Below are 288,358 nucleotides of genomic sequence, written 5' to 3'. Positions count from 1 at the left end.
TATTTTTCTGGTACTGGTGATTGAGCCCAGGGTGCTTTTCCACTGAGCTAAATCTCAAGCCTTTTTTATTTTTTGTTTTGACATAGGGACTAAGTTGCTCAGGGTGCTCATTAAGTTGCTGAGGCTTACCTCAAGCTTACAATCCTCCTGCCTCAGCTTCCCAAATTTCAGGGATTACAGACATGTGCCATTACACCCAATGATAATATCACTTTATGAATGGATAAAGAAAATGTGGCATATATATATATATGTATATATATATATATATATATATATCAAATGGATTATTACTCAGCCATAAAGAAGAAGGAAATTATGGCATTTACTGGTAAATGGATGGCACTGATGACTATCACGCTAAGTGAAATAGAATAATTCTAAAAAAAAAAAAAGAAACAAACCAATAATACAATTTTAGATAGGAATGTGATCTATGAAGAATACCATAAGATCATGGAGCAATAGAGAGAACAGAAATGATTTTAATAAGAAGTCTTTATTTCATTTAAATAAATTTTACTTCATTGAAGTGAATACCCTTAACATGAAATTTACCCTCTTAATAAAGTTTCAAGGTTACAACACATTATTGTAGGTACAATGTTGGACAATGGATCCCTAGAACTTGTCTTTCTAACTGAAGCTTTGTGCCATTGTTTAGTAACTCCCTGCTTCCCCTTCCTTCCAGGTCCTGGGAACCCCGATTCCACTCTTATTCTATGGAGCCGACTATTTTAGATGCCACGTACCAGTGGATTTGTGCAGTGTTAGTCTTTCTGTGGCTGACTGATTTCGCTCAGCATAATGAGCTCAAGTTTTGTTCTTGGTGTCACATATTGCAAGGCTTCCTTATTTTTTCAAGGCTGAATCATAACAGTCCTTTTAGAGGACTATTTTTTAAAAATTAAAAATATGACCTCTTAGAGGTCATATTTTGAAAAAAATATTTTTAGTTGTAGATGGACGCCATATCTTTATTTTACGTATTTATTTTTTATGTATTGAGAATTGAACCTAATGCCTCACACGTGCTAGGCAAGCGTTCTACCACTACGGTGCAACCCCAGTCCCTAAAGAAGGTCATATTGATTTGAGAATTAATAGATAAGAAGTAGCTTTTAGCTTTCAAGGCAAAACTGGGATGGAAGAAGGTTCTAGGCCACAGGAAAAGTGAGACAAACCCCTGTAGTAAGAATGAATTTGGGACAATTCAGGAACAGAATGAAGGTCAGTGTGGTTTTAGCAGAGTGAGTGTGTGTATGTGTATGTGTGTGCGTGCGCGTGTCCAGGGGAGGTGGGCTGAGGCTGGGGTGGGGAAGTAAGCAAACAGGACTGATGAAGTCAGTACAGTCAGGTGCTGGATTGTGAGAGGCCTAATGAGCATTGTAAAAACCGGGGAAATGATTTTGATTTTATATGGTTCATCACTACTGCACTTACTTTTCAAAGGAGTCAGACCCACTTGTTTAATAATACCCTTTGAAAATTTCCCAGGACTTTGTCTTCCTCCATTTTCTATGTTTGTAAGAAAATACCTGAGACTGGGTAATTTATAAAGAATAGAAATTTATTTGGCTCAGTATTCTGGAGGCAGAAAGTCCAAGTGATGTTGCGGGCATCCTGGGGTGTGGGTCTTCTTATTGCTCCGTGAGGTGGCAGAAGGCGTCACATGCTGAGAGTGCCAGCATGCTAACCTGGGTCTCTCCTCTTCTACCTGTAAAGCCATTAACGCCATCATAACATTTCCATTCTCAGGACTTCATCTAACCCTAATTACCTCCCACAGGCCCCGTCCGGCATACCATTAACATGTATGGAGATTAGATTTCCAACCCATGAATATTTGGTATACCTTCAAGCCATAGCAGGACTGATATCTAGACCTTTGGTGTGAGGTTTTCAAAAGTCATTCCTTTTCCCTTGTTGAAAGTAGAACATTATATTTGGGTATCACCCCTCTTTGTCGTGATTTTTCAAAGACTGCCTGGAGAGACGCTGATTCCATACCTGCAAGCACCTCCCGTGCTTGACGATGTCATTCAGATAGGCCTGGAGACCAGGACAGATTTTTAATAAGTAAATTCTTTTTCACCACATTGTCCCAAATCTTTGCCTTCACTTCTCTTTTTCGGTCTTTGTACTCTGCACTTTGAAGATGCCACTTGAGTGAGAAGGTAGAAGTATAATAGCCACTGAATTAATTCCACTTTCTACTGCTTGTTAAAATTAAATCACTTCCCCCACCTTCTCTTTCTTTGCTTTATCAATATTGGTTTAATTTTCTACACGTTTTAGCCCTTACAGTGTATTGCTTTCTAAACATTGATGTTTGTATTATCTCTTTTCTCTTTTGTGTTTGGACAACGGATTCCATGGTAACCATCTTCCTCCCAGATCCCCAGATCACATTTGGTCAGTCCCTAAGTTACTCAGAAATCCCAGTTGAACATTACAGAAATACAGCTCAGCTTATTTAAGCCAAAGGAAACTGGACTAGTTTACATGATTGGAAAGTTTACTGATTTTAAGCCTGGTAGAGTCTGAAGTCTTAAAAATGTTAGTGGGAGATTGTTTCAGACTTTTTACTTTTTTTTTTTTCATTCTTGAAAGGCTCTTTTAGCTTGTCCACAACGGGGGTGGGGAAGGAAAATAGATTCTGTCTCCTGATAGTACCAGCAAAATTCCAGATAAGCTTTTTATTGGCCAGGCTCAGTGCACATCTTGGTACTTCAAATCAATCCTTAGGGGATGCATTAGTCAGCTTTACATCACTGTGACTAAAATACCTGACAAGAACAATGTAGAGGAGGAAAAGTTTATTGGGAGCTCACAGTTTCAGAGGCTCTGTCCATCATGGGCCAACTCCATTGCTCGGGGCCTGAGGTGAGGTGGAGCATCATGGTGGAAGGGCTTGGCACAAGAAAACTGTTCAGCTATGGCATCCAGGAAGCATGTGTGTAGGTGGGCAGATCAACCTGGGGACTAGACAAATCCTTCTAGGGCATGCCTTCGGTGGCCTACTTTCTCCAACTAGGTCCCACTTCCCAGTAGTCCACTGACGATTAATCCAGCAAATGGATTATCCACTGATGAGGTCAGAATCCCAATCATTGCCTAAGAACCCCACTTCTGAATCTTGCTGTATTGGGGATGATGCTTCCAACACATGCGTTTTATGGGGGACAGTCCAGATAAAAATCATAACAGGGAGATCCAGTGTTCTCATGGGTCAGGTTTGGGATATGTGCTGCAGTCAGGCCTTTAGCCTGGAATTGGTAAAGATGGTTCCTCACAAGTAGATCAAGCATAGTTCTGTTACAAATGACTGAATAATAGGTAGGTGGACGATGATCCCCATGATCCCATGTCTGATTGCTTCTCCCTTTTAAGTGTCACTTGTATTTTTTGTATTCTTCCAGTTCTTCTGCCTCTCCCCTACTTGAGTTACGTATAATATCTTTCTTGGCTTATGTAAAAGCCCCTTCATTTGTCTTCCACTTTCTACTTTCTTCAGCACAATTCACAGGACACATTTATATGAAACTGCACATGACCTGACCCCCTATCTCCACCCCCTCCCAGGTGACGTAGTTCTGAATATGCCACCATCTGCAAAGGCCATGAGACCCAGAAGAAAGTCATCATTCAGAGGCAGCAGAGAAGCACCCTGTTTAACAGTGGGGACTGATAAAACAGGAAGGAGTAGCTACCTTGTACTGGACTAACTGACGTGAAGAACACAAAGGGCCCAAGAACTACGACATAAACAGAAAGAATCTACAATATAGCAAAGGGAGAGAAACCCAGGTATGTCTCTGTGACAGATACTACAGTGTAGAAGGAGCCCTATAAAGGGAACGGCCCATAATTCACTGACAACTTGCAGCTGGAATCATGAGGGCCATTGTGGTAGAGGAGTTATCTGAGCTGACTTCCAAAAGATGGGTAGGGTCTTCTTGGCTAAGAGGAGGTGAAGAGGGGGAGCATGCCTGGCAAAGTGAACAGCTCCAGTGAAGCCATGGGAGGTCAAAGAATGGTGAATGGTTCCCCTAGAGAGTTTCTGCAGGTTGGGGAGAGAGAGACGAGGAGACTAAATTTAGGCTTGATTGTGCAGATTGTTGAATGGCATTGGGATTTGGAAATGATGGAAATGTACCATATCACTGGATATATACCAGTGGCTGAAAAAGAAGTAAGGCCCCAAGGGTAGGTAGATTCTGCTTGTCTGGTGGTCTGGAGGGCTGTTTCCCCTTTCTAATGCTTTTAAGAGAGGGAGGCCTGAGCTCCTGGGGTTTGGCATGGTGAGCCCTTTCCCCAGCTGCTGTGAGACTGCTGCTTCTCTGGCCTCTGCCTGGAATGGGCCTGTCACCTCAGCAACCAGGACTCCTGTGCCTGAACAGTTTCCTGGGCAGGCCTCAGGCCTTTCTGGGATCGCCTCCTTACTCCTGGCCCCCGGGTGCTTCCCAGCCAGGCGGTGCTCACTTTTCTGGAGTGGCTGAGACAGCCTGAGGCTGCTACGCAGTCTCAGAGGAGGCAGGGGACAGAGATAGGCAGCGAGGGCCCTGTTTGCATGCTCGGTGTGTGGTATAATGTCCCAGCTGGTCTGAAAGGTCAGCCAGGGGATCTTGTTTGTGAAATTAGGAAGTAGCATAAGTTGCTGACTGTTTCTTTCTCTCTCCCTTCTACCCTGGGACCGGGAGTTGGGTCATGCTTCTTGCCAAGGGCTTTCCTTCCTTGTCAACTGACTGCCTTTCTTCCTTTCTCCCTCCCTCCCTCCCTCCCTTTCTTTCTTTCTTTCTTTCTTTCTTTCTTTCTTTCTTTCTTTCTTTCTTTCTTTCTTTCTTTCTTTCTTTCTTTCTTTCGAAAGGGAAGGGATGGGTTTCTTCGCTGCAGTTTGGATTGTGTCTGAAAGGCCCTCAATTCACCAATGGCACAGGACGCCCACGTGGGACTTGGGCAACATGACGCGCGGTGTATGTGTGTCAGGACTGCATCTCAAGGTGCCCCAGGAAACACACTTCAGCAGCCCCTGCTGTTCCCTAGGGATCCCTGGAGTGGGGAAGAAAAGGGTAGTAGAGTTAGACACCCTTGAGTGAGGTGGGGTGCATGCCTGACTTGGGTTGCTTCCCCTTCGCTGAGGCCAAGGCCATCAGGATGAGGTCACCGATGTCTCTTCTGTGATCCTGACTAGAAAGTCCTGGGCAACCAGCAGATGCCCAGATGTCCAGTTGGGAGGCATCATTTCTGGAAGACTTCATCCTGCTCCTTGGCTGCATTTCAACAAGAGCCTGCTCCTTTTTCTCCTCTGTCATTGCTGGTGGTAGGACACAGGGTGGACCTTTCTGCACCCAATGTTCCTGCCTCTAAGCCAGACCATTAGAAGAACAGATACCAGTCTGTTTGCTGGGAATATTTCTGGGCCTCAGTTTCAGTACCTTAGAGAACCTCCAAACACAGGTGCCCTTCTGAAGGAAGTCCACCACTGATTCTTTGTAAGAAGGACATTTTCTCAGCAAGAGGGCGTCTGTGAGAATCAGAAAGACCCAGGTCAAGACCCCAGCTCACGCACTTGCCCACGTGCAAGTCACGGGTTTAGAGAGTCAGTTTGCAGGGCTGTTGAGTGGGAAACCATGCACGTGATCACCTTGGGTGATTGTGGAAGGACCAGGGGAGAGGGCTTGGCGCATACTGAGTGCTCAGCAATGGGTGTCAGGACTGCATCTCAAGGTGCCCCAGGAAATGGGACTACCATTATTATTAAGGTAGTGGCTTTGCTGTGATTGTTTGGCACTGATTAGCGGGGGTGGGGGGTGGGGGTGTTGAGGGTCCCACGATGGTGCTCCACATGCTCCCAACTGCCATACTCCTGCAAAGAGTCCAGGCACCTGTGAAATGGCATTTACACCGGGGCTAGTTGAACACAGTATTAATTTTAAGCTGCAGCTGGGTCATCCCCAGGCTTCCGTGACTTCCCACTCATGGCTGGCGCATGGCCCCTCAGAGGCAGTCTTCCCAGTGACTTCCAGATTGACCTCAGGGGGGTATTTGTGGCTCTGCTATCAAAGGGTTGTTAATTTTATACACATACCACATTAAAACAGGCTTTAAATGGTCTCATTAGTTTTTCTGCTGATATCCAGTGTTGAAATTATTACTTTGGCTACAGAACCCCTGTGGACAAGAGCTCTCATTATTTTTTTAAGGGATAACACCCCCACTTACCCATAAATCTAGGGCAGCTGCCATTTGGACTTTTTTTTGTGGTTAACTTGATCCATTAGATTGGAGAGGTGGTGTGTCCAAAACCAACACTTTGCTGTTCAGTTAGGACAAATGCAGTGGGGTAACTCAATTGCACAAATGCAGGGAGAGAGCGAGGTGCATAGGTAAAAAGAATCAGGTGCCATGGTGGACCACAAGCTTGAGAGCAGTTTGCAGCACAAATCAGTTTGAAGGATTGACACTGATTATATTGAGCTCGGCCTGATCAATCCTCCAAAGAAAAAACATTAGACAAAACAAAGATTCAGAACATCTTACAAAATTGCAAAGGAGATTTTATTAAAGGCCAGCCTCTGGTGTGTCTCAAGGACTCCTTTTAGCTAAGTGCCAGAATGTTACACTCTAGCTTAATCTCTCTGTGAAATCCAGAAGCTTTACTTCTCAGAGATTTCTTTTAAAGTAAAAATTGCCTGATATATTTTGATTATAGAAGTTGTACGTGTACTATACTGAGCCCCTTTTAGAGAAAGAAAAAGGTGGATCTGGGCAAAGGGCACATATAAGAAGATCCCGTGGCCCTGGTTCACCCCCAGTCACTAGCAACCAGAGGTGGCCATCTGTGGGGCTGAGGCTTCGAATTCTCTTTCATGCACACCCCCACCCCTACCCCCACCCAACCAGGTCCCCTGCTCCAGGGGCTATGGATAGGCAGCGTGGAAAATGTTCCTCTCTCTTTCTTTTGGACTGGTGTCCTAAGAACAGGGACCACATCCTGTTGGGGCAGAGTGACAGGGACATGAGTGATGGGGACAGAATCAGGCTCCCTGTCAGAAATCAAGGAGACTGAGCTCATTCTACCACTTCCCTTGGAGCTTAGCTAGACCATCATAGATAGAAAGGAACCTTTCGCTAGTCATAATCCACCCTGCAGGACGAGGGCTGTACAGACTCTGGGTGTTTGTCTCACTGGCAAACCCAATAATAATCAGCCTCAGCCGGCGGACTTCCGGTGGGTAGCCACCCAGTGTCTAGGTCAGAACCAACACGAATCCAGCTCGTACTGACACTGTAGAGGCTGTCTCCCTGGCAGGGCGTCACTTAGCATCCATCCTCCCTTTGGATTCCAAGCTGGGAGAGACCAGGTCTCCTCATCATAGGGGTCTCAGCACAGAGCCCCGTGCCCAGAGGATGCTAGATGAGCGTTTGTGAATGGAGGGATTGCCGCTATGTGTAAACAAGCCCTAAATGAAGTGTTTCTAGCTGAATCATCCTCTCGTGGTTGCCTGGGTTTAAAAATGAAAAAAAAAAAGTATTTCTCATGCAGGATTAAACAAAAAAGCAAGTTACAGGACATTATGTACTTATTGCTCCAGTTTTGCAAGAGAGACAGCAAGACAGAGAAAGAGGTAGGGAGAGACAGAGACAAAGGCACCCTCAGAATGCTGGAGAGACCCGGAGAAGACTAAATCCTAAATACAAATAGGGATTGTCATGAAGTGGTAACATTTTTTTTTTCTTGTGTCTGCCTGTATTTTCCAAAAATTTTTAAATGCACATATATTAGAAGCATCTTTTTATTAAATTTCTGAACAGATCTCAAATGTGCTAAAACCCATGTCTTATTATAGCAACTTGGCAAACAATATGTCATCTTATTTTCAGAGTCCCTTTCATCATCTGCAGCCACCTTATTGATGCCCCTTCCTTTCCTCTCGGGGCTGTAACTCGTATTTTAGCTTGAAGATCCAGGTGGTGGAGGGAAGGGAAAAACTCACCAAGCTCCCAGCAGTCTGGAGGCTGCTTTGTCTCCAAGCAAGCAAATCTCTTTGGGGAGGTAAGGAACCATTGTAACTGAATGAAGAGGTGATCTGAGGTCAGCATTAAATAGTTGTGTTGCTTTTCCAGATTGGACTGAAAAGATCAAGTGACTTCCGCTGCCCAGAAGTTTCAATTCCATGATGAACAGAATTTCCTCACAGCTTTGCAGACTTCAATTCTTATTCTCCCAAGGGTTGGCCTCATTGCCTCTTCTCCTCTCCCGGGAATAGCAGTCAGAATTGCCGTTCCCAGGGAGGAGTGACAGCGTTGCAATTTCCTGGTACGCGATGGAGTACCAAGGGGAAGTGTGGGGGCCTGGGGACAGGGGAGGACGGGGAGGAGCAGCTCAAGGAAAGAAGCTGCAGCCTGTGCTGCTGAGGATCTACCACCAAGTTGGTACTTATTTTGCTACTTAAAAATCCTGGCCCCAACCCCAGAGATTATAGGACCCTGAGGCTATAAATACATAATCCCAGGAAATACCTCGTCTGAAATCACACAGAAAAAGATAACAATAATTCTTTTCATTAGACATATCTTAATTTCTAAGCATTTTGGAATTATACTCATTGTTTAAACGCCGTCACTAACCCCACAGGCTTTGCGTATCACCTGCTCCTACTATAAAAAGTCTTATTTCCTTGGTCCTTCTTTATGTGGTTTTGTACTATGATACACCTCACAAACTATTGTAATACACCTCAAATGCTATTTTGAGCTGCAGTGAGGTATAAATTCATCCATCCATTCATTTTTTTTCTAGGGTAAGGTAAAAGCTTAGCTGCTGTTAAAAAAAAAAGTGTGTTCTCATTCTTATGTCCCACCCCCATAGGAGCACTCTGGTGTGGTGACTGAGCAGGGGGCTGAGCCCCACGAAATTCTCTGGGGAGCCAGGTTCCTGAGTTTTGCTGCCCTGCCTTCTACTGGGTGGATATCACCGCATGGGTCAACGTGGTCTGCGTGTGTGGCTGCGTTTCAGCTTGTAGGAAGGTGAGACTGAGGAAATCCAAGTCAGGTTGCTTGCTTTTATTTATTTTTTAATACATAAACTTTATACTTTTAGAGCAGCTTTAGGTTCATAGTGATATTGAGCAGAAAGTAGCTGTGTATCCCTGATCCTTTCCATGCAAAAAGTCCCCCACCATCAACATCCCACGCCACAGTAGGGCATTTTTTTTTTCAATTAATGAACCTCCGTGGACACATTCCAATCATCCAAAATTCACAGTTTACATTTGGCTTCACTCTGAATAGTTGTTCATTCTGTGGGTCTTAAGAAATATTTGACATGCACCCACCACTGCAGTATCATACAGTATCATTGCCCCAAAGAGCCCCTGTGCTCTGCCGTTCATCCCTCCCCCTCCCCTAAACCTGGCAACCACTGATCTTGGTTTTTTAAATTATTAGTTCTGATTGGTTATTCATGACAGTAGAATGCATTTTGACCCACTGTACACAGTGGAGCACAACTTCTCATCCCTCTGGCAGTACATGGTGCAGAGTCACCCCAGGAGTATAATCATACGTGTACATAAGGTAATAATGTCTGTCTCATTCTACTGTCCTTCCCATCCCCACAGCCCCACCCCTCCCCTCACTCCCCTATGCACAAATCAAAGTTGGCAACCACTGATCTTTATATTGTCTCCATAGTTTTCCTTTCCCATAATGTCATATAGTTGGAATCATGCAATATATAGTCGTTTCACTGATAATGGTCCAAGAGAAAGTGTCCCAAGGCATCTTTTAATCTAAACAGAGTTTTTAGGGTTAAAATATAAAACAAAATGTTTGATATCCACACTAATGTGTAATTTATTCTACAGTTTTTCCCATTCCCATCCCTACTCCCTTTTCCCCACTCCAACCTGTCTAATCTGGTGAACTTCCCTTTCTCTCTTCCCATTCCTCACCTGTTGTGAGTCAGCATCCACATATCAGAGAGAACATTTAGCCTTTTGTTTTTTGGAATTGGCTTATTTCACTTAGCATTATCTTCAGTTCCATCTATTTACTGGCAAATGCTATAATTTCATTCTTCTTTATGACTAATATTCCATTATATATATGTATCATATTTTCTTTATTCATTCATCTGTTGAAGGGCAGCTTGGTTGGTTCCATGGCTTGGCTATTGTGAATGAATTGAGCTGCTATAAACATTATATATTATTATATAGTAGCTGTGTCACTGTAGTATCCTGATTTTAAGTTCTTCAGGTATATTCTGAGGAGTGGGATGACTAAGTCAAATGGTGGTTCCACTCCAAGTTTTCTGAGGAATCTCCATACTGCTTTCCAGAGTGGTTGCTCCAATTTGCAGTCCCACCAGCAATGCATGAGTGTGCCTTTTCCACCACATCCTTGCCAACATTTATTGTTACCTATATTCTTGAAAATTGCCATTGTGACTGGAGTGAGATGAAATCTCAGTGTAGTTTTCATTTGTATTTCTCTAATTACTAGTGATGTTGAACATTTTTTTCATATATTTGTTGACTGATTGTATTTCTTCTGTGAAGTGTCAGTTCAGTTGTTTTGCCCATTTATTGATTGGGTTATTTGGTTAGGGTTTTCTTTTTTCTTTTTTTTCTTTTTTTTTTTGTGTGTGTGTTTGTGTTCTTTATTTATTGGGGAGATTAATGCTGTATGTGAGGTGCAGGTGGCAAAGATTTTCTCCCATTCCGTAGGCTGTCTCTTCACATTCTTGATTATTTCCTTTGCTGTGAAGAAACTTTTTAGTTTGATACCATCCCATTTACTGATTCTTGATTTTACTCTTGTGCTTTAGGAGTCTTGTTGAGGAATTTGATCCTAAGCCACCAAGATGGAGAGTTGAGCCTATCTTTTCTTCTAGTGGGTGCAGGGTCTCTGTTCTAGTGCCTTGGTCCTTGATCCACATTGAGTTGAGTTTCGTGCAGGGTGAAAGATAGGGGTTTAATTTCATTTGGTTACATATGGATTTCCAGTTTTCCTAGCACCATTTTTCAAAGAGGCTCTCTTTCACCAATGTATGTTTATGGTGCCTTTATCTAGGATGAGATAATTGTATTTATGTGAGTTTGTCTTTTCTCTTTTGTTCCTGGACATGAGGAGAGTAGTTTAGCTCCACTACACACTCTTGCCATGAAGTATTTATTGCCTTATCATAGCTCAGAGCAACAGGGACAGCCAATGACTGGAACCTCCAAAATATGAGCCAAAATAAATCTTTTGTCTTTATAAGTTGATTATGTCAGGTATTTGTTGTAGTAACAGAAAGATGACTAACATGGTTATCCTAGGGTTTATAATATACTTTGATAACTAATCTGATGTTCCTTTTCAAATAATACTGCTAGCACTTCATAGTGCAAATATACTACAACAAAGTATTCCTAATTCCTTTCTCCTTGTACCACTGATATTCACTTATACCTAAGCATACAAAACTGAATATGTTGTTTTCATTTGTGTTAATTATTATCTGTTAGGTCAATTAATAAGAAAAATATAGTTTTCATTTTGTCTTCTCTTATATATCATCTGATGTTCTTTCTTTATGTAAATCTGAGTTTCTGACCTGTATCATTTTCCTTCTCTCTGAAGAATTACTTTTAGCATTTCTTGCAAGGAGGTTCTATTGGTTACAATTCCTTAATATTGATTTATTTGCAAGAGTCTTTTATTTCTTGTCACTTTCTTTCTTAAATGTGTGGGGGCTCACTTCGGGCTACATCTCCCTGGAGCTTTACTCTCTCAGGCTCATCCCCACTGAGATGCCAGCAATGGGTCATGTACACTGCATCGTGTACATTTTCAGCTTTCCTACTTGGCACTATGGCCTTATGGTCCAGACCTAATTCTATCCATGGGCAATATACTAATGGGCAAAATAAAGATTACCTATAAATCAATGTATAAAGACACAGCTGTGCCCCACAGAGCCTGGAATTCTTAGAAGGTGAAGATAATCTTTGAATCATATAAACAAAAATTCCTGTGTATAAGTCTAGAAATGCAAGACCCCCAGGTGAACCTATTTCTGTTAACTCTAAGTTCCCTGAGGGTAGGAATTATTCATTGTTATTCATTGCTGTATCCTTTCTAATAAATGTTCATTTTTGAATAAACTATAATTTACTAATGAAAACAATAAATTAGTAACATCTACCATTTACTTAGTGTTTACACTGGACCAAGTACTAATGAGACTGGTAATTTATTTTATTGTATCTTATTTCAACAAATATGTGAGGAAGGTCATATTATCTTCATTTTACAGATTAGAAAACTGAGATTTGGAAAGAACAAAGCAGTTTGAGCCAGGCTACACAGTTAATAAGGGGTAGGTCTGGAGTTAGAAGCCAAGTCTGCCTGACTCTTGGTTGTTCTTTGTATTGACAAAGCAGCCTTTTCAAAGGTTGTTCATCAGATGAAGAAGTTAGTGTGGATGATCTATACTCAGTCCACTGAACATTTATTAAGCACCCACTATATGCCAGTCACCATGTTGGGTACTGAGAATAGAAGATTTAGTGACGTGGTGCTTTCCCCTAATACAAATATGCACATTAACAGCCATTATCTGTACAAAGGTAAATGTTCTAAAGGAGCCTGTGGGCACAGAGAATGGGGAGCATCCTGGGCCCTCAAGAAGTGTCCCATTCAGAGGGAAATTTAAAATGACCGAGTCTTGGGCAATGAGTCAGGTGGGGGAGGGTGAATTCTTATTGTTAATTCTAGGAAGAATAACCTGAGTGTCCTGCCTGAGCTCTCTTCTCTTCCTGATGAGCGTGAGCGGCTGACAGGGACAACATGTTCATCTTGTTCTGGGGCTCACACTAAGGAAGCGCCCTTGGAAGCATTTCCTGTAATATTTATTTCATTGGTAACAAAGGGGGTGTGTTGATCTTTCATGTGAGCTCTCCCTGGCTTATTACTTACTTAATTCAGAGCTCTGCAAGGAAGAGAGGGGTGCTATGTGTTGAACCTTCTAGAACCCTACCATGAAGGGAATATGAGGGCTGAGGTGGAGAAAGCAGGAAATGTGGTTCAACGGGTTTCAAATGTCAAGGAAGCCCTTTATCTTATAGGTCATAGGAAAAACCCCTGAATCTGGCATTAAGCTGGGGAGTAACCACTCAGAATTGCATTCCACATTACATTCTGCTGTTTCAGATACGGTGTGAGTGTGTCCATCAAGGGTTCATGTGTTAGAGGCTAGATTTTTAGTGTGGTGCTGAGAGGTGGTGGAACCTTTAAAAGGTGGGGCGTCATGGGAGGTCCTTAGGTTATTGAGGGTGCTGCCCTCGGAAGGAATTAAGGTAGCTCTCATGGGATCCCTGAGTTCTCATGAGAATGGGCTGTTACAAGAGGAAGCCTGTTCTCCAAGTCACTCTCTGGCTTTCTGTCTGGTGATATGATCTCTTGCTGTATAATCTGCCATTAGTTCCTAATTAGAGGCCTAATCATTGGAGCTGCCTGATCCTAGATTTACAAAACTAAAACTGAGCTCAACAAACCTTCTTTTTTTAAAAGTCAAGCTGCCTCAAGTATTTTTTTATAGTAACAGAATGCAGATTAATATACTTTCTCTGGCAATAGTACAGAACATGGATTTGGGGTCAGAAGAGGGGTAGAAATAAGACCAGAGCCAGGAGACAATCTAGAAGTGGCTACAGTTTTTACCAAAGAGGTTGAGGCTGAAGCTAACCTCAGGGAAGAAAGCATAGAGAGGAAGGCCTGATTAAGAATATTATTCAGAGGTCAGAAATAGATTTTAATGGCCAACTGTGGTAGGGTGAACTAGAGAAAATGATCTGAGTTGAGTCTTAGGTTTCTGCCTTTGGTAGCAGGGTGGATCATAACACCTGTTACAGAGAGGAAACAAAGGAAAAGGATCAAAACTGGGGGTGTGGTGGGTAATGGTGCATTTCGTCCAGTCCATGCTTATTCTCATGAGTGTATCTCCAGGAGAGATGTCTAGCAGACTGCAACTGGGTAGGAGTCTAAAGTCCAGCAGTGTTGTCAGTCTGGGAGCCATCAACACAGGAAGGTGAGCATTAAGACTGTGACCGTGTTGCATTGTGCAGGAAAACAATCAGAAGAGCAGAAGCCCGAGAGGGAGTAAGAACATTAAGAAGTTGGCAGAGAAGGAGGACCTGAGAAATAGGACAAAAAGCAGTGATCAGAGGTGTAGGAGGAGAATCATGTCAAGGAACGAGAGAATTTAGAAAGGAAGGAAAAGGAAGAGAGTCCAATGAAAGGCCCTGTTAGAATGAGACTGGCAGTGTCCACCTGCTGCCACAAGTTGGAAGGGACGCTTTGGAAAGCAGGATGAGCTCATTGGTAGGTTCAGACGTCAGGTGACAGCGGGTTTAGAAGTGAGGAAGTGAAGACCCCAGGTAGGTGCTGTTTTCAAGGTTCTTGGCTAGAAGTGAAGAAGAGGCCGAGAGGGACTTGTTTCTCAATAGGTGAGTCTTGATATAGTGTAGGCCAAGGTCCAGGAGCTAATAGAAAGCAAGAGAACACACTTATAGAAGGAAGGGTTTTATGGATGGAGCAAGGTCCCAAAGGTAAAAGGAGACAATGAATGACAAGCTGAGACGGGGTGGGGAGTAGGTGGGAATCTCATGTGGGTCACAGGGGAGTAGGGGCATGGTGACCGGGAGAAGCCTTGCCTCCTTCCCTCAGATTCTGAAGCGGGAAGGATGTTTGTAAATGGGTCAGATGCTGCTTAGCTGTCTTGATGGAGGTGGAAGGAAGCAAAGTTCTTGCCAGAAGCCTCAATTTTCTTGATGAAATAGGAGACAAGCCCCTGTCTGAGAAAGGGCTGGGGCAGGAGAAGGCCAGGCACGGGCACCAGGCGGAATGGAGAGGGAAGGCCAACCGCGAGGTGGGGACCCACCCTCCACCCTGCAGACGGGGTGAAAATGGAAAGATCACGGAAATGGTGTTCTGTGACCCCTGACCATGGCCATGGGAAGAGAAAGGGAGCACTGGGAAGAGACAAGGTCACCAGCAGGGCGTGGAGTGGGGAGAGGGTTCCCAAGGACCTTTCAGTTACTCGGTTCTAAAACGATAACTAAACTCTTGGACCTTTTATGAAGCAAGACTCACAAAAATGATGACTTAAGGTCAGACGAATAGCAAAGGCAGGACTTAAAACAATATATTTGGTGTCCAGGCTTCACACACATTTGATATTTAAAGACATTGATGATCCAAGTCAGAAATAAAAGTACCCACCCTGGGTTAGTTTTTCTAGGAGTGAGGTTGTAAGCTCCCTTTTCTACTTGTGACCTAAATACAGTGCGGCCGGTGACTCTCCAGCATGACCTTGACATCCAGGTGAGCCTGGGCTTTCCTCATCTAATCCGCCCACGTGGCCCTCATAGGTCCCTGTGGCACATCCCCACGCTCTGCACCTCTGCCCCTCTGCTAGAACACCCTCCCCTCTCGTGTCCCCTGGCAACTCCTACACCTTGCAAATCTCCCCAGCCACCTTCCTTCCTGCCAAATGCCCTACTTTGTGCTTCTGCTTATACCTGGAGTTCATGATTTATGCCATCATTTTGGAATTATTGCTAATACACCTGTCGCCCTGGAGACCAGGAAAGAGCCCCTGCAGGCAGCAACTGTGGCTTAGGTCTCTCTGGACCTCAACACCATGTGCCCAGCACCATGCTTGATGCAAAATGGGTTAGTTACTTGCAAATACAGGAAGAGGACCTGCTCCCTTTGGCATATGTCTCAGTGAAAAACAGCCAAAAGCATTGGTTAGCTCATCGCACAAGGAGTCTTAACACGGACTCACTGTTTTGGTTGAAAAGACAAGACATAGCAGAAACATTGAGAGATAATTAGCAAAGGCTTTCTTACCTTCTCTGGGACTTGTCTTCCTTTTCACTTTCAAACGTTGTGGTGGTATTTTAATATATTCAGAAGTTGACTACGTTCCCCCACCTCTATTCCTGCCATGATCCTGGTCCATGCCACATTATCTCTCTCCTGGTTGATTGTAACAGCTTCCTGGCCTGCCTCCCTTCCCTTCCTAGTACAGTCTGTGCCCTTTTCCCTGATCCTGCCTCAGAGCAACCTGTAAGTCAAATGAAATCCCTTCTTTAGTCATCTGCAGTGGCTCCCATCTCGTTCTATGTAAAAACCTGAACCCTTTCAGATCTCTCCAGGGCTGCGCCATCTGTTCTGTTAATTCTGACTCCGCCTCTTCTCAGCTACCTGGGCACCCCACCTTTCTGAGGGCTCCAGGTGCACACTGCTGATTGTGCTCCCTGACCTGCGTGCTCCTCCACCTCATTTCTTTATTACTCATCCCCTTCTCCCATCAGCTCTTTCATTCAGGTAATTCCTTCTCAGTGAGGCATCCCTGACCACACTATTAAACACGACAAATTTCTACTCCTGACCCTGGTATCTCCTGTCCATTTCTCTATTTTATTTTCTATCTAGTGCCTGGTGCTGCCTAGAATATCACGTTTTACCTTTTTCTGCTTGCTTCAGAAGGGCAGTGTCCAGCTCTGCTTTGTTTATTTCTGTATCCCCCACACCCAGAATAGTGTCTTGCATAGACTAAGTGCTCAGGGGATAATTGTTGGTTGAGTTCTGATTCAAGACTGATGTCTTATTTCCTGGTTTTTAAAAAAATGCATGGCTCTCAGGTTGTTTCATGCACTTCTTCTGCTTGTTTAATTAGAGTACATTTCAAAAGCACTGGCCAATTGACACTTCATGCCGACGTGTGACAGTCGGCAGAGCTCAGCTGCATCTGTCCTTTGACTTACCCCCCGTACACCCCAGCAGCTCCCCAGTCTGCTAGGTTTCCTTTTTTACTCCCCCTACTGCCCCAGGGCTCTCCCCATCTTCGGAAGGCCTCATCATTCCTGGAGAACCCCTTCCTTTCCCTGGAAGAACTCTTGTTTCTGCTGATTTGATCTTTGCTTTTTAATCAGCTCTAAGGAGGTGGGGGGTGGAAGTGGGGAATGTACTTAGACCATCATATATCATTTTATGGAAGAAAAGGCCTGACATTTTCATTGGCAAATCAATCCTAGAGCTCCAGGACTGGAGGGGACCTGAGAGGTCAGCCCATCTATCTTCACACCTCTGGGCAGTTCTGAATTGAAAAACCATCCCCCAAACACGACTGTCTAGCTTTTTCTCTGACTATTCTCTAAGGAAGCTAACTTCCTGACCTCTTTTGATAAGCCATTTTAGTGTCTTAGTGGAAAATATGAAATCATTATTAAAGCACTTGCAGTGTCCTAGGGTTTGGAATTGAAGCACAAATTTTCAACCTGGGAGTTGTGAGCAGGAGGATGGGCCCAGGGACAGGACCAACCTGGGTTCGAATTTTGCATTGACCACTAGCTAACTGGGTGATCTCACATAAATTAACCTAAAAAAATCATTACAAAGAAGAAATTTTAAAAAGAAGTCCTTAGGACTTTATAAATAAATAAATATATATATATATATATATATATATATATATATATATATATACACACACACACACACGTGTACATATATAAAAATTATAATTTATATGTTCAATAGGTGTAAATGTACAATTATATACTTAATAAATGTTTCCTCTCTTCTTCCTTTCTTTTATCCCTCCCTCTACCTCACCCAGATGCATTTCATGTTTCATAAGCCATCTAAGTCTTCCTTGAAGAATTTTCAAGTCTAAGACAATCTTGCAGCTTAATGATATCCCAAAATTTTATGAGGGATTATCATGTCATTTGGTTATGATCATTTGGTTATCTCCAAATCATTCCTGCTGAAGAGAAATACAATAAGCTTAAAAAATAGACACAGAGGCTGTGGATATTTGATTTGAATTCCAGTTCAAAAATGTATCCAATGTGCGAATTTGAGCTCTTCTGTTCTTAGAATCTTTGTTTCTTCATCTGTAAAATGGGTGTAAACTATCTGCTATCCCATAGGGTTCTTCCAAACGATTCAATAAGATTATATATACTGGGGCTGGGGTTGTGGCTCAGCGGTAGAGTGCTCACCTAGCGTGTGCAAGGCCCTGGGTTCGATCCTTAGCACCACATAAAAATAAATAAATAAAATAACAGTATTGCGTCCAACTATAACTAAAAAATGAATATTTGAACAAAAAAGAGATTACATATGCAAAGGATTCAGCACAGTGCCCTGGGACTTAGTATGTACTTAACACATGATGATAATATTTGCTAATGTTTAATATGTATTGCCCATTTCATGTATGTGGGACATTAAGAAGTACTTTACATCTATTAACTCCATCAAGTGTCAATGAATCACAGCTTTAATTCAAGGTTATTGTTTTCATTATCCTTACCTTGTTTTAGAGACCCAGGAAAGAAGACAACAAAGAGTTCTTTCCTCTCAAGGACCGATGGTTTTGATATTGGAGTCACTAAGGTGTATCAGAGAGTGATTGGTGTTAACTCCACTAAAGAGGTGAGGTGAAGAAGGGCTCAGAGAGGAATAAGCCAAAGGAGCAGTCAGCAAGAGCCTGCTGTCCATACGTACAAGGCTATTTCTAACTGTGTAAGTGCTGGCACCAAAGATGGTATCGCTGGCTGGAAACCCCAGGCTGCCTATTTTCACAGCAGGGGGTGAAGACTGGGTCAGGGAGAGGGTGTAGAGCATTCCGAGTTGTGTTGCTCGGTCTCTGTGGTTGTGAGTACACATCTCTTCAGAAGTGCAAGTGGGAGAGAGAGAAGGGTGTAATTTTAATCTTCAAACAACAACAAGCAGACACGACAGGTTAAACTGACTTAGCAGAATAAAACCTTGATTTGAGCAAAACAATCAAGTTGACAGTTTGGGTAGTTAGCTTTCCATGGCTGTAACAAATACCTGAGGTAATCAACTTAAAAGAGGAAAGGTTTGTTTTGATTTAGTTTTGGAGGTTTCAGTCCATAATTGGGTGGACCTGTTGATTTGGGGACTGTGACCAGACAGCATGTTATGGCAATGGAATAGGATGCTCACCTCCTGACATCTGGGGAGCAAAGGGAGAGGAAGGAAAAGAGACCAGAGCCTGTGATCCCCTTTGAGGTGCACCTCCAATGACCTACCTTCCTCCCTTTAGGCCCCACCTCTCAGAGGCTCTGTACCACCTCCCAGTAGTGCCAAGACTGAGGACCACGCCTTGACCACACAGGGCTTTGTGGGATGCTTATCCCAACTCTGATGACCGTTGTTAAAGTGCTCCAAACACATTTTCACTTTCAATTTTTTAAACAATTTACATTTATTCTTTCCAAAACACCAAAGAAAGTGGAGAAAGAAACAATTTTGAAGTCTATGTAAAAAAAAATTCATCATAAAAGAGAAAACCTGATACATACTAAAGGTGCCTCTCTCTGGCTGCTGAATATCCAGATGATCCCTTAAACAAAGAGATCTGAGGTGTAGCAGGTGTCTATACTAAAAGGTGATGATGGGCTATTTAAAAAGAGCAGTACCATTTGAATTACCTGAATCAGTAACCAAGCCTGAAATGTCCTTCCTAAATTGTTACACTCTCAGTTTGATTTAATAGCATATCAATTTCTAAATTACTAATTGAGTGCTTTCAAAGAGCATCTTTAAATGGGCTTCTGAAATACTCTTGGGAGGCACCAGGAGAAGTAAAAACTAAGGCATTTCTTAGGGTACCTCCTACTTCCTCCAAGCTCCCTGAGGTCTGTTCCTCTTATTCCTTCACTGGGCTCCCGGAGCCACACCCAGAGATCTCCAACCTCACCACCTCCTGGCTTCATGCAGGGGTCTCTCCCTTGCCCTTTCCTTGATGGTGGACTCCTTGTCCTCTGTGTTCTGAGTTGAATTTCTTCAGGGTGAAGAGGGGATCTTCCTCATCACTTTTAGAAAAGTAGGTCCCCGCCACCATGCCAGCCTGCTGTGCGATGTCTGTTTCACAGCCGCATCAGTTGATTTGATTTGTTTTCCTGTTAATGGGTTCTCCCTGTTAGACTATTCCACTAGTCTACGCTAAGCTGGTCATAACTCAACTAGGCTAGGCTAAAAAATAGGCAGACCGCATGCCTGTCTCACCTTCATGACAGCCTCAGCATTGGTATTGGGTCTAAAACTGCCTCTGTTCGTATTTTTAGTTTGTCCTAAAAGTCTCTCCCTTCCTAGTGAACTGTAACCTAACTTGCTGGGTAAATAGATCATTACCTACTCCTGTAACAAGTAGCGTAGTCTCAGCCAATCACAAGTGGCCAGTGATTCAAACCCCGCTCAAATAAGATAGACAGGAGCTGTAACCCATCAGCCTGCCTCTGCACATGACTTCCTTTTCTCTGGTTATACATATAACCTCCCACGTGGTGAAGTGGGGCATTCTGGACCGTTTTTGGTTCAAACTGCTACCCAGTTCTAGGATTGCAAATAAAGCATTGAGCTCTGCAAAACTAGATTTGTTGTAATTTTGCCTTTTAACAATTTAAACATGAAGAGTGAAATTTAAAGATTTTTCTTTACATTTGTAACACACTATGGAAAATACAAGTGCCCAGAAAACTAGTCCTTTCTTAGCTGTGTTTAGGTCTATGTAGGAGTTCATGCATTTATTTAACTTAAGATTAGTGGCATTTGACCTTGGATTATTCAAGGCCCAGAATATTGTCAAAAAATGTGTGCACTCAAGTAAACACAGTTTCGTTAAAGTAATACTATTGGGTAGTTAGACATAGAGTTCTTCTTACCTTTTAAAGAGGAATGAAAGCGCCTTTCACCTGGAGCCCCTAGTAGCTACAAAGGCAATATCTTACAGTGTCTTTCCTTATACAACTGTAAAAGATAAACATTAAATCTTAAGACTCTTACTAATAGCTGAATGGAGAACCCACTGTCTGTAATGATGCTACAGTAATGCTTGGCATTATTATTCCCATTTTATAAATGATGAAAACGAAGTTCATAGAAATTTAATAAATTGCCCAGGTCCTCAAACTTAGCAAATGGCAAGAGGCAGGATCCATAGCCAGGTGTGTCCAATGAAAAACTCACCAAATTAACCCGAATTGCAAAGTAAGCAGCCCAACCAGCATTATCTGAGGCTGTACTATGCAGAGCCAGAAAAGGGCAACCAAAGAAGTAAAGAAAGACAGATACCCAGGAGGTTGCCTTTCCTTGGGATACATCATCAAACACATGCCAAGTATCAGCAACCAAGCAAAGATGAGCCTGACATTTCTGGGTAATTAAACAAACAAAAGTCAAGATAAATGAGATAATAGCAATGGACAGGACTGATAAGAAGAATGTCCTCTGCAAGATTTTCACAAGACACATACCAGCTATGTGGCCTTTGGGTCTTGACCTGAAATGCAGCCAGGAAGAGCAAAAGGATGGCCAAGTGTTATAAGCCCTATGATAGCCCAGGTTGGCCCATGAGATTCAAGGTGTCCATGATTTCTGAGGAAGTAGGCAGGGGACCCTCAAGAGAAGAGTAGTCCTTTGTTTCCTTTGCTAGTGTGAATAGCATCTCTGGTATGATATAAGAACATATGTGGGTGACATCAGTCATTTCTGGCACCTTCCCTGAGAAGGTAATTGGGAGTTCCATGACAGCCGCACCAAACAAACTGAAGTCACTGCAGTTTGTTTAGGACACCAACAAAACAGAACAACAAAGACAGAACAAAGGGACACGAGGGGACGTTGGAGATGGTGGCTATGTCTAGTCCCTTGATTGTGGTCATGATTTTACAGGTGTATATGTATGTCCAAACTCAACAAATCATACACATCAACTATGTGCAGTATTTTGTACATCAATTATACCACACCAGTGCAGTTTAAAATAAACAAATGTAAATAAATAAGTGAACAAAGATACAAAATGGAATATGATTTTTTAAAAAAGAAAAGGTAACCAGGAATAGTGACACGCTCCAGTAGTCCCAGCTACCTAGGAGGCTGAGGCAGAAGAATCCCTTGAGCCCAGGAGCTCGAGCCAGCCTGGGCAACATTGCAAAATGGTGAAACCTTGAAAAAAGAGAGAGACATGAAGGAAGGAAGGAAGGAAGGAAGGAAGGAAGGAAGGAAGGAAGGAAGGAAGGAAGGAAGGAAGAGGGAGGGAAGGAGGGAGGGAGAGAAAAGGAAAGAAAGGAGAGGAAAAGAAGGTTGTGGGTGTAGCTCAGTGGTAGTGTGTGCTTAGGATGCTCATGGTCCTGGGTTCAAGTCACAGCACCAAAAGGAAAAAGAAAAGGGTAGAGGAGCTCTGTCCCTTTATTCATTTGTGAGATCTGGGTTAAATCCCAATTGACTAAAAAGGACAATGAATAAGAGAGAAATGTTTCAGAGAAGATGCTCAAGTTGTTGAGATTTGAGTAAATATTGTGATTATTTAATAAATCTTTCTCTAGAAGTTTAGGCTGCTTGATCCCATTTTCCTGTTTGTGCACCTGGGTTGGAAAGAAAGAAAATTGAAGGTTGAGTGATAACAAAGAGAATGTTGGTTCCTGCCATGGACTCGCCCTCCAGTGCTTTATAGGTCCTTTTCCAGAGGTCAAGGGCTTCCTCCTTCCAGAACCAACATTACAGAAGAGGTCTCAGCTGCAGGGAGGAGGATTAACTCTCTGTCGTTCATTCAGATCACTGGATTCTGCATAATGAAGTTGAGACAAGGGAATGCGCATGATTTCCTGTGTCCTTCTGTCCCCCAGGGTGGGCTCCATGTGAATACGAGCATGATTTATTTACCCTGTTTAATTTCTTCAAACGTCATTAACTCTATTTGTGTATGTCCTTATTGGACCATGCTGTGATATTTAGTGTGCACTTAAAGTGGATATCAAGGAAAGAACTTGCTTATTGCCAGCATTTAATACAAGTATCTAATTAAGTTCAGGTTATTGTGTTAATTAGCATCCAGATCTATAAAGTTTATTAAGCTATCTGATTTTAATATAACCCTACTGCAATTAGTGGTTATGTATTCATTCAACGGTTCAGATAAAAAAACATTAAGTCTGGATATATAATGTGAATGGTTTCAATTCACCTAACCATTAGATTTTATCACAGAGTGTTTATTAGAGTAAGAGGAGCAGTTTTACTTTGAACTCTTGTTTTTAGTGCACCTACCATCAACTTTCATAATGAGTGTCCTACTTTCATAGGTGGACATGGCCATGAATTCCATTTGCCTGGATTTATTTCTTAAAAGACAACATTTTAAGAATGTTTTTAGCTCTCCATTTTATGAATACTATTCAGAAACTTCCTCTTCAACCAAGACTACATTTTCACAATGAGTATGTAGAGAAAGGGATCCCCACCACCATTTACACACAAAGAAAGGAGAATCCCCAGACAGGAATGTTCTGGAACCCTGGCCATCAAACCCACGAACTGCCTGGGCTCTCCCCTGAGAGCAGAAGACCATTCCTCCTCCCACTGAAGCTGCTGTTCTCCGTACTCTGGAGCTCAGCCTCTCCAGCCTTCTAAGCAGTCACCCCCACCTGGCCTTCCTCACTTTCTTCAGTACTTAAGCATCCTCCAAATTTCTCATAGTTACAAACCATGCCCTACTTTGACCCAATCCCCTACCATCCCTACAGGCTCTTTTGCCACCCCCACATTTGGAGAGGCACTTCTTGAATAGCCATCTTGGTTCCCTCACCAGCCAGTCATTGTTTGCACTCCTGGACATGACAGTTCCACTGAAAGCTAACCCATAATCTCCCTGCATTAAATACTTTAGAAGTTCCTTGGCCCGTAGTGTCCTGGGCTTCTTGGGGATTTTTGTCAGTACTGACCACTTGCCCCTTTTGGAAGCAGTCTCTACCCTTGGTTTTCCTGTAAAGCAGCATTTCTCTTGACTGGACTCTTTTCTTTGGCTCCTTTTCAGTTTTATTGGTTCTTCCTCGGGTTGACCTTTATAGCTTCCTTAGGATTTTGTCCTTGGGGCTTATCTCACTTGATCCAAGCTCTATGGGCCATTTCCTCATGTAACCATGGCTAACTCCCAAATTTATATCCCCCAGCCACCCCCACCTCATTCACACAGTATAGACAGATGTTTCTCATATACAAATCCCATCTGATCACCTCAGTGAGTGCGTTCTTCAGCGTCTTCCATGGCTCTTAGGAAAAACCAATGTATTTTCAGGGCCAACTGAGCTCCCCAGGATCTAGCCTCACCTCTGTTCTCTAGTCTCCATCTCTTTCTAATCTTCCTAATCTTCTTCCAGAATTCTGCATTCCAGCCATGGTGGACATCATTCAGTGTCTTAGATGGTTCATACTCTTCCACCTCTGAGCCTTCCTCCATACTGTTCTTCCTCCCAGAAACCTTTTCTGCTCACCCTCCTGCCTCTCCACCCTTAGAGATCTGGTTAATTATTACATCCTTAGGGAAAACTTTCCCCAAGCTATATGAGGTCCTGCTGACCTATGACCTCATAGAATTTCTATATATTCCCTATCAAAATACTTACTGTTCTTTTTGATATTGTTTACTGTTTTAGCCCACCTCCTAGCCCAATGCCTGAAATATATTAGGTTATTAAAATTATTTGTTGAATGAATGAATTTACCTAAGTGACAATAACATTATTTGAACCTTCATGTTTGAGAATTTCCACCTTTAGGAGGTGTTCTCCCATTTGCTAATTAATTGCTGCTTCTAAACTAACCTGCTTACTCATAACAAGTAGGTTATTTTATAAAAGTGTGGAGAAAGAGGCTGCAACACCCAAAGACAGCTGTGTTGGGCCCCTGCTATAAGATATGGGGTGTGAGTCTAATTGAAAAGGTGTCTAACATCTGATTCAAACAACTCCTGGCTATTTTTTTCCCCCTCAAACTTGCTGGGAAGTTTACACATATACTCTAAAAAATGCTTGGAGTATTATGAATAGCTGATTATGAAAATCTTTTCTTGTAACATCTAAAATATTAACCGTGCTCTTAAATATAACGTCATTAATCCTTAGATATAGGTTTTTACAAAGAGAAAACACAGGGAGTCGGGCATGTAGCTCTGTAGGTCCCGGGTTTAGCCCCCAGTATCACAAAGAAAGCAAAGCAAAACAAAACAAAGAATGAAATTTCTAACGGAAAATCGGGATTAGGTATGCAGATATTAATTTCATAGAAAAGTTTCCAGGAGCATACCAGTTTCATAAATTTGAGAACGATCTTTTCACAAGGTCTCCTTGAGGGTGAGATACAGGAATGGGGATGAATCTTCATGGGGCCTGTGGAGATGTTGCATCTTTCTCAATAATATCCTACTGATGTTTTACTCCTGCTCCTTGGAAAGATATTTGCCTGGTGTTTCCCCTCTCTGTATCTAGACTTACACTACTGGGAAATCTCAACCACTAATAAGTAAAATGTTTCATGAGATTCAAAGAAGACCTTTACACAAACGATCAGAATGTAGAGAACTACAATGATATCCTGCAGCCCCCAAAGTGGTGTTTTGTCCCATGGGGGAGGGATGGGCACCCATGCATACATTGGATTTTATTTGGAATTATTGTTTTGTTATTGTTGAGCCTAAAATAAATGGCCAGGAATGGTACAGTGGTGCTTTAAATCCAGTGGAAAGGAACATAGCAGGGAGCATGCATCTCCACTAGGCTGATTTAAGACCACAATTTTCTAAACACAAGAGAAAGAGTAGATGACCTTTCTGGATCCCTCCAGCCTAAAGGGTTTATGATTCCATGCACGTCCTCTGTCTAGACAAGAAAGGTGGATGCTGCTGCTTTTATGGCTTCAACTTGAGAAAAAGCCTAACTACTCCACCTACAGCCTGATCCTAGAAACTGCTCAGCCTCAGTCAGGGAAAATACCAAACAGAACAAGGGAGAACAAAAAGTTCACCAGGAAGAAGACAATTGCAGAGTTCAAAGGGGAGAGAATTCCCCAAGAACCCACATTTGCTTTTAGTCCACCCTCTTGAAGTGACTGTCATTTTAATATCTGTGTCTTGCAAAGTTCTCAGTAATTATTTATTCATATATTTAATGTCTCATAGGGAAGTCCATTCCATGAGAAGAGGAGGAGACAGAAAACTTGGCTCTTCCTTTGACACATGGGGACAAAGACCTAGAGAGGTAAGTTAAATGTCCATGGTTACACAGTGATGAAGCCAAGACCAGGCATTGGGACAATGGTTGAGACCTGGGTGTGCAGATTTTTCTGACCTGATCTGCAGTTCTGTCGTCAGATATTATACCTGGTACTCTCCCCGTCACTCACTGGTTCCTAACTCACTCCTCTGTGTCTGAGCAACCTGGACACACCTTGCCCCCTCTGGCCCCCTTACTGTCCTTGCTATTAACCTTATACGCTGCCTCCCATTTCTCTAACTTTTCAGACCCTACCAGGCTCAGGCCATAGCAGCCTCCTTGGTCTTTCTCAACCATGCCAAATGCCTGCCCTGGATGCTCTTTCCTCATGTACCCATGTGACCTCTCCTTCTCCTCTCAGGTCTATGCTTAGATGTTACTTCCTCTGGGAGGACTTTCTGAATATCATGTTAAGTTCTTTTCTTTCTTTCTTTTTTTTTTTTAGAGAGAGAGAGAGAGAGAGAGAGAGAATTTTATTAATATTTTTTTTTTTTTAGTTCTCGGCGGACACAGCATCTTTGTTTGTATGTGGTGCTGAGGATGGAACCCGGGCCGCACGCATGCCAGGCGAGCGCGCTACCGCTTGAGCCACATCCCCAGCCCATGTTAAGTTCTTTCTTCTTTAATTTTTAAAGATAAACTAAATGCATACTATAGATTTTCTTAATCTTATATGTAATATGTATGCTGAATAGTGCATGAAGCCACAAGTCCTCCTCAAGCTGTTGCAGCTGAAGTTCCCACACTGAGTTGTGGCTAACACGGACATCCTCATTGCTTGACCTTGCCTAATGGTTTTAGGACTAAATGATTGAGAAAGGAGACAACAGGGAGAGGAAGAAGGAGACACTCTCGCACCACTTTCAGACTTCATTCTCAGTCCTGAGCAAGTTCTACAGTGGAGCACAATGTAGGCTTTTCCCTTTCAGAGAACACTGATTTTCTAACTCAAGTAGCTGGTTGCTTGCTACTCCTAAACAAGTGGGAATTTCCCAGCCAGCCCCTGACCCAGAAATCTGATAAACAAACTGGGTGCATGGCTGTAATCCCAGCCCTCAGCCATTCAGGAGGCTGAGACAGGAGGACTTTGAGTTCAAACCCAGACTCAACAACTTAGTGAGGTTCTAAGAAACTGAGCAAGACCCTGACTCAAGATAAAAATGGCTGGGGTTATTATGACTAAGTGGTTAAGCAGCCCTGGGTTCAATCACTGGTACAGGGGGGAAAAATCTGATAAACAGGTTCCTCAGCTTCTTGTAGGATGATACTTGAAACAATAGAATCTCAAAAGGATTATCTATAACCAGTTATAGACTGCTTTTTCTATAACTCCAACTTTGAAAAAAATAGTTGGAGTTGTTCTGCATGATTTCATTAGCATAGTTGCTTTAGAGGGAATCCGAACCTTGATTTAGTGATGTTTTGTCCTTCTCTCCACTTCAGCAGTTTACCATTCAAGCTCATGAACTTGCCAAGTGACATTAGGTTATATTGGGTCATGTACCTTCTTTCTTCAGTATTATTTCTTCTTCAGCAAAGATTGATCTCATGATCTCTAATGTCCTAGATAGATCTGCCATTTTGTGATTCCATAAAAGCTCCTTCTTAAAGAAGGATTAAGATATTAGTCATTCACCCTGATGACCTGTGAATCTAGGGCTTGAACCTAGATAGAGACTGAGAGGTGAAGGGGTTTTGAAGATCCTCATTCCCTGAGTGGGTAAAAAAATTAAGGTAACAGGGCTTTTGTTAGCCAATTGAAAACAAATAAATGAGAACCTTTTACTGGGTACTAACATAGGACATTTGATATAGTTGTCATGCACGTTATTTCATTCCATCTTTACATTGAAGCAGTGTATCCAAGTATATAACCACAGGCTGTGAAGTAAAACAGACCTGAGTTTAAGTTCTGAGTTCAAGTCCTGACTTTGTCATAAACTTGCTCTGTGATTTTGGGCAAATCGCCATAAACCTGCCAGTCTCAAGTTTATTCATCTGGAAAGATTTGGATTTGCCCCACAAGTTTTTTGAGAGGATTAAATGAAATAATGTTTGTGAAGGCGTCTATACAGTGTAACACACAAGGTAACTATTTAACAATGGCAGCCACCTGCATAGCAGAGATGCTTAATTCCTAAACATAAACTCAGAATCAGTTTCTAAACCCATGTCCATTTTATGCCATATCTCCTTTTGCTAAATAGTGCTGCTTCAAAATACTTTACCTACTATACAGTTTTCTCTGCTAATTAACAAAGGAGGGCTGAAGGTTCCCAGTTTTCATAGAAATTTGTCTGTATGTCCCTATCCATTTTTAGAGTCCCTTTTCTTCCTCATCAATGCCATCACTTTAATATACAACACACAATAAGGTTGGAAATTCAAATTTTTTAAAAAATATTTTTAGTTGATTTTGGACCTTTATTTTACTCATTTATTTTACATGCAGTACTGAGAATTGAACCCAGTGCCTCACACATGTGAGGCAAACTCTCTACCACTGAGCCACAACCTCAGCCGGTGGAATTCAAATTTTATTATGTACAATTTAACTTTAAGGTAGATTTCAAAAATCTTGACCTTACAAGTGTAGGTATATTTTAGGGAAGTCATAGAGGCTTTGCAGTCCCTTAATTAGACACTGAACTAGGAATTTAAAGTCATGAGCTCATTATTTTCTTTGCTCAAGTTCCTCAACACTTAGAAGCAGTCAACGAAGCCCATTATACTCCTTATTTCCCCTAAAATGTTCTCTGTAGCAGAAACTTGTTCCTCCAAAGCCTTGCTTTGTATAGGCACTTATTACAGGTATCTGGAGGTACTCTTCAGCTGTTTTGTTGCTGCAGATCATGGAACCCCAATATCTCCTTAATTATTAGAAATAAAGTCATTATTAAATCCACTCATATCAAAGAACCAATTGCAGACAGCACAGGGCCAATCCAGAGAATCTGTTCTTAAGGTTCTGACCTCTGGAACCACTTTCAGTGCCAAATTCTTTAATTAGTATTCCATCAGAGGAGTGAGGATTTGACCCCAGGCAACTGTGGAAGATCCTTACACAGTTCATATGAGGCCACTGTTTTTGTCTGGGGTTGGGAAGGAAAGATGAATATAAAAGCAGGGAGCTCAGAACAGACTGGCTTCTTTGTCATCTTCTCACCTATGTCCCAACTTGGAGGTGGGACTGTCAAATAACAGAGGCTTGTACCCTTCATTATGGAGTTAAACACAAACCAGGTCCAAAATCTGGAGAAACAGAAGGAGCATCAGACAGGCGTTGCAGGTGCTGCAAACCCAGCTGCAGCCTCAGGGCAACCATAGAATATGACGATTTAAGTAAACTCAAGAGTGTTTTGTGGATTGCTCCATATGCCCAAGTTTAAAAAGATGGCTGTGTGTTCCACTTCTACCTTCTAAGTCACACACAAAACAACCTGTGTAGCCATGTTAACTAGGAACTATGCAGATTAAAGAAGAAATCTCACTGAAGTACTTGGAACCAAATAACAATGAAAACACAATGCTATCAAAATTTGTGGGCAACAGCTACAGATGTATTTAGAGGGAATTTTTTAGTTTTAAATGCATATAAAGGATGGCTGGCTGGCTGGATAAATAAGATAGAGGTTCAGACCATTTATTTAAGAAGCTAAGAAGAAAGAAAGCGCAACTTGAACACGAAGGAAGTAGAAGAAAAAGATAGGAGTAGAAATCAAAGAAGTTAAATATAATATAGAAAAATCACAAAGCACAATGTTGGTGTCTTGGTCTATTTGTGCTGCTGTAATAAAATACCTGAAATTGATTAACTTATAAACAAACAACAGAAACCTCCTGCAGTTCATGAGATTGGAAAGACTAACTAAGGGTCTCTGCTTCCAAAATGGTGCCTTAAATGCTTCATTCTTGGAGAGGCCAAATGCTATGTCCTCACATGGAAGAAAGGATGGAAAAGGAAAGGGGATTCTTACCTAAAGTTTTTTGTTTTTTTTTTTTTTAATAATCTTATATCATTCACAAGGGTGGAGGCCTCATGTCCTAAATCACTTCTTAAAAACCCCACTTAAGTTTCACATTTTCATTTATGGGAAACACATTCAGACCTTGGCAGTTGGTTAAAAAAAAAAAAATTGATATTCTTTCAGTCTGATCATGTAAAAGAGAAAGCACAATTCATTAATATAAGGAATTAAAAAGGAAATATCTCTACAGATCCTCAAGCATTAAAATAGGGAATGTTCAACACAATTTATTACAATTCGATGAAAAACGTGTATCAAAACTAATAAAGAAATGAAAATATGGAGAGTCTTTAGCTATTAGAAAACTTGACTTCATTATCAAAAACCTTCCCACAAAGAAAACTCTGGGTTTACTTTGGGGCTGGCAAAGATTTCCCAGATGGGACAAAAGCACAATAACTATGATGATGAAAATTAATAAATTGGCTTAAAAAAATTGATCATTTTTTCTTATCAAAAGACATCATCAAGGAAATGAAAAGGTAAACCAGATTGGATGAAATTATTAAGGATTTGTAATAAATGTATCTAACAAAGAAATTGTGACAATATATAAGGAATTCTTATAAGCCAATTAGGGAAAGAAAAACCACATAATTTTTTAAATGGCCAAAAGAGTCGAACAGATACATTGCAAAAGATGAAACATGAGAAAAGTTGCTTAAAATCATTAGTCACAAGAAAATGCAAATTTGACGATAATGGGACACTAGTTCATACCTACTAGAAGGGCTTAAAAACAAAGACTGACAAATTGTTAGTGAAAGTATGGAGAAAATGAAATTCTAGTCATCAGTAGTGAGAATGTAAAATGGCACAACCACTTGGGAAAAGTTTAATAGTTTTTAAAAATAAAATTAAACATACATCTACCTTGACTCCAGAATTTTCATGCTTACCAGAAAGAAAAGACAGATTCATACAATGACTTGCACACAAATGCTTATAGCAGCTTTATTCATAACTCCAGATTGGAAATAACAAACATCCATCAACAGATAACCACACAATGGAATACTATTCAGTAATAAAAAGGCACAAACTACAGATATATACAACACCATGATTCTCAAAACATGGTAAACTAAAGAAACTAAATATAAGAGTACACACAGTTTTAATCAATTTAAATGAAACTCTAAATAAAACAGGAAAAATTAACTTCCAGTGATAGTAAGCAGATCAGTGGCTACCTAGGACTGGGATGAGATTGATAGCAGAGGGAAATGAAGCCTTTTCTGATGAAGAAAGTCTTCTCTATCTTGATTGAGGTTGACATTAGAGTATAAATTTGTTCAAGCTAGTTGAATGGCACTGTTAAAATGAGTACACTTAATTGTATGTAAATTACACCGCCATTAAGTTGACCAAAAAGAAGAACTATCTTGACGAATATCAGACAGAGATCAGTATAGTAGCTGTCTTAATATTTGAATGTGCACGGTTTCTAGTTTTTTGTTTGGTAGCACACGTCAGGAGGAAAAGTTTTTATCTAAACATATGGCTGAATAAAATTATCACCTTAAAATGAAGGAAAATGTAACAAACGATGTTAAAAGTAAGAAAGAGCTTGTGGTACAAAGACTTTGAAGTCAAGTGACTAACTTCTGATACTGTTATGCTATTTTGTGACTAAGTATGGTTAAGTAATGAAAAGATGTCAAGGTACTTAGAAAAATATGTCAAGTCCCCAAGTCTATCTTTTAGGGGATTAAATCAAAATATTAAATCTCTTACCAAATGTTTAAGAAATATAACTAATATGTAAATGGTAGTGAATGTTTAGAATTTGAAGGTTAAATTATGAGTTAATCATGAAATGAGAATGCCATTTTTTAAAAAATATTTTTACTGAACTTACAATTTAGTAAGATCTTCAAGTTGATCAAGATTTAAGGGGAAAAATGTATGTATATTTTTGGTTGCACTGAGAATCAAACTCAGGGCCTCATGTATGCTAGGTAAGCACTCTAACACTGAACTACACTCCAGCCCCAGAAAAAACTAAATTTTGCATGTATTTTTCTTTCCATACTGCCTTGACTGTAAAGCTGACATGTGATTTACATGCTTCCTTCCTTTCTTAAGAAATGTTTGCTTCTATTTTATCTCCACATCTTCTACACTAGCATTATGGTTTGAAGTAATGTGTTTTTAAAGTGAAATTACCTAGCATCAATAATCTAGATATTTTACCTCTTACAATGTCAATTTACAGTAGATACTGTATCAATTTTAACTTTACTCGTATGATTTTCTGAGGCTCTTCTTTACTTCACCCTCCAATGTGCATCTATCTAGGCATTTTCCCCCTGCAATTTCTATTAAGAGCCTGAGTTATAACAATAATCTGTACTTAGAAGGAAAAGCAATTAGCACAATTTACACATAAAGTAACCCAAGTGCCTCTAACTTAATCTCATTAGGTAGGCAGTGTTTTAATCCATCTCAGATGGAGAAATCAAGGTCATGCAGTTCAGAAGTGGGAGGGCCAGGACTTACGCTTTCCCATTTGAATCCAAAATTCTTAGCAATAGTAACTCTGGGATGAAGTTCAATCATCCTCCTAGGTTTGTGCTTTCTTGACATGATCAATCAGAATCTCGAAGGATTCTTTTGTATCCAGAGCATCGTGCCTAGAGCTGGGTATGCAGGTTCATTTGACCTCCAAATCAGTACTTGTATTACTGATTCACATGTGGTCAGAATCTGGGGTACTGGTGGGTTTTGCCTGCTTCCAGGAGAAGGCTATTACTTTCAGGGGAAACAAAGGAGCCTTCCTTTGATGCAGGGACCGTCATTGACCCTGCTTGCTTTACGCTGCCCCTTTTGGCTCCCCCAGGGTACTTAACAATTGTCAGCTAATGAATAAATGAGAAACAATTTGTTGGGTAAAAAAGGAACATCAGAACAGATTAAATATTTGCATGGAGTACAGTGCTTAGCACATTTATGTGCCTCAAAGGGAACAACATTTTCACTTTTCATCAATAGATACAGCAAAGTATTCCTCAACTCTTAGGCATTTTGTGAGAATGGTTTAATGCAAAGATGACTCAAATACAGTCTCTACTTTCAAGTAATGTGTGGCCCCAAATAAGGTGCATGTGATAATAAAAGGTGATAGGAAACAGAAAGTGCTGAAATAAGACTGCTAGTCAAGTGTTTTGGGTTTGAAGGTAGGAAAGACAAGAAAAGAAAGTTCTTTCCCCTTGCCTTAAGCATTTCTTGCTGCTTTAACAAAATAACTTAGACTAGGTCATTTATAATTAGAAATTTATTTCACAGTTCTAGAGGCTGAGAAGTCCAAGATTAAGGTGCTGGGGTCAGCATCTGGCCGGGTTGTGGTGTTGCCATGATGGTGCTTTGTTGCTGCATCCTCCAGCAGGGGACAAATATCATGTCCTCACATCATTTGAGCAAAAGGGATGAAGAGTTCCCCTACACCTCTCTTAAAAGGTCAGTAATCCCACTCATGAAGGCAAGACCTTATCTCCTAAAGGCCCTACCTCTTAATAGCATCATATTGGTGAGTAAGTATGAATTTTAGGGGACTTGTTCAGATCCGTAGCACTCCTCAAGCTAGTTCATGTCTATGGATACCTTTTTTCATGCTCTCTCTGGCAATCTCATGATTTCAAACTTTTCTACCTGGGTTAACCCCAAATCTCTCTCCTGAGTTTCTCCCAGACATCTTCTAAAACTAACCTACCTGTATGAATCAAAAGCTGAACTCACAATTCTCTCCCAACTCTGTCCCTTCTAGAAGATGGGAGGAAAAAGAAACATGAGAGGAGGGATAACAAGTAGGAGATTCACAGCATTTGACCTTACCAGGGAGGAAGATGAAGACTCAGAAAATGTCTCCAGGCTTTTAAAATGTATTCTCACATCTCCAACCACTTTCCAGTTTCTCCCATAAAAGAAGAAAATGTAACCTTGCTTTTCCCTTTCTGTCCTATAACTAGAAAAGGTTTCAAAGTCAAGGAAAAAAGGGCTTTCACTTGCTGTTCTTACAGAGAAGAATTTAGATACAACATTCTCTCAATTCCTCTAATAGAGAATAGGAGAATGTGGCAGAGTGCATAAAAGTTAGAACTCCTCTTGCCATGAATGATGTCCTTTCCTATCTACTAAGCAACACAGGAATAAAAAGCTAGAGGAAATTTTAACACTCATATTGGAGGTATGGAATTAAAGATGTTAAGACAGCCAGTGCACGGAGATACTTTTGAGTTCATTCGCCATTTTGACAACTTTATTTCCTCACAAAGAGGGTTATAAACTACAGGATATGGCAAACCAGCTAAGTGTTCAAAAAACTGGCTTTCCCTTCCTCCCAGAAAATAGCTGCACATATTTCCACACATCCTTTTCAGTGAGGTAACCATAGGACAGTTGTGTTCAAAGAATGTGGTCAGAAAGGATACACACCACTTGTAGGCCTGACCCAGAGAAATTGCCCATGAGCAAACATTTCCTTCCCCCCTCCCATGTGCCCCTTCAATAAAGAGGGCTCTACAGACTGAGAAAAAGCAAGCCACCAAGGAAGCTGCCCCCTGACCAGCAACATCCCATGGGACTTAACATGAGCAAGGAATAAACTCTGGAAAAGCTACTTTAGCTGGGTCTTAAGTGTCCTCATGTCAAATACTCATGACCATGCCTGGTAAAGAAGAAAACTCAATGCATATTATCTGTCACTATTATTAGGAAACAAATGACTTCTTAATTTCCTTCTTTTTCTTGGGCAAGGTGCAGCACTGTGGTGGGGTTGGGAATTAGTGAGAAGCACTCAGGTGATTCTCTGTTATAAAATGCTAATTGGTACAGTGAAGTAACACGGCATTTTACCAATGTAACAATAAAAGACATTTTCTTCTGGATCCCAGGCATTAAATTTTATGACTGGTCTCTTGCTAAAACACTCAAATCTAATAAAGATGTGAAATATCTCTCATTGACACTGAACATCTAGAATGTTCTAAAATAGTTTTAACAATCCACATCAACTATGTGGTTTCAAATTGACACAGATTTTGCATAGAGCATATTTTGTGCTATTACAATATTTAACTGATACAGTTTAATAACAGGATGATCAACTTTTATTGATTGATAAACAGCTAGTAGAATGCCTTTACAAAACATGTTTTTCCAATATATTTATGTTACAATACACACATTTCTTTATGAAAGTATTTGTTAAGCCTTTTTGCAGAGGCAATGGGAAAAGTAGAGAAGTAGGAGAATCAGATTTCAAAACAAATCTTCAGAAGAAGACCTAAATATTTGGCAATTACTTCCTTTTATAAACAATGATGGATTTGTAACTTTGAAACATATCAAAAGTGCAGTGCATAAATTTTATTTTAAAAAATCAGTAGTGCCAAATATATTACTTTGGCATCAAATTTCTCTAACTATATTCAGATTCCATTTTTTATACTTATTAAATAATGTTTTTAAATGAGAAGCATCAATATCTCTAGCTAAATAATCCCATATCTGGATTAAATCATGGTAGAATTGATTTTTTAAAAAATTTCCATTTATTTATTCATCAGTATAATGGACTATTTGACAGTGTCCCAGAAAATGAGGCTCCTATGTATAGGAAGATAATCATTTTATTATATCTGTCATTAAATTACTGACATAGCTATCTAATATATCAAATTTTCTTTTTCACACTGACATTTCCACTTGAACGAAGTCCTATGAATATTCATTATCATACCAACACTGAAGACTTAACCATTCCTGGAACAAGGAACCATCTTTATATTAGTATTTTTTGGTTATGGTGCTTAGTCTTGTATTATTAAGCACAATGAATTTTTCTTAATGAATACAGGTGGATTAAGGCAAAAGGATATAGCCTGTTCCCCTTAGTAGTATATTTTCTATCTTATTTAGAATTGTTCTTGAGGCTAATCAAACTACAGATCTGCTGGCTGCAAAGACAAAAATTGTCCCCTGGGCCAGCATCTGGCATTTTAAGCATGAGACTCTAATCTTGATGGTCACACCATCTTTCCTTGACCTACCTTTGTCACCATTCCTTAGCTGAACACACAATGCTGATTTTCAAATGATACCAATTACTTGCTGTGTATCTTGGCTGTGTGTAGATTATTTTTCCTTATTAAAAATATTTAAGAATAATTGGGCAATAATTACTTAGTCTTTGTAAATTCTCCATTGCATAATTTTTCATTTTTACAACCATTTTCTGTAGGGCTGTTGCATTTTTCTTCTGCCATCTTCTTCACATAACTAAGTGGTCCTTTCCCCTCAAAGGAGGAAGGGTTTTTGAATGAACCTCCAATTCTATCCCAAAGTGTGAAGTACTGTCCATAGTTATAGTCAAAGAACATGTGGTGGTCTGTATGATGTGCTGAGCCATTAATAAATGGCTTTAAAATCTGGGGGACACGAAAATCACCATCATGAATGGAAATGGTCCAGATATTAACCAAGATATACAAACCTAAGTAAACCACTTTGTGTAACGGAAAGATAAAAGGGTATATATGGTAAGGTAGACTCTGAAGGAAGCCATCCACTGGGTGAAAAGCATGACTTGCAAATGGAGTGGGGATCTTCCAAATGTGATGAGGTTTATGGATACGCTAAGGAAGAAAAGGACACAATCAGCACCAAGAACTTCAACCCTGCCACAGTCAACTCAGCTTTTCACACTCACATTATAGAAATGATCTCACTAAAAACATCCCTTTGAAATTAGCAAAATACTTTATAAAAAGGCCTGCTTCTTTCTTTACCCCAAAACTAAAATTTTAAGACAGCCCTCATAAAGAAGGCCGTCTTAAAGTGAAACTCATAAAAAAATTAACAAAGTGTATCGGGTACTGGTTATGAGTATGGCTACTGAGTTATTAATATAGTGAGAGGAAATTCTTGGAAATAGAGAACAGAATTCATGATCATACATGCCAAAATGGGTAGTATTTTTTCTCTTTCCCCTTCCAATGACTCTACCTTGTATACAAGTCTATGATGAAGGCCTCTGTGAATCCAGTAGATCAGCATATCGGTGAAAAAGAGGAAGGAGATGACACTGACAATGAGGTGAAACCAACCTAGGAGAGATGGCAGGCACAGGAGAATCAAGATGCGGCTCCTAGGACTAGAGTTCACTTTGTACCTGCCCACGTGAGTGCAAAATGGGATCCTAGACTCAAACATTACAAACTCTTTCAGCTAACTTCAGATGTTATCATCTCCCTTCACTCCCTGAAAGCTGGTCATTTCCTTATTTCCATCTCATAAGAGCTTGAAATGTCTTACCTTTAATTGATATCTTTTTTAAAATTCTTTTTTTAAACTGATATACAACATAAAAATTGAACATATTAATTTCTTAATTAAACTATAAAGATATGTATCATGAAACAGAAAAGACATTCCTAAAGGCAGGGCACAGTGGCACCCATCTTTAATCCAAGCGGCTTGGGAGGCTGAGAATGGAGGATTACAAATTCAAGCAACTTAGCAAGATCGTGTCTCAAAATAAAAAATAAAAAGGGCTGGGGATGTGGCTCAGTGGTTAAGTGCCCCTGGGTTCAATCCCTAATACCATCCAACCCCCCAAAAAAGATATTCCTAAGACACTTTTATTTAAACCTGAGAATAATGCTACTAATGCTACTTACCCATTTTCCTTCAGGTTAACCTATATAAAATACATCCTTATACAGTACTTCCCTGCATAGAACTTTATTTTTACTAAATTCCTTAAATCTAGCATTTATTCCATAACCCAACCCTTTCTGATCTTTCCAACCTCGTCATTCCTCATTATTTGTGCATTTCTGCTCTAACCAGGCTGGTTTACTCCACTTCCTCCCAATGTCTTACCTCTATACCTTTATTCACACTGTGTACAAGTCTAAAATGCTCTCTATCCTTCTATTTTTGTTCACATTTGTTTTTGTTTTTCAAGGCCCAGCCAATTCATCAACTTAGGGCATCATTTTTGTTGCCTCCTCTATATAACTATAATCGCTTACGTTGACAGCAAGGCTCTGGTGCCAGCAAGCTTGAGTTCAAGCCTCAGGTCCACCTCCTCTTTATGAGTAACCTAGGCAAGTTACTGAAACTATGCATATCTAAATCACTCACCTATAAAAGGAGCTTAATAATAGTACATATCTCAGAACTGTTGTAGAAAAAAATGGATTGATGCACGTGAAGAGCTGAGAACTGTCACTGGCACATATAAATGTTCAATAAATACTGTTATTCTTACTTTCTATATACTAGGTAACAGAAATTTATCTTTTTCTTTTATAATCACAGTGCTAGGGATTGAATCTAGGGCCTTGTACAAAATAGGTAAGCACTTTACCACTGAACTACATCTCTAGTCCCAGAAATGTATCTTTTTTAAAAAAATTTATTTTTTAGTTGTAGTTGGACCCAATACCTTTATTTTACTTATTTATTTTTATGTGGTGCTGAGGATCGAACCCAGGGCCTCGCCTGTGCTAGGCAAGCGCTCTACCACTGAGCCACAACCCCAGCCCCACCTATTCCCAGAAATGTATCTTGATGAAATAATTTCAAAATTTCACAAAAGTTTAATCACATGAGACTGCTTGTAACACAACAACAAAAAGTGACCTTTAAAGGTCTAACAATTAGGGATCAACTAATAATGACGGACATCTATACAATTAAATATTATGATATTTATATGCTTTGATATGAAAATATGGCTATATTTATTAAGAGAAAAATATCAGGGTGCAAACCAGTATGTGTTTTTACAATGTAAATAATGAAGCATACATGGGATTGGGATTGTGGCTTAGTGGTAGAGCGCTCACCTAGCAAGTGCAAGGCCCTGGGTTCGATCCTCAGCACTACATAAAAATAAATAAAGGTATTGTGTCCAACTACAACTAAAAAATAAAAATAATGCACATACAGAGCCAGGCACGGTGGCGTATGCCTGTAATCCCAGTAGCTTGGCAGGCTGAGACAGAAGGATCACTAGGCTCAAAGTCAGCCTCAGCAATAGCGAGGTGCTAAACAACTCAGTGAGCCCATCTCTAAATAAAATACAAAATAGGGCTGGGGATGTGGCTCAGTGGTTGAGTGGCCCTGAGTTCAATCCCTGGTACAAAAAAAAAAAAAAAGCATACAGAAAAGTGAGAGGAGATATATCAAAAGATTTTTAGTTCTCAGTAGTAGCAGGATTCTTAAAAAAATTCTTAAAAATCTGTATTTTTTTATTTTCAGTAACTTCCATGTACTACTTGAGTTACTTTTTTAGAAGTTTAAATTCAATAATGATAAGAGAAAACAGAGCAAGGGACTATCTCTGATCACTCCAGTCTTCCCCCAGGCACAATTTCATCTACAACAGACTTTTAAGTTGATAGATAAAATGAAAGAAATGCACATAAGTGTCAAGACATGAATGCATGAAAACAAAAGTCAAAATAGAACAATTTAAAAGAGGAAAAAAAGAGACAGTAATGATTTTTTAAAGAAACCAACTTGTGCTCCTAACCCTCATCTTATTTACTTACCACTTGGAAACTCTCCTATGTTGTCATATAATTTGCTGTAACCTCTCAACTCTAGCAGGAACAATGCAACAGTGGGGATACTTATCCAGGGTAATGACTGTACAGTGAACTTAATCTCTCGATACACTTGATTCTGAAAATGAAATTCCCAATACTTAAAAGTCACAAAAATCTACATTCAACAAACTGTCATAAAATTGTTTTGGATTGGATTTTTAAACACTATTTTATATTAAGCAGCTTACCTCTAAACTGTTTCTATAAAACTTTTAATACACAGTAATAGATACTTAAGAAAAATATTCCTTTTATCCTAAGCAGATACAGTAAATATCTTAAATTCTGAAACCTTTTCTCCTTCCCACAAAGCCTGACCTCCATCTCCAACCCTTCCTATATATTAAAAAAAAAAAAAATTAAGTGCTTGAAGTTACTGACAAATAACTGAAGTATAAAAATGATTATAAACAACTCTAAAACTATATTTTGACTCCCCTGACTAAAGAAAAACATGATAAAAACATATTTCAGTTTGTGAAAGCCCAATACTAAAATAATTACCTAAATGAAGACATTTATTCATCAATATTAGCAAATCCTCATTTATGTATCAAGCAAGATAAGATACTAGGTTTATTGTTAAAAAATCAGATTCTCATGTTTGTTTAAATTAGGGAAGGAAGGGATTAACCATCACAAAAAATATCTAACTTTTTTTGGAGGATGGTTTCAAAAACTTTATTTAAGGTTACATATACCCAGTTTAATCTGAAAAATCTTACTCATACACGATATTGTTATTTTTACTTTAACAGTAGCTAGAAAATAGGTAAGAAGGTCTCTTACCTTTAAAAACTGTGGATGCTTCATTAATGAATGATCATATACAAAATAATAGCTCAATGTGGCACAGAAGAAATAAAGGATATAAGCGCCAAGATTTGTCACAATCAGGAGACTAATAGTTTGTCGGAAGATGTCATCCTCTGGCCATCTGGCTGGATATACGTATGGTGTAAAAAAATAATAATCTGCGGCACTGAGAACAAGGTCCATCTTAGCCCCTAAAGGAAAATGTGCAAAATTACTTGGCATGTCTACATTTCAAAAAAACTATACAGGAAGTTCCCAATTTAAGGAAAACCATACATAATACAAGTCTGCTACTGTCGGCCTCCCCTAAAATGTCATCTTTAGTGCTAGGAGGAAACTGAAATAGCAGCTCTAGTCCAACCTCTTTTCATATTCTACCCAGGGATACCAGCTAGAGAAACTGAGGCCCAGGAAGTTTTTTCTCTAAGGCGATCAAGCTGACAAATAGCAGATCTAATTCTAGATCAGCTCTAATTTTACTTTGGGATTCTTTTCTACTACATACTACAGTAATGTAGCAAGTTAGAAAGATGGATACACAGTGTACTAGTACTCAAATGTGACTCCTTTAGCTAGAATTTTCAGCTGCATCTCTCTGCTTCCAGGACTCAAATCTAAAGATTTTTATTTTCAGTCCTGAGACCAAAAATAAATTCCCTAAAAGGTTTCTATATTGCCACAACAACCATATAAGTCAAAGACCACCTGTTCTTGTGACACAAGGAAAGAAACTCCCAATTACAGAACAGAGGGAGAAGTATTTTTGCTGTTAAGAACTTGATTACCATTTATTTCTCTCTCTTGTCAATAGTCTAGGTTAGGAATTGGCAAACAGTGGCCCAGGGGCCAAATCCGGTTCTGTTTTTTATTTAAATAACAACAAAATAAAGTTTTACTGGAATACAGGTACACCTAGATATTTATATATCATCTATCATCCCTGACTACTTTTCTAGTATAAGGTGGGTTGAGTAATTGCAACAGAGACAAGGCCAAAGATATTTACTCTATAGCCCCTATTCTGGATTTTTATACTTTAGAAAAATTTTAGTCAATTCAGCAAATACTTAAGTGTACTCTCTACTCATGGTCCTATTATAATACCATAAGCAACATCATGGTCAGCTCTTGTGATCTGACCATGGAACCTTTCACCTGGGACCCACTCACTCATTTTTGATTTTTTGATATTTTCACATGCAATTAAAATCTAATGTAACAAAACAACAAAAAGTACCAGCAATCGAAACAGTGCACTAAGACACAACAGGAACCTCAATCAGTTGGAGTCAGGAGTTGTCATCAAATGAGTGCAGAACCTAAAACAAAAACAAAACAACCTTTTGTTTTTCAGAGCTTTTCAGACTTTGAAATTATGATTAAGCCTGTATTGAGTAAAGTTCTACAAGCAGAAGAACTAAGCTGAGAAACATGCATTTGTGATCCTGGTACACTCTGCTTAAATTGCCTTCCATAGGGTTGTGCTACTCTGTAAATTCTTAAACAATGGAGAATGGTCCCTGCATCTCTTAAACTCACCATCAGAGGATATCCTCAAACTTTTGGATATTCATCAATTTAATAGGTAAGAATGACTACCTTAGTGTATATCTAATTTACCTTATTATGAGTGAGGCTAAGCATCATTAAACATATTTAGAGTAATTTGGTGTTTTTTTTTTTTTTTAACTATAATCTGTATCCTGTACTCATTTTCTCACTGGGATTTTTATTCTCTTTGTAAAAATAAAATTTTAAAATTTTATTAGGGAGTTTAGCCTTTTGCTTATGATATAAATTGCAAACATTTCTTCTTAATTCTGTCAGGGAAAGAAATTTTTAATTAACAACAAATGCTAAACATTAACATATATCCATCACATATGCCACTGTTAATTCAAAAAAAGCAATTAAATGCCAAGCACTATACCAGGTAATAGCAGAGGATAATTAAAAAGTATGGTCAAAATCATTCTTAAAAGTAAGGCCAGGCACAGTGGTGCACTCCTGAAATCCCAGTAGCTTGGGAGGTTGAGGCAGGAGGATCGCAAGTTAAAAGCCAGCCTCAGCAAAAGTAAGGCGCTAATCAACTCAGCGAAACCCTGTCTCTAAATAAAATACAAAGTAGGGCTGGGGATGTGGTCAGTGGTCAAGTGCCCCTGTGTTCAACCCTCAGTACCCCCCAAAAAAGTAAGGCAAATGCAGAAACAAATTACACCAATAAGACAAGTTCTACAATAAAGTATATATATAAATATAAATGTGTATACATATAAATTATATGAAAGCAGAAAACACAACAATCTCCCTTGGCTTATATAATAAAAGGCTTCACAGTGAATGTGACATTAAATTTGGGCTTGAAAGATATCACCAGAAAGAAAAGATTGGGGAAGCCATTCCAAATAAATTTAACAATTGAAATGGTAGTAAGGGGCATGGTACATTCATGGCTCATTAGATGTGGTGGGTAGGTGTCAAACAGTGTAATAAGGGTGAAGCAGAAGGAAAAAGACATTATGGGATAAACCTAATGTCTGATTGGTGTTAAACTAGGAAGGGATCTGTTACCACACTAAGAAATTTGAACTTTCTCTGACACATAATGCAGAGGCCATGGTACAGAATTCTGAGGTGTAATCAGACCCATATTTCATAACGATCATTCCATTAGGAAAATGAAATATTGATGAGAATCAGAGAAACTCATTTGGTTGTTCCTGTGCTAGACTATCTGATGACAGTATAGACTCAGATATGGTCATATTCAAAGATTTTAGCATGCAAAAAAATCCAGAGGCTGGGCATGGTGGCACACACTTGTAATTGCAGATACTCAGGAGTCGCAGGCAAGAGAACTGCAAGTTTGAGGCCAGCCCGGGCAACTTAGCAAGACTCTGTCTCAAAGCAAGATTTAAAAAGAAAATTGTTGGTGATGTAGCTCAGTGGTAGAACATTGCATAGCAAGCATTAGGCCCTAGATTCAACCTCTAGTATGGGGGCAGGGATCCACAGGAGATGGATAACTCTGAGACACTGGTATGTGAAAGGGAAAAAATTCTAGGATAACTATAAAATTTTGACTTGCCAGGGTGGATGGTGGTGTCATTATAACCCAAATAGTAAACACTGGAGAGCTAGTAGATTCAGGTAGGTAGGAATAGGGTTTGAGCAAGGAATGATGGGCTCAGTTTGGATCTTAAATCTAATTGCCTGGGCTTTTAAATATAAGTAACAGGCCATGTTAAATATGAACTGAGGTTCAAAAGTGAGCTGAGTATTTGTTAAGCAGTTAAAGTCATATGGGGTGAAGTCCTTCTAAGGAGACAGTACAGCAGAGGAAGTACACTAAATACTAATGATACCAGGGAACTTGAAGAGGATATTGGTATACCACTAAAGGATGGTAAGACTTGATGCACTCAACCACATATTATATATAGATGCTCCTCAGGGTGATATGCCAATAAATCTATAGTAAGTTTAAAATATTGTAAACTGAAAATTAATTTCACACACCTAACCTACTCAGATTAGTGACACAACATACTGAGAGGGATGGCTGCTTCTCTTCACAGTGGCATGACCAACTGAGATCTGCAGCTCACAGCCACTGCCCAGCATTGCAACAGTACATTCTGTGTATCATGAACCAGGGAAAAGATCAAAATTTGAAGTTCAAAGAAAATTTCTACTAAAGGTAAATCATTCTCACACCATTCCAAAGCTGAAAAGTCCTAAGTCGATCCATCATTAAGTTGGGAACTGCCTGTAGTGCCAATATCACTAATTCAGTTCAGTACTTGAAACAGTTTGGTGCAGTCAAAAAGAACTCAAACCCTATCTTCTTCATTCAATTTTAAAATAAGATATAAGGAAAGACCCTAATAAGATATCAATTCTTAAGTTTAAAAATCTTTCATTTTGGTTTTACCTGAAGAACATGCCAAAGGTTAATATGTAATTACCTGTACATGATTATTCTGACGATAAACCAGTGCCTGGGAGGAGGAATTGTCCCTGTCCATTTGGAGGCAGTTTGGATACTGTGAAGTTAAACCTAATTTAAGTGATTTTAGAATTTTGGTTTCAATCAATTCTGTTTATTGACTGTGGTAAATAGGCAACTGCAAATACTTTGCTGTAATTTCTGAAATTTAACACACAAAATCTTCTGATGGTGAGATGATCTCAAAACAGCAATTAAATTTTGAAGTCAAATTATATTCCAACACAATATCTGTAAAATGAAGATAACATATTTATGTTATAGAATTGTTCTAAGGTTTAGTGATTATGTAGTCTTTTTTTTTTGGTGTGGGGGGGTACTGGGAATTGAACCTAGGGGCACTCAACCACTGAGCCACATCCCCAGCCCTATTTTGTATTTTATTTAGAGACAGGTCTCACTGAGTTGCTTATCACCTTGCTGTTGCTAAATGTGGCTTTGAACTATCAATCCTCCTGCCTCAGCTTCTGAAGCTGGTGGGATTACAGCTATGCACAACTGCGCCCGGCTATTACACAGTCTTTTTTTAAAAAATATTTTATTTTTTAGTTGTAGTTGGACACAGTACCTTTATTTTATTTATTTTTATGTGGTGCTGAGAGGCAGGTAATTCTATAATCACTAGAAACTTAAAGAGAAGTTATAGTAATATAAACATAGGTAACCTCCTAGGTGGTTTCGCCTAAAAACATGTGCTATATGAGTGCTCTACCACTGAGCCACAACCACAGCCCTATTATGTAGTCTTCTAATACCACCTGACACTTGGTAAATACTAAACAAACAGGAGTCATGACTGTTATGAGACAAAGCTGAGTAAAAATTAATTTAACATACTCAGAAAAAGGTGCCATTTGACTTTTCTTTGAAAAATAATAATAGCTAATGTTAACATTTACTATACACTAAGTAAGTACCATAAATGTTACAACCTTTTAAGAAACCCCAAGAGTTAGGTACTAGTATTATTCTTATTTTACAGATGAAGAATTTGGGCAGAGAAAATTCAAGTACCCTGCCCAAAAATCACAGAATAAATAAATGCTGTAGCTAGGATTCAAACACATGCAGTCTGATTACAAAGTCCAAAGTCCATCGGGGCTGGAGTTGTGGCTCAGTGGTAGAGCACTTGCCTAGCACCTGTGAGGGACTGGGTTCAATACTCAGCACCACATAAAAATAAATAATTACATAAAGATATTGTGTCCATCTTTAACTAAAAAACAAAAGTCTCATTAACTTTTTCTTCACCAGGATGCCAACTCTTTAATTCCTTATATTTTTAAAATCCTCAGTAACTACAAGCTCATATAATTTTAAAGGGTTATACCCTCTGAAGTCAGGGGCTTCACTTAAGTACCACTCCTTGAAATACAAATTTTTACTAAATATTATTTTGCCTTTGCAGAAACAAACAAAACTCCTTTTCTTAAAACACAATTATCAATAAAACCCTATTAGGCCTAGAATAACTGAGTGCATTAATATCTTTTTGCTTAACTTGTAAATATTGGTAATAACAGCAAACATGTATTGAGACCCAGATATTATTTTAAGTACTTTTTTTTTTTGGTATAACCTCATCTAATTTTCAAAATTCTATGAGGCAGGTAATTCTATAATCTCCACTTTATAGACAGGAAATTGAGGTCAGGAATACTCAAATACCTTGTTCAGTAATAAGTAGCAGCTATGATGTACATTCCATAGCCTAGTCTCTTAAGATGTTATAGATGTAGATGGGGAATTTTGGGTACTACTCCATGCTAATTATATAACTTAACAGAAAAATACTCTGTAAATGATCTAGGGCCACATATTTATTATTTATTAGGTTTTATCACTAGAAACTTAAAAAGAAGTTATAGTAATATAAATATAGGTAACCTCCTAGGTGGTTTCCCCTAAAAACACCAGACTGCTACAAACTTTCCAGTTTGGTAACTTTCTCTGCAGAGGCAATGTTTTCCTCACCCATACCACCTCCAAATTTACTCTGCAGTAAACAAAGGGATGCCAGTATACAAGACTTTTTTACCATGCTAAAGTAACAGATTATGGAGTTCCCTTTCCTGTTCCCTTTTAATCTTCTCCACTTGGGGATGTTGTCCCTGCAATCTATTCCCTTCCAGTAACTGATAGATAACGACCAGTTTTTCAGCCGAATTTTTTGACCCTTAAAAAGAAATTCCTTCCAAGAACGAAGGGAAATTCATCGAATAGTAAAGCCTTAAAGAGTTCAGTGGCCAGACTTCCCTGGACAAGAGATCCACAGTAAGCAACATAAAACACTGCACATTCTTCAAAGGTCGACCTTTGTTTTCTTCACCTCAAACCTCCTCCTCTACCCTGACACCCTCTCCTCGGGGCACTCTGCCCTAGGTGTCAATCTGGCCGCCACCCTTCTGGACACCGGGCCCAGGGCTGGGCCCCGCTCTCGCCCCAGCATCACCCTCACACCTTAATTAAGGATGCCCAGCTACCTGCCAGTCTGTGCTACGTCAGCTTCACCGCTGGGATCTCAGCAGCTGCCCAGTGCCTGCCATTTAGGAGGCACTCAACAGACGCCTGCTTCGGGTCAAAGAAAAAGAAAGGTAGAGGCACACGTTCACGCTCCCCAACCCGGTCCTGGCTCGCAGGTTCTCGGCACCGCTCTTCTTCCTCCCGCCCCCGGCCCGCTCAGGTGGGTGCCGCCTCCTTCCGCCGCGCACTTGTGACTACCTGGAGAGTCCACACTGCTCCAGCCGCCGCCGCTTCCAGGATGCCGCGGCGGGCCAGCGGCGGGCCACCGTCGGTAAGCGGACTCTGACGGGAGGAGCGGAACCGAGCCCACGCGCCAGGCAGCAGAAGCGGCCAGCCAATCAGGGGCCGGCGCCATAAGCTGATATGACGGCGGATCGCGCGACTTGGCAGCACGCAGCTTTCAGCGGTCACGTGGGCGCCGCGCGCACGGCCACGCCTCCTCTCCTTCGGGTTGGTCCGGAGGGCGGTAACCGGAGTCCGTCCGGGGGGTCCGTCTGGGGGTCGGAGGGTGGAGTTTCGGGTTTTGCGTGTGTTGGCTTCCTTGCTCTCCAACTGGCACTGAGTCGTGCCAAGCAGGTTTTTGGTGTTTATGAAAACCTTCCGAAAAATGAGGTTTTGCTTTGAGGGGATATATGGGTGACATTTCCTTTGAAGTGAACGTCAGAGGCATTTTCCCACGAGCCGGAACGAGGCTCAAACATCATTCAGTTGCTAGTATTTTTCACCCTGGAGCGTGCCCTTTTATACAGCGTGGAATGGCTTGGAATCTGGCCGAACCGGTATACAGAGATGTTTAAATGCTGACAAGATGAAGATTAAAATAGAAGCTTTTCCATAGGTACAGATTGTTCAAAATTACATCAACTGTAGATCGAATTGGCCTTTATTGACGATTCATCAATCCGGGCAGCATAAGATTCTGTAAAATAGTAAGAACTCCCACCAGCTGTAGAGAAGAGATTGGCCTGATACGTAGAAGAGAGCAGAATTAAGAAACAAAAAGACTGGTTTCAAAATTGCTTTCCGAACAGGGTTAACACAGAGGACTTGTCCTGTTGTCTCAGGCAAATAGGGTCCCTTCTGATTGGTTGCTGATTTTGTTTTGTGGAGGCCTAGCCCATTTCAAAGGTCAGTTTGAATATGTGGCGCTTAGCACTAGTGACTCCATTGTGGTTTAGTCAGGTTTGCTGGAATCTGGTGCAGAATCTTAGTCCCCAAAAATAACCTTCCATAAATTTCATTGAACAAAGTAAAGCAAATCTTTAAATCTATAAAACATATAGACTCCCAGAGGTGTGGTTTGATGTGTGAGGTATGTCGTTTTAATTTTTGTGGCTGTTAGCTTTTCCAAATGCAATGATTATGTTTACACATTCATCTCCCTGGGAGTTGCAACTTTAGTGACTCTCAAAGAAGTCTTCCAACTAGGCATTTCAGCATCATCTGGAAATTTGTTGGAAATGTAAATTCTCTGGGGTCACTCCAGCTCTAAATCAGAAATTCTGAGAAGACTCCTGTAAAATGTGTTTTTAACAAACTCTGAGTTATTCTGATGTTTGACGAACGTTTGAAAGCCACTGCTTTAGCAAACTTGACCAATCAGAACTGACTAGTTAGTCAGTTTTGCTCCCTCCAAAGTGATAAATTGGAAATTTGTAGGAGATAACCAAATGATACCGGTCTTGAAAACCAGGATGGGGTCCTCATTCTCTGGATGTTGAAGAGTAAACACTTGAGGCAAGAGTAGAAAGAATTTTATTTAAGGGATAGAACAGAGAGAGAGGCTCCTCCAGAGAGGAGGAAACCCAGAGCTGGTACCCAGGGGAGTTGGGTTGTCTTGCTCCTTTATAGATTTGGGGTTTTCTTTCTTTTCATGCCTGCCTGACCAAAAGGCAGGAAAAGAACTATCCAAGGTGTGATTGCTTGTGTTGGAAAGTTTGATCCTTCCTCTCCCCTAGAGGTGTTAGCACCCAGTTGATGGTGAAGTGCTGTCTACCAATTTCTAATCTTTAATAATCAGCTACCTGTCCTTTGCCCTATCTCATAAATATGGGGAAGATAATTTCCACTTGCCTCTTACTTTTAAATCACATTTTTTTCTCCCTTATTTCTCTTCTTATTTCATATCACAAATTTTGAAATTAAGATTTTTACATTTATTTCTAGGGAAAATATAAACATGGTTTAAAGAACATTTACCTAGTATAGGACTTCTACATTGGTGCCTGCTTTAGGATAAAGCCTGGTTAGGTGTGCCTTGAGTATCAAAGATTATTAAGAAATATTTATTGTTGCTGGTGGTGGCACATGCTTGTAATTGCAGCTTAGGTTTGTCCATGAGGATTTTTTTTCCCCTCTGTTAAATGTTATGGAAGGCATTGTTTTGGGTTTGAGCTCCTGCTACAAATCAAAATGACATTCATGATAAGTGCCGAATAGTCAAACAGAAACTTTAAAGAAGCAGGTAAAAACAAACCAGTTTTTCCAAAAAAGAGATTCACAGTAACCGTCAGAAAGAACTCGGTCAACCTGTTAGTAAAATTAAGTAATAATTCCTTCTACTTTAATCCTTCTGAAAGAAAAACCTGATTTTCACCAATCTGCTTTCTTCTATTGATGTTTCCTTGTTCTCGCTCATAAAAATCAGCTGTTCTGTCATGCTCAGGGAACATTCCTTCTGCTTAGAGAATAAAATGCTGCCTGATTCTAGAATTACATATAAAAACCCATTTGATGTTTAAATATAACTTGTAAATTTGACTTCTGACATTCCCTGTACTTTAATTAATTTCACATTTGAAAATAATGTTTCTTTTGAACAACATTGAGTCTAGATTCCTGCATGGAAATAATTGCCTGTAGCAATGTTGGCTGCTCCTTTCAGATAGAGCTTGGGCCCTCCAGTTTAGTGTAACCACCAGAGCCCTCACTGTCCTCCCATCTAAATTATGTTACTTTCCTTGGTACCCTAGGCATTTGTGTGTTTTCCAACCCAGCATCTTGATATTGGGTGGGGCGGGAGCACCTTACATATGAAATAAATAAGAGATACAAAGAATAAATGATAGAAAAGGATTTTAAAGGCAAAAAAATGACCCAATTTGCTTTTGGAAAGATTTTTTTTTTCTGCTAGTCAAACATAGAACATTAGACTAAATAAAATTAAAATGTCATAGGTGATGTTTAAGTAACTAAGGTAATATACAGAAAAATAATTTTTAAATTGCATTTCAGTCAATGCATTGTGCCAAACATTTGGAAAGAGAACTATTACCAAAATGACAAAGACACGCTCCCACCCTTAATGAGCCATGTTTTGTGGGAGAAATGGACATGTACCAATAACTGTTGCTTATTACAAGGGCTGGAAATAATAACTGGTGGTATAAACTAAGAACACAAACAAATGGTTATTAATTCTGATGGGAGAAATCAAGGAAGGAACATAGTTTTGTTTTATAAAACTACTGGAATGAACACTTAAAATTTGCTTTGAGTATCAAAGATAATTAAGAAATATTTATTGTTGCTGATGGTGGCACAGTTATAATGCCTGTAATTGCAGCTACTTGGGAGGCTGAGGCAGGACCCAGTTTAAGACCAGACTGAGCAATTTAGAGAGACCCTGTCTAAAATAAAATTTTTTAAAAGGCTGTGGATGTCCTTCAGTGATGAATGAAACCTCAAAAATGAGATGTTATAATCAAATTTCAAATATAAACACTTTGCAAAAGAAGAAACACAAATGGACAACTAATATCTGAAAAAAAACATGTTCAACACAATTAATAATTAGAGACATGCAAATCATAACTACACGGAGATTTCATATCACATCAGAAAGGCAGTAATTAAGAATACAAACAATAATAAAAGCTGGAAAAGGTGAAAAAATGAACACTTTTACACTATTGGGATTATAAATTAGGACAACCACTGTGGAAATGACTATGGAGATTCCTCAAAGACTAGGCATGAAGCCCCCAGCTATACCACTCCTTAGTGTTTATCCTAAAGAACTAAAGTCAGTACATTATAGTGATACCTGCATAGAGTTCAGAGTTCACAATAGCCAAACTATGGAACCATTCTAGGTGTCCATCAACAGATGAATGGATAAATAAAATGTGGTATATATACATACACAATGGCATTTTTTAAAATATTTATTTATTTTAATTGTAGTTGGACATTATACCTTTATTTTATTTATTTATATGGTGCTGAGTATCGAACCCAGGGCCTCACACATACTAGGCATGTGCTCTACCGCTGAGCCACAACCCCAGTCCCACAATGGCGTTTTATTCAGCCATAAAGCAAAATGAAATTAATGTCATTTGCAGGAAAGTGGATGGAACATGAGAACATTATGTTAAGAAAAAAAAATATCTAACTCAGAAGGTCAAAAGTCATGTGTTTCTCTCATAAGTGGAAGTTAGAGAGGAAAAAGGAAAAGAAAGGTAGGGTGAGGAGTCTCATGAAAATCAAACTAGAATAGAGGAAAAAGACCAGGAGGTGAGAGGAGGGGAGGGAGCGGGGAAGTGCTGGGGAGAGATATTGGCCAAGTTATATTGTTATGTTGTGTGCATGTGTGGATATGTAACAAGAAATCTCACCATTATGTACAACTATAAGGCACCCCCCAAAAAAAGTGGGGGGACAAAGAAAACAAATTAAATATAATGTCCCTAATTGTTGCAAGTGGTCTTTTATTCTTGGGGACTTCAGGCTTCCCAAGTTTTCAAAATGTGCAATCTTCTCCTGGCAACTGAAAATAGTAATAAATTAACCCCATGAAAACAAAAACAAGTCTTTTTTTTTTTTAATCAGTTTTGAATGTGTTAATGGTGCATCCTAGGATGCAGCATTCCTACATGCTTTTCCAGGTACAGTAGTCAAATAATTTATTTATTCATTATTTGCAAAGTTCTATACCAGGCAGTAAGTGTCAAGGAATTCAAGAATAAGCCACAATGCCTGCCTACCTTTCTGGCTCAAATCTATACATGAGGCTGGGGGTGTGGCTCAGTGGTAGAGCCCTTGCCTAGCATGTGTGAGGCACTGGCTTCAATTCCTGCCACCGCATAAAAATCAATAAAATAAAGGTATTGTGTTCATCTACAACTAAAAAATATTTTTAAAAAATTAAAAAAAAATGTATACATGGGAAGAGGTCATTTAATTATTAATAAACAGTTAGAAAACGGAGGATAAATTGCCAGGCATTGTACTTTGCACAGGAGATATTTTGGTAATCAAAAGTAAGTGCTTCCTGTCATGAAACTTAAATATTAGTGAGGAGGTAAAAAAGAAAATAATAAGTAAATAGACATATAATACAATGTCAGATAGTGATGAAGAAAATCAAAGAAGCATAAAGAAATCAAAATTGATGGGGGCTGTTTAGACATCATGGTCAAAGTTAACTTCTCTGAGAGGGCCACATTTTTTCTTGAATGGAGTTACAGGGTGTTATTCATAAACCAAGACTTAGAGTCTGAATGTTTTTAAGTGAAATGTTGCCATCAGTAATAGAGTCTGAATGTTTTTAAGTGAAATATTGCCATCAGTAATTTATCAACCCATGTTCACTCACAGCCTTGTGCTGTGCTAAAAATCCAACACTAAACTGCTTAGAGACCTTTGTCTTTAAGAAGACAACACTTGTGAAGTTAGGAAATGCACATCTTTTTCATACTATGACTTGGATCTGGAATGTACTCCATAGATCAGCATGTTATGGTTTGGTCTCCAGCCTGTGGCAGTCTTGGGAAGTGGAAATTTTAGAGGGCTGGGCCTACTGGAAGGAAGTCATTGGGGAGTGTGCTCTTGAAGGGGATATTGTAGCCTCTTCTTGTCTCCCTATTGGCTTCCCAGCCACTGTCATGCACTGTGGCCATGATTTACTGTGTTGCTATAGGCCCAAAGCAAAAGGGCCAAACAACCATGGACTAAAACCTCCGAAATTGTGATCCAAAACAAACCTTTACTTTTTAGAAGTGGAATAGCTCAGAAAACAGTAGTAGAAAGCTGACATAATTTCCAACTAAATTTTAGATCTGTCAAGCAGAAAAGCCTCCTTGGTGAAAAATTGCCACCAAATTCCTCAATAACTTATCAATTCTTGTTCATTATTAACATTGTACTGTACTAAGAACACTAGCACTGACCCATTTAGAATATGAATGCTTTTGATAAATATGCCACCTCATCCCCATAAAATACCAAAAGTTTCTAACCTTTGCTTGTTTTGTTTTAGTTAAAGCTTCATCCCAGGGTTTCATCAATTGACTTCCAGACCACTCACATATAATCGAATCAAGCCTTTATTGAAGCACACGGGTGGCAACTGATCAGAATATAAAGCTGTTCCCCTGATCAGCTCCAAACAATTGCAAGGGCACTCCTTAGAAGCCTGAAAACCGCAAAAGGGATGTTTGGATGTGTTAGAATGGGTCAAGGTCTTGCTGACCATGTGGCTTCCCTTGGAAGCATCAGGCATGTCTCTCCTTTTCAATGACCCTCCTCTTTTGCAGCATGCACACTCATTGGCTTTCTGTTCTCCAGTGGTCTCATTAATCTCCCTTATCCGGAGGTTATATGGCCAGAGTTGTAAAGCTCTTCTTCTTTTCCTGGGTTCAGGCTGACTCAGAGGGCAAGACCCCCTTTATTTTAACCTAAATGTTTAAGCCTTGGCCTTAAACATCTAAAAGTCAGTTTTACCAGTCTTAAACTAAGAATACTGGGCTTTAACTTTAATGTTTATAACTTTACAGTTAATTGATTTTTTTAACATAACACAATCTTTTATTTCGTTTATTAATTTATGTAATGCTGAGGATTGAACCCAGTGCCTCACACATGCAAGGCAAGCACTGTACTGCTTTAGCCCCTTTACAGTTAATTTAATCCCTTTTAATTATTATCTGTCTACAGATGATGGCTTAATATCTCAAATTAATTTAGGTCGAGTGTTTATGAAGTTTACCTCTGTAAAACATTAACAGTCATCAGTTATTGTTAGTTGCGGAGCAGGCTGAAAGAATGTTAGCTTCGCTTGTTTGCCTCAAGTCTTAACACTCAACCCCACTCTAGACTGAACATACAACCCCACTCAAGGTTGAACACTTGCACTTGACTTCCACCCATCTGGTGCAACTAAACCCACATCTGACCCCTGCCCGGTCTGCCTGAAGGCAGAAGATGACACCCTTAGCAACTACTGTATGATCCAATCACTGTATGCTAACAAGGCAGCTTGCAGACCCAGACCCCCCATTAGATTTTGGCTATAAAAACTCTCTCCTGCTGGGCCCCTCTCTCTTGCTCTCTCTTTCTTCTCTCGCTTTCCCTCTCTCCCTCTCTCCCTCTCTCTCTCTCTCTCTCTCTCTCTCTCTCTCTCTCTCTCTCCCTCTCTCCCTCTCTCCCTCTCTCCCTCTCTCCCTCTCTCCCTCTCTCCCTCTCCTTCTCCCTCTCTTTCTCTTTTCCTCTCTTTAGTGCTTTACTCTCTCCCCCCGTCTCTCTTGTGCCCCCCCCCCTTTTCCTGTTAATCAGACACTGCCACAATAAAGATCTCTTGGTCACTCCAAGTGTCATGGTCACTTTCCTTTCAGTTATAATGAAAATACAAAGTGAAATTAACAATAGTAAAAACATATTTAGCTTGTATGTAATTTTAAAACTTGGCTGAGTTATAAATTATATTTCCTATTTGAGATCACAGTAATCTTTATAATAAAATCAATCTTTTAAATATGACTTTAAATCAACTGAAGTCTGGCCTACTTTGAAGTCATTCTGATGTGCTGTAAGGTAGGAGGCAGAACCTTATCTCAGGTAAGGCAGGGCTTTTTACAAATCTTAGGTAAAGTGTTCTAGTTCTGAAGCTGATCTTTATCTCTCTTTTTAGATATCCTTTTATAAAGTTTACATATATTGTTTTCTGAGTTTATATGAATGTTAACTAACACAATATGACATACATACAAAATAGCATGAATCAAGGAAAAGCTGAGAGTTCTTAACTTTCTTTTTGTGTGGAAAAGTGGCAAAAATGTTTTATAATATTAACCTTTAAATAGATCAGGCCCTCATTACTTTTTAAAAAAAACTTTAAATTTTTATATCCTAATGTAAAAGGTAACATAAGGTTTGGTTACAAAACATCAAATAAAATAAATAAATCCCCAATAAAATCTATTATCCTTATAAGTTTAAAATTACCATTACAGAAAACTTTAGTTTGGAGAATACCAGCTTGATAAAAATGTTTCTTTAAATCTTTTACCTTAAGGACTTGTATACCTGAAGATATGAACACATTTAATCTGTAAGGAAGAGTAATGTACCACACTTTTATTGATGTTTTTATATTAACCAAGGATAGCTTTTAAAGAAAAATCTAGACTCTGTAATGTAGGACAATACTTTAAAATAAGAGTTGCTGTTTAACCACAGATGTACAAACCTCAATTTTTCCAAGATTAGTTGTTCTAGGGAATAAAACTTAACAGACACCATGTAATTAATATTTTTAGAAGTTTTTGTCATTTTAACATATAAATATATTAGTACATTAATATTTGTCCTTAGACAACAACCTTGAATAGTTTTAACTATTTGTGTTACATGTATAACCAACTTAGTTACTATAAACCTTTTAATATTTGTCTTTTATTTATAGACCTTTATATTAGTTAATTAGACCTTTTTGTTGTTTACTTAGATGTACTATAATTATACTTTACCACATAAAGACTTTTTTCCTGGAAACATTTTTTATTAAATATATTTTTATATTTAGAAACTTTTAATAATTTTTAATCTGTTGATCCTTCTTTCTGATTATACCTTGAAATAAACCTTATACATTTCTGAATTTAGATAAATTAATCCATTTTAATAAGATGAAATATTTTGTTATTTACAGTACTTTAATTGAAATGCAGTTGAAACCTCTTGACTCCTTGTAGATAGAATTATACCTGTTAGGACTTTTAATTCATAGTAACCTTGTTTATTTATTTATTTATTTTTAAATCATCATTTTATTTGTTTATTTTTATATGGTGCTGAGGATTGAACCCAGGGCCTCGAACCTGCTAGGCCGGTGCTCTACCACCAAGCCACAACCCCAGCCCCAATAATGTTGTTTTTATGATAACATAAAATAATTTCAAATTTCTTTTTAGTTTACCAATTTATGAAAACACCAACAGTGTTTAATTATTTTACCTTATGGAATTTAAGGAGTTAAGAGTACTTAATATTATATTTAACAGTTAGCATTTAACTTTATAAACCAATCATATGTCTCTAACAAACACATCCAGATTAATTTCATATAGTTCAGATCTAATTTATGTATTTTTTAAAGACAAGTTATCAGACAAGTGCATTGAATAGCATTAGTAATTTTTTTCCTGTTGAAGAAAAATCCTAGAGACAATGGATATTGGACACTTTACAGACATTAACATGTTAACAACTGTTTAACCACCTAGAAACAAAACTGTGCATTAGTAACTTTAAAGACATTTTTACTTTTATTTATTTTCCCAATTTAAATTGAACCTTTTAAATCATGTTAACCAAAGGCATTTGGATTCACTTTTTTAAAATTTTAATTTAGGAGCCCATATGTCAGTTTTTGGTACCAAATATGTATAGACATGGCAATACATGTAGACGGACAGTACACACGTGCACCCACAAAAAGCAAACAAAAGCCTTGTAGGTTTTTTTTTAAAAACCTGTAAGATTGAGAGTTAACCCCATGTAAATTGGCCTTAGAATAAAGCAGAGTGTAAACTGAAAAACATATTAACCTAGGCATATTGGATCAAAATTATGAATTTAACAAATATAGAATTTTAAAAATCTTTCTGACCTTTTTCCTGAGGTGGCTTGTTCATCAAAGCTGAAAATGAGTTGAGAGAACATAGACAAATGAAGGGGCCTTATTTCTCCCTGAAGGAACTTCCCAAAGAAGCAGCTCCATTGGTCTCCTTGGGAGAGTCCCCCAGGTTTGGGTCCCATTCTAAACTGGTTTTTCCTGTTTCTTGGATTGCGGCCACCAAATTTTAGCCTGACATTGAAAAACTTTGGACCATTTTCAATAGTTGGGAGTTATTCATGCTTGCAAATACTGTGAAACAAAAGCCAAATTTCCTAGACAAAATTATGCTTTTTTATCATTACAACTCAGGAATAATAAGTTTATAAAACACTTTAGTTTTAATCTGTCCTCTATAGGAACTGACATGATTTACCCTGTTGCCCACCCTCTTGGCCCAGTTCCTAAGTGAAGGCAATCTCTAGAATGTCTTTTTTTAAAAATTTTTTATTTTTACCTTTAGCTTTTACTTTTGACATTTTTTTTTTTTAGTCCTGTTGGCAGCCCTTTACATTTTAATGCAAGCTGTAGTGCGCACAGTTAAAAACTTTTTAACTATTTTTAACATTAGAAACAAACTGAATTAGAAATGAACACAGAACACAAAGGGGACCAAAAAAAACCCAAAAAACAAACAACAACAACAACAACAAAAAAAAACAGACAAAATCCTGAAAATTGTTAAGAAAACAAGTTAAAGGAATTCTGATAGAGATCTCTGTAGAGCTTCCTTGTCCCATGATGTCACTGGAGTGAAGGAGTCCTGATGAAAGAAGAGTGGTTATGAAAATCAAAAGGGCCCACGCACACACAAAACACAGCAAGACAGACAAATGGACAGACACAGAACAAAAGACAAACGGCAAGACAAGTGCTGGACTAATGACAAATGGTGAACCACAGGACAGGCACAGAACAAACAACAATTGGTGAAGTCACACAGGGAGACCTCTAGTGGGGCAGAGACCATGTCCCATCCCATCCCCAGAAACAGATGAGGCCCCACAGGAAGGCCTGCAGGGAGACAGTAACATCTTGTCCTGTCCTGGGACTCGGTGTAAAGGGAAATGACTGGGTCCAATCTGACCTTGTCCCCAGAGGGGTTGACTCACCAGGTCTGACAGACTGGAAGAAGGTTTCTCAGAGTGTCCTAGAATGGACTGGAGTCACCCTCGAAGTGAGGCTGAGGAACGTCTCTCAGGAGCCCCGCTCTACTCCAGGGCGAAGGTTCAAAGACTCCTTGTCAGAGGCAAATTTGGCGTGAGGGTAGGGAAGAAATGGATCCTGGATGAGCCCCCAAATGTTATAGTTAAAGCTTCGTCCTGGGGTTTCATAAACTCACTTCCAGACCACTCACATATAATCGAATCAAGCCTTTATTGAAGCACACCAGTGGTGACTGACCAGAACATAAAGCTGTTCCCCTGATCAGCCCCAAAAAATTGCAAGGGCACTCCTTATAAGCCTGAAAACCGCAAAAGGGATGTTGGGGGGGACGGGTCTAGCCAATGCAAGCAAGCCAGGTTACAGAAGCAGGACAGTGCAGTCAGGTGGCGGAAAGCCTAACCAATAACAGTTAGCCCAGTCATCCCAGTTACAGAAACAGAGCCCCATTACCCTAGTTACAGAAACAATAGCAAAAGGAAAAGAACATCTTGCCCTGGTCATGACCCTTCTACTTGGCATGGTTGTTTTACAGAATGGAGTCACAAAACAAAATGGAGTCACTTTTGCTTTTACTATCACAGTTTCACCCCTGCAGATCTGCTTCCACCAGCTGAGTGGAATGATTACCAAGAGTCACTTGTATTTGTTCCTGAACTGATCTTTTCCACTGCAATCCTCATAATTATGTAATTTAACTAAATTACAATCGATTGATGAAATTTGAGTCTGCAAAGACAAGAATTGTTTTTGTTTGAAAACCAAGAAGAATGCTTTGGGAAAATCAGATAAAGGTGATTGCAAAGAAATAGTCATTGAATTAGGTATAGACAAGGTAATTATAAAAGACTAGATAGCATTTTAAAAATCCCAAATCTAGTAGTTGTGCTTTCAATTTACTTTATGAAAGTTTTTATCTTTTGTCCATTTTGTGAACAAAATGAAACTTAAAATCCAATGCAGAGCACCAGGGGTATAATTCATATAAGAAAAACCACCCAGAACTCCAGTCAGAGGAGCAATACTCAAAAGAAAGACCTTAATGACTGGGAAATAAATATTTAGGTAAAAATAAAATTCTTAAGATACATATATGAATAAAGATGTAAGTTAAGCTTTGTAATAAATGCCCCCAAATAACAGTGATTAACTCTAGAGTAAAGTCTATTTTTCTTTCACATAAAACTTTTAATTAGGGTTTGTTTTCTGTGGTAACAAATCAACTGTGAAATTACGATAACTCAAATACAGTAGAAGCTTATATCTCACTCACGTTAACAGTCCAAGTGAGTAACCCTGGTCAGTTGGCAACCCTTTTCCATACAGTGATTCAGGGATTCAGGCTTTTCTATCTTGTAGCTTCACCATTATAATTTGCCATGTCTTGATCAAAGAAATAGAAAAGTGGGCATGGGGCTTGAACAGCCATCTTTCTAAAGCCTTGATCTGAAAATGAGACATATGGCCTCTAGTATTCTGTTGGCTACAACTCAGTCATGTGGCCACATCCATTAGGAAGGTCTTTATTCTACTAGTCTATTTGTTCCTACAAATCAGAGTTTCAATTACTGTAATCGTTTTATCTTGCTTTGTGACAAATTGCTCCAAAACATAATGACTTTTAAAACAATAAACATTTATTATTTCATGGAGTCTGTGAATCAGGAATTTGGGTGACACTTACCAGTGCATTGGCTCTAGATCTTTCAAAAAGCTATAGTCAAGATATAAGCCAGAAATGTAATCAACTCCAGGCTCTATTTGGGCAGATTCCTCTTCCAAGTTCACTCACATTGCTATTGTCAGCCATCAATTCCTTATTGGTATTGCTAGGAAAATTAGTTTCTTGAAGTGTGGGCCTCTCCCTAGGGCTGCTCACTATGTGGCATCTGGTTTTACCTAGAATAAATGAGGGAGGGAGAAAGCAAGAATATGAAAAAGACAGAATTTAGAATCTTTTAATGACCTAATCTCAGAAGTGACATTTTATCACTTTTGCTATATTCTATTAGAAGCAAGTCACCAGACCCAGACCACACTGAAGGGAAGGAAATTCTACAAGGACTTTAGCATCATGCGACAGGGGTCTTTGGGTGGCTTTTTGGAAGATAGCTGTCGCATTAATCTATAGAGAAGGAGAAAACAGTGATGTGGTTTGAACATGAATTGTGTCCTCAAAGGACCTTGTGCTAAAGTCTTGATCCTCAGAGTGGTGCTCGTGGGAGGTGTTAGGATACTTAGGAGGTGGGGCCTTGTGGGAGGTCCTCAGGTTACTGGCCTTGCTCCTGAAGGGAATTATGGGACCTTGGTCCATCCTGTCTCTCTGCTTCCTGGCTCAAGATGTGAGCAGTTTGAATCTTGAGGAACTCCTGGGTACAAAGTGTGCCTTTGAGTTCCATTCTGAAATGATTCAATCCTGAATTTGGGATTCAGCCACAGTCATGTTTCAAGGTACAGCTTGTACTGACAACAGACCTTGGAATCATCTAGTCATCCATGTGGTACTGGCTAAGCATGTGTGTAGAACATAGGAGTTGCAGGGTCATGACAGTTTTCAATGAGATTTAAAAGGAAAGTTTGGGGGACCAGCCTGGGTGCTGTGGGGCTGGAATTTCTGCCAGCAGTCCCTGAGGTGAATCATAGGGAGCTATGGGACTGAAGCTGCAGCTGCAGTGGAGATCCTAGAAAGATAGAGATACCAGTGACCTGGAATGCCTGCCAAGGAAAGCTGTAGGCAGTGTGCAAAGCCAGCCCAAGACAGAGGCCAAGTGGGTTGTAACCAACAGTGCTCTAGAGGTGAGGCTGCCCAATCCCTTAGGAGCCAAGATCTCACCATAGTGTCCCTTGGTGCTGGACATGGAGCTTTACAATTTAATGTTTGCTCTTCTGGGTTTTGGTCTTGCTTTGGGCCAGTTCCTCTTTTTTATTCTTCTGTTACTTTTCCTGCTGTGGGAATGGGAAAGTATATCCTATGACTGTCCCATTATTGTATCTTGGAAATGTCTAACTTGGTTTTTAAATTTTTTTCTAGAGCTCACAGCTGAGTTTGTCTTTAATCTTAGAGGAGTTTGTAGACTTAGACTTTTGAGCAATGCTGTACAATTAAGATTTGGGGACATTTGAGGATTTAGTAACTCATTTTGCCTTGTGATATGGATGTGAACCTCGGAGGGCCAGGCACAGAATGCTATAGTTTGAATAGGGATAATGTCCCCACAAAGGTACTTGTGTTAAACACTTGGTACCCAGGGTAGGGTATTAGGAGGTGCTGTATACCTTTAGTTTGTGCAAGGTCCTTAGCTCATTGGGGGAATGCCCCCAAAGGTGATTGTGGGACCCTGTCCCATCTTCTCTTGCTTCTTTCTAGCTCACAAAGTAAGCAGTTTACTCCACCATGTGATCCCTGCCTTTCCTACAGGTCATCCTCATCAGAGGCCCAAAGCTATAGGGATACCTGATCTTGGACTGGAACCTCCAGAACCATGAGCTAAATAAAACTTTTGTCTTTGTAAGTTAATTGCCTTAGACATTTTAATAGTAACATTAATCTGATTAATAGAAACAGATAATGGAAAAAACAGACAATCCTTCTTAGTGTATTTATTTTTCAGTGTTTGGTGGTTTACCATTTTAATAAACCGCATCAATTATCTGACCAATTCCAAATGTGTTCAACAATAATTACAAGGTACAACTTAATAATTCTCAGGTACTATTCTAAATCCTTTATGTACATTAACTCCTTCAATTTTTACACCAACCATTTGGGGTAAATACCACTATTTTTGTCCATTTTACAAAGTAATTAAAACACAGAGAATTTTTAAAAATACCTCTTCTCTGCCATCAGGCCAGCACTGTATAAAGACCAGAGAAGAAGAAGAGCAAATAGCTCCTCTGGCTTTTTTATTTTCCTTGTGTGTTTCTTCCTATAGAGGACTGACTTCACAGTACCAAAAGGATGAGTCTTCATTTAATTTTTTAGTTTAATTTTTAAAATTATTTCTCTAGCTTTACTGAAGCACAACTGACAAAATTGTATATGTTTATAAGGTAAGAAATTTGTTGACTTTATATATAGATACATAGTGATTGCCATCATAAAGCTAGTTAATACATCCCTTACTTCACATGGTTAATATTTTTTTTTAAAATAAGAACTCTAAAGAGCTGCCATCTTAGCACAACTCAAGTATGAAATACAGTATTAGTAACTATAGTCACCATGCTATGTATTAGAATCCCTGAATTTATTCATTTTATAACTGAAAGTTTGTACCATTTGACCAACATCTCCCATTACACCCAACACCCTAGCCCCTGGAAACCAGCATTTTACTCTTTGCTTCTGAAGTTTGAATTTGCCATTTTAAGATTCCACATATAAGTGAGATCATACAGTATTTGTCTTTCTATCTCTGTATTATTTCACCTAGCATAATGTTCTCCATGTTTATTATTTTGTTACTAATGACAGGGAGGATTACCTTTTTATGGGAGAATAACATTCCATTGTATATTATGTATGGATCTGGTGTGTGTGTGTGTGTGTGTGTGGTTGTGTGTGTGTGTGTGCGCATGTATCCACACATACCACATTTTCTCTGTTCATTCATCCATTGACAGGTTGTATCCATCTCTTCTTGGCTACTAAGAATATATGCTACAGTGAGTATGGAAGCATCTATCTTTTCAAGATAGATTGGACATGTACTCTGAAGTGGGATTGCCTGATCATATGGTGTTCCACTTAAAAACTTTTGAAAAGATTCTTTTTCATAATGTCTGTATCAACTTACATACATGCTTATCAACAACGTACAAGGGCTCCTCTTTCTCCATGCCCCCTTATCAGATATATAGTCTGCAAATATTTTCTTCCATTCTACATGTTGTGTTTTCATTTTGTTGATTGTTTCCTTTGCTATTTGGCAGGTTTTGTGTTTGTTGGTTGGGTTTAGTTTAATGCAGACCTGTATATTTATTTTTGCTTTTGTTACACTTTTGTCATCTTATCCAAAAAATCATTGCCATAACCAATGTCAAGGAGACTTTCCTCCTTTGTTTTCTGCTGAGAGTTTTATGGATTCAAGTCTTACATTGAAGTCTTTAGTACATTTGTGTTAATTTTTGTGTGTGGTATATGATAAAAGTCTAATTTCATTCTTTTTCATGATATCCAGTTTCCCATCATCATCCATTAAAGAAGCTATTCTTTCCTCCATGTGTATTGTCAGCACCCTCATCAAAGAGTAATTGAGCATACAAGCATGTTTTCTTCTGAGTTTTCTATTTTGTTCCAATGGTCTCTGTTATCAAGAGCCATACATGGGCTGTGTGTGTGAACTACGCCCATTGGAGCAATATGAGGGGACAGGTCTGGAGTTGCACACAGATTTGGCTGTGCGATGTAAATGTGACTTTCCTCTCACTCTGCCTGTGATCCCACACAGCACCTGAGAGGGATGTGACTTGCCAAGATGTCAATCAATCTGCTGACCACAAGATATCACAAAGCAAGACTCCAACTTTTGAAATACTATCCCCTGCCTTATTTGGTGAAGAACATTTCATCAAAGCTCCTTTATATGTCCCCCCTATAAAATAAAGAGATTCCAGGTATATGCTCTCTCTTTTCAGTGCTGTCCAGCATGGAAGCTGACCCTTAAGGTCACAGAGCAGTCTCACTGTTGACCTGAGAAACTTATGTCCATTTTCTGAGTTTTCTTAGTTTAATGTTGCAGCCAGCTCCTTTGGATCCAGCTCCTCTCATCAGTGCAAGCAGCTGATGAGACTATGTATCTTTTTTATCTGAGCACTGTGCTGTTTTGACTATGTAGTTATAAATCACAAAGTGTAATACCAACAGCTATATTCTTTCTCAAGTTTGTTTTAGCTATTTTGGAACTTTTGTAATTCCACATAAATTTTATGATTTTTTTCTAATTCTGTGGAAAATGCCTCTGGAATTTTGATAGGAATTACATTGAATTTGTAAATTACTCAGGGTAGGATGGATACTTTAACAATATTCATTCTTCCAATCCATGAACATGGGATGTCTTTGTTTTTATTTATTTTTGTCCTCAATTTCCTTCATTAAAGTCTTATGGCTTTCAGCATACAGGTCATTCACCTCCTTTTTTAACTTTATTCCTAATTATTTTGGTGTTTTTGATGCTACTACAAATGGAATTTTTAAATTTTCTTTTTGTTATAATTTGCTGTTGGTGTATGTAGATATGCAACTTGTTTTTGCATGTGGATTTTGTATTGGGTAGCCTGACTGAATACACTTTACCAGTTCTAATAGCTCTTTGGTGGAGTTTTTGGGGTTCTCTAATTATGAGATTATGTCTACTGCAAACAGAGATGATTTCTTCCTTTTCATTGTGGATGTACCTAATTGCTCTGCTAGAACTTTCATACTATGCTGAATAAAATGCTGTACTCCTGTCTTATTCTTGATATTAGAGGACAACTTCCTTTCAGCTTTTAACATTGAATATGATATTGACTGCAGACTTGTTATATATTTCCTTTATTATGTTGAGTTCCATTCCTTCTATACTAAATTGTTTAAAGGTCTTAATGATAAAAGAATGTTGAGTTTTATAAAATACTTTTTTTCCATGAGAAGATAATATGATTTTTATCCTTTGTTTTGTTAATGTGGCCTATGACATTTATTTGTTTGTGTAATACCAAGGATAAACTCGTCTTGATTATGGTGTTTGATCAATTTAATATGAATTCAGTTTGCCAGTATTTTTTGAGAATATTTGAACTTAGGTTCATCAAGATTATTAGATAAATTTTTTTCTTTTCCTTTAATGTACTTATCTGACTTTGGTATGAAGGTAATCTGGTGTTGTCATAAAATGAGTTCAAAAGCTTCTTTTTGAAGAGTTTGAGAACTGGATACTTCTAGTCCTCACTAGAATGTTTGTTTCCAAGGATTTGTCTGTTTCTAGATTACTAAATTTATTGCCATGAAATTGTTCATATTAGTCTCTTATGATTCTTTGTACTTCTGTGGTATCAGTTGTAATGTCTCCTCTTTTAAAAAAAATATTTTAATATTTATTTTTTAGTTTTTGGCAGACACAACATCTTTGTTTGTTTGTGGTGCTGGGGATCGAACCCGGGCCACATGCATGCCAGGCAATTGCGCTACCGCTTGAGCCACATCCCCAGCCCCATGTCTCCTCTTTCTTTTGTAATTTTATGTACTTAACTTCTTTATCTTTTTTCTTGGTCATTCTAGTTAAAGGTTTGTCAATTTTGCTTATATTTAAAGAAGACAAATTCTTAGTTTGGTTGATCTAGAAAAGATCTATCTATCTAGATCTATCTATCTAGATTCTATGTCATTTATTTCTGCTCAGATCTTTATCTCTTTTCTTCTGACGCATAGACAAGGTAAATAACTTGCATAAGAGTACACTTGCACAAGGTACATAGAGCATGAATGCATAGAAGCAGAATTATGAGGTTGCTATGGTCTGAATGTTTAAATCATCCCAGTACTTTCATGTTGAAGCCTATTTAACAATGTGATAGTGTTAGAAGGTGATACATTTGATGGGGTGATTAGATCAAGAAGGTTTAATAGGATGTGTCCTTATAAAAAACCCCAGAGAGTTACCAGGCCCCCTCTATCATGTGATCATGCAGCAAAACGATGGCCATTCATGAACCAGAGAGTATGCCCTAACTATACACCAAATTTATTGGCCTCTTATCTTGAACTTCCAGGAATCCAGACCTGTGAGGGATAAATTCCTGTTGTTTTTAAGCCATGCGATCTTCAGTGTTCTGTTATAGTAGCCCAAATGGACTAAGACAGAGGTAGAAGCAGAATTATGAGGGTTTTTTTTTCTTAGTGACTAGATTGGCCCAGTGTGAGTGTTGGACCCTCCCTGTTCACTCTCATCCTCTTGAATGTTTGTTTCCTCAGGAAGGAAGGAAAAATGGAAGGTAGGGAGGAAGGAAGGAGAGAAGAATGGAAAGAGAAAAGAAGTTATAAAGGAAGGGTTCTCTTTCATGTATGCCTGTTAATAAGACCCACTCATAAAAGACTCTGCCTATCAATAACTTGAACAAAGGCTACTGTAATATACTTAGGCAAGAATATCTGACCCACAACTGTCAATTCAACCTGGGACTGGAGAGACTTGTTATTGATCCTTGTAGCTGAGGATTATTTCAAAAAAGTTTATATCATTCTCCTTTATTTGCCTTGAAACACTTCCTCTTGAGTCACACTCTTTGTCACAGTTATCTATGGCATGCACATTCCCATTGCACTGTTCTGCTGTTCCCAAATAAATATCATTATTCTTTGGAGAATCTCTCTCTATTATTTAGGTTGATCGTAGTTTTCCTGAATGCATTTATAATCCATACTCAAGGAAGACCCTTGAGATTCTTTTTCTGTGCAGCTCTCTTCTGTATTTTGTCAAACTAACTCTAGTTGTCTAGGTCTCTCTTTTTCTCAGCCTTGTCTCCTCAATTTGGCAGTACACTGAGCTCAACCTTAGTTCTCTGTCCCTAATCTGTGGCCTACAAACACTCTCAGGCAGCAATCTGGGACAATTGTTGGGCTCATTCACTTGTTCACCATTTCTTAGGTATCATTTCTTCATTCCTTGCATGAAGTCTAGTATCAGGAAAGCAATTTTTAAATGTATTTTGTCTTGTATTTTGTTGTTTTGTTTCAGAAAAGAGAGCACATATCTTCTCAGTTATTCCAGAATGCACAATTCTAGCCATGTTCTGCCACTTCTGTTAAAATAAACAAATGAACAATAATTATGTTTGTTGTGCCATTTGGGTATTTCTGTGCTCTTTCATTTTGGAGTCCTGAGATTATGTGTCTGAGCCAGGAACAATGTTCTTACAGAAAACTGGTGCTGGGAAGCCCTTGGAGACAGCAGAGCATAGCATTATTCCCAAGAACAAATGGAGCACACCATCAATCTTCAGAAATAACTAAGGGAGACTTTGTGCAGGACCAGTGGATAAGGAACAATTAATCTGTGACATTGGAGTTATAAATGTTCATATGTTGTTGTTATTCACTATCATAGACTTTTGGGGCCTTGGAAATTTGGGATATTTATTAATGCAAAATATGTGCTGAAATAGGACAAGAACCCACAGAGGATCTTGACTTCCTCTAAGAGATACAAAGAAACTTCACAGCTCAAGCTAAGACTTTGAGGAGATCGGAGACTTTCCCAGGTCAGGTGGTAGGAGTAGAAGGTAAAGGGCATCACCTATGCCAAGGATGACAAAACAAGACAGAAGAGCAGGTTCCATAGAACAGAACTTGAGACATCACTTCATAAATGATGTACAAAGATGAATGAATCCCATTGAAATTCTTCGAGGCCTAGGCTGAATTTTTTCAGGGAGGAATTTCTTCCATCAGCCTTCTGGGGATAGTTCTCTTCCAAGATCACTTTAATTTAAATTCTGAAGGTTTTCTTTTTTTAATACCACAGGATGGTAAGAAAGTGTCCTGTCTATATAGGTTGGCTTTCAGTATCATACTGATTAGGATGGTATGAGATATTAGTATACTAGAATGAGATAACCATCTGTATGATAATCTATTGCTTCATAAAAAATTACCCTGTTGCTTAAAGCAACACACATTATCTCAAAATTTATGAGAGGTTGGGGGTGTATCTCAGTGATTCTGGGTTCAATATCCAGCATGGTCATCAAAGTAATAAAATTATAATAGTTATTATTTTAATTGTTAGGAATCTAGGTATGGCTTAGCTGAATGTGATGCTTCAGAGCTTCAAGGTCTCTCACAAAGTTGCTGTCAGGGTGTTGGCCAGAGCTGAGGTCTCATCCAAAGGATCAACTGGAGATGTATTTACTCTGACATCACACTTATGGGCTTTTGACAGGATTCAGGTCCTCAATGGATGGTGGAGTGAAGGCCTCAGATCCTTACTGGTGGTTGTCTGGCAGTTATCTTTAGTTTTTTGACGCAAGAGCCTCTTCATATTGCCTTATCAGAGCAAGTACACGCAATGGATCAGAGGGAATGTGTATAAACAAGTTGGAAGTTATGGTCTTTTGCAACCTAATCTCAGAAGAAACATTCCATTATCCTTGTATTTGTTTACACTATTTGTTAGGACTAGTTCATACTGGGTTCAGCCTGTAAACAAAGCATGAATACCAGAGGAATCATTGAGAGCTGTGTTGGAAGCCACCTACCATACTGTGAAAGGACTTTGCTTCTCCTTACCTTCCTACTCCTCCTCACTTTGTGTATGCATATGTGTGTCCCATGTAAAAAGTTATGATGCCTCCTATTATAAAGTGGGAAGAAAGTTAACAACATAGTAGTCACCCATCCACACCTGCAGGTGAAACTTTTGAACTGAAATGCAGGCTTAACAACTGAGCACAATCTATTAGCACCTGTTTTCTCTAACAATTAAAACAAAAATATTACTAACTATGGATTTAAAGCATTTGTAGTGAGAAAAAGCTTTTCAGATCAGGCAAATATGATTACCCAATTCTTAAGGCAATATCCAAACTCCAGTTCTGATATCTGTAGGAAGTAAACTGCTGAAGTAGTACATTCTTTTCTTGAGTTCCTCTCAGGTATAGTACTGAAGGATATAGTCAAGAAAATTCTCCCCAATAGGTAGAGCCTGGAGTGATTATATTAAATGATCAAATTATTTTCATAAAGTTGAGTCAATAAACCGATGACCATAAATTTCACTAGTCTTTAACGTAGTATCTGTGACCTGGAGAAGATGCTACATGCTCTGCACTGGTATCCTGTATGTTTTCTGTTTACTTGTTTTTTTCCTTCAACCATTGATTTTTGTTTGGCATATTTAATGATTTGTCATGTATTTCATAGAATAAAGAACTGTAAGAGGCTGTCTGGTAAACAGAGCAGGAAAAATGAACATAGAAAATGGATATCTCCCAGAGTATCTGGATTCAAGGATTGTTGGAGAATTTGAGAAATGTATCTGTTTTGTGCATATTATACAGACAATACAGATACAAACAAATAAGGAGGCTGGACACTTTTGGGGTTTTCTGAAGTGCACCCCACTTCCATTCATTTTATGCAGGATGACCCTGAATTAACCATAATAAGGCATGATAGGAAGTATTTTACAAGGAGATGAGAACTTTTTGACTAAAGATATATTCTGAGTCATGGTTTAGGACCCAGATGTCCCCTAAAGGCTGTTTGAAGGCTTGATTGCCAGCCTGTGGTGGTAGTGGGAGAAGGTGGAGCCGATAGACGGTGGGGTTTAGTGGAAGGAAGTTAGGTCCTTGGGGGCATGCTCTTGAGGAGACATTAAGACCCCAGCCCCTCCTTTCTTTCCTTTTGCTTTTTTTCTTCCTTATAAACTCTTTATTGCAGGGAGCTAAAAGTTGATTAAAACATTGTTTCATTTTTTCCTGATCCTCCATAGGTTACTCCTGGATATTTTAAACATGTTCCTTGAGCTAGGTTTTAAAATAGCTTACAGCCTCAAAGAGACAACTAAAAAGCAGTGTTGTTTTAGATTAGGCAAGTTCTTGTAACTCAAAATTTCTGTCCCAAAAGGAAGATCATTGCTCTTTGACCCTCATATGACCAGTGCCATACACTCTATTATCAATGACAATAAATGCCTTGGTTGCCTTACTCTGCAATTTTATCTCCAAAGGGATATTTAGTACTGTATCATGAAATAATAATAAATATTGTTATATGAGTGATTAAAGAATAGCATAGTTATATGAAATGACAGATTCATTTATTGCAGTTCTGTCCCATTACAGCTCTCAGAAAGAATAACATTAAATAAATAATTGAAATAGAATGTTATCGTGTACTAATTTTATTCAGTTGGATCCTCTGTCAATTCTGAATTTTCACATCCAAGGTGTCACCTGTGAGTATTGATGAGAGTCTTTCTTCTCTAACATCCTATTGTATGACTCAGAGAAGGAGAAGACAGACAATGAAAGTGGAACAGAGAGTATTTGGGGAAAACAGTGGTACAAAACTGCTCAAATTTGGAGATTCAAAATGGTGGATTAGATTGCTTTCCTGATTGCTCCATGGTGTGAAACCAAGAAATCATACATGCAGCTTCTCAGCAAGATGAGAAGGGGGAACTTTTCTGGGAATTAATCCTGGACATTCAGAGCAGACTGGGGACTCAGGTTGTTGAATACAACAAAATAAAGAAGAAATCACAGCATTGCTGCCACCAGCAGAAGCACTGACTTGTGCCATCCCCTCTGCACTAAAATAGTGACAGCATACCTTGATTAAAGGAACGCTCATTTTTAGAAGGCCTGAGGTGTGCCTAGATATGGATCAAAGACACTACTGCCCAACTCACCTAAAAGGTGTCCTGCCCAAAATCGTGTGTGCGGGAAGAAGCCACACCTCTCCTGGCTGCCAGGGAAAACAAAGCTGGGACTCATTGCAGCTTTGACTTGGGGAACCAGCAGCTGGGGGAACCAAATCCTGGCGACTGTGCTGACCAGAAATGCAGGTCTGGCAAACCCATACCCCACAATATAGTGTGTGCCTAGGTGACCAGGAGAAAATCAAATGGACAGAGGGGTTTATACAGGGGAATACTGGAGACTCACTCAGCTTCCCCACTTCTGCTCCAGACAGGCAGCTTGAAAGACCAGCTAAGAGAGAAGTAATTTGGTAATTTGAAAAGGTAAGGAAGGAATTATTTGAGTTTGGAATCTGAATCCCAGAGTGCAGAGTATACTAAGTTCATGAGTGACTGAGGGGAACAAGGATGGAGGCCTCCACCACGGGAGGTGTGAAATGCAGGGGTTTTTCCTCAGGGACAGTCTCCCAGGTTGGTATGGTACCTGCCTGGCCCAGGAGGTGTGCTGATTTAAAATCCTCAAACAAATCACCATTCAAGGAACAGCCTGAGGCAACCTAAGCCTAAACACCATTCACAGGAGTCCTGCCTACAGGATTTCCCTTCACACTCCAGCAACTTCACCTGACACACCTGAGAAGGGAAGCCAAGAATTTTTTGAACTCCAACAGAAAGAATTCTTAACTTTTAATTGATAGCCTCTTTTTCTTTTCTTCTCTTTGTTCAATTGTGACCTAAATGATTCGTGAACACTTATACATATTCATGTATGATTCTTTTTTGTCATTTCTAGCATTTTTTTTTTTTTAGTACCAGGGATTGAACTCAGGGGCACTCAACCACTGAGCCATATCCCCAGCTCTATTTTTTATTTTATTTAGAGACAGGGACTCACTGACTTGCCTAGCACCTCACTTTTGCTGAGGCTGGCTTTGAACTTGTGATCCTCCTGCCTCACCCTCCCAAGCTACTGGGATTAGAATTTTTTGAAGGCAGTTATTTTTCATGTATCAGTATCTTGAGGCCTAAGATGTTTGATCAGAATATATCAGAATGTATATACTTTTATTTTTACTTATAAATATACTTTTATTTTTACTTATTTAATTTTTATTTTATATACTTTTTTCTCTCATCTGTTTCCCTTGATTCTCTTTCTCTCTTTTCCTTTGCTAATAGCCAATCTTTATTGATCTCATTTTCACTCTAAACTTTATTTTTTACTTCTATTTTATCTCCTCCTCCCTCACAATCATCACATGCTATATCACTTCTTTTCTGTCTCTGTTCACCATTTAAAATTGTAAATCCTTGCTTGGCACAGTGGCACATGCCTGTAATCCCAGTGGCTTAAGAGGCTGAGGCAGGAGGATCAAGAGTTCAAAGCCAACCTCAGGAAAAGTGAGGTGCTAAGCAAGGTCTCAGTGAGACTCTGTTTCTAAATAAAGCACACAGACACACACACACACACACACACACACACACACACACACAATAGGGCTGGGATGTGGCTCAGTAGTCAAGTGCCCCTGAGTTCAATCTCTGGTAAACCCCCCTCCCAAAATTGTAAACCCTTATGTAAACTAACTATTTTTACTGTGGGCAATAACTGATCATATCATTTCTGTTTAAGATGACAGTAAACATTGTAGATGCTAAAGCAGAAACTATTTGGTTTAATGCTATAAATTGTTTCCCTTGGTAGTTATTATTATCCATCTCCCCCTAAACTGTGAGGTACTAGAAACCTTCAGAGACACTGTAAGTCCACAGGATAGAACCTCTACTTCCTCAAAACCATACCATTAAATGGGCAGACACACAAGCAACATGAAAATGCAAGGGAACAAATCACCCCAATCAAACAAAATAATTCAATTACAGAATCCATCAATACCACAGTGGAATAAGTGTCAGAGGAGTTTAGAATGTTCATAGTTAAATTGATCTGTGTGTGAGATAAAAGATGATGTAAGGAGTGACTTCAGGGAGAAAACACAGGAAGTAAAATATCACTGCAACATAGAGATACAGATTCTGAAAAAAGTGAAGCAGAAACACTCAAAATGAAGGATTCAATAAGCCAAATTAAAAATTAATTAGAAAGCATCACCAGCAGACTAGACCACTTAGAAGACAGACTTTCAGGCAATAAAGACAAAATATATAATCTTGAAAATAAATTTGACCAAGGAGAAAAGATGTTAAGAGATCATGAACAGAATTTCTAAGAAATATGGGATAACCTGAAAAGACCAAATTTAAGATTTATTGGGTTAGATGAAGACTTAGATATAAAAACCAAAGAAAAGCACAATCTTTTCAAAGATATAGTATCTGAAAATTACCAAAGCCTCAAGAATAAAGTTGAGGCTTACAGGATCCCAAATATACAAAATTACAACAGACCCATACCAAGGCACATTATTATGAAAATGTCCAACATACAGAATAAGGATACAGTTTTAAAGACTTCCAAAGAAAAATGACAGGTCACATTTAGAGAGAAACTAATCTGGATCTCAGCTGATTTCTCAACTCAAACCCACAAAACAAGGTCTTGAAATAATATATACCAAGCTCTGAAAGAAAATGAATGCCAACCAAGAATACTATACCCAGAAAAATTAAGCTTCAGAATTGATGATGAAATAAAAAGCTTCCATGATGAACAAAAATTAAAAGAACTCACAACTAGAAAGCCGGTACTACAAAACATACTCAATATTTCATGAAGAAGAAATGAAAAATAAAACTGAAAACTAGCAAAGTGAGGACCTATGCTAGAAGAATAATCAATCAAAGGAGAAACTAATTCAAATTAAAAACCAGAAATAAATCAAAATAACAGAGAATTTTAAAAATCATATCTCAATAGTAATATTGAATATAAATGCCTCAACTCAAGAAAATATGATACATATATACACAATGAAATACTACTCAGCCATAAGAACAATACTTTTGTGACTTTTGCTAGTAAATGATGAATCTAGAGACTATTATGCTAAGTGAAATAAGCCAATTCCCAAAAAACCAAAGGCCATGTGTTTTCTCTGATATGCAGAGCTGATATATCATAAAGGGGTTAGGGGGCTGGGGGGTGGGAACATGTGAAGAATAAAAGTTAATTGGGTTAGACAAAGGGGAAGGAAGCAAAGAGATGAGAATAGAAAAGACAGTAGAATGAATTGGACATAACTTTCCTATATTAATATATGAACACATGAGCACTGTAACTCCACATCATGTACAACAACAAGAATGGGATCCTAACTAGAATAAGTTATACTACATGAGTGTGTGTATAATATGTCAAAATACACTCTACTGGCATGTATATTTAAAAAAGAACAATTAAAATTTTGCTCAAATTTTATTAACAACATTGATCTTTACATTGAATTGACTAAAAAATAATTTACATAGGGAAGCATAGAGATCCATAATAGGACACGTCATGATCAAACTACCAAATATCAGAGAATCTTGAAAACAGAAAGAGAGAAGGAACTCGTTATTTACAAAAGTTTCTCAACAAGATTAACAGCTGAGTTATCATTAAAAATTTCAAAGATCAGAGGGCAGTAGGATGACATATATCAAATTGCTTACAGGGAAAAGAATATCAACTAAGAACTCTATAAATAGCAAAACTATTCTTCCAAACTGAAGAAGAAATTAAAATAATCAAAATTCATAAAAAATGGATAGAATCTGTTAGTAGTAGTCCTAATCTACAAGCCATTCTGAAGGGAGTCCTTCAGGCAGAATGAAAAGACACTGCAAAACAATTCAAATCCACATGAAGAGATAAAGAGCACAAGTAAGTGTAACCACAAAGAAAATATAAAAGACAGCAACAATTAATTTTTTGTTATAACTTTTTCTATATGACTTAAAAGAAAACTGCAAAAGGGATAAATTATAAATCTGTGTTGTTATAATATACAAATGTAATTTATACTATAATAATAGAATAAAGGAAGGATTAAAAATAGGGTTATATAAATGCAAAGATTTTTATGCTATTTAAATTAATTTGGTATTGATCTGAGTTAGATTTTCATAAATGAAGATATAAATTACAATTCCCAGTATAACTACAAAAATGTAACTAAAATAATAAAAGCAACAATACAATTAAAATGAAATGCAACAAATATCTATTTAATATAAAATAAAATAGAGGAGAAATAAAGGAACCAAAAGACATGACATATATAAAATAAATAACAAAATAATCAGTATAAATCCTGCCCCATTAGTGATTACATCAAATGCAAATGAATCAATTGTTGTGTTAGATAGTTCTTGGAACTATAATAAACACTTGAGATAAATCAGGTTAGAGGAGAAAAAGGGTTTATTCTGGATCACAGTTTGGAGTCAAAACTGGTTAGCCCTGTTGCTTTGGACTCATGATGGTGCATCATGGTGAAAATACATGTCAGAATAAAGCCACTCATCTTATAGCAAGGAGAGAGAGAGAGAGAGAGAGAGAGAGAGAGAGAGAGAGAGAGAGAGAGAGAGAGAGACTCACAGTTTTTTTTTTTTTTAGTCAGAGTCAATAGTCAGAAGACTTCCCACTAGCCCCCCCCCCCAATTTCCTAATAGAATCACACACTGGGGACCCAGCCTTTAATGACCTGGGCTTTTAGGAGACATTTCAGATCCAAACTTTAGCACACTGGATTCAAAGACAGAAATTGGAAGAATGTATTTGTTGAAAACCATGATATAATTATATGGTGTCTAAAAAAAGACAAAGGCAGACTGATAAAAGGATCAGTAATTTGGGTTACAAAATTAAACATATATCCACCTAGGGCTTTAGAACACATAAAACAAGAACTGACAGTGTAGAAAAGAGAAATAGACCATTTAACAACAATCATTGGAGATTTCAAAATCTTACTTACAGTAATAAATAGCAAAACTAGGAAAAAGATAAACAAGGAAAGAGAAGACAACACTAAAAAGCATCAGATCTAACAGATGTCTATACATCCAAAAAGGTAGAATATACATTATTTTCAAGTGCATATGGGATATTCTCTAGACCACATGATAGTGCATCCAATTATCTTCAATAAGTTTTAATAGACTGAAATCATATAAAATATGCTCTACCAGAATGGAACAAAATTAGGTATCTACAATAGAGGAAATCTGGAACATTTACAAATATGTGGAAATTAAACAACACACTACCAAATAACAAATGCATCAAGGAAGAAATCACAAGGGAAATTGTAAAATCATTGTGATTGATGAAAACAAAACACAACATTAAAAAAAAAACTTAATAGATGAAGCCAAGGCAGTACTTAGAGGGAAAATTACAGTTGTAAATACCTACATTAAAAAAAGGAGAAAATTATTTTATCAACAATCTTGTCTTCCACCTTAAATTAGAAAAAAAAGGGAAGGGAAGAGAAATTTATGAAAGGCTAGTATAGAAATATATGAAATAGAGAATTAGAAAAGCAGTAGAAATAAAACTGAACTCTTGAGTTGGTTCTTTGAAAAGATCAACAAATTGGCAAAATTTTAGCTAGACCAAGGGAAAAAATCCAATCTACTGAAATCAGGAATGATTTTAGGTAGACTTGAAGTTGGTTACTAACAACCTTACCGAAATGCAGTGAATTATAAGGAAACATTGTCAATAATGGTCTACCAACAAATGTGATAACCTACACAAAATGAACAGTTTCCTACAAAGATACTAACTACCAAATCTGAATCTACAAGAAATTGAAAATTTGGACAGGGCTATAACAAATAAGAAGATTGAATTAGTAATCAAACTTTTTTTAAAAAAAAGTTCAGTATAGATGACTTCACTGATGAAATCTTTTCAATTTTATTTTTTGTGGTAATGGGAAATGAAAATGAATACAGTGCTGCTCTACCACTGATTTATATCCCCAGCCCTTATTATTTTGAGATACAATCTCACTAAGTTGATTTGGCTTATCTTGAACTTGAAATACTTCTGCCTCACCCTCCTGAGTCACTGAGAATACAGCCAGGTGCCACCATGCCCAGCTCATATTTTAATGGAGAATTAACACCAATTATTTACAATTTCTTTTAGAAAATATGAGAGAATGCTTCCTAACTATTTTTGAGGCCAGTGTCACCTTGATACCAAAGCCAGACGGAAGTACCACAATAGAAGAGAACTGCAGAGCGATGTTCCTTAAAAATCTGAACACAAAAGTCCTCCACAAAATATTATCAATCTGACTTCAACATCATATCAAAAAGATTAAAATTCAAGACCACAAAGGATTTATTCCAGAAATAAAAGATTGGTTTAACATTAGAAAATGAATGATGCCTTTTAATAACAAAGAAGAAGAAAAATCATATAATCATCTCAACAGGCAAAGATAAAACTTCTTTTAAAAAACCAGAAAAACCCTTTTATGCACAAACAATCAACTTACTAGGAATAAAAGGGCATTGCCTCAACCTGATAAAAAGACACCTATGAATAACCCATAGCAAACATCATGCTTAATTGTTAAAACTGAGTTTTACTCTAACTTCAGATACAAGACAAGGATATCTGCTCTCATCTCTTCTACTCAATATTATACTGGAAATCCTAGCCAGGGTAATTCAGCAAGAAGAAATAAAAGGTGTCATATAGAATAGGAAGAACCAAAACTGTCTCTATTCACAGATAACATGATATGGTAAATAGAAAAGCCTAACAAAGCTACAAAAACAGTATTAGAACTAATAAACCAGTATTGCAAGGCTGCTAGATAGATATTAGACGAATATTCAAAACTCAATTGTATTTCTATAAACTACCTGAACAGAAAATGAAATTCAGAAAGCAATTATATTGATATGCATCAAAATTATAAAATGCTTAAGAGGAATTTAACAAAGCATGTGCAAACTTTGCATACTTACAACTATAAAACATCATTGGGAAAAGTTAAAAACCTGCATAAGGGAAAAGATATCCTATGTTCATTGATTGGAAAACAATGTTGTTAGGATGGCAGGACACACAAAATTCCTACAGTTTTACTATAATATTGATAAATTTCACATACATTTTTTTTTGCAAAAAATGACAGAGTGGTGCTAAAATTTACATAAAAATGCCAGAGATCTAGAATTGAAAAAACAAATTAAAAGAAGACAATCTTTTAAAAGGGAATGAAGTTGAAGGAGTTGTATTCCTGAATTTTAATACTTACCACAAAACTATGGAAGTCAAGACTGTGTGGTCTTGATCAATATAGAAAGATAATGGAATAGAATTAAGTATACAGACACTTGTACATTGCTGGTGGGACTGCAAATTGGAGTGACCACTCTGGAAAGCAATGTGGAGATTCCTCAGAAAACTGGAAATGGCAACACACTTGACTCAGTTATCCCACTCCTTGGCCTATACTCAAAGGACTTAAAATTGGCATTCTACAGTGTCGCAGCTACATCAATGTTTATAGAAGCTCAATTCACTACTGTTAAGCTATGGAACCAAACTATGTGCCCTCCAACAGATGAATGGATAAAGAAAATGTGATATATATATATATATATATATATATATATATATATATATATACAATTAAATACTATTCAGCCATAAAAAAAGAATACCTTTATGACTTTTGCCAGTAAATGGATAGATCTGGAGATGAGCAAACTAAGTGAAATAAACCAATCCCCCAAAACCAAAGGCTGAATGTTTTCTCTGATATGCAGATACTAATAAACAATGTGGGGGCAGGGAAGAAAGAATAGAAGTTCATCAGATTAGACAAAGGGGAATGAAGGGAAGAGAGGGAGGATGTGAATAAGAAAGACAGTAGAATGAATCAACAAATGGGACTTACTTAAACTAAAAAGTTTTTTCTCGGCAAGAGAAACAATAAGAGAGGTAAATAGGGAGCCTACATCCTGGGAACAAATTTTTACTCCTCACACTTCAGATAGAGCCCTAATATCCAGAGTATACAAAGAACTCAAAAAAATTGGACAATAAGATAACAAATAACCCAATCAACAAATGGGCCAAGGACCTGAACAGACACTTCTCAGAGGAGGATATACAATCAATCAACAAGTACATGAAAAAATGCTCACCAGAACATGGCCACCGGCGAAGAGGCAGCACATTCAATGCGTCCGTGGTAAGGGGATCAGAGAGACTCATTAATACACCCACAGGCGTCAGGCTGAGAAACTTCAAGCAAAAGTCCACTGAAAGGAGACCTACCGGGAACTAGTAAGTTTAATTGGAGGTGTCTGCTTGTCACAGACTAGTGAATCTCGGCAACGCAGAGCAGGGGCACAGCCCCGCCAGCCGCCGCCAAATGGCTGCTGCTCACTCGTAGCAGCAATCTTAGGAGCGAGCGTGGCCTGCCTGGGCCCACACCGGCCCGGCTCCGGGATCCACCACGGGCCGTTGCCGGGTGGCTGCAGCCCACAAGTTGCAGCGAACGTAGGAGCAGACATTGACCGCCTGGGCCCCGCCGCCCGGCTCTGTGAACTGCAGCCCGCCGCTGATCACACGTAGCAGCAATCTTAGGAACGGGCGCTCCCTGCCTGGGCCCACACCGGCCTGGCTCTGTGAACCGCTGCTGGCCGCTGACAGACGAGCGGCCCACAGGGTGCACTGAGCTTAGGAGCGGGTGCAGCCTGCCTGGGCCCACACCGGCCCGGCTCCGTGATCCACCACCTGCCACTGCCGGGTGGTTGCAGTCCACACGTTACAGCGAAGGTAGGAGCAGACATTGACCGCCTGGGCCCCCGCCACCTGGCTCTGTGAACTGCCGCCGCCCACACGCTACGGCAAACTTAGGAACGGGCGCTGCCTGCCAGGGCCCACGCCCGCCGCGGCTTTGTGAACCGCCGCCGGCTGGCGCCAAGCAGCCGCTGCCTGCAACCTTGCAGTGAGTGGGGGAGCGGGCGCTGCCTGCTCGGCCCCGGCCAGCCCGACTCTGTGGACCTCCTCTGGTGGTTTGGAGCTACAGACGACCACCCCCCACCTGCCAGCCCAGTGCTGCAAACGACCCCTGACCAGCTCTGGGAAAGGCCCCGCCCACAGCAGGAGTGGAGACTCGCCCAGTCCGGGAGGAAGAACTGCTGCACAGTGATTGACTCCCGCCTACTGAGAGGAGAGACTTGGCCCGGTAGGCATAGCTCCATCTACTGGAAGAGCAGTTAATCCAACTCTAGGACTACATTTATAATTTTTTTTTTTTTGCTGTCCTTTTAAATGTTTTTTTAATCCATCTTATTTTATTTTATTCTATTTTTTTAAATTTCATTTTTCATTTCTACTATTATTATTTTTTTAAATTCTTTTAAATTTTCTATTTTGTTCTTTCCTTCTTTTCTCCTGCCTTTACATTTCTTTTCAATTTTCTTATTCCCCCTTCCTTGAATTCTACCTGCTTACTCTCATTCTCTTTAGTGACTTCTTCCCATCCCTTCTAATACCTTTCCTCCCAAGCATCAAATAAATTTATAGGAGTAAACAGTAACTCAGCAGTCAAACAGAACAAGAAACAATATGAACAGCATGAAAAAGCAAGGAAGAAAAGGAGTGCAAACAATGCAGGGCAGCCTAAATATTCAGGAGGATATAGAGTCACCAGAAAAATGGTCATATAAAGAACTCATGGATCACCTGAGACAGATGGAACGGAACCTTAAAGAGGATACGAGACAGCAAATTCAAGCAGCGAAAGAACACATTGAGAACGAAGTACATAAACAGATAAAAGAAGAAGTTAAGTATCTTTATCAGGAGATAGAGACTATAAAAAAGAATCAAACAATGATCTTAGAAATGAGGGAAATTATAAACCAAATTAAAAACTCAAATGAGAGTATCATTAATAGAGTGGAGCAAGTAGAAGCCAGAACGTCAGATAACGAAGACAAAATATATCATCTGGAAAAGAGTCTAGCCAACTCAGAAAGGCTGGTTAAAAATCACGAGAGAAACCTACAAGAGATATGTGATAATATAAAAAAAACAAATTTAAGAGTCATTGGGATAGAGGAAGGGATAGAGATTCAAACCAGGGGATTGAGTAATCTACTAGATGAAATAATTGCAGAAAACTTTCCAGAAATAAAAAAGGAAACAGATATACAAATTGTAGATGCATACAGGACACCGAGCATACAAAATCACAGTAGACCAATGCCAAGACACATTGTTATGAAGATATCCAATATACAGAACAAAGAGAAAATATTAAAAGCTACAAGAGAAAAGAGAAAGATTACATTCAGGGGTAAACCAATAAGGTTAACAACGGACTTTTCAACTCAGACCCTGAAAGCGAGAAGATCCTGGAACAACGTATTTCAAACACTGAAAGACAACGGATGCCAACCAAGAATTCTGTACCCAGCAAAATTAAGCTTCAGATACGACAACGAAATAAAAATCTTTCACGATAAACAAAAACTAAAAGAATTTGCAGCCAGAAAACCAGCGTTGCAAAGCATCTTGAGCAAAACACTTCACGAGGAAGAAATGGAAAACAATAACCAAAGCCAACAGTGGGAAGTACCTCAGTAAAGACAGACGGAGCGGGGAAAGCTAATCATGGAGAAACAAATGAAATATTAAAAAAAAAAGAGAGAGAGAAATAAATAATCAAACATGGCTGGAAGTACAAACCATATATCAATAGTAACTCTAAACATTAATGGTTTAAACACTCCAATAAAGCGACATAGGCTGGTAACATGGATTAAAAAAACAAATCCAACAATATGCTGCCTCCAGGAGACACACCTGACTGGAAAAGACATACACAGGCTGAAGGTGAAAGGTTGGGAAAAAATATACCACGCACACGGTCCGCGCAAGCAAGCAGGTGTGGCCATCCTCATATCGAATAAAATCGACTTCAAGACTAAGTTAATCCAAAGGGATAAGGAAGGACATTATATACTGTTAAAAGGAACCATTAAACAACAAGATATAACAATTATCAATATTTATGCACCAAATAACGGTGCTGCGAAATACATAAAACAAATTCTCAAGTTCAAGAATCAAATAGATCACAACACAATAATTATGGGTGACTTCAACACACCTCTCTCACCATTGGACAGAACCTCCAAGCAAAAGTTGAATAAAGAAACTATAGAACTCAATACCACAATCAATAACCTAGACTTAACTGACATATATAGAATATACCAACCATCATCGAATGGATATACTTTTTTCTCAGCAGCACATGGATCCTTCTCAAAAATAGACCATATATTATGCCATAGGGAAACCCTCAATAAATATAAAGGGGTGGAGATTATACCATGCATTTTATCTGATCATAATGGATTGAAACTGGAAATTAATGATAAAAGAAGGAAGGGAAAATCCAATATCACATGGAAAATGAACAATATGTTACTGAATGATCAAGGGGTTACAGAAGACATAAAGGAGGAAATCAAAAAATTCTTAGAGATAAATGAAAATTCAGACACAACATATCGGAATCTATGGGACACAATGAAAGCAGTTTTAAGAGGGAAATTCATCGCCTGGAGGTCATTCCTCAAAAAAAGGAAAAACCAACAAATAAATGAGCTCACACTTCATCTCAAAGCCCTAGAAAAGGAAGAGCAAAACAATAGTAAATGCAGCAGAAAGCAAGAAATAATTAAAATCAGAGCGGAAATCAATGAAATTGAAACAAAAGAAACTATTGAAAAAATTAACAAAACTAAAAGTTGGTTCTTTGAAAAAATAAACAAGATTGACAGACCCTTAGCCATGCTAATGAAGAGAAGAAGAGAGAGAACTCAAATTACTAACATAAGGGATGAAAAAGGCAATATCACAACAGACGCCACAGAAATACAGAAGATAATTAGAAATTATTTTGAAAACCTATATTCCAATAAAATAGAAGATAGTGAAGACATCGATAAATTTCTTAAGACATATGACTTGCCCAGACTGAGTCAGGAGGACACACACGATTTGAACAGACCAATATCAATGGATGAAATTGAAGAAGTAATCAAAAGACTACCAACCAAGAAAAGCCCAGGACCGGATGGGTATACAGCGGAGTTTTACAAAACCTTTAAAGAAGAATTAATACCAATACTTTTCAAGTTATTTCAGGAAATAGAAAAAGAGGGAGTTCTTCCAAATTCATTCTATGAGGCCAACATCACATTGATTCCGAAACCAGACAAAGACACTTCAAAGAAAGAAAACTACAGACCAATATCTCTGATGAACCTAGATGCAAAAATCCTCAATAAAATTCTGGCGAATAGGATACAAAGACACATCAAAAAAATTGTGCACTATGATCAAGTAGGATTCATCCCTGGGATGCAGGGATGGTTCAATATACGGAAATCAATAAATGTTATTCACCATATCAATAGACTTAAAGATAAGAACCATATGATCATCTCGATAGACGCAGAAAAAGCATTCGACAAAGTACAGCATCCCTTTATGTTCAAAACATTAGAAAAACTAGGGATAACAGGAACTTACCTTGATATTGTAAAAGCTATCTACGCTAAGCCCCAGGCTAACATCATTCTGAACGGAGAAAAATTGGAGGTATTCCCTTTAAAATCTGGAACAAGACAGGGATGCCCTTTATCACCACTTCTATTCAATATAGTTCTCGAAACACTGGCCAGAGCAATTAGACAAACAAAAGAAATTAAAGGCATAAAAATTGGAAAAGATGAACTTAAATTATCACTATTTGCAGATGACATGATTCTATACATAGAAGACCCAAAAGGGTCTACAAAAAAACTACTAGAACTAATAAATGAATTCGGCAAAGTGGCAGGATATAAAATCAACACGCACAAATCAAAGGCATTTCTGTATATCAGTGACAAAACTTCTGAAATGGAAGTGAGGAAAAACACTCCATTCACAATCTCCTCAAAAAAAAATAAAATACTTGGGAATCAGCCTAACAAAAGAGGTGAAAGATTTATACAATGAAAACTACAGATCCCTAAAAAGAGAAGTAGAAGATCTTAGAAGATGGAAAGATATACCCTGTTCATGGATAGGCAGAACTAACATCATCAAAATGGTGATATTACCAAAAGTCCTCTATAGGTTTAATGCAATGCCAATCAAAATCCCAATGGCATTGCTTGTAGAAATAGATAAAGCAATCATGAAATTCATATGGAGAAATAAAAGACCCAGAATAGCAAAAGCAATTCTGAGCAGGAAGTGTGAATCAGGTGGTATAGCAATACCAGATTTCAAACTATACTACAGAGCAATAGTAGCAAAAACAGCATGGTACTGGTACCAAAACAGGCGGGTGGACCAATGGTACAGAATAGAGGATACAGAGACTAATCCACAAAGTTACAACTATCTTATATTTGATAAAGGGGCTAAAAGCATGCAATGGAGGAAGGATAGCATCTTCAACAAATGGTGTTGGGAGAACTGGAAATCCATATGCAACAAAATGAAACTGAATCCCCTCCTCTCACCATGCACAAAAGTGAGCTCAAAATGGATCAAGGACCTGGATATCAAATCAGAGACTCTGCGTCTGATAGAAGAAAAAGTTGGCTACGATCTACATATTGTGGGATCAGGCTCCAAATTCCTTAACAGGACGCCTATAGCACAAGAGTTAACAGCAAGAATCAACAAATGGGACTTACTTAAACTAAAAAGTTTTTTCACAGCAAGAGAAACAATAAGAGAAGTAAATCGGGAGCCTACATCATGGGAACAAATTTTTACTCCTCACACTTCAGACAGAGCCTTAATATCCAGAGTATACAAAGAACTCAAAAAATTAGACAATAAGACAACAAATACCCCAAGAGAAAAGGGGAATTGCATGGAAATGGAAAGAGACCCTCATTGTTATAAAAAACTACATAAAAGAGGTTGTGAGGGGAATTGGAAGAAAAAACAAGGAGAGAAATGAATTACAGTAGATGGGATAGATGGGAGGGGAGGGGGGATAGTAGAGGATAGGAAAGGTAGCAGAATATAACAGTTACTAATAGGGCATTATGTAAAAAGGTGAATGTGTAACTGATGTGATTCTGCAATCTGTATTTGGGGTAAAAATGGGAGTTCATAACTCACTTGAAACTAATGTCTGAAATATGATATGTCAAGAGCCTTGTAAGGTTTTGAACAACCAATAAAAAAAAAAAAAGAAAAAATGCTCACCATCTCTAGCAGAGATTCCTGGGAGAGCTGGGAATGGAACCACCATTTGACCCAGCTATTCCCCTTCTCGATCTATTCCCTAAAGACCTAAAAAGAGCATGCTACAGGGACACTGCTACATCGATGTTCATAGCAGCACAATTCACAATAGCAAGACTGTGGAACCAACCTAGATGCCCTTCAATAGCTGGACTTTTGAACCAACCTAGATGCCCTTCAATAAATGAATGGTTAAAAAAAAAACGAGGCATTTATACACAATGGAGTACTACTCAGCACTAAAAAATGACAAAATCATGGCGTTTGCAGGGAAATGGTTGGCACTAGAGCAGATTATGCTAAGTGAAGATAGCCAATCCCTAAAAAATAAATGCCAAATGTCATCTTTGATATAAGGAGAGCAACTAAGAACAGAGTAGGGAGGAAGAGCATGAGAAGAAGATTAACATTAAACAGGGACTAGAGGTGGGAGGGAAAGGGAGAGAGAAGGGAAATTGCATGGAAATGGAAGGAGACCCTCATCGTTATACAAAATTACATATAAGAGGATGTGAGGGGAAAGGGGGGAAAACAAGGGAGAGAAATGAAGTACAGTAGATGGGGTAGAGAGAGAAGATGGGAGGGGAGGGGAGGGGTGGGAGGGGGGATAGTAGAGGATAGGAAAGACAGCAGAATACAACAGACAATAGTATGGCAGTATGTAAAAATGTGGATGTGTAACCGATGTGATTCTGCAATCTGTATACGGGGAAAAATGGGAGTTCATAACCCACATGAATCAAATGTATGAAATATGATATGTCAAGAGCTATGTAATGTTTTGAACAACTAATAAAAAAAGAAATAAACTAATGCATTTATAATCAATTGATTTTCAACAAACACAACAAGTTAATTAGAAAAGAATTGCCTTTTAAGCAAGTAGTGCTGAAACACTTGGAAATCCTCTCACAAATAAAAGAAATCGGATCCCCTGTCTCACACCAGACACAAATATTAACTCAAAATGGATCAGAGAACTAAATTTAAAAGCTAAAACTGTAAAACTTTTAGAAGAAAATATGGACCTAAGTCTTTGTTATCTTGGAATAAGGAAGGTTTATTAGCCATGGCATCAAAAGCACAAGCATCAGAAGAAAACAATTGGAAATGTTTCTCCGTCAATATTCAAAGAGAACTATGAAGAAAGTAAATATATAACCTACAGAATAGGAGAAAATATTTGCATAATATTTCTGATAAAGGTTTTGTATCAAATTTTGTGTTTGATAAAATTTGTATATATGTTTATAAATTGATTCTTAGATAGAAAGGATTCTTACAATTCAACCAAAAAGAAAATTTTGTCCCATTTTTAACATGGTGATTTACTAGGCAAATGCCAAACAAAAGCACAATGAGATAGCACTTAACCTATTATGTGGGCCATAATTTTTAATGTATAGTTAATAATAAGAGTTGGCAAGGGTATGGAGGATTAGAACTCTCATACATTGCTAATGAGAATCTAAGGAGTTTCAACACTTTGGAGCAGTTTGGAAACCTATTCCTCAAAATGGTAAACACAGAACTAGCGTGTTCCCCAGTAATTCCAAAAGAATTGTAGAATATACCCAAGAGAGTTGAAAAATGTATCTCTATACACAAACTTGTAACTGAATGTTCATTATACAATAATATTATTTATAATAGCCCAAAAGTGAAAACAATCCAAGTGTTCATCAATTAGTGACCAGATAAATAAATCAAGGTATATTCACCATACCAAAATGGAATATCATATGATAATAAAAAGGAATGAATATTGGTCCATAATACAATTTGAATAAATTTTGAAAAACATTATGAAGAAACAAAAGGCCACATATTATATTATTCCATTTATATGGAAAGCTCAGAATAGGCAAATCTATAGAAGCAGATAGCAGATAGTGTTTTTCAGACACTAGAGGGCAGGGGGAGTGGGAAGACTTGCTAATGGTAATAGGATTATTTATGGGAATGATGAAAATATTCTGAAATTAGATAGTGGTGATGTTTGTACAGGTCTGTGAATAAACTGGAAACTGCTGAAGTGTACATCTTAGCAGGGTGAATTTTATGGTGCATGCTTTATATATCAATTAAAAATGAAAAATTCAGGCCATATAACATGCATTATATAATATTATTATATTATTATATTATATAATGCATCAAAACTATAGAGGTCATATGTGAATGAGCAATAAATCCATAGGGGGAAATCTCAGACAGAATACAGAGTCGGGGCCATAGAGAATAAGGTTTTAAATAATAAATTATCAGGCACAGAGGAAAGGGTTCCAGATATAGAAGTGTAAGATGTGTAAAAAAAAAAAGTCTTAAGTAATTTGGAATTATTGGAGTACAATGTATAAAACAAAGAATTCCCAGATACAGGCAGAAAGATGGGTAAAGATGAGATCAGATGGTTTTAGATGGTATAAAGGAGCTGGGTCTCTATTTGTAACCAATGAGGAGTTATTAAAGAATCTTAAAGAAAGGAGAGAAGGAAATAATTTTGAAAGCAATTGAGAGGGAAATTTTTAGGAAGGCAAATTACAGGTAGGGAGACAAATTAGGACATTATTCCAGGAATCCAGTTGAAAAATCACAAACATCTAAAATAAAGTAGAGATTACAGGGATAGAGCAGGGGAATTTAGGTCTGGATTCATTGCAGATATACATTTGATAATATCGAACAATTGAATGGTTTTTTTTTTTCTTTACCTCACATCTTAAAGAACAACTCCTGGGTTTAAGTTTGGTTACTTATTTGGTTCCTCAAAAGAGGAACAATAGCAGGAAGAGCAGGTTTGTCAGGGAGAGTAAGTTCAATTTTGGACATGTTCTTACAGGCATCCCAGTTGAAACACCTAATACGCAATTAGATTTATAGGTCTGAGCCTGAAAAAAGAAGTTAGCAGGACAGACATGCAAACTTAAAAAACTTAAACATAAATGAAGTGGTAGAGACAGTAGCAAACTTAAAATTTCAAATCCTATTTAGATGTTAAGTTAAAAAAAGAAAACAATCGATCAAATAAAGAAAAAAAAAAAAACCCGTTCCTTTTCTGATGGAAGTGATGGTTCAAAACAAACAAAAAATAGATGAGATATTCCAGGATAGTTCCTTTGAGTAAAAATAAAAGATATTTTTAATAGAAATTTAGGAGATATGAAAATGTAAGGGTTGACCTGGGGTAAAGGATCCAGTGAAAGAGATTTGGAAGATTTGGAGGTAAGAAGACCAGGAGAATACAGATTCATAGAAAGCAAGGCCTGAGAGAGTATTAAAAAAGCCAAGTGAGTTGGAGAAGTCAATTAAGGTAATGCCTGAAAAGTAATGATTGGATTTGGCAAGGGAGATAAAAGACTTATTGATGGTTAAGTAGGAAGGGCAGCGGAGTAGCAGAAGTCGGGTTACAGTGTGCTGAGGATTACCTGAAAGTAAGTAAGAAAAGTCACTTGGTCAGTGTGGATGATTGATAGGAGAGAAAGAGAGAGGGAGGGAGTGGGAAAAGTAAGAAGGAATGATAGAGGGAATGTATATATGCACACCTGCACGTACAAGAAAGGAATTAAGGTCAAGAAAATCATGAAAGATGATTAGAGCTCTGTTTACCATTTACCAAAGTAGACAAAATATATAAATATCTGAATAAAATATGAAAAACATTCTTAAGAATCAATTAGAGTATAAGTAGGGGGAGGAATCAGGTCTGATTTTTATTCTCAAATTTTTTATTGTGGTAAGCTATACATTAAATAAAAATTCACACTTTTATTCATTGTAAAGTAGAATTCAGTAACCTTAATTACATTCACAATCCATATCCACAACAACTCAACATCCCAAATGGAAATGGTAATCATTAATTGCTTCCCATTACTCCCAACTCTAGCCTCTGGAAAACTCTATTTTACTTCTGTCTCTGTGAATTTGCTATTTCGGTCATACAATATCTTCTCTTTGTGTCTGAATTATTTCACTTAATGTAATTTTTCAAAGTTCATCTATGTTATGTAGCATGTATCAGAAATTGGTTCCTGGCTGAGTATGGTGACACATGTCTGTAAGCCCAGCTACTCAGAAGGCCAAGGCAGAACAATTGCAAGTTCAAGGCCAGCATGGGCAAATGAACAAGAACCAGCCTCAAACTAAAAAAATGAAAAGAACTGGGAATGTAGCTCAGTTGTAGATTGTTCCTGGGTTCAGTCCTAGTACTGAAAAAAATTATTAGTGGCGTTTTAGAGATTATAATACACATCTTTAATTTATCATTAAATTAGTCTATTTTAAAATTGTATCATGCTACTTTCTGAAAATATTAGAATCTTACAATAGTAAGGGTCCTATTTGTTATTTTTAGAAAGTCACTTTTTTTGTTGTTCTAGGGCTCAAACCCAGCAGCATTCTTCCTCTGATCTATAGCCTTAGTCCTTTTTTTTAATATTTATTTTTTAGTTGTATTTGGACACAATGCCTTTATTTTAATGTGGTGCTGAGGATCGAACCCAGGGCCTCATGCATATTAGGCAAGTGCTCTACCACTGATCCACAACCCCAGCCCCTATTTATTATTTTTAATTGATTTTTTATTCTAATTTGTTATATATGACAGCAGAATGCACTACAATTCAAATTACACATATAGAGCACAATTTTTCATATCTCTGGTTGTATGCAAAGTGTATTCACACCATTCGTGTCCTCACACATAGGGTAATGATGTCCATCTCATTCCACCATCTTTTCTGTCCCTATGTCCCCTCCCTTCCCCTCACACCTCTTTGCCTTATCTAGAGTTCATCTATTCCTCCCATGTTTCCCCTCCCAACCCCACTATGAATCAGACTCCTTATTTCAGAGAAAACATTTGGCATTTGGTTTTTTGGGACTAGCTAACTTTATTTAGCATTATGTTCTTCAACTCCATCCATTTTCCTGCAAATGCCATGATTTTATTATCTTTTATTGCTGAGTAATATTCACTGTGTAGGTATACTACATTTCTTTATCCATTCATCCACTGAAGGGCATCTAAGTTAGTTCCACAGTTTAGCTATTGTGAATTGTGCTGCTATAAACATTGATGTGGCTGCATCTCTGTAGTATGCTGTTTTTAAGTCCTTTGGGTATAGACTCAGGAGAGAGATAGCTGGGTCATATGGTGGTTCCATTCCTAGTTTTCCAAGAAAGCTCCATACTGCTTTCCATATTGGTTGCACCAATTTACAGTCCCACCAGCAATGTATGAGTGTGCCCTTTCCCTCTACATCCTTGCCAACACTTATTGTTGTTTGTATTCTTAATAGCTGCCATTCTGACTGGAGTGAGATGAAATCTTACAGTAGTTTTGATTTGCATTTCTCTAATTGCTAGAGATGTTGAACATTGTTCATATATTTGTGGATTGATTGTATATCTTCTTCTGAGAAGTGTCTGTTCAGTTCCTTTGCCCATTTATTGATTAGTTATTTGCTTTTTGGTGTTTAGCTTTTTTGAGTTCTTTATATACCCTAGGGGTTAGTGCTCTATCTGATGTGTGAGGAGTAAAAATTTGTTCCCAAGATGTAGGCTCTCTATTCACCTCACTGATTGTTTTTTTTTGCTGAGAGAAAGCTTTTTAGTTTGAATTCATCCCATTTTTTTGTTTCTTGATTCTAATTCTAGTGCTATAGGAATCTTATTAAGAAAGTTGTGTCCTAATCTGACATGATGAAGATTTGGACCTACCTTTTCTTCTATTAGAAACAGTGTCTCTGGTTTAATTCCTAGGTCTTTGATCCACTTTGAGTTGACTTTTGTGCATGGTAAGAGATAGGGGTTTAATTTTATTTTGTTGCATGTGGATTTCCAGTTTTCCCAGCACCATTTGTTGAAGAGGTTATCTTTTCTCCAATGCATGTTTTTGGTACCTTTGTCTGATATAAAAGAACTATATAGATTTAATTCAATTCTAATCAAAATCCCAGTGGCATTCCTCATAGAAATAGAAAAAGCAATCATGAAATTCATCTGGAAAAATAAGAGACCAAGAATAGCTAAAACAATTCTTAGCAAGAAGAGGGAAGCATGTGGCATCACTATACCAGACCTTAAACTATACTACAGAGCAATAGTAACAAAAACAGCATGGTACTGGCACCAAAATAGACTGGTAGACCAATGGTACAGAATAGAGGACACAGAGAGTAACCCACATAATTACAGTTATCCTATTTATTCTTTTACACTTTGTGCTTTTGTTGTATATTTTACTTCTACATATGCTATAAACTCCACAAAACAATGGAATTATTTTTGCTTTAAATAGTCCATGATGTTTTTAGGTATAAATGTGTGTGTATATATCTGTTAAACACAACAAAACTAGTCTTCTGTGTTTACCCATCTCCATTTCTTGTGTATTTCATTCCTTTTGTCAACACTGATCTTTCTTCTGGTATCATTGCCCTTCAGCCTACACAGCTCTTTTAGCATCTTGTAGTAAAGCTCTTCTAGGACAAAATATCTCTCCTTTGGCTAACTAAAATTTTTTGTATTATCTTTGCTTTTGAAGGATATATTTTACTGTATATAAAATTCTAGGATGGCTTTTTTTCTTTAAACATTTAGAAGTTATCTTTCCATTGTCTTCTGGCCTACACTGTTTCTGGTGAGAAGTCAGCACAATTCTTTTTGTTGTTTTTCTATGTATAGTATACAGTCACCACTTTTGGATTTTCTCTTTATCTCAGTTTTCAGAGAAAGAGATGGATCTGATGTTCTTAAGTGTATACTTTGGCATATTTGTGTGTGTGCACATGTATGCATGTGAAAGCAGTTTTCTTTCTTGAATTTTACTGATTGGCATCTGCAAATTTGATTTTGGAAAATCAAATGATCTCATCAGTTTTTTCTTCTGACCTACTTGCTCCCATTTTATTGTCCTCTACATACCTATGTTCCATAGATCTCAGATGCTTCATTGTATTTTCTGTCTTTTCTATTTTTTGTGTTTGTTTCAGTTTATAGAAGTTCTACTATTTTCAAGTTTATAATTTTTTTTTATCATTGTATCCTTCCTACTGTTGATCCCATTGGACAAATTCTTCTTTTGTGATATATTTTTCATCTAGTACTTCCATTTGGTCCATTTTTGTAGTTTTCATCTGTCTGCTTATAGTCCTCATATTTTCATGAATGTTGTTCGTTTTTTTTTCCCCCTCTGGATTCTTTAACAGGTTTTCATGGTTATTTTTAAATTCCTGTTGATAATTCTGAAATTCTATCCCAGTGCCTGCTTCTTTCCTCTCATGATAATGGATTCCATATTCTTGCTTCTTTGTCTCACAGTTTTAATTGTACATTGAACATAATAAATAAAAGAACAGTAGAGACCAAAGTAAATTATGTTTTTTCCCAGAAAATTATTCAATCTTTCTTCTTTCAGAATGCTAAGAATCATTAGCCCCGCAGAAGCACCAAGTAAGGATCAGTAAGATATCAGAAATTTATCTGCTGATTTATAGCACAGACACCAACTTTCTGAACCATGAGAGATTTCTCTCTGCTTCATAGTCTGGATTCCAGCTATTAGTGTAGAAATGAGAATTTCTCGGGTTTTCAGTTCCACTGCCATATTGTGTATTCTCTCTCCCTGCCCTTGTGGCCTGTTGTTCCAGTCACTGGAGGACCGCTATTTTGTTCTCATGTAGCTTACAGTTTTTTCAGTTCTCCTGCATTAAATTCAATGAAAGCCGAGAGTGTCTCAGAGAGCTTTCTTTTCTCTTTCTGTCCTGCTCTACCCTTCATTGGGTCATTGTCTTAACTTGAGAAAGGTCCGAGCACGTTATAGTACATGTCTCTAAGCTCTTCTGCCTCTCCCCAGCCTTCACGGGTTTCCCCAGGAGCCCTTTGTGAAGACCTGAGGGAATAATGGGCCGGAAGTATATACTCTCTCTGTGGATGGTGCTCCTTGGGATTCTAACTCCTCATGCTAGCTCACATGCAGCCATTAAAGATTCATTATGGTGTATTTTCCTATCACCCATCACGATGTGTTCCTTCTCTGTGGACTGTTCTGCTAGGATGAAAACAGGTTGAAACTATTCTGACTTGAAGGGATCATTACTTTCTAGATTTTTAGTTCTGGACTTTAATTTAGCTTTATGTCTGTTCTCAGGCTTCTGGTAAATTTTAAAAACTAGGTTTTTGTTGCCTACCGGGTATATTATTGTCAGGGAGGCAGCAACAGCCTCTTGTGACTCAAAATTGGAAGGCCTGGATCTTGAGCTTTAATTGTTTCTGATGTAGAGGAGATTCGAATCTGGGTGTTAAAAAGGATGAGAAGTAGAACCCACGATTCTAGCATAAGCCAGAACTCTATAAAGGGTTGAAGTAGAAACTAACACGCAAAGGAAGACTTGCCTGTTTGTGCTTCATTCTAGGATAAATGGGGGGGGGGGGGAAGAATTTCCTCTAAGAATTTTGAACCACAAGCCCACACTCATTTTGGTTTGGTAATATGATCAAAGCCACCCACACGGTCTGAACACTGCCAAGCAAAGATGTCACTTTAAAGTAGCCTCAGGTTGGGACTGCCGCTCTATGCCTGGCAGAGGCAAAGCAAACCCTTCCTGTTGAATTTAACACACTACTTTCAGTTCTTTCTGTACCTAGAACATCCATGACTCATGGTTTTGAATTACACAGCAGGCCCAAAGCATCAGATGCTGGACAAGTTGGCTGCTGTGTTTTCTTGTTGTATATCCAGTGGTCCCCCAAGCTTCTCCCTCTCAGTCCTTCCCTGAGGACCAGGCCGAAGTGTGTTCTGATGGGAGAGGAATAAAGAAATCTGCATGCAGTAGCTTGTTAAGATTGAGGGAAGACTCCTCTTTAATATAAGCTACACTGCCTGTTTTATGGACAGCATCAGGATTGACAAGACTAGTGAGAATTTCCATCTGATGTGTTACCCAAGGGTCATCTTTCTATTAAATGCGCCTGAGGAGAGGCCAGGTATAAGTTCTGAGAAATGAGAAAGATCTTTATGATCCTCACCAGAGAGCAATCTTCCAGATTTGGAGGTTGGCCAAGTTAATTAGACATTTCATTAAATTCTGGTAACCTATGTATGTTAAGTGCTAACCTGAGACAGACTGGTGTGGCTGGCCATCGACAGAGAGAGACAGAGACAGGCAGAGTGAGGCAACCTGACTCTTTTTTGATGTGGCTTGTGTGGAAGATGTCAGTAGCAATAGCTTTGCCAGCAGGCTTTCCAATATATTTTTTCACTGGAGAAAACAATGGATCATTGACTTCTCTGCCCCAAAGAAAGGGTACTTGCTTCACCATTGCTGAAAACAAACAGTGTCAGCCAAACAGAGCAGCACATGAAACAACTTCTAGAACAGACAAGTGAAGAACTCCTTGTGGCTGAAGACATAATGGCATGGGGGAGAAAACAAAAAGGAAACATAATGGAAGGAATATACACTCCGAATTTTAAAAAAATTACGAGAACACACGAGGAAACAAGTCCAAATTAATAAAAGCCAGCGGAAAGATAATGAAGAGTCATTTCCTCCTCTCAAGATTGATACTGGAATTATTACTTACAGATTATAGATCAAGAATGTTGAATCTGCCTGCATTTTAGATGCTGGAATGAATATGAAAATCTTAAAATCGTAATGTTGAATGAAATGAGCAAGTCCCAAATCAGTAAAACAGAGAAATGAAGTTTAGTCTATTTATATAACACAATGCCATACAGCAGTTTTTAAAATGCAATAGTTGAAAGCATCGGCATGCATGAATCTCTGAAACACAAGGATGAGAGCAAAAAGTGAAAACAGAAAAGTGCATCAAATATGAGTTTTTAATTATAGGTTTCAAGACCTGTACAAATTACAAATATTTTATATTTTTCAAGAATACATCATGCATTGTAAAACTGTTTTTAAAGTAACTGGTAATTTCTAATTCAGACTTGTGGATTACCCAGGTAGGGAAGGAGGAGGGGAAGATCAGAGAGGGAAGGCTGCTTCCAAGATGTATGTGGTTGCATTTTATTTCCTAAACCAGGAGTGGTGATTATACGACAGCTTGTTTTTAATCAACATTATTTAAATATATAGGTAACTTTTATTAAATATTTTTATAAGTGATTTTATATGTTTTATAAAGCTCAAATAAATCTTATTTGAAGATCAACAGTCAACATCTGAGTCAGAAAGGCCTCTGTATAGAAAACTGTTCTTTTTTAGAAGACAAAATGACTAATGGGTCCATCTAGTGGTGAATTAGAGAATCTCCGTGCAGGGATATTCCAACTCAAGGTATGCACCAGAATGTAAAGCTTCAAAACAGCCCTCTCTGTTTTCAGAAACATGGCAAAATACTGCAATTTATCTCTAACTTGTTCAACAATTTGTCTAAGAGCTTAGGGAAAGGTGACTGCTTTGGAGGGTGTAAATAAGAAAGTGAGTGGCCTCATTCCTAACTGGCAGGTGTCCTACAATCCCCAGGGAAACCAGGCTCCATGTAGTGATACTAATCCTGTGGTGACAGAGAAGGAAAGAATCCAGCTTCCGAACACACAGTGAGCCTCAGAACCAACTCTGCTTGCAGCCTGCTCTCTCTCTGGAATTTGTGTAAATGCCAGCTGGCCAGTTTTTCATTGTTGAAGTCCACTTAGGTTGTTTTTCTTTTCTAAGTGAAAGTATCCTAATTGAAACATCGATAGAATGGTAAGAAAACCCTCAACAAATGAATTTCACAGTATCTAGACTAGATCTGCAGTGCTCTTCTGTTGAAGTTCTTGAATATTTTAATTGTAAAAGGGTAAACATATTCCAGAACAGAGATACTGGTGAAAGGGTTGTATTTCACAGTGTCTCACATTAGGGGTGGTGGAATATACCATGAGTAGTATTGGGGTTAAGGGCTCTAGACTAACCACTAAGCAAAATAAACACACACATAAGGCACCCCAAGGGAAAAGACACAATGTACAGTTGATCATGCCATCCTGGATTTTAGGAGATTTTTTTTTTTTTTTTGTAATTGTTTTTTGGCCTTATTGGATTTCAATCTGCATTGTTAAATTTTTTTTTTGTCATGGTGAGTGGCAATATCATCATCAGGTAACACATTTGTTTATACACACACACACACTATTTTTTTTTAAATTTAATTTATTTCAGAAACTGAACCCAGAGGTGCTTAACCATTGAGCCACATCTCCTGCTTGTTTTATTTTTTGAGACAAGTTCTCACTAAGTTACCTAGGGCCTTGCTAAGTTTCTGAGGTTGGCTTTAAATTTGTGATCCTCCTGCCTCAGCCTCCCAAGCTGCTAGAATTATAGGTGTGCACCAATACCACCCAGCTCACATAAATTTTTGCCACGTAAACTTAAACCATCTTAACCCACCCAGTGATCTGTGTAACTGACCCTGGGGCTCTTGATTTTAAACAACTGAAGGGGATAGGGACACCATGCATGGGCTACCTGGCCTGCAGACAGATTTCAGACACTGTTAGAGAACTGTATTAAGGCAGATAAACAAAATATATTTTTTTTACCATATCTTATGTGTTCTTCATCTGTCATTAGAACCTGGCAAACCAAAATTATGAGATTGTTTCAAACTTGCTGTAATCTAAAATTTTTTCTTCTTATGAGGCTGAATATAAAAATCCTCCATAATATTTTCCTAAGGGTAATATTTGGAATTTAATTGAAGTTAGTGTTTTTACCAGAAAAATGATTAATGTTGATAAAAATAAAAGGGACTATAAATGTGAATTATCCCCACCACTCCTTGAGCAAATTCTGAAGAAGAAGAAGAAGAACAAAAAGGATCATAATACAGTTAGAAATAATATATCATATACAGTTAGAAATCTCTTGCTTAAATTCTTAAAATTTTTCAAATTTTAAAAAATCCAGTCAGATCATGATTTTGAAATTTATTATTTTTTCATGCTTAATCTAGAAACTAAGAAGCAAAGTATAGATTTTTGAGTTTTGGCTTACTATGCATCTATATGTCATCTTTTTACTCTAATGAGTATAGACTTTAAACTTCTAATTCAATTTCTTTTATGGTTTTAAATGCATTGAGTTTTCTATGTTTCCTTGAGCCAATTTTAGTAAATAACATTTATATTTTTAGAACATTGTCCATTTTGTCTGAATTTTCAAATTTGATATCATAAAGTTGTCCAAAATATTTTTTTTTTTACTTTTAAACCTCTGCTGCATTTATTTCCTCTTTTGCATTTTAATCTTATTTTTTTCTCTGTCTCTATTACTCTGTCAGGAATGTTGTTTTCTCTTATTTTACTGTTTTCTAAACAACTAGCTTATGCCTCTATGGTCTTTACATTTCCTTTGTATTAATATCTCCAATTTTTAAAACAATTTCTATAGTTGTTTATTCTTTCTAAAACTACTTAAGTTTGAAATTCCTTAAGTCTGACACTCAGCACATGCTGATGACCACCATTATTATTACTAACCTTCCTCCTCTCTTCCATCATAAGTATTTAGAGAGTGTACATTTCCCATTAAGAACATTCCACAAATTTAAGTATTGTCAACATCAAGCAGGTTCTGATTTCCATTGAAATAATTTCTTTGGTGAATTATCACAAGAATGAAGAGCACTGTGCCATAACAACTAAGCTCAAGGGCTTTCACACCCAATCTCCTGGCTGGTTCCCATCTTTGACACTTATTAGCAGTGTAACTTTGTATAAATCTTTTCTGCTTTCTGCTTTGCAGTTTCCCCATTTGTAAAATGAGGATTATAATTATATCCATCTCCCATGATTATTGGGAAATTCAGTGATTAATAAACATCACATGTTTAGAACAATGTCTAGAAATTAATAAGCACTTGGAAAAGGTTGGTTGTTATTCCTGTGCTTTTAAATTTGCCAACATAAAAAGTTTTATGATTTTAGCTTTTGAAAAATTATTGGCTTTGGGGGAGGGGGTACAGCTCAATGGGATCACAGGTGTGCACCACCACAAGTGTGCACCACCACACCAGGTCCTTTTATTTTTGAACGTTGGGGATTTCTTTTGCCTTCTTGGGAGTTCATTCAAACTTTTATAAGCATGATTGGCCTGTTTTATCTATCACCTCCATGTGTTTAGAAGAAATGTTTAGGTTCTCTGGTCCACCATGTTACTGGATATGAGAGTCCTCAATCCCAACGTGAAACCCATTCTGCAGTTGGTGTTTCCTCAGAACAAACCCATAAGGGTCCCATAGGAAACAGTGACGTCTGTTGCATATTCCTCGCTAGCCCCTCCCTCCACCATTTTTTTTTTAAATTCCTGTACCTTGCTTAATTTTCACTGCACTAAAAGTCTTTGTTCACCTCTTATTTTCCTACTCTACTGAACATTTCCCAAATTGCCCATACTTCCCTATGCCCTGTTTCTGTATTTTACAAGTCTATTTTGAGGTGAGTCCTCCTAGCTCCAGCAATAATTTTATCTTGTCCCTGTGGGACTCTGACATCCACAATACTGCCAAACTTCTGCAATTTTAAGTCCCCAAGGTATTCACTCCTAGCCTAGGAAAGGTAGTCTGCCTAAGATAAGAACTCAGTTTGGAGAACCCAGGCAACCCTTTATGGATATCAAAATGAATCCACTTTCTGGACAACCTAATGCCATTTGAGCCTGTAAAGCTTTGCCTGTAGATTTCAGCTATTGCTCAAATGTCGGATCAACTGCCTCTCCCCTATCAGTGAAGTCACCTCAGTGTCACAAAGAATCTCTGTCTCCACACCCGGCCAGGCCAATGTATACTGTTGGTAGGTTACATGTTGAACAACTTTAAGTAACACCACCCATATTGTGTTCATTTAGGTTGCATTTATCAAAATAAAATAGCATAGCAGAAGGCACTCAAATACTTTAAGTCATGGGAGTTTGCGATTACACAGACACCACATGGGCCAGAAGCACTTCTGCACTTAGGGCTGTATTCCCATGGGCTAGCTTCTGGACACATTGAGTCCTTGGTCCCATGGAGGCATTAATATGTTAAGCATCTGGGAGTAGGAAGCTGTAGGAAACAACACACCCTTTATTAATTAATAGTAGGCAATATGTAGTATAAATTAGAATACAAAGCTGTGCTGGAGAACTCAGCTTCCTGAGACCTGCTCCCTGACACAGCTGCAGGTTGGTCAGAGTGGATCATCAGTTCAAGCAGACGTTGGGTCAGAGCTTGTGCATAAACACACATCTCTTTTTAATAGAGCATCCCTTTCCACTGGGAAAACGTGTGCCAATGAATCTCCTGAACATTCAACAAGAACTTTGAACACTACAGGCTATATGCCCAGCATGGGTATCGGGTGTAGAAGTGTGTCCTTTCTCAGCAGCAGAGGAGAAATATGGTGGCGGGAGGGGTGGGGGAGGGGGGAGTTGGCTGTATGTTCCCCTTCCCTCCTCTCTCTAGAACTGTTTTCTTACATTGCTTTTGTAAGTTATAATGTGATAAATAAATAAAATTTTATAATTGATTACCTGAAAGAAATAAAATATTTATTATCTATAAATATCTATCATTTATAGATAATAAAATTTAAGAAAATTACCAGAGAAAGAAATATATACAAGATAGTCATATTTTTACTTAAAAATATGAATTGCATTAAATATGTGCTAGTATTTTTTTAAAAAGGATATGAATGGTTTTAACTGAAATTTTAAAAGCCCGTAGATTCTGGTTGAAATTTTCCTTTCCTTTTCCTCTTAAACTTGCCCTCCACAAATTTATTATCTGTGATAAAAAATTTGTAGTGAAAACACATTACTTGTAGTTAAATAAAAAGAATCTAAGGAGTCAGCTTAAAATCATTCAGGATAGCCAGGCATGGTGGCCCGCACCTGTAATCCCAGTGGCTCAGGAGACTGGGGCAAGAGGATCCCAAGTTTGAGGCCATCCTCAGAAACCTAGTGAGGCCCGGAGCAACTTAGTGAAAACCTGTTTCTAAATAAATAAATAAATAAAAAGCTGGAGATGTGTCTCAGTGGCTAAGCGCCCCTGGATTCAACCTCTGGTTAAAAAAAGAAAAGGAAAAAAGACAATAAAGACTCTCATAAATGTACACTATGAATTAGTCTGGGATGTACATATCTACATAAGATAAATTATGCAATTACACTGGGATATGGAAAAAGAGTTCTTCAGAGATCTTCTATATCTTAGTGAAGAAATTAAATAGTTTTCCAAGTTCAAGTATAAATTGCATTAATCAGCATCAGTCCAAATTCTAACATAATTGTTTTTAGAACCCAATAAAATAATTCTAGAATTATTGTGGATAAAGTGACAGACAATGATGATTGTAAGCAATCAAAAGACAACACCAACAGCAATAACAAAAGAAGGAAAGACAGAGTAAGGAAAAGGGTTAATATCCTTAGAATGCATTTTAAATGATGCTGACATAAAGTCAGAAATTTCAAAGAGGGTGATGAGTGGAAAATCCATAAATATAGAAAATCACATATGAAAACTTAATAGGTAATGAGGTGTATCATAGCATGTACATGTGTACCTACCTGTGTTTATGGTCATGCATGGTAACCTACCACTAAAATACAACACACGTCACTCAAAAGCAGAATCAACTATTGGATATTCTAAGATCTAATGTAATCAGTCATAATACCCCATCCAAATATTAATAAGGTCTCATTTACATCTGTCAAGCAAAACAATGGAAAGAATATCACACTTAATTCAAGCATGTCTTTAAGATAACCTGTGAACTCTTAACAGATTTAGGAATTATTCATTAATTTCTTTTGGAATACCTACTTGACAACATGCATTAAAATCTACAGATTTTATATTTATATTTATATATTTATATTCTTTGTTTAACTGACACCTACCATAAGGATTTATCTTAAAATAGTTCAAAAGATAAACTGTATCCATGATGATGTTTTTTGTAGCATTGATCATAAAAATGGAAAACTGGAACAACCTTAAAATGTTCCACAGGAGAGGTAATGGCTAGGGGAAGTTCATTTTAAATTGGGTAAATTCTTCTTCTTTTTTTTTAAATTAAGCATACTGAGATTGCCGTGTGGGGGGAACTGTTCATTGACCACTTGCTGTAAAAGTGCTCAATAGGAGCACTTACTATTGTGATCTCTACTTCTCATTCACTCTGCAAATTTGTTTTCTCTCTCTCAGTTTAGGGATTTGAGGTTGGTGGTCAGCAAGTGGTGGTCCATCAGGGTTCAGGGGCTCAATTAGGGAAGCACATGGTGAGTGGGAGAGCTGCCCTCAGCACCTGCCTCACTCATGGCTGGGTCAAAGGAGAAAGGACCTGCTCACAGTGAATGTGTAATGATGGCCTTTGGCAGTTGCATTCAGTACTCTGATTTCTGAACCTTTGCCCAGGTTGCCCCATGAGGGCTGGTCGATCAGCTCTAATGGCAACCAATCCAAGGTCAGGCTAGTAGCTCATGATATGAGCTCATGGTTATGTCAGCACATGGTCCCTCTACTAGTCTCTCTAAATGCCTACTAGTTTAATTTTGGAAATCAGAGAAAATCGCACATTCTTTAAGAGTTGAAGCTAGGAAAGTTTGACAAATAAAGAAGGTCCTGTTCAATTACAATTACAGAATGGCTTGATGTTTGTTTTTGAAACCAGGTCTCCCTGTGTTGCTCAGGCTTATCTTAAGTGCTTAAATTCCTGGGTTCAAGTGCTCTTCCTACCTCAGCCTCAAGTAGCTGGGACTACAAGCATATGCCACTACACTGGCTAGATGTCCCCAACAGGTCAGACTAAAAATCAAAATGGAGTCATGCATGCTAAAGTTCCACCAAACTGAAACTAAGTTGTTATTTGACCTGAGTAATCAGAAGAGAGAAGTAACTGCCAATGTTCTCAAATAAGATAGATTCAAGTATTTTAATGAAGTTCCCCCAGCTTTAATCTTTACCAGAAGGAAAAGAGAGAGAGAGAGAGAGAGAGAGAGAGAGAGAGAGAGAGAGAGAGAGCGCGCCAGCGAGCGCCCAAGTGAGCCAGAGAGCTAAAGTTAACCAATCAGTTATTTTTCTTTGGTTTTGTCTCTCTGACCTTTCAAGAAAGTAACTGAAATGACCCATCCCTCTTTTTCCCCTTTGTTTCTGCTTTTCTCAGATTTTCTTAAAAACAAACAAACAAAAAACTTTTTTACTAAGTTCATTGGAACACATATTCTGTTTTCTTTCTTTTTTCATCTCTTCACATTTTTTATTAGTGCATAATATTTGTACATAATGATGGGATTTGTTGTTACATATTTGCACATGAATAAATTATAGCAATATAATTTGGCCAGTATCACTCCCCATCATTCCCCCTCCCTCCTATTGTTTTATAGAAAGAGATATTGCCTGATTCTAGGACTGAAAATAGAGCCAATTGATCTTTACAATAAATCTGCTGTATTTTGTCTTTTGACAATGCTGTATTTTGAATGTCTCACAAAGTTCAAGTGTTAGAAACTTAATCCCCAATGCAATAGTGTTAAGAAGTGGGACCTTCAAGAGTTGATTAGGTCATGGGGAGATCTGCCTTCATGAATAGATTAAAGCCATGTTTGTGGGTTCATTATCAAGAGAGTAGGTTTGTTATAAAAGTGATTTTTGACCCTGTCTTGCTCTCTCACCTTCTGCAACCCAAAGGTCCTTGTCTATGCCCCTAGATCTCAGACTTACCAGCTTCAAGATTGTAAGAAGTACATTTTCTTTTCTTTACAAATTACTCAGAGGCATTTAAGAATATTCTTAAGGGCAACTGCTAACCAACTGAGATAGAAGTAAACTTCCAGATCACCAGGGGCAGAAAGAACAGGCTGGGGAAGATATGGGTGGAAGGACAAGGACAGATTCAAATCAAGCAAAGAAACAAACTCACAAACAAACATAAAGAAATGGGAAACTGATGCTGATCACATGAAATTTTACAAATGGTGCCTAATCTATAAAATCAAGCTTATGACATGATCTGTTTCCTTTACCATCTAGCCACTTTTCCAAGTTTATCTCCTTCCTGCCCCTCCTGATCTCTTAACTCCAGCTACCCAAACAGCTTATGTGTCTGAAAGTACATGGAACCAGCCATCAACCTGTTGTTTCTGTTACAGTTTAGATATGAAGTGTCTCCCAAAATCACACGTGTGAGATAATGCAAGAACATTCACAAGTGAAATGTTTACATGATGAGATGTATCCATATCCACTGATACGGATTGACTGGGTGGTAACTGTAGACAGGTAGGTTGTGCTTAGAGGAAGTAAGTCACTGGATCTGGTTTGCAGGAATTTTGACAAGTTTAGAGACACAAGCTGGAAAAGCTTTAGAATGTTGTAATTACAGCTTAATGAGCAATTTTGGTGGGAGCTCAGAAGACCAGAATGTTGTTAGGACTGGACAGTAAAGACTGGGCTCATGAGGTTTCAGAGGAAGGGGATTTTATTGAAAACTGGACTCGAGGACATTCATGTTACATTCTGGCAAAGAAGTTGTCTTACATTTTGCCCATGTCCTGAGACTTTTTATAATGCTCAATTTAAAGAGGATACACTAATTAATCTGATGGAGAAAATTTCCAGGCAGTGCAGCATTCAGGTAGCAGCATGGATATTGCTGGCAGCTTTTATCCAAGTTTACTATGATGATAAGGAGCAGAAAGACTTGAAAAACTTGCAAGTTGGCCAGAAAATTGTGAGTATAACTGGGCTGAGGAAGATGAGTTTGTTGAAAGAATTATAGCCACTAAAGAAACACTCTAGTCCTTTACCCAGAAACAACAGGACAGATGGCTTAAGGACACTCAGACATTGGCGAGACTACACCCATCTCAGGTTCAAGGGTATAAAAGTAAAAATACTTTGAGAAGAGATGAGTGGGGCACCCTGCTTGCACGGGGGCGGGGGGGGGTGTGCTAGGAAGTTGTTTCTTCATGTTCAGCTGCCCAGGTCCTTAGAGGCTGCTGCAGCCAGGGTCCATGGAGGCTTCGCTGCTCCTCAAGATAGTGGCAGACTTTGGCATCCACCATGTGGTGCTGCTTCTGCAGGAATGTAGGATGCTGGAGTTAAGGGGTCATGGAGGCTTCCACCAAGATTCCAAAGGAAGGCCTGGGAGGCAACGCAAAACATAACAGGCTCAGAGTCCCTGTAGGCAGCCCTAAGAGTGTGAGGCATGAAGAGGTGAGAAGGAAGCCAAAGCTGCACTGGAAAACCCCGAGATTAAGAGATGCCAGGAACGCAGGATGTCTGCCAAAGGAAAACTGTAGGAACCAAGCCAAGAGAGAGGCCATATGGGCTGCTACCAGCAAGGCCATAGGAACAGAGCTACAGAAGCCTTTTGGAGAGAATGTCTTGATGCTATGTGCCCCAGATGCTGGGCATGGATTTATAGAACTTGTTTGCCCAGGTGGAGTTCTAACTCTCAAAAGAGATTTTGGACTAGGAATTCTTGTAATGCTGAAACTATTAAGATTGAGGGAACTCTTAGAAGTAGACTAAGTATTTGAATTGTGAGATGGGCATGAGCTTTCAGGGGCCAAGCATGGAATGTTATGGTTTAGACATGAGGTGTCCCCCCAAATTCAAGTGTCAGACAACGCAAGAACATTTAGAGGTGAAATAATGAGACTATAAGGTGTAACCTAAACAGTGGATTAATCCACTAATATGGATTAAGTGGGTGGTAACTGCAGGCGGGTAGGGTATAGCTAGAAGAAGCAGGTGACTGGGAGCATGGCTGGGGAATTTATATTCTGTCCCGGCTGAGCAGAGTTCTCTCTGCTTCCCAGTGACCACATCCTGAGCTGCCTTCCTCTGCCATACCTTTCTGCCATGATGTTCTGGCTCAATCTCAGGTCCAGAGCAATGGAGTCCACTGACCATGGACTGAGATCTCTGAAACTATAAGCCAAGATAGACTTTTCCTCTCTGAGTTGTTCTTGCCAGGTGTTTTTGGTCACGATATATATAATATGTGTAATAAAAATGTATGTATATTGTTGGAAGTCTGAAATGAACAGACTCTCTGATCCATTTGTAACTCAGACAAAACTGATCTGGCCCTAAATTAATGAAAATGGAATACTATAACAGCCATTTGTTATAAATGGTTCTTGAGGCAACCATCTGCACTACAACAAATAAATTTGCCTCCGAAACTGCAAGACAACCCTCCACCACAGTCCTCCAGAGGGTGCCCATGCAAATCCGCCTGGCGTGCTGCCTTTGCTTTATCCATTTGGCTCACGGGTTTGCGAGGACATTTATATAGAAAATTTCAAAAGCTGGCTCAGGACCCTAGAGTGGGATAAAAAAATAATGGTAGTAATTTGTATTTGTGTAAGTAGAACACTTGTCCTAAATGATCAGATCATTTCAAAATATTCTCCTATTCATTTCCACCATAATACCCAAGTCCTGGGATGAATAAACAAATATTAAAAAGGATGATTTGGGAAGAAGCCTTCCCAGCCAGCTACATGATTTTGAACCAGACGTGGGTGTTGATTACTACATCCCTAAGGAATGGCTCCTTCAATTCAGAAACTTGATTTTTATCCAGCTGATGGCTTGAGATCACATCAGTTATATTTATTCATCTACTATGTCCAAGAAGTACAAAATAGTGAACTTGAAACTAGAAATAAAACCATAAGATACAGATTTGTAACCCAAGACCTTACAGCTACCTTATTCTTAACAGGAACTTTGTATCTTTTCTAAAAATACGACATTTCTTTTCTGGCATGCTTTTAAAAATGTCTTCTTATAGCTTTAATACCAGATAATTGTATTAAAAATTAAAAATCTAGAAAAGTAAAAGGAAGAAAATGAAACCATCTGCAATCTTAACACTAAAGAATAGCTACCGTTGACCATGTGGTACATTTTTCTTTCTTTTAAAAATGCTAATATTAATATATTAATGTGTTTTAAAATGCATACTAATATATTTTATGTAGTTCGAATTGAGCTTATTTTTCAAAGATACATAATTTGAATTTTCTGAGGTGATTAAATACTCTTCATAAACTCCATATGAGGGACTGCATACTTATTCACTATTTACAACCACGACATTTTATTTTTCACCCATTCTAATTATGACAGTTCTCCGCTCTGCTGTAAGGACAAACTCGGTATGGCCCACAGAGTATCCTTCAGCTTTCCCTTGCCCGGTCCTTTCCCCAGACTAGACTCCAGCTACAGAGTGAATCTCTGTGAGCCCTGCTCTCCCTCACTTCCCAGATCCTGCAATGCTGATCATTCTCAGGCGTCTTCCTTCCTCTCCATACCTCACATCTCCTCGCTTCTTGCTCCCACTCCCTTTTTTTCTAATTAACCCTTGTGGATCTTTAATGGAGGGGCAACGGACAGACAGAAAAAACGAGAGGAGGCCTAGGATCAAGTTTTTAGAAGGATCTAGACAATAGAGACCAGGAGGAAAATCAGGAGAATATGGCTTCACAGAAAGCAAACAGGAAGAAAAGTCAACATTTATAGATCAACGGAACACAGTGTGGTCCAGAAATAGACTACGCATGTATCATGAATTGAGTTTTGACAGAGGAGATAAGACAATTAGGAAAGGTTAGTCTTTTCCACAAATGTCCCCAGAACAACTAGATGTTCACATGGAGTAGAAGAACAACTCTCACCTCATACTATTTGCGAAAATCAACTCAACATAAATCACAGACCAAAATGCAAGTATGTAAACTACAAAACTTCTAAAACAAAATGTGGAATAAAATCTTTGAGATTCTGGAGTTGGCAATAAGTTTTCAGGGCACAAAGTTTAAGCTGTGAGTGAAAATTTTTATAAAATGAACTTTGTTACAATTAAAATCTTATTTTTTAAAAAACACCATTAAGAAAATTAAAAGTCAATGAAAAACCATAAAGCAAGGGGGGAAAAACTCTACCTGTATCTGACAAAGGATTTATCTAGAATGCACAAAGAACTCTGGCGTCTGGTAAGACAATATTAAATAATCAACAAGATTTAAACAAGCATTTCTCAAAAGAAAAAGATGCGTAAGTGGCCAATGATCACACACAAAAAAATGTCCATCATTATTAGTCATCAAGAAAATACAAAGTTATTTTCATGATGAGCTACCCCAACACACCCATTAGGGTAGCCTCAGTGGCCATCTGGGATCAAGGTGAGTGTGAGAATTGGCTAGATGAGTGACAAAGATAACTTTGGGGATGATAGAAATATTCTGTACCTTGACTGTGGTAATGGTCTTTATGGAGATGTGTACCCTGATCAAAATTTGCCAAATTCTGGGCACATTTTATCATTTGTAAATTATATATTAATAAATTTGATTTTCAAGAATTTTATCAAATACTATTAAGAAGTTGGGTAAGTCAAGGGCAGAATAAAGACCAAATCTGGGTTGAAGTGGACTGAAGAGAGAATGGGAGTGAAGGAAGTGGGAATATACAGGGTTTTTTTTAAAGGATTTTTGCTCTGAAGAAGAGAAATGAGGTACTACTCCAGGGACAGGTGGTAGTCAAGGATGGCTCCCTGCCACTTTCTTTCCTTGGTGAATTAAGAATGAGTGGGGTAGAAGGCATTACAGGCATAAGGGGAGACATGAAGCTGGGAAACCCTTTCTGGAGGGAGGGAGTAAACTCCCTAGAAAATAAGGAGGTCTGGTTGAGACGGTTGCCCACTGGGCTTTTGGCATGTTCATTTCGGAAACCAGTAGGTGCAGCGCATGGTTTACTCTAGCAGTGTCCAGCTCCTGGGCCACAGACACACGGTGCCCAGGATCGAATATTAACTAAGGTTGGCAAATCCCAGGTAAGATGCAAGAAGAGTTGTGCTAAAGATTTCGGCACGGTTGCAAGGGAGTGGTTGTGCAACAGCCGGTAGAGTCCAAGCTAGGTAATGTGGGGAGTGAGGACAGAGGAGTGCGATGGATGGAGGACAAGTGATTATCCCCGATGGCAGGCCCTGCCAGAGCCCGAGAATCTCTGGGATGGGCATAAGGAGTTGGAGAATGAGATGTGGGTGTTCATGCATGTGGCATTCAAGATCAAGATGGCAGATTCGGCTCCATTTTTAGATGTCAAGGATCAGGATGTGACCATGTGAGGGATGGCTGAGGCAGGGTGAAGGCCAGAGACCTAAGAGTTCAAGGCTGGGACTAAATCATCTGCATGCACTGAAATCTCCAAGAATGGCTACAGGTTAGAGATGGAAGGAGAGGGGTAAACCAGGGGCAAAGGCACAAGTAACGAAGGGCGAGTGACCAGGTGGGAATCAGCAGTGACAATCACAGAACAGGAGCAGTGCACTCTGATGGTTTGCTTATTCTCGTCCCTAGCCACTGCTCCTCACACTAAGAGCTAAACTCCCTTAATTCTATTTTGAAGGTGAGGGAAGGAAGCAAAACAAAGTTGATTTTATCTGTGTTAATGTGTCAGTTTTTCTCCTCTCTCTAGTTTATTGATTTTTCCACCTTCAATCACCTGCTTGTGTTCTGCTAGATAAATACAGTTTTGAGAGAACTCTCTACTGATGAGATTAGAGGTGTTTGGAAGGATTTTCTGGATAATTACCTGATGGAAGCAGCTACTTACAACACTGTGAATGACATTTCTATAGAAGGAATAAGGATAACTTTGTTTAACCCTGGTAAGTACAACCCAAAGAGCCAATTGCTTTTACCTGGTGTTGTGCCAAGATCCCATTTACCTGCATGAGGCCGACCTTCATCCCCAGGCTCCTTACTTCTATTAGTGGTATCACTCAAATAAAACACTATTATTAATGATAAATATGATGATAACGATGATAATTACCACTTGTTGAATACCTACCGTGTGCCAGGTACTCTATTAATCACACTACTACTTAACATTTATTGAGTCTTATCATACAATTTAATATACTCTTCATAGTATCCTGATGAAGGGTTGAGGTGAAGATAAAGAGATGACAGCTTAAAAATTCTTGGCTAGGATCTCACAGTTGTTATAAACTACATATAGATGGGATTCAAAAGTCTAATTGGCTTTGAAATTTGTGCATTAACCCTCTGCTGTATTTGCCTTTCCTGTGAGCCCTAGTGCCTACAGAGATATATGATCCTGATGAAGGCCAATGCCCAGTAGGGAGTGGAAGACCTGTAAACAAACAGGTAAAAGCAACAACAAAAGCCCTCACAATAGGTGCTGAGGTGAAGGTTCTGATGAGGTAAGTGATGGAGAGAAAGTTAAACCAAAGCAAACCAAAAAAACATACTGGGCATTTAGCAAACTGACTCCTCTCCTAATATAACAACAACAAGATCTCCTAGGTGGGAGCTTCTGTCAGGAAGCCTTCTCAAAACCTGTGCTTTAAAATGTGCACTTGCTCCACTTGGCCTGTACACAGTAAAGTGCAGACAACTGCGCATAGCTTTGTGTATATGTGTGTTTTTGCTTTGTTTTGTTTCTGCAGTGCTGGGGATCAAACCCAGCAAGTACATTGGGGCTGGAGGTGTGGCTTAGGTGTTTGGAAGGATTTTCTAGATAACTAAGCCACACCTCCAGCCCCCATGTACTTGGCCTTTGGTTCCCATTCTTTTTCATGAAATAATTTGTAAGTCCTGCAATAGTAAACTTCCTCCTACTTCTATAAATGCCCTCCATCCTCTGCACGTAGCCTCCTTTCCCACATTGGTTCCTCCGACACAATAGGAGACAGGCATCCAGCAGCTCTTGGCTTTGACATCTGTGGCTTTCTTCTGCAAAAGAGGCCTGGCTTTTCTTCAGTTCCAATGAAGCAAACCCTGGGTTGGAACTTCAATGGGGTTGGTGCTTACTCCTGAAAAAGATCATAGTCATCAGCAGGTGGTAGGAAAGAGGAAAGTTGGGGCCTGTTACCCTGGATAACCATAGTAAAAGGAGCATGATACAAACACACACACACATACTCACAGAGAGAGAGAGAGAGAGAGAGAGAGAGAGAGAGAGCGCAAGTATAGCTCATTCTTGGAGTATGTTAAAATTTGAGGAATCTGGGTGAAATGTACAAGATATGCTTTGTAAGGCATAAAGGAATTCCTTTTTCTTTTTTCCAGTACTGGGTATTGAACTCATGGACACATTTTACTACTGAGTTATACCTACAGCCCTTTTAATATTTTATTTTGAGACAAGGTCTCGCTAAGTTGCCCAGGCTGGTCCCAAACTTGCAATCTTCCTGCCTCAGCCTCCCATTTCCCTGAGATTCCAGGAAAATGTTTGTTTGTTTTTCTTGTTGGTGGTTTTTATTTAGGTATGCATTTATTTTTTGCAGTGTGTGTGGCGGGTCAAACCCAGGACTACATGCATGCTAGGTAAGTCCTCTACCACCCAGCTGTATCCATAGGCCTGGTATAATGGAATTCTTTGACTTTCTTTTGAAATTTTTATGCCTGCAATTATTTTGAAATATTTAATAAATTTTATATATACTTTAAAATGGCTTTGGGGTGGTCCCGTGTGCTCGAGGTGGCACAGGGCATATACTCCCATTGCTTCACATGGCTCACACAGGAACTGTGCCAAATGGGCATCCTCAAGGGAATGCAGGCTTGGGAGGACATTGAGCACTGGGTTTGTGGGAGGTCAATGCTATTTTGTATCAATGGAAGTTTTGAACCATGGAGAAAAATTATTTAGGAAGAAATTCTATGCAGAGGACAATTTGGAAGGGGAAAGACTGCAGGGAGACTTAAATAAGAATATGGCAATGGAAAAGAAAAGAGAAATGTAAGCTAGGTTTAAAAGGAAGAATTGGCAGAATTTGGCTGCTGCAGTGATACCATCAATGGAGACAGAGGACAATGGAGATTAGCAATAGGAGGCAGGGCCAGAGAGGAAGCAGAAGCATTCTATTGTGGGCAAATTGAATTCTGGATGCCCAGAAGGTATTGTGGGCGATACTCAGATAACTGGATGATTAACACTCAGTTAGAGGTACAGATTGGAGGCAGGGCTGTGGAAAGGATATATGGAACCACGAGAGAAGCTGCCATGAGGTACAGTGAAATAGGGCATGGGCAGGACATGAACCTTAAACAATGACCATCCACTGAAGGGAATGGTGGAGGAAGAAAAGCCAGTGAGGAGCAGTGAGATAGAAGCAGGAGGACTTTTTTAAAAATAGTTTTTAGTTGTTGATGGACCTTTAATTTATATGTAGTGCTGAGAATCGAACCCGTGCCTTACACATGCTAGGCAAGTACTGAGCTAAACTCCAGCCCTAGCAACAGGAAAATTTTTATTTTTATTTTTTAATTGCTTTATTTTTTAAATACATGACAACAGAATGCATTACAGTTCTTATTACACATAAAGAGCACAATTTTTCATATCTCTGTTTGTATATAAAGTATGTTCACATCAATTCATGTCTTCACACATGTACTTTGGATAATGATGTCCATCACATTCCTCCATCCTTGCTAACCCCCTGCCCCCTCTCTTCCCTTCTCATCCCTCTGCCTTATCTAGAGTTTGTCTATTCCTCCCATGCTCCCCCTCCCTACCCCACTATGAGTCAGTCACCTTATATCAGAGAAAACATTCAGTATTTGTCTTTTGGGGATTGGCTAACTTGACTTAGCATTATTTTCTCTAACTCCATCCATTTATCTGAAAATGCCATGATTTTATTCTCTTTTATTGCTCAGTAAAATTCCATTGTGTATATATGCCACATTTTTTTAATCCATCATCTACTGAAGGACATCTAGGTTGGTTCCACAGTTTAGCTATTGTGAATTGTGCTGCTATAAACACTGATGTGGCTGTGTCCCTATAGTATGCTATTTCCAAGTCCTTTGAGTATAGGCTGAGGAGAGGGATATCTGGGTCAAATGGTGGTTCCATTCCCAGTTTTCCAAGGAATCTCCATACTGCTTTCCATATTGGCTGCACCAATTTGCAGTCCCACCAGCAGTGTATGAGTGTACCTTTTCCCCCACATCCTTGCTAACACCTATTGTTGTTTGTCTTCATAATAGCTGCCATTCTGACTGGAGTGAGATGATATCTTAGAGTTGTTTTGATTTGCATTTCTTTAATTGCTAGAGATAATGAACATTTTTTTCATATATTTGTTAATTAATTATATATCCTCTTCTGAGAAGTGTCTGTTCAGGTCTTTGGCCCATTTATTGATTGGGTTATTTGGTTTTTGGTGCTTAGCTTTTTGAGTTCTTTATATACCCTAGAGATTAGTGCTCTATCTGATGTGTGAGGGGTAAAAATTTGCTCCCAGGATATGGGCTCTCTATTCACCTCACAGATTGTTTCTTTTGCCGAGAAGAAACTTTTTAGTTTGAGTTCATTCCATTTATTGATTCTTGGTTTTAATTCTTGTGCTATAGGAGTCTTATTAAAGAAGTTGGGGCCTAATCCCACATGATGGAGATTAGGGCCTACTTTTTCTTCTGTTAGACGCAGGGTCTCTGATTTAATTCCTAGGTCTTTGATCCGCTTTGAGTTAAGTTTTGTGCATGGTGAAATATAGGGGTTTAATTTCATTTAGTTGCATATGGATTCCCAGTTTTCCCAGCACCATTTGTTGAAGAGGCTATCTTTTCTCCAATGCATGTTTTTGGAGCCTTTGTTCAATATAAGATAATTGTAATTTTGTGGGTTAGTCTCTGTGTCCTCTATTCTGTACCATTTGTCTACCACTCTGTTTTGGTTCCAATACCATGCTGATTTTGTTACTATTGCTCTGTAGTATAGTTTAAGGTCTGGTATAGTGATGTCACCTGCTTCTTTCTTCCTGCTAAGGATTGCTTTAGTGATTCCGGGTCTCTTATTTTTCCAGATGAATTTCATGGTTGCTTTTTCTATTTCTATGAGGAATGCCATTGGGATTTTGATTGGAATTGCATTAAATCTGTATAGTGTTTTTGGCAGTATGGTAATTTTGATAATATTAATTCTGCCTATCCAAGAGCAAGGTAGATCTATCTATCTTCTAATGTATTCTTTGATTTCTTTCTTAGGGTTCTGTAGTTTTTATTGTATAGATCTTTCACCTCTTTCATTAAGTTGATTCCTAAGTTTTTTTTTTTTTTTTTGAGGCTATTTTAAATGGGGTAGTTTTCCTCTCAGAGGATTTGTCAATGATATATAGAAATGCCTTTGTTTATGGGTGTTGACTTTATATCCTGCTACTTTGCTGAATTAATTTACTAGTTCTAGAAGTTTTCTGGTGGAGCTTTTTGGGTCTTCCAAGTATATAATCATATTGTCAGCAAATAGTGCTAATTTAAGTTCTTCTTTTCCTATACATATCCCTTTAATTTCTTTCATCTAATCAAGAACTATGTTAAATAGAAGTGATGAAAGAGGGCATACCTATCTTGTTCCAGTTTTTAGAGGTAATGCCTTAAATTTTTCTCCATTTAGAATGATGTTGGCCTGAGGCTTAGTGTAGATAGCCTTTACAATGTTGAGATATATTCCTGTTATCCCTAGTTTTTCTAGTGCTTTGAACATGAAGGGGTGATGTATTTAAAATGCTTTTTTCTGCATCCATTGAAATGATCATATGATTTTTATTTTTGAGTCTATTGATGTGATGAATTACATTTATTGATTTTCATATGTTGAATCAACCTTGCATACCTAGGATGAATCCCACTTGATCATGGTTGCAGGATCTTTTCGATATGTTTTTGTATTCAATTTGACAGAATTTTATTGAGAATTTTTGCATCTATGTTCATTAGAAATATTGGTCTAAAGTTTTCCTCCTTTGATGTGTCTTTGCCTGGTTTTAGAATCAGGGTGATATTGGTCTCATAGAATGAGTTTGGAAGTGCTCCCTCTTTTTATATTTCCTGAAATAAAATAGAAAGTATTGGTATTAGTTCCTCTTTAAAGGTCTTGTAGAACTTGGCTGTGTATCCATCCAGTCCTGGGCTTTTCTTGGTTTGTAGGCTTCTGATGGTGTCTTATATTTCATCACTTGATATTGGTCTGTTTAAGTTGTGTATATCTTCCTGATTCAATCTGGGCAAATTGTATGACTTAAGAAATTTGTCAATGCCTTCAATATCTTCTATTTTATTGGAGTATAAGTTTTCAAAATAATTTCTAATTATTCTCTGTGTTTCTATAATGTCTGTTGGGTTGTTAACTTTTTCATCACATATGCTGGTAATTTCAGTTTTCTCTCTCCTTCTCTTTGTTAGCACAGCTAAGGATCTGTCAGGTTTATTTATTTTTTCAAAGAATCAACTTTTTGTTTTGTCAATTTTTTCAATTGTTTATTTTGTTCTGATTTCAGCTCTAATTTTAATTATTTCTTGCCCTATACTGCTTTTGCTGCTGATTTCTTCTTCTTTTTCTAGGGCTTTGTGATATAATGTGAGGCTATTATTTGTCGACTTTTTCTTCTTTTAAGGAATGAACTCCATGCAATGAACTTTCCTTTTAGTACTGCTTTCATAGTGTCCCAGGGATTTTGATATGTTGTGTCTATGTTCTCATTTACCTCTAAGAATTTTTTAATCTCCTCTTTGATGTCTTCTGTGACACATTGTTCATCCAGTAGTATATTGTTTAGTCTCCAGGTGTTGGAGTAATCTTTATTTTTTATTTTGTCATTGATTTCCAATTTCATTCCATTATGATCTGATAAAATGAATGGTATTATCTCTACTTTTTTGAATTTGCTAAGCGTTGCTTTGTGGCATAGTATATGGTCTATTTTAGAGAAGGATCCTTGTGCTGTGGAGAAAAAAAGTATATCTACTTGATGCAGGTTGAAATATTCTATATATGTCAGTTAAGTCTAAGTTATTGATTGTATTATTGAGTTCTGTAGTTTCTTTATTCAACTTTTGTTTGAAATATCAATCCAGTGGTGATAGAGGTGTGTTAAAGTCACCCAAGATTATTGTGTTGTGGTCAATTTGACTCTTGTACTTGAGAAGAATTTGTTTGCTGAACAGAGCTGCACCATTGTTTGGGGCATATATATTTATGATTTTATGTCTTGTTGGTGTATCCCTTGAGCAGTATATAATGTCCTCCTTTATCCATTTTGATTAACTTTGGCTTGAAGTCTACTTTATTTGATACAAGGATGGAAACCTCTGCTTCCTTCTGCAGTCCCTGTGAGTGGTATGATTTTTCCCAAACTTTCGCCTTCAATCTGTGCATGTCTTTTCCTATCAGATGAGTCTCCTGGAGGCAGCATATTGTTGGGTCTCTCTCTCTTTTTTTTAAAATCCAATCTGCTAGCCTATGTCTTTTGATTGGTGAGTTTAAGCCATTAACATTCAGGGTTATTGTTGAGACATGGTTTGTAATCCCAGCCATATTTGATATTTTTGTTACTTAATTTGACTTGATTTTCTTCTTTGATTAGTTTTTCCTTTAGGATAACTACTTCTCTCTGCTATTTTCATTGTTGTTTTTCTTCATGGAATATTTTCTTCATGGAATATTTTCCCAAGGATGTTCTATAGTGCCGGTTTTCTAGCTATAAATTCTTTTAACTTTTATTTATCATGGAAGGCTTTTATTTCATCTTTAAATGTAAAGCTTAGTTTTGCTGGATACAAGATTCTTGGTTGGCACCCATTATCTTTCAGAGCTTGATATATGTTGTTCCAGGATCTTCTAGCTTTCAGGGCCTGTGTTGAAAAATCTGCTGTTATCCTAATTGGTTCCCTCCTATACATAATCTGATTCCTTTCTCTTGTGGCTTTTAATATTCTCTCCTTATTCTATATGTTGGGCATTTTCATTATAATGTACCTTGGTGTGGATCTGTTGTGATTTTGTACATTCGGTGTCCTGTAGGTTTCTTGAATTTGGTTTTCCAAATCATTAAATAGATTGTTCATTCCTCTGGCTTGAAACTGTATGCCTTCCTCTATCCCAATAACTCTTAAATTTGGTCTTTTTATGCGATCCCATATTTCTTGAATGTTCTGCTCATGGTTTCTTACCATTTTCACTGTATTATCTATATTCTTTTCAAGATTATATATTTTTTATTGTATAATGCCCTATCTTCCAAGTGGTCTACTCTGTTGGTGATGCTTTCAATTGAGCTTTTAATTTGGTTTATTGTTTTTTTTTCATTTCAAGAATTCCTGTTTGGTTTTTTTAGAACCTCTGACTCCCTGTTGAGGTGATCTTTTGTTTCCTGTATGTGTTTATGTAGCTCCTTGTCGAAGTGATCTTTCACTGCCTGTATTTGCTTTCTTATATCTTCCTTGAGTTCACAGAACATTTTAAATATGTACATTCTGAAATCCTTCTCTGTCTTTTCTTCTGCTGTGACTGCCAATGATTCTAATGAAGTGTTGTCTTGATTTGTTTGGGGCACTTTCTTCCCTTGTCTTTTCATGTTACTGCTGTGTCTTCCCTTCTAGCTCTGTGGGTCTGGGGTGTTATTGTTTTCACCCTATAGGTTTGTAGTGCTCTTGTAGGGTTCCCAGACCTCTCCTTTGTGGGTAAGGACAATGTTAACAGATTTCAATATCAACAATATGCCACCTATAACAATTTGTTGTTATTAAGCCATTTACAGTTTAGTCTCAATGTACAGAAATGTTGGACTCAATTATTGTCTAAAATATAATCAGTAGTTTTGTAAAAAGTTTACAGATTCTGATGGTGGACAATGAACTGGGGGTGAGGCATTGGACGATATGCTGAGCAGGTAGGATGTGAGGATATAGAGTTAACATATCTTAGGAAGTGTGAAAGAGAAATCTAATGAATAGGGTTAGTATCAAAAGAATAGAAAGGAATTAATTTAGGGAAGACAGTAGAGTACATAAAACAAACACACATATGTATTTAGAAAAATACAGGATGTTAAAATAGTAAAATTTGTGGGGGAAAATAAAAAGGAAAGAAGAAAAAGGAAGAGAAAAAGAAGAAAAGGGCATATACAACACCTCTATATTTTATTATTCAGATGACTCAGTTCTCAAAATCCTATTTCATGCAAAGTTCTTAGTTTCACATATGTTGGGGGTGTGAAGGCTGGAGGATAGAGGGGTAGAAGGAAAAAAAACTCATAGGAAGAAACCAGGATTGTTGCTAGTTTTAGAAATCTGTATCTTTTCTGCTTCCCTTCTCATCCAATAGGTGGGGTCATCTGTTGTAAGCTGGTGTCTCTGCCCTCAGGATGGTGGAGGTAACCAGGGTGGGAAGACTGGTCCTGGTGCAGGGTGCCTGGAAGCGGGGAGTGGCACCCGCCAGTCCCAGCAGGAAGACTGCACCTCATGGGCCTCTTTTTGGGACTGCTTGACTTGAGCACCCAGTACTATCTCCCTATCTCGCCTGGAGATTTCCCAATCCCTGTTAGGCCCCAAACTTTAGCCCCGTCTTCCTTTTCCTTAACAATTCCCAATTGAGGAACTCCTCACACCAGGGCTCCTGTGGGCAGCATCCTGGTCGCACTGGGCACCTGTGTTGGGCAGCTACTGTGTTGGGTTACTGCTGCTGGGACGGGGGGCGGGGGGCGGTTGCAAACCTGGTACCTGGCTGCTGGAGATCCCATCTGGGAACTGCCCCCACCCAATATGGTGAGAATGTTGAGGTAAAATGGAGGCGGTCTGGGCCCAGGTATCTGGTGAGGTGGGGGGAGCGGGTGATGGCATTGTGCTGTGGGTAGGTAGCAGCTGAGTGACCTGCATGGGAGCAGGGAAAGTCTTGGCGGTCTGCAGATGTGTTGATAGGTGATTCTGCTATGGCGCTCACAGGTCCTGCGTGGCTAGATCTTTGGACTTTGTGTGTTGGGAGCCAGGAGTCCTGCTCAAATGCTCAGTGTCCTGCTCCAACACTGAGGCCCGGAGCCCTTCATGGGGTCACAGTGCTGGTGATTTCTGCGGAGAGCAGCTGGATAGGGGTCCTCTCACACTCTCAGAGAAGCTGTAATCCGACTAGGTGAGATCTGGATCACAGAGAGACACAGAATGCCGCCTCCCTCTGGCCCACCATCTGTTCTCCCCCTCACAGGAGAATTTTTAAAGGAGAATATTTTAAAGTATTAACCGAAGTGTTACCTGCACACATACCCACATATCCACTGCCTCATGCCTTGGGTTCACCCCCACCCAAGGACACAGTCCATACTTTCTTACTTTGCCACGATCTGTGTCTGTTTTCTGTTGCTATAACTGACTATCAAAGACTGGGTAATTTATTTATTTATTTATTTTTTTTTTTTAAAGGAGAGGTTTATTTAGTGCCTGGTCCTGGAGGCTAGAAATTCAATACCAAGGTGCTGCCATCTAGGAGGGCCTTCCAGCTGTACAGAAGATGGCAGAAGGCATCACAGGGCAGAGAGCAAGTGTGCTAGCTCCATCATCCATCATGGGAACCCATTTTGGGGACCCCACCCCGATGATGTCACCTAACCCCACTTACCTCCTAAAGGCTCCACCTTCAAGTGCCATTGACATACTAATTTGGGAATTAAGTTTCAACAGGAGTTTTAGTGGGTGTTTTCAAACCACTGCAATGGTGTAGGACAAGAGATGATATAGTAAAACACTAGGGACAAATGCTGGGAATTCAAGTCTCAAAATATCTGGTTCCACTTTCAAAATACAACAGCAAGAAAACAAACAAAATATATTAAAAATGGGCTAAAGATTGGAACAGACACTTCACCAAAGAAGATTCTTAGGGGCAAATATTCATATCAAAAAATACTTAATATAATTAGGGAATTAAAATTACAATAAGATACCACCTTAAACATATTAGAATGGCCAAAATCCAAAACATAACTAAAACTGACAACACCAAATGCTGGTACAGATGCAGAGCAACAGGAACTCTGATTCATTGCTGTTGGGAATGCAAAATGGCACAGTCACATTGGAAGACAGTTTAGCAGTTTCTTACAGAATTACACATAGTCTTTCCACGGGTGAGTTGTGATGTTTAAATTGGAAAACAAATATACAACTTGGAATGGATTCGAGTAAAATTGTACCATATGCAGATTTTCTTTGGGTGGCCCAACAAAGTGTAAAAAGCAAGTAACGATAAAAGAAAATGCTGCTGGTACAGGACCAGCTGTACAAAAGCATATTAGTATTTGTACAATGCACCCTTATGCATTAGTGCAACTGAGTGTGCATACTGTTGACTCTCCATGCTCCATGTGATTATAATTCCTCACTTCAACAACATAGTTCCTCAGGAAAACTACTCTTTTAAAAAAGCACAAGCCTGGTGTGGTGGCTCACGCCTGTAATCCCAGCAGCTCGGAAGGCTGAGGCAGGAGGATCATGAGTTCAAAGCCAGCCTCAGCAAAAGTGAGGCACTAAGCAACTCAGTGAGACCCTGTCCCTAAATAAAATACAAAATAGGGCTGGGGATATGGCTCAGTGGTCACTTGACCCTGAGTTCAATCCCTGGTACCACCCCCCCTAAAAGAAAAAGGCATAACTGAGATGTTAGACCAATTCCATCTTAGTTTAGATATTCAGAAGGCCTTAGATACATTCAGACGGAGCTGTGTGCAGCAGATTGTCCGACCAATTTTCTCAAAAAAGGTTTCGGGACAATAGCAAAAAAATAAGGGAAGAAAACAGGTCAGAGATAAAGTCCTAATGCACATGCACATTATTTTACAATTGGGGAAGGCAAGTTACAAAAAAAGTCAAACAATTTTGCACATGTTTTGTGTGCACATTCCATGCATTATCTTCTCCTTTCTGTCACTATTTGTATACACTCCTAAAGGTTTATTTGGCCAACCAACATTTCCAAACTGATAAGAAAAGTTATGTCTTCTCAAAAACCTGTACGCAGAATGTTTCTAGTACCTTTATTTATAATCACCCCCAACTAGAAACAACCAAGATATCCTTTAGGAGATTAACCGATAAACAAATGTAATACATTCATGCAATGGAATATTCTTCAGTGGTAAAAAGAAATGACCTAGCCAGGCGCGGTGGTGCACACCTGTAATCCCAGCGGCTCAGGAGGCTGAGGCAAGAGGATGGCGAGTTCAAAGCCAGCCTCAGCAGAAGTGAGGCACTAAGCAACTCAGTGAGACCCTGTCTCTAAATAAGATACAAAATAGGGCTGGGGATGTGGCTCTGTGGTCAAGTTCCCCTGAGTTCAATCTCTGGTTTCCCCACCCCACGAAATAAAATAATAGAAAGAAATGACCTATCAATGCCAGGTGTAGTGGTGCTTCCATGGGAAGGGTAGCAATTCTGATTCCATTACACATGTATCTAGAAGAAAGCAATAAGTAAATGGGTGACAGAGTGTGGGAATCAGGGTCTCACTGTTGGAATTGCAGGCGACAGATAAACAGGGGTGGGGGATAAAAGATCCATGTGGAAGTGGATTTGAGTTGGTGACACGACTGTAAACTCATGCTTGGCTTCATATAGACACAGGTTGTGTATTTGTCTCCTATTGCTGTTGTCACAAATTTCTACAAATTTACTGGCTTAAAACAACACAAATTTATTTTCTTACAGTTCTGGAGGCCACAAGTCCAAAATTAGAGTCTCTCTAGGATAAAGCAAAGATATTGTTCTTTCTGGAAGCTCTGGGAAAGAATCCATTTCCTCGCCTTTTCCCATTTCCAGAGGCTGCTGCACTCTGCAGCCCACAGTACCTCCTTCTGTGTTCAACGTTAGCAGCACAGCATCTTTGGATGTCTCTGTGTCTGTCTGATCTCAGCTTCTGTCTTCAGGTCTCTTCTCCCCTGGGCGTCCAGTCTCCCTCTATAAGGACGCTTGTGATTATACTGGACTCAACCAGGTAATTCAGAATAATGTTCCCATGTCAGGATCCACAACAGAATCATACCTACACATCCCCTTGGCCTTGTAAGGTACAATAGGCTCCAGGGATTCAGATGTGGACAGCTAGTGTGGAGGGTACTCATTTTCTATCTACCAAAGAGTTACGTATAGAAATATTTATAGCTACGTGCAGAAATGCAGCTTAATATGCACACCCATATCTCCTGTTTCTGTCAGCTGTGAGGGCCTCAAAGCCATGACACCACAATAGCAGCAACCACACCTTGCACCCAGATCTTGGATTCCAGAAGCAATCCTCCAATTAAAGGAACTAGGGCTCGGAGAAATGACTGGTTCTAGGACAGAAACATCTCACAGAACCAGAAAATAAAGAAGCACTACACAAACAGACAAAAGCTGCAATGATGGGGTTGTGTCAAGGTGAAGCAAGACCCACCCAACAGCCATGGCCCCTGCTTTTGCAGCCAGGGCTGGGGCACCCTCTCCACAGGTAATCTGCTTCCAAAAGGTTCTATGCTAAGTGGACTGAGGATTTGCTGGCAGAAGACGAGGAGCTAGATAAGACTGTTGGAGAGACCCTGGGGTCTGATGGAGATGTTCCCCAGGAGGGTCCCTTTCATGGCCAGAACCATTTTCTATCTCTTGCTCTTTGTGGCTTGAAAAAACATACAGATTTTCCAGGACCGCCTGTGGGACCACTCCCTTCACAACCTGGTTCTTCCTGTTCTCTGAGAATTTGCAAAGGGAGCTAGCAGCAGCAGCAGCAGATGTTTCTGGTGCCTCACACAGGCTGTCAGGAGAGTGGCAGGTACCCTCCCTTCACTTGCTGCACAGACCTGGAGAGCTCCATGTGAGCTATCTTGGTGGAAAAGCGTGAAATTTGACAGTGCTTGAACAGCTGGTTATTTGGATTTTTTTTCCCCTTAACATGGGTATATTGATCCATCTAAACACTGGAGATAACTGCTCTCACGCTGTCTCGTGGAGAGTCCTGATGTGCAGCTGAGCCTTCCACACTGATCTGGCTCATTTCTTCCATCCACACTCTGACATAGGAGAGCAGCCCTGCAGCTGTTCCTCAGCTCTGGCCACCCTGCCTCTTTCACTAAGTTGACCTATTCAGGAGACTTCTTGCTCGTTGCAGGTTAGGAATGGATGCCAGTGGGAGGAAAGGACCCTGCCTATTAATGACTAAGTTTTTATTTTTTGGAGAATGAAGATTTGGGGAGGGCCATGCAGACAATATAGAACACACCAAATGCATCCCAGCTGCAGTACAAAGCAGCCACTCCCAACTCCTAGGTGTGGTAGAGGGTAGCGAGGACCAGTGGCTGCTTCAACCATAGGATGGGGGCTGTGGAGGACAGAGTAGGAGCTCAATTCCTTGCCTGTGTGACCCATGTGTACAGGTGTTAAAAAAAGTCAGTGCTCACTTTTTTTGCATTTGAATATTTTGGATAATGCCAACTGAAAAACAACAACAAAAAAGAAAGATATAGAATCCAACAGATAGAGACCCCAAGGTCAAAGTTGGAAGGATCTGGCCTACAAAATAAAGTAGTAAAAGTATTATTGTTTCACAACCCAAGATGCAAAATAAATATCCATGAGCTCAAACTGATGGGCTGAATGAATGAAGGAGACTATACAAATCTCCCTGCAGAAGAATTCCAAACAACTGATGCAGACGCGGAGCTAAGGTAAAGTTCCCCACTCTTCAAGTGTGGGCTGTGCTCAGGGACTTCCTTCCAAAGAGAACAATACAGTAAAAAGAGAGGAAAAAAAGAGTATCTTCACAATGGAGAAGTGTAGCACTGCCTCAGCCAGGGGATCAAGGTCAACAACAGTGGTGAGTCATATTGGTGTACTGCAAGGACAATGGCACTTTACTTCTGTGTCCTCCCTCCCCCAAACACATACTCCCAGTCTAACTATAAGAGAAACAACAGACAAATCTAACTGAGAAACATTCTATAAAATTTATGTGGCCAGTACTCCTGAAAACTGTCATCAAAACAAAAATCATCAAAAATAAGGAAAATCTCAGAAAAGTCACAGTCAAGAGAAACCTAAAGAGACATGACAACTAAGTTGAATGAGGTACTCTAATGTCACCTCAGAACTGAAGGACATCGGGTCAGAATTATGGAAATTTGAAGAAAATATGCACTTTGTTGAATCAGTATGAATCAGTATGGATTTATTAATTGTAACAAATGTGCCATACCAATATAAGATTTTTAATGATGGGGGAAACTCTGTGTGAGCATATTGTCTCCAATTCTTCTGTAAATTCAAAATGATTTTGATATATAAATTTATTTTTTGAATTGTGTTGCATGCCATGGCTTGGAACAGGACAGGTTTGGAAGAGTACTTGTTAGTCAAAGCCAAATATTCACCACCCAAAGGAAAAAGCTTTCCTGTGTGGGAGAAAAAATGAAGAGTTAGTAGAAGGCAAAAGCCTTGTGTTCCCCCAGAGAAAGGGGTCTGTCTATTCCATGCCCACTGTCTTCCAGGTCCAGTCTAGAGAAGTTTGGGGATCCAAAAATAAAAGGTTTATGCCTGGATTCTCTTCAGGGTGAAAAGCTGTTCAGTCCTCAGGATTTTGTGCAAGCATCAAGTAGAAATGGCTTCAAAGGATATGTAGGGACATGGGCTTGAGGCAGTCTCACAGTCTCTACACATTCCCCTATGGCACAGGGACCAGCAGAATGTTTTCCTGGGCAGCTGAGGGTGGGACATGGCCCAGAGTGCCAGCAGACCTGGACAGATGGCAGTTGGGGCAGTGATACCCTGTGTCATTGTGATCCAGTGACTGGAGACCAGAGAGCAATAGGGATGCATGAATGAATTCCACAGCAGGTAGATAACAAAGACCCAGGAATCCTCTTTTTAAGGCACTTAGCAATCCGGAAGCCTCCTAAATTTAGACAAAATTTCAAGGAACGAGAATGGAAATTTCTACAATGATATTGTTGATATTATCTTGAGTTAACCAAAGTTCAGATTCTAACTCCTAGAGAAACTAAGAACAACTGTAGAAAAGTAAGTTATATGTAGATGTGGAAACTAACATCTACTGGGCAAGGGAGGACAAAGTTTTAAGAAGGAGGTTGAAAGTGTTGAGCAAATTATATGTAAGGTTAAGACCCCTGCATTAATTTCTAGGGAGCCTTGGAACAGTTGACCACAAACTGGGTGGCTTAAAACAACACAAGTGTTTCCTTTCACGGTTCTAGGGGCTGCAAGTCCCAAATGAAGGTGCCGGCAGGAACATGCTCCCTCTAAAGGCTCTAGAGAAGAATCCTTCCTTGCCTGGCTTCTGTGGGTTGCTGGCCACTGCTGGCGTTCCTTGGCTTGGGACTGCATGGCTCCAACGCCAGCCTCCATCCTTACATGGCTCCTTACTCATGTGGGACACAAAGCTGACTAGCCCAAGGTCAGAGCATTTTGAAGCCTGATACAGGCATTTTATACCTCATCTTTGTTTTTTTTTTCTGCTTACTTTATTTTTTAATTGATTTTTTAAAAAATAAATGCATTACAATTCTTATTACACGTATATCACCTTTTTCTTTTACCCCTAACTTTTCGGTTACCTTATTGTGCTTTGAGGAAACACCAGCCCCTTTCAGCTACCTCTTGATGGCTGCCCAGCTGCTGGTTTTCATGGCCACTATTGAGTCAGAGGGGATGGGGGCAGGGTGACGTAAAATAGCAAAATGCTTGTTCTTACCAAGGTTCGACCATTTTTCTTAGAAACAAAATACTTCCCACTTGCATCAAGCCTTTGATTAATTTCCAGAACCGTGAAAAAGTTGTTTCTGACCATGTTTGCTGGTGTCTATGCTTTTCCAAAACTGAGAATTTAGGGAGGGACTTTGGCTGTCATTCACACTGATGTCAGCATCTAGTTCTTCTGAAGATTAGATTTTTAAACTGCACATATATTGTTGAATATGTTTTAAAGACAGAGAAAGAGGCTTAAGTGATTGTTTGTACCATATATAAAGAATATTGATGCAGGTCTTCCAAAAGCAAAATATTTTATCATGTGATGAGCGGCTAAAGACAAGGCAGCGAGGGAAGATGAGTTTGATTTACACCCTGATCCTCTAAGTGATCTATATAGCTGGGAGCTGTGTGTCAGCTCAGGGAAAGGTTTGTTTACATACTAAGTGAAGTAGGAATAAGCATATTCCTCAAGTATCATTAATAGAAAAAATTTTGGATTGTTATTTTGCAAGAAGGAGGACTACATGGCTAGGTGAAGGATGATTGAAGAATATTTTCCTGTGAAAAGTCAACTCCTTTAAGCACTTGAAAGCCATCTTTCAGTTTTTAAAAATCTTTGCTTTTTTTAATTTTCAAAAAAAAAACTACACAACCTACACAACAAAACCTCTCAGACGTTGTTGTTTCTTTTTGAAGACTCCCAGCTTTCAGACATCTTAGCATCCCAGGGAAGTGTGTTGGGTCACTCTGTCCCCTGGCTGGTAGATAATTCAAATCAGCACAACTGCAGTGAGTACCCTTCCAGGCAATGGCAGTCCCAGCCTTCTTCTGCTGCCATGACATGTTTGATAAATGATTCTCCTATGTGTAGAACACTGTCAAGGGCACATTCTTATTTTGACAAACATTTCCCAAATTCAAAAGTCATGCATTAGAATAATTTGCCATCATCAGAGCAGTTCACCAACCATCTGTGGTGGTGACTCTTTATGATCTACTGCAGAGATGAACTTGGGCTGTGTGTGAGGACAATGCTCAGCATCCTGGCTCTAATGCTCCTCCTGTATCTTCCAGCATGCTGGTCAGTGAAGGTGATTATAATATAATAGGGATTCCTGGGAATCCATTCCAATTTGAAGTCAACCTCTATCTATCTATCTATCTACCTATCTACTCACCCACTCACCATCTATCTCCACTAGGAAACTTCAGCACATTTCCTTTGATGTCTGCAACCATTCAGTCTCCTGGTCTTTGCCAAAAGGCTCTATCTGTGTGTGTGTTGGGCAAGTTTTCAACACTCAGCCAAATAGATCATAATTCCAGTTTAGTCTCCACTTCCTGCTGAAGCAGAGCCAGTAGGGAGAACTTGGAGCCTTTTAGGGTCCTTCAGTGGCTTTAGCTAGAAAGCAACCTAACACAATGCTTTCGGTGCCTTGTCTATGAAGACAGATTGTGTAGGATAGAATCTGGCTCCCCTTTGTACTAGTTAAATGATCCTCCAGCAAGTTATGAAGCTCTGTTTCAAGCCCCTCATCTGTTAAAGGGAGGTAATGATGCTGATCATGTACAACATAACGTTTTGAAATATGTATACACTTTGGAATGCCTAACTTAAGCTAATTAACATATGCATTACCTCTTACAAGTAACATTTGTGTCATGAGATGTCTTAAGGCAGTTGTGAATACACCTGAGATACTGTCTATAAAGAACTAGCTCTATGTCTCACAATAGGGGTTCTTTTGTTTGGAGCAGATCACTGTAACTCATTCACAGTAGATTGCTCAAAGTGTGGTTGAGTTCCCTAAAATATCGACTCATAGTTGAATGAGTTTTTCACATGTTCAAGTCACTGCATCGGTGGTTTTGAAACTCTTTTTGCTTCAGAGTTACTGCATCGGTGGTTTTGAAACTCTTTTTGCTTCAGAGTTTGGATTTTCTACTGTCAGGAAATCGTACGGAGACCCTCATGTAGACAACAGAAGCAAATAGAAGATGTTTCATTTTTAGTGGAGAGTGAGTGGTCAGCAAGCAGGCCCTGTAGAGGTCATGAAGAACTCTGGGGCTCCCAAGAACACAGTGTGAAGGTCTGTGGTCTGTAGTCCATTTGGCCATCCTATGTCAAGGCCAATAGTCTATTGCTTTCTTGGCAAATTGTGCACAGGTAAAATTAAATCTAATGTCCAACCTAGCCTTCATATGTTGTGCTAGCTTTTCATTGCTGCGACCAAAATATCTGACAAATGAGTTAAAGAAGGAAAAATTTGTTTTGGCTCCTGGCTATAGTGGTTTTGGTTCATGGTGGGCAGGTTCCACTGCTCTGGGCCTGAGGTGAGGCAGGACATCATGGTGGAAAGGCATGTCGGAGGAAAGCCATTCAGCCCCTAGAACACAGGAAGTAAAGACGCAGAGAAGTTGGGGAGAAGTGAAACTCTTCCAAGACACATCCCCAGTGACACACCTCCAATTAGGTCCTACCTCCCAATAGTCCATTCAGCAATCAGTGGATTAATCCATCCAATGGATTAACCCACATATGAAGTCAGAGCTCTCAAGATCCAAGCACTGCCTGTAATCCCCACTTTGGGACACATGAGACTTTCCAGATCAAAGCCATAACATAAATCTTCAGCAAATTTAACATACAGGCTATGTAGGAGGTGACCCTTTTGCATGATGCCAGGTTGTCAGCTCAGCTAGTGATCTCATCAAATACTTGTATAGGAAATTATCCACTTGGAAATGCAATACACCTGTTTGAATAATAAAATCTTAAGGGGCAGTGGTTCTCAAACATTAAACACAGATGGAAACACATGGAAGCCTGTTAAATGGCAAATTGCTGGGCCCCACCACAGTCATTCTGATCCAGCAGGTCTGCAGTGGGGACTTGGAATGTGCATTTCTAACTAATTTCCAGATGATGCTCATGCTGAAAACCACTGTTATAGAGGAGAAAGTATAAGTGATGGAGAGGTTAGTCCACAACATCAGAGATTTATTTTAGATAAACTATATTAATCTGCAGATTTAATATGTTTTGCTTTTATTTATTTTGTTTTGTTTTGGGTGCCAGGGATTGAACCCAGGGGTGCTTAACCACTGAAACACATCCCTGTCCCCACTCCTTTTTATTTATTTATTTTTATTTTGAGGCAGAGTCTCACTAAGTTGCTGAGGCTGGTTTTGAACCTGCCTCAGCCTCCTGAGCTGCTGGGTTTACAGGCATGCACCACCATGCCCAGTTGCAGTCTTAAAATGTTTTGAAGTTCATTTAATTTAATTAAACAGGTATTTATTAAGCTCCTACTATGGGATAAGCAAGTGCTGTGATAAATAGCTGAGTAAGATAGATTAATATCTGCTTGAGGAAGATGTATTCTAGTGGGAGGCAGACAAACAGGAAATTGCAGTAGGATATAATAAGTATAATAATAATAGCATAAGAGAAGATAGAGAACCCTTATATGAGCCCCTACTTATACCATCTTTGGGGGCTCAGGAAAGGCTTCTTTAAGGAGATGACACATACATTCTTTTTAAAAATTAATTAATTTTGAATGTCAAATAAAATCTGTATCTATTTATCACATACAATATAATGTTTTGGAGTAGGTATACATTCTGGAATAGCTAAATTAAGCCAATTAGCACATGCCTTACCTCTTATACGTATCATTCTTGTGATAAGAACACTTACAATTTACTCTTTTGGCTATTTTCAAGAATAAAATACATTGTTACTAACTATAGTCACCATGTTGTACCTTAGATCTCTTGAACTTATTCCTCTGGTCTAAAATTTTGTATCTTTCACTAACATCTTTCTAATGCCCCCCTTCACTTCTACTCTTAAAATGATAAATATGCCAGATGCAGTGGCACACGCCTGTAATCCCGGTGGCTCAGGAGGCTGAGGCAGGAGGATCACGAATTCAAATCCAGCCTCAGCAATTTAGGAAGCCCTAAGCAACTCAGGGAGACCCTGTCTCAAAATTAAAAATTAAAAGGACTGGGGATGTGGTTAAGTGCCCTTGGTTCAATCTCTGGTAAAAAAAAAAAAAAAAAAAAAAAAAAAAAAAAAAAAAAGAAAAAAGAAAGAAAGCAAAGAAAAGGAAAAAGAAAAAACACACTGTCATCTAGAAGAGGCCTAAGAAATATTTGGTAGGTTTGCTTTTGGTTAACTCTATATATCCAAATAATCTTGTCTCTGAGACAACAATTCAGTTCCTTTTATGTTTACTATTCTAAGAACCAAGACAAGTTTCTGGCAAGCCATGGGAGCGTGACCCTCTGTACAAGCAGATGTGGAAAGGGGAATTCTTGTTCTCTATGCTTGAGAGGCCAGAACAGTAATAGGAGAAGTTCCTGTAAATAGTTTTCATTTCTGTTCCCTTTAAAGTGTAATTACAATGACTGGTCTATCGTATAGGTTACAGGATTTGCCAGTAAACAACTTATTGATATGTTTCTTCTGAAACACTAGATAAGAGTGATTAAAATGCATGAGGCTATGTTTTCTGGAATGAATCATCTGAGCATCATTTTAGATGGTGAGCACTGAATTAGAAAAATGAGAGCTGGCATCACTTAGATATGCTTAAGAGTCCCTATATGGTATTTTCCATATAAGATTTTCATGTTACCTCCTAAACATTTGCTAACTTGCTAGCACCGATAATTTATTTTTGCATAACATCTATTCTGATCAATGAGATATTAAAAATGAAAACAATTTCTTTAACACTACCTTTGGCCCTGGGTTGTCATGGTGTCCCTGGATGCCTCATATCCTTTCCCAATTTTAAATGTGAATAGAAAAAAGATCAGAAGGTGGAAAATTGGGGAGCCATGGTGGACAAGGGAGTCATAATGACCAGGGTGTGGGTCGAGGATGGGTATCAGTGGACTTCCAGCTCCACTGTGTGGAAGTGCTGCTTCTCTTTATGCTGGGCGACAGAGCGTCACTATCTTCCAAGTCTCCACCACCCAAAAGCTGTCTATGGCCCTATAGAGAGAAAGCACTTTGACTGTGTCAAGCTGCATTTGTGTTTCTTCAGTGTGAATCACTGTTTATTCAATCATTTTAGTACTGATCACTCCTATGAGAAACGTGAAAACCTCTTCCTCCTCCCAGAGATTGTGATGTGCATATTTTATTTTGAGACAGTGTCTTGCTAAAGTGCTTAGGGCCTGAGTGGTCAAGGCTGGCCTCAAACTTGTGATCCTCTTGCCTCAGCCTCCTGAGTTGCTGGAATTACAGGCGTGGGCCACCATGCCCAGTTTCCTGAAGTGTATACTTCTTGAGAATCGATGCTTCCTTTGCAAATTTCCACCAGCCAAGATGGCCATCTTTTGTGTGTCAGAGACTGATGTGTGCCCACTGGCAGGATCTGTCTTCTGTTAACATCTGTGGATGTTAATGTCTTCTGTTAACAACTGCTCTAGACGAGTGGACTCCAACCACTCATGGTGAGAGAGAATCAAATGTTTATTTTCTCTCTCTGTCTCTTTTTCTTTTAGTTAACAAGGGAAATAAATTAAATGTTACTAATAATTAATGCATTAGTTAACATTATTCCTTCACTTGATTTCTAAGTCACACAGCTATGACCATTCTTCTAGTCCTGAGCATTCTGAGGAAAGAAGGAGAAAGGATTATCAGTGGTATTTTCCTTCATCGTTCTATTTCACCATACTGGGATTTAGGCAACATATTTACCCAAATTTAAGGGAAATTCATGGTTCCCAAATGAACATGGCTGAAATAGAGTCCTACAAAGAAGCCACAGATAGAATATAAAAGCACTATTGTAAGCAGAACAGCACAGTCAGATTAAAATTAGGTGTCTATATGTGAAAATAAGCCTGCCCAATATTAAGTGAGGTTTAGAATGACATGATAGTATGTAGCTCATAAAGTTTCACTAAACTTAATACTAAATTTTATAGTAAAATTTAGAAAAATTTTTAAATGAGAAAGGGCTACATACAAAATAATGTAGGATTGGGCTAAAGCAACTCCTACAAAAATACATAACTTTAAATACTGATTTTAGTACAAGAAAAGAGTTTCTTGAAATTCATCAGCTAAGCCTACATTCTGAAAAGTTAGAGGGGAAAAAAACAAAATTAATTTAAAGAATATGTAATAAAAACAAGAACAGCAATTAATAAAATAGAAAGCATAAATATAATCAGAAATGAGCAAAATCAAAGGTTGACATTTTGAAAGACTAATAAAATTGACAAACTTCTATTAAGATTAAGAAATTAAATGGAGAAAGCCAAAATAATATCAGGAATGAAAAAAATGGGATATTGCAGATATTAAAAATATAATGAATGGAGATAAAAAAACTTTATGCCAATAACATTAAAAGAAAAAATAACTCCAATCTCCAAAAACAATTTCAGAGAATTTTTAAAAATAGAAAATATCCTGGGTGCAGTGGCACGTGCCTGTAATCCCAGTGATTCAGGAGGCCGAGGCAGGAGGAGCACAAGTTCAAAGCCAGCCTTAGCAACTTAGTGAGGCCCTAAGCAATTTAGTGAGGCCCTGTCTGGAAACAAAGAGGGTCTGGGGATCTGGCTCAGGGGTAGAGCATACAGGGTTCAATCTCCAGTATATAACACACACACACACACACACACACACACGTATATATATATTCTGGAACACACACACACGTATATATATTCTGAAACACACACACACACACACACATTCTGTAACTCATGAGGGTAGCATAATTTTGGTGTGCAATTCCAATGAGGACTCTATACTATTCTGTATTTTTTCTTTTACATAAACTGATTATTAGCAACAGCAACATAGAAATGTTCAAAAAGGTTCATATGATTTACAAGTAACAAATGTTGGCAAGGATGTGGGGACAAAGGTCACTCATACAGTGCTGGTGGGACTGCAAATTGGTGCAACCACTCTGGAAATCAGTGTGGAGGTTCCTCAGAAAACTTGGAATGGAACCACCATTTGATCTAGTTATCACACTCCTCAGTATATATCCAAAGGACTTAAAATCAGCATCCTATAGTGACACAGTCACATCAATGTTTATAGCAGCTCAATTCACAATAGCTGAGCTATAGAACCAATCTAAGTGCTCTTCAAAAGATGAGTGGATAAAGAAAATGTGGTTTATATACACAATGGAATATTACTCAGCCCTAAAGAAGAATGAAATTGTGGTATTTGCCAGTAAATGGATGGAACTAGAGACAATCATGCTAAGAGAAATAAGCCAATCCCAAAGAACCAAAGATTGAATGTTCTTTCTGATATGTGGATGCTAATATACAGTGGGGGAAAAGAATAAAAGAATTTTGGACTAGACAAAGGGAATGAAGGGAAATGAGGTGGATGAGAACAGGAAAGACAGTAGAATGAATCAGACAGGACTTTCGTATGTTCATATATGAATACACCACAGTGTGACTCCACATCATGCACGACCATAAGAATGGGATCCTAATTAGAATAAGTCACAATCCATGTATGTGTAATATGCCAAAATACATTCTATTGTCATGTATAACTAAAAAGAACAAATAAAATTTTTAAAAAATCAAAAGTCTTTTAAAAAGGTTCATATTTCAGATGCAAGTTGTTTTTATCCCAGGAATACAAATGTGGCATAATATTAGAAAATCAAAAAAGCACTTGACCACATTAATAGGTAAAAGGAGACCATCATAAGATCAACTCAATAAGTGCTGAAAAAGCATTTGAGAAAATTCAGTAACCAGTCATTAATTATACAAACCATTAGCAAAGTAGAAATATAAGGAACCCACTGTAAACTGATCAAAGACATCCACAAAAAATTTCCACAGTGAAGGTCATACTTAATGGAGAAGCATTGGAAGTTTTTACTTATTATCAGCAACAAGACAAAAACACCTGCCCTATCACCCAGTGTCCTGGATATCCAACATAGTAAACTTTTTATAAATTTACACAGAATAATTTTTTAAAAAAGGTATAAAAATTGGACTAGGGGCTGGGGTGTAGCTTGGTGTTAGAACACCTGCCTAGCAGGTGTCAAGCTCTGGGTTGCACCCCCAGCACAGGGTGAGAGGTGGGAGGGAGCAGAGTTAAAAGGGACTTAGAATGGAGAAAAACAAAATTGTTATTATTATTTTCAGATTATATGATTGTGTATGTAGAAAACCCAAAGATTCTAGAGATAAATCATTGGAATGACAGCTATTCAAGATTACTAAGAGAAATTCAATATGCAAAAGCAATTATATTTGAACATCAGCAACAACTAGAAAATTTATGAAGAAACAAATACCATCACATTAACAACAAAAAATAGAATACCCAGGAATTATTAAAAAGGAAAAGATTTATGAAACCTCAGGAAGAAAAAAACTGCAATATTTGTAAAGTATCAACAACTTAAATAGAGAATGCTATGTGGGGCACTGAGCTGCACCCCCAGTCCTTTTTATTTATTTGTTTGAGACAGGTTCTCGCTAAATTGCCGAGGCTGGCCTCAAACTTGTGATGCTCCTGTCTCAGCCTCCTGAGTCTCTGGTTTTACAGGCATGTGCCACTGTGTCTGGTGTAGGAAGTCTTAATGTAAAATGGATCTTTGGATTCAATGCAATTCCAAACAAACAGGTAGGTGTGTATGTGTGTGTGATTATTTTGATTTATGAGAACTTGAAGAGCTGATTCTAAAATTATATCTATGAGCAAATACCTAAGATAGCAAAGACACCTTAGAAAAAGAATGAAAGGATGTGTGTTTTCTGTGCATCAAGATGTAAACTAAAACCCTAAGTAGGACTGTGATTTTAGAGCAGGGATAAGTAAATAAACCGGTAGATAAAATAGAGAGCTCAGAGGAAAAGATCCATGTCTACAAAGCAGACACTAAAAAACAATGGAGAAAAGATGGAGTAGTGCAGAAATCGTGTTCTTACGGCATTTGCTACCAAATGGAAAGAAAAATTAAAGTGTATCCCAATCTCACACAAAACTCAATCCTAGTAGATTAAGGTGAAAATATAAAGTTTGAAATGTAAAATGTAAAAACTGTACGTAAAATGTAAATGTAAAAACTTCTATGAACTTGGGGTAAGAAAGCGTTTCTTAAAACACACAGCCATTGATTGATAAGACAACTGTGTTAAAATTAAGAACTTGTGTTTCTTAAAAACAAAGGGAATCAAAACAGGTCTCAAGCTGGGGTTTTTATTCTCAGTGCATATAAATATAAAGATTAGAGTCCAGAATATAAAAGAATTCTGTGGATCGGTAAGAAAGTGACGGACAACTTAGAAACACGAGCAGAAGACTCCAACAGATGGCAAAGAAGAGGAACAAAAATGGCTCATAAATTCATGGACTGATGCTCACCCTCCATAGTAACCAAGAAAACTTAAACCCAAACCATGGGCTTTCAGGCCCAAAAGACTGGCAAACATTAAAAAATAAAAACTCTGCAAAACCAGATCTGAGGGCTGGGGATGTGGCTCAAGCGGTGGCGCGCTCGCCTGGCATGCGTGCGGCCCGGGTTCGATCCTCAGCACCACATACCAACAAAGATGTTGTGTCCACCAAGAACTAAAAAATAAATATTAAAAATTCTCTCTCTTTCTCTCTCTCTCTCTCTCTCCTCTCTCACTCTCTCTTTAAAAAAAAAAAAAAAACCAGATCTGAGCAAAGAGACAAAGCAATGGTAACGTTCATGACTGAGGAGAAATTGATCAAAGGGGACAAATCGATAAAATCACTTTGGAAAACTATTGGCATTGTCTCAGTAAGCTCCACATTCCCATGACCCAGGTCAATTCATTCCTAGATCTGTACTTGAGAAACTCTTAGATCTGTGAACCAGACAGAAATGTGCACAGCAGCACTGTTTAGAAAAAAAAAATACTACATGCAATCCAAATGCCCATCTGTAATGGAATGGTAAACAAATTGTGGGTTATCTCCATAATGAACCTCGATACATTAGTGGAAATGAATGAACTGGAGCTATGCATTAGCACAGATGGATCTCAGAATCATAGTGTTGAGTGAAAAGAAAAAAAAAAGTAGATAAATATATCCAGTATGCTCTCTCTTATATTCAGTATGAACAAAGGAAAAGGAATTAATACATAGTTTGGGGGATACATTGTTAGCTGTTAAAATGACAAGGAAAGACAGATAAATGGCTAATAAGATGCAGATTACCTGGAGGCAGGGAGTGTACACAGATGTGTTTAGGGAGGATCACCCAAGGAGGTGGCTACTATCCCATTTCAGAACCTATGTGGTTGGACCCAAGTCCTTGGTTTATTATAATTCTTTCAACTGTTTATCTTTATATCCTCTTAAGAATGTGATATATTTCACAGAAAAAATTTAATTAAACGTTTACAACTGTAAAGTAAATACTTGGACATTTTCTTTGATTATTTGCAAACATGTTTTTCAAAACATTTTAACATATTAGAAATCACATTCATCAACAGAAATACTATTAACACCGGAAGAAGCTTATTAATCTGCTAGTATTTTCTGGAAGATAGTAGAATTCTCAGGTTAAGTACCAAAATATTTTCAAAAATAATGGTGCTTATTCTATCACTTTGCTCCTACTGAGAGATTATCACTCAATAATTATCTCAAACCTCATCCATTTAAATCCTTCGTGTGCATCATATATTAGTAAGCTAGTATTCAGATAGATCATACAAATTAGAGGGCACCTGAGACTCACCTGAGTCTCACCTGAATGCACAGCAGACATGCTATCCCCTGTCCTGGAATTCTGATTTGGTCAGTCTGGAGAGGGTCCTGGAACATCCGTTTTTAATTCATACTTTAGCAAATGGAGTGCCATAGTTTTGTCCTGCATTAGGCTACCGTTAAAGCCACATATTTAGAGAGCTGTGACCCACACTGCACAGAACAGCTTTCCTTGAATTGAACTTTGGCATGATTCTATTGACCTGCATTGAAGGACTCTGTAAGAAAGAAATGACTCTTCAAATTTATGCCAGCAGCTAGAATGAAGACGTAATGGATGGAGAGGGCAGATCATGGAGCCCTCTGCACAGAGGTGTCAATCAGGGGTGTCTTCTTATTGTTACAAGACTGTCTTCCTCAGGAGAGCACTTAGGAGCTAATTCTTTCTGTTCTTGGTACAGGGAATAATTATTCTATTCTGTGTAATACAGCAACATGATGGTCTGGATCTGATACTTGGTTTCAGTGGCTGTCACAGCTGACAAAAGGTATTTCCTGTGGATATGTAGACCCCAACAGAAGTGAATCCTTGCTTGATCTCACTGAGTGCTTATGTCTGTTTTTTCTACCTCACCAGTTATTTTAAGCAATTTTTTATCCTATTAGTGACTTCCAGATGATTTGCTAGAGAGTTTAGAATCAAATTAGTGGCCCTCTTTAGCACATATGAAGAATTTTATGGCATACAAAAAAAGTGTCTAAGTTTTGAACTATTTTATATTTTTACCTCCTTTTTCTCAACTTTTAAACATGATATGAATATTTCTGTATTCTTGCTATTGTCTTAAAGAGTTGTTGGGAGATAGTCAGGAGAAGGAAGAGAATGAGAATAGGAACATGAATGAGAGGGGAAAAAAAGAAAAAGTGGTTTGAAGGGACCTAAGTGTGTTCAGAGTTACACATACATTCGCATGATAATTAGGTTAGGGTCCAAGATTTCAATTTGTATTATAATACTTCATGGACATTTCTTTCTCTTTCATGATATTTATTCACCAATTCCATATTCACTGGATAAATACCAACAGATTAGTAAGACCTTTCAAGGAAAATCATCATTGATTTTTGATTATAAAATACTCTTCATTGCTCCATCAAAAGTTTAAAGTGCATCTTTTTAGTTAATGGGAAGAAATTTTTTCCACACCTGACACCTGGAGAATAACAGAGGAACGGTCTTTCTTTTTATTTCACTTGAATTTTTTTGCAAACTTAGTTTATTATAACTTTCAAATTTTATTTGGTTGAATTTTCATGGGCTAAAGTAATTGTTATCTGTCCCAACAGTCTTAATAGAACTTTGTGAAAAGAACTTTTTGTTTTAATGCAAGTTGAGAACAGATTTTCATCTTCTGTTTATACCTGCTGATAACATTTAGCAAAAGGATCTAAGTGCATTAATAATGGGTCTGAAATGAGCGTGTTTACATAATTTTTAATAAGTGAAATCTGCTCATTTTCTTTTCATTAATGCCTTACTGTTTTTAGTAGCTTTTAATTTCTCTTGCCTTTCCGGAAAGCCTGCCTGCTTGGTGATTTTCCTTTTTAACAGCACTTCGGCATTCAGAAACACTAGCAAGCTTTTTGAAAACTAGTCCCATAAGATTTCTGCAAAAAAAAGCTTTTGCTGTAAGTGGCTTAGTGTTTGTAAGACGTTAATAACTTTGCTGATTTGATCCCTCATCAGGTTGCAGTTAAAATTAATTGAAAAACAACAACAAACACACCTACACTTTACATGAAAACCAAATAATGTTAGGAAATGGTGGACGGGAAATGTAGATGATGAAGTAATTAACAGTGTACCCTTTCACTTACACTGAGAAGTAATAGTTTAGGTCAAAAAGAAATTTATTCTCATACCTTTTAAATGAATTATAGCATCAGTGAGAAAAGAGGAAAAGTAAAAATCTGGTTTAATTGCTATTCTTATAAGCACAATTCTCTACTAGCCAATCTTCTGCATATCTGCAATACAATGGCAACTGATAGTTGAGATAACTGACATTGAGATAATACAAGATTTTTTAAAACTACTGTACTATTAATACAGAGACCCATGATAAGTTAGGTTTGTCGTTTTATTTACTACTCTGAACAACCATAGGGATAAATAGTATTTATATTTTAATCTAATTACAGATTTTATAGGTTTCCAGATTATGTTTCGTGCCTAACATTCTCTTATGCTCAATACAATCAGCCACCTTACCCTGCTCGAAATACCCATTTATCTTAGTACCAATCAAACCATCGTCTTGAGTTCCCCTTGCCTTTTTCTGGTTATTCCTCAGGTAATTTCTCTTCCCATTTTCTTTGATTCCATAGGTTTACAGACCTCTTGAGATTGAGGCCTCTTTTATTCTCTCTCGAAATTCTGTCCTAAGTTTAAAAAAATGTCTAAATGTGCATGATTGCTATATATGGTTTATCATGATCCCACATTAGTCTGACAAACTCCTGTCATGTTTCTTACTGCCTACTTGACACCTCTACTTGGATCTCTTACAGACATCTCACACTTGACATGTACAAAATTCAACTCTTGATTTTCTCTCTGAAACAATTTCTCACCCAACTCAGTAAATAATACCCCCATTCATCCGGAGACATAGATTAGAAACATCTTTGATTCCTCCTTTCACTCTTTTTGAATCCAATAAATGACTAAGTCCCATTGTTTCTTATCTCCCACATATATAGCTCAGAGGTATCCATTTCTTTCCATATTCCATTTCCTTGGGCTCTTGCTAACAGTCACCCTTTGATATCCACTAAAGATTGATTCCAGGATCTCTCCCATACCAAAATGTGTGGATGCTCAAGTTCCTATATAAATTCGTACAGTATTTGCATATAATCTCTGCATACTTTCCCTTATGTTTTAAATCATTCCTGGGTTATTTATAATACCTAATGCAATGTAAGTGATATGTAAATAGTTGTTATAATATATTGTTCAGGGAATAAGGGCAAGGGGAAAAAATCAGTTCAGTACACATGCGAATTTTTTTTTTTTTTTTTACTGTTTTCAATCAATAGTTGGTTGAATCCATGGATGCAGAACCTGTGGATACAGAAGGCAAATTGCTGCAGCCCTAGACTCATGCAGTAGTCATTTGTTTTTGTTGGTTCTTTCTTCCTCCAAACCCCATTTCCATATAGTATTTGCAGTCATCTTAAGAATGTAAATTGAATGGTGCCACTCTCCTGCTTACAATCCTCTAGTGGCTCACTACCCCTGAAATAAATTCAGACTCCTCACAGCTGATAAAATCCCCGCTACCTCTCCAGCCCTAAACTCATGCCAGCCTGCAGCACTCTGTCCATACTGGCTGTTTCTCATCCCTGCAAACATACTACTCTCAAAAGACTTCAGGCCCTGCTCCTGCTCTGACCTGTCTGAGATCTGCCCCTGGATCCCCACCTTCATTCTTGCTTGCTTCCTTCTTTCCCCTCAAATCTCAACTGAAATGCTACCATCTCAGTAGGACTTCTGGACTACTTTATATAATTGAATTCTCCAATCCACATTTTTTTCCCCTTAATATCCTATTGGTTTTCTTCATAGGACTTTGGTGATCACATCTTTATTGTTTTGTTTATTCATTTATTATTGCTCTGTCTTACTAAACTGAAAAACTCTGTGAGGGCAATGTTCATTTATCACTGAGACCCAATACCTGGTACTAGATATACAATCAGTAAATATTTGATGAATGAAATGACTAGTAAGTGAAATAGAATCCAATCCAGATCTGTCTGCCTCCAGAATCTCTTCTCTGAACTATTACACTATGAACAAAATTAATTTATTTTGGGTGGAATTTCAGTGTGAAATTAATTTTAATATAAAAATCTAAGTTTCTCTTAAACTTTGATCACACATATTATGATAATCTTCCATTGACATTGGCATACTTGATTGACCTCTATCCTCTAATTGACAGTAATGCTGAATAACATAAATTATACCATATTGGCATTTTGTTGATAAGATGCCCAGAGAAAATCCTTTGCAATGATCTTTCAACTATATCAAAAATTTCATGAAATCAAATAAAATGACCTTGGGCAAATTACTTAACATTTTGAACTGTTGTTTCTTTGCCTATAAGTTCAGAAAATTATTATCTCATTAGATCGTTAACAGGAACTAAAGGGAATAATAGATGCTTAAGTCCTTACCATTGTGCATAATATACAGTAAGTGAATAATAACTAAATTGGAAAATTCTTTAGTTGATTGAAAGCCTCCAATCTTCAAGTAAAAATCCAGGGTTCCTTTTATAGCTGTTTTTAAATCAAGCTGTGAGCTTGATTGACTTGTCAAGTCATCAAAGGCCAATGGAACAGGAAGGAATTAAGCAGGAGAAATCCACAGACAAGTTCAAAATCTGGACAAATCAGGCTCAAAATTTCCATCGAGTGTATCCTTTACAATTGTTGCGAAGGACAGCTACTGTCCCAGTTTGAAGTTGGTGCCATCCTTGGAATTTGTGTTTGGCTCATGAATTTTTATGTCACACTGGGGTATAATTTCTTTTTACAAGAGGAATAAGCCAGTATACATGTTCTTTTCTAAATTACTTTTAAAGAAAAGTTTGATTCAGTTAATTGATTCTGTCTAAATGACAATACTAAAAAGGTAAAAACACTGATTTTTAGTGATAATTTCTCCTTTTCTTTCTTTCTTTTTCTACCTTTTTTCCATTTTTTTTTTAATTCAGGGGACTTCGTTTTCCAGCATTTTCCATGTGTTCTATTTCATGCAGTTTTAATGAAAGTCTTGGGTCCCATTTTTCTTTGAGATCAGTTTGAGAGGACCATATTTCTTCCACACAAAACAAAACAAAACAATACCTCAGATTTTCTTTTCTGTCTCTTAGGTTTTGAATATTAGGTTTTGACAAAATTAGACAGGCTGGCAGAGGAAACCACAGAAGTTCTTTGAGAATCTTTAGGTCTAGTAAATGGAGTTCAATGGATTTTCAACAATGGATTCCTGGTACCATCTACCTTAGAAAAAATAGAATATTTGTCGAATGTTTATATAATTTGGAGAAGAAAAGCTTAGGGCTAAGTACTAAAAATGTTGAGATGCATCAGAATGAGGTTCTTTCCTTGTAACTCACTGTGTGCACACATGCTCACACACACACATACACATGACAAGCTCATCTGTGTTCGAGCACAGAGACACCTCTCTCCCCCATAGAAATAAAACGGAACCTGAACTCAATGACTGGGATCTGGACTACAGGTAATTGCCAAGGAAATAGTTTTACAAGATCCTAGGGGGAAATTGTTGGTGTTTCTTATGTATCCTAGGGGTTGGCTTTAATATTTATTTACTCACTGTTCAGGGTAATCCATTTAGTTCTTTTTTTCATTTGTAAAATCTTGTATTATGTAAAGATAATAGTATCAAGACACTTTTTTCTTTCCTTTACATTGGTTTAGCGTCTACAAGAAATTATTTTGTTAAATTCAACTTTCTTCCTCGGGGAAATTCTGTCTTTCTATTTCATTTCTTTGTTCTTGCTTCCAGAAGACTTTTAGTTACTGAATTAAATCTGAGAGAGCCATTGCTCTTCTCCTTATAGTATTTTCAAATATCTCAACATTAAGATCATTTTCTCTACCTTTCAATAAAATCTGCTTAGGAGTTTTAACAAAAGTGACCTTTCCTTTTCTTGACATTTCTGGATAGGGAAGAGGCCATCAGTGGCAACTGCTTGACCTGGCTGACTCAGGTCCCATGGGAAGTGGGCAGTGTGGGGACGGCCCAAGGCCCCACCCCTCGCCCCTCCACCGTCTTCTGCACTTCATTACATATCTCAATGAAATCTTCTTGTCCTAGCTTCACATTCTCATTTCCCAGCCCCATGTGCATTTACATTCTTCTGGTGAGAAGGCAAAATACAAATAGCATTGGAATAAATAATGGAGGTGTTTTAGCCAGCTTTTCATCACTGTGACCAAAGGACCTGATGAGAGCCACACAGACGAGCAAGCTTCCTTGGCTCACAGTTCCAGAGGTCCATAGGCAGCCGATTCCATAGCTCTTGGCCCCGGATGATGCAGAACATGATGATGGAGGAGCAGAGCAGAGGAGAGCAGCTCAGGATACAGCAACAAGAAAGCAGCCAGAGCTCTGCTCAGCAGGGATGAGATACAAACCCCAAAGGCTCGTCCCCAATAGGTAGGTCCCCTACCTCCTGCATCCGTCACCTGTCACCTCCCTGCTACAGTTACCACCCAGTTAATCCACTGACTAGGTTACAACTCTCATCCTCTAACCATTTCACCTCTGAAGCTTCTTACACTGTCTCACACATGAGTTTTGGGGGAACACCTCGCATCCAAATCATAACAGTAGGGATTGGTAAAAATGTTTGCATTTTCAGTTGTTTACACAAACAATAGCAGACTGCCATGGGTCAATGACTCAAGTTCATGTTTTGGGGTGGCATTTACAGAACCCAGCTAAGAGGAGACCCACAGATGTAAAATTTTGCTGTTTTTTTTTCTGGTTTTTTTTTTTTTTTTTTTTTTTTACACCAGAGCATCTCGGAATGAAAATTTTTGGTAGAAGACTTAGAAGCACAAACATTTCACAAAATTTTATTGTGAGAATTTTCAAATCATTATGCGTTAAGTTCTGTACTTTCCTTCTCCCGACAAAGTATAGAAGCCCCTAATGCAGAGGAAACTGTGATGTAGCTATGAAGTTCTTGGATTGGATGAGTCACGCACCTCTTTGATGTTTATGGAAAAAGTTAACTTTTACTGAATTCGTGTTTTTAGAGCATGATCCCTGGAAATACAGCAAAGTTTTCATGTACTGTAACCACATAAAACTGTTTCATAATAAAAATATTTAGAGTTGTATGATGGAGACATGGGACCCTTGACTTAGTCTGTGCCTTTGGGGCAATTTGCCTAAATAACATACATTTAAATTGTCTGCAATCATTAGGTAAATTATTCAATGTGATCCCAAGAGATGCTTAAGGCAGAGATAGTGAGATTTCTCACCTTCTGTTCCTAGGTTTCACTTAAAGCTAACGAATGAAAGTCATTGCCTGTGAAAAAGACCAGGTTAAAAATACAGCTAGAACATCTGAACCCATGGGGACATGAATAAAATCTATGGGGCCAGGCATCTCTAGGCTCACTACATTTCTGCTGATCTTCGATTGATATGCCTCCTCTTCTCTCTTGAAGGTTCAAAGCAAGCATTGAAAATCCAGGGCTTTTTAAAAGGGCAAAAATTATGTTCAGTGCTATCCACAGCTCTTTTTCTCATTTTATGCTGTGAATATTCTGATAGGATGCCTAGATGCTTTTGCATTATACGTTGAGTCATTTTTCCCTTGTGGAATTAGTTTGCCAAATTGCTTTCTGATCCCGACTCTTCAGGAGGGCAGACTCCCTGCCCTGCACGGCTGCAGATATTCCTTAACAGCATTTTGCAGCCATCACTGCAAAGACTCATGGAAAGTGAATGAACACACACTTGTGGCTCCCAGATTCAAAGGATCCACATAGTGATGTAAACTTCAAGGGCCAGGATGGACTGTTGAATTGAGGTCATTCAACAGGTAAAAGGAAAACAGGTGGCAGGTAGAGGAAAGCCCTAGGAACCATGCCTTTTCTGCCTTAAGATAATAACTTAGTGGCAATTTTTTGTATGAATGTAGTCTTTAAATTAAACAACAACAACAAAAAGGCTCTAAATCTGGATAGATTCAATGCAAAGATTTTCATGACTTAAGGTAATTAAATAGGTTATTTTCTTCAGTAAAATAATAATTTTTTCCCTTACTAAATTAGGGCAATATCAGTAGATTTTTGTGCCTTACCATATTCCACAAAGAAATTTAAGAGGAAAAATTCAAGACACCTGTTTCATGGGTTCTTTGTTCTTAAAAGATTGTTATCATTCCAATATGTCTCATTAGAAATCTAAAATTATTAAGTAAACTTACAAAAGCACACATATGTGAGTGGGTTGCTGTTTTCTTTAGTTAGTACTTATGCCAAATAAGATATAACTTCAAATTAACACTTCTCTAATTTCTCTGCCCAAGTGCAGCAAGATTCAAGAATGAGCAACATTAAATACAGGTGGGAAAGCATTAGTTATGGAAGGTGCTACATTAGTATCAGGTATGGTAGTTTCGTCTAGTGGAAGAATGAATATCTTTGTTTCAAAAATATTTTGTAATTGGTATTTTATGATAACGAATAAAACAATAGTTAACCTGGAGGCTATGGACAAACAGAAACATACACCAAAATGTACAGTGAATATTCTTCCTCCATTTGTTTCCTTAGCAAATAGAATTTGATTGCTGAGTTCTTCATGGAACGACGAGTCTTTTGTATTTTATTTCTATCTATAGCCACTGAGATCTGTCCCTCTGCCATGGAGATGTTGTCTTAGAGGAGAGTCATATTTCAGCAAACATAATTAAACCATCACAAACAGAGCCTTCCATTAGTCAGAGGAGAGTTATTGCTCATGTGCTGTAGATGCATAGCCAAGTATTTCACATTTTGCTGGGGGAAAATAAAGGCCACTAAATATTTCATGTGTTTTTCTTGATCAGATTGTTTATTTCTCGACATTTTAAAGAGATACTTAATTTTTTTCAGCAGCTACTTTTGTCATCACGTTAGAAAAATAGATATTAAGGGCAGAATTTGCATGGGATGCCAAAAGCTGGTATTTTCCTGGAATGAGGCTTACTGTGCGCATAAAAATAAATCTTATACTGTTCTCCAGAAAATGTCCTTGGCATTTGATGTGTTTTCTAAAGCTATATTCTGGTAATGTTCTGCATGTAAGGTTGGTGGGGCGGCGATGGGCGGGGGGTGGGAATCATAATTTGATTGGTGTGGTTGATTTACATTTGGGTTTCGTGCAAAAATAAAAAGTGGGCACTAGAGGGAGCTATTTGATTTTCTTTTTCTCTGAGCTGCGCTGCAGATATCAGTGCACTTGGGGCACTGAAAAATGCCATCGTGTTCTTTTAAACAGGACAAAATTGCAATGAGATACAAGGTGCAGGGGGGAACGGGTGAAAATACCCTGAAATTTGGGAAAAGGATGGAAGGTTCAGAATGAGGTAGAGGCTTAATTAATTCAGAATTAGTAAAGAAATAATTCTTTATTACCCTCGTCCTGCATGATTGTCATCTTTTGATAATTACTTAATTCTTTTGGTTGAAAGAAATTTTATTAAATTTCAAGCTCTTGCTAAATGTCAAATGGTTCTAAAAATAGTTATAATATTAGACTATGTTAAACAATTAGTGCTCTCAAATTTTGCCCTTAGAATTTTCAGGAGAGCACACATCTACTAGTAGTTAAGAAACTAATTATAGAATTCCCAACTGTCACAAATGCCAGACCCCAAGATGCGGTTTCTTTTGATATCAAATACCAAGTCAATAAGATTCCCAATTAGCTCCTTTTTAAAACCTTTGCTAAGCATGTGCTTTTGCCTCACCCCCACCCCCTAGGCAAATCTTTTACAAGGAAAAGGTAATGTTCCAGAATTATCTTAATGCATACTATCATATGGTTTATGTTTGTGGTGCCATTTTCTAACATAAGAATATTTGAAAAGAAACTTAATGTTCTCATTTTACAGGGAAGAAAATTAGGGTATTGAGGCACTGAATAATTTGTTTGGAGCAGAGAATGTATAGAAGGGTCAAGGTCACCTCCAGTTCTTCTGCCTTCCAGGGAGTTAACTAAAGGGCTTTGTGTTTTCCGTTCTGTGCAAGTATTTCTCAGTCCAGAAAGAAGTGATTGACCAGGAGATGAGAGTCATCACTGCTGATTTCCAGCTCTTCCTTTCAAGCACAGGGGTCGCTCCCACTTCCACCTCTCTGAAAGCGAGGGACAGCCATGTGGCTTGCATTGACTGATGGGATGGGAACAGTGGCAATAGGTGCCCTTTCAGGCAAAGGCATGACAGGGGGTGGGGTGTGATGCTCTGTGCCCTCTTCCCTTGCTGAGGTAACTCTTGAAGCCACATGTTGAGCCTCAAAAGATAATGACACCTTTGTCAACTTCCATTCCAGGATGCCGGTGGGGAGCAGAGCCTTCTTGTATCAGCAGGAAACAAACCTTTATTGTTGAAGGAAACCGAGACACTGGCTCCATAACCTGGCTGATCCCAATGACAGACAAGTGAAGGCTGTCTGTCAAGTGAGAAAGCCAGACACCAGTGTCACAAGAAAGGATCTAATAAAAAAAAAAGTTACCATTTTTAATTTAGTAATTTCTAACTGAGATATGAGAATCAATGGAGAAGTTATCAAGGAAGTTATCTATCATTTTTCTTTCTTGTATGTTTTTGTTCACAATTCATCTAAGAAACTTTAGTAAAGCCATAAGAAGACACTTTGGGGTTTATCCCATAATCCATCTGATTAGCCTTCTGTTACGGTTTCAATATGAAGTGTCCCCCAAGTGCAAAAAGGTTTAGAGGACAAATGATTGGGTTACGAGAGCATTAACCCAATCAGTGAATTAATCCCCTAAAAGGACTAACGGGGGGTGTGGCTGGAGGAGGTAGGTCATTGGGGGCTTGTCTTTGGGGTATATATTTTGTATCTGGCTAGTGGAGTCCCTTTCTGCCTTCTGATCATCAGGTGAGCTCCTTCCCTCTGCTACACTCTTCCACCATGATCTCCTTCCTCATCCTGAGCCCCAAGGAATGGAGCCTGCTGTTTATGGACGGAGACATCTGAAACTGTGAGCCCCCAAATAAGCTCTTCCTCCTCCACATTTATGCTGGTTGGGTCTTTTAGTCACAGTGGTGCAAAAGCTGACTAAGACACCTTCTGTGGTCTCAGTGGAAATGGTGCAATAACTGATGTGTCTTCTGATCTTGAAGTCTGGGACCATCAGGAGCTGTGGTTTCAGGTAACCACAAACATGCACCCAACATGAGTTTCTATCACCAGGAAGATGAAATATTGAGACTCAGCTTGAATAGATGATTTGACTCCTTCATCTATCTCAATGTTCAGCATTTTCTTAAAAAGATCTTACAGTGTCCAAGCATAAGCAGATACCAATTTTTCTCCATCAATACCATTGTCCTCTGAGCCTCACAGCACCAGTGACAGCCCCGACCAGCCAGAATTTGTAGGCCCTCCAGGCCAGAGCCAGGAGAACACAGCAGCTCGGGGCAGACTGTCTACACCCCACTTCATCAACCCAGTGACAGGATGATGCTGCTGCCTTTGACCTGTGAGACAGCATCTACCATGCCACGCTCAAGGATGCTCAGCATTTCTGCTCAGCTTTTCAGTGTTCCCAGAAAAATGCAAAAATGCTATCAACTTGAATCCAAGACAATTTTAAAATAAACTTGAAGTGGGTTTTGTTTTGTTTTTAACCTTAAAAGGGGAGGCACTCCAGGGATATATTTTGCAGGCCCTCCATTTTGCAGTTAATTATAGTAAATGTGTGTTTATATACCACTTACAATGGAGGACACTGCCTGCTTTTCTTCTGCAAAGCACCTTAATGCTCCGCTAATGCTCTGTAAGTGCACCCGAGTAGTAATAACACAACACATTACAGCTCTGGCCAGCAGTGCCTACCTGGTCCAATGGCTGCTGCTTGCTTTTTTCTGTTTTTAATCATAGCGAGCTATTTAGTGTGCAAAGCTTCACATCGATAAGAATGATTCCGGCCACCAAATAATGAGAATACTTGAACACAAAGTTTATTTAAGGATAAAACACATTAAAATTATTTGGTTGATCTGTGAAAAGAGAAGGGAGTGGGTTTGAGGGGTGGGATCGGGGTGAGGTTCCCCAGGTCTGCAAATAATATATCCAGTGGCCAAAGCTGCCCATGGCAAGGTGGAGAGCTGCGGTGGACAGGCAAAGGGACTTGTCCTCAACAGAACAGAGCCATGGTGCAGGTGGTAGATCAGACACTTCCACACACCAGAGAGATTCCTTAGAGGGAGCCAAACCTTCTAGTCATCACTCCCAGATTGTTCCAACGAGCCCTGACTCTGTAACAAGTAGGATCCAGAACTAGCAGTTGGCTGGACAGATTTCTCTGGTCAGATTTCAGGTCAGATTTCTATAACTAGAGTTCATTTCCTTTACTGGCTTTTCACATGAGCCCAGGTTTCTAGTGACAACTGTTTGGGAATTTTAGGTTAAATACATCCTTCCCATGACTGGCTTTTAGAAGCCCTGGTTCATAGTTTGAAAGAGGGACCTGGAATCTCTGACCACTGGAGGCAGGTAGCATGATTGTGAGAAGGTGGACACTTTCAAATAAATTTTGACTTAGGGACACACACTTTTTATCCTACAGGGAGTCGAAGTAAGTAAATTACAGTACTTTATATAGCAACCTTGAGTGCATTATGAGGTTGTGTCTGATTGATATACAAAATGCCATAATGAAATTTGGGTGACGATGAGAAGAAGTGTCCAAACTTGAAGTTCAACTGAAGAATTAGAGGCTGTGGACAGAGAGGAACATAATAAGTCCTATGGGGTGGTGGTGGGGAGAAGGCTGGTTAGACAGGCATCAGACATCTCTGCAACACTCAACTAAATAAAGGAAATTCCATGGCCAAGGACGCCCTTTACCCAAATGGCCCTGGCTCAGGCAGCAAAAAAGCAAAATTAATCCAACCTTGAAGAGGATCCTGCTAAGCTCAGAGGGAGGAAACCATGTCAAGACTGCTCTCTCATTTGTTAAGGCAAACGTCTAATCCCAGCCTCAGCCCAGGTAGACCTGGCATTCAGATTTATAGCCAATATATAATCCTGAAGTGGTAGTGTAAATTTTCTTCTATCATTATCTTTAGATGAAAAAGCAGGGATGCAAAGGTTTTTCTTTTTTCTTTTCTTTTTTTTAATGATGCTAGAATTCTTTGGGTGTTTTCCCATCTTTCCTCTTTTTTTGGGAGGATGGGTACCAGGGATTGAACTCAGGGGCATTCAATCACTGCATCACATCCCCAGCCCACTATACAATAAAATAAAAATTGTATTTGATTTAGAGACAGGGTCTCACTGAGTTGAGTTGCTGAGCGTCTCGCTGTTGCTGAGGCTGCCTCTGAACTCGTGATCCTCCCGCCTCAGCCTCCCGAGCCACTGGGATTACAGGCGTGGGTCAGCCCGCCCAGCCATCTTCCCTTCTCAGTTTCTGAAACTTTCCTAGGTAAGTTGCTGACTGGGTGGGCTTCGGATCTGAGTTTCTCCTTCTGGGGTTGGGGACTTTCTAGGACCCTCATTGCCTGCCCTGACTCAGAAGAGCCTCTACCTCGGCAGCTCCTGCCGTCCTCTTGCAGGGTTCCCGTCACGCAGCTGCACAGAGGCCCGTCCACCCGGCTGGTGCAGATCTGCTCACATCCTCCGTTGTCTTCACACCAGTCCAGCCCTGAAAACAAGCAGTCGGGCAAATTGATTGTAGACCATTCCACCCTCCAATTCATATAGAAGGGAAGGTTTGAATGAAAGGAGAGGATGAAGAAAAGCCCCATGCTGCTGAGTTCTTAAAAGCCAGTGAAAATATTTCTTCAAGGGAGCAGGCGGGCAGTCTTCTCACACTGCTGTCCCCAACACCATCACCTCATGCACTAGACCCACATCACAGGTGAAGCACGTCTGAGCCTTCCAGTCCCACTGTTTCAATAATTTATAGCGTGTTTTAGGAAACATACATACTTTTTCTCCTAATAGGTCCCACTGAAATGATCTGTTCTTTAGGTTCTTTTGTATAATCTGTGGCAATCCTGGAATTCTGTGGGCAAGTCTGAAAGACAGAACACCAGAGGGAAAATTTCACACAATTAAGCTGATAACTTATTCCTCACCACATTTCCACCTGCAAAAGAGGCAGAGGCTCCGGCCTCCAGCACTATTGCTGCTCAGATTAATTAGAACCAATGCATTCTTGATCATTGAGTCCACTGGGACGCTAGGCTTTATGTTGAGCAGAATTAAATATACTCTTCACAGCAGAATTATATTCAAAGAGGCCCTTTGCTCAGGAATGAGGATTGTGGAATCTCATGGACACTAATGTATGCGGCACCATCTGCAAGGAGCCCTGGCCATAATTCATATCTTGATTCTGCAAACAAGGGGGTAAGCAAAAAGCTGCAGTATTAAAGGTTAGGATCCAGGTACCAATGCAATCACATCTTAAGGACATAGCAATATGTAGTGGGGGTGTAAGTCTGGCGAGGAAGAGATGCTTAATTTGTACTTCAGCCTCATCCCTCAGCCCCCCTAGAGCCTCAGGCCCTGTGGATCAGATGAGCTGTGGATACTTTGACAAATTGCTTCCCGAGGTCAGCAGTTTGCTATGGTGGAGTGATACTCCGCTCAGTGTCATCAGACTCAGGTGGCCTGAGATTCCTTGAGACTTCAGTACAGTGGTCCTCAGCCAGACTAATGCCCCCACCCCTACCTCCAGTGGACTTTTTGGCAATGTCTGGACACATTTTTTTGGATATTACAACGGGAGAGTATATAGCACTGGCATCTGTTGGGCAGAGACCAGGGACACTGCACAGGGCATTCCCCCACAACAAAGGATATCAGTGGTGCTAGCTTGAGAAGCCCTGATCTGATGTTAAGTCAATGACCAGTTGACATTTCGGAGACGGGAGTAAATGCACATTATTCCACTGTGTTCTCCCCCACCAAAGATGACTACCCACCAAAGACTCCTGAGCATCTGTGGATTACTCCAGTTCAACCACCTGGTACTCAGTCTTCATGCTGGGAATGCTGGAGCAGGGAGAGTAAGTCTAAGCATTTGATTTTTACACTGTCACTTACGATTTTACAGGAGTACTTTTCTGAGTCACAGAGCGACACTGCACAGTGAAGATGCACTTCATCATAATCCCCAATGAATTTAAAGACGGTGACGTGAAAACGGCAGGTTAGGGAGACTCCATTCTCCTCGATGCCAATGGTGTTATCTTTAATGTTCTGACACCTGTTCAGAAAAAATAATGGCATCTTGGCTTCCCATTTTTTCCTCTTACACGTTAATCCTCATCTTCATTTCAGAATTTCAAATGAATGTGGCCTCTGGACTGGGCAGGTTTGTCATCTATTATCACTCCCTCCTACTCTCATTGTTTGTTCTGAAACTTTAAATACCACCTCAGTTAGTATCCTAACTGCAACTAAAAATTAAATGACCGTAGGGACTGCACTCAATTTCCCTGTGCTTCAGGTTCTCAGTCCGCCCCCTCATGATGCTGTGTTTCACTGATAACAATTTAGCAAACACAAGATTAGTTCTGACTTCCTCTGTACTTTCTTCAGTTAATTATCAATGTTGGCAGGGGCCCCTGATTCAAAGCCTCTTGGGAACTCTTCCCACGCATTAAAATAGGTAGGAGCTGGGGCTGGGGGGAGAAGCACAGCCCAGGAGGAGCTGGAGCAGGGTCCTGGCGCAGGTGAGCGCCTCTCCTCAACTCCTTCCTCCTTGTGGTACCCAGCCAATACCCAGTCCCAGGCAAGACCTTCCTCAAGCACAGATATTTTGCTCTAACGACTTAAAAGTTCCCCAAATGTATCACAGTGGCATATATTCCAGTGTCTTCATGGAATGTTTTCCCCACTGGAAGGTCTTTCTGCTCCTGACCCCTTGCATGACACCTGCTCTCTCACAGCACAATCTACAGCACCCCTTCTGTACACAGAGCCTCTAGGCATGCTCTAAGCAGGCAGGAATAAGAGGTCTTTTCCAGATTTGCCAACAGCACCCTGTTGAGCTCCTCCAGTGCAAGAATCAAACTGCCATCCTCCCTGAGGTTCCAATCTATCACAGGGCACATGGTAAGTGATGCAAAGATGAAAATCTTTGTTGAATGAATGAATAAGTGAATGAATGAATGAGTTGTGCTGCCATGGCCCAAGGTGGGCTCCTAGGTGCCAAGAGGCCCTTTAAAATGATCAAGATAAAAGGGATGACTCTTTCTCTTTCTTATGTTTCTTTTCCCCAAGCCCACAGGATTAAATAGCTTAGTAATAAGGAAAATTAAAAATCGAAGTTATCCTTCAGCATTCCCACACCTATTAAGTTTCATAATTAGTCTTCTAGGCAAAATGCAAGTTGCTTTTCAAGGCAGTCGTCTCTGAAATGCTTTGAAAGCAAAACTTTATATGCCATCCTTTTTTTTTTTGTTCTTGTCCTTATTATGATGGTGGATAATCTAAATTGGCTCAAGAATTCTAAAATGGTAGCGTCTCTCCAATCTTCACACAGACTTCCCCTCTTAGCCAGATCACCAGCTCTCTCCCAGGGAGATGAAGTTCAGGTATCAGAAAAACATGAAGCAAAGCATCCTTGGCTATTCGGGGGCCTCCTTTAAAGCAAGCAAACAAGCCAGGCATGAATCTTCTGAACACCAATGAAGAATAGCTGTCCTTCCCACTTTTTCAGAGAAGAGGGAAGTGGGCATTGTGCCCCCAACCCCCACCAGTTTCTGAGCTACTGATAAGTTGGTGCTGTCTCTGTGCTCCACACAGCTAGGGAGGATCAACTGACCCCAAAACATTTAAGTGGACCTGTTTTGCTGTTCATTAATTAAGCACTGAGCACCAGTTTTCCCATAAGTTCAGTGGAAGAAAACAAAACAAAACAATAACCGCATCCCTCCAAGAAAGGTTAGAAGGATTGATGGATTCAGATTCTCCCGGATGACGAAATCATTTCCCACCTAACCACAGTTTAATTTGAAGGCCTTTATTCACACAGACCCTGGGGTAAGCTGAGATTTATGAACATGCCTGCTGGCTCGCACTTCCTCTCTGGGTCAAGTCCATTAAATACTGTTTTTAAAATGCTAAATGCCACCTCATCCTTCAAAGGAGACACAAGTTCCATAATCTGAGCTTCCATTTGCAGAGTAGCTCAGGTTGTAGCTCTTTTACACGGGGAAAGAAGTACCATAAGGACAGGGAGGAGATATGGAGAAAAGGAAAACCGTCCCATTAACCCAAGCACCAAGGACTCAAAGACACCAAGGACTCAAAGCCCCTCCCTTTGCCTCTGAGAAGGCTAATACCAACTCAGAGAGACACATGCCTTAGCGGGGCCTTTGTTGAAAATTTCACGACATGCCTGGACAACCCATGCCATGTGCCATGCCAGCCCTAGCAATGAGCTGTGTTTTCTGACACCTAAAAAAATTCCTTCCCTCCCCTTGCTGGTCATGTGACCATGGTGAATTCTGAGCCTGCCTTCTCCAAGCCTGCCTTGTCTACAAAATGGTGGATGTCAATTATTTGCCCAGAGTCACACCCCTCTTCTCTTGGGGCACCATTCCTCTTTCCCACAACCACAAAACTATTAAACAGTGTCCACAGCACCCTCTGCCCAACATCGGGGTGGGTACTGATCCAACCCAGACAACTGCTGTGGTGCATTCCCCCTACAAAGGACAGGCAAGTGATCCAAGACAGAGTTGTCTTCCTTCCCTAGGAGTCCCTGAGTTGGAATTAGAAGAGCTCTCTCCTCTGTGGTGACAGTGGTGCATGAGCGTGAGGCCAGGATCGTCAGTGACTGACAAGGTCAATGAGAGAGCAGAGAGAGGTAGAGACAAGAGATGAGCAAGAAGAGAGGCTTGACAGCTCCCTGGATTTGATCATCCTCAGGCTACATCTACTCCTGTAATTTGATTACCCCTTAAACGCCTTGGTTTTATTTGGTTATGGTTGTGGGATTTTTTTTTTTTTTGGCATAGGCTAATTGAATTGGCCTTTACCAGTTATAACAAAAGAATTTTGATTTAATAAAGTCCCTATTTAAAGAATTATTTTATTGGGGTGATGGAACTGTTCTAAAATTAGACTATGGTGATGTTCGTGCTCCTTTGAAGACTTACTAAAAATCATGGAATTTTATGCTTAAAGCAAGTAAATTTCATTGCATATAAATTATGTTTTCAATCAAGCTGTTAAAAATGAATTTTTGCAAAAAAATCTGTTATATGTATAAACTGCCTGACATAGCTGGTGTTTTTTTTTAAATAAAGATGATTATTTTTACTGTTGTTTGGTTCTTTAGTCTTCTCTTGTCATCCATCCATTAATTCACTAAATAAATTTTGTTGTGTAACCACTATGTTTCAGGAAATATATGAGATGGTGGGCATACAGTGATAAGTAAAAAGAAACTTGTAGAGCTTATGAACTATTGCTGTAATTCCCTTTTACCCAAAGTTTCACTTTCTACAATTTCAGTTACCTGCATTCAACAGCCATACAAAAATATTAAATGAAAAATTCCAGAAATAGCACATACATTTGAAATCACATGCCGTTCTGAGTAGCACAATGAGATATTGTACTGTCCAGGACATGAATCATCCCATTGTCCACTGTATCTATGCTGTATATGCTACCTGCCTGCTAGTTATCTAGTAACCACCTTAGTTATGTTATCTCAGTGCCTGTGTGCAACCCTTATGTGGTAGCCCAATGCTATATCCCAATGCCCACCTACATCATTCACCTTACTTGTCTCTCATCATGTGAGCACTGAATCACCTCACAATATCACAAGAAGATGAAGGATAAGTACAGTATAGTAAGATATTTTGAGAGAGATACCATGTTTGCATAAACTTTATCATAGTATACTATTATAATAATTTTGTTTAATTATTAGTTATTGTTTTTAATCCCTTCCTTTGCCTAAATTATAAACTGAACTTTACCATGGCATGTGTGTATGGGACAGGGCACAGCACATGGGGGGTTCAGTATTCTCCATGGTTTCATTTCAGGCATCTACTGGGAGTCTTGGAATGTCACCCTCAGATAAGAAAGAAATTACAAGAGTATTGCCCCCTTATTTTGATAGGTGTCCTATTCATCCTATTCTTTCATTTGTATAATTCTCATTCCTCTCAAATTGAAGTTCAAAGTAGACAGGACCAAATCCCTTTTTGATCCCAACTATAATAAAGCATCTTGTAGTTAATACTGCATGACTTGAAAGACCTGCCACTAACTGCTGTGTGACTTTAAGCAAGTTACTTGACCTCATCTATAAAAGGAGGCTTAGAAAGTCTACATCATAGGTTGTTATGAGAATTAAATGAATTCGCTGATACAAAATGCTGGTTCTGAAGGTGTCAACAAATGTTAGTTTCTATTCCTTTCCCTAAAACATAATGTAGACAATATTATATTAAAGGCTCTGAGGCTGCCATCTATTAAAAGGCCACTCACCCTCCCTCAATGATGAAGTATCGGAGCTTATCATTGCTGTCACGGGAAGGGGTGGCATAGCACTTGTTGAGTGTGAGGATCAAATGTGTAGAGTCAGCTCCAACCACAAAGACCCCTACGTACAGCACATCTCGTGTGGTCAAGACTACTTCACCCTGGCGGTAAGGATGTTTGTAGGAAGCATTTTTGTAGAGCGCCATCTTGGTGGTGAAGCTGCCTTCTTGGGTTGGAACCGTCAGGTTAATGACACTAAAACAGAAATAGTCATAAGGCAGGCAATACAAAATAATTTCATTAATTCAACTGCCTTCCGTTTTTTCAAGTGGAAAAAGCAAGTATGTAGTTATAAAGTCTAAGGCTGCACAGTCCAAACTGGTTCCTACCAGGTACGTGGAACAATTTAAATCCAAATGAAACACAATTAATTCAAAAATTAAAAATTCAATTCCTCAGCCACATTCCAAGTGCTCAATGGCCACATGTAACTACCATATTGTATAGTTGAGATATGGAACATTTCCATCACTGTAGAAAGTTCTATTGAACAGTGCTGGTCTAAAGTACCTAGGTTCAGGAAATAAGAATTTTATTTTCCCTAGTGCTTCAGAGATAAATGCTAACAATTTTGATTATGCTAACCTTAACTGTCAAGGAAAGACAAAGTTATGAACACAGCCCATGAAATCCTTTACCTTAGCATAGGCTTCACTACAGAATCCAAGGAGATCTTGATATCCAGCTCATAAGCACATGAAAATTCCACATTGATTGTGCGGTCCCTGGTGATGATGTTGCCAGTGTTGTTGGCACTTTCGATCCAGATTGTGTTTTTATACATGATATGAGTGCTGTTGGACTGCAGAGCAAAGGGAGGTCAGAAATCATTAAATCTGGGAACGAGTATGTGGCTTGCATTTTAAATCCATATCCCTGAAAGTGGAGAAATGGCTTCATTCCATACATAACCCAGAGGCCATTATAAATCAGTATGGCATTGGCCTCAGCATTTACTCAGGGAGAAAGTATTACAATAGATGTCAACAGCACCCTTCAGTCTGATAACCTTGAAATGCCCATGGAAGGTAGATTTCATGTACCACTGAATTCTAACAACACCCAGTCCCCAGTCATCCAGGGAAATGCAAGCTAGGGAGAACATGGAGTACTGCTGGTTTGAGGTAATATGAACTGATTGAAAATTATTTTTAAACCCTTAATTCAAACCTCTCCTCCACCAAACATTTTGTCATAATAAAGGTACTTACTCCTTTCTCGCCTTCTGATAAATGTTAATGAGCAGAGCCATGAACGGAAGACACACCCCCCAGAAGGAACAAGAAAAGAAGTGAGAAGCTTTGTTAACCTACACATCGCTCTTTCAATTCAGCCACTTAGTGATGCCTGCCTTGTGCATATGCCTTTCACTGTTCTCCAAAGAGCATATTTTTAAGAGGACCACCTTGACCTTGGCTTTAAGGACAATCAATAGGCAAATACCAGGAGCTGTCTCTACCTCCGATAGGTGCTCCTTCCTATGCCCATTTTCTCACCTGCACGATGTTGCCACAATTCCCTTTGGTGTTGTTGATCTGAAAGGAGATAAAGTCTTCCCCCTCGATGCCAGTGCACTGTCTGTCATTGATTCTCACACCCTCCCTCTCAAAGCCAAGCTGGAAGAGTTTGCACTTAGATATGGACACTTCCATCTGGGCTGCCTTGCAGGTCACCTCTGCATCAATGATGTCATGTGAGTCTGTGGGAACAGTTGTTAAGGAAAGCAAATCAGTGGGAGCCAGTCTTGCTGCAGGGGTGGGGACTGAGGCATCACCCTGCCATGCTCCTATAGAAAAGGCAAATGAGCTCCACTCAGGCTGCAAGCATTTCTAATTAAGCTTTGATCAGACCAAATGAGCATACGAATTCATTCAAAGCAATAACTTGGGCATTGGTAGAGCCTTATTAAAAAGATAAAAATGCTAATAAAGAGCCCTTTGTCTTTCTTTATAAACCCAGGCCTTCCTCCCACACATACTGGTGGCAGCTACTTTTCGGTGACATACAGAATCTGGCACTTTGTGGCCTGGCTAAGGAGCATGCTCCCCAGGAAGAACAGCACTGGCCTGGCCACACCCAAAGCCCTGGTTGAATCCAGCTCAGCACAACCTCTTAGCAAGTCCCAGGTGAGCACCAGGAATTGCCTTTTGACAGGATATTGCACCAATTGACATTTTCTCTGAGTGTATAAATAGCTGGTAATAAGAAACAGAAATATTTATATCTGCCTAGGTGAACCATATTGTCCCCTCCTATGGAGCCTTTTAGTCAATTAGGTTTTCATTCTTGAAGGATGTTAAATTTAGCACATGCCTCTGAATTACTTGGTTCAACAAAGGGCATGGGGATGGAAAGCAAAGCAGCTCTGCAAGCTGGCGCCAAGATGATGTGCTCTGCCAAGATCAGGGCCATTTCTACCTTAAGGCAAACACAGTTAGTGACAAGGCCAGGAGTCCCAGGTATTTGCTGCTTGCTTCAAACATTCCTGTTGTATCTTCAAGACCAAAAAGGTTTGGGCCAGATAAAACTGGCTGTAGGTCAGTCTAAGGCACCTGGCTCTCTTCCTTCCTTCATGCTGGTGTCAAACCACCTTACTTCTTCCTCATCTAAAAGATCCACTTGGATCTCTCTGTTGTATGTGGACTTGATGGAACTGGCCCATCCCATTCATATACAAATGTGCACATTATCATTTGTTGAAGAAAGGATGAAGCTGTGAGAAAATGAACATTAGCCCATTTTGGTCAGATTGCTTCTTTGTTCTGCTTAAACACTCCCAAAAGTTTTGCTCCTGGAATTTTTCTAACCCATGAGGTAGGACACATCATGGTCCTTCCTTGGAGCTTTCCTATGCCACTGCTGGCCCTCCTCCATTGGGCCTTTCAGGGTGGAGAGGTGGCACTTGTTACTCACTGTTTCCGTAGGGGGGTGGCTCAATGCAACCACACAGCTCTCCTCCATTTTCCAGCTCACAGGTTCTGTTGGGACAGTCCGCCCCCACACAGGGATCTTCAACCACTCCTGCTAAAAAGGAAAACACACAGAAACACGCACAACTTGATTTTCACACTACACGTGGTAGCATTTGGTCATACTTAGGATTTACCACTTCAGTTCTGTCAGAAATGGTCAGAGATTAGCTGTAAGTTAACAGAGAGGGCAACCTTCCAGAAAAAAAGAATGGCAATAGCTAGTGATTGGGTGTTTGCTATGGACCTGGCACTGTGCCTCAGGCTTCAGCTGAATTAGCATGTTAGATCCTCAAAAATGTTCCTTAAGCTATTATAACCCAAATTTACCCAAGGCCACCAAGGAAGGTAAAAGGTAAAGACAGAATGCACAACACCGTTACCTGCCAAGGTACTCCACGGTGACGGTACTTACTATACTATGTTATATTATGATTACTTGCATTTATATCTTCATATTTATGTAAAGAGTAGATGCCAAATATTTCTCTTTATGTACCTAGCATATAGCCACCTCACGATGTTCAATATATATTTGCCAATAATGAAAATTTGAGGGCCAGTAAGATCCCAGAGGAGTTCCCCGGGGATATCAGGACTTCTTGGATTCATGGTAAACCTTAATAACAACTGACTTGATTATATAAAAGTAGACAAATCAAAACTACACATAATTCATCATCATTGACTAAGATTAATGGCACCATGTTATTATGAATAGCATTTCTGTGACAGATGAGACTACCTGCAAGATATTCAGCATCTCCATTTGAGATCCATTAATTGAGAGCATTTTTGTTTTGAGACTCATTTTTTTTTTATTTGAAGAATCTCCCTCCTATCAAGATAGAAGAATTCTTGTTCATCACCATGGTTGGTGCTAAAGAAGTAACTGTGTGGCATGAGCTAAGTTCACTTCAAGAATTTTTAAAAAGAAAATTGAAAAAAGATACAACATTTCCGTTGGAGGAACAAGCTCAAGAGATCTACAATAGTTAATAACAAGATATGATATATTTGAAAATGACTAAATGAGTACATTCTGAGTGCTCTCACCACATACACAGACATGTACAAGGGAAAAAAGAGGTTAAAAAGAACTAATTTAAAAAAAAAAACTATAGATAAATAGAAGGAAGACCAATAGCAGAAGGGGAGCAGGGGGAGGGAGGAGGAGACGCTCTGGGAACTGAAGGGGAGCCATTATATTCCATGCATGTAGGACTATGTCAAAAAGAACCCCAATATTATGTGTAACTAGAGTGCACTAGTAAAAACTTTTAAAAAGAAAAATCCCACAGCTTCACCTGCCTCATGCGACCTGGCTGCCACGCTCCTCCACTAAGCAAGTAACGGCACAAGGTGGGAGCACATGGATTGCATCGTGTCAGCCAGTTTCTATTTCTGGAAAGATGACTGAAGGAAAAGCATCTATATCATTTAAATATATTTGTTTTAAAAGGATTTCTTCCAAGAGTATTCAGTGTATAATGTATTTCCAGGCACACAGTAGCCAGGCAGGAAATGGGGTGGCTGATTAACCTAGTCTGAAAACGACCAAAGAAAACAACAGAAAGAATGGGCTGAGCTTAGAGCCCCAGGAAGAGAGACCTCACTTAAAAATGTGGTGGCCTGTCCACCAGCTGGCAAGCACAGCAGGCCCTTAGACAATGGGAAACTTGAGGCTCACACGTACACAAATAAACATAGATAATCACATTTACAATTTTCAGAGTTCAAAACAGTTAATTTTAAAGCATTTCTTATGAACACAGCAGAACAAAATATTAAAGTTACCAAACAAAACATTTCAGTTAATTTCCAGCAGAGACTAGTAATTTGCTTAACATTTCCGAAATCATTGAATACATGTTTTAATTAGCTTTATTGTTCTTAAGTTTTGAATTATGTGTATTCCCACACTTGATGAAGATTAAGCTCTAAATTTACCAACGTGTATGCATAGCCTTGGAATGGGCCTGGAATCATACACAGGATTGGTGTTGTGGGTCAGGGTACAAAAACACAATCTGTTGGTCCCAGTATCACCCTGCGTTAATGGGAGTAGCTTTCTATGCATGTTGACACATATATGCATACTACAAACTTGCAGATCCAAGAGTGAAAATGGAGAGGATCAGTCATCCCTAGACAAAGCAAGGCTACCAGAAAATAATGCAAAGAAATAAAATAATTCTCTTACAGCAATTCTCCTTCTCGATCCACTCTGTGCTCAGGATCCCAAAGGAGCGGCAGGCTTCCCCATAGGCAGCCAGGGAGCCGCACAACTGGAATTTGTTGTGGTTGTAGCAGCCATCCAAGTAGCAGGACTCGTAGAAGGGGAGGGGGTCGAGGAGTCCGTAGCAGGGCTGGAAGAAACCTTTCATGTCGGTGAGCTTCAGGCAGTAGCCATCACCCTGCATCTTCTGAATGTGCACGTTGTCACACGTGGCTGCGTACTGTGAGAACTGCAGTTCGTTGCAGCTGGGGGCAAGAGGTTTGGTCAGAGTAAGTGAAGCAAAACCAGCCACTTGAGTCTTCCAGGCAAAGTCAGGCCTCATCTGTTGCATTTGCTGTGCTAGCTCTGAACAAGGCAGTATGGGAGGCCAGTGCTACCTTCACCTTAGAAAAGTCAGGTGCTAATGGCCTTGAGCTACCCAGCCAAGAAAGTGAAAAAGGAATTCCCATTGCTTATAGCATTACAACACAGTGAAGATGGGCTGGGCTGGGAGCCACAGTGACACAAGAAAGGTAGATATTGATATAATAACCATTAATACTTTCCTATAATTGATTGATATCATTGATATAATAACCACTAACTGTGTGAACGGCAGTTCATTGCAGCTGGGGGTAAGAGTTTCATCAGAGTAAGTAAAGCAAAACAGCCACTTGAGTCTTCAGGTAATGACAGAAGGGTAATAGCAATAATAATGTCTGATAGATGGCAGAAATAAAGGTTTGCAAAGAAATCCAGGAGTCTTCCACACCAGCTTCAGTTTAGCTGTCAGAGACCAAATTTAAAACCTTCATAAGAAAACTGGTGTCCAGCTGATGATAGTTTATAAAGGAAAAGAAAGGAAGAAGAAAGAAAAGAAAGGAGGGAGGGAGGCAGGGGAAAAGTTCAAGCAGAATCACAACTCCATGGGAGGAACCAAACCTTGCTTGTCAGGAAAAAGCAAGAGGGCTTAAATGTCCAAAGTCATCTTCTTTCTATCTGTGGGTCACTGAGTGGCATTTCAGAGAAACTATGAAATTAGGAATCCTTAAGTCTAGTCCTGGCTTGCACTAATGGGTCCTCTCCTATAAATAAGCCATTGTTTTAGCCATTTTTTCATCAAGAAAAGGAAGAGACTGGACTAGGTATTGCCCAAGATTCTTCCCAACTCGGGGTCCCATAATTCACAGGATAATCTAATACATGATAACATCATTCAGCTTACACTTGGGGCAAGTGTAACCAAAGAGGGTTTGGAGCATAGTTTCTAATGTATTAGCTATGTTTCTGTGTATTAGCTGATATCTGGCATGTAAAGCATGAAGACATCCAGCACATAAGCAAAGAGACACGAAGAAAAAGAAGCAGATCCAGAAAGCTATCATCATAAATCAGCAACTCAGAGAGACCCTCAATTAAAAACCTTTGGAATAACTTGTTTAGTTCATTCTATCTGAGGTGATTAGAGGTGAGCCTAACTTCCATGACTTATGTTCTAAAAAAAGATTTCCTGATTCCCACCAATTGCCTACACAACCACAGTCAAGTCAAAGACACTCAATTAGGTCCAGCACCAGGAATCAAAGGGCTGCCTTTCTTCTACTGAATCAATCCTGGCCACCCCCAGCAGGGGAGGCCAGACCCTAGGTGGGCAGCTGGTCAGGATTCAGAACTCTAATCCTGGCACACTCTTGTGTTTAGCTGAGGCTAGATGACATGATCATTTAAGGTCATATCCTCTAACCCAGTTCCTTCTTTGCAGTTCAAGAAATTACTGGGGATTCTGATGTGCCTATTTGTAGCATCAAAACTCCAAAGACCTTTGGCTCCGCTCTGCAGAGAGGAAGGATGACAGATGCTAAGGACAGTACACTCCTCATTAACACCTCCATGGATATGGGAAGATGGGAGCCACCAAGTTTAATGCTTTGAACTCTCTAGACCCCTTACCTCTTTTGCATGCCATTGGTTTTCCAGCTCTGGGCCAGAACCACGCTGCTCACCACTGGCTTCCCCCGCAAGGTCACATAATCATCAGTCAGGTCCCCATTGAAGTTGCCACAGAGGCCGCAGACTTTGTTCTGCAGCCTCTCACTGATGCTGATTTTAATGACATTGAAACCGTTGTAGTAGATCTGGATGTCCGGGCTGGTGTCAATCACCAGAAATCCCTCACTGCTGTAGATTTTGGTAGCTAAACCAGTTATAAATGGAACGTTCACTTGGGTGCCATTCACCTATTGGAGGGGAGGGAGAAAGTAAGTCATTACCCTGAAAGCTGGGGTTGGCTAAACTATTCAGTTAGGGCCAGGTGTTGCAGGCCCTAGGAAATTTATCTTAACCACTAACTCTACCCTTATAGCATAGAGAAGCCACCGCAGTCACAAACATGTAACTAAGTGAGTGTGGCTGTGTGCCCAATAACAACTTCATTTACAAAAACAAGCAGCAAGCAGATTTGGCCACAGGCTGTGGTCTACTAACCTCTGCCCTAAAGTTTAAGGGCATGTACTTTTCTTACCCTCCATAGTTTTCCCAAAGGAAGCAAACTATGGAGGAGAAGAGGGGAAGGAAGTCAAGAGAAGAATGTGTTAGACCAGCATAACCCACAGCGAATAGCTGGCGTTCTGTGTAAAACTTTCCCCAGCATAAACCAATTACTGAAAATGACATTCCAATCCAAGGAGATTCCAACACAGTTAAAATGGATCAAGGGATCATTGCCATGCTTATTGTTTTCTTGTTTATAATGTTCAAACCTGAGGTTCCCCCCAGAGGTCCTATAGACACAGTATTTTCTACAGTCGTCATTTTCCTGCTTTATAACATTTTCTTTTCTTAGCCCTTGGGATAGAATATAACATACTTTTTCTGTACTTACAAAATAAATTGTTTTTTCCCCTGCAGGTTATTAGTAACTTTTGTTTCATAAAAAAGGCAGATGCCTTTTAAAAATATATGTCCTGACTATTTTGGCTAGCTTAGGGTATTTTATTCAGCAACAATGTCAGTTTTGCTCTCTCAGGTGGTCACTTTCACTTTCTTGCTCCTGTGTTCTGGACCAATGCAATAGTGTCCATGTGGGCTAATTTGCAAAAGGAATTAGAATATCAAAAACAGTAGCAGCCGCTTTAATTGAAGTTAAAAACCACTATGAACATTCAGATTTTTCCTTTTAAGCTTGCAAAATACAGGCAGTCTTTTGCCTAACACTGGATACTAAGTTATTTGATGACTCTTCAAATAAAGATACATTAATGCCTGATTATCTGAGCCAAGAACAAAAAGCAGGCATATAACACTTGGTTCCAAAAAAAAAAAAAAGTTAATAAAGTCTCTTCTCATGCCTCCCTATCTGTGCTCAGAGCAATGGCACCCGGCTCTGCCTTTCAGGTCTACTTGCTGACATCAGTTTGGCTTAGGTGAGAAATTGGGATCCCTGTCAATAGTTCATCAGAGCAATTATCTTCTTAACCTATTAAGTCCCAAGTTTTCAATTCTGCAGATATTTCAATGAAATCAACACAGGAACATTAAAATGGGTTGGAAACAATAATCTATATTATTGTATTGATATTATTATAACATAATCATAGTCTTCCTAGCATATAATTATATCATTATATTATATACCATATACTATATTTTAAGTTTTTATAGGTCTTCAACATCTGGGATGATGGAACAAATGGATTAAGTGAAAAGGGTAGGAATCCAAGTTAGACATTAGCTATGTGGGTAGATAGTACTTCACACTTATTTACATATCAAGTCTAAGATTCACAAAAAGCAGGCAACAGGCCCAAGGAAGAGCCAGCCTCAGCAAAATTTGCCATATTCGGCCTCCCATTTTCTTTCACGTGGTATCTCATCAGGACCTCTGATAGTGGGGGATGCTCCATCAGGTTTTATTTAGGTAGTTGTTTTTATAGGCAAATGCTCGCCTTCTCTTGGTTTACAGAAAGGATGGCAGAGTTGAAGGCTGGTCTGGTACAGGTTAGCAGAGGCAAGAATAATTTAAAAGGCTCTTAAAAACAAATGAGATGCTTTTTGGAAATTAATTCAGAATAAAACCCGACTTATCTACCATTTTATCACCTGAAACTCTATTACCACCCAGGCCATTATTACTGCCCTGAGATGCTGTAAATTTCCTGCAAGGCCTCTGGAATCATCAGTGAGGGATGGAATGGGCCCCATTCGAACGCTGGTAGAAACCTTTTGCTTGGTCATTTGCATACGGTTACATAAGAAGCAACAACCTATTACCCTACAACTTAGTTATCTGGGAAAACTGCAATGAACAGTCCACTAGCCAAACCCTTGTTTCTCGGGCACATTTCTTAAGAATCAAGGTCTGGCTTGTCACCTTGACGGTGTTCCGGTCATTAATGAGAATCTGCTCTTCGTTAATGTAGAAGTAGACGGGTGAAATGATGGTCAAGTTAGGGGAGGACCACTTGTCGAAGTTGATGATGAGCTGGAAGGAGATGTCGGGGAGCTTCTGGCAGATGGTGGAGAGCACGAAGGCACAGTTGGCCGGGAAGCGGAGGAAGGCGCCGTCGAAGGTGCGGAAGACGCCGCCGCCCGCCGCCAGGCAGTAGGAGGTCTTGGTGCTGAAGCAGCCGCGCACCCCGTTGCGCAGCGCGCACTCCTCGTCGGATTTGCACTGGCGCGGGTCGCACTGGATGAGGTTGCGCCGGAAACAGCGACACCGCCGCGTGCAGTCGCTGTTCCAGAACAGCTGCTTGGGCTGGAAGAAAGTGGGCGTTTGAGTTAAACTCAGGCTGTGGTCAATACTGGGGAACTCAAAGCCCCGTCCATCTGGACCCTGTACCAGGCTGGGCTAGCCTATCTTTAACGGGGCTGCAGTTTGCAATAGGTAGCAGTAGGAAGGCTGCCTCAGTTCAAATGCTCCATCAGTTCCATGCAACTCAGATGCCAAATAATATGCAATTTAGACTTTATTGGTTTCAATCAAGAACTCTGGAATCTTTATGGCTGGATTGCAGAACTAATCACAGCCAACCTGAATGTGCAGCTGTTAGGTGAAGAAGAAAATACATTGTAGATTTTTTTTTTTTAAACCAAGGAATCACACTTCTAACAAGTACAGGCTTCACTTCAAGGATGAAATTTAAAATCACTTGAGAACGAATAACCAGCCCTTCAAATAGTCAAAAGAAAGTGATGATCAACTCTTAGGATTAACCATTTCAACACTTCACAACTCTCACCCTTCTAAACATTTCCCTTGTGTCTAGTCTACTTCTAATTTGCTCTTGTTGCCAGTGCCTCCATTTCTCTGGATCTTGAATGTGAAAGATCTAGTGAACAGCTAGGTTTCATGAAAGGAAAATTTGGGATTAGACAACTTGGATGTCAGTCCCAGCCCTGTAACTACATGTGCTATCTTGAACGTTACTAACCTCGCAGAGTCAGTGTGTTCATCTCTAAATTGGAGATCATAATCATGTCTTGCAAGTAACTGTAAGGGAAAATTAAGCAAAACGTGGAAAGCATATTTCCTGGCATAGAGTAGCTGTTGTTCATATCACAAAAGAAAAACCACTTATCCTCCTTCAGATGATGAAGGAACTATATATAAAGTTATTAAGATACATACAACACAGGATATCCTCAATTGGAGGCAGCTATTGTTTTCTATTCTTCCCCAAATGGGGAACATCTGTAGGCATGACTCTACCAGGTAAAGCTTGTATTCTTGATTTTGTACTTGCTCTGTACTAAGAATTCCAGGGAACTGTTGGAAAACCATTTTGACAGTCCAAGTGGGGTATGGTTTTGATAAACAGACTAAGACATTAAGATGTGGGCCCTCAGGTGGAGTATCCCGAATTTAAAATGCTCGAGATCAGAAGGGATTTCAATTTGGGATTGTTTTCCCAAAATTTTGAAATATTTGTATATATGTTACAAGATATTTTGGATATAGGATCCAAGTCTAAACACAACATTCATTTATTTCACATATACCTTCTACTCATAGCCTGAAGGTAATTGAATACAATATTTTAAATAATTTTGTGCATGAGATAAAGTTCCATGGAGTGGACTTTTTTACTCATAGCATCATGTCACCACTCAGAAAGTTTTGTATTTTGGAACATTTTGGATTTCAGATTTTTACATTAGAGATGCTCAATCAGTATCAATTTATCAACACAGTCCTATCCAGAAACGATATTTTAATGGAATAAAAAGGCCTGCTCACTGTTTTCTGCTTTAACTTACAGACTTATCAAAACCGCATATCAACTATAACTGTGTTTTTCAAGAATAAACAGGCAGAGGGTGAAATCTTCCAGTCCAGTTCACTGCAACGTGCCTTTGCCAATTCTTTCATCCTCAAAGTTAGGTAGTTCCTGGAACTGAGTCTTCTCTTATTCGAGATCCATAACATATTCTGGGTGCAAGCAGACTCAATATTGATTTCATTTCTCTTATCAGATTTATGGAATAATTGAGTGGTTAGTCTGGCCTCTCTGATAAAAACTCAGACATTACATTGGTAGAGAGAGAAAACAACCTAATCTATGTGGATATGTGGTCAAGGATAAATAACTCATCCACAGGAGGACTTGATCATGAAACTAGCATCTCAGGAAAGTGGCTGGCCCCATGCCGCTTTCTTTACCTTAATTAGACATGACAGCCACAGCTGGTGATTACCCTACATGCAAATGGCTAGATGTCTCTCTTTATTTCCAAAGAAATCTGCTGTATAAACAAGCCCCCAAGCTTGTTTGAACTGTGGCAAGTGGATGTGGATTGTTTATTCTGTGAGTTTGCTGCTTCCCAGATAGAAGCTGTTGTCAAAACCCACTGACTTTCTGATGAAAGCCAGATAATAATGTTTATAGTACTAATGGCTGCCCAGAGCTGTTCTGTGCCTTTCTTGAGAATTCCAAGGGCTTTTATATGCATCGTTTCATTAACATGCCTGGACTTTTATTCATGAAATGTTTCTCAAGAGAACAACAACAACAATAATAGCAGCTACCAATTACTGAATGACTAGGGGACAGGTACTAAGCTGGGCACCTGGCTTAGGTCACTTATACAAGGACCCCATGGAGTTGGTATTTTTAGCCACGTTTCATTCATAACAAAACAGAAGCTCAGAGAAATGCAAGTTGGTTCAATGTCACACTTCCAGGAGTGGTAGGGCTAGGGTCAAACCCAGGTCTCATTCCCATATGCCACACCAATATGCAGGATACCTGCAGAGGGGTGCATGACACAGTTGATAGATGCCTTTTGGCTAAGAGACAAAAAATAGAGGAATGTTCTTTGGGTTTTGAGCCTGATTATTTTTTCTCCCAGATTATGAGAATACTGACCTTATTATTTTCTCCTCCATGTTTTGCCTCTTCTTTTCAAATATTTCTAAGAGCTAACTTCAATACCCCAATAGAGAGAAGCAGAGCGGGTATGGCAATAAGCAGCCCAAACACTCTGGGGACAATATCAGAGTGACAAAGGACACATGTGGGGGAGTTCAATACTTCCCCCAAGAAGTCCTCTTTGATTAGTTCTACTGTTTTACTCTACTTCTCTTTTTTATAACATAGAATTAAAATACCTTTTCCAATGACAATGAAATTGAAGGTAATGTCTGAAGATAATCTCTTATTTAGTCCCAAAGACAACTTAGTTGTCCTTGAACAAGTCAATCCATCTTTACAAAAAGAAGACATTATTTATTTTTTGCTTAGTTGATTTCCAATTCAAACGTTTCAATTAGATTTCTTTTAAAGGCTACTATACTCCTTCATTTAAAATTGATTCATTCAGTGGGGTATTCTTTTTCACTTAATGATATGTTATTTTGTAATTCTTCTTTTATTCTTTAAAGCACATTTTTTTCCTCTCCTGAATCTATTTTTTAAGTTCCTTAAGGCAGGGATCACACAATCTCATGTCTCACAATATCAGCATCGAGGTCTGCAAACCCAGACTCTCAGTGTTTGTGTCTGTTAACTGTCTACTCACCCACCTAAGTGTTGATGTCTCTTAAACAGAAAAGGGGTTAGAACCGTGAATGGAGGACCTGTAGCAGGGCCTTTTCTAGCTTAGTGTTATGGCACAGTAAGAAAGATTACAGGGCTGGGGGTATAGCTTGACTAGCAGGCAGAAAGCCCTGGGTTCAATCCCAGGCACAAAAAGAAGGAAAGAAAGGAAGGAGGGGAGTTTGATTACAAAGTCTAAAAAGTAAAATGACTTAGTGAGCGAATAGGTTTTGTTGGGAAACAGTGATAAAAGGGCTAAGCTCTGTGCTTAAGCTCCCATAGGGAGAGAAGCAGAGAGGGGGTGTCAATAAGCAGCCCTAACTCCCTGGGGATGATATCAGAATGGCAAACGGCACTTGTGGGGAAGTTTCAATAGTCAGAGAGGGAAGGCCACTCCTCCCAGCTTCAAGCACTGTATTTTCCAGTTAAAAATACCCTTAGCTAAGACAGCTGCAAATGTCAGATTCACAGCCACCATATTTCCAAACTAGAGCCATGTCAGAAGCTTGCAAACTGAGATTTACAGGAGAGGAAAGGAGAAGGGCCCAAGCTCCAGAGAAAGGCCTGAGAGGGAGGAGAAGAGGGTGGGGGGCACAGGCTCTGCTCTTCTGGATCTGGCAAGGCGCTAGAGCTTCCTCCGAAGGGTCCTTAGCCTCTTGGCCCTCTCCCACCTTCCTGACAATCAGCACTACGGTTTTCATCATGGAGGGGGAAGACCTGGTAATTCTGACCACCCTCTTGGAGTTGGACAGGAGTCTGATGATGGGCAGGGAGGAAAGGCCGGCTGGCTCCCATACCTCGTAGTATTTGCCGTCTGAGTAGCAGCCGCAGTTGTGCGGCAGGATGCAGCTCTTGCCGTTGAGGACGTAGCCTGGGTCGCACTGACAGCCCTCCACGCAGTAGTGGTTGCAGTCGCTCTTTAGGCGGATGGCGGCACAGCGGGGCTGGCACACACTCACGCAGCTCTCATAATGGCTGTTGGGAGGGCAGGTGACCGCTGGGACAGAAGAGACAAGTCAAGACTCGCGCAGTTCCACAGCACTGTAAATGGCTTTCTCGCAGCAATTGCTCAGGAAGATGGAGGTGAGGGAGGAGGTGCGAGGCCCGCCCCTGTTCCTCCTTGTTACCCTCTGCTTATGGACCGCCTCCATCTGGCTCGTTATTGATTAAATAATGGGTCAACATGCAGACAGACAGAGGGTGCCGAGCCTCCTCACCCTTGGTTTTTGAGATCTTTATTACCTATCTCCTTAAACTCACCTCCCAACATGGACCTTCACTTTGGTGGGGGATGTTTCCTCACCATTCCAGCATTAGGTCCACTCACATTGATCTTTCTTTCACGCCCCTCTTTGCTCTCTCAGCCTATTCAAATTCCCCATTCTTCAAATTCCAGTTGGGATTCTCATCCATAGAACTCACTTCTGTAGCAGCGTCAATTCACTTTTGTCTTTACCTCAAAACTTCTACAGGACTGTTTTGGCAAACCAGTGGTTTTTCAACCATAGACAGCTCAGCCCCATGATCACTGAGAAGGCAAATGTGCAGTGGTGTGTGTGTGTGTGTGTGTGTGTGTGTGTGCGCGCTCGCATTTCTACCATTTTTTTTTGTGGGGGGCTACCAGGTATTGAACTCAGGGGCACTCGACCACTGAGCCACATCCCAAGCCCTATTTTGTATTTTATTTAGAGACAGGGTCTCACTGAGTTGCTTAGTACCTGGCTTTTGCTGAAGTTGGCTTTGAACTCACAATCCTCCTGCCTCAGCCTCCTGAGCTGCTGGGATTATAGGTGTGTGCCACTGCGCACAGCCATTTCTACCATTTTTCAAGGGCATCTAGATGCATTTAAGGAAGACAGGTAGGGTCCTGGTGAGGAATGTGGGCTCTGACAAGTGACCCAGGAGAGTTATTTCACCTCTTTGAGCCTCAGCTTCCTCTTCTATAAAATGCAGATTCCAACAGCACCTACCTCATGGAGAGTGTAATGGATTAAATGAATTTGTATGCTTGGCCAGTGCTGGGCACAGAAGTGTTCAGTAAGCATTAGCCAATCATTAAGGGTAAGTTTGCTTAAAAGTTTTGGAAAAGCTATTATCTTAATCAATATATACTAAAGGCACCACTACAATTACAATTTTTTGGGAACTTCTGTCCTAAACAACAATATACAATATGTTTTGGGGGTTTATTTTATCTAGTAGTAAAATGTTCTTTTGGAATGCATAATTCTTTGAATTCTAACACAAGCATAGATTCATATGACCACTACTACAATATATTGTACATTTTAAAAAGTATTTTTAGTTCAAAAGATACTATCTGCACATAATAGAAAATGCAAACCATATCAATGCATAAGGAAAATTTTAATAACAATTATAATCAATTCTTCCAGAAATTTTCTATGCATATACAAGCATGTATGTGCATCTTGTACTTACTACTATTTTACATAAACAGGAACACAATCTACAAATCTTTCTGTTCATTGCTTTTTCATGGCAATTTTCTTCCATTTAGTCTCGAATTATTGTTTTTGCTCCACTGTATGGTGTGTATATTTTATGCATTTATGATGATGTGGCAGTGAATATTGCTGTACATATATTTTTGTCCTCCTGAGTCTGTAGAATAAGTTCCTAAAAGCGGAATTTCTGAGTCAAAGGGTATGCACATTTATTTATTTGTTTCAGTGCTGGGCATGAACCCAGGGCCTTATGCATGCTAGAGACAACAGCTCTACCACTGAATTACATGTCTGACCCCTTACATTTTTGACAGATGCCACTGAGCTGCCTTCTAAAGGGGCTGTGCCAATAGATTTAATCTCTATTCTCACTGACTGCTTCGCACCATCTTTTCTGATTCCTAGAAATAGGAATAGTTAAAAATGCTGTATCTGCACTTAGTTTGAATTTCTTTGTGAAGTAGATCATCTTTTCATTTGTTTTTAATCTATTTGTATAGTTTTTTATGTGTGAATTGCCTTTTCATATTCTTTGCACATGTTGTGTGGTTAAAATTTCTTCTTATTAAATTGTAAAAGCTTTTTATAAATTAAAAAGAGGCTTTTATGTGTCATATGTGTTATAAAACATTTATCACTTGTCTTTCACTTTGCTTCCTTTAAAAATGTTTGTACTTGTTTCAGTTTTTGATTATGTTTTTGCTATGAAGAGATATGAAATTTTAATACTGTTAAATTTATCGGGTTTTCCTTTACAACTTTAGAGTGTTTTGCTTAGGAAAGCCCTCTTTACTACAAGATTACTAAAAAATAACAAAACTCCTTAGTTTTTTTACCAGTACTTTTATAATTCAATTTTTTAATTTAATCTTTCTTCTGTCTGGACTTGATTTTGCAATGAGGAGAGAAGAAGGGATTTAGCTATTTTATTCCCAGCTAATTTGCCCTTCGTCCCTTTACTATTTATTAAATGATATATTTTTTCCTCCAGTGATCTACAATGCCAGCTTGACCATATACTAATTTCTATTTAGTGTTCAGGGTTATTTCTGGACCAGTCTCATATTTTCACTGATTGACCTTTCATTCCTGTGCCAGTATTAACTTGTTTTATTTTTATCACTAACATATTTGGTTTAACTCGTTCATGAGCCAGTATTAACAGTGTTTGAAGTTCTACAATATGAGTTAATATCTGGGAAGAAGTTCGTTGTTCTTTCAAGTACTTCCAATGAGTCCTATTTCTTCAACTAGTCTACAAACTCCAAGTCTTATGCTTTGGATTCTTGCATGGCATCCAAAACGATGCTGAGAATATGGCAGGTGGGCAATTACATTCGATTCTCAAAAACAAACTTTCAAATTCCTTATACTGATTTGCTGCTTCTTTCTCCCCCTGAATGCAGTCTAGAGAGCTGAGAAGTGACACCTGGCTCTGCACCTGGATTTTTACTGTGGTCAAGACTGTGACTTTCGTTGTGGCCAGGAGATCCTTTTAGCATCTGTGCCCTGAGACAGCAGGATGAATGGAGCCACTGAAAGCAATAATACACAACAGAATGGACAAGGGCTTTGGTATTAGACTGATTTGGTTTTCAGCCCTGGCTCTAACAATAACTAGGAGGGTCACTGTGGTCAGGTTCCTCTCCCTCTCTGAACCTTTGTTTTCTCATCTGTAAAATGGGGATGAAATGTTTCTCCCATCAGGTAACAGTTCAGATAAAATGAGATACAATTTGTGATGCTATCCAGACTTTGCTCTTCCTTCCCATGAGTGACAACGTGCGGTACTTTAATGATAGCTTCTGATATCCATGGTAGTACTAGTTATAGTAGTCAGAGCAGGAATTACTCTTTAAGAAAAGAGTTCAATTAAATTTTATTGGATAGGCAGAGAAATAAGTAATGAAATTCCTAATTATAGGACTTTGGACTCAGGACCCTGAAATAGCAAAAACTCCCTCTGATAAAAGGGAAATGATAATGATAGTTGACCTTGACTGATGGCTTCCCATAATAAATCAGGTGCTGAGTCTCCTCGGGGTCACATCTCTGAGGAGAACACTGTCTCTGGAGACACTTTTCCACAGACCTGAGCTCCTTTCCTTGGGAAAGCTGCTCTATTTCTTAGCTTCCTCCTGGAGAGAATGGGACTGTCACTAGTGTCTACTGAAACAAGTCCACACAGCCCACCCAGAAAAGCCCACAGCAAGAGCTAAGGCGGGGTTCAGTTACTAGTTATCACTTGCTTCTGTTACTGTATTCTCACCATCCACTGCTCTAAGTACCACATTAAGGGGCTGGGAGAATGATACTCGGCTGAAGGAATTTTAAGAAGGGGTTGGTAATTAAGACAATTTACCTCCCCTTCTCCCTCAGCCCATTTGTTCAACTTGGGTGGAGAGGTTTTTCCAATGCATTTACAAATAAGATAATTGAGTAATAAATTATCCTATTGATACAAACAGCCAATATCTTTGAAAAACACAGGCATTTTACCTTGTTACCAATAAAGCACAAGTTTAAAGGGCAATCTGACTTAACCCCTTTGCTTCTGAAAGCACCATTTCTCATATCTCAGTGAGTACTGAATTGGATTAATTTTAGTAGAATGAGAGGGATGGAGGTCAATCCTGCTCTCACTTCTCAGAAGTCAAAGTCACCTAAAATACAGTTACAAATGACCATGCTCAGGCCAGGTTTTCTGTTGAATAGATGAGGTTGTACTCAATCACTCGCAGATTTTCCCTGCTTCTGGAATTCAAAATGGAAGACTAAGTGACCTCCAGCTGTGCCTTATTCCCCAGCTTCCCACGTACTGTCTTCCAAGTATTTATTATAACTTTTTAAAATTTTTCCTGCCCTTCATTACCACCATATCTTCTGGTGCTCTGTCTTTTGGATCTTTGCCCTTGTCCTGAAATGCTGAAGCAAAGGAAGGTCTAAACCTTTGCAATGGGAACTGTTCTTTATCACCTGGTGGCTCTGATGTGTCAGCCTGGGATGTCCTGGAGGCAGCTGGTCTTGGATGGGACCCAAGACTCAGATGGAGGTGGGGCAGACTCGGCTCTGAGTGCCATAGGTGGAGCTCCCCATGACAAGTTTAGCCATAAAAACAAGGTGACCAATATCTGAGCAGAACTTTAGGAGAGGAGAGGACAGATCTACTGGTAGAGGGGACTGGTGGACAAGAAAATTGTCTTCCTATCCTTTATCCTTAGCCAAGCCCAGTGGGGTAGGATGAACTTCTTCCTTGGAAAGAAGGTTATAGGGCTTGCTAACTCAATTCCTTTTCTTTCCCATGAGTGACAAAAATTGAGACCACCAGTTGAGGTGAGTGTTCCCCCAGTGCCTTTCCCTGTTGATTAGAATTGACAGGTTTTGGATGGTGGCCCCTGAATACCAGCCACTCTACAGCCACCAGCCATGGCAACAGGTCAGGGGAGCTCCCTGTAGAAGGTTTTCAAGAGGAAACCTTGGGTGAAAAGGTTTCCCTTCTCAAGGGGAGAGGGAGTCTCACCTTCCAAACTGGTTTACTGATCCTGAACCATGTTAAGGCCTCTGGGTCCAGAGTGTGGTTTTCTGATTTAGAGGAAGCCAAGCTCTCCCAACCTATAAGTGACACCCACATAGCTCTAGGGTTTATCCAGACCTTGACTTTTTCATAGGCAGATTTATTTTATTGAAAACACCCTAGACCAGTTCATCTGGAAAGTCACCCCTAGTGGCACCATGTCCCCACCTCCCTGGCTCAGAGACTGAGCCTGGATGAAACGGTATTGGCACCTTTTCTGTCCCTCTCCCCTCTTCACCCTCTCTCTCAGGGACTGCATGTGGAATGTAAAGTGTGTGAACATTAAACCACAATTCCATTTCTGGTTCTTCATCCAAATCTTCCTTTTACAGGATGAAAATGGGAGTCGATTCTCGGGGAACCCTGCTGTATCCCTTACTTAGAGCTCTAGGCATTCAGAATCAATTTATATAGCCTTTTTATACAGTCAGATCTTCTAAAAGAAATTTGCAGTACTTAATGAGACTGAGATGGGAAAATAAACCACGGCAGGTTAGTCAAAGACCAACGGTAGTTTCCCCTCCCAACCTTTTCCTATTTGCACATGCCAAATGCAAGCAAATATCCCAGTCCATAGTCCACTAGAATAGTGTATGGGCTTTGGGGTTAGAAGTTCAAATGCCAACTTTGCCACTGGAATTTTATGATCTTAGGCAAGTTACTTAACTCCTCTGAGTCTCAATTTCTCCTTGCCTAATTGGGTTATTGAGAAGAATAAATGAGATAATGTGGACAGAGTGTTTAGCACTGGGCTTGGCCCAGAGCAAGCCATTAATATAATAATGCCACTTAGCATGCGTTGCACGTGCTAGTGTTCCAATTACCTAATTTGATCCTCCTGACGTTTCTGTAGCTTAAGTGGTACAGGCAGCATTAACACTGCTCTTTGGAGGGGGAAACTGAGCACAAGGGATGGAAAGTAAATTGCTCCAAGGTCACACAGACCCTTAAGGACAGAGTCAAGGCTAGAATCCAGGAACTCTAATGCTTTTAATATTCTGCTATATTTCATAAGCACAAAGACTGGACTGTGATATCTATGAATCAAATAGAATGATGCACTTATAGAAAGCATTTAAATGATCAATGCCATGGTGGACCCATGAAGTTCTAGAATGGAAGAATGAATTAACTAGCTCTCTCCCCACTAGTGTCTGGTTAGCATTTTATTGTGCACTTGCTGAATCTGAATGCCACACATAGTGCTTTATATGTCTGATTGTATTTCATCCTCCAGGGTAACTCACTGAATAAGAGGTATCAACCCCATTTTACAGATAAGAAAATGGAGGTTACATATTTTGTTTCATATAATGAACTCAATATCAAAGTGCATATCCTTAAATCACTTTACTTGATCATTTGGCTTCTATGGAGTTGGAAGACTGTCCTCCCTCACCAATCAAGAAAAGGGAGAAGCTATAGAGAGAGATAAGGGGGAGAACTCACAGCAGGATGTGTAATTCCTCCAGCCGGTCACTGCAATCCCCTGAGTCTGGCAAGTACTGGCGTAGTTCTGCAGCCAGCTGCACGCGGTCTGCACCGCGCCCCCATCAATGCAGGAGTCAAACAGGCAGTTCTTGTAGAAGAAGGTGGGATTGACTTTGCTGTGACACTTGGCAAAGCCGGCGTTCTGGTTGGGGATCAGGCTGCACAGTTGTTGCACCTTAGAGAAACCTTCAACCTTGGCACAGGATGGACAGCGGTCCCCACAGCCTACCTGGCAGAAGGTGTCCCTCTTCACCCAGCTCTGCCCAAACTCACTGACACTCAGTGCAAGCAGACCCATGGGCATCTCCAGGTCATCGTCAGGGTTGCCATTGTAGCGGCCACACAAGCCATAGGTACTGTTCTGCATGCTCCGAGGGACCGTGATGGACAGGAAGGTCTTCCAGTCATACACAACCTTCAGGCCAAAGTCAGTTTCCACCACCACGTGGAAACCAAAGGAAAAGATATTTATCTTCCCTTGTCCCAACTTCAGGGGCAAATAGAGCCGTTCACTGTTGACCTGTAAGAGAAGGAGGGTAGAGGGGAGAAGTACAATTGGCCCAGAGTCCTCAGCCCTTCCAATTTCTAGAAAGATAAGTCCCAGAGGGGAGCTTGGGCAGGTTGGATGCCATCTTTGCATGTACTGTTGTTGATGCCAGTCAACTATTATTATTAGGATTTGAACAGACTTAAATGTCTATCCTTTGTACACTAATATACCTATTTATTTCAGTGCCTTCTGTCTATACAACATTATTTTCCCCCAGGAGTTCAAATTGTTTTCTCCAAGGTAATGAGAGGGTAATAAGAATTCAATTAAAGTTTAGACTAAAATACCCAAACTAGGACTTTTGTGTTTCTATTCCCAGCTCTTTTGTGGATTTATTTTAGGCGAGTCCCACTTTATTAATTCCTTTAGTTGTGTGATTTTTTTTTTCTTTCTTGGAGGATGACTTCATCCTCTGGGGTGACTCACTGGTCCCTCTGCCTGGCATGCTACCCTTCACCTGTCAGCATCCCTCTCGTCCTCCAGACCCTGCTCCAGTGTCCCCTCTCCTGTAAAGCAAGATTTTCGAAGTCCAAGACCATGATCAGAATTAATCACTTCCTTGCCCTGGAAAGCAGAGCGTGTTATTTGTATTTTCTTATATTCTTCTCCATTTGGGGCCAAGATCAAGCTTGTGCATGCTGCCATGGACACAAACAACACCATCTGCCTTATATCATGGTTGGTTGTATATGCTTCTGTCTCACCTGCAAGATTATGAGCAACCTGAGGGCAGGGATTGCATTTTATTGACCTTTATGACCACCTTCCCCTCTTGACTTTCGTGGTGATCCACAGCACAATACATCACATGAAAGGGACACTTGACACCCGTTTCCTCACATATGTTTCCAAAGTCAGACAACAGGGAAATCCCTTAACATTAAGCTCCAGAACTGTTGTGCCCTTGAAATATTCTGATTATGATGAACTACATCCTAGAGCCTGGGCTGGGTTAGAGCGTGACAGAAAATAGGGGTCTCCAGATGCTCACAGCAGCCAGGGCAACGGAGAGCAGGAGAGCTGGGTGTCCTTGAGAGAGAAGCAGGTGTTTTAACAGTGCTTTCTGACCAGAAGCCCCTCCCCTGACCTCCTGCGTCTCTCTTCCAGTCCCTCACAACCACACAGCTCCTACCTTAGTTGAGAAGCCCATCATCTTTCACCCTTCAGATGGAATCACCTCCTAACTTACCTCCCAGGTCCTGGGCTGGCCCCTCTCCTTCATTCACCTACACCTGCCATCTTTAAAAGACAACTGAAAGCTGTTGAGCTAATGCTTGAAACTCTCTGCAGGTCATGATGAAAAGTCTGACGTGCTCAGCACATCCCACTGGGCTCTCCAGGGGGCCCTGCCTCTCAGAGCCAGCCCACTTGGTCCTCCACGCCAGCTGTACTCACAGTTTGCAGTTTCTTAACAGGACCAATGATGTCTTCTCATCCCACCAGTCCTCTGCCTCAAGTGGGACTGATGCTTTCCATGTCCTATCTGGGGTCCCATTCCCAGACTCTAACTGTGGGCTCCCCAAAACTCAGCTGGCCTTGGCTCAATGGGACCCACTTTGTCCATAAACTAATGAGCACCCACTCCAACTCTTCCACCCCCTGGGTAGCCCTTGGTCAATGACTGACCACACTGAGGACTGACCCTGGGGTGCAGGTCATACTCAGAGCTTCTGGCCACCCAGGCTACAGATGGTCTCCAGGTCAGAGTACATGGGTGTTGGGCTCTTTTTCCCAGTGCTTCCCCCATTTCCCAAGAGTGTCCATCTCAGGCCTTGCTTCTAGGGCCTGGCCCTATATCTGCAAGGAGGCCCTTCCTCCACACCCTTCCACAAGGCACTGCTCACCCTTCAAAACAACTCAACTCTGTCCTCTCTTATGAAAATGTGTCCAGGTTGAATTCATCCATCTAGTTGGCACTACTGAGTGCCAGGCACTGTACTAGGCTGGGATGAAGCATAGGCCCTTTTTCTAAGAGCTCAATGGCATGTGGCAGAGACAAGAATATAAACAGATAGTAAGACCATCTGATAAAAGCATAGAGGCAAACAGATGCACAGGCACCAGTCTTGGCCTGGGGAATGGTTCAAGGTTGCCTGCAGAAGATGATGCCCACACCAGATACCAAAGGATGAGGAGGGCCTCAAATGCAGTGTCCCACATGGCAAAGAGGCCATGACATAAAGCCTGAAAAAAAGTCTTTTGAAAGAAAAACTACCTGTGGTGTTAATAAGAGAATCTGATGATATAGCCGTAAGTCAGATTCTGGAAGCAAATAGCCAAGACCAGAAGCAGAGATGACCAATGGAGGAGTCTGGCTGGGAAGGGAGGAGGGAGATTGGGGAACAACTGGAGGAGGGTTTACTTTACAGTAAGTATGTCCATGGGCTGAAGAGAAAGACCTCTTAGAAAAGGAAAGGTTAAAGACAAAAGAAGGTCTGGCTCCTGGGAAGGCAAGGGGTGAGGAGGAGAGGAGATGCCTCCATCTTTGTGCCTGGAAGAGAGGAGGGCAGAGGATGCCGTGGGGAGCCATCAAGAGCCAGGGTTCCTGGAGGGGGAGGAGAAGGGAGAGGGTGCTGGTAAGCACGGCTTTCTCAACCAGGAGGCCTAGAGGTAGAAGGAGGTGGCCCTGTGCAAATGCAGAACACAGGCTCTGCAGGTCACCTAGGGAAGCCAAGGTTGCAGAGACTCTGACCTGCACTAGAGGCTCATGAGCAGAAATCCAAAATCTGTGCACTCAAAGGTGGCTGATGTGTGCCACCACATGGTCCCTGAATTCTGTGTTCTGGGCTACCTGGTGTCACGTGGGAGGCAACACCTTGGGGAGGCAAAAATAATGGCACTAAAGCTAAAAGGCTTGCAAATTCTGTCCCTGCCAAGGAGCACCTGAGAAAGACACTCTGGCAGGCTCCACATCTCTCTGTCTCTGACACCCCATGGATGAGACCGCTTTTGTGCCACCACTGCCTTGAATCTCTCTGGAAGTGAGATACGGAGGGAAAGAGGGAACTGAGGGGGAGGAGATCAGAGGAAAAGGAGGAGGTTGGCATGGCAACAGGACTTGATGGATGGAGGAGGAAGAAAGGAAGGCATAGGGATCAGTGTGGGGAAACATTTGGGATATTTAAATACAGTCATCCCTCCATGTCCATGGGGGGTTGGCTCAGGACCCCTATGGACACCAGACTCTGAGGATGCTCAAGTCCCTTACAGGACAGTATTTTCACATAACCTATACACATCCTCCTATATACTTTAAATCATCTCTAGATGACTTATGATACATAATACCATATAAATGCTATGCAAATTGTTGTTATATTGTTTTGCTTGGGGATAATGACACAAAAATCTATACATGTTCAGTATCCATGCAATTTTATACATGTCTGTGTGTACACACACACATCTATAGATCTATATATGTATCTACCTGTCTGTCTACTTTTTCCCAACCCAAAGTTGGCTGAATCTACAGATGCAGGACCCATAGACTGTATCAGGAATAAGATCACACATTTGAGTTTCTGTAGCATTTCTCTCTAAACAACTATCCCAGGCCTCCTACAGCCTCTTCAGCGGTCACACCCAGGCTTTACCTCCCACCTGGATATTCCCCTGGACACCCTCCTGTCACTCTCAGCATGGCGAATATACTCCTTCAGGGCTCAGATCTGGGTCATCCCTTCCAAGATGCCCTCCCTGAAACCCCCAGGCTGACTGGGGCAACCCCTCCTCTGCTCCTGTGGCCCTTTGAAACATTTTTACAGCACTTGGCATTACATTGACACTAACTATTAACAGGTCTGTCGCTCCCCCAGATTCTGAGCTCTCTTAGGATAGAAGACTTGTTTACTTTTTTTATTTTTTCTATTTTCATGTTTGATACTATCTTTCAAGAAAATTTCGTCTCTTGACACAGAACAGGCATCAATACCAGATTGTCAAACTAAACTAAGTCAGAGTGACCCTCAAACACCTCACTCTTCTCTGATGGTGACAAGACTGGGGAGAAGAACTCAGGCTTTTAAGACCCCTAAAACTTCCCTGTTGGCCTGGGCATGAGTCTGGAAAAGAGGCCATCCCTGTTCAGTCCTGGCCTGGGACAGGCGAGAGCAGCACCCCCGGCGGTGGCTCACCTGCCCAGGCTCACCTGCCGCTCTCCCCATCACCCCACCTGGTCTATAGACAGCATGTTTTTTTTTTTTTTTTTTTTGCCTTCAGATTAGATTTTTATTTTTATTTTTATTTTTTTTTATTGGTCGTTCATAACATTACATAGTTCTTAATACATCATATTACACGGTTTGATTCAAGTGGATTATGAACTCCCGCTTTTGTCAATCAATGGAAGGGTAACTGATGTGATACAGCAATTAGACAGCATGTTTATCTCCACCTTCTTTTGGCTGAGTGGATTTTCTTTCGCCTTTGCAGATGCTTAATTCAGAGAAAGCTCAGAGTCACAGAAGAATCCTTGTCCCAAGGAATCACTTCCATGTCACCCTGCATGTCTGAGAGCACCAGCAGTGACTGAGGGCTCTGGGGTGTGTTCTGTCCTGCATTTCATTTCACACTGTCATCATGATAGCCATTACTCTTCAGGCTCAGGGAGAGATGGTGACTAATAATAACATCATGGGCAAAACAAATGCAAATCATCGAATAAGCAGATCCCATCAAACATATTAATAATTCAAAGTGGATGCTAAATCCATCCCTGGGGCCCCCAAAGGAAAGAACCTGCAGTGCATCCTGAGCTTGGTCTTCTCGCCAGGGCTCTGAGAGCCAGCTACTCTGTTCCCAGCTTGGGCACTTAGGACTTCTGGGTGACTTGAAATGAAGGGCCCTGGCAGGGCCCTTTACCCCTTTTATCAGATCCTCCTGCATGCCCATTTCTCTCTAATCGCCCCCAGTTGTAGGTGGAATTGTGTTCCCCCAAATGATATTTTGAGGTTTTTATCCCTGGGACCCATGGATGTAACCTTATTTGGAAACAGGGTCTTAGTTGATGTAATGAAGATGAGGTGACAGTGGATTTAGTGGGCCCTAAATCCAATGACTCGTGTACTTAAAAATAAAGGGCAACATGGACACAGAGCAAAGGAGATCAGAACACAAGGTGTGCAGCCTCAGGTGTCCATCCACCTAAATACTGAGAATGTAACATAAAGCAGAAAGACTCTGCCCAATAAAGTAGGTGGGACAGGACCTATGAACAGATCTTATTTTAAAAGAAGAAGAAGAAAAAAAAAACCCAAAAGGTAGAAAGGTGCAAAGGTGGTTAATGTCAAGGAGATAAGTAACTACATGAAAATGTCTAAACCTAGGGGTGGAGATCTGTCAGCTGAGGCTAAAGTGGGGGGAAGGACAAATATGATGCCAGCTGCATGGACAAAATGATTGATCTATTTGTTTTAAACTATAATGAAACTGGAGTAGAGGGAAGTTATTATAATGGGCAGCTTCAACTGTGCAGACATCTGCTAGAAAAAAGCAGAGCCTCTGATACATTCCTAACTAGCCTCATTGGCTCGTTTAATCTCTCGGCTTGCCAAAGACATGGCCAGCAGCAAAAGGAAACTCACAGGGACCTTGGAGGAAAGGGGTCACTTTATCACCTCATTTATTCACAAGTGTTTTGAGTGTTGCTGTGTGCAGGGCACTAGACATGCACCTAACATAAAGATGAATGAGGTGTGGATCCTGTCCTTAACAAGCCCATGATTGGAACTGAGGGAGTCAGACACACACAAAAAAATACAAGAAGATTAATGAAGTAATGGATTCAGGACTAAACTGCTAGGAGAGGCATAGAGGAAGCAGCTGGGATTTAGGTTCCTGATATCCAAGAAAGTGAAGACGAAAAGGCAGGCTAAGACTGCTGCCTTAGATGCCAGCAGGCATCTTATTTCCAATGAAGGTAAAGGATGACAGTTCAAGAAGCTGAGACCCCTCTTTGTCAGAGAAAGTAGAGTGAATCCCAGGGGGGAAACACAGTAGAGCTGCTCAGAGAACTTGAGCGTAGCGTGGTGAGTTTAGTTCAGTTTAGCTGAGAATTGTAAAGATGAAAAGGCAGCCCCTTGGAGACAGACGAGTTATGACACAGACCCATGAAGATAATGTCAAGAAGGTGAACGCCCTAAATCAGCTCTTCCAAGATGCCCACGCAGAGGCTGCTGGTCAGCTTGTTCATATTTCACATCCTGCTCAGACAAGACAGTGGAGAAGGAAGGGCTGGGCCTGTCGCCTGGGCTGCCATCACTGGGCAGTCCAAGGGGCATTCAGAACTCCATCTCTGCCCTGCTGCCCCTGTCTTCACAACCAAGGGGGGGGGGGCAGGGACTCTTGGGTGGAAAAGCTGAGAAGGTAAGAAAGAGGGTCCTGAAGCCCAGAGAGTAAAGAGATTGCTGTAGATGTGAGCAAGACCCTTGAACTCTGGGATGTCATGGGAGCCATGGGGAGATTAGAAGAGATGGCAGAGGCCAGAGCAGACAAGTTCCATTCTGATCAAAACAGGGAAAGGGTAGATCAGGACAACAGGCCACTGAGACATGCAACCTCTTACAGACCCATGACAGAACTGGAGGTTCTGCATCCTCTGTGCCCAAGGATGCACAGAGGTCACCAAGTTGGGATTTCAATCTGGGCCAATGCTCTCTCCAACAGACCCTGCTATAATATGAAAGGTACATTTCTAAAGCTGGCACTTCTACCAATTTGAGGTCTGTGACTTGGGCAAATTCTTTCTTCACCCTGAGCCTCAGTTTCCTAGTCTTTAAGATAGTGAAAGAAATTCTCCAAAGTCTGCCTGCCCCAGTACACTGTGATTTCCTTTGGATGCTAGACCAGCCCGATTCAGCTGCAGCCTGGCTAGTCAACCCAGGACCTCTGTTCTCATGTACCCACGATTCCCTCCTCAAGATCAGCCTGTGACTACTCACCAACACGGTGTGCTTGTAGGCCCGGTGAATCACGATGCTGTAGCCAAACACAGTCACATCCACCTGCTTGACCCACAGGGCCAGTGATGGGTCCCGGTCCTCGTTCTTGGCTGTCACAATGAACTTGGGGAAAGGGTCTGAGCTCGGCCGGCTTCCTGTAGTGCACAGGATGAGTGGACAGCTAGTTTGGAAGTCAAAGGGGTAGCCATCAAAGGTAAGGTAGTGGCCGTAGCCCGAGACGATGCAGGAGGCGTCGGTGCGTGGCTGGCAGGAGTACAGGCTGCCCTCCTCCATGCAGTACTCGTCATCCTTGCAGGGGATGGTCTCACAGTGGACACTGTTGTCTGTGCCATTGCAGTAACAGAAGATCTGGCAGTCCTGGTCCACCCAGAAGGTCTCATTGGTGGCAAGTTGGTGCCCCTCGAAGTTGCAGCCGCACTCGCTCCGGGTCACGCACTGGCTGCCCAGCAGGGCATACCCCTCGTCACACTGACATCCCTCCGAGCAGCTGTCTACGCAGATGGGGCCCAGGGCCAGCGTCTCACAGGTTTCTGTACAGGTCATGCACTCCTCGAAATGGCTGTTCTCTGGGCATTCCAGAGCTGAGGGTGATCAAAGAGAAAACAGGCTGGAGAAAGGTGTGCGCAGTGTGCGTGCATTCGCACAGCTGTGGGCATTCATGCTTGTGTAGCACTGTGAGCTCAATGAATGCATGTGAGGGGCACCATTGTCATCCTCATTGGGGGGGTCACCAAAGGCCTAGAAAAATCCCGCATTCACAGGGCCCATTAGTGTGCTTAGTTTTCCATGTAGAAGATTCTGAGACTACAGGCCAGAATTAAGTACTTGCCACGTGCCAGGCACCATCCTACGCCCATGTTTACCTCATCTCAGGACAGTAAGGCAGGTTTTACCCTCCCTATCCTACAAGCAAGGGCATGGGAGTTCAGTGATTTAACTTATCTAACTAGTAAGAGCCAGAGAAGGATTCAAATCCAGGTCTCCTGACGTAGACTCAGGAGCTAATGATGTGCTAGGAACAACATGTGCCTTGGGACCAGACCTGGGGATGCTGTTCTCTTAACTGACTTACTGATGTCTCTGAGCTTCCATGTCTTCTTTTATTAAATAAGTGCCAAGTTTACCTATAGCACTGTTCCGAAGGCTAATAATCTAGTATATGAAGTCCATTATGGTCTCAATAAATAGTATGCCCTTTCTCTTTGTACTTCCCTTTCTTATATAGACAGGCCTTCTGCAAGCATTTTTACTCTACAAATTGGTCCAATGTCTCTCTCTTTGTCCTTGGTTTCTCTGCTCCAGGGACCCTCTGGTCTCCTCCACCTCCTCACCACCCTCTGCGTATGGTCACCCACACCTGTGCTCACACCCATTCCCTGCCTGGATGGCCCCCTTCAAAGCCAACTTCACATTCCATTTCCAACTGCACTTCCTCCCAGGACCCTTCCTCAACAGATTAAGTCTTGGAGTCACACAAAATTGCATGTGCTGCCCACTGTGGAGTTCTGGGTAAGCGTCCCACTTCTCTCTATGACTTTGGTTGATCACAATTTGACAGAATTGTGTTCCAGGAACAGAATCCAGGAGCACAGAAGCAATCTGTCTACGAGATGACAATGTGGCCCAACTGTTTGAAAAGGTCCCCACCATTTCCAAGGAAAAGAAGATCTTGCCTTTAGAACTTTCTTTGGCCCTTACACAGACCATCATCATTCCTTAATAGTGTTTTACAATCCAAGGACGTGAAGGACACTACAGAGAAATAAATTGCATGGCAATAATAGCTCTGCCCACAAGTACCAACTCAATAGTTCTGCACTATGTACTGGAAGCCAATCTTTTTTTCCTCTGGGCTAAAGGATTCTCTCCATTTCAGTTGACTACAACACCATACGGCTTTGGAGTTGAAGGCTAGTTCAGCACTGATTATAAATGTCTGTGTGAAGGGATTTTCACATTTGTCTCTAAATTATGAATGTTATAACAGTGACTGCAGGTTTATGGTGATAGCAAATAACATGACTTATTTAAATGGCTCTTGCTTTATGACTTATTGTGTTGTCTGAATTTGTCTGAAAGTCTGGAACATACAGACGTAGAGTAATAAAACTTCCCCCCGCCTTTGAAATGACTCTGTGAAATTACTTAATTGGACAGCCTGGCTCTTCCAAAGAGAGGGGTGGTAGGAAATTCTGAATGTGGAAGCAGTGCAGAGAAGATGGTGCTCCCGATCTGCAGGTGTCGCTCAATCCCATCCCCATTCTGCAGAACTCAACTGTATTAACCCCTCAGTGCCTGGAGACTCCATGAATCATGTGTGCACAATTCAGTCCTTCTTGCCAGACCCAAGTGCACAAGAGTAGAAGAGACTTCTGGAAGATTTCAAGTGTGAGCCCTGGCCCTCCACCCACGTGCCACGTACCTGCTGCTGTACAATCTTTCTCTAAAAAGGCACTTGCAAGGGATCCCTCTAGTTCCACTGGCACAAACGAGGCACAGTGACAAGTTCTGCTCAGCTGCCATCACACCCCGGAAAAGAAGGCCCACCACCATCACACCAGGCTAACTTGGCACACACAAACTGTGCTCCCTGCAGTACAAAAACAGCCCAGAACACTCCCTGCTAGGTAGGAATTAGTTGTCCAAAAGGATGGCCACCAACAGTCTGCAACAACCAGATTTGACATGGGGGAGGCTCAGCAATTCGGTACCTGAGTGAAACACAACTAGAAAGCTGGGTGTGAACACAAGGGTGAAGACCATGTTAGGTAAGCTGGAGATGGGACAAAAGAGGGTGCTCAGAGTGGTTAGAGAATGTTCTAGGAAAGCATCACAAGATCCCACTACGTGTGGTGGCCAATAGAAAATGGTGTGGCTTTCCTGACTTTATAAAAAGAGCATGTTCCCAGAGCCTTGTTTTGGATTCACAGAATCTACTATTCATGCCTCTCCAGGGTGGGTAAAGCTCATCAGGGACACAGACAGCTGCCCTCTGCTGAGATGGCAGCCACCAACCCCTCCACCTGCTCATTGGACTTCCTAAGTTCAGAAAATCAGAGATTCAAAAAGATGTGTGTGCGCCTGTGTGTGTAATGTGTGTATGCATATTAATTCTTAGCTCTGTCTATCAAAAGGGCCTAGAGACAAAGCAAAGACACCCAAGAGCAATGGTTTCTAATAATACCCCCGTCTTGGTTTCTAATAATACTCCCCATGAAAAGGAATCAGAGCTTCTTGGAGTAATGACTGATTCCAGCATGGGGCAGAGCAGGTTGAGAGATGAATGTGGAGCATCGAGTTATGTCAGAAAGTAAGAAACTGCTAAAAAAAAGAAAAGAAAAGAAAAAAATGAGAGGCATGCCAAAAGGACACAGGAGCCAGTTTAAAGACCAAATCCAGAACAGTTTTAACACCCCCAAATAATTGACAAATGTAATACAAAATAGAAGCCACTGGAAAAAATACAAATCCACATCCACAGTGATGAGAGTGAAATAGAGACAAAGAGAGGTGCGAATGAATGACTGCGTGAGCTGAGAGACGGAGTTAGGGCTCTTGCTCACATTGGGGTGACAATTGCTGGCTGGAAAAAGTAGGGACAATACTGCAGCTGGAGACCCCAGTTTGTAGTCATCATGCAAAAGATTGACACAAACAAAAATCAACAACAAACATTGAATCAAGGATGGGGATTTTGGTGAACAACAGGATATTTGCCATTTGGCTGGCTGGTGGCAGGGAAAGCACAGAGACTACAGAGAGGAGACATCTGACAACCCCTGGCCCGGTGACCAGCAGGCACATCACCAGCGTGGGCTGCAGGACACAGTACTCCTCTGCACACCCTCAGAGCCCATGAGAAAACCCATGGGTGACCCGTGCAGGACGCTGGGTGGGGGTGTGAGCTGAAGCTCACATGAGGGCACACCACACCCCAAGGGAACATTCTGTTACAAAAGACAAGGCCGAATCCTTCAAAACTGCCCAGATCATAAGCCATAGTGAAAAACAAGGAATTGTTCCCAATTGAAGGAGACTGAAGAGCTATGGCAACAAAAACACGTGTCCCTAGACTAGATCTGTACCAAGGCCAAAGCAGAAACAAAAACAAGCCATAAAGCACATCACTGAGTTAGTTGACAAAACTGGAATATAGGTGTTACATTATGGTATACATGTAAAGTTTCCTAAGGTTGATCACCGTACTGTGGTTACGTAAGAGAAGGTTTTTACCCTAAGGAAACACACACTGAAGATTCAGGTGTAAAGGGATACTATAGTTTGGATCTGAAATGTCCCCAAAGGGCCCATATTTTAAAGCCTTAGTCACCTTTAACGGAAGCTATTGGAGGGGGGATCTTTAAGAGGTGGGACCTAGTGAGATGATCTGATCGCTACAGTTTTGTTCTTAGAGAAGACAGTGGGAGCCTAACCATTCATCTTCCTCTCTCATTCATTCCTGACCATGAGGTGAACAGCTTTGCTCCCCCATATGCTCCTTGCCATAGGCCCCAAAGCAAAGGAGCCAACAAATCATGTACTGAAATCTTTGAAACCAAATAAACCTTCTCACTTTATAAGTTGATTATCTCAAGTATTTTGCTACATGTAGTGTCAGAAAGCTAACACAAGAGGTAACTTACTCTCAAACAGAGAGTATGTGTAGTACTGAGTATATATGTATTGGTCTCAGTAAGTGCTGTATGTATGCAAATTACTATCAGTTGGAGAGGAGTGAAGAGAGCAAACGAGACAAAATGTAAATGATGGTTAATCTGGGTGATGAGTATATGGGTATGCTTGCATCTTTTATGGAACTTAGAAACTATTTCAAAATAAAAAGTTAAACTTAGGAAGAAGTGCAATAAGAGAAATAACTAGATATAGAGGATGCAGTCATAATGGTTTAGGGCTGAACTTTTTGGTGAGAAGGATGTGTGCTGAAGTCCAGGTGAGGCGGTTCTTGCTCCAGATACGGGCTCCCCCACCCCCAGCTACTCCTCTCCCCTTTTGTGCTACTCCTGATAAGCAAGGGTATTCAGACTCAGCTCTTCCCAGCAGTTATTCTAAGGACTAATAGTATTGCCAAGGCCCTGCTGAGAGGGGTCAGGTACTCTAGGGACAAAACAAAGAGCCAGCAACATGGGATGCACTTAGTAGCCATTGTCAGGTGTGCCCCCAGGGAGTGGTGCTAATCTCCACACCCTGAAAGGCTCCCTGACCCATCACCTCCTATCAAAATGAATGGAGCCCCTCTTTGCTAGGGAGAAGGCACCTACAGAACCATCACAAAGCCTTCTAGTTCTTTGACATGTGGTACCCTTCGCTAGATAAAACTATGAGTCAATAGGCTGGCTGACCCACCTGCGATGAAAAGGTATTGTGGAATGAGAAATGAAAACGAAGGTGGGAAAGAGTCAGCTTGGGGACCAGGGGCCTTGGAGGGGCACAGGGGACTGGGGAAGGTATACCAGTCATTGTTTGCCCTTGGGCTCAGTCCCACCAGGAAGAGGAGTCCTGAGTAAGAAGCGAGGGTGTGGCATGGGTCCCCCCACCACGTGGCACAGCCCAACTTACGGCAGAAGTCGTAGGTCCGCCAGGGGCCCACCTCCACCTCGGCGTTCTTGCAGGCGCTGGCGTAGCGCGCCACCGAGTCGCAGAGTTCCGACTCGTTGCCTCCGCTCTGGCACAGGCGGAAGAGGCAGGTGCGATAGTAGGCGGTGACGTTGACCACCCCGTGGCACTCCAGAAAGGAGCTGTTGGAGGGGTCGTTGATGAGGCCGCACCTGGAGCGGCTCCGATAGAACTTGAGCAGCTCCGAGTCGTTGTTGCAGGCCTTGAGCAGGTCCCCGCACTCGCCGTTGCAGATCTCCTCGAACGTGGTCCAGCTTTCCAGAAACACCGCCAAGTTGTCGGTGCACTTGCCATTGGGGAGGCAGAACTCGTCGCTGGCGTTGGCGTTGAAGAAGCCACACAAGCCGCCGGTGCAGTTGAAGTAGGCGGTGGACAGGCGGATGTCCAGCAGGCCTGTGTCCGAGTACTGCACGCTCACCACGCCCTTGGACTCCACTGTCGTGCTGTTTTTGTTTCGATAAATCTCCAGCTTCCCCGAAGGATGGAAAAACGGTAATTCCACTTCCTGACCGTTCAACTGAAAAATCAAAGCACTGTGATCAATTCCATGGACACACAGAGCAGCCACCGTTTCTGAGGCTGTGGAATGAAGACACAGCTCTGCCGGGTGACTGGCTCTTGAGAAACATCAAGAAGCTGATGGTCTATGGAAACCACAACTGTTTTTTCATCACTTTCTTTGGAAACTCTCATTTGCTCTTCATGGTTGTGCTTTCTAGACCCTAAGCTAGCTCCAAACTAATAAAATTGTGAGCAAAAGTTGTTTCAGATCTATGGCATCCTCCTGCTGCCCCGCATCTCCACTTGGGTACCTCTTCACCTCTTCACAGCTCCATTTTCTCTTCAAGTCTTACATTTCCTATGCCTCAGTCCCTTGGGGCATGCAGAGCGTGTATCTCACGGTCTAACTGTCCGTCACCCATCTAGCTCTCACTATTCTTTTACCAAATTAATCTCTTGTCAGTGGGAATGAAAACAGAGCCCTTTCAGTTGGTGGCAGTGTATGTTATCACCTCCTTGGACTGCACTGTGTTGACGTTTGTTTTCTAGACCAGATGATACACAAAACGCATGTTAGCCTGGAGGACAGAGATTACCCCCCCCCCCACACACACACACACACATCCTAGCTCTGCCTCATTGAGCTGTGGGGCCCTCACTTGGCCCTTTGGGATTTTCATATGAAAATAGTTTCACTAGATGACTTCCTTCTAGAACTAATAATGATCTGAGTCTGGATGCCTAGAAGTAGGTATTTTAGACCAGGTCAGAGGGAGGGAGGCATCAGAGCAGGTATCCTTCATATGTCCCCACATGGCTTCTCATCTACAGGTAGAAGAGTTAGTACAGTACAAGGTTAAGAGCATAGATTCTGGAGCCAGCCTGTGTGAGCTTGAATCCCATTTTGTGGCTGTGTGTTCCTGGAGAAAGTTACTTAGCCTCTCTGGAACTCAGTTATGTCATCTGTAAAATGGTAATATTTTCTGCTGCATAAGGTTAAGTATGATAGTGCTTGGAAAGGGCCTAGACTAGTGCTTGGCACATAGTTGGCATTGTATCGCATTTGCTCTTGTGGAGAACAAGTCCTATTCTGTCTAATTCAAGAAATTCCAGCTTTGCTCCATCGCTCCTCCTGAGATTCTTACTTGGTGCTGTTCCTGAGAAGATGCTCCCATTTGGGAGCCGTCCCCTTCCTAGAATCCACTCTTGGGCAGAGGCGGAAAGCCTGATGAGAAGGACAAGTTCCTTGGCTTGAGGAGACTCATCGGAAGACACTGAAAGGGACCAAGGAGTCTTACCTTGACTTCCAAAGCCCCGACTCCTCCGATCTTGACTTCCTGGTCAGCCACCAGGATCCGCAGGCCCCGTAGCCAAGCAGGTCCTGCGTCGGGCTTCTTCTTGTTGATGTCGATTTCCAAGTACTCGGGCCGCTCAGGACAGGTCTTCAGGAGGGTGTAGGAGAACTCGGAGGGGAAGGCATAGGCGGCGCCGTCGAAGGTGTGCAGCACCTGGTTCTGGCTGAGCAGGCACACGGTCTCCCGCCGGGGGAAGCAGCCCTGGTAGCCGTCCTCCACGGCGCACACCTCCCCGCTGCGGCAGGTCTTGTTGAAGCAGTACACGTCGCCGCCCTCTTCGCACAAGCACTGCACGGTGCAGTTGGCCGTGGCCCAGAAGAACTCCCCCATGGTGTAGTAGTGGCCATCGAAGTCACAGCCGCACTTGTGCAGGGGGACACACTGGCTGGTGCTGAGGACGAAACCCTCGTTGCACTCGCAGCCCTCAGTGCACGGCGTGGCGCAGTTCTGAGAGGCGGTCAGGTCCGAGCACGTGTCGGGGCAGCTGCTGGTGCACACAGAATAGTGGCTGAAACTCGGACACTGCACGGTGGACACTGACGCAGGGGAAAGGAAGAGAGCGTGGTCACAAGGTGAGTGGACCAGAGGGCCAAGCGGCCAGAATCCGACAAGTACAGGGGCCCGGAGAAAGAATGTTTCTTCCTGATCATTAAAGTCCTATGTGAGGGCCACAGGGCGACTCAGATGGGGACAGAGACTGTGAGGTGACATCTATAACAACCAGCTCAACTGCTTTCCTAATAACAGCGCCACAATTGGATTGTGAATTTCTACTTGAATTTGATCATCACTGAAGTTACCAGGTTATCAGGTTACCACTGGTACTAGACTAACTTAATATAGAGCTACTACTTGGTGATCTATAATCATCAAGATATTTCCAGATCTTCAATGGATGGACATATGAGCTGACCTGATTTTCAAGAAGAGCCTGGCTCATTCTTAGAAGGAAATAAATGCCACTTTTAGGAGAAATGGAAAATGGAACTGTTAGGGGAGTAATTTAAAAACATAAATTTCAAACAGGAAGGTGCTTAAAATACCTAGGTATGTAAAAGCAGACTGTGGAAATGAATTCCCTGGGATATTAAATATTAGAAAGAGCCCTAGCTGTTAGCTGCAAAGATCATGTGCCTTGTTCCTCCAGGAGTTGGGATAGGAGCTGGTGCCTTCTGAAGGCTCTTCTTGCCTTAGAAACCTTCTATCCTTATTTTAAGAGCATCCAAGACTACATAAATGTTTCAGTCTAGTTGAATCCAGCAGGCAGGGGCTCAGGGGCCTAGTAAACTAGCTCTCTGAGTTGAAATATAATTCATCCTACTAAAGTGAGAAGAGAGAACTATGGAAGATGGGAAAGAAGTGCTACTAGAAAAAAAAAATAGGCATTCTACGTAAAAATTTAGTTGGGCAGTTTGAATGTTCTTGGATTATATAAGGATCAGAGAGAAGCTGTATTCCATTTCAACTCAACTCATGATATGGCTGCTCTGGGATAACAGAGTCCGGTCAGTCACATATCAAGAAAAATACACTGTCACTTAGTAGTTTGACCAATACTCAAAGATTTGAATCTGATAGATGATGATTTATGTGAATACAACCTATACTTAGAGGGGATAAAACTCCCTGGCCTTGTATTTAAAGAAATTCACATCTTCTCATCTACATAGCATTCTCAAATGCACGGATTACAATTTTCTGTTTACTCAAATGGAGGAAACCCAGGGTCACATAGGAAACAAAATGTGTTGTTTTTGTTTTGTTAAAAATTTTACATTACTAGGAAAAGAAAGTGATTTAAATGGGACGAGGGGGGCAGTGAGACAACTAAATGGTGCCAAAGGCTTAATCCAGAGTGTAATTCAAAGAACCCGGATTTTTCCCAAACTTGGGGCTTCTAACTGCTCTTAGCATTTCAGAAAAAGGGCTTCTATATTGGCATAGTCTACTTCTTTTCTGCAGCCCTTTCTTTGACCAGCAACAGCAGGTCAGCTGAGATGCTCCAGAGCAAAGGGCACAAATTCTAAGGAGACTAAAAGTGGAGGAGGAAGAGCCAGGCAGCAATGGGTGTGGGATCCATTTGGGAGGCGAACCATTTTCCGGAGCCAGTGTCTGCACACCACCTCTACGCCTGGAAATCCCGCCTTCTGGCTCAGCTCTGGGATTGCTCCCCCCTGCTATGGGGCCTCCCTCCAGCCATGAGATTCCTGCCATTCATTTCCTGTTTCCAGATCATTTTTGTTCATCAATGAGTTCTTGTTTCCTGGCTCTGCTATCAGGTAGGAGAACAGTAAAGATCCTTTTACAGTTCATTCTTTATGATTTGTGATATTCACCTCCCCCTCACTCGTGGGCTGCAAGTCTTAACAAGGGCATTTGGAGGAGCCTTGACACCCTGGCCCTGCTGGCTGCATAAGAGAGACCTCTCACTGGGATGGGGGACCAGCTTACCACACCCAGCCTGGATTCTCCAGTCTCCGATTGGGATGCCGAGAGCTTGGCACACGAGAGCGTAGGCCTGGATGGCTTGACAGAGGAGCGTGCCATTGTCCCTCACGCTGCACAGGTCATACACGCAGCTGTGCACAAAGGCCGTGGGGTCCACCACGGTGCCACACTCCCACAGGGGGCCGTCCGTCTTGTTGAGGAAGCCACAGTAGTCAGAGCCAAAGTAGAGGGTTTCGGTGGCAGCATCACACTGGGTACAGTTGTCCACACAGCCGGAGTCACACTTCCAGTCCACGTGATAGACACGCCAGCTCTCGCCCAGGTCCAGCACAGACATGGCTGGCCTGCCGTCAGGGCGGAGGAAGTCATCCAGTGGGTTTTTATTATAGTTCCCACAAAGCCCACAGGTGGAGTTTATGTAAGAGCCTGGGACGGAAATGGAGGCGTAGTGCTGGCCATCGAACGTCACTAGAAGCCCAAAATCTGTTTCCACAGCAGTAGACATGCCACTCTGGTAGATTTTCACTGCCCCCAAGTCTAAGGTGACAGGCAAAGAAGTCACTAGGTCATTAACCTGCCAACAACAGTAACAGTAAAAGGCAGGTGAGCAGGTGGCCCGGCAAGAGGTTCCAGCCGAGGTCAGGAAAGGAGGGCAGAGCAACTCATGTTCCAGAGAGACTGACTACCCAACGTCCAGGCTCCAGTGGGCTTACCTCTTATTCTGGCAAAAGCCTGGAAGAACATTCTAGAGAGCCTCTGGATGTGGGCCACCAGAGCACTATGCATTTGAACTGTGATAGCTGTGACATTTCTAGTGCCACTGTGGATTCCTCTGGGGACTGCGTGGTTGTCACCCAGTCCTAGCTGGCTCTCGGACAGCTCTAGGCCTTTTCTTGAAAGGCTCATCACCTTGGTTTTCTCTTTATTCCTCTAAAGATCCATTAAGTCTCAGGTGGTCACACATTTTCCAAGATCCCGTTACTGCTCTTCATATTTACTGACCCTGCTTCTAGCTGAAATGTGAATAGAACAACTTCTAGGCTCAGCTGAGCTTTGAGGCCACCCTGACACGATGCTCTAAGTCCCATAACTTTATGATATGAGAAGAACGTTATTTAATTACTCAACAACAACAACAAATTTGAACACCTGCTAGGTACCAAGCACTATGTCAGGATCTGAGAAGTACAAGATTGAAAAAGAACGATTACTCCTGCTCCTCAAGGAGCCCTCAGCCTACTGCAGAAGAGGAACACAAATAGATATTTATAGTAGACGGTTTAAAATATAAATCGATAAATGATGCAATGGGAGAACGGTAAATGAACATTTAATCCAGCCTAGGGGAACCATAGAACGTTTTTAGAGGCAGTTAAATCTGATCTGGGTTTTTAAAGATAAACAGAAGTGGCCAAAGGAAGATCAAGAATAGGGGGGTGGAGTAGAGAATTCCAGAACAACAGAATAAAGGCAGGTGTTAGAGGCAGCTATGTGGGCTGGGGACAGGCATCAGGTGTTCTAGACTTCAGGGGGAACTGATGGCCAGAGATGAAGCTGAAGACTTAGGCCAGACCCAGCCACCCTGCAAGTATCTCCTTAGGCCTCCTGTAGTCAAGCACTGTTCTAAGGGTTGGAAATACCTGCCTCATAACCTATATTTTAGGTTCAACAAACAACATAAATGAGTAAAATACTTAATTATGTCAAGTTGATGTTATACAGAAAAAAAGTCAAGCAAGGACTGTGGACCACAAGAGCTAAGAAAAAGGGTCTCCAATTAAAAAAAAAGGATTATCAGGGCAGAGCTCTGTAGGAAGAGGAATTTTGAGATGAGGAAGCAGCTGTGATGTTATCTGGCATGAAAAGGGCTCACAAGGAGGGATCAGTGGGTCTTCAGGTGGGAGTGAGCAGGGGGCCCAGTGTGGCTGGAGCAGAGAGAACAGGAGAGGGCCATGGTAGCTGATGTCAGAGGGAGAAGAGTAGCACAACAGGGGCGGCTTGTCAGCCTCTGCAAAGACTTTGAACCAAGAGGATGTTTAGAGAAAAGGAGCAATACAAACTGACTTCTGCTTTACGGGAGCCACTCTGCTTCTGTGTTGAGAGCAGACTGTGGAGGGCCTTTTAACCATGTTAAAAACAAGACATGAAAATACAACACAAGGCTTGAACTTCTGCTGTGCAGGGAGAGCCTCTTAAGGATTTTAAGCAAGGAAATGACAGATTTGCATTTTAGAAAGTCCATGCTGCCCAGCAAGAAGCACTTATTGAACTAAGTCAAGGTGAGAAGAAAGAAACCCAGACACAATTGCTGCAAGAGTCAAGGAGGAGGACCAGGATGAGAGCCCAGACCAGACGTGGATGGGAGGGGGGAGGCACGAGCTTAAGCAGCCCACTTAGTGGCCCTGGTGGGAATGAGAAATGGGGAAGAATCAAGAGTGAGTCCCAGGTGGCTAAACAATATAAGCAGGTGGCTTGAAAAGCTTCCAAGAGAGAGAGAGAATTTTCTTTTTCGCATTTACCATGACTAGCATCTTTAGACCCTCACACTCACAGGCTGGGATGGAATGATTATTCCTAGAACAGCCCTTGTGGGCTTGACTGCAAGTGAAAACCAACATTCTGGGCTGACCTGGACCCACACTTGTTTCTGGTGCCATTGCTGCTACTTACTGAGTTTTCTAGAAGATGAGACGGTAGACGTGTAAATATCGCATCCAAGATTTACCATAGCAGACACCCCATGCAGCTCTCAGATTGGTGGGTAGTTCATCCTCACCAGACTCACCCTAATGAATGCACAGTAATGTAGGCTTTTGCTAATATGCATCTCAAAACTCTTCCAGCTTCCCACCATTACCCAGTTCCAAACCTGCTGCCACATTTTTGGGGTATTTATCATAGCAGCACCCCACTCCTGGTACAAGTCTTCTGTCTGTGTCTATCTGTGACTGGATTGCTATCACAAAACACCATAAAAAGGGTGGTTTACAAAACAACATAAATGTATTTGTATTTCTCACAATCCTAGAGATTGGGAAATCCAAGATTAGGGTGCTAATCAATTCAGTGTCTATAAGGGCTAATTTTTTTTGGTTCATAGATGGTGCCTTCTCCGTGTGTCCTCACATGGCAGGGCAGATGAGCTCCCTGAGGCCTTTTATAAGCCCCCTTATCTCATTCATGAGAGCTCCACCCTCATGACCTAATCACCTCCCAAGATCCCAACTCCTGACACCATTTCCTTGGGGGTTTGGGATGTTAACATATGAATGGGAAGGGACATAAATATTCAGATGGTAGCAATGGGAAAAGGGGACAAAAAAGTAGGCTTCATTAGGAAACTGTCCTGCAGAGAGCCATAGAAAGAAAAGCTAAGGAGTTTGCTAATTATCCTTATTTCTAGGCCAACTTAGTCTACAAGGGTGAGAAAAGCCATGCCATGAAGGAAGGACAGCTGGTAGAGTATGGAATAATTATTATGCATTGTGCTGTGCTGGGACGGAGAGGGAGAAGTCTTGCCCAAGGTTCATAAAATTTTAAATGCCAGATACATTGATTGCTGAGTGCTCCCCTGTCCTCTTCAACTCCGGCTAACAAGGGGCAAAGTCTTGTGTTTCTCAAGGCAGAGGCCGGGGTATAGACAGGCTCTGGGTATTGTCACAGTTCCCCCAGCTTCCTGCATCTGTCCTCCCGCTCTGGCTGACCTCACACCTGGGTTGGCTGTAGATGTCGGTAACATCCCAGCTGATGCCTTTTTCCAGGTCTGAGTGTCATGGCACCTGCTTTTACACTCATCACTAAGCCCCCAGGGCTTGTGTCCCATGGTGCTCAGCACAGGAGCTCTTGGAGAAGTCTTATCCTGATGATCCTGATGTGTGACTTCTTGTTCCGTCCCTCCAGGCCTTAAGCAACCAACAGTAGATGAGCCTCACCCCTCTGCTCTCCTTTCTCCTCCCTGTGTTCTAGTCACTTCCCTCTCCAGCAGTGTCTCTCCCAGGATGTGGGCAGGGCAAGGCGAGGAGAGAGAAGAGGAATCTCAAGAGATTCCAATGGGAATGGCCACGTGCAGCCAGCGTGCACGGAGTACGTGTCGAGCACCAGGCTTTGTACTGGACATTGCACATGTGGCTGATCCACTTAATGCTCGTGACAAATTTAAAGGTACTTATGACAAATTTAAAGGTCCTTATTATGTTCCCTTTTTACAGATGAGGAAATCGAGGATCAGGGCTGGTGTGACTTACATACAGGAGGCAGGACCCCAACTCCAGCCAGTTGTGCTCCAAAGCTGAGTTCTCACCACTGCTCTCTGCTGTCTCTGTCCCAGTGCTGAAGAGCAGCAGCCCATTCTGGAGCACAGCCCAGGCATGCTTTCCAAAAGACACAACTACCCCCATTTTACAGATGAAGAAACTGAGGATCCAAGAGGCTACTTGGGACTTGGGTAGGTCCCAACCCAGGGATTTGGACAGGTCCCACCCCAGAGTCTGAGCTCTTTGTTACTGTGGACTAGTTGGCCTTAGCTCCCTTTCTATTGGGTTACATTGGTGAGAAAATAGGAGAATCTACAAGTATTAGTTAGAAGGAGGTCTTTGTTACATACGGATTTTGAGTTATGTTGACTTTCTCTGGCCTCATTAGCATACACAATTCTAAATTGTTTATGTTGTTATCTGAGAACAGTTCAACAGGGGAAAATCTATAGACAGAACGCACCTCCTAACCCCAGCATCTGGAGACAGGGTTGGAGAAAGGGGGTCTATAGTTCGGGAGGACAGAGCTTAGCATCCATTCCCAGCCTGGCACAATGTGGCTGAAGGAGACAGTGGCCTCCCAGGCATCTGGGGCTCCTTCCTGCTTCCCAGCCCTCTCCCTGCCTGTCCCCATATCACCCTGGGTCAGGACTCTGCCATCCATCCAGCCACTGTCCCCAGCAGGGCAGGTGTATTCAAAGACACTGGAAACCATTTGGCAAAAGGAAAAGGCAGCCATTGTTAGCCTGCAGTCGGAGTCACATAACCTTTTCTTTCTGAAACATTTATATTCACATCCACATCTCCCTGTTGCTACAGAAAATTGAGGAATCCGTGCCCTACGCCTGGACGATGGAACAGAGCCACACAAAATTAGCAGAGCTGCTGGGCCTGAAAGAAATGACAGTGCCCCTTTCTTTCTAGAAAAAAAAAAAAGTCTGACTGTGAGTGAAAAAGAATTTTAATCAAAATGGAAAGTAGGAATAAAGCATGAAGCTTTCTTTTTCCACTACGGATATCATCCACATCATCTTCACAATACAGACAAAGTAGAGGAAAGCTAGTGAAAATGGGTAGCTTGAAAGGCTAGCAGCTACCTATAGAATAAGGACAGTGCTCAACGCACAGTATAAATTTAAAATGGAGAAACTGCAAAATTCTGCACTCAAACTCTTAGCTTTGATTCGATATACAGGGCTCTCCCTAGAGAGGCTAACCAAATAGCAAGCAAACTGGCATTTCAAGCACAGGAAGAGCTCACTTTCTTAATTATGAGACTGTTAAGCTGCAGAGACCTGGAAGGGCAGAGCCAGGAAAAGTGGAATTAGTTCCCCAGTCCTACCTTTTGTTTGACATGCTACATCAATTAAAACTACAATGCAGTTTTTTTTTTTTTCCTAAGAAAGAAATCCCTGTACTGACATCAGTCTGGTTCGTAATCTCCATAAAGGCCTCCATGCATGAGGATTAAGGATTGCACCAGTTGCCGCAATCAACTCCTTGTGGTCTTGGTTATTTTTGCTTGAATAAATACATGGTTGCAACAAGGTTTTCATTAACATTATGAAAATTGGGGCCTTCACAAATTGAGTAATTGCTAGTGGCTTTTTGCACTCCCTCTTTTGTCCATGCCTCTGCTTGAAATCCAGGTGGACAGTGACAAGCCTCATTTGCACATGCTAAACAGGCCAGCAGAGGCCCATGTTCTTCTCTGTTATTCTACATGGGAATGGTGGGTTCTGGTAGAGTGGTGTTCGGGCAAAGCTTTCGTGGGAATTTCCCACACAGGCCTCCCTAAGGAAACCAGCAAGGTTACTCCAGATCCTCTGGAGACATCAGTCAATGTGGGGCTCTCTCTGAAGATGATACAACAGCTCTTGGACAAACAGGATGGGGGATGGGGTAGGATAAGAGTTATTAATCCCAGATTTACACTTTGTGCTGACACCATCGTCAGGGCTTTCCATGTGACTACAGCCAGGTCCATGGGAAATTAAACTGACCTGTCTTCCCTGTTACTTCTGAGCGGTGTGATTGTGTGTGTGCCTATGTGTGTACCCATGAGGAATCTAGGGATGTTAATCTATTTTAAATGAAAAAATGAATGGACACTTTGAGGAGAGAGTTTAGTGAAGCTGTTGTACAAATAAAGTTTGGCTAAGTAAAGCATCTTAAAAGGTCTTTGTAGAGCAGGAAGAGCCTGCATCTTTTTGGTACTGTAGAAGAAACGACGAACAGAACTAGTGCGTTTGGGGAAATCTTCCCCAGGCTGAAGAATCTCTAACTTCTCCATCTCCCTAGGAAGGATGGAAAGGGTCTCACCTTGACTTTCCCATAGCTTCCTTTGGGGATGAGAATCTTGTAACCATTGACCTCCACGGAGAGCTCCTTCACCCAGGAGACGGCAGAGCCTCCTCGGTGCTCATTCTTGGCCTCCACACTGAAGAAGGGGAGGCTGGAAGTCTGCAAGCACTGTCGGGCCAACAGGTAGGCACAGGAGCCTTGGAAGTGGAAGAGGAAGCCGTCAAAAGTGTGGTAGTGTGGCTCTCCAAACACCACGCAGGTGCTGATCTCCACAGGGCTGCAGTAGAAGAATTTGCCCTTGGGTTCGCACACCTCGTAGGGGCTGCAGGAGGCCTCCTGGCAGTAGATCTCATTGTTGAAATCCAGACAGCGGCACTTGATGGTGCAGTTCAGGTCATCCCAAAACACCTCCCCTCGCCGAAGGAACTGTCCTGGGGAATAACGACATCAGAGCCAACATTTACTGAGCACTTACCCTCTGTGCCAGGTGGGGGGCTAAATGCTCCACATCCTTTATTCCATGTAATCCACACAACGGGGTGGGGGGGGGTTGTTGCCCTCACTTGACAAGTGAGGAAACTGAGGCCTCAGAGTGGTTGAGCAATTCATCTTGAGATCACTCAGCAGCTCAGGTTTAAAGGCAAGATTCCATGGTGAGTGTGTCGGAATCCAGGCAAAGCCTTGGCACTACCAACTCTGCAGTTGGTGAGCAAACCCACATTCAGGGAAAGACACTGCCTCTGTCTGTGAAAGACTGTGACACTCGGGAATCACTTCCTTCTTTTCAGGAATCTAAGGAGGGGTATTCTGAAAGAAAACCCAGTGTACCCAGGTAACTCAGCCATAGCTTATTTATTGGCTAATTTGTTTATTCGGTCAACGGATGTATGTTGGAAGCCCTCTGGGTGCCAAAAAAGATCAATAGCACAAATCAGGAGTCAGGGGTACAAATAGAAATCCCTGCTCCCTGGGAAGATTCTGGAAAGAGCTTACCACTTACATAGAACTTTCAAGGACCCATGAATCCTATATATGCTGCATAGGCAGAGTTTACACCTATATGAGTTGTCTTCCCTTCACCTCTATGCCCTGTCCAAGTCCAACACTCTCTTCTCTTTATCCATTGGACAGAATTCTTGACAAATTCAAGGTCAAAAGGAGGATGCTGTATGGGGTAGGTATGTGCCAATAAAAATATTCACTGCCATTTCCTTTAGTAGGCATTTCATCTTTAAAATAACTTCCCTAAATAAATAATCTCTCCACCAAAAAACCTGAAACTTGTCACTTGCTAATATCAACCTTCACTTGAACAGGAACTTCGCTGATCTGGGGTCTGTGATCTAATCCTGGGTTAGTGTTGGAACCAAGAGAACTTGCAATGGTCCCAACTGTGCAATCAACTTTCAAGACTACTGACTTAATTCTCACGTGTATCAGTTTTCCTAATCTGTAAAATATAAATAATGTTATTTCTCATCCCTGCTTCACGGGGAACAGTGATGCTATTATGAAAGAGCTGACACATGTTGACAGAGGTAGCAGCATTTGTAAACTGAGGAATTTTGGGAGGGAATGTATCAAAGACTACATATTAAGAAATGTAATATTAAGAAAACTCCATTTAAGAAATGTAAATAATGTCACAGCATGTGTGAGGCCCTGGGTTCGATCCTTAGCATGGCAAAAAAGAAGAAGAATGTCATACACCAGGAATCACTGGTTGTTTGAAAAGAGTTGGTTAATATTTCTCAAATTTTCATAAAATTGACTGTCTTTCAAACCACAGAAGGCTACGAGCTTCATTCAAGCAGAAGGATGGGCGCCTCCGGAACAGTCCTTTCTATACGTGTCCAACGGGAACATGTCTCAACAGGCAATTATGTTTTATGCCTGGTAAGAATAGTGCCCCAAAACGAGATAATAGATTTATTCACATTCCCAGTTAGGTCATACACATTAGCCCTTAAAATGGGCCTTCAATCCTCAACACTGTTTGGCACTAATTCAAGGCTGCATATATTGTAACAGCCTGCATTCAATATCATTTCCACTCTCTGCTTTTTCAGGCTTCCAATAAATGAGAGGAAAATGCCTTTGAATAGAGGAGGTTTGGACCAAAAGGTAGACTCTCCGTGACAATTTTGTTTGTGAAATGATGATATAATAAACCAGTTCTATGGAATTGCATCTCCTGCTATCACCCAGGCCAAATTCTAATCTCATTAGATTGATATACATTCAGTGGCACATAAAAATGCACAGCAGTCTGTATAAGGATATTGAATTTGTCCTGTGTATGAAACCCAAACCCATAACTCAGGAGGAAAAGAATGAAGTCGAAGTGGGGACTTTGTACACAGCTGGCATCTGACCAACTCCATGGCTCTGCAAGCCAATGTTTTCCATTATCACAGCATTTCATTCCCAAGACTCAGGTGAGAGGCTGTCACTGGGCACTTAGGTTGCAGATCCACAGCCAGTCGGCAGCGTGATGCTTGGACAAAAGGAAAGAGATATTTGGGTGAGAGTCTATAAACTGTCAGGCTTTGTTTCAGGCCAGAAAGGGGAAAGGGATGATGAGGTATGGGGTGAGTCTCTCTCCTGGACCTAAGTGAGGCTGTAGGAGGGAAGGGCGCACTATCTCTTCCCTTGCAGGAGGGAAGGGGGCACTATCTCAGAACTCCTGGTGAGCTTTGGGCCTAGATTTTTTCCTATATGGTTAAAACTGGCCAAATTCCAAAACTCGTATTTTCTTTTCTGAACAAGGGGAACTTCACAGAGTCCAAAAGGCAAGGATGCCCAGGCAGGCCATCTTCACACATGACCTCACCTTGGGGCAAAGGAAGGGGTTTGATAAGCCTGACCACAGTGCAGGGAGTGGAAGGGAGGGACACTGGCACTTCAGACCATGTGTAGATGGTTTTTCTGTGTGTTTAACAAATTAAAGCTGAGTCAAGAGGTAGGCTGGAGCTTTTTCAGGGCTGCCAAAACATGTAGGCCATGCTTTCTACCCAAAGAGGGGAAGAGGCCTCCTCATGCCACATCAGAACTTTCCTAGAGATCTAAAAACACGTTTCTAAAGGTCTCCCTCTGTTTCCACAGTACCTTGTGTTTGGGTCTTTCACGTCTTACACTGTGTCACCATTGTTCTTGTGGCTATCATTTCTACCTTGTTAGTGTCATGGAAGTCTATAGTATCTTGACCTGTATAAGGGAGGGAATGTATCAAAGACTCCATATTAAGAAATGTCATATTAAGAAAACTCAATTTAAGAAATGTAAATGTCACAGCATGTGTGAGGCCCTCCCTGGGTTCGATCCTTAGCACGGCAAAAAAGAAGAAGAATGTTGTACACCAGGAACTACTGGTTGTTTGAAAAGAGTTGGCTAATATTTCTCAAATAATAGAGTAGCTGGCACTCACTGGAGCTCTCAAGATGTTCTTTGGAAACTTGCAATGGCTGGCTGGCTGGCTGGCTGGCTGGCTGGCTGGCTTGGTGGACAGATAGATGAATGGAACTGGAGATGGTGAGTGGATGGATAGGTAGGTGGCGGGATAGATGGGTTAGATGACTAGCTAGGTAGAGTAGATGGGTAGGTAGATGGATTGGTGGGAGTGGATGGTTGCATAAATGGATGGATAGATGGATGATGGGGACACAGGGATGAGTAGGGAAGGCCCAATTTCCTTCTACTAGTTGCCACAGCCTCTACTCCTGGAAGCAGAAATATTAACAGAAATCCCATTTTCTGAATACTTTTGAACACATAAGAGGCAGATATCTATAAATGGAGATGTTCCTGTGAGAGTCCAAGGCTATTTTGCACATCCAAAGAGGTCTTGAGAGTTCAGAGAAAACTCCAGACTTTGGATGACCATGTAAAGGAAACCCACTGAGGTTCAACTACAGCTTGTTCACAGAGACCTACAGCCAACTTTGATTTTCCCCAGATTCCTGCATGTTTTGCTGCTGCTGGGAAGATTTAAAGAGAAGTTGACTGAAAGACTATGCTACCTTTTCTTTCTTTCTAATTGTACTAGAAAGTATGGATTTACCCCTCGCCAGGACTTGGCAACACTCCAAGACCACCCACTCCTGTAGAGCTACAAAGTGCAGATGGCAGAGTAAGGAGAAAAAAGATTTAAACGGCAATGGCAACAACAACAACAAAAATAATGTTAAACAGGAGGGTTCCCTTCTGTCCGTCGGCCTAAGAAATCACTCAAGATCTGGGTCCACTTTGGAGTTGTTCAGAACTGAAGGCTGCGTTCGCACCGCAGGCAAGGACTTGGAAAAAGCCGCAGCGTAGCAAATGCAGAGTTTCAGCTCCCAGAGTGATGAATGTGCATGCTAAAATTACCTTGATCTCCATTACCCAGCTGAGAGATGTCAAAAGAGTAAGGCATCCGAATGAGGCCGCCCCCGTGGCTGAAAAGCCTGCCTGTCAATCTAAACCAAACACAGAGAACAGGAAATGCTTTACCCCTAGAGGTGCAGCCGTTGGCCGGGTCAATTTCCTTCCCGTCAACTTTAAATGCCCAGCGGCCTGGAACATTGACATTTGTGGTCTCTTGGATATTCACAATCTCAGGGGTTCTTGAGCCTGGGAGGCTGAAGAAATTGGTGAGGTTTCCACCATTAAATCCTGCCTGAAGCACAAAAGGAAGATAAGACTTTTGAGCACATGCACCACCTCCGTTGGTTACCTGGTCCAATTGTCTTACTTTTCAAATTTAGCATATCTGAAACCCAGTCACCCTCTTCCCCTGGACTCCCTGGGGCAGCCATCCAAGGTGCAAAAGACTCGCCTAGTTCATCCCACCCTCCAGGTCACGTAGCAAAGACTAGCCTTTCGTCCGCCTGCACAATCACCCAGCATCTCTAGTTAAAAGCTGTTGGCAGGACTCTGTCCAGGATGCTGAGCAGCAAAGCAGGGATTGCTGTGGTTTAGATGGGCAGGATGATGACCTGGAGAACCACCTACCTGTGCCATCACTCCTCCAAGACCCGTCAGGGGGTCCCCACCACTTGCTGTGCCCGTGGTCCAGTTGATTTCATAGTAATTGAAGAGCGTGAATGTATAGGAGCCATCAGACACCAGGACAGCCTGGAAGGTGTTCACCTACAGGAGGGGATAGGATGGTCTCACGCCACTCCCAGGAGGTGCTCTCCTCAGGGACAGCTCCTCTTACTAAGCACACCCACCACTGGTCCCCCCCACCCTGTCCCCAAGCAGCTCAGAGCTGTTCTGCAGCCCGGCCCTCAAGCTCTGCCTTCTCTCTGAATTTGTTCTCACCTCCAGTGGGAAAAGTGAGACATGTGGGATGGTGCGTCTAAAAGAGAAATTGCCTGAGATAAACCTGGAGTCTGACTCAGCGCCCAGCTCACATCTCTCTGTCTTGGAGCAGACAGAAGACTCAGAGGCCCCGGCTGAGCTTGTGATATTAGGAGAGCACCTATAGATGGCAGCATGAGAATAACTATAGGCAGCCACGGAGCCAGGACGGGATGCAAATACCTGTTCCCACAGCAGGGTGGGTGGGAGGGGGAAGAGCCAGCAAATGCTAGTCAGTGGGATTAAAATGGTCCTCTGGATTGTGCTCTCTCCATTCCTGGAAAACACATCTTGACGAGATGTCTCCCCTTTTTAAAATGGAAGTTGGAAAGTGGTTTTTAAAAAGCACTTTGTGGGAAGAAATTGCTCCTCTAATTGAGCATTCATGTATTGCTTTCTATCTGTAAAATCCTCAGTGCTCATCTGTAACTTAGACCAATGTTAAGATGGCCAATGTTTTTGGCCCACTCCCATCGTTTTTTTACCCCCTTTTTTATTTTGGAGGTGCTGGGGATGAAACTCAGGTCCTCATGCGTGCTGGGCAAGTGCTCTGCTCCTGAGCAGCACCTCCAGCCCCCATGCCCACCCTGTAGCTAAGAAAGCTGAGGACTAAGGAAAATAATTTCTGGACACTTCACAGTGACCCTTACATTGATGATGGGATTCAAGCCAGAGCTCGCAGTCTATCAGTGCACTGTCATTCCATGCTGTCTTAATCTTAAACTTTCTAGGACAGAGATGCTAAGGATTCAAACAAACCTTGCAACGAGTTCTCAGAAATAAGCTGTAGCAAATTCTGTTTTTTTTACTAATTCCCTTTCCTAATCCTCACCCCTGATTTTCAGGAAATGCAAATAAAAAATAGAGTTGAAAGCAGAGACTGCATTTACCTTTTTCTTTTCAATTCTAGCCCTTTCTCCAGCTTCCTGATACCATCCCAGTTAACATTCTGTCCAACTCAGAGGAAGACCCAAATCCCTATCCTGTGTAATCAAACTGGGGTAGAGGATCTTGGAAGCCCCAGATCTCCCCACTCTAGAAGGTCCCAGGGAGGGGCAAGGTGCAAGCAAAGAAAAGCCCTTTTAGTAAAGAAAAGCTTTCTCCTTGAGCTCTGGGCCCGCCATAGCCGATGCTGTCTATGATAGAGCTGCCCAGGTATATGCCTTCCTTCTTTGACTTCCTTTAACAAAAGAGGAAAGTAGGACACAAAAATGAGTGAGCAGTCAGCTCAAGATTGCTAAAAGGTCACTAGTGGGGTCAGGTTCAAGAGGCAGATGCAAAGTCAAGGTCACAAGAGGACTAAAGTTATACCTTCTTTCAGAGCAGGATTCTCCTGCAGAAGTGAATTTCTTCCCCCAAAATGAAGTTGGGAATATCTGTGGTCCAAGCAGCTCTTGAGAGCAATCTATTTCCCACCCTATAAGTCACTCCAAATCCAACCAGCCATCTCAACAGCACCCTGAGGCTAACTGTATTGCATGCACACCAGCCCCCATACACACTGTTGCTCGCCGTCACATACCCCTACACATAGACATTTCTTTATTCATATAAAAACGTTTTGGATTTGTTTCAGTAAAAACTTGTTTTTCAGTTCTTGAAAAACCCTTTTTGCTTCAGAGGACTTCCCATGATACCTGGAGGGGACCACTGAGGAACGAGGCGAGGATTTAGTGAGTGGGAACCCCTGTTCTGCTTCGTGGAAGTTTTGAATTCCTTTTCTTACCACCTGGGCAAGTTATTTCACCTTGGAATAGGAGCTAGCACTTGGGGGAACATTATTGTGGGGTTTAAATGATAAGTCAGAATATCTTCTTACAGAGCTGGGCACATAGGAAGCCCTCAATAAGTATTGTTTTTCCTTCCTTGAAATAAACATGTCCCCTTCCCTTTTTACAGGGCTTCTATGGCACTATCTGCCTCTAAAAAAAATCTCTCAAGCCAGTGTTCAGTTGGCCTGATGATCCACGTTCCTCTATGGAACAGGTGGTGCACTTTTCAAAGGGAGGGATGGATGGACACTTGCAGCTCTAGAATGAAGGCACATACCTGGGCAATTCTATCATAGACAGCATCGGCTATGGCGGGCCCAGAGCTCAAAGGACTTAGATGTTTCCTCATTTGTCTTCATAGACCGAGATCTCACCTCGTTCAGAAATTCATTCCAAAGTACAAACCAGAAAGTATCTAAATTATCTTGCCATTTTTATTGCCAATGGAAGTTTTTTGGAAAAAAATGGTGGTCAGCATTTGATGGGCATTCCTTCTCTTGTTCTCCCCCACTGACACTAAAATTTATCGATTGCTGGCATCCTACATTCTAAAGCTGTAAGATATGAGACTTAAAGGACATAAAACATCACCTGAGGAGTCGTTAGCGATCCAGAACATGACAGAGGGAAATGTATGCTTCTTTAGAGGTTATTTCTAACCAATGCATCCACTGTTTAAACTTGTGTCTTTCTGTTCTGCAGGACCTCTTAGAGATAAAGTGCTCTGAGATGCTCTGGCCAGAAAGTGCTAAAACACAATGTGCTCATTGTGTCGAAGCTATAGATTGCAAGGCCAGCACTTTTCAACCTCTCTCTAACTTGGGAGTTTCTGTTTTACCCCTAAACAATTTTCCCAAGGAAGTGGGAAAACAGATGGAATTAGAAATAATTCTAAGAAAGGGGAGGGTAACTTTTTAAACTATCTTTGCTTACTGGAAACATTATGCAGTTGAAGATGCATGTGTCTGCTACTTCAAAAACTTCCATTGTCAAAGTCACTCAAACAAGCTGCAGACTTTCCTGAAAACCACATTCTGTCCCTTTATGTAGAAAGTTGATTATCTCTACGATAATGCCAGCGATAATCTTTCTTATTTGACTGCTCATTTGGGATTTCAGAGCAGATGTTAAAACTTTATTCATGAAACACTTTAGCTGCCCACTCTAATTAACATCAAATATGAATAATATCAACCCTGGTCATAATAAAAAAATATCATAACATAATAAAATGAGCCAGGTCATTTGTACCCAAATCCAGCACCTTACTTATCTCTTTCTACCAGATTTTATGGAGCAGGGTTGGGGGAGGAAATTATTGATGGAGAGAAACATTTTGTGCCTCTGGCAAGAGAAATAGACCCTTGAGGTCCTCTGGATCCCTTGATCATGGGACCTAGAATAGGTCTCAGTGCCTTGATCACTCTACTGCAAAACAGGAAGGCCACCTGCTGCAAGAATATGGTTGAGGGACTCTTTTTAGACATTTCTAATGAATTGTGATTGGGCTGACACATCTTCTGAAATATTACAGCTGACTGGTCTGGTTCACTCTGATATTTCCCTCTGTTTCCTGGAAAGTGGGTGGCAAGACCCATTAGTTTAACTCAAGTGAACTGACATTCCTCAGCTCTACCAATTAGACTCCTTCACAGAAGTGAAGATGGACAAGAATTAGATGTCAGAATATGAAGTGGAAAGTGGAAAATTTGAATTATTACAGGTGTGGTGCTGCTGCCTCCATAAAACGTGACTTCCTCCCATGTCACAATGAAAACCCAAGTGGCAGAGAAGGTTGCCATGTCTTTGAAGTACTTCCTGATGTCCCTGGTGGCTCTTTTCAAGATGACAGGGTCCATGGTCTCTCTGTAATAGATCTCGCCTCGAATTCCATTGTGCACGTCCGCCCAAAATGGGGCAATGAAGGCCCTCCCATCCGTCAGGGGAAAGGACTCCGGTGTAAACTGGCTCACCAGCACATTGAAGGAGACAACGCCGTTGTTATTGACCTACAAAATGAGAGAGGTGTTGCACAGTGGATCTGAAATCAGGACAACTTCAGTCACAAACGAAGACGGACATTTGCCTAATTGTATGAATGGAAAAGACTTCTCAACGACTGACTTGAAAACCTCAATGTCAGTACCATGGTCCAAAGGAGAAGATCCAGGGCACACACACTGGCTTTCTTTCACTTTCAGCTTGTAGTTAGCTTTTTTTTTTTATTATTAATAATCAGTCTCATTTTCATGGTGTCTAGCCTATCTCTATTGACACTTACCAAATGCTACTGGGTTGTGCCTGCATGTGTGTGCTAGGCCAGCCTGGGGGCAATGTGGGTAATAAAGCCAAATTCAGAACGACAGTTTTGAGATAGAAAGGAAAAACAAAAACACAGAAGCAAGTTAAATTTAAATTTGAGGAGCTTGATATTGGTCCTTGATTCTTATTTTATAACAAAAGAGGCAAGTCAGAGAAAGATAAATCAAATATTCTTTCATGGAACTCAGATCTCAGGATGAACCACGTCCCTGCTCTGGAGGAGAACTTTAAGACTTCTATTGATGTCACTCAGAACTGTGAACTCAGAACACAGACAAGGTTAAGACCTCCAGATGTCCAATTCCATTCCGGCTCTTATAGTTTGATAGCTTCCTTGTACAATCACTGCATAAAAATTGAGACATGAGTACCTTACATTATATATGTAAATGACTTGCTTATGGTGATTTCTTCATGATTTGTAAATAGCGCAGCCAACTTATGAAATTACAAAACCTTACTGCAAATCACAAGTCAGTAGGTTTCCTCGCACAGGACCTATGAATAACCCAGCTTCTGCCTGCCTCTGAGGTGAACTGATTTACCCAGTGGCTTGCGTGGCTTGGACAGCAGAACATATAAGACAGGAGTGCTTACAGCTGGGTAAGGAAGCCCTGGGGCCATTTTCCTTTACATTTAGTTATTTAGGTTCCTATTGATCAAATAACATTATGGACATTAATAGTGACCCACAGACAAGGGATCTGCACCTGGGTAAGCGTACCTTGTCACACCTTGGAAACAAGCATATGGGGTTGGAAAGAAGATGGAAACAAAGCTACAGGGATGTTAAGAGCCTCTTGTCTTCGAACAACCCAGAGGGTGGCAAAGGACTACACTACTCAATGACCTAGAAACTCAGAATAATTTACCCTGGAACAAGTCTGCCCCAAACCATGGTTTATCCTTTTGCAAGGACAAGAATTCTTCAGGCTCCTTGCGGCATTGTGTAATGAATGGGGAAAAAGAGCTTAACTAAATACCTTTGTTCTAGAGACCTGGGAAGCGAAGGCTTCTAGAATGGAAGTCCTACACTCCGCCTCATCTCCAAAATCAGGTCAACACGTTCCAAAACTCACAGTCAGCTATTACAAACACAGACTGGGGAGGCCCTGCTGTGAGCAGAGCATAAAAGGCATTTCAGGATGCCAAGAGCGATGTGTTTGCTAGGGAATAATAGGTGTAATTAAAACACACAGACTCGCAGAAGAAGCTGGCAATGACTCACATGTGTTTTGATTATATTCTATAGTTAAAATCAGTGGTTCTCAAACTTTTGTGAGCCTTGGAATCACCTGAAAGGCACATGAAACTGGATTGCCAGGCTCTCCTCTCCAAGTTTCTGATCCAGTAGGACTGTGTTAGGCCCTGAGATGTGACATTGCTAACAAGTGTCCAGGTGATGTTGATGCTACCAATTCAGGGTCAACTGGTTAGGCGATAACTACCAGCCAGGTAATGGAAGAGGGAACTGTTTTTGAGTGGGAATCAGCCTCGAGCTATCCATCACAAGTTGGGAAAGTAGAGGTGTCAGATGTGCAGAGGGCCAAAGGTGGAGGTGCTCAGAGTCCCGTTCGTATCTCTGAGCAAGACACAGAATAGGATAGGATGTGGTATAATCTACATGTGGCTTCTTTAGTCCTTCAAGGCCAAAGATAGAGAAAGGCTCAGCCACTCTGCACCTTCCTCTTGATGTACAACAATCTCAGCAGCTAAACCAATGATCCAAAAAATAGCCTGAGAATGCAGGTGCCCTGGGGAGCTCTGACAGAGAAAGTTACCATTTCTGAGTGCAGGCTTGACAATGGGACCCTCTGGCATAGCTACAGACCCAATGAGGGTGGCCAATTCTGTAAATGACTCTTATATGATAGTTGATTTCCCCTACTTTAGGCTCCAACCCTGCTTCAAATTGGTTGGAAGCCCAAGAACAGCAGGTACCTAAACTTTTCACACCCCCAGAAGGGAAAGAAAAATGATATTGCTCCTATCGTGGTTCATTGTATCTTTTTATCTTGTCGAGTAGCAGAAATAATGTTCATGGCATTGGGGCCTCTGCTTCACTTCTGTGTTTAATCACCCACAAACACAATTTATTGCCCTGTATACTCCTCTACTATGAACATTAGCCATTAAATATACCTTTGACTTTCTTAATCATAAACCTATCAGCTCATGAAATCTCAGAACTTGTCGTTTTGGCTGCCAATAAATCCTCCATTCCAGAGCCTTGGGAGAGGGTATTTAACATGCTTTCCTTAATGACAAACAAAAAGGAGAGCCACAGAGCAACAGCTGGGCTGCGTCTCCACTTACATAGACAGTGCGGTAGGGAACGCCGAAGAAGAACACTGGGATGGCCAGCTTGATCTCAGATGAGCTTCCGTCATCTACTTTGGGGGTTTTGGTGTCATTCTGCCAAAATGGATACATGAGCTCCCTGGGCTGAACTGTCAAGAGACATGGTGATTAGGCAGACGGCAGCTCCCTCTTGGTTATGCAAGCTACTTCCCTCTCACCTAAAGCCATCTTCTCTGAGTATGGCTTCCAAGCTAACCACAGGTCAAAGAGCCTTGTCTTTCATCCTAACCTAAGCCATATTCAGGCCTTTACCTTCTGCCTCTGGAAGGTGTCCATTTCTGTGAACTCAGAACACAGACAAGGTTAAGGACACCATTTCTCCTTAGAAGAAAGCATTCAGTGCTCTATTCCTAGGCTATGGTGCATTTTGGAGAAAGCAACATTGAGAACCAGCTGGAAGGCAGTGAAACCACACTGCCTGGAGCTGCCAGAGGACCGCGAGGTGGCCTCTAGGTCTGGCATGGCTCGGGAGGCCTTGCCTCTGGATGAGACAGCAAGGTGGAGAGAAGGCAGTGTGGCTGTGGCCAAGAATTCTACTATCATGTCTTTTCCTGAAAGGAGTCTCCTCCCTCCTGCCACACAATAGGAAAAGAAGATACCAGAGCCCAGAAGGAAGTAAACAACAGTTGGAACCAGAACAAAAATGAGAGGAGAGGGTTTGTAGTAACTGGCCTGTGAATGACCTTGATTGAGGGCTGGCTCTGAGAGGCTCTGTGCCCATCTCCCGTTCACAAAAGGCAGACATGGGATCTTCTGAGCCCAGGGAGGATGGGCACTTGAGAACTCTCTGGAGAAGAGGCACAGGGCTCTTCCTCACCCTCCTGGTCGAAGGTGAAAGTCACCACACAAACACATAGGCCCTTCCTGTGGCAGCGTTACCACCTGCTTGGGTACGTGGCTTACTTCTTCTATGTTTCCCACTCAGACTCTTGCAAGGTGTGCCCTGGTTTGGCAAGAGAAATGAGACAACTTCCCCAGGGTCGCGATGTTACTAACAACAAGGTCCAATGGCATCTATGAAATTATCTACATTTCAGGTCTCTTTTCTCTGCCTCTGACCTTTCTTCTCTTGAATAAAAAATAGAACAATGAAACATCATCTCTTTTTTCCATTAAAAAAAAACTATTCGTAGTTTTCAGGGGCAGCAGTCAGTCCATTATGGACTTCTGGCCTTTGCTCTTGAGGTTCCCACTCACAGCCATCCAGAGGCTGTCCCCTTCATGCCCATTGTCACGTCAGGCCCTCTTCTTGGGAAAGTCTCTGTTTGGCACTGATGGAGCCGATAGGATTGTGAGCAACTGGCCAAGGACTGTCCTGCTCCTTTGGGAGTCTGTTAGTGAAGAGACAACAGCTCACAGACAGGAGCACAAGAGCAGCCAGAGAGCAGCCAGAGAACAGCCAGAGAGCAGCCCAGAGTGCCAAAGTGCCAGCCCCCTAGTTCTGGAGCAGGGAGCAGGAAAAGATCAGCCTGGACCAAGAGCTGATCTCTTTCTGAGGCTCACAAAGTAGGAGAGCAGAGAAAACTAGCCCGGTCATTAGAGTATATGCATTGTTCCCCAAACCCCAAAAGTTTCAGGGAAGCCAACCAAATCTTAACCTGTAGGAGGCACTGCTGATAGTTTATCCCAGGAGCACTGAGCCAGTGAGCCACACTTGATGTTATAATCAGTACTTGAAGCAAGACCTTCTAACTTGCCTATTTACATAATAGTAATAAATTCTAAATTCCTATAAGATAGGGACTTGGAAAAAACTTTCTTTATAATCCCTACTAAAATGTTATGCACAAACACTTCCTGAATTGGAAAGATGACAGAATTCCTCAAATAAAGAGCAAAAAATCAAGTCATGCTATGGATTTGTCTCTCATGGGGAACTTTTTAGGAATCATGCCCAAGTATGAAAAACAGCATTTAACTGTGTTAAAGGGCTCAAATTCACCTTGAATTATAGTAATTTTCCTGTAAAGGTTAATTGGCATTTGGGGCAGTGTTGGCCAATTTGCCTAGGATGAGAAAACCTATAAGCATTCATGGAGAAGAAAGAAATGGCATGGAGACTGTTCCTAATTTCTCTGGCTGTCCAAAATGTGAAGTGAGTTCCAAATCTCTTCTCTTCATGAGTGATTCTGACTAGTTTGTGATTTTGAACAGGAAAGAACAGACAGTTGAAATTTTTCAATCTTAAGAAGAAGAAAAACAATAAAGGTATCTAATATTATAAATATTCAATAAATACTTGTTAAATTAAAAAGAATGCTTAATAAAAGGGAGTAGGTTTTCACGACAAGCAATTTCCATCTCAGAAGCCATTATTATTATTTTTTAATTATATAAATAAATATAAATATCTATTTGCACATATATACATCTGTTAGCAGCATGACCTATCAATAGTATCAGAGTTTGTAAAAGAAGGACTATTCTCCACCTGAAATGGCTGAAATGTTCACAATAAACATAACTATGTTTTCAAGATTCTATGTTTTCACCAAAGAAAATCTATTTTTGGAGTAAAAGTAGGAGGTTGGAGTCAGCAGGATCATTGTGGGGTTTACATGTTATAGCTATTTCAATTCACCCAACCTTGGAAAAATGTTGGGGCCACACATGGTCATAAAGACCTGTTCACCTGAGACTTGTGACCATGCACCAGCTGAGCCAAACAAACATATCAGCAAAATAAAGATGCTTTAGAATTCTAACCATAAAAGTTCAAGATCTATGTGCAGTGCCCCATTTTTCTTGTCTAATTTTTTTTTTTAAAGAAAACTACAGTAAAAAAGAAATATGTGTGGACTTTCACTTACCCGGGGCAGTGCTCAAAGAAAAAGGTCAGAGAAAAGAAGGAACCACAGAGGTGATAATTGTTTTATTCCACTTGCACTTTTAGATTTTCTGGCCATGACATAGCTCACTGATACACAGTCACCAACATCAGTGACATTGTAACTTCTTAATTTAGGGCTAAAATAAATATATATATATATATTTAAAAATTTCTAACACAAGTTAAATGCCTTTATGGAAATAAGTGATCAGGTAACTACTCTATATTCTTTTAATAGAAATAGTTTGCATTAAATAACTTCTTCACAAATTGTGTTCTAAGTTAAATAATAAAAAGTGAGAATATAAGTGAACATCATTCAAAGTTAATGTACTTTACCCTCGACAACAGAATTTAATTTACATTTTTTTTCTCATTGTATCTGTAGACACATGTACACCTGCCCTTACAATCATGGTTCCAACAAAAGTGTCTCTTTATAAATTCAAGAGCATGCTAATCGAGAGCTTTATGGAATTCTGTAGTACTCACCTTGGTGCTGTACAAGTGCGAAGATGAAAGAGACCCAAATTCTAAGTAATGATGAATAATTCATCCTGGAATTTTAAAAAGAAAAAGAAAAAAAAATCCCCAGCTTGCCAGAGTAAATAGAACACCAGGTGTGTTTGGTGGCAAATCCCAAGACACATCACAACCATCATAGAACAAATTCACATCACAATATCAATAGTTCTGAGTCGGGTTGAAATTCCCTGAAGGCTACAGGTCCTCCCAAGTTCAACACTTCCTGAACAAGTTAGACCCCAGAAGAAGCCATCTGGAAGTGCAATGAGATCACGCAAATTGTCAGGTAATTATACAGGACCGAGGAGAGCAGCTATGAGTCAAGGAAAGGTTCCTACTCAGCAGCTGATAAAGCCCCCGAAAAGAACACCTAACTCCAAAGGGTCAGGTCGCAAGCACACAAACTCCGACACTGGCTTTCCTAATTTTCACAAGGGCTTTCCATCAGGATCAAAGAAATGTTGGTTAAGACACCATGCATTTCTACAGGTAGGAAATTTATAGTTTGCCATTACCTTCTCAATGATTTGGAGCCAACCCATCATTTTACTGACCAGATTCAGGTGTTGTCTGAGACTCTCTCTACTATCTTTCCATAGCAAAGTGAATGATAACTACATTGGTAATCAAAAAGAACCACACCAGGGTTGCTCTTTGGAATGACAATAAAGACAGAAGCCAGCACACAAGCAAGTAATTAGTTCTAGCAAGTTAATTAAAGAAAGAACATTGCAAAAATGGACATGTTCTCATGTTAGTTTAATCAGTTCAACTAGCGGTTTTGCTCTCAGGGGCAAGGATGGTGTATGCTGCTCCACAAAGCTAGGATGCAAACACACATGTAAGCTCCAACTTAAAACACACACCTGCACCCACCAAAGTGGTTCTTACAGAAACTTATCATTTGAGATTTTCACCATTCTTCAGTCAAACTTTCATGAAATAGCAAAGAATTCACCTTGTGAGATTTTTGTTGTAAACCTCCAGTTGTCAAGTACACGCATGGAAATTTGCAACACATATTAAATATTAGTCAGTTTTGCTGAAAATGGCACAGAACTTCAGTAGAGATACACACATAGCTCCAGTGGAGCAGGTGCTATGCAAGTTTAAGACATGAGCTCTTAGGGAAACAGTAAGCAGAGAGCAGGAACGGAGGATTCATTTAGATATTCGTATTTATGAAAAATGTCACTAACCTGTTCTGTAGAGACTGGAGGAACTGAGTCAGAAATATTAAGCCGAATCTTGGTAAACCAGGAAAAATTAGGTAAAACAAGAATTCATGTCAGTTCTCCTCAACTTGCTGCCAATTATTTCTGATTCCTGAAATGATGTCTGAATCCCGTACTCTTAAAACCAAAAATTCAGTTAGTTCTGTGCTAGAGTCAGGGAAGTGTTGAGTTGCAATCAAGGTTTTTTTCTATTGATTAAGAAAAAGTAAATCTAAAGATCAGTTTCAGGATTGCGTAGAGAGGTCCTTTCCTTGAAAAACTAGACCTTTTCCCCCCTCCTCTTAAAAAAAAAAAAAAAGTAGATTCATTTGGAAATGTCAGATACTTGGAGCTGAAGCCTTGGTTCTTTCTGATCAGAATCACTTTGCACTGAAAAACACAAAAAAGAAAACCCCCCTTCTCCCTTTGTACCCAAAAGAAGGCAACTGTATAATGTTACAGAATTAGCATCCACCGGCATGGGATTAAAACTGCAAACAAAGCTGCTGCCTCCAACGTTTAAATGAAGTTGGGTTTCTACTGAAGTCTTTTGTTGTTGTTGTTTCTGTTCACAGATAGGCTCTACTCTGGTTTTTCACAGGTATGCATGAAGTATTTAAAGAAACTTTCCCAAATTTTTCTATGTTTTAGTTCCTCTCTTTTCTCCCTGATCCACAGCTGTGCCATGGGAGAGGACAGGACAGGGCGCTTTCTAGGCAAAACCCTGAATGAGGCTCCCAGGGCAAGGCAGGACATTTCTCAAGGGGAAGCCCAGCACGTCCTGGATGCCTTCATTGGTGCCCACTAAGGTCCTTGCAGGGAGAGAGGCCATAGACCCCTCCTGATGAGAACGTGCAGTAAGTAAAGAACTTCAGAGGCATGTGGGCAAGGGGATCATGGGAGCGGCATTCTCCCAGGCAGCTGGTGAAGGCAAGATGAGAAAAACTGGCTGCTGCATAAACTAAGTATACTGCTCAAAGTGTTTAAAATAAAATTTGGTAAAAAGAAGTAACTTGAATGAATGAAAAGCCTAAAATTATTCCAAAATTTTCTCTGAGTAGACATTGAAATGCTGACTGTACCCAAATAAACAAACAAACAAACAATAAATAAATAAAAATAAATAATTTCAGGTCTGGCAAGTTGTCCTAAAATAGAAAAAAAGTGATTGGGGAACTAAAATTTTAGCCTAAATTATACAATATTTTCCCCAAAGCCTGTGGTAGTAATTCAGTAGGTTTTGCACAAGTCTATTCTCTCACTAGCAATATGGACTGTCCACCTCTGTTTACTTACCAGATGTCAATAGGCTGTCTCCCTCCAAAAGGCACATATTTATATAACAGAAGATCTAGTTTTGGGGGTGCTTATGTGAAATAAAATTAAACCCAAATCCAAGACTCGCCTAGGAAAGCATTCATTCTCCCTGTCCTGTTCTTACTAGGGTTTTAGTCCAAAGGTCAACATAGATGTCTTGAAGCAAGAGTTGGCTCTATTTTAAAAAGCTGCTAGAGGCATACTAATTTCTTTGGTCTTCGTTTTTCATGCATTCCAGGATATTTCTATCTCAGCCCTTTCGACCCACATTAAATCCTCACCCTTCTTGAGGCAGGACTGCTGCTGGGATAGATGCCATCTGGGTCTAACCAGACATGCTGAAGGGTAGCAGAAATGAATGAGAATGACTTTGAGAATCTGGCTACCAGCGAGCGCCAGGTGCCTGGGGAGAGACTGTTCTGGCTGATCATGGCTGGGCTGGGATGCTGGTCAGTGAGTGGTCACAGATGGACAAATGACAAAAAATCTCCTTCCCTGGAATATCAGCAAGAGGACTTATTTTGTTGAAACTATGAGGTGGGCAACAATTTCTGCCAAGATTTAGATGGGGTGGGTGGGGTGGGGGTGGCTTGGAGCTAGTCACCCAAGACATCTGTGCCTTACAAAGATGGCACAGATTAATGCTGCTTTTAGGCAACAGGAGATACCACAAAAAGACAAAAGATAAAATGCCCTGAAAACAAGTGCAATTCTCTTTTTCTTTTTAACTGAGGATTAAACTAGTGGGGTTCTAACATGAAACTATATTCCCAGCCCTTTTTTATTTCTTGAGATAGGGTCTTGCTAAGTTGTAGAGCCCTTGAACTTGTGATCCTCCTGTCTCTACCTTCTGAGGTCCTGGGATTATAGGTGAGCCCCACTGTGCCCAGGGAGATATGGCTGGCCATCAGCTTCCAGCTCAATCCCTCAGGCCCAGCATCAGCATTGGAGCCAGGTGCACATTCTTCATGGAGTGGACCCTGGTCAATGACAGAGCAAGATGGGGTAACAATGGCCTAGCACAGTCCACCCAAAGCCCCAGTGGCAAAGACTATTCAAGTGAGGCAGCTCTATTATGAAAAATCAGGGCACGGCTGGGAAAGAAATATATATACAAACATATACTATATGTATATATACACACACCCATACACACATCATTTACTATGTATATACACCAGCATGTATATTATATATGATTAAGTACATATGTACATAAAGAATACATGTTTGTATGTATTATGCATGCATAAAATTATGTTGTGTTTATATGTGCAGTTACGTGCTACATGGTGATATTTCAGCCAACAACAGACCACATATGCAAAATGGTCCCATTTAGATCGTATAACTTAGTGACATTGTTGCCATCTTAGTCTGTGTAACTGTACTCTGTGATATTCACACCATGAAGAAATCACCTAACAATACTTTTCTTAAAAGATGTCCCCATTAAGTAGGCAGAAATAGATATATAGAGAGAGAGTAACAAGCATACACACACACACACACACACACACACACACACAAACACATACAATGGAGCTATCTGGGTAGATGCCCCTGAAGATTTTGATTATCCAAGTTTCTTAAAATGTCTGGGCCTTCAGGTATGTCCCCCTCCATCCCATTAAAAGATAAAGTTTCTCCCACCACAAGAAGACAATAGAGAGGAGTTTCCCCCTCAAGGCTACAGTTGCTCTGCTGGAAAGCTGCTCCAACCTCCTCTGCTATAATCAGGGTCAGGTTGCAGCGTAACTCAGCCAGAGACATGCCAAGCCTGACTAAAGGAGCTGCACGATCTGGCCAGCACACAATGGCATGGGATAGGGGAAGGGGAGTACCCAGGGGGCTGGGTTCTGAGGGTGCTCCATGGAGGAGGCTGGATCATGACACAGGATAGGGGAAATTTTGTTGGCCTGGCCATACTCTCTAGCTAGACGGGCTTAAACACTATGTTGAAGACCTCAAAGGAGGGTACAGACCTGTTCCTAGGGTAGCTCCTAAAAGCCTGGAAAAAGTGATGGCTCACATTGAGTGAGACTGAGATGCCTGAATTACTGTGGCAGGTGGCAGAAAAGGGATTGAAAGGTTTAGGAGACAGACATACCATCCACTGAGTCCAGCAGGAATATACTGGCCTCATCAAGAAGCTCAGTGGCAATTCCCTTCTGCAGGTCAGGGCTAATGCTGGGTGGTGATGAGAGAGTTGGCTCCCCAAGGGCCATGGAGATGACGAGCAACAGAGGCCAGGTGACATCACCCTACTGCCTGAAGCTGGAGTGGGGTGGGTGGTCATAATTTTCATAATGACCTAGAGGATCAGAGTGGTAGTTAAGGGCACTGGATCTATAGGAGCTCTGAAGATGGCTAAAAGAGCAGGACATCTAGTGGGTAGAGTTGATGGGCAACCAACAAGGATATTGCTTACTATATACTTCATAGAATTTTTAAAAAGAGGAAGAATGGATGAGGAAAGACTGAGAGCTGTTGCCTAATAAAAAGATGCCATCTATGCTCAGTTTCTGGACCTGAGTCAGTCTTCAATCTAGAATCCATAGGGTAAAAACGTAAATGGTACCCAAAGAGAAGGACTCGGCAATGACATGGCAAATCTGTACAGATATGATTATCCCAGACAATCCTCAGAAAGACCTTTTACTCAAGGGACTTCAGACTGGGCAAAAGGGAATGCCTAGACATTTTGAGAACTGTTGGACAAGGGTTGAGTTAATGGCAATATCCAAAGATCCCATTAGAGTGGAAACATAGGATTGGGGAAGAAAAAGAGTCTGGACAAAGTCCCAGGCACAGTGAACCCACAGGGGCTACAGACCACCTGGATGCCATTTTTCCAATCCATATAGAAATTGGGATTGACAAATTCTGTGCATTGTGTCCTTGGTGTGGAGGTAAAAAATGATCATAGTAAGGAAGGCAAGTAGAAACCTCTGAAATAGCTCTCTCCATTGCAGCCAAGAGAGTACATACAAAAGAGTATTGCATCTGGCTTGGGGGAGGTTGGTCAAGATTAGTATCACCCTTCAGAGCAGGGTTGTGGACTTATCATATTTCCATTTAGCTGGCCAAGATGGATGCTGGTGATTGGCTGTGAACTGCTTCAACCTCAACCAAGCAGTATCCCCAATTACAACTGCTCAGCTAATATAGTTTCTTTTCTAGAGCCAATTGACATGGTTTCCGGTGTATGATATGGTGTCCACTCACTTGGCAAATACATTTTCCCCCTATTTGAATCAAGAATGATTTGTGTGTAACAGATAGCAATACACATTTTATTCCTACTATTATGGTTTGATATGGTTTGTCCCCACAAAAACTCATGTTGAGGATTGTGGGAGATGTTTGGGTCATCAGGACTTTTAGTCAGCTTTCCATAACTGTGACAAAATGCCTGAGGAAAATCAACTTATTGGAGGAAAGGCTAATTTGGGCTCAAAGTTTTAGAAGTTTCAGTCCATGATCACGGGGCTCTGTGTGGACCTGTGGTGAACATCATGGTAGGGAACACGTGGTGGAACAAAAGTGTTCATAATGGCAAGAAAGCAAAGAGGAAGGAAGGGGCAGGGGACAAAAGTACACCTAAAGATCATGTTCCCCCAAACCTACTTCCTACAACTAGCCCCAGATCCCAAAGTTTCCACCACCTCCCAATAGCCCCTTAAGCTGTGAATGCATCAATGGACTGATCCATTGGTGAGGTCAGAGCCCTCACGAACCAATTACCTCTCAAAGGCCCCACTTCTGAACACTGCTGCACTGGGGACCAAATTTTTAGCACATGGCTTCTAGAGGATAGTTCAGATCCAAATCATGACAAGGGTGGAGCCTCATGAACAGGTTAATGCTATCTGTAGGTCGAGTTCTCACTCATTGGACAGGACCAGTTACTGTGAGGGCAGGTTGTTGTAGAGTATTTGTCCTCTTTGTCCCATCCTCTCTTCCATACTTGTTCACTTGCTCTTCTACTTTTCCACCATGCATAGGTGAGGTCCTCACCAGAATGAGCAGATGCTGGCACCATGTTCTTGTATTTCCAGAACTGTGAGCCAATATAAACCTCTTTTTCTTATAAATTACCCAGTCTCAGGGAATCTGTTTTAGCAAGAGAAAAAGGACTAAGATGCTCATTTTCTTTCATAATACAAAGAGATCTGTGTCATCTGGGTCCTATAGAACGTTGCCTAGATTCATAACATTAAAAACATTGTCTGGCATGATGAGCAAGGAATGGCTAGCAGGTGGGGCTTCTTGGTAAGATGCATGTGCTCCAGAAGGTGGGAGATAAATCCTACAGAGATTCAAGGCTGCTATTTTAGTTTTTAGGAAACAAGTTATCAGGAACATCTCCTTCAAAATTAAAAAAAAAAACAACTTTATCTTATAAATTCTCTATAAAAATATTTCTTTCTTCTTCATATATTTTTGGGGGTTCTGGAGGCCACACATTTCAAACCTAGGAAAATTGCTCCAGCCCATATTTTTACACAGAATTCAGCCAGCTTTGAGTTGTGCCGAGAACAAGAAAGAATTTTGTAGCCGCTTTAGGATTTGGAAGCAGCTCTGCTACTTTGGCCATATGTTCAGTTGACCCTTTGATGTTGGAGGTGTCAGTGGTGAAAATATAGAGTTTACTGCAAACCATGGTGGTTGATCCATGATGCAGGCCCCTGGGGTTCTGGAGCAAGGCCATACCATTGGCAGAAAAGATTTACACACTCCTTAAAATCAGCTTCTGGCTTGTGACTGGGCCCTGCGATGGAATATTTGACCAAGAGACAAATAACCATGTATGACTTCCTGTCATAATCTGGGCCCTTTAAACCCATCAAGTCATGAAGTCAGGTAGACCTCAGAGCAATCTATAATATGATGGAAATGATGTATCTTGGCCTGGTCACATCTACCCTGCCTTCCAGACTTTATGTCACCTGCTCTAGTTGCATCAGTACCCATTCCCCCAAATAAGACCCCAGTTCACTCATAGGGTCAAATGTGGGGAGGCACATATGACAAGCTGAAGGAGGGAGGAAAAGCTCACTCTTAATACATGGATGAGTGGGCTTGGTGAGTGTCTGTTCATGTTAAGGCAGATGGTGGTATTTAATGCCTCACTCATATTTCTCGTGTGACCCCTTGGTAGTTCTCAAGTGTTTTAGTCAACTTTTTCACTGCTGTGACCCAACCAGAACAACTCTAGAGGAGGAAAAGTTTATTTAGGATTCACAAGATTCAGAGGTCTTAGTCCATAGAAGGCCAGCTCCATTCCTTGGGGCTCAAGGTGAGGCTGAACATCATGGTGAAAGAGTGTGGCAGAGGAAAGCAGCTCACATGTGATTAGAAAACAGAGAAAGAGAGAGAGGGACTCCACTAGCCAGATACAAATATATACCCCAAAGCTACATCCCCAATTCCCACCTTCTCCAGCCCCACCCTACCACTTCAGCTACCACTCAGTTAATCTCTATCAGGGGATTAATTCACTGATTGGGTTAAGACTCTCACAACCTAATCATTTCTCCTCTGAACCTTCTTGCATTGTCTCACATCCAAACCATAGCATCAAGAGAACATTGTTGGTTTTGAAAGACAATGATAAGGTAATATCTTTCCAATGTGTGGAGTTTGGGCATATGATGGGGCCTGTGATGGGACATCTGGCCCAGAGACAAACTTCCCTGTGTAACTCATCACGTACTTTATGTCAGAGAAGTGTTATGAAGGGAGAGTATGTGCAAACTCAACGGTCGTGGTGATTCACAGAGCCAACTGGGCAAAGGCTTGGAAGGAAAAGGATTGGAAACCAGGTGACAAGGAGGCCTGGAACAGACATGTGGACAGGCTGATGGGAATAGACACAAAGCACGAAGATCCTTATATCACACCCACCAGAAAGCACTCACTATAGAAGGGGGACTAAACAACCAACAAAATGAATTGGTCAGTGTTAGTGCCATGGACACGTGTAAAGTGACCACAGCAGCAGGGATGGAGGTGCATGGAAGCAATAGCACAAACTCCCATTTAGTAAGGTTTTTCTAGCAACTGTAGCTTCTGGCTGTTCATCATGCCAGTAACAGACCAAATATGAACCTCCCAGGATGTCACTTTTCCTCAGAGAGAACTTGCCAGAAGTGGTTAAAAAGAGGAGATTGGACTTCTTTCTCCCTGGAAGGGCTGGTGGTTCCTTCCCACAGGGATAGGGCTGCTAGCGTGCCCTTCTTGCTCAGAGTCAGTACCAGACTTGCTGAATGCCTGATCCATAGGCATAGAATTCCATGCAGAGCAACGTCTGATTAAGGAACCCATTTTCCAACAAGATGGTGGGTGGGGGTAGCCCATGACTATGGGATCTACTGAGTATAATATAAAGTGTGGTGCAGAAGATGCCGCCTATTGAGCACTGAGATGAATTGCTTAAGAAGCAGCTGAGGTGTCACCTTGAAGACAGTAGCATATGAAGAGGAGGTGCTCTCCCCAGGATACTGTACACACAATGAGTCAGAGACCTTTGTGTGGTAGTGTCCCCAGTGGAAGACAACATGGGTCTGGGAACCACTGTGTGGGAGAGGTGTGGCTCCACTGCTGTCAGTGGTGTGGATGTGGTTTGAGTGTCCCCCAATTATGAGCAAAGGCTGGGTCCTGGGGTGGTGATGTTGGGAGGTGGAGCCTTGGACGAGGTCTTTGGATCACGGTGACTGTAGAGTATTTCTTGTGAGATCCTTTTGGTAGTTCCCTTGAGATGATTGCTATAAAAAGAGCCAGCCTGGCCCTGCCCATCTTCTTTGTCTTTCCTGCTATTCTAGATGTGATGGCTTGTTCCTACACACACTCCTGCCAGGACACGCTGACATCACGGCTGTCCCCAGAAGCCAAACAATGGGCCTTTCTGATCTTAGACTTTGAACTTCCAAAACTGTGGGGCAAGTAAACCTCCTTTGTTTCCTAAGTATACTGTGTCATATTTTGTCATAGTAATGAAAAGCTGATGAATACAGGGACTTTTCCAACCTCCTGGATGTGCAAGTTGAAATCCTGGCTCCCTCTGAGGATGTGCTTTCACCGGGGGACACAGCACGAGTCCCATTGAACTATAAGCTATGAATAGGATGTTGCCTGGGCCCTCTGTGCTTCTTGTGCCAAAAGACTAGCAGGCAAGAAGATCAATCACCATCTTGTCAGGACCAGTGGGAGGCCGGAGGGGCTGCTCTTCTGCAATGGACTCAAGGAATAATCTGTAGAACTCAGGTGACTCATTTTGGTGCCTCTTTACTTTCCTTTCCCCAATTGTGACTGTGATAGACAACTGTAGCAACCAAATGGTTATGGGGGGCCTCAGAGTATTCAGGAATGTAGACTTAGATGAAACTACCAGGTAAGCACTGAGACCAGCAAAGGCAACTGCTGAGGAGATGGATATAGGGGGTAGTGGAAGAGGGAGACAATGGGCACCAGTTTGTTTTTAACTGAAATCAACTTCAGTTTCAGGGGCTGTAGTTCATTCCCTAACATCCTTCTTCTAAGTTTCCTCTCAGGAAGAGGCTCACTAGAGGACATGCTCCAAATCGTGGCTGGAGAATTGGACGTACACATTGTGTAAGGTGGACTGTAGCCGACATGAAGACACGCCTCCAGATCCAACAGCAATGACTTTGGCTGCAAGGAATGTGGTGAGCCGATGGCTTCCAACAGCTAGCTGGCTCCTTCAGCAACTCTACCAGTGCCCAAGCAGAGGTCAGGTTCTTGTGTTCTCTCATTAAAGACTGAGAAAAGCATTGGTAAAAGGCCTGAGCCATTGCTTATCAGGATGGAACCCTCTAACAGAACATCCTTCCTCCAGAACATGCCATTAGACTGGCTGACTTTGTGAGGTTTGCAGCGTGCTCTGACAATCTCTCCTGCCTGATCCTACTGCCGCCCCATTCTCATAGGTATTACTTTCCAATAAAGGTCTTGCACTCCCAACTTACCTTAGCATTAGCTTCCAGGAGGACTGAACCCATGACATGGATGTCTTGGATACATTTATTAACCTCCACAATGGATTGTTCTGTTTTGCTATATAATCAACCACGGGGAATTCAGGTATTTCTGTAGTGCAGTTAATTCTACCACTTATCCACTAAGTGATGGCCAGCCTTCTAGATATAGCTCATTAAGGTGATTACACTAAGGCTACACTTAACATCCTGCCTGGAGAGTGTAATATTTCCCATAATAGGATCCTTAAAGTGGATGGGGTGATGAAGAAAACACAACAGAACTCCTGAAGACTTCTAAACAGTAACAACATTAACAATGAAAAGATTCTCAAGAATCCTACATTGGGAAGTTTGCCTCTCTTCTTTCTTTGGAATCTTCATTCCTGGACCTTTGGGTTAATGTTTACAAATTGAGATGCTCATGAAGTCTATTGATTTTTTTTTTTTTTTTTTTTTTGGCACTGGGGATTGAACTCAGGGTTGCTTTACCACTGAGCTACATCCCTAGCCCTTTTTATTTGTAATTTTTAAAATTTTGAGATAGGGTCTCAATAAATTGCTTAGAGCTTTGCAAAACTGCCAAGGTTGACCTTGAAATTGTGATCATCCTGCCTCAACCTCCTGAGCTGCTGGGATTACAAGCATGTACCATATTTTTTTCTTTTTGGTACTGGGAGTGAATCCAGGGTAGCTTAATCACTGAGCCACATCCTCAACCCCCTTTTTTGTATTTTATTTAGAAGCAGGGTCTCACTAAGCTACTTAGGGCCTCAAGTTGCTGAGGCAGGCTTTGAACTTGTGATTCTCCTGCCTCAACCTCCCAAGCTGCTGGGATTACAATTGTGCGCCAACATGCCTGGTCTCATTTTTCTTATTTACTAGTATCACAGTAATAACCACTTAACTGTAGACTGAAGCATTAAGAGTTTAAATTGTGAAGCCAGGTGCGGTGTAATCCCAACGGCAAGGGAGGCTGAGGCAGGAGGATCATGAGTTCAAAGCCAGCCTCAGCAAAAGCCAGGCACTTAGCAACTCAGTGAGACCCCGTCTCTAAATAAAATACAAAATAGGGCTGGGAACAGGGCTCAGTGATCACGTGCCCTGAGTTCAATCCCTAGTACACTGCCCCCCCTTAAACACTTAAAAATGAGTTTAAGTTGTGGTACAAATGTTTTGGAATCCATCTTTTCCAATAATTAATAGTATTTGTCTGCAAGTTATTTATGTTGTGTTGGTCTTAATTATTCGAGATTCTGGATTTGGGCTAATATTAATAAATTTGAGAAACAATGTATGGGTTTTTTTTCTTAAAACTACAGTGACATTTATTAATGTTTATTAACTAATCAATATTTTCTAGGTCTAAGGGCTCAAAGATGTTCATCTTTGAACTTAAAGAAGGACTTGAAGATGTTTTCTGACTACAACTGTATTTCCAGGCAAGAAGTTTATAATAGCTAATTCTAAGTAGACTGATATAATCAAAAGACTCACAATTGGCCTTTTTCTAATATGCTTGCTAACATATTAGAAATAAAGCTGGAAAAAAATTGGAGAGAAGCAGACATACTATCTCCCAAGGAGCACCATATAGTTCTTCTACAAGACATTTCACTGGTATGCAAGACCCAGTTCTGATTAAAGCTTACTGTAGACAATAAGCATGGGATTTCAGGGCAATTAATTCATCACTTTTCAGGGGCACTCAGCTGGAATAAGTGCTCAGACATTGTTAAGGATAAATAATACATGCACCTTCTGCAGCAGAGATGAAAATCACTTCCAATGATTAAAAATTACAGATTCCATAGGAAAGAAGGCTCATAAGAGAGATGTATGGCTCACCAAATCTGTAATGTGTTGAATTCAAGTTCCTAGATTTGCAGTGCCTAATTGGGAAAAAGGCTGTCCTGCTTGCACTAACCAGGAATTGCATCAAGCTCAACATCAGTGAAGTCTTTAACTTTGTAGTACTGTGACACCTAATAAACCCAGAGGGGGAGAATCCTTATTTTACATAACCCCCTTGGAGAACAATTTGAGTTATCTACTAAAATTACAAACACTTTGACCTTTTGATCCAGCAATCTCACTTCTGGGAATGTATTCTACAGATGTACTTCAAAATGTGTAAAAGAACAGATGCTGTTTACTGCAGCAGAATGAAAATAATAGAAGACACACACACACACAAAAAAAAAGGGGGAAGGGGAGGAAATTGAGAGAGAAAAACTCAAATGTCAATGCATAGAATGTTGGTTAAATAAATTATAGTACATCTATAAAAGGAATGCTTATATTGTATGCAAAGGATAAGCCAATTCCCTATGTATGATCACAGTGAAATCTCCAAGATGTTTTTAGTGAAAAAAGCAAGGTGTATGACAATGTATAAGATGCTAACTTTGCTGCATAAAAGAGGAACAATCAGAATATATATTCCTAATAGCAAATGGGAATACATTTGTGAAGAGTGCTCTCTATGCTTAGGAATATGTATTCTGGTTGTTTCTCTTTTATTCAGTAAAGTAAGCATATTTGTGTAAACCCTGGGAGGACACACAAGAAAATAATAGAGTCATTAGAATGAGAACTCATTATATTGATTTTTGAACCATGTTAATGTTATCTAAAAATTAAATTTAAATGTTTTCAAGACTTTTTTGTAAGCAAATTATAATTTAAAGCAAACAAATTTCTAATACAACTGAGGCAGTTCCTATTGTCCTTGTTCTACTTCTTCACAGTGGTAGAGCTGACATCAGCCCACAAACATAATTAGATATTTTTGAAATATTTTTCTATTTGGTCTGTATTCACTAATGTCTTCCTCCTCTATTCCTCTTTTTTAACCTTAATTGTATGACTTAGGCTGAGAAGCATTCAAGGATGAGGAAGGGGTCTGTGTGAAGGAGTCAACAAACCGAAACTGTATTGTAATATTTTCGGCAAAGCTAGATCTTGCAGTCCATAATAGATAACCCGTCTCCTCTATTTTGTAAGCAATATTTATATTCTTCATAAAGCTCCCTCTTGAATGTTAAGGAGGAAAAACAGCAGTGACAGCCTCATCCTTTCCCATAACAAACCTTTGCTAAAGGCTCCATGGGATCATAAACTTGTTTTTTTCTTTTTTCTTTCTTCTATAAATACCAATTTAAGTTCACTTGGAACACTGGGCCTCCCTGACACAAGTCTGAGTTGGAACTGAGTGGCCCCTCTTACTTTTGACTATCTACTGAAACCAAGCTGAAGGCTCTAGAATGTCTTCAGGTTAAAAACTAAATTGTCAGTCTTCTTGCATCATATTACTGCCTCATTTATTCTCAATAGCACCCACCACAAGTGTCCAGTGTGGCATTTCAAAGGAGCAGGAATGATGACCAACTGCAATGATATGCACTAACTGCAGCTCCACAATGCTGGAATTGGTGTGAGGGCATATTTGGAGCTATCAGCCACATCAGTGATTCTGTTACAGAGAAAATCAATTAAGTAAATGGGTATTGAGGAACATATCATTTTAGTGTTTTTTATTTTTGTAGTTATATATGGATAGAATATTATTATTATTATTATTATTATTATTATTATTATTATTATGTGGTGCTGGGGAGCAAACCCACGGCCTTGTGCACATGAGGCAAGCACTCTACCAACTGAGCTATATCCCCAGTCCCAGAATGCCTTTATTTACTTTTATGTGGTGCTGAAACTTGAACCCAGTGCCTCACACGCACTAAGCAAATGCTCCACCACTGAGCTACAACCCCAGCCCTAATTTTAGTGTTTTAATGAAACATAAAGACTAACATTTCAGGTGTGTACAGTGAGGGCAAGTATGAAAGAAAACTTCAGTAGCATGCACTGCAATATAGCTGTCAAGTGCTTGGATTCTGCAACCAAATTACCTGTGTCTAAATTTGAGTCTTACTGTCATTTACCAACTGTTTGAGTTTCAGCAAGTTACTAAACCTCTCATATGCACCAATTTCCTCATTAGTAAGAAAATGGGTATGACAGTGCCAACCTGATAGGGTTGCTGTGAAGACCAAATGGAAACTTGTTTTCCAAAAGATTTGAAGTGACTTTAAAAAGGTCAACTTTTTGTTTTATATGCATCTAATAACTGGAGAAAGTCACAGCATTATTTATCCAATAGATATTCGATGTCTAGATATGTGTCAACCTTTAAGTTCTCAGAGAAGCTCACAATAAATAGTAATTAAGTAGAATTTAACAAATTTGAAACCACAATTCTTTAAAATTTGGATAGGAGGTAGAAATAATCTTAAATTTAAACAGATTAGATACTTGTGCACTTCTGAAGCATTAAGAAATAAGTTCATGGACTCTGTCTTTTAAATGAAGAAATATTTGGACCTTAATTCTTGATACAAGGTTAATGTATAATGGCTTATCAAGAAATTATTGATAAGCAAATAGGGTTCAACTGCCCCAGACTATACTGCTTCTAGAAAATTATTTTACGAAGGAAAAAAAAACCCCAGCTCTTTAATATGAGCTGTTTTTACTTTTTACTTCACTGAAGTGAGATTTTCAATCTTTCTCCAAAAATGGGAGTACCAAATATCTCCAAAGATAGGCTTTATCCTCAACAAATAAAAAGCATGTGAGAAGTATGAAATCCTGCTAACATAAAAGCAATAACACATTTCTTATAAATCTTTGTTTTGCAATTTTCAATTTCAGAAAAAATTCCAATTAAGTTTGATAAAAATGGTCAGACTCTTACTAGTTTAGGCCATCTGACCAAAGAACTCACTCAACCACAGAACTGATCCCTTTTAGCTGTATAAAAATAAACATACCCTTGACCCAACACTCCAGGAAAAAAAAAATCAAAACACAAAGAGAAAATGGACTTGGATTTTTAATTTTTTAAAGATTATCTATATATATATTTATATATATTAATAAAAAGTGCAAAGAATAGACCTTCATGTTTAAATTATGTTCTAAAATAAAATATATATATTTCCATTAACTGCAGGAGACAACTGGCAAGTAAAGAGCCTGAGAGAGTCCAGTCCCTCACCATCACTACAATGGACATACATTTTAAGGAAGCACCTATGAAAATAGTAGTGTTCACAACACATCTGGCAACACAGATAGCTTCTGGGTGTTCTTGAAAGCAGTTTGTTTGCATTTTCAATCTAACATGAAATGAAGGGAAAAATCAAATTCATAAACAGAAATGACATTGCTTAGAACAATCTAGTATTCTGAATTCATGTTTTACATGCCCTGGAGCCTAGCATTTCCCATGTAGCAAGCCACACTGGAGCCTAGCATTTCCCATGTAGCAAGCCACACTCACACGTGCGTTACTAAAAGCTATCGGCAGCGTGCTTCAAATAGTGATCAGCTCTTTGTGCAACAAGTGCCCTCTGCTTCTAACACTGCTGGCTTTGCAACATAGCTGAAAAATCTAATTAGAATTGAATTTTCAGTTTTAAAAGCAAACAACAATTTGTTTTAAAAACAGCATTGTAGCATTCAGCCCTGTTACACACAGTGGACTTATGTTTTGGGCTTAATTTTCACCAAAAGGTCTTCAAAAACAAGGTGCTTACAATCTCTACTGCTTTCTTATATATTTGTGGCAACAGTGGCAATAGGCTACAGAAACAACAGAAAACTCAACAATAAAGACATGACTCTGTACTTGTTTTTCTTTAAAGCAATCTGGGATATTTCGACAATTCATATTCAAAAACTGACTTCTACTATGGCTTCAGCAGCGATGCAGCCACATGTAGAAAGGGCCCCTTGGTTTTCATTTGGCTTTCTTTTATTACTGCTTTCCTTTTTCATAACCAAAAAGAACTTGTTTCAGAGAGGTGTATTCTATACACTGTGCCTGAAGCAATGCGTCTACAATACTGGCTATGACAGAATTTTGCCTCATAAAGTCAATATGCTCCCACTGAATCTGAACAAAGTCAACATTAAAATATGGACACGCTATGGACAATCCATTAGGTATGACTCGTAGACTCAAAGGTCCGTGGTCTTTTCTCTCCTTCTCTTGGACCTGTTATAAAAAGAATTTTGGTTAGAAGTGTCTACACAGCACCAATTTTATTTCAAAAGCAGCATCTTTACTCTGCCACTCAAATGAATCTATAAGTACACATGCTCAAACAGCTTTTCTCATTTACTTCTGTAACTCTAAAAGACCAGTAATTGTATTAGATTTTTTTCTTAATCAAAAATTATTCAGCAATTATTAAAACCATCAATGCCCTAAAAATACCCATGTCAGCTGAATTAAATGAGAAGTTCCCCTTACATGCAACTGTATAATAAAAGGATTATGCCTGCAGTTGATAAACACTGTGTTCTATAGTAACAGAAGAAACAGGTCTCTAACAGTAAAAAAGCATTTCATAAAACTTTGTCATATATAAAATATCTTATTGTGACCATTCCACTTATGATTAAAGCATAAGTGTTCACTCCACCTTCTGCTGTGGGACAGTCAGGGATCATTCAACTTCAAAAAATAAGAGTGCATCTGTTTCCCAGGGTGACAAAAGCGACGGGCTCAATTACACAATTTCTCTTTCAAACTCATCTGCACTCATGCGCACAAACACAAAGCACCCACAGTTTTAATCTTCATGACACTGTTGCCACACTTTTTTTTTCCTAGTTCCAAAAATCTGTCAGGAAAATGTGATTGCAAAATAATTGTTCTTGTCTATACTCAGCCTGGATCTCCATTGCTCATTTTTATGATTTTGAAAGATACAGCCTACAGCAGAAGGAGAATAGGCCTCATTCATCTTTCTCAAACCCTTTGGTTTCCACCTTTAATGTTACAGTGAATGTAGATTTGCCTCAGTAGGCCTGAGTCAAAGGCTTTACAGATACTGAACCTGAAGTGCATTAAGAGAATAAACATCTGCCACATGGCATAGGAAAATTTAAAAAGTAGCAATAATAAACACAACTCCCCATACATGAAGAATTTACAAGAATTATCTAAAAATTTCATAAGAAATGAAGTTTGTAGGAGGGGTTGAATTATATAACAAAGGTCAAAAGGTCAAATGCAACCAGCTAATAATTGCATTCTTTGAAAAGTACTTTACCTGCCTACCTTCTGCCCTAGTTAAACTGGGTTTCTCAAGTCTCCCACCTCTAAACATGGTGGACCAAAAAAGACATACTAAAGAAAGAGACTACATCTGGTAAATAGGAATAGGAAAACAGCACAAAGATTTCAGAGTAGGTAAGGGGCTAGCTTAGGAAAACAGCACAAAGATTTCAGAGTAGGTAAGGGGCTAGCTTTTACAGGAAAAGTGCTTTAAATGTACTTCTACAAAAAATATGACTTGGAGGCAATTTGGAAGTTTTGACATTTATACTTTACTCTTCTATAGTGGCAACTAAATTGAAATGTAAAACCAAAAGAATTGTTGAGTTATTACATCACAAAACCCCAGGAACAAACTGGGAATCAAAGCTCCCTTTGATTAAAATTTCCCACCTTTAATGCAAAGTGCAAGAGCAAGGGCTTTGAATGGATGACAGAGGCAGGACATTCGCAAAGCTCATTCTCTCATATCCCCCAACTTCATTCCCTCACACACCAGGGGTAGTCTGTTAGCTGATTCTCCATTCTCCTGGCATGGATATCTAGCAGTCCACTGGATTCTTCATAAAGTCAGGCCTCTATTCCCAATAGTTTAAAGTAATGAAAAAGAAAGATATGGGGAAATACATTCATAAGCAAAAATAAAAGAAATCTGGAATCTAATATGTTTCATGTTATGGAAGTAATGGCTGATATAATACACGAGGGGCATTAAAAGTGAGATAGTAGCATAAAGAGATCAGACTGCTCTGCCCATGCTTCCAGAAAAATATCAAGTTTTCCTGGAGTTCTGACTCTCCATCTGCTCTTCTTTAAGATCCTAACAGAGTTACAGGTTCTTACTGAATACCTGAGATCAGAATCAGGTTGAAAAATGCTTATTAAAACACTCAAAAATATTTTAAAAGGGAGAAATGAAGGAGGAAAAATCACTCAAGTTGAGAAATAAGAAGTTAATTTTGAATAGAATAAAACTATTAGGTAAACATGTGCTGACACAAATCAAAGTTAATAAAGTGAACCAAAAAAAGGAGGGAGGGAGAGGGAGAGGGAGGGAAACAGGGAGAAGTGGGAGAGAAGTGATGGCCCTTCCTGTGAAGTGTCCTTGACTCCTGATTTAAATACTGTCAGACACCCTTCTGAGGGGCTAGGCTATTCATGCTATTTTTATGAGGATACCTAAGGGTAATGATGACCAAATGGCAGACAAACCCTAGTGAGCACAGTAAGAAGTCGGTGATTTTGTTGTCATCTTTCATGAGAGGGCTTATGGACTGGATATGGGACCAATTCTGCTGGCTGAGCCGAAGAAATCTGTGGTAGAAAATACCAAAAAATGGCCCCCTACCCATTCCAGGGGAAAAAAAATACAAAACCCCTCCCAAGGCTAAACAAAACAAAACAAACAAAAACCTTCTCCCTCCTAAAGAAAACCACATTGGAACCAAATGCCCTGCAAGAAGTCCTCATGTGTGTTTTTACAAGGCTGGTAGAGGTTATTTTGTTTTGGATTCCACATAAATTTTATCTCCATCCCTAATGCCAAAGGAATGCAATGCTCGAGAGCTATACTTCATTTCTTCTGGGCCAAAGGGTGCTTCATGGTCAAAATGGTAGAGGAGCATGTTGCTTGTGGGTAATTGCACTAGAGTTCTCAATTGTTTCTTTAGTTCTGCAACAGTTTGGTCCAACCGAATGTTCATTTCTTCCACTTGATCATTAAAGTGGACTTCTACTTTTGCACTGCTTTGGGGTCTTAGGTCCACTTCCGCCAAAGGCTCCAACTTCCCATATTTTGTTATCAGTTCATGATACCTAGAAGGATAAAAACATGGATAAAAAAAAGAAGAGTCAGCTTAAACTACTAGCTCATGAGCTATGGATTTCTTTCGGACTATAGGTAAACTATACTGCTACTCAATATCTTATTTTAATATTACCTCCTCTATTTATTGTTTTATATAGGTAGGTATGTATCTAGATTGACTGGATCACGCTTGTGGATTTTATGACCTGATAGGGTTGTCCTGTTGAAACCACAGCAAATCACATCCTTGTGGAGAGAGAAAGTATTTATCCTTTAGATGGTCACCAGGTCTGCATTAGATAAGAATGGATTTGGAAAGAAAACAGAACCTAGAACCTAGATTACTGAGAAAATCTAACTTCTCCACGTGATGTACTTTCTTAGTTGTCATCATCAAGGGAAGATATCTAAGTATATGTTCCTTGATAATAAATGGGATGATGGAAGTAGGTCAGCAATTTCTGAGGTCTTGGGTAGCCAACAACACATATGTTGGCTATGAACCCAGCTTGTTTAAATGTTCCAGCCTGGCCTCAGCTGTAAGACAAGGAATTTATGGAAAAGTCAAGGATACAGTCTTGGAAGAAAAAAAGTGAGAAAATAAACAATACAAGTTCATTAAAGTAGGAATAAAAAGCAAAATACATCAAGAAGAAAGTAAATTATAGAAATGAGAATAGGGCCCACAGGGTCAAATTACCCAAGTAGAATATCTTGTATTCACAGTCATCCTTGGAGAATTTTATTGAGGAATTTGGGGTGGTGGTGGTAAAAAGACTTAATATGACTTTTATTATAACTAAGTCACACTGAGTTTAATTATGAATCAGAATACCATAGTCACACAAGATTGTTCTCCAATTTCTCTCACTTCATGGCTTTTACTCAGTAAATTCAGTGTCATAATAAAGTTTGTAGGAACATTAATGATATAGTAAGACATCTGTGCTTAGAGATGGAGGTAATAATTTCCTATAAGTGGAGTAACAAGGCATGGTAAAAGTAGCATTATCTCTGACTTTAGAGTCTTGACTCCATCTTGTAATGAGCTGTGTGACATGGCAACTCACTCAATCCTTTTAGATCTCAGTTTCCTCATTAGTAAAACTAGTTATTAAGTCCCACCCTTCTTTCTTTATAAGATAATCAAAAGAATTAAATAAAATAACAATGAGTGAACATTTTATAAATTCTAAGTTCATATCTAAATAAAAATATTAGCATTATATCTTGGTTGCCCTGGAGCTTATATTAGTAAAATGCATGCATCCCTTAGAAAATATAAGACTGAAATCTACTTACTTATGTGGGACTTCTTAGAAAAGGTATGATGAAACAGATCTCAGAATCTTTTCTTAGGACTTAAAACAAAAATAGCATTTTTTTAAAAAGATTAAAAAAAAATAACCAGCAGCAACAAAAGAAAAGAGGACATAACCTTACTGTCTAACCTTTTTAAAGAAACCAAAAGCTCTGCACCATGCTGTTCAGCGAAACAAGGATCAGAATCCAAACCCCAGACACCATCATAGAGAATGAGAGTAAAGAGATAAACCCTGAGTGTCCTGATAATACTTCCTAATTTAAAGAAAAGCACAAGAAGGGGCTAAGGAGTCCGTCAGGCTGAAGAGGTGACAAAAAGCCTCTGTATCTGTCAGGATGTTGGGATTTTAGCAAAGGCAAACAAACCAAAACAAACCAAAACCCCAAAAACAAAAAGATGAAGTTGTCCACAGCGCCAATCTTAAAACGTGCAGTGATTCACAGTCTAAAAGTATCTTTTCCCTACCCCATTTCTTAGCATATGCCTTCAAGTAGGTAAAAGCAGATTATTTCATTTTAAACAACCTCAAAAGACAGCAGAAGTCACGTGGTCAAATATAAGCTGATCCCCAAATCCAGATGTTTTTCCTCAGACTATAGAAAATCAGACAACATAGTAACATCCTAGCCCTCAAACTTTGTCAAGGAAATAATAACTAAGTACATATCACAGCAAAAAGAATGAAGGAAAGGAACACATAAATAAGTAAAAAACAGGCAGAACTCAATTGAAAAGAAAACACAAATGAAGAAGAAAATGCACCCCAAATACTGTAAGGACTAGAAATAAGTGTGTGGCTATAACAACCCGAGGGCTCAAAAGATATATAATAAACTATAGAACATGATAGAAAGGGAGAGTGCAGACAGACTGAAACAAACTTGAAGAACACAACAACACTATTACTGACCAAATAAAAAAATTAGAAAGGATGACTCAAGAATATTATACCAGCCCAGTTTTGTTTAGGAAGAAATTTAACAAACAGCTATTGTGAAACAAGAAAGGACTTAGAGAGTAGAGTACCCATGAGTCCTTCTGGGGGAAACAAAAACAAAGTTATTCAACAATAAGATAAAAGGACTAGTGGTAAGCTATGAGTCTATTTAAATAAAAAACTAAAACATAATAATAATAATGTATACTCCTAGGCTCATTTATACTTAACACTATAGCTAATGGAACCAATCTCAACTACAAACATATTTGTACACAAAATTATGACAAAATTATGCAGTTCTATAAATGAGCAAGGGTACTATAAATTAAATGGTCTACAAATTGGGACACTGTGAAGTCCTAGAATTTTCTCAAAATCAACGTGTCCAGAAACCATTGCTACTCCATTTTATCTGTCATTCTTTCATAGAAATAGCATTACCTATTTACCCTAGCCAGAAACTAGGTGGTCATTCTGAACTCCTATCTTTCCTCTCTATTTCTCTCAATCAATTACCCATCTTACTAATTCTCCTTATACAACTGGAAGAATGAGAAGTTATACTCCATTCATGTATCATATGTCAAAATGCATTCTACTGTCATGTATTATTAATTTTAACAAATAAAAAATCTATATGCATCTTTCTTGTTTATTGCCTTGTAAATCCAGGGCCTTGTTAATATATGGATTGCCATGGTTTTCTATGGATGCCTAAACGAGATGAGCTTCCTATATCTATTCTGCAGTACAGAAAGGCCTCCTCCTGATAGGCCTTTCTGTTCTGCAAAGACCAGAAAGCTGAAAACTGAATTTCCCACACTCCCCTGTGGATGAGGTTTAGTTTCAATCAATCACGGTCAGTCCTGAATTTCAAAGGAAATAGTGATCTAGGAGACATGGTATGGGAACAGTTTGGAAAAAGGCTTCCTAATTACCAGACTGAAATTCAAGCAGAATGTTCCTGGAGTCAACAGCCCTAGCAGTTGTGAACTCCAGATCACATCTAAGGTGATGTGGTCAGCACCAAGGACAGCACTTATTATTCACTGTATGAAATCCGTATCTATATTATAACCAAAGTGAACATTATAAAACACAAATTTAATCAGCTCACTCCTCTACTTAAAATACATATCCCTCAGAATAAAGCCCTCACTCTAACATGCTTGTGGTAGGTAGAATTATGGTCTACATATCTGTGCGGGCCTAATCTTAAAGCAGGAAAGATTTTCCAGTTAGTAGTATAAGAAATAAAATCTCTTCTGCGACTAACTAGAGAGATTCTCCAGTTAGTAGTATAAGAAAGATGTGACACACAATTAGTGGCCTGAAGATAGAGGAAGTCACATAGAAAGTGTCATCCTGAATAAGCCTGCAAGGTGATTCTTTTCCAGAGCCTCCAATAATGTTGATGTCTTGATTTCACACTTGTGAGACCCTAAGCAGAGTGCCAGCTGAGCCACACTGTGCCCAGACTTCTGACAACAGAAATTGGGATAAAAACAAGTAGGTATTGTTTTAAACCACGAAAACAACGATTTACAATAATTTTTTACAACAGCAATAAAAAACTAATACACTGAGTACAAAAGATCCTTTAAGATCTGGCTCCTTTATAACTTTCCAACCTTATTTTGTACCATCTCCATTATCATTTTCCAAACTCCCCTTTCTACTGGCTTAAACTGTAAAATAAATATTTATTTATCAATTTGCAGGTAAGTCCAGCAGATTTTAGTATATGGGTTGGATTTTGAAAGTGAGCTCCCTATTACATAAAAAAAGAAAGAATATTAAAGTTGAGATTCACTTTATACACTGAATATGTTCTCTGAAAAGTTATATTTAAAAAGTTTGATTTCTATATAATGTTTACTCCTAGTTTTCTTATTTTTAGCTTGTCTTTAAGCAGCTTGACTGATATTTACACTAGTAAATCTAAGAAGACTTGATTTTACAAAGCACTTGTTAAATTTCAGAAAACAATTTCTTTCTGGTCTTCTAGCTTGGGTATTTTATTCATTACTCAAAACTCCATTCAAACTGAATTATATCTATATAATCTGCATTACCAGAGCTTTTCTTAGGAACAGTTCAATGTCTTCCCAAAGTTATAGTCTTAAGAGGTAAATGGTTTCTGATGACTAAGTATTCTTCAAAGGTAATTATCTCAATTTATATTCTACCAATGAGTATCTTCATCTGGTTATTAACAAGTGTTTAAGCCTTATTTTGAAGTGGCCAAAATGCTATAAACCTACTTTGAAAATTACTAGTAATAAGGATGGATTACAATCATCAAATACAATAAAACTGTATCTGTGTTCAGAAGTTCTCTGTTCCACTCCATTATGGCCTTCTAACATAAAATGACCAATTACTGGCAAAACAAAATTTTCTACACACAGCATAAAGGCCGGCATGACTACATGGGTAACTGAAAGTGATAAAAGGAAACCAAATGTTAGCTGAAATCCTGTGGAGAATACCACCCACATACAGATTGGGGTTGTGCTTTATTTTCTCTTCCTATTAAATGAAAATCTTCTTACAACTTTAAGGTCTTTGAATCATGAATAGTTAAAAATCAGGTTACCAGCAGATTGGGGTTGAGTTGAAGTGGCACCAACAGAGAGAAGAATGGAGAAGAAGCCATTCTTTATAGAGCTAAGTTAGCTCTACTCCCAAGGTAATAAGCAAGACTTCACCCACGAGGGGCTCCGGGTCCATGGCATGCCTACCAAATGTGACCATAGGGTCATGTTTAGGAGGGGTATGCCTCTTTCTCCTCATGCCCGTCTTCACTCTTGATTTCTAAGACCTGAGAGTATTTCCTTAACCACAGTTCACTCATACATCTATGACACTAGAATAAGTGAATATTTGGCATACTGTTTACAAAAGACTGAAAGTTTCTGCCATAAATCTTAATCTGAGGATAAACTTCTGATAAACCTAAAATCCAAAGATGGACAGAGATGGAAGATTAACTCATTCTCAGCTCTGAGTCACCTTATAAACTATCCTAACTAAATACTACAAACAGTGTACAGTTTACATAATTTTCAGGAAAACTGGAAAATAGGTATGCCTAGAATCAGGTGATTTCTGGTGTCAGAAAGTTTCCAGATATAAATATCATACCTCCACTCCCCTCCTGCCCCACCAAAAGCAGCTCACAATCTCAAGGAGTACCCTAGAGAAAAATGAGATTTATATTTCCTGTAGTGCCCTAAACCACATCCCAGAAGTGCTCTATTTATTCCCTTTCAACTGCCCAGAGGTGCGTTTACTGGTGGTCCAAGTAGCAGACTTAAAATAACAATTTTGTTAACCTATCATTCCTCAAATGCACATCCATACTGAATCAACTAGAGGTTTTACTCTAAATGAAGTTATTTTACTACAAAATTAATCCCTAATACATGTATCTCTTCTCTTGAAGGAATACAGCATATAAAACATGAAAAATTCCTGAAGATTCACTTGGCTGAACAAAAATCACTGGAGTGTAACTAAAAGAAAAACATTCATTAAGTTTATTTTATTTTCCATGGCATTATGAGGAATTCAAAACTATATTCCAAATATCTTCTGATTGCTGTTACCTAATCTCTTTTGCTATAGTATGCTTTCTCTCATTCTGATATGGTATCATAACATGGTGCATCAAAGAAACCTTCTTTACATTCTATAACTGGGATATTACACTCTCCTGAAATAGTTTCCTCATAGTCTAATATTCTATCCATTAAAACCCACAAACATCACATTTTGGAGGCAGAGGGAGCCTTAGAGATCATCACAGATACAATAATTGAGACTTAGTTTGTTAACCCCAAGTCTCATAGCTAGTGAAAAGAAGGGTAGAAATTAGAATTTAAGTCTGGTTCTCAGGCTATCATTTTTCTTAGTTCTCATCATTTTAGTGGTTTACTAAAATGATGAATACTGTTTTAGAAATTCTCTTCTCCTTCCTACATTTCAAATGTCCCTTTTCAATCTCTTTTCATGAGCTCTTATTTCTCTTTTTACTATCTACATGTGGGTGGTCCTAAAAATTCACTACTGAATTCTCTTTTCTTTTCTCTTTATGATCTTCTATCTCAAAGTGCATTCTCTTACTTAGCTTAAGCCATAGATGTTTCCTGCTTGTCTTCTTTGGGGTCTGTATTTCCTTACCTTCAGAATTATTTATTCTCACATTTTACATGTAGCAAACTGTTTTGAACTGAATTTAGTATTTTTCATATAGTTTTCCATCAAGATGAAGCTATGGAACAATGTTTCAACTTGCTATTTCTTGAAATCAAATTTTATCAAAATTATCTAGTGAGTGAATAGAATGTGACCTATTCAGATGATGGAGTAACACATAGCAGTTTAAAATGACTTTAATCTGCATTTATATTATCATTAGGACTTTGGACAAAATGGTTCTATAAGTTCATATTTTAGTGTACTTCTACTCCAAACTCAGAGTAAAATGGATGAAATATAAAAATGTCCAAATCAAAGAAGATATAATGCAGGCTTAAAAATGATGAGCATCTCTATGGGCCAGAAAATAAATAGCAATACAGATCAAAGAGCTGGGATCATAAAATACTGGACTCTAAACTGTATGTGAAGCAGACAGTAGCTGTCAGGAACTCAGATCCTATGAGGCAAAGGAGATTAAAAGTAGTCCACAGGACAGAGGAAACTTAAGCCAGGTTTACTGATTGAAGCAGGGGTAGAATTTGGGTGATGTGAGGATGGCTTGGAGAAATGATGGAAAAAAAAAAAAAAGAAACCTGCAAAAGTTCTACTGTCTAAGGATATCTCTCTAGAGCAATGCGTCTAGGTAAAAGAAGTAAAAAAGATAGTTTGGCCACACCAGTTATGGCATAAGTCAGTTGCTGCCTCAATGACTAAATCTATACTATCTCTGTAGTTCTTGCAGGACAGGCTTTCTAAAATCCATTATAAGAGCTTGTCCCACACCAAGAATCTGGGAAGCTGGTTAGAGACGACTGCAAAAACATTAGGGAGAGGTGAACTCAAGCAGAAAAGGATAACAATCCTAAACTTGTATGTATCTGAAAAAACAGATATATTCACAGAAGATACAGGAAGCAAAAACTGATGGAAAAAAGGTTAAAAACAGACAAATACACAATCAGAGTTGGAGATTTCCACATTCCTCTCAGTACATGACAGAACAAAAAATTGTCAAAGATTTAAAAGACCTGAAGATCACTAACAACTTGATCGACAGGAAGCACACACCCAATAACTTCAGAATGCAGACTAAACCAAAAACATCTAAAATATACCACAACAGGTTTAAAAGAATGGAACTAATACAACAAATATTCTCTTACTGTAATACAATTAAAATAGAAATCATCAACAAAAAGACAACTATAAAAGTCTCATATACTGGGAAACAAACAACACACTTGTAAACAACCCATGAGTCAAAGAGGAAGTCATAAGGGAAAGTTAAAAACCTTTTTGATTCAGCCAGATGTGGTGGTGCATTGCTGTAATTACAAAAATTCAGGAGGCTAAAGCACAAGGATCACAAGTTCAAAACCAGCCTTGGCAACTTAGCAAGACTCTGTCTTAAAATAAAAAATAAAAAGAGCTGGGATATAGCTCAGTGGTAAGTGCCCCAGGTTCAATTCCCAGTACTTAAAAAAAAGATGATATATATAATCAAATCAATATGTAGAATATTATAGAATGTACCTAAAGCAATGTTTAAAAAGAAACTTATAAAACTGGATGTTTATAATAAAAAAGAAGAATGAACTCAAGTCAATGATCTAGGCGTAAGAAACTAGAAAGAGATTAGCAAATTAAACCCAAAACAAGAAGAAGGAAGGAACTAAGAAAGATATAAATAGAAATCAATGAAACGGAATGCAGAGAAAATGGAGAAAACCATGAAACCTGAAGTTGGTCTTTGAAAAGGTTAATAATTTGATAAACCTCTGATCAAAAAAAGATTGAAGGCCAATATTAGGACTAAAAGAGGGGACATCATTAAAGATCTTACACACATTGGGGCTAATAATAAGTGAATATTATAAACAACTTCATATCTATAAATTCAATAACTAAGAAGGAAAAGAGCAAAGCACTTCAAAGACACAAGCTACTAACACTCACTCAAGAAGAAACAAATAACATGACTCATGCTGTATCTATCAAATAAACAATTCATAATTTAAATCTCCAGCAAAGAAAATATCAGGCTCAAATAATTTCCTGATAAATTCTACAAAATATTTTAGAAGGAAATAATAGTAATCCTATATAAGTTCTAGGAAAAAAGGAACGAATGTTTACAAATTTATTCTATGAGGTCAGCAGTATCTTAATATTAAAACAAAACAAAGACAATATAAGAAAGGCAAATCATAGACCAATATCCCTTATGAATAGGCATAAAAATTCTTCACAAAATATTAGCAACTCAAATTCTCTTTAATTCATATATGTGTGTGTGTGTGTGTGTGTGTATATATATATATATATATATATATATATATGCGCATGCACGTGTGTGTGTGTGTGTGTGTAGGATTTACAATATAATACCAAGTAGGATTTATTCTGGGAATTCAAGGCTAGTTAAACATTAAAAAATTTAGTCAATTCAATTCACTATATAAAGAAATTGGTATGATATTTATGGAGAAAACTTTTGAGCAAATCTATTTTTGACTAACACCTATTCACAATTTTAAAAAGTAAATATTGGAAACATTCTTAATCTAATAAAGCCCATGAACAAAAGACCCTACATATTTAGTGGTAAAAAGACTAAAATTCATATGAAATCTCAGTGAACCCCAAATAGCCAACACAATTCTAAAAAACGGTTAAAAAAAAAAAACCCTGATAAATCATACTTCCTAACTTCAAAATGTATTACAAAGCCACAGTGATCAAAATAGTGTGGTACTAGCATATAGACAGACATATAGGTCAATGAACCAGAGTGCTCAGAAACAAGCTCTCATATTTGATAAGGGTGCCAAGAACATTGAATGAGGTGTTGGGAAAACTGTATACCCGGCTGCTTAAGAATGAAGATGGCCCCTGATCTGGCATCATATATTAAAATTACTCAAAATATACTGAAGACCTAAGACCCAAACTAAACACAGCATTACCACATAAACCAGCCATTGCACTCCTAAGCATTCCTCTGGGGAGGAATGAAAACTTATGTTCACATAAAAACCTGTATGTGAATATTCACAGATTATTTTATTTGTAAAAACAAAAACTAAAATCCCAATACAGATGTTTTTCAAATGCCCTCTATATGGTTAAATTATGGTTAAATGAACCTATACATACAAGAAAACATATAGAACTAAAATGAGTATGAGCGTACACACAAATTATAAGCCAGAGAAATCAAACAAGATCAATTGTATCAACATTAAAATCCTGATTATGATATTGTATTAATGTTATAACTGGAGAAAGGGTACATGGGATCTTATATTTTACAAATTATATAAATTTATAATTACATCAATAAAATCTCAACCAATAAAGGGCTAATATTATAAAGTTCCACTTACATGACTTTCTAGAAAAGTCAAAACTACAGGTACAGAAAACAAATTAGTGTTTGCCAGAGGACTAGAGTCAGGTAGAAAGTTTGAGGAATATGAGATTTTGGGAGATAGTTACATGACTGTACTATCTGTCAAAATTCAGAAATATAAACTAAAAAGTATTTAAACAAAGAATATTACTAAAACATAATCATTTAGCAAGGCTAGTCAAGATAAAAGGGAAAGGCAGAAATAAACATTATTAGAAATAAAAGAAGAGATAAATACTGATATAGCATATTTTTTCATTGGCAAGAATCTCTCAATAGGGAATGACATTGAAGACTTATTGTTAGATAAACTATAATAATTTAAAACTAGATGAAACAGTTAATTTAATAGGAAAATATGAAATATAGCCATACCTGTGATACATGCCTGTAATCCCAGCAACTCAGGAGGCTGAGGCAATAGGATCACAAGTTCGAGGCTGGCCTCAGCAACTTAGCGAGGCCCTAAGCAACTAAGTGAGACCCTGTCTCAAAAAATAAAGAGGGCTGGAAATGTGGCTCAGTGGGTAAGCACCACTTGGTTCAATCCCCAGTACAAAAAGAAAAAAAAATAGAAAAAAGAAATATTTATATATAAACAATAGGACATATGACAGAGGTGGCAATAAGAATACTGGTAAATGCAAATCATCCACATGGTAGGAAAGGGGGAACCTTCAGATCGTTATTTGAAACTATAAAAAAAAGTAAATTCCATCTGGCTCAGAGTCATCAATGTAAAATCTTTCAAAACCAAAAATTAAGAGATTATCTTAAATGATTTTTGGAAGGGAAAAGATTTCCTTTAAAAAGATGCACTAAGAATAAGTTATAGGGCTGGGGCTGTAGCTCAGTGGTAGAGCACTTGCTTGCCTAGCACATGTGAGGCACTAGGGTCGATCCTTAGCATCACAAATAAATAAATAAATAAACGTATTGTGTCCAACTACAAGTAAAAATTAAAAAAAAAAATAAATTATAAAGGATTGATACATTTGACATCAAATTCTGACACTATTCAACACAATATGAAGTGAAAAGACCAGACTGAAAAACTACAAAGGAAGAAATTATAATATATCTTGACAAAGAATTATAAAATCCTACTTTGAATTTAGTGGAGGTATAAAAAAATAGTTATTTTTTGGAGTAAGGAAAAAGATAGTAGAAGTCAAAAGGTACTTCAATTTTATCATTATAATGTTATTTCTATTTAATTAAAAATAACCTTGGAATGAATATAAATGTTCTTATTTTATTATTCTCAGTATTTTTCAATTTTTTTCTTTAATTCTAAAAAGCAAACAACAAAAAAGATAAAACTGGCTTTCTGCCATGGCCAAAACAAAAGTTTGGACAGCAAAGAAAATGTCCCCCAAAAGCATGATTTAGGAGGGCTGGTTGCCATTCTCTCTTTCCTTTGCAGGTACATTCGAATACTCATATATAACCCTAATCAAGATTAGGAAGGCAGCCTATCTTCTGCTGGGCTGGGAAAGTGGCAAGAAGTCAAAATGAAGTCCAAGGTCATTGGAATGACAAAGGCAGTAAGCAACAGGGAAAGCTAACATTTCAGAGGCTCTCCATAGTGCATCAAGGAGAATGCCCCTTTTGTTTCTCATCAGACTGGCAGCTGAATGTGAGGAGTGCTGTGTCACGGCCCTTGTCAGAGGATGATGGAGCCTGGCAACATGGAGACCCCCAGGAGATTCGTGTCCAGTGTAGGAATGTTCCTTTACAACAGCAGGTCCTCTGTCTGCAAGGAATATGAGGTAACGGACACAGCACACTAGGATTTCTCCAACATCCAAGACAAAATGAGCCTTCATTGAGGTGGTGTCCAAATACAGGCTGCAGCCCTGCTCTCACAATAACACAGATATAATCAGCTCTATTTAGAAAAGTCATTAGTCTTAAGCAGGAAAAAGCACACTCTCCATATTTCAAAAAGCACACCACTACTGACAATCAAGTAAGCATCTGAGGAATTCCTAATATAATCCTTGGCATCATAAAGAAGGATTTCCTAGGGACAAACAGAAAGTAAGGTACCAAATGAAAGTAAAGGCAAAGAAAGGCCTTTAAGAAACCTGTTTCTGGCTTTGCCACTTTGTCTCTGACAAGAGGATTTTTTCCATTCCATTCAACAATTGTTTATTAAAGCTATACTTCTTAAAACTCCTCTTTATGAAAAGCAAAATTTTGAAGTCTGAAAAAATAGACACCCCAAATCAATGTATTTACTCTGCCCCACTGTTCTCAAAAAAGAAATCATCAAGCACTCAAAGATACATGATATGTTGATTTCTCAAACAAAAGTTGTATCCTTTTTTTTACTTTTCTCTCTTGAAATTAAACACAGAAGGACTGTGTATTAGTGGAGTACTAAAGAAGCTATTTAAATTCCATCTCTTAGAAGAAATGAAGAGATAAAGCTAACACAGAATCAAGGAAAAACTGATAAATAAAGGCAGTGTGGACAGACATATGATACAGGGCAAGGCAAAAATAATAAACATGTACCAGAACCATAAATGTGAAGGTTTCTTCTTCTCTAAATGATGTTTATATACCCTTAGAGAAATCCAGGCTATAAATATCAGAAAACAAGTAGACCTGCATGTGTTTTCTGAGGACTACTTCCAATTCAATAGTAATAGAAATTCACTCCTACTGTGTACCTCTCTAAAAATACATGAGCAACCTCCAACACACACATCCTCCTTTAAAGTCTCAGTTCTTGACTAGGACTATGGGTCGCTCTCAGCCTCTCCTTCTACATACAAACCAAAATCCCCTCTTGTGGATTTTCTTCCCCACTTGAAATTTGCAACAAAAGACAAGAAAAAGTCTTCCTCTGCCCATATGGCATGCCAAAATATTTAATAGTCTGAGCTGGTGCCTACCTTCCTCCCCAACATTATCTGCCATTACTTTCCACTTCAAATTGCTATAGATGACTACACATGAAGAGTTATTTCATCCTTCTGCACCTTTATTTCTCAAGTACTCACATCTGTCCAGAATATTCTCTCCTCACCTTTACCAGATTAACTCAATCATTTTCTAGGAAAGAATCTTCTTCCAGCAGACCTAAGTCCCCCTCCTTCATGATCCTGGAACATAACACAAATATTCAGTGTTCATACTGAACGCTGCTATACATCAGGCCCTGCTCTAAGCCCCAGGTAGAGAGCGAGGTATTGAACAGCAACAACCCCTACTTCTGCAGAGCTTACAGACAATATACCAGAAACATAAGTCAAGCCTGACTTAGATAATAATAAGAAATGTAAAAGTAGTTTAAGAAAATTATAGGAGATAGGGTATGCTATGTTTAGATAGGGTGGACAGAGACGGAATCTCTAATAAGGTGTCTCTGAGGGGGAGAAACTTGGAGCATTCCAAAAGGGGGTGAGGGGAGAAGCCTAAGCAGGACATGTGCTTGATACATCTGAGGAGCAGCAGGAAAGGGTTTGTTAAATATTATATAAATCTGAGCTGAGCGTGCTGGTGCACACCTGTAATCCCAGTGCCTCGGGAGGCTGAGGCAGGAGGATAGCAAGTTCAAACCCAGCCTCAGCAACTTAGCAAGGCCCTAAACAACTCAGTGAGACCTTGTCTTAAAATAAAAATGTGAAAAGGGCTGGGGATATGGCTCGGTGGTTAAGGAAGATGAAGGAAGACTTGCAGAAGAGCAGGTCGGTAGTGGAGCATTGGGTAAAGAAGGGTACCAAAAGTCAAAGTATGATTTTAGACACAATGGGTTTAAACACTCATATGGTAATGTTGAGTAGGCAGTTGGCAATACTAGTCTGGAATTTTTAAGTAGGTCAAGGCTGGCGGTATAAATTTGGCAATTATTAGAATACAGAAGGCATTTAAAGCCACAGGATTGGCTAAACACACATGAAGGATAACTACAGATGAGAAGAGGTCCAAAAACGAAGGCTGGGGTAACTCCACCTTTAGAGGCTGGAAGCTGAAGAATACCCAGCAAAGGAGAATACCACTAGCTCAGTCCAGATGGCAGGCCTCTTGAGAGCAGACACTGCTGTTCTGTCCTTTCATCTTCGGCATCTGGCTCAGCACCTCATGGTTTATAGTAGGCATTCAGTGAGTAAATTAAACTCTCCTCTGAAATCCAGCTAGAATCCAGAGTTATTTCCTAGAAGTTCTCCTACTAAAGCATAAGGCTCTAATAATTGAAATATCACCAACTCAGCAAGGACATCTTTTCAACCACCTGCAGCACACACTGAATTTATTGTAAAACAGCACACCACTGCTACACAAGCCAATAAGAGACAGCACAGCAAGGCTTTAAAGCAAGAGCCTATTGCCTGGAAAAGGAAACACTATGATATCCAAAGGCCAAAAATCAGAAAACAGAGACTTTTCATCTTTGGTTGTTTTACAAAATAAGTAAACATGAAATATATGGCTGATTGTTCAGTTTGGGGGTTAGTCCCTATTACCAAAAGCAGCAACAGTAGGGAGGCTAAAGAGCACCACCTACCAGAAAGCAATAACAAGGTCATTGAGCACCTGTAAGAAACTCTAAAGCTCTTATAAGACACACTGAAAACACACACACACACACACACACACACACACACACACACACACACACACATATAAAATCTCCCTTCAGTCCCCCAAACATTTCATTCTGAGATAGGAAAACAGAATATGTAAATCTCTGGATCATTCTTAAAAGACTTCCACTGGCAAAATGACTAATCTCATAGAAACAGATGTGAATAATCCAACTGACTCACAGAATAATTCTGTTACCACAAAGGACATTCAGCTGAGCATAATGACTCTTTTATTCATGCCCTCAAAGACGTTTTGAGTAACTTTTTTTTTTTTTACATACATCTAAGTAGAGCTATTTCATGTTTAACAGGCACAAGATAGGAAAAAGAGAAAGAGGAAAAGTTCATGAAATCAAAAGAAGGGAAGGATGTTGCAGAAGTTAGTACTTACAGGAAAATTGAGTCAAACATTGATTTTAAAAAGAAAATCCATGGTCAAGTGAAAAGAAATGTTTCCTCCAAAATAAACAGAAACCTCCATACTTCCTAGAAACTGGAGCTGAAATGTGATTCTGTATGAGACACTGAATTACTTAAAGAGTCAAATTTCTACCTTTTACGAACTATGTACTGTGCTATTCATTATTTATTAGTATGTTAGGGAAAGATTATGCATATAATTTGGAAGACAAATAATAAGCATAGTACTAATACTGTTTAGATATCACTATTCTTAATTCACAATGAATATGTTTTAATAAAATTCTTGAGTTCTTATTCATCACTTATTATTGTCATAAGCACGAATGCTGTTATAGTTCCTTTAAAATGCCTTACACAGTTCCTGTCACATCACAAGAGTTTGAAAAATATTTGATGGGCAAATGGATAATTCTACAAAGAGACTTATATGAAAAATCACTAGAGAATAGGTACTGCAGTAGATAGATGTCAACTTTGCCTATCTGGTATCTGAATGCCCTTCTGACTGAGGTGGAAAAATCCAAAATACATGAGATGTAGGAACCCGAAAAGAATTCAAAAACTGAAGAGTAGATATTTTCTTTCTCTATTCCCTGAAAGCAAGAACATGGGAAAATGACACAAACCTGGAGTTTTAAATCTTTCAGACAAGCAAAAGGCACAAGGTATAACCAAAATTGTTACCAACAGATAAAGAACCAAGAATTCAAAGGCATGACTACAAACGTCTGAAGGCCATGAAGTCCAGCAGCTTGCTAGTGACCATTTAATGATCAATATCAGAAGAATATTATTCATAAAGTGAAATATAGAAATCTTGGCTGTGCCTTGCTTCCATCAATACTGCCAAGGCTTAATACCCCAATCTTGTCAATTCTGTAAGCTACACAGTATTTATTATTCTTTTATCAAATTTCTATCCTATTTAAGTTGGCCAAAGTTGATTTCTGTTGTTTGTATTAAGAAATTGGTATGGAAGTGTAACTGATGTGATTCTGCAATCTGTATACGGGGTAAAAATGGGAGTTCATAACCCACTTGAATCAAAGTGTGAAATATGATATATCAAGAACTATGTAATGTTTTGAACAACCAACAATAAAAATTAAAAAAATTAAAAAAAGAAATTGGTATGAGGCAACAATTACTAATAGGGCATTATGTAAAATTGTGGATGTATAACTGACGTGATTCTGCAATCTGCATTTGGGGTAAAATTGGGAGTTCATAACCCACTTCAATCTAATGTATGAAATATGATATGTCAAGAGCTTTGTAATGTTGTGAACAACCAATAAAAAAAAGAAAAAAAAACAAATTAATAAAAAATAAAGGTTAAAAAAAATATTAAAAAAAAAGAAAGAAATTGGTATGAGGGAGTGGATTATAGGCAAGAGACCCTCAGGTGATTAAGGGCAACTTGGAACTGGCTTCTGGCCTAGAAAGGGCTACTAGTGTTCATGGGAAGACCTTCTGCAAGTCCTTGACATGGAGTAGTAAAATAACTAATTATCATCTGTGGCCATGTGCATGAGACTGATAAAGTGCTGCCAAGAATGAAGGGCATAAAGAATTTAAGACTATGAGGCACAGCACCTGCCATTCCATGGGTACGAGATAGTTTAAATAAAAAAAAATAAGGTCAAATCCCTATAAATTAGGCCTAAGGCACAGACTAAAACCTGGGTAGTATTAAGAAAAGGATCCTTTTTCTCTTATAACAGAGTTGAAGCTGTCATAAAAAAAAAATGCACAAAGTCTGATGCTCCAAGTTACTGATTCAAATCAGTTAAATCCACATTGAGACTCTTATATGAAAGTTGGAACATTGAGCATTAGTTAGAAAAGAGAAAAGAGAGAGAACTGAAATGGAGGTACATGGGAAGATTATTACTTGGGAGTACCCTGAATCCTCATTTAGGTCTTCTTGCTAGCAGGGTAGCCACCCTCTTTTGTCTGATGAAGCTGTACCTCTCTTGCTTGAAAAAGTAGTAAAATTCCCTGTGTGAAGGAATTCCATTGCAAAAGTAAACAAATTCCCTATTTGTTTCACTGTTCCTCACATATATTCTGCTTCCCTAACATCAGATAACAGCAGGTTCTATGGGGTTAATTATAAAAACACCAAAAGAATTACAAGACATTGGCTATTTATATGGTCAAACACACTGGAAATAAGTACAGAAGTGGATTCTGAGTGATTTAGACTAGCAAGGAAAAGCAATTTTAGTTCTACCTGTTTGTTGAGATTCTGAATGCAAAAGTTAAACTTTTAGTAGTTGAGGTATTAGATGATCAAAATCAGACTCAATGATGTTCTATGCTAAAGGAAATTGAGATACCTATTATAATTTAGGTCCAGAATATTCCCCAAAGACTCATGTGTTAAAGGCTTGGTCTCCAGCTGGTGGTACTACTGGGAAGTGATAGACACTTTAGAAGGTGGGGCCTAGTTGGAGAAGTAGGTCTCTAGGGGAGTGTCCTTGAAGGGTATATTTTGTATCTGTCCCCTTCCTCTAATTCTTTGCTTCCCAGCACCATGAAGTGAATGGTTTTGTTCCATCCATGTACTCTCTGCTGTGATCGTCTGCCTCAGAGGAGCTCCAGACACAATGTAAAATAAATATTTTCATCCTAACTATTTTCTCACAGCAACGGAAAGCTAATTAATACACTGCCTAAGCCTCATTCTTAATTCTGCCTAATAATTCTTTCAGTTTACTAATTAATATCCAATATCCTTTCAATAAAATTTTCTCTAGATTAAAGTTAATCAAACGTGGTTTCTATGACTTGCATTCAAGAATACCAACTAGTATAGAGGCATAAATGCACTTCAGGATAATTACACTATCAGGAACGAAAACAATTCTCTTTTTATATCTTTATTATAACAGACTGGAAGTTAAAAAACTATAAGGACTAATGCTCAAAGCCAGAATACTATTTCTTCCATTAATATCTTAGGATGAACCAAATTCAACTATAGATGTTAGACCATTTTTTAACCTAATTTTTTTCACATGGTTTAATATGCTGACATTGCATTGAAAGATATAGTAATGCAGGACAACTGCACTCTGCGGTTTCCCTATTGTATTACATTCCTTTTTATCCATACATATTTCCTAGTACATGGCTGTGCTGTTAATCTTTAAAAGTTTCCTTTAAGATTTTTACTTAATTTGTCTAATTCTTTTCAATGTTTAGACTTTAAAACACTATTAATAATATCACAAAATCTTTTTACACAGAACTGGCTGAGCCTTACAGAAATATCAATCCCCTTAAAACCTCTATAAATAAAATATTTTTATTCAACATATCTGTTTGGGGAATAAACAGATATGTTGAATAAAAATGAATGAGAATCACAGATGTTTGTAGCCAGAAGGTCCAATTAATTTGACTCATATTCAGCCCTAAATTCTATACAGTTAGTCTGAAACTCCTCTTGTCAAATAGGTATTCATATGAAAGTCATTAAGAAAAGTAAGTAACTTTTTTTAATAACCGATTTTTGTTACCAAGACCTAGAAACTTATTTTTGAAGATATTTTTTTCCTAGATATTTGCTTATATCACATCTGCTATACTGTCTTTTACCTGAACAGAGTATTAAAAGTAGTTCTTCACCAAACAATAGATATCATCTCTTTATACACTTGACAGTATTCACTAATGTAGCCCTCAGCATTTCTTTTCATTTCTCTTCAACCATCCTAATTCCTTTAATATTTCCTTAAGAGTCTATTTTCCAGTCCTTTTCTTATATTCCATGAAGCTACTATACATCTGCCAAATCTTCTAGACTGCGTAACTTAGTATATCCTACAAACAAATGAAATATAAATGAAGAGATCAATTTTGGTGTAGGTGAAAATGTGCCCCTGTATTAAACCCTGATGCAGAGGAATAAAGGCATGCAGGGTAATTATACCATCAGGGACAGAAAACAATTCTCTATGTATTTCTTCTTCTTGCAACAGACTGGAAGTACGGAGTAGGAACCAATGAATTTGTCAAATGCTTACCCAATCATCCTTATCACATATGCAAGGCTAAAACAAATATACTGTACAAATGAGATAAAACTGGTTTTTGCTTTTATGTTTCTTCCTCTTTAAAAAAACAAAAAAAAAACAACAACAACAAAAAAACATCACTGAAGTACTTTAAGAAGTCAATCACAAATTATCTGATTTTGCCCTAAAACAATAGTTCTTAAGTTGCTCAACCTCTTAAGTGTTTTACTATCCTGATTAGAGCCCCTTTTTACCTGAATGGCACTTCTTCCTGTGGAACATCCACATAGTAACGAATAAAAAATCTCTCAGAGTCTTCTCGTTCACCATCAGTAACAACACTGCCATTAAGTTTGGAAACTGATGGCAATCTGTAAGTGAAAACCAAAAAGACATTTTAAGACACTAAAAACATTTAGCTTTAGAAATAAAATAATTGGTATGAGGCCCAGTCTCATTCTTTTAAAAGGACACATTTGGTGTAGTTTTGCTTGTATGTAAATACCAACATAAACTAAAGTCATAAAAAAGGGCCAAAAAAATCTGGTCTGATTTTTGGATGAGATATTAACCTTTCATAATCCTACCTCATCTTTCAAGTAAGACTTTAGGGAACACTGTCCAATTTAAACCACATATGTCATTTTCAATTCTCTAGTAGCCACATTTTTTTAAGTAGAGATAAAATAGGTGTAATTAATTTTAATAGTATATTTTATTGATCCAACATATCCAGAATACAATCACTTCAACATGTACTCAAGGTTACAAAATAATTAATGAGCTATTTTATATTCTTTTATTCATATAGATTATTTGAAATCCAGTATCTATTTTACACCTATAACACTCTTTGTGTTAATATGGCAGCCACTTGCCATGTGTGTCTGTGAATACTTGAAATATGTCTGTCTGAATTTTACACCTATAGGTGTAAAATTTTACACCACATTAAATAGTGCTGGTCTGGAGAAGAGTTAGTACAATATGGCTATATAATTCAGGAATTAATTCATTATATTTTCAAAAGATTGCATAAAGAAAATAAAGCATAGAGTCTTCTTCAAGACTTGCTCCTCTTTAAAGAAAAATACGCTGACATTTCTTTCTTCAGAAGATACTAATATGTATGTTAAAAACTGTAAAGCAGGAGGTTCTGTGGGGCATTAGTCGGTCAGAAAGATCAATATCCTGTTTAAAGAACCACTCTTCTTTAGGGAACCTTAAAGCCTACTGTTTCTCTTTCAAAACTACCATGTGCAGTGCACAAAGAGAATAAAGAAATCTCCATGGCCCCTTCCATTTCAGCCAAAATTTTATTTCTTCTGAAGGTTCATAAAAAAAATACACACTTGTGGGAAATTCCAGTAGTCTTTGAGGCAGTGTCTGAGACAAGAAATGCAGGGGAGTCAGAGGAAGAAGATAATAATGATGGTAATCATACTTACGTAAATATATATTCAAGAAGAAAATACAGCTGCTGCTGAATAGCTCAATTTCCAGGTATTTGCACTTTAAGTAACCACTAGGTTAACAGAGAAAATGAGGACAACTACAATAGAAATGATTCCCCATCATACAGACTTTTACTTTGTGACCCAAAAGAGGACTTCAAATATTCTAGTATTGAAAAGCATAAAAATAGAAAGATTTGTGAGGAAATTTTTCAGTGGCCTCAGCAGGACAACTGCATTCCGTGGTTTCTCCATTGTATTACATCCCTTTTTATCCAAGACTGGAAGCTACAGAAGCAGCTCCTTTAGGCACAGTCTGCTCAAGAGACAGATAAATTCACAGGGCACTATCCCCAATTAGTGCACCATCTCTTTAATGAAACAATAAGGCCCTGTGAAAAGAAGGCAAAAGAAATCAGGACAACAGACCTGGCTATTACCAATTTCCTGCGCTCCTCGGTGGTATATGGCTGCAGAAGAGGAATTCCTAACAATCTCACTTCTTCAAGTTTGGGGAATGAATTTAGTTTGTCTATGTCTTCCCAAGACTGCAAACCTAATTCAAGAAAGATATTGTTTAAGTTAATCCAGAAAAGAACACAAATAAGAAGCTAAAGATAAAAAGAAAGCATCTCTATTAATAATTTCTGAAATGTTAAGAACATCATAAATTAGAAAGCCTGCAATTTTTCCCTATCCAATACAGTAAGATACCATAAAAATTTCGCCAGTCTTTGTGATCTCAGTGGTCAAGGACTGACCGCCCTGTTCTTCAACATCCTTTTGTCTTCTGATTCTATCAAAATGGCTTATATAATCAGGGTCACAGGTAATTTCAATAAACAGGATGCATGCCATGATTACATAATTTTTTTAAAAACTGACATTACCAACTCATTTTACTTTACAGATTCATGGATCAGAAGTAATGTTGTCATTCTCACTTTTTTACCTGAAAAATTCTGAAAATGGGATAAGGTCAAAAAAATGGAAACTAAAGGGGAAATAGATAGAACACATTATTAAACAAATAAACAAACAAACAAACAAAAAAGGCAAGAAACCTGAATCTATGAATATGGAGAACATGTAACACATTAAGATTTTTTAGTCCTAAAATGAAACTGCCTCTTTCGTTGAGGGCAAATGTATCGTCCAAGATAATATTTGATTTCCAAGTCAGGCAGGACTTCCAAATAGAAAAAATATTCCTGTGATAATGAAGTGGTCAATTTTACAACACAGGTTAATCATTTCAGAGAACAAAAAAGTCCCTTCCTATTTCTGATGACCATCTGTAAAGGTAAAGACAGAGGAATAACTTAGGAGGACTCTGGAACAAACTATCACAAGTCACAACTGTCCTCTTCACTGATAATGGCATTTCCACCCAGACGGAAGAATAGAGTTAGATCAAGGTGTGTCGAACTGTAAAGTGAATAGCTTCCTTGTACAAAATACTGGCCATTCAAGTTTATTTCTTATCCAGTACCTACATGGTGAATTGAAATAAGTTTTTGGGTTTTTTTTGTTGTTGTTGTTGTATTATAGGTTAGTTGTTTAAGAAATAGGGTGAAAAATAATGTCATAAGAGTAAGAAGAGAAGTCAGATTGGGAGGATTTTTTTTTTTTTTTTCAAAAGACACTTCCGATAAAGGACTGCTAGACAAAATATATAAAGAATTCAACAGTAAGAAAATGAAAAACCCAACTAAAAATGCATAAAATACCTAAAAAGATGACAAGTAAGAATATGAAAATATGTTCACTATCATGTCATTAAGAGGATTTCAAATTAAAACAATGAGATACCACAGTACACGTGTTACAATGGTCAAAATTCAGAACACTGACAATACCAAACATTGGCAAGATATACAGCAAAGGGAACTCTCATTCATTGCCAGAGGGAATACAAAATGACATAGCCACTTTGGAAGACAGTTTGGCAGATTTTTTTTAGAACTAAATGTACTCTTACCATATGATCCAGCAATCATGCCCTTAGTATTTTCCCAAACAAGTAGAAAACTTATGTCACACAAAAACCTGCACATACATATTTAAAGTAGCTTTCCTTTAACTGTCAAAACTCAAAAGCAACCAAGATATCCTTCAGAAGATGATAGATAAACTGAGGTACATCAGAAAATAGAGTATTATTCAACAATAAAAAGAAATGAGCTATCAAGTCATGAAAACACATGAAGGATTTAAATGCATATTACTAAGACCAAGAAGTGAATCTAAAAAAGGCTACTACTGCATGATTACAAATATATGACCCTCTAGAAATGGCAAAATGCTGGAGATAGTAAGAAGATCAATTTTCCAGAGTTAGGGGTTATAAATAGAGCAGAGGGAATTTAAGGCAGTGAAACTGTTCAGTAAAATACACAATGGTAGATATGTGTTATTATACATTTGTATAATAATATACACCAAGAGTGAACCCTAATGCCAACTATGGATTTAGATAATGATGTATCAGTGTAAGTTCACTGACTGAAATACTACAAATTAATACTTTGGTGTTCGATGTTGAGAGTGAGCAAGATTATGAGTATGTGGGAACTCTGTCATTTTCTATCAATTTTGCTGTGAATCTAAAATTGTTCATAAAAATTAAGTTTATTAATTAAAAAAGAAATAGGCTAGGGCTGCGGTTGTAGCGCGGTGGAGGAGCACCTGCCTAGCATTCGTGAGGCACTGGGTTCGGTCCTCAGCCCTACATAAAAGTAAATAAATAAAATAAAGGTATTGTGTCCATCTACAACTAAAAAATATTTTTTAAAAAAGATAGGCTAAATATATCCATTTCTATAATATATAGGATCCAATAGTAATACACAGACAATTATAGATCATAAGAAAGGGAGCATTTGAAAAGGCATAGTAGGTAAAATTCCATACCCTAAGCCCAAATAAATGATCTAGTTTATAATTCTTTTTACTCAGTCTTTTACTAACCAATTCATCAATTTTATTTCACCCCTTTCATAGCATGACCTCTTTAATGTATAAAATATAAATTACTAATATAATGCTAGGCCACTTAATAGTTACCAGAACATTTATGAAAATGAATGTCTTAAATTTAGTCAATCAACAGGCAACCTGCATGTCATGTTGAAAATTCATCCTATAAAAAAGTAGAGCTATGACTGAAAAAAATATACTTTCATTGCATTTTATGCATAAGCTCAGATCAATTTGCATATAGAATGAGAACAAGCCTGTACCTCACCTGACTTGTGGAGGCTGATGGATCGAAGATTAGGAAACAACCTGGCCAATGAATCATCGGGCTCCTCAATAGCATTCAAATGATTGTTGGCCAGGACAAGGGTATCCAGTGATGGAAACATCACTCCCAACTTGCGTATTTCAGTCCAGTCTTGGAGGTTATTGTCTGTTATATGTAGGAGCTTAAGAGAATGACAGCAAATAGAAGAACAAGACACTGTTTCATAGTCATTAAGGCACAGGAAGAGCTCCTCCAAACTGCAAAGAGAAAAGGAAATATTTCATTGTTTAAAGCAATTTCATTTCTACCTTATGCCTATTTTTATTCATTCAAAAAATAAATGAGTGCCTAGTACATGTGATACTCTGGTAGTTATAATAGAGAAAATACAAAGATGTCTTCTTGAAGCTCAATACCCTGTATAGCTAGGAAGACAAAACCTAAAGTATGTAAAACAGAATGATATAAGCTAGTACCAAGTTAATTTTGTGCTTAAAAAATTAAATGCTAAATTAAGCAGCACTAATTGCATAGAGATTGATACAGAAATGAAGTTGAAATTTTAGTTGGAATAACCAGGGAAGAATGTATGGCCTTGAAAGAGAGGTGGACTTGTATAAGTTTACAGGAGATAAAAGGAAATTCCAAAAACAACATAAAAATATTTAAAATTGAAAATGATAACAACTATTGAATCTCTGTCCTGTATCAGGCCCTGTATCAGGAACATTATAGATTTTATTTCATTTCTGTTTCTGTAAGGTAAAAATAATTATACCCACTTTACAGACCAGGAAACTGAGCTCAACAAAGTTAAGTAGCCTATCAAAGATCACCTGATTATTAAGTGGAATGGGATTTAAAAGCTCATTCAGTACCACGCTGGAAGATGGATGCAGTGAGGAAACCAATCTCATTAGAATGACAATGACAAACAGTAAGTAGTATGAGATTCTGAAGGGCTTTGATAACTTCCATATTTAGCCAAAGAAACTATTTCTTTACTACATCTTTTGCAGACTTATAAGCATAAACAAAGATAGACACAAACAAAAAATAAAACATTTCTAAACTGACAAACAAAAGTATAATTTCTTTCTTAAATTTTTGAAAAGAATAGCAGGTCAATTTCTCATCATTTAATTATCTAAATGCTAATGTATTTTCTATGGTTTTCTTTTTCCTCCCAACACAAAGGACTAAGGCAAATTTTTTTAAATCGGGTAATCAGAAGATTAAAATGGAGAAAGGCTGAGCTGATTTAGAAGTGATAAGTGCTTCTCAGGGGTATTTTCTAGCCAAAGGATGACATATCCCATGTCTTGGTGCTATTCAACACTGAACAAGTATTCAACTGGAAATGCTACCAGATTACCCTCACACCCTTTTCTAATTACTTAATTTTTCTAACCTCTTTCTCCATTCAATCTACAGATCTAGTATTTCTGAGACAGGAGATCAGCAGTAATTCTATGTACTAACACAGATGGAAACATAGCTCCCTGTCCACCATGGTCTCAGGTCTTACTCTGGTAACTCCTGTAGGATTGTGTGGACTGTCTCCCATGAAGCTTTGCTGTTGTTGAGGACAAGTTTGCGAACCCCAGAGAAGGACCCAGCACATGTTCTTTCTAAAACTGACAAATTCAGAGGGTTGGAACTCAGGTTTAGAAACTCCAACTGGGGAACATTTGACACAATTTTACTGACCTAGAGAAAGAGAAAAAAAGAAAGGCATATCAGGTGGTAATCAGAGCTTTTAAACAGCAATCACACTCAAGAAGGCCTAAATGAGAGGGTCCCCAGGCAAAGGGCCATTTACCTCAGGGATCCTACTTAGTGATGGTACCCACAGAGCAGCATAAGTGATTTCAACAAATCTTGGCAAACAATTTAATCTCATCCTATGAAATAGTAGCCTACACACACAATGGCACAAAACAAAGATTTCCTATGTTGCCATTAGCAAGGTCTCTGACTCTGTTCTATAATGATATACTCTTTGAGAAAAAAAGATAAAAAGATAGTTTAGATGACATTCTAGGCCATAAATTTTTAAAGAGTTGAGAATGGATCATGCAATTGTCTTTGAATATCTTCTTTCTCTCATCCTCAGCACAACATTAAGGCTAATTAAAGGTTTCTTTAAAACCAACTGGTAACAATTCATGTGTTCAAAATTGACTGCACAGTCACAATCACTTAGAAAAGTTTCATTTTGGCTGAAAGATGTACCAAACTGTACTTAAAAGTCAAAAGAATCCATAACTGTATAGTAAAAGAGAAAGCACAGTCATCACTGTAATGATTTAGCTAGCAACCTGGTAGCTAAGAAGGGGAAAAAAGCAAATGACATAACTTTTTGCTCCTCACAATATTAATATCTTTGATATGGTTTATTTCATAATATTCTCAGAAGAACTTACAAGACTACTTTCATTCTGATAAATGAGGAAACAGAGGCTCATAGACATTAAATAACTTGACTAAGTCCCAAATATCATATTTGGAATTCAAAAATCAGAAACAATATTTTTTCAATAGACCACAACTAACATATCACAAATAAAACCAGAAAAAAAAATGATCTGACAATTGAAGAGTAGGTGGCACAATCAATGCAAAGGACTGGCTTAAACAAGCAGGAAATAAATGTTAAATGCCCAGTAAGTGTATTAAGCATTAAACAGCCAGGCAGCGTGGATCTAAAAGTTACGAAAAAGGGAATAGGAAACAGTAGTTAGGATTAGTTTTTTGTTTGTTTGTTTTAATATTTATTTTTTAGTTGTAGTTGGACACAATACCTTTATTTTATTCATATATTTTTATGTGGTGCTGAGGATCGAACCCAAGGTCTTGCGTGTGCAAGGCGAGCACTCACTCTACTGCTGAGCCACCAGCTACCAACAATTCCTAGCTGTGTGATTTCAGATAAATTACTTAACCTTTCCAAATCTGTTTCCTCATTCATAAAATGAGGAAAACAGTACCCTTCTATGTTATAGAATACTGATAACATTAAATGAGATACATGTGTCAGCACAGCAATTGGCATATCTTTTTGAAACTAAATCACATGCAAATTGTATAAAAGCAGAGACAGCAAGGCACTTAACATTTACCAAATAAACTAGTAACACAAAATCATTCAATAAATGTAACTAATACTAATATGATAAGAATAGTATGAACCAGTATCTCAACCTTGTTGAGCCATCAGAATCATTGGTAGAATTTTTAAAATACACAGATTCCCAGTTTCCACCATGAACACTGAATAAGAAGGTTCATAGAGGGGACCAGCTGCAGGGCTGGAACCTGAATATGTTTCCTTTCAGAACTCATGGAGGTAGTACTAAAAGTATATAAAAAGTAGAGAACCATGGGAGAAAGAAAAAATAATCTGTACTTTACAATAGATCAACTGTGTATTTTCAAGGAGCTCTAAAATCAGTGAGAGTAGATTAACTCCAAGAAAATTCAGAGAAGTCAGAGGGAAAGTTCCTCATGAATTTCACTATTTCATCTATTCCCCACAGTAACCCTTTGAAGTGAGTGCCACTTTTGTTCTCATTTTTCAAACAAAGAAATGAGCTGCCTTTTAGAGAAAATACACTAGGCTTCTGTTTAAAGTGTAAGGAATTTATACCAACCACACATATTTTCTTGTTTGGTCCCTTTTGTAATCAAATGGTACCAAACATCTGTGCAACAGATGGCCAGAATTTGGAGTTTAGTCTGTGACTATAACACAGTTAAAAAGTTCATTCAGGGACCAACCCTTTACTATATTCTATGACTTCAATATTAACAATATGAAAGATTTTCATAAAAAAGATGATGGCCAGCCATACTTCTTTTAAAGCTAAAAAAGTGGAAATTGCTTTAAAGCATTTAAAACATGAAGAAAACCCACTAATTATAGTACAAATCTAGTTAAATAGAAATAAAACATAAGCCCTACGCTAAACATCCTCATATAATATTTTATTTTTTAACAAAGAGGAAAATAGTAAAAAATGGATAACTTAAGGGTTTTAAAGCAATTTCTTGGGGAGGTTTCCCAAAACTAATAGATATGTGATATAATCTTCACAGTCTGTCTACACTACTGCACAGTGAGAATGCAGATTTAGGATAATGACTTGTATATCCTAAAAATATAAAATTGGACTAGGATCTCATAATTCAAGCAGGAAAATAATGTATGATAGAAATAAATATCTTCTCTTTAAAGGGCAGAAATGAAAAAGTTCTTTGGGGTTACCTCAAATCAATGATAAGATTCAGGAAACTATAATATTCATCATACAGATAAATGTACTATGATGGAAAATTTCCTAGTAGCAAAGGCTGACAAATATTTTGTTGAGTTTCTAGAGCAGTATATTAACTTCTCTTTTTTAAATTCTAAAAATAAAAATGATTCCTCCAGTTGGAATAAGGTGAGTCTGCTTATTTGCAGAAACATGGAAATGAACTTAGATCACCCCTTAATCCTCCACGGTCCCGTGACTTAATAGGGGATCCTCCACTGTGGCATATAAAAAGGAAGAAACTAAAGATTTAAGAAAAATGAAGAAAGGGCTTTAAGATAACAATCTGTAATTTATACCCAAGCTATTCACTACTTCACCTGACTAGCTAATCCCTCCCTCCTCTTAACTACTTGGTTTAATTTCTTTTATAAAATGGTTTTGATAAGGAAAAGAGAAAAAAAAAGGAGATACCTTGGGAAATGTCAAAATTCTAGTCAGCCCAAAATTAAAGTCAATCACTAAAAATGCATTTTTTATATACCTAAGTGCCCAATTTTAGAAGGGTGGTGGCAAATCTTTTCTTCCTCCAAAAGTATTACATTTCTCACTTGTTTTCACTTTAGCCTTTGGATCTATAGCAGCCAACAGTTTAAACTACAAAAGAAGTTACTTGTAACATTAGTGACCATTCAGAAACTGAAAGAACCTACTACATTATTTTGTTCCACATTGCTCTATCAATACTGGCTGAGGTGAACTTAGTTAATGGCTAGGGACAAATGATCTTTCTGGTAATCAGACATATAGATTGTAATGGGGTTGAAATGTAATGTCTTAAAAACAGTGACCTATGAGGTCTCTGTAGCCTGGCAAAGAGTTTAATCAAGGCTAAAAATCAATACTGCTTTACTCTCAGTATTTCTTCCATCTCTTTGAGCTGTACATACTCTAAAGATTGGGATCAACTACAGTTAAAAATAAGGAGGAAATATAAAGGAATAATGAAAACAAAAATAAACTGGAAAATGGAAAGTTGAAAACAGCAGCAACAAACATCACTTAAAAATTGCCTAAAGATGGACTACTGAGCACATATAGGAATGTAAAAACTGAGTGCAGAGTGCAAATAAATAGCTGAGCCTCTGGCTATAGATCAATGTGACCTGAGGAATATTTAATACAGATTTTTATCTAAGCAAAGGAAAGGCTGAATTGCTTAGTATGAGCTCTAATCCATATTATATACATCTTCCCTCTGAAGTGGCAACTATACCATTATTAAACTGTTCTTACTAGTGAGCAAAAGCTCATGTACATAATCACAGTGCAGGCCAAAACACAAAGCACAAAGCCTGTGAAATTTTACTCCCAAAGAAACAAGTTTAGAGATTCGGCAAGGACCATAGCAGCTGAACTGATTCACAAGAAGATTTGGTCTGACTTGTCACCAACACAGACCACAAATCTTACCAGTACAGAACTTAGGAGAATCACAGAGGAGGATTAACAAGCTCATTCTTATTGTATTTGTGCAGTGTGGACAGAGCATGCATGGCAATTTGGTATCTCAAAGGACTCAGAAGGCACAGATAACAATTAGTCCAATAGTGAACTATACTAGTTGTTTAGATAAGTGCATAAATAAAAGCACAAACAGGGAATTTTTTTTGAACAAATAAATGTACAACTCGAAAAAAATTCTTAGAATAGTCCTATAATCTGTTTATATTAATAAATCACTTAGAAGTCAGGTGAAACATACCCAAAGAATTTTAGTAAAAATCTAATAAAAGCAGAAAATATAACCAAGAGTAGTTACTAGATTAACAAGATTATGAAATAGATTGAACAAACTAGGTTACAGACAGATTTTTTGCTTAAACAAGAAAGCCATCTTAGGATTTGTATAGCATTCAATATTTACAAAGTGCTTCAATTATTAATCTTATCAGCAAGTCTGGTTGAGCAGACTGAGCATTAACATTTTCGGGGAATTTCTCGAGATTACAGGAAAAGTTAGAGCAAGTGGTTTTGATCAATCCTTAAGATATAATCATTTATTCATTAACACATTCAACAAACTTTTTGGCCACTTAATATGCTGGGTGCTGACAATAAAAAAGATAAAAACCTCCACTTGAAATAAGCTCACAGTCTAGTAGGAAAACAGGTAAGCAAGAGATTACTCTATGCTGTGATAAATCCTTTCACAGCAGTATAGTAAAGTGCTCTGGAATCATAGGACTGTAGCTGAGAGAAACCATGGAAAATTTCCACAGAGGAACAGCAACTTGGGTCAAGTCTTAAAGGAAAAATAGAAGTGGCCAGGGAGACAAGAGGTAAAAGAGCACAGTCAGTTCAGAAGGAATAGAAGCAAGGAAGTTTTTCACATCATGAACTTATCATGGGCTGTAAAAAGTATATGGCTAAAATGGGGATAAATTTTCAAACACTACAAAGGGCCATATGATGAAGGGCCATGCTGAATGAGTTCAGACCCTGTGGTTTCAAAGCATCAAAAAGCATGTAATGGACTTCATGCAATAGTGTCATATCATTATTCATATACTGAAAGGAGTCTGTGGTGGCACTATGGAAAAATAGAGCATACAACCAGACCCAGGAAAACCCATTAGCAAACTTCTCCAGTAGTCAAAGCAAAATACAAGAGCCTAAATTAAAGCAGGAAAATGAACTAAGTAGGAAGAATTGTTTTTCCCTTATTCTTCAAGGTACCCTCATCAGGAATGTTACAATCAGGTGAGTGATGTTATCTACAATAATAAGACAATGTTATCTATTATTTGTGTACTTAATTTAGAATTACTCTGAGGTCTAAAGACATGTTGTCTTAAACTGTCAGAGGATCATGATAATATAACAGAAGTTCTAAAATATTTAAAATAAATTTCAATAACAAGAATTAATATTTTATAATATTGATTTCAATTTTTTCCCCCGAGGTAGTGGGAATTAAACCCAGGGACACTCTACCATGGAGCTTCATCCCCAGCTCTTTTAATTTATTTATTTACCTTTTTTTTTTTTTTATACCAGAGATTGAACTGAGGGCATTTAACCACAGAGATATATCCCAGTCCTTTTTACATTTTATTTTGAGATAGGGTCCCACTATGTTGCTAAGGGTCCCACTAAGTTATCAAGGCTGGCCCTGAACTTGTGATCTTCCTGCTCAGCCAACTGAGTATGTGGACTTACAGGCACATGTCACCAACACCCAGCTCAAGTTCTAGCAATTTTATGTCAATTCATAGTAATGAAAATTGAAGTAGAAGTAGAGAATAAGTGTAGGATGTGTAAACTAGGGAAACAAAAATTTAATGCATTGTAAGCAGTATAGATCTCTGTAGACTCACTAACCTCTTGATGCCTGGAATAAAGAGTTCCTCAGTGCTTTTCACATTGATGAAAAAAAAGTTAGCAGTAACAAAACTAACTGTGAAATCATCATAAGTAGTTAATACAGTCAATTATTTATCTTGAAACATATAGACAAGAATCCCAGTGAGAACCAGAATTCAGCAGAACACATTACAACATAAATAATAATACAACAGCCATTACTGCCAAAACTCAGCATTATAAAAATTTTACCTCATGCCAGTCTTCGAGTTTGTTGTCAGAAAGATCTAGTTCCGACACATGAGCACAGAAGGCAGCAATTTCTCTTTCATCTCCTGCACAGGTTATTCCACAGCTGTTCAACACTAGTACACTTGGGAGGTTGAGGCGATCTGAATCACAGGGGACACAAAAGACTTTCTACATCAGCCTAACTTTTGTCTACATATGTTCAGCTCTCAGGAACCATCAAGAAACAAAAATCAAACTGTGTGAAATTACAAAAGGTCCCAGAAAATACAGGATGTTAACAGGCTCCAAGGATCCTGAATTCTAAGGGGAGGTAGCTAACTATGGCCCAGAAGAAGTTCAAAAGCACAGAACCAGTACCTCCAAAATTCTTCCAGGCTTTAACTCTGGTAGGGCTCTTCATCCTAATTACCACAACAGAGCCAATATCCACACTATTATCTTATCATCTGAACACCAGAAGAAATGCATGCCTGGACTGTCACCACCTTCTTGCTGGCCTTAATTCTTTTCTCCTGTTAATTTAGTCCAAAAGTATTCAGGGTAACTCTTTTCTCTCTGACTGATGTGAATCTTTACCTTTTGCTGCCTGTAAAAATTACCTCAAACTGTTAGATAATCAACCTAGTAAACAACTTCTTTCTTCAAGTTCATATCACTGAAGGAATCTTCCTCACTTAAGCAGATCCTTTCAAAACTCTACATCTGGTTCTTTTCATACTTGTCTACCAATTATACCCATTTCATATCCATGTAGAATTTGTCCCTTTTGAAAATTAACCTTCTTTTAAATTATAATTGCAATGAGAGAAAGTGTTTCAGAATCTGAAATATTTAATGAATTTGGTCAAACTCTGAGTACTACCTGGCTTAAAAATACATATGTCAATAAAATCACTCTTACTATATCTACTAAAAGGGGAAAACGTGAATTCGACCACTCTTTTTCCACTTGGTAAAAAAGAAGATCTCATAAAGTTTATGCTTTATTAATGGTGGCTTCAAATTACATGGTTTTCCAACTTAGTATTTTTCAGTATCAAATTTCTCAGAATGGGAATGGATCCCAGAAAAAGAAAAAAAAAAGGTCAAGTATGAAGTCCATGCCTCTCTACCATTCCAGGTCACATGCTGTGATAAAACTGTATTGAGAAATAACAAACACTTGGTAACCTCTAAACACAAGAACTAAAACAACAATTTACTATTAATCCCTCTTAATTACGAAGAACTATTTCCAAGATCTGTTAAATACAACATTAAGCTGAAAGGCAAGCAAAAATGTACCTTGCACATTTCTAGTTATAGAATTTAGCTCATACCTAATCCTTCCCCTAGAAGGTCTTTATCAGCTGTATAACTAAATTCTACATTCCTGAAGACTAATTCAAGTCTCACAGCTTTGAACCCTTCCTGGATATTAATTTTAATTCCAAATTTCCTTCCCAATCACTGTGTCATTCCTCTGGCTCAACATAAACTAGCTTGTGTTATCTTTGTAAATGTGACTGCCTTGTCCAGTTACGCTGTTAAGCTCTTTGAGGGCACAGGACAATCATGCACTATTTGTACCCTCCAGGATCCTTGAAACAACATGCATTTGAAATATTATCACCGTGAGGATGAGAGGGGGCAAGAATAGAAGTTCAGGGGCTGGGATGTGGCTCAAGCGGTAGTGCGCTCGCCTGGCATGCGTGCGGCCCGGGTTCGATCCTCGGCACCACATACAAACAAAGATGTTGTGCCCGCCGAAAAACTAAAAAAAAAAATAAATATTAAAAAAAAATTCTCTCTCTCTCTCTCTCTCTCACTCTCTCTCTCAGGCTCTCTCTTTAAAAAAAAAAGAATAGAAGTTCAGTAGATTAGACAAAGGGGAATGAAGGGAAGGAAGTGGGGAAAGGGATAGGAAAGACAGTGGGATGACTCTAATATAACTTTCCTATGTACATATATGAACACACTACAGTGAATCGCCACATCACATACAACCACAAAAATGGAATTCTAATTAGAAGAAGATATATTCCATGTTTGTATAAATATGTCATAATACACTCTACTGCCATAAATAAATAAATAAATAAATGATTTTGGGGCAAAAAAAGAGAAATATTACCACTTGAACATTATTCTTGCCCTTTAAGTACAACTACAACTCCTCGTGGACAATCTGGAGGAAAATAAGTACTGAGGTTCTTTAAAATCTGAGACCAAAATAAGAGGGAAAGATTATTTGATTCATCATTTTAAGTAAAGAAAATAATTTGTAAACAAGGTAATTCTGTGAACTGACTTCCTAAGTAAGCTCCAATAAATGAATGTGTAGGTCTCATCTTTCTTACCTTTCATAGGAGAGCCCTGAGGTGTGGCTGGGACATGGACTCCCATCCCAGGGCCACGACGGTAAGGAAAGTTTTCAGGACTATATTTTTCACATAATACTTGCATAAAACTTCTTCCACTAGGTTGGTCCATCTCTCTTCCCTAAATTCTACAAGAAACCAAGAAATCATCAAAATTATTTATTTACTCATATAAGAAATATTTACTGAGAACCAATTATTTATCAAGCACTAAAGTAGGCATAGCAGACATAGAAGATATGGTCACTGCCCCCAGGAAATTACACTGTGGTAAGATCTTATGATTTAAGGAAGTTACATATGCAAACAAATGACAGCAACATAGCTCAGCATATGATATTTGCAAAATAATAAAAACTATTCCAAGATTAAGAAGAGGGGTGATCATTTCCAATCAAGGATAACAAGGCTTTGCACTAGTGCATAGAGTTCATGCAGTAAGTAACTGGAAAAAGGACTAAAAGAAGAGGTATAGGTTAAACATGAGGCTAAATAATTTGGATGAAGCTTTTATTATCTGACCCTTGAAATTCATTTTCCTTTTCTTCCACAGTAATAGAAATTTTACATATGTACACCATATATATATGTATATATATATATATATATATATATATATATATATATATATAGGCTATTTGTATTTAGAAATAAATATATGTCTAGGTTCTAGCTGATTGGAATAGAAATAAGGTCTAGCTGATTGGGATAGAAATAAAATATTCTGTGGCAACGTCCAGCAATCATCCTTAAAAGACAGCCAAAGTATTCTATTTGACTTCCTTCTTTGTGTCGTCCTTCATTCTACTTAATAGAAAACAGATGCCACCTTGGACCATGAACCAAGTAATATGTCCTAATGGAGGAGGAGGAGCAATTGCTAAAAGGGGCCTTAATTCTGGAGGTCTTCCTGGGACTGAACTGCCATATAGGTATATATCTCTAGAAATTTCAGAAAATAAATAACCTATTTTATTTAATCCACTGTTCTTTTCTTTCATTCTTTTTTCTTTCTTTCTTTTTTTTTTTTTTTTTTTTTTGGTTACTTACCACCTGGCCTAAGAAATGACTAATATAGAATGTCATTTCTTTTTGTTCTGAGTTTAGGTAGAAGATTTTCTACTTAACCTCAGCTGAGGGTCCAAAGAATCAATAACTCCAGCACTTTCTCTATACTCCTCCATGTGTTAAAAGAGATAGTACATGCTAACAGCCTGATAACATATTATCAGGAGCTAGCCTATGCTTATATCATACATCAACCAAAATATTGGCAACTACACTTAACCTCTCTAACGCTAACTATCAGTTATCACACTACTTTTTAAAAATTAAAACAATCAGACATAGCAGCACAATTCACAATAGCTAGATTGTGGAACCAACTTAGATGCCCTTCAATAGATGAATGGATTAAAAAGTGGCATTTATACAAAATGGAGTATTACTCAGCACTAAAAAATGACAAAATCATGGAATTTGCAGGGAAATGGATGGCATTAGAGCAGATTATGCTAAGTGAAGCTAGCCAATCCCTAAAAAACAAATGCCAAATGTCTTCTTTGATATAAGGAGAGCAACTAAAAACAGAGCAGGGAGGAAGAGTATGAGAAGATGATTAACATTAAACAGGGTCGAGAGGTGGGAGGGAAAGGGAGAGAGAAGGGAAATTGCATGGAAATGGAAGGAGACCCTCATTGTTATACAAAATTACATATAAGAGGATGTGAGGGGAAAGGGAAAAAATCAAGGGAGAGCAATGAATTACAGTAGATGGGGTAGAGAGAGAAGATGGGAGGGGAGGGGAGGGGAGGGGAGGGGGGATAGTAGAGGATAGGAAAGATAGCAGAATACAACAGTCACTAGTATGGCAATATGTAAAAATGTGGACGTGTAACCGATGTGATTCTGCAATCTGTATACGGGGTAAAAATGGGAGTTCATAACTCACTTGAATCAAATGTATGAAATATGATATGTCAAGAGCTTTGTAATGTTTTGAACAACCAATAAAAAAATAAACTACTAAGCTATCTTCTAAAAAATAAATAAGTAAATCAGAAAAAGAGAGGAGGACAGAAACTACTCAAAGAAAGGATATCATGAAAGAAGGCAGAGAATGTACAAAGGCATATGTAAGTAACCTCAAGAGATCCAGTGTTGCCAAAGCAGCATGACCATAAAGGACATCATCTAAACAGGAACCCCAAAGGAGAGCTTGTGTGCCACATTAAGAAGCAGAGCTTTATCCTATGGAAAGAAGAAGAAATTAGGTTTTTGGGAAGGGAAGACAATTATCAATTGTTTTATTGAAAACTCACCCTAACAATTATACAGTTGATGGATATGAGGGAAATGAGTGAAGGCAGGAAGAAGAGTTAGGAAGATGCTACAAGAATACAAGAGCAGGATAATAAGGACCTCAAAAGCCAGAGTGGGGGAAGAATTAGAAAATAGTGGCAGATTCAAAATGACTTAGAAAGCAAGCTTTTCAGGAACTGTAGGGGCTGAGAGAGAAGGGGAGTCTAAGCTGGTTTCCAGTACAGGTGACCAGGTGACTACATTACCTTTAACTAGTACTATTAGTCAAAAAAATATGATCAAAGTCAGTGTTAAGGGGCAAAATTATGGATTCCAATTTACTCATATTCAATTAGAGACGCTTGTGGAATATTCTGGAAAACAGTCTAAATTTGAATGAGAAATGTTAGCCAAAGATGAAGATTTGTACATCATCAGAATATAGGAAGTACTCTGAATAAGAACAGTAGGACAAGAGAATATGGGAATCAATGATATTTAAAGGACACGCAGAAGCAGCAAAGTCATGAAGAAAAAGAAAAGGAACAACAGAAGAGCAGCATATACAGCCAATATTTTGAGGACTTTAATGAGAAAAGGAGAAGGAAGACGGGATAGTAAGCTTGGCAGGCATAAAATAGAGGAGGGAATCAGACACAACTGTCACAAGTTTTCTCTCAAAATAGGAGAGACCTGAACATTGTTATAGATTTCAAGAGTGGCTTACAGAGAGACTAAGAATGACTACAGATACTTTTCCCTGGAAGAAACCAACAGGAATGAACATTTAAAAGTTTCTCAGAGAATGGTTTGATACCAGTCAGATATTCTTCAAATTGTTTACCATTACTGGAGACAGATTTACTTCACTATGGATGCACTGGTTTACTTGTACTTGCATAGTTTAATTATACTGAACACTAGGTATTTCTCATGTTATCATCCTAACTCCAACTTTAAATTATAAAGGGGAGTGAAACTGTGCAATTCTATTTCTTTCAGTATCGATTCATAGCATCAGATGCAGCATACTATGCATAGTAAGAGCTGATGAATGCTGAGTTATTAAAATCACTTGCCTCCAGGGTGCCAAATGAAAAAGCAGAGAATTCAGGATGGGGAGCAGATTTAAACCCCACTCAGATTTCATTACTTAATAGTTTTGTATCATCAAGCAAGTCAAGTATTTCTCTCTGAGATTCAAACATCTATATCTATAAAATATTAACGTCTACACTAGTCATATTACAGGGTTGGTGTGGAGCCCTAAAATATATAAATACATTATTTGGATTAAAGGGCTATTGTAAAGCTCTAAATACAAATGCTATTAATTTTAATAGAAAATTATGGTAAAGTAGAAAGCATATGGACATAGGAAACTTATGTTCTCTCACTAGCTGGGTACATTTACGCTAATTAGCTAACCTTTCTACTTTATCTTTTTCTCCCATGGATGGTCTCAACCTTCCCTTCAGATTTGCCACAAGAATTTTTTAAAAAGCATGAGTTAATATAGTCATTAAGTTTGGCATATCTCTTAGACCACTATCAAGACCACTCCCACAACAACTGTGTGAAATCAGTTCTCAAATAGTTAGAACACAATGGATGCTCATGGAGCATGTGTCCATTCACTGAACAAAGTTTCATCTCTATAACTTACCAAAGATTAGACTATAGAATACATTTCATAATTGAGTATATCACAAGTCACCTTGAAAATACAGGACTGTTTTCTGTTTAAAAATCTTCATTTGTAAGCTTAGGGGTAGAGACAATTGGAGTGCCAGATAGTTATTTCTATCTACATCTACATTCGCATAGGAGCGCTCTCTATCCTAATACTCATGGTGTCAACTTTTGAGCTTGGGTTGTGTTCATCTTATGCTTTGGGAACCTTCAGGCTGATCTTTTAAAAAGTAAACATATCACCACCAACAGCAGACAACATAAAGCATATCTTATGCCACTTGGAACAAGCACCAGAGCTCTTATCAAAGGCCTTGTCTCAAGTTGAATGCCACAGAATCTGTACAAATTGTTTAACAAAAACATCAAAGAAGTTACATTGCTATCTTTCATACAATTGGCAATTCAAAAAGAATTTTTAAAAAACGTGTGGGGAAGGTGAACTCTATCAAAATAATGGTCACTGTGTTTAAGTAGCATCTATTATCTGTAGAATTCAGAACCACTGCACTACATAATTCAAGGGCAATAGTCTTAAACACAATTGAATTATAGACAAATTGAGAGTCTACAATGTGGCATGGGCGGCTGAGGCATGAGGATCAAGAGTTCAAAGCCAGTCTCAGCAACTTAATCAGGCCCTAAGCAACTTACGAGACCCTGTCTCTAAATAAAATATTTTTAAAAGGGCTGGGGATGTGGCTCAGTGATTAAACACCACTGGGTTCAATCAAGCAAGCATGGGTACTTAAAATTTTTTTTCCCTCATGGCAGAAAACAAAACATCCAGCCCCATACTTGAATAATTCTTCCAAATAGCCTGGATTTTTTTTTTAATTATTATTCTTAAGACTGAAGAGTGACACCAGGTGCCTTCGCTGGTTCTTTTCCAGAATACTCTACTGCACTAGTTTTCCTGTAATAAAGATGATGCAGTCTTAGATAGATGGATTTTGAATTAGAATTTATGGCTGCAAAATAGATTGGTAATATAAATCTAATCTATCTTTTGGGGCAGTTTGAAGAGGAACAATAGGTGGGGAAGGAGGGCTGAAAACCAAGAAGACTGAAAAATAAGGAAATATAGGGTAGAAAAAATCCTTTAACCAGAGCCTTTTAAAAGTTTTTTTAGGTATAGGGGATAATCTATGACTTTTTGGAAATAGCAGGTGTCAAATTTCATCAGTCTACCTCTATAGTTGGCAGAGTTCTAATGCATTTGTAAAATGTTCTGAATTGGTGCTTAAAGCCAAGGAGCCAGGAATCTTGGGTGATGCTGCTTGGTTCCATTAACAAAATGTGGAGTGTGCCTGTGAAAATCTCAAATCCATTGTGTCTCAAGATCCTGACTATAATATCCTCTTGTAAAGTGCTTGGAAAAAATCAGGATAAAGTACAAATTGGAGGATAAGGTGCTCAGGGCACTTTTGCCAGGTGGATAAATATCAGAACAGAACATTCAGCTTCCTAAGTACCCTCAATTGCTATCAAACAATTTATATTTTATGTTCCCACTAAAAGGGTAGATCAAAATTAGTATGATACTCAACACAACTGAAAACAGAAATAGGCCACGTCTGGACACTAACACTGGAAGATATACTAGATCCAACCTCGTGGTCTCATGCAACATCAACATTTCACAAGGAAACAATGTGCAGTAGTGTATTTCATAAAGTATAAATACTACCAGCCTCACAACTCCCAAGAGATATAAATACTATGCCACAGAATGCCAAAATATAAATTTTAAATCTTATAAAAATAGATTTACCGGATTGTATATATAGCTAGACTATCTCCAGAGTGAAAAAATAGAAATGAGTAAAAGTAGTACCAACAGCTGACTCCAGAGAAAAGAAATGAAAAAGAAGGGTAGAAAGATTCACTTTTCAATGTCTACCCTTTGAAATCTTGAACTCACCATATTCAAAACTCGTCTTTTCACAATGGAAAATATTGTAATGTATCTGGAAATACCATAATATTTTGTTACACAATTTTTTATTTCCTCATTATTGTAAAGTTTTTATGCAAACAATTCCAACTTGGAATTTTTGTATGTAGAATATACAACATTATAAAAATTTTTAAAGGAACTGGGGAGGAAGAAAGTAGAAAATAAAATGGATGGCCAAACAGAGATAATTTTGTAAAACAGAATGAGGAAAGTAAAAGCAAGCAGAAACAAAACACACCCAAGCCTCAAAACCAAACTAGAATGAAACTAAGAGGAAAGGCTGAGATGAATAGGGAAGATTCTGTGTTCTGCTATTCTCCACCATGGCTTTAACAAGGACAAAGCAAAAGCTCCATTATCGATTGTACACAAAGAGCTGGAAGAACACCCTCAGGCTGCAGTTTGCCTTTGCAAACCAAGTTAAATGTGTCAACAAAAGCTACCCAATTTTATCCAAATTTTTCTGTCTATAGTCACATCAAGAGGCGTGATGCCTTAAGAGGTTCAGGCCTTGGATCACCTCAGACTGTGGAGACGAACGAAGAACAGAGCTGGTCTTCAAGCATCAGGAAGCCATTCTGCAGATTTCAATACACTAGAAGAGTAGACAGTTGGGAACTGATTTACAATTTGGAAAAGAAACAACAATAATTCAAACGTCATTAATTTAGGATGAGGCTAAATCTTCAAAAGAGTATTCATTGTTTCTATAAAAGGAAAATATTCTCAAGCAGTTTAATATTACTTTCAGTTTCATTTACATACAAAGAATCAATCTTATCTATTCATCAGAGTAGGGTGAAAAAAATTACACTCAAAAAGCTGCCTGCCAATGTTTTGCCAATAGTATTTGTAAACAAAACAGGTTAAACATTTTGTCTATAGGCTCCACAATTTCACCTTTAGGTTCCTTTGTTGAGATGATATTTCATGTCAGTGATTTTTTTTTTCTGTACTTAGGTGTCTGTTTCCTTCACAAAACAATCTGAGAATGAGATTATTTACTAATTGTTTAATAAAAAATATAGTCAATAAATACATTTAGTATTATATATCTGCCATTTCTTTCTGTATTTTACCAACTGATCCCAATTTGGCTTATTCGCCCATTCATTTATGTACAAAATATGTGATCTCACAGAGCTTACTTCAGCTGAACAAGCATGTACCAGATGCTGAATCTCTGTCAAACACTGTGCTAACCCTGAAGAAAGGGAGAATGAATAAAATCCAAACCCTGTCCTCAGGACATCAACAATCTAGAAGGAAATATACCAGATGATACATACCTAAAATATAAAATATGATTAAACTTTTGGAAACATGATGAATTAAGTAAGTAAATCCTGAGGCTCTGTAAAAGATGAATATTAAATTACAGGGTGGGAAGAACATTCAGGCACAGGAGACAATGGTACATGAAGGCACAAGAGATCTAAAAGATGGGTCATCAATAGTAGCTAACGCATAAAATACATATGTTGGCCCATTGGGGAGGCAGGAGATTCAATGGTAGAGGTAATAGGGCTGGGGATATAGCTCAGTTGGCAGAGTGCTTTCCTTGTATGCACATAGGCCTTGGGTTCAAACCCCAGTACCACCAAAAAATAAAAAATAAAAAGGTAGAGGTAACAGCAATCAGATCAAAACCAACCTTATTCGGGCTGAAATAAAAGTAAGAAAATGTTTGATAGATCACTATGATTGTAGTGCAAGGATGGAGATTACTGATCTTTATATGCAGAATACAGAGAAGTAAAAATTATGAGAATTTTAAAATCCCTGAAGGATAGGGCAATTAGGAGTTTGTTCATCTTAGGAGAAGCAGTTTCAGTAAGTCAAGGTGGTAGAAACCACAGTAGAGGGAGTTAAAGAAATAAATAAGTGCAGACAATGAATGAGTATGAACTAAATTTTGAGAGGCTTAGATGAAAGTGGAAGAGTGGGGAGAGCTTATACAGGAAAACCAAGGGTTAAGAGTTTTAAGGACAAAAGAGGATATAGGCTAAATCTGGGGTGAGACTGGGGGTCAAGGGAGACTGGAAATAATTAACAAAACAAAACCTGAGGAGGAATATCACCTGCATATCTTCAAAGAATCTCTTAGGATTACTAACTTTCCTGTCTTTCTGTTTTTTGTTTGTTTGTTTTGGTGTGTGGGGAGAGAAATTTGTTTTTTTCTTTTGTTTTAGCCCATTTAACTTTCATTTTCTAGACTCCTCTTTTAACCTCATCCAAAGAAACCTTTATTTTTGAATGATTCCCTATTGGACCCAAACCCTGAAAGATACTTGTACATTTAGGTATTTGGAATTTTTGTTTTCTAAATAAGCATTGCTGATCCTCAGCATAAGTGTATCCCCAATAAAGCAGAATAACTCAGGAAAAGTATATGTTATATATTTTCCCTCCAAGAAAGGTTAAATAAATCAATATATAAAGTTCTGTTAATCAACTGCTTTCTAAGTATTTGCTTTTAAAAAATACAACATCCAATGAGTTTTCAAAAATTTCCAAGTGAATATATGCAAGCAATAACTACAGCAAAACCTGTAACCCCCATCAGGTAGTATCCCTTTTTATTAGCTAAGGATATAAATAAGTGTTACCAACAGCTTTCATGTCTAAAGCATATTTAGAGCCACAGCTATACCCGGAGACATCAGTGACAGATTTAGAAAGGTCACTGAGCATGAGGAAGCACCTTATGGTGTATACCCTTCCAAATCACTCTTTCCAGGCTATGTAGATACACTTAATTTTATACAGATTGTTGTTTTTAGATATATAGTTTTATCATCTGTTTTTTCCTATACAGCTTGTGACAAACCTGCACATTAATAACTATCCACCGGGCTGGGGATGTGGCTCAAGCCGTAGCGCGCTCGCCTGGCATGCGTGCGGCCCGGGTTCGATCCTCAGCACCACATACAAACAACAATGTTGTGTCCGCCAATAACTAAAAAATAATATTAAAAAAAAAATTCTCTCTCTCTCTCTCCCTCTATCACTCTCTCTTTAAAAAAAAAAACTATCCACCTATTTTGAAAGTTTGTAAAGTATTTCATTAGTAAGCTGAATTATGTATTATAAAGAACCTGCAATTCTATTTCAGTTACTGCCCTTGAGCATTACATAATGTATCCAAGTGGATGTCTCCTTTAGGTAAGAAGGAAAACAAAATCTTTTGAAACTATTCTGTATGATTATAGTTAGCCAATTCACTAACTTAACTTTTAGCATTCCAAGTGCAAAACAAGTCTAGCTGATAAAATTCATTATCATAACACACCAGGCCACCATGATTTCACCCTAAGGACCACCCTGTTTCTCAAAGTCTCTTTCTCAACTGTATACTACATGGCATTTAAGTGTAATAATGTTGCACATCAACTTTTCCTGGTAGAAAATTAAAAGTAATTTAAAAAACCAACACTTCAGATGAAATGTGAGTTCAGACTCTTCCTGATCATTCTTATTGATCGGAGACTACTACTATCTTATTCCTACCATGGCACCATACTTCTTGAAAGTATCAAAAACAGTGGAGTTTCTACCCAAAATTCTTAATTTCATTGCATTAATGGCATCATCAGTGACAAATATAGCCTCAGAGCTGTCAATGACTTCTAGTAAAGAATTATACTACATTTAAGGCACATTGAACACTGGACAAAGAGACAAAGATTTCTCATCTACAATTGCACATTAGCAAATTCAGCTACTCCCAAGCTCGCAGTCCACTGTACAAAAACAGAGCACCTGAAATTCTAATCTAAAGGCTTCAACCCAAGACCTTAATTATTTTATTAGAAATTTGAGAAAAAAAGTTAAATACTGCTATTTATACTGAAGTGTTTCTTTGTGTGAAAATGTTTCTAAACACATATGATTTTCATTGTCCAAAATTGTTGTCTTAAGCCAATTGTCCATATCCCTGCTAAATTAGGGATTCTGAAATATAGAGCAAAAACACATAGCAGACACAACAATCACAACAAAAATGACTTAACATTCACAACACCCTTTACTTCAACAGCTTCCCCCAACCCACACTCAACTCCTTCATAAATTAACATTTACTCCTACCTTTCTATCTGGCCCAGATTTGATTTGGAAAAATTCCAAGGCTTTGTTGTTTTACTTATGCAAAGCAGAATTAGACACATTTACTCTTGAAGTGATGTTTCCAAACCAAGTATCTCCACCTTGAGATTAACAATCATTTTAAAGCCTAGTCATTTTCCACAACCACTCTCTTAAAGAGACAAACTGCCTGTTTACAGGAGAGGAAACTGAGGGCACTTGCTCAGTTTTCTATGGCCCAATCAGCATGCTATTTTATGCTCTCCACATCTCTAATCTGTTTAGTCCTGCTGTTTTTATTAAAAATGAAACATTTCAGGCTGGGGATATAGCTCAGTTGGCAAAGTGTTTGCTTTCCAAGCACAAGGCCCTGGGTTCAATCCCCAGCACCACAAAAACAAACAAAAATTTCATACCAACAGCATATAGACCACCATAAATTCTAGAAGTATAACTTATTAAAATGTATAAAAATCATTATAGCCAAAAAACTAAGAAGCATTTCTACTGCCTAATCTAGTTACAAAAGGGGGGGGGGAAATTATTCTCAACTTTTTTTGTCTTTCCACAAGGCAATGAATTTTTTTTTCTTAAATGGGATTAGGTTTCATCAGAAGAAAACTACATGTACATTTTCTTTCAGCTGTGAACACGCAAGTTTAAGGTCATTATCTAGCTGTTTACAGAATGGATTACCCTACTATCTCTGCTCTACAGAAGCCACCATGTTAAGGCAAGTCTCATTAGCAACAAACTATTAGTTTATCATTCTGCTTTCTAGAGGTGATTACCAACCACTCTAGCTAATAACCAGGGATTCCAGATGTTAAAACATCAGTTATGCAGAAAGGCTATGAAAGTTTACACATAAAAAAAAAGTTACTAATCCCTTCCACATTTACTGCTAATGGCATAATATGCCCAACAGTAATAAGTGCTGATTCTGGATCTAAAATGTCTGGAAGTAAATCCTGACTGATTCCACTACTGTGTGTGACAGTGGGTAAGTTACTGAAGTTTTTCAGGTCTCCATTTCCTCATCCACAGGAAGGGTAATGAATGGTTCCTAACTGGAGAATGAAAGGAGAAAATATAGGCAAAAAGTATTTAGCACAAGAAAGCACAGAATACTAGTTTACTGTTACATCTACTAACCCTATTATTACTACCATCAATATCCAATGAATATAGCAGCTGAATGTAGGGTGAGAAGACTTGTGGTTTTTGTTAAATAGATTTGGTCTCATTTGTTTTAAGGGCCTGGGACTATGCTAATTAATGCCAACTTAATGAGTCATCACAAAATAAAATATCTGATATTTATGGCATGCCTCCTTACATAGAAGATCTCACCAGTATCTCTCTGCTTATCTGAATTTTATGTATACTGCAACATCCCATTCAAAATATACTTGAGAGATGAGACTTTTTCAGATACCTCTTGCCTTAAAGATGTTTCCTTTTAGCTGAGCTCATGGTAGCTACTACCTAAAATATTCAGTGGGCAAATAATCACATATTGGCCTGTCATCTTTTCATTTTTGGCCCATATACTGCACATTTTAAAAGTCATGCATTGTGATGTAATTTTCATGTGTTTATTTGTATCCTCAGACCAGATAGTTTTTTGACAATAAGAATCATACATATCCTAACACTTCTTTGTATCTATCATAGACTGGAACTTTGCACATAATTGGAAACTAGTATATGTCCTAATGATTGGTTTTCTAGTCACTTCTATTGTTCATAGCAAATACATTTTATAAAATATAAAAACTGTATTTATTAATAAACTCTGCAATCAAACATAGAATTACTATTTAATTCAGCAATTATACTTCTGGGAATATACCCAAAAGAATCAAAAGCAAATAGAACAGATAGTTACACCATTATTCACAATAGCCAAAAGGTAGGAAAAAAAATTCCAAGTGTCCATCAGTGCGTAAAGGGCTAAGCAAAACATCATACATACATACAATGGAATATTATTCAACTTTAAAAATGAGGAAATTCTGACATAAGTTATAACATATTTGACATTATACTAAAGGAAATAAGCTAGATACAAAAGGACAAATACTGTATAACTATACTTACACGAGTTTAAAACAAAGTAGTCAAATTCATGGAGACAGAAAGTACCAAGGTTGGTTGCCAAGAAGGTGGGGAGTGGGGAATGGAGATTAATGGGTACTGAGTTTCAGTTTGGAAAAATGAAAAAATTCTGGGATTGTGGTGATGGTTATATAACAACGTGTACATACTTAATGCCACTGAACTAAATACTTAAAATAGTTAAAATGGTAAATTTTAAAATGGTTATTTTACTATAGAAATATTTATTAAAAAATAAATAAATAAAGTAGATGGTATAGAAAAAAATGTATTAGGCCAAGTCCAAAGTTCCAGTTCTAATCTTGGGCACCCTTATGAAATTAATGCAGAAAATTCACTTGAGGATTTTAAACCATGAGTGAAGAATGAAGTAGCCAAGTCTCCATAAGTGAATTTAGTGGGAGATTTGATTTATGACATATATAATCTTCACTTATCTTTTTCTTTGAATCCTTTACCAATGTTCATGAGAAGAAATGTTAATAAATGAATAAGGGGACTAACCTTTTGAAAAAATATGTGCCCTTATAAAACTTTGTTATACTCAAACATTTTTCCATGAATTAAATACCAATACTATGATTAGCATCACTTTTTTATAATCAAAACATTTTTAAAATCTATAAAGGGAGTTGGTCAGTAAAATGAAAAACTTTTGATCAGACATTAAAAACATAAGACATAAGACAGAAACGGGAGCGGAGGGCATTTGCAGCATACCTATGAAGGAGGGGCACTTGCAGCATAGTAAGAAGAATTCTTAAAAATAATTTCAAAAGGTGAAAGTTCAAAGGAAAATGGACAATAATCATAAATATTTAATAGATAATAACACTGAAATGGCTATTAAATATATGTAAAAGATGCCCAATTTCAGTAATGTTCAGAGACAAAAATTGAAGTAGTGGTGTATTATTTCAAATAAGTTAGCAAAACTTTAATGACACTGACAATACCAAGTGTTAGGATGTGGAAGAACAGGAACTCTCACACTACTAGAGTATAAATTTGAAGACACTTTGGAAAACAACATGTCTTGAGTTGAAGACGCACATACTCACTCATACAGCAATTCTACTCTCAGAATGACCGCTACTGGAACTTGTAAATGTGCACCATGAGATAAGGACAAGAATGCTGATAACAGCTTTGTTTGAAATTGCAGAAATCCTGGGGTAAAAACCCCTTACATTTAAGAAACAATGATTGCATATATTACAACATATTCATAAAACAAACAATTGGTAGTTCATTAAGCCTGTTTCCTCATCAACATGAATGATTTAAAAAGCAATGCTGAATGGGTGAAATAATTAATCACAAGAATATGCGCAATTCCATTTATATTGAGAGTTTAAATTTTGAAATTTAAAATTAACTGATAATTAATCTTCCATCTTCTCATTTAATTTAGGGTCAGATATTTAATAAAAATAAAACTATAAAAAAAGTCAGAAAATAATAACACAAAACTGAGAACAGTGGCATCCTTTCAGGATGAAGGTGTACATCAGGAGAGGCACACAGGGGACACAAACAGAACTCAGTCCCTCTCCAAATCTGCTCCTCCTATGCTCACTCCCATCTCAGAAATTATATCTAATCCCTCTTTTCCTCTCACACTCCCATGTGATTATCAGGCAGACCCATCCACACATCTATAACATCCCAATTCCTCCCATTCTTTCCTTCTCTTACTTTACTCTAGTCCAAGCCAGGACTGCTGCAGCAGCCCCCTCCCTGGTCTCTCCTAACTTGTACAATTCTCTACAAAGCAGCCAAGTCGTCTTTTCAAAATTTAAGTTAAATTGTGTCTTTTTTAAATTCAATGGCTTCCTTTCCCATTTAGAATAAAATCCAATCTCTTACATATTCTTCAATTTATCTGATCTAATATTTTCCTCCTTCCACACTTTTCCTAGCTCACAAGGCTTCAGACTCCCTGGCTTTCTACTTCTCAAACTTGCTAAGCTAATTTCCCCCTTTCCTGGCTCTTGGCAGAGTTGCTTCAATTCAGCATGAGTCTCAAATGTAAACCCAAATGTCACCTTCTCAAACTCTGCCTCTGATCACCTAATCAAAAATAGCACCACTGCCACTATCTATCACTCATTATCACTTCATTCTTTCTTCGAAGTTTGAACCATGATCCATTCATTTGGTATTTAAGGTCCCTCTCCACCAGAATTTAAGTTCCACAAAAGCAGGAACCCATCAGTCCAGTTTAGTGTACACTGGACAAGTGTTTGTTGGATGAATGAAAAGGTAAATTTTATTTAATAGACATGAAGTAGTATTATCTAATAATGAAATGAAAATCAAGTACACCAAGGAAGAGTGTGGCAGACTGGGGAGAAAGAAAAATTTTGGAAAATCACTGGAAAGGCATTATCCAGAGAATAGTTTTAAACAATCCTTTTTGTAAGAGCACTTAACACATCATATTTCTAAGAATGATTAGTAAATTAACAATAAAAGTTTCATACAGCCACAATCTCTTGATTTCAGAAATGTGTCACCTGCTTAAATCACCTTTTTAGAATAGTATTGCAGTTAAAAGCATGAGCTTTGATTAATTCCAGGTTCATTATGGTTGCTGTGTAATTTCTCCAAGTTACTTACCTGTCTATGCCTGTTCTCTTATTTATAAAATAAAGGTATCAATAGCTATTTCATAGGTTAATGTGAAAATTAAATGAAACAAAAGTTTTTTAAATGAAATCATCTAGTGTCTAGCATAAGTTGTAATTACTAGTGGCCAATAAGTTGCAATTACTATTGTGAAAGCTGAAAATGGCAAAGTCCAGACAAATATGAGAGCTGACAGAAGGCAATACCAACATCCTCCTCTCTCTAGTACAGGTGGACTAATTATTGACGACATACTGGGGATATAATATATGCCACAACTAAATCCTATTCCTGAGAGACAAATGTACACAAAGGTAATGCACTGTAAGTGTAGACAAAGCATATTGAGAACACGGAAGGTCAGTCACATGTAGAACTGAGACTTAGGACAACAGTGGAAATTTGCTAGATGAAAAAGTGGAGGAAAACACATATACAGGTACAACTAAGTGAAAGAAATGCAAGATAAAGATAGAAACATACTGTAGATGATGTGGAGAGCTGTTGGAGGGGACTGGCTAGGCCAGATGGTAAGGACCTATGTCCTCTGGAAGTTTGCATTTTATTCTTTGAGCAGTGGTAAAACTAAGGGAAAATAACATTCTAATTTAATACCAACCTTTCTCAAAAAGACCAAACACCTAGCCAGGTGCAAAGGCACATGCCTACAATCCCAGAGACTTGAGAGACTGAGGCAGGAGGATCACAAGTTTGAAGTCAGCGTCAGCAACTTAGTGAAGCCCTAACAACTTACCCAAATACTGTCTCAAAAAATAAAAAAGCACTGGGGATATAGCTCAGTGGTAAAGTGATTCCGGGCTCAATTCCCAATGCCAAAAAAGGAAAAGAAACAAAAAAGGAAGGAAGGAAGGAAGGACAAAAACACCTTTATGACTTTAAACAGCACACACACCCATGATCTACTAACCCAAAACAGAAAACATTGCAAGCCTGACTTCTGGAAACCATAGGAACCATCTGCTTTTTAACAATCACTGACCTAGAACCTATTCTTGCAACCCATATCTCATTACCGTGATGACACTGAGGCTAGTGGTCATCATCATAACAGCAGCAGATAAAAATCTACTGAGAGCCTACTGCGTGTTATGTGCTGTGTTGCTCTGCATGTACCATCTCAATTAATTCCAACAACACCCTCATAAGAGATACTATTAATCCTGTTTTACAGGTTGGAAAATAGAAGTACAGTGAGGTTACAGTCACAGGATTCAAGTCTAGGCTGACTTCAAAGCCTTAAAATTAAACCATCCTGAACTATGATATTGCTCAATTCATTAACTTCACTTGCTCAAAAATCAAGTGTGTGTGTACCTATTATCATTTAAGGCATCATGCTAATCAGTGATTTTTAAATTTTATTGAACAGAAGAGTCACCTGGGCAGTTTGCTAAAATATAGAGTCCTAGGCGCCACCAGAGATTAAGGTTCTATAAGTCCAGATCAGAACTCGGGGATATGCATTTTTAGTTAAGTCTAGTTATTCTGATTCACTAGGTCTATGGCCTATGTTCCAATAGACCCTAAGCTAGATGTCCTCAAGAATATTTGAACCCTGTCACCTCCAGATATTTATGATCTAAAAGAGGTAAAAATAAGGCACACAAACAATACAATCAAGAAAGACTTAAAATAGGTTAGACCTCAAGAATGTGACCCCACTGATAAAATTTAATGTGAGCAATTCTTTCCAGATTAATGTGCCTTTGGTTCCAAATAATATGAACTCATCTTCAACTGAAAGTAACATTATTAAACTAGTCAAATACATATCCTATACATTTACTTATTAAATATTAGGCAAGGTACCATTTGACAATGCAGAAGAGGCTGTGTGACAACTTTTCAAAGGAAAAGGTCTCTAACTTTGTTCCCCAACATTCATTAATGTTTACTATAAATTAATACTGTTTTTATAAGAGTCTAACCTATTTTAGAAGAAGGTTATCTTAATGAAATGAGGATAAACAGGATTTCACAAAGAAAGGGAACACACTTTGTTATATACCAAGCAAGATATAATGATTAGAGACCTTGGTAGGAAGAGGATCTGTTTTTGGAAATGAAATGTCAGGGAAAAAAATTGAGAAAAGCTGCAGAGGGTCCTCAACAACAACCTAAACAGTATGGGCTTTATGTATTGCTGGCACTGGAAGGCTTTTGAGGAGAAAAATGAAGTAATCACAGCAAAATTCTCTGGAAGAATACTCTCATGAAGCTATGTGAAATCAAGTAGCATTAGAATAACAGACAATGGGAATTATTGGGCTATTACTGTGCTGATCTGCAAAAAAACATAAATCAGAACAGGGTAGGCTGAAAAAGGGAGTAATGGTAAATCTTAATGTCTAAACACATGTAGGACAAAGGCAACAGTCACCGATAAAATGATTTCTTCACCTATTAAACCCAAATTGTAACACTGTCAATTTCATATTACTTTTCAGAACTTTTTCTTACATTGCAGAATAGGTCCAAAATATATCAAGAACTCACTTATTTAAAACATAGCCCAGGATTATGAAATGAATAATTAGGCCTAAATAGCCAAAATACATGTCATTATAGTTTAAACACTAAGGGGAAAATAAGTATTTTATGTGTATTTAAAACATCATTCAAAGCAACACAATCCCATTTTACACAAAATTCTGATAAATATTAAGTGTCTGATTTCCAAAGCCACAATAGTGTGGAAGCAAAAATTACAAGGGGAAAAGAGCCTGCTGTATGTCTAAGTCAAAAGGAAAACTGAAAACTGAAAATCAAAACGAACAAATGAAAAAAAAAAAAAAACACACACACAATCACTCAGAATAAGTTCTCCACATTGTTTATTGACACGTACACATGATTCCCAGAAAATGAAATCAATGAGATCTTCCTTAATGTTCCAAACACCTACCAAAAAAGACAATCTTTTTAAAACATTCTTTAAAGCTATATTTTAAAACAAATATTTACCTGATTAAAAGAGATAATTTTCTGAAATGTTTGATACATACCAATATAAAGTCTCTCCTCCACAACCAAGACATAGTCAAGAGTTAAAAAGAAAGATATATTTTATTACCCACAAAGTTTGAAGACAATAGAAAGCTTTCATAAGGCATCAAGTCAAGAATGTGTCCCCACTGATAAAATTTAATGTGAGCAATTCTTTCCAGATTAATGTGCCTTTGGTTCCAAATAATATGAACTCATTGTCAACTGAAAGTAACATTATTAAGCTAGTCAAATACATATCCCATACATTTACCTATTAAAATTAGGCAAGGTATCATTTGACAATGCAGAAGAGGCTGTGTGAGAACTTTTCAAAGGAAAAGATCTCTAACTTTGTTCCCCAACACTCATTAATGTTTATTATGAATTAATACTGTTTTTCATAAGGGTCTAACCTATTTTACAAACAAAAAATCAATTTGTAGTTAAATGATTCAAAGTTATTCCTAAGTTTATGAAATATACTAAAGCCATGAACTTTATACATTTAAATATAGAACAAAAAGTATAAAACATAACAATTACTGGAGTGAGAAGATTCAAGATGTTTTTAAGTAACAAAAAAGCAAAACAGTGTATCTTTATAATGATAGGAGTGAAATAAAACTTCCTTAACTATGACTAGGAGACAAAGTGGCTAAATGAAACTAGGCCTCTCATATTTCTCAGATGCAGCAAAGGACAGAGAAAATTAAGAGGCACAGACACACAATTTTGTTGAATGATTGGGAAACACTGATATGTCAAATATTATGATTGTAATACTTCAAGAAACAGGGATCAAATATGTTATATGTTATAAACATCTAACTAACTGAAGCAAACATTTATACCTGGCAGCCCTACCCCTGTCCCCAAAACTCATCTTGGAATCATCTTTGTTCTCTAAAAGCGCAGAATATGGAGACACTGACTAATCAAGAAATGTGCCTTATAAACATCACTTTTCAATCTGCAAGTGGAGACCCATAAATCAATTTGGTGTATTTCAGTCAGTATGTTTCTAAATGAAAGAAAATGGAATAGAAATTACCGGAATGCACATGTAATAAGGGTAAAGGCTGAATTACTTTAAAATCATATGTAGATATGTACTAGATCACAATGTAAAATGCACTGTGCGGTATAATTTTTTTTTTTTTATTTAAAGGAAACAAACTAAATTTGAAAGATACCACCCCAGATATTCAGTCTAATGTCTCAGGACCCAAAGACTGCGTGTTTTCTTAGTCTTCAGCACTTATTCAAACTCTCCTGGCTCAAGATGAATCCGTGGAAACCAATTTAAGAGCTCCATGGCAGCATGAAGAGAACAGAGACAAACCCCTGCTAGGTCTTTACTGGGCACTGAATGCATTCTCAGCTTTCCCAAACAGCCCTAGATGGTGCCTACAAGCTCCCTGTAGCTTAGCAACCTTCAGAGTAAAGCTCCTCCTTCCTGCACTGACTGTAAACAGTTCAACTCTTTCAACCAACTTTCAACTATAACTTCTGCCATCACTATGTCCCAAGAAAAGATACTATGGAATGTCTTCCTAGTAAAGGACCTAGAACTCTGTATTCCCATTCTCAAAACAAGAAGCTCCAAACATCGGTAGTCCCTGCAAGATCCCAGGTCAGGTTTTGCTCCTGCCAGCCTCTACTTTATTCCACCCCCCCTCAATCTCGGAATCTCCCAACTTGGGGCAAATATATTCTACCAAAAGCCCTGGTTAAACTACCACATCCTTTTATCAGTCCCTGGAAGGGTCAGGCCTGGTGCACCAGGAGCCTAGGGATGGCCGCCCTTTCCCAGCAAACCTCCCTCGGGACACGTCCTCTATTTGGTTTTCTTTTCTTTAATTCAGTAGTTCAGAGACAAGTTTCCTAGACCCCCGGCAGTCCCAGACACGTCTGTCTCCTACCAGGTAGGGGCATCTCCCCAGGCTTCAGGCCTCGGGGCACACTGAGCAGCCAGGATTCTCTCCGGACCTCGGGGGCTCCGCACACGTCCCCTCCCACCTGGGACCGGCCTCCGCCCCCCGCCCAGGCCCCTCCCGCTCCGCCCGAGCCCAGCAGGCCTGGCCGTCCGCCGAGCCCCGGGGCAGGCCTCCCACCCCGCAGCTGCCCCGGCAACGCCGCTCGACCCTAGTGCCCCCCGAGCTTCCTCTCACTGCGCCCCCAGGAGTGGCCCTCCACGCCCCGGCTCCTGAGGGGAGCGCCCCGGCCTCGAGAGCCCGGCGGAGCCGGCGGGCCGGGCTCACTCACCCCTCAGCCCGGGAGGCGGGGGAGCTGCTGCGGCGGCTCCTCGGGCTGCGCCTCTCCTCCCCCCTCCCGGCCACCGCCGTCACCGCCGCCGCTCAGCCTCCGGCTTGCTCCCGGCGGGCCCGGGCCCGGCTCCGCTTCACCTCGTCCCCCACTCTAGCCGCCGGAGCCTGGTGTCCTGCATTGACCCGGAAGCAGCTTTCCCGGCCCAACAACAACACGTGACCCCGCCGCACGTGTCACGTCCGCTGCGTGAATGGGAGGGGGCGCCGGAGGAGCAGGTCCTCCCAACCAAGCCAGGGTTGCCATGGCGACGGAGATGACTGTCAGGGCCAGAGCTTCAGCAAAAACACACCCTACCTCCTCCTGCTCTTCCCTCTCCCTTCCACGGTGAGGGGAAGGGACACCCCCAGGTGCAAAAGAGTACAGATTGTCACTCCCGAATGAAAGGCGCAGGTCAGAGCAGAGCCTCCTTTAGAAAGGAGCTTTGGACAGAACCTCTC

The 288,358-nt window shown here is 39.4% G+C and overlaps 3 protein-coding genes across 10 annotated transcripts; all 3 read right to left on the bottom strand.

The window, feature by feature from the left end:
- Positions 1 to 34,934: 34,934 nt before the first annotated feature.
- Positions 34,935 to 47,451, bottom strand: Sc5d (sterol-C5-desaturase). 3 transcript variants are annotated; one of them, XM_026403457.2, is made up of 7 exons: positions 47,345 to 47,444; positions 47,107 to 47,191; positions 41,852 to 41,933; positions 40,588 to 40,805; positions 39,742 to 39,874; positions 37,184 to 37,284; positions 34,935 to 36,813 (listed from the first exon to the last, which is right to left on the bottom strand). In XM_026403457.2, the coding sequence occupies exons 4-7, from the start codon at positions 40,795 to 40,797 to the stop codon at positions 36,358 to 36,360; spliced, it is 900 nt and encodes a 299-aa protein (XP_026259242.1). In that variant the 5' UTR covers positions 40,798 to 40,805; positions 41,852 to 41,933; positions 47,107 to 47,191; positions 47,345 to 47,444; the 3' UTR covers positions 34,935 to 36,357. The 3 variants fall into 3 exon arrangements, with proteins under 3 accessions (XP_026259242.1, XP_026259241.1, XP_026259243.1); XM_026403456.2 differs by lacking the exon at positions 47,107 to 47,191 and having other exon boundaries at positions 47,345 to 47,451; XM_026403458.2 differs by lacking the exons at positions 47,107 to 47,191; positions 47,345 to 47,444 and adding an exon at positions 44,583 to 44,838.
- Positions 47,452 to 147,641: 100,190 nt separating this feature from the next.
- On the bottom strand, positions 147,642 to 214,488 carry Tecta (tectorin alpha). 2 transcript variants are annotated; one of them, XM_026403487.2, is made up of 23 exons: positions 214,425 to 214,488; positions 211,058 to 211,191; positions 208,141 to 208,428; positions 204,297 to 204,434; positions 203,796 to 203,961; positions 199,326 to 199,738; positions 192,754 to 193,324; positions 190,246 to 190,838; positions 188,390 to 188,963; positions 182,792 to 183,393; positions 175,259 to 175,820; positions 168,565 to 168,764; positions 164,104 to 164,487; positions 161,685 to 161,971; positions 159,720 to 160,015; positions 157,461 to 157,571; positions 156,044 to 156,246; positions 155,186 to 155,349; positions 154,494 to 154,742; positions 150,078 to 150,240; positions 148,956 to 149,043; positions 148,552 to 148,668; positions 147,642 to 147,742 (listed from the first exon to the last, which is right to left on the bottom strand). In XM_026403487.2, exons 1-23 carry the CDS (start codon positions 214,486 to 214,488, stop codon positions 147,642 to 147,644), a joined length of 6,468 nt encoding a protein of 2,155 aa, XP_026259272.1. The 2 variants fall into 2 exon arrangements, with proteins under 2 accessions (XP_026259272.1, XP_026259273.1); XM_026403488.2 differs by having other exon boundaries at positions 159,720 to 160,000.
- Positions 214,489 to 229,953: 15,465 nt separating this feature from the next.
- On the bottom strand, positions 229,954 to 288,023 carry Tbcel (tubulin folding cofactor E like). Of its 5 annotated transcripts, none has more exons than XR_003302106.2 (9): positions 287,859 to 288,023; positions 267,773 to 267,921; positions 265,434 to 265,573; positions 259,088 to 259,269; positions 257,560 to 257,816; positions 254,742 to 254,868; positions 253,113 to 253,229; positions 232,514 to 233,935; positions 229,954 to 231,052 (listed from the first exon to the last, which is right to left on the bottom strand). XR_003302106.2 is itself a non-coding variant. In XM_026403483.2 (9 exons), the coding sequence occupies exons 2-9, from the start codon at positions 267,903 to 267,905 to the stop codon at positions 231,016 to 231,018; spliced, it is 1,236 nt and encodes a 411-aa protein (XP_026259268.1). In that variant the 5' UTR covers positions 267,906 to 267,921; positions 287,859 to 288,023; the 3' UTR covers positions 229,954 to 231,015. The 5 variants fall into 5 exon arrangements, 3 of the variants coding, with proteins under 3 accessions (XP_026259268.1, XP_026259266.1, XP_026259267.1); XR_003302107.2 differs by having other exon boundaries at positions 232,617 to 233,935; XM_026403483.2 differs by having other exon boundaries at positions 233,693 to 233,935.
- Positions 288,024 to 288,358: the final 335 nt, after the last annotated feature.

Source organism: Urocitellus parryii, chromosome 4 (genome assembly GCF_045843805.1).
Source record: "Urocitellus parryii isolate mUroPar1 chromosome 4, mUroPar1.hap1, whole genome shotgun sequence".
Lineage (NCBI taxonomy): Eukaryota > Metazoa > Chordata > Mammalia > Rodentia > Sciuridae > Urocitellus > Urocitellus parryii.
The sequence above is the reverse complement of the archived record's forward strand: the minus strand, read 5'-3'. Positions and strand labels throughout refer to the sequence as shown.

Excerpts from the sequence above, each read along its gene's own strand:
- Tecta (XM_026403487.2), bottom strand. The coding sequence starts at position 214,488 with ATGAATTATTCATCATTACTTAGAATTTGGGTCTCTTTCATCTTCGCA. Across the intron at positions 199,739-203,795 it reads CAACGGCTGCACCTCTAGGG|GACAGTTCCTTCGGCGAGGG; the intron begins GTAAAGCATTTC and ends GTTATTCCCCAG. Across the intron at positions 150,241-154,493 it reads TACTTCATCATTGAGGGAGG|GTGTCAGAACATTAAAGATA; the intron begins GTGAGTGGCCTT and ends TTTTCTGAACAG.
- Tbcel (XM_026403481.2), bottom strand. The coding sequence starts at position 267,905 with ATGGACCAACCTAGTGGAAGAAGTTTTATGCAAGTATTATGTGAAAAA. Across the intron at positions 259,270-265,433 it reads AACTCGAAGACTGGCATGAG|GTCAGTAAAATTGTGTCAAA; the intron begins GTAAAATTTTTA and ends CTCTTTCTCTAG. Across the intron at positions 253,230-254,741 it reads AGGAAATTGGTAATAGCCAG|ATTGCCATCAGTTTCCAAAC; the intron begins GTCTGTTGTCCT and ends TTTCACTTACAG.
- Sc5d (XM_026403456.2), bottom strand. The coding sequence starts at position 40,797 with ATGGACCTTGTTCTCAGTGCCGCAGATTATTATTTTTTTACACCATAC. Across the intron at positions 39,875-40,587 it reads AGCATCCACAGTTTTTAAAG|AATCAAGTGTATCGAGAGAT; the intron begins GTAAGAGACCTT and ends TTTCATTTTCAG. Across the intron at positions 36,814-37,183 it reads ATCATAGACTTGTATACAAG|CGTATCCATAAACCTCATCA; the intron begins GTAGAGTCATTG and ends TTTCTTCCTTAG.